The sequence below is a fragment of the Rhinolophus sinicus genome, chromosome 18, assembly GCF_057876585.1.
Source record: "Rhinolophus sinicus isolate RSI-liver-muscle chromosome 18, RSI-T2T, whole genome shotgun sequence".
Classification (NCBI taxonomy): Eukaryota; Metazoa; Chordata; class Mammalia; order Chiroptera; family Rhinolophidae; genus Rhinolophus; species Rhinolophus sinicus.
Genome location: NC_142518.1, coordinates 41754802 through 42043159, shown reverse-complemented (window position 1 = coordinate 42043159; position 288358 = coordinate 41754802). Strand labels below are relative to the sequence as shown.

At 41.8% G+C, this 288358-nt stretch overlaps 7 protein-coding genes, 2 non-coding genes and 1 pseudogene across 26 annotated transcripts; 3 read left to right on the top strand and 7 right to left on the bottom strand.

Annotated features, from left to right (window-relative positions):
• The first annotated feature begins 54474 nt into the window (after positions 1–54474).
• ALAS2 (5'-aminolevulinate synthase 2) lies at positions 54475–78692 on the top strand. Of its 3 annotated transcripts, XM_019718955.3 has the most exons (12): positions 54552–54606; positions 56218–56278; positions 59704–59899; positions 60570–60692; positions 61538–61648; positions 64244–64466; positions 64991–65175; positions 67674–67853; positions 70488–70652; positions 71216–71484; positions 72570–72732; positions 78408–78692. In XM_019718955.3, the coding sequence occupies exons 3-12, from the start codon at positions 59719–59721 to the stop codon at positions 78569–78571; spliced, it is 1764 nt and encodes a 587-aa protein (XP_019574514.3). In that variant the 5' UTR covers positions 54552–54606; positions 56218–56278; positions 59704–59718; the 3' UTR covers positions 78572–78692. The 3 variants fall into 3 exon arrangements, with proteins under 3 accessions (XP_019574513.3, XP_019574514.3, XP_019574515.3); XM_019718954.3 differs by lacking the exon at positions 56218–56278 and having other exon boundaries at positions 54475–54606; XM_019718956.3 differs by lacking the exon at positions 54552–54606 and having other exon boundaries at positions 56245–56268.
• A 930-nt stretch (positions 78693–79622) lies between these two features.
• APEX2 (apurinic/apyrimidinic endodeoxyribonuclease 2) lies at positions 79623–87352 on the bottom strand. 2 transcript variants are annotated; one of them, XM_019718951.3, is made up of 7 exons: positions 87274–87352; positions 86757–86953; positions 85677–85760; positions 84856–85036; positions 84186–84332; positions 83374–83443; positions 79623–80886 (listed from the first exon to the last, which is right to left on the bottom strand). In XM_019718951.3, exons 2-7 carry the CDS (start codon positions 86911–86913, stop codon positions 79987–79989), a joined length of 1539 nt encoding a protein of 512 aa, XP_019574510.3. In that variant the 5' UTR covers positions 86914–86953; positions 87274–87352; the 3' UTR covers positions 79623–79986. The 2 variants fall into 2 exon arrangements, with proteins under 2 accessions (XP_019574510.3, XP_074180253.2); XM_074324152.2 differs by lacking the exons at positions 84856–85036; positions 85677–85760; positions 87274–87352 and having other exon boundaries at positions 86757–87050.
• Positions 87353–88821: 1469 nt separating this feature from the next.
• PFKFB1 (6-phosphofructo-2-kinase/fructose-2,6-biphosphatase 1) lies at positions 88822–160809 on the top strand. 11 transcript variants are annotated; one of them, XM_088795005.1, is made up of 15 exons: positions 88854–88976; positions 96835–96985; positions 116072–116197; positions 119537–119630; positions 120466–120532; positions 121456–121530; positions 130054–130110; positions 132135–132256; positions 136749–136956; positions 139693–139839; positions 143479–143583; positions 156247–156376; positions 158580–158698; positions 158986–159048; positions 160045–160143. In XM_088795005.1, the coding sequence occupies exons 3-15, from the start codon at positions 116104–116106 to the stop codon at positions 160075–160077; spliced, it is 1314 nt and encodes a 437-aa protein (XP_088651131.1). In that variant the 5' UTR covers positions 88854–88976; positions 96835–96985; positions 116072–116103; the 3' UTR covers positions 160078–160143. The 11 variants fall into 11 exon arrangements, with proteins under 11 accessions (XP_074180249.2, XP_074180247.2, XP_074180248.1 ...); XM_074324143.2 differs by lacking the exons at positions 88854–88976; positions 96835–96985 and adding exons at positions 93017–93408; positions 160493–160809 and having other exon boundaries at positions 160079–160143; XM_074324148.2 differs by lacking the exons at positions 96835–96985; positions 158580–158698 and adding an exon at positions 160493–160809 and having other exon boundaries at positions 88822–88976.
• Positions 160810–161972: 1163 nt separating this feature from the next.
• Positions 161973–178649, bottom strand: LOC109438836 (trophinin). The gene is given in 17 exon segments (XM_074323297.2): positions 161973–162283; positions 162457–162722; positions 162724–163795; positions 163851–164371; positions 165168–165279; positions 165841–165904; positions 166138–166253; positions 166507–166598; positions 167153–167232; positions 167493–167556; positions 167663–167767; positions 168434–169244; positions 169246–169504; positions 169507–169539; positions 169542–169617; positions 171036–171151; positions 178616–178649. Coding segments are annotated over 16 exon segments (3810 nt in total). The 3' UTR covers positions 161973–162283; positions 162457–162467.
• Positions 165511–165639, bottom strand: LOC141569796 (small nucleolar RNA SNORA11). Its single transcript, XR_012493591.1, has one exon. It is a non-coding gene; the product is annotated as a small nucleolar RNA SNORA11 (small nucleolar RNA).
• Positions 178650–196914: 18265 nt separating the features above from the next.
• LOC109439967 (guided entry of tail-anchored proteins factor 1 pseudogene) lies at positions 196915–197558 on the bottom strand (annotated as a pseudogene).
• A 10461-nt stretch (positions 197559–208019) lies between these two features.
• LOC148754614 (inter-alpha-trypsin inhibitor heavy chain H6-like) lies at positions 208020–213436 on the bottom strand. Its single transcript, XM_088794859.1, has 2 exons — positions 213267–213436; positions 208020–208514 (listed from the first exon to the last, which is right to left on the bottom strand). The coding sequence occupies exons 1-2, from the start codon at positions 213324–213326 to the stop codon at positions 208257–208259; spliced, it is 318 nt and encodes a 105-aa protein (XP_088650985.1). The 5' UTR covers positions 213327–213436; the 3' UTR covers positions 208020–208256.
• Positions 213437–224681: 11245 nt separating this feature from the next.
• MAGED2 (MAGE family member D2) lies at positions 224682–232920 on the bottom strand. Of its 4 annotated transcripts, none has more exons than XM_019710848.3 (13): positions 232765–232920; positions 231195–231268; positions 230321–230821; positions 229407–229715; positions 229223–229286; positions 228884–228963; positions 228265–228359; positions 227511–227590; positions 227379–227421; positions 226991–227053; positions 225786–225900; positions 224999–225399; positions 224682–224811 (listed from the first exon to the last, which is right to left on the bottom strand). In XM_019710848.3, exons 2-12 carry the CDS (start codon positions 231237–231239, stop codon positions 225007–225009), a joined length of 1788 nt encoding a protein of 595 aa, XP_019566407.2. In that variant the 5' UTR covers positions 231240–231268; positions 232765–232920; the 3' UTR covers positions 224682–224811; positions 224999–225006. The 4 variants fall into 4 exon arrangements, with proteins under 4 accessions (XP_019566407.2, XP_019566410.2, XP_019566408.2 ...); XM_019710851.3 differs by having other exon boundaries at positions 232690–232879; XM_019710849.3 differs by lacking the exon at positions 232765–232920 and adding an exon at positions 232139–232242.
• Positions 226074–226203, bottom strand: LOC141569793 (small nucleolar RNA SNORA11). Its single transcript, XR_012493588.1, has one exon. It is a non-coding gene; the product is annotated as a small nucleolar RNA SNORA11 (small nucleolar RNA).
• A 15217-nt stretch (positions 232921–248137) lies between the features above and the next one.
• Positions 248138–285065, top strand: ITIH6 (inter-alpha-trypsin inhibitor heavy chain family member 6). Of its 2 annotated transcripts, none has more exons than XM_088794874.1 (13): positions 248138–248281; positions 249470–249624; positions 254249–254359; positions 255177–255424; positions 257574–257743; positions 262499–262615; positions 268282–268453; positions 269180–271249; positions 272634–272726; positions 274061–274096; positions 274284–274394; positions 275342–275719; positions 276614–285065. In XM_088794874.1, the coding sequence occupies exons 1-13, from the start codon at positions 248180–248182 to the stop codon at positions 276823–276825; spliced, it is 3975 nt and encodes a 1324-aa protein (XP_088651000.1). In that variant the 5' UTR covers positions 248138–248179; the 3' UTR covers positions 276826–285065. The 2 variants fall into 2 exon arrangements, with proteins under 2 accessions (XP_088651000.1, XP_074179893.2); XM_074323792.2 differs by having other exon boundaries at positions 274281–274394.
• Positions 285066–288358: the final 3293 nt, after the last annotated feature.

Here is a 288358-nt window from a genome sequence, read left to right as displayed (position 1 = left end):
CAAGGTTTTCCTGAGGCTGGTGACCCCAGTGGCCAGCTTCAAAACGAGCTGCAGCATCACCCAGCTGCCTCCAAGAACAACACACCCAAGGGGTGGATTGGGCAGGCACCAGAGTCCTGCTGAGGCAGACCCTGCATTGTAGGATCAGCCCCTGCACAACAACTCTTCCACTGTAGTCAAGGCCAGTCCTCACAAGTGAGTCCAAGGGTCAGTCCCTCACAATGAGGAGCAATTGTCAACCAAGGCTCAACTACAAGAGACCACACACAAACCACACAAGGGACATACCTGGAGTGCATGGCTCAGGTGACCAGAAAGACTGCGCCACTGAACCCCACAACACACCTACTATATAAGGCCACTCTAGTAAGACCAGAAGACATAGCAGCTCTACCTAATACATAGAAACAAACCCAGGGAGGCAGCCAAAATGGGGAGACAAAGAAGTATGTCCCAAATAAAATAACAGAACAAAGCTCCAGAAAAAGAAATAAACAAAATGGAGACAAGCGATCTATCAGATGCAGAGTTCCAAACACTGGTTATAAGAATGCTCAATGATCTCAAGGAGAACTTCAACAGAGAGATAGGAAGCATAAAAATGGAGATGGAAACCATGAAACAGAATCAGTCAGTAAAAAATGATACAATAATGGAAACAAGGACTGTATTACAGGGAATCAACAGTAGATTAGGTGAAGCAGAAGATCCAACCAGCGATGTCGAAAATAAGGTAGCAGAGAACACCCAACAAGCACAGCAAAATGAAAAAAGAATCCAAAAAATTAGGCGAATTTATGGGGCCTCCAGGACAACATCAAGTGTACCAACATTCACATTGTAGGGGTACCAGAAGGAGAAGAAAGAGAGAAAGGAATTAAAAACATATTTGAAGAAGTAATGACAGAAAACTTCCATAACCTGGTGAAGGAAATGGACATAAAAGCCCAGGAAGCACAGAGAGTCCCCAACAAGATAAACCCAAAGGGGCCAACACCAAGACACATCATAATTAAAATGCCAAAGGTTCAATACAAAGAGGTGAATCTTAAAAGCAGCAAGAGAAAACCAGTTAGTTACTTACAAGGGAGCCCCCATAAGACTGTCAGCTGATTTCTCAACAGAAACTTTGCAGGCAAGAAGGGAGTTGAAGGAAATATTCCAAGTGATGAAAAGCAAGGACACTCAACCAAGATTACTCTACCCAGCAAGACTGTTATTTAGAATCGAAGGACAGAAAAGGAGCTTCCCAGACAAGAAAAAGCTGAAGGAGTTCAACATCACCAAACCAGAATACAAGGACTCTTAAAGGGATTTTTTAAGATGGGAGTGGGGTGAAGGATGGGTGAAAGAGGAAGGAATTAAAAAGTACAAATTTGTTGTTATACAGTAGTCATGGGGATGTATGGTATAGCATAAGGAATATAGTCAACAATATTGTAATAACTAGGTATGGTGGCAGATAGGTACTAGATCTATCAGGGTGATAGATGGGAATGGGTTTGGGGGAAGGGTGAAAAGGGTGAAGGCATTAAGAAATACAAATTGATAGTTAATACAGTATGGGGAATATAATCAGCAATGTTGTAAAGATCATGTAAGGTGCCAGATGGGCACTGGACTTATCGGGGGATCACGTCATAGACTGTGTAGATGCCTGACCTACTATACACCTGAAGAGCTGAAGTAGAATAACATTGAATGTCAACTATAACTAAATATATAGCTATATATAGTCATGGGATGCAGAGTACAACATAGGGAAGAGAGTCGATGGTATTATAACAGCTACATAAGATGTCAGAGGAGTAGTAGCTTGGGGGTGGGTTATCACTTTATAAGGGGCTTAAATGCTAACTATTACGTTGCTTTGTACACCTGAAACTAACAAAAATAAACACATATTTTTAAAAAAGTAAAAGAGTTAATTTGTGGAGGTATGCCAAAAATGGGAACTGAAAGCAGATGCTTGTTGAGTTCTGCATCTTGGCTTAATCACTCTCATAAGGACACTACTACTGGTGGACAGTGGGGAATGTGGTCCTTCATTTATTAAATAAACAAACAAGCAAAAAAGAATTAGATAGCATCCTACATTTAAATCAGGAGATTCAGGCAGTGAAATCAACCCGAGTAAGAGATGAACTTTTAAAGAAGACACCACATGGCAATGAGTCATTATTACAAAAATCACGTATCTTGTACCCCAGACAAAAACCTTAAGTTTGATATTCATTCAGGCATCCGAGATGAAACTTCCAAATGCTTGGGATACTTGAACTGCTTTCTAAAGGATAAGTGAATTATAATTTCAGAAAGATTAGAAATAATACAGATACGATAAACTAAATTGAATCTAAGGTCTTAAAATTGTGTTGCTTAGCTATCATGTCTACATACTAGTGTTTTCTTTCCAGATTTACTGAGGTATAATCAAAAATAAAAACTATATATATTGAAAATGTACATCATGTTTTGATATCCATATTCATTGTGAAATAATTGCCACAATCAAGCCAATTAATAAATCCTTACTTCACATAGTAAGCATTTTACTTTTTGTTGGTAAAAATATATAAAATCCACTTTCTTATCAAATTTCAAGTATACAATACAATATTGTTATCTATAGCCACTGTGCTGTACATTAGATCTCCAGAATTTATTCATCCTTCACAAATGAAATTTGAACAACATCTCCACATTTCATTTACCTCCCAGCACCTGGGAGACACCTTTCTACTCTCTGCTTTCATGACTTTGACTTTTTCAGATTCCACATATAAGTGAGATCATATGGTATTTACCTTCAGTGCCTGGCTTATTTCACCTAGCATAATGGCTGCCAGTTTCACCCATGTTGTTGCAGATGGCAAGGTTTCCTTCTTTTTATGACTAAATAATATTTCATTGTATGTATATACCACATTTTACTTAATTATTCATCTGTCAGTGGACACTTAGGTTGTTTCCATATTTTGAGTATAGTGAATAATGTTTCATTGAAACTAGGAGTACATATATCTCTTCAAGATACTGATTTCATTTCTTCTGGATATATATTTAGAAGTGGGATTGATGAAATATGGTCGTACTATTTGTAATTTTTTAGAACCTCTATACTGTTTTCTGTAATGGCTGTATCAGATTACATCCCCCCCAGCAGTGTACAAGGGTTCCCTATTCTCCACATCATTGACAACACTTATCTTTTGTCTTTATGATAATAGCCATTCTAACAGGTGATATGTGATAGCTCATTGTGGTTTTGATTTGCATTTCCCTGATGACTAGTGTTGAGCAGATTTTCATATTCCCATTGACCATTTGTGTGTCTTTTGGAGAAATGTCTATTCAGGTCCTTTGAATATTTTTTTCAGGTTTATTGAAATATTATTGACATATAATGTAAGTTTGAGGTATACAAGGTAATGATTGGATACACACACATGTATGAAAATGAGGTTACTTAACACCTCCATCCCCTAACAAATTACCATTTGTGTGAGGGTGGTGATAACACTTAAGTACTACTCTCTTAAAAACTTTCAAGTACATAAACAATATTGATAACTATAGTCACCATGTTGTACAACAGATCACCAGAACTTATTAATTTTATAGCTAGCAGCTGATACCATTTGAACAACATCTCCCCATTTTCACCACTCTCCAGACCCTGTTAATTATCATTCTACTCTATTTCTATGAGTTCTGCTTTCTAAGTTTCTGCGTATAAGTGAGAACATACAGTATTTCTGTAAATTATTTCACTAAGCATAATGTCCTTGTGGGGACAGAGCCCCAGAGAGCAGTTTCCAGGCTCTCGGCCTCATATGGAGGGGTGCTGGCTCGGGTGGTAGATGGCCGTCAGCTGTGGCTAGTTGGCTGTCAGCTGTAACCATTGAGCCATTGGCCACTAATATAACTGCTGCGGCTATGGAGGGAAGGAGAGCAGAGTCAAGGAGTGTGGAGGAGAGTCGGTCGGTTGGCAGCAAAGCGGACAGCAGGTCGCACATCCTGTGAACCCAGCCTCCAGTGAGACCACAGTGGTATGACTTCCCTACCGATGGCTCCGTGGGTGTTCCTTTTGAGCCTAGTCACATCCTGCGTTCTTATGTGGGGAGCGGGAGTAGAGACCCCGCAGGACGCCCAGCACGATACCTGTGTTCTTGTGCAGGGAGCGAGAGCAGAGACCCCACATGACACCTGGCACGACAGCCCTCTAGGTCCACCCATGCTGTCAAAAGGCAGGATTTATGTGTTTTTATGACATAATAATATCCCATTTGGTATACATATATTTATCACATTTCTTTATCTGTTCATCTCCTGATAGATGCATAGGATGTTTCCGTGTCTTTGCTATTGTGAAAAAAAACTGCGTTGAACACTTTACCAAAGAGATGGAATTTTTGGAGATTAAGAACTCAATAAAGGAAATGAAAAAGTGAAATAGCCAGCTACGTATTACCTAAGCACTATGGAGCTGACCAGACGGAGGAAAGAATCACTGACATCCAAGATAGAAATCTGGAAATGACACAGATGGAGGAAGAAAGACTTGAGAGTTAAAAGAAATGAAAGAACTCTACAAGAACTTTCTGACTCCATCAGAAAGATCAACATAAGAATAATGGACATACCAGAAGGAGAAGAAAAGGAGAAGGAAACAGAGAGGTTATTCAAACGGTCCAGGAGAACTTCCCAAATTTGTGGAAAAAACTGAATCCTCGAATCCAGGAAACAAATAGAACACCTAATTACCTCAATCCCAACAGGACTTTTCAAGGCACATTGTATTGAAACTGTCAAAAATTAACAATAAAGAAAGAATCCTCAGGGCAGCCAGGGAAAACAGGACGGTAACCTACAAGGGAAAGCCCATTAGAATGTCATCAGATTTTTCAGCAGAAACTCTACAAGCCAGGAGGGAGTGGAACCAAATATTCAAACTATTGAAAGAGAGAAATTATGAGCCAAGAATAATATATCCAGCAAAGATATCCTTTAGACATAAAGGAGGAATAAAGACCTTTCCAGACATACAGAAACTGAGGGAATTTTCTAATACGCGACCTGCACTATAAGAAATACTAAAGGAGGCTATTCGACCACCATCAACAGGGAAAATTTTGGCAACCAAACCATAAAAAGGGGGAGAGTAAAGGCCTGAACTGGAATATGGGAATGGAGAGAGTAAGCGTGCTGAAAAACATGGAATACTCTAAATATCAAACTTTCTTTTACATAAAGTTAAAAGTAACAACTCAAAAACAAATCCAGAACTGAAATATGTACTGTAATAAAAGAAGAAACAGAGGGAAACATCATAGAATACCACCACACAGAAATAATAGACAGCAACAAAAAGGCAAAGAAACAATGGAGACACCGCCTTACCAGAAAACTAAAGATAGAATGACAGGAAATCCTTACATATCAATAATCACCCTAAATGTAAATGGACTGAACTCACCGATAAAAAGGCACAGAGTAGCAGATTGGATCAAAAAACTGAACCCAACCATATGCTGTCTCCAAGAGACACATCTCAGCTAGAAGGACAAGCACAGACTCAAAGTGAAAGGGTGGGAATTGACACTCCAAGCAAATGGTATCCAGAGAAAATAAGTTGTAGCCATAATGATATCAGATGAAACAGACTACAGGGTGAAAAAGATAACAAGAGACAAAGTTGGATATTTCATGACGATAAAGGGGACTATACAACAAGAAGACAACAGTCATCAATATTTATGCCCCCAATCAGGGAGCACCGAAATATACCAAGCAACTACTAACAGAAATAAAGGGAGAAATTGACCAAAACACAATTATACAAGGGGACTTAAATACATCATTGACAGCTATGGATAGATCATCCAAACAGAAAATAAATAACGAAATAGTAGCCCTAAATGACACATTAGATGAAATAGACATAATTGACATTTATAGAGCACTTCATCCTAAAACATCAGACTATATATTCTTTTCTAGTGTATATGGAACATTCTCAAGGATAGACCATATATTGGGATATAAAATCAGCCTCAGCAAATTTAAGAAGATTGAAATCATACCAAGCATATTCTCTGATCACAAGGCTTTGAAATTGGATATCAACTACAAAAAGAAAGCAGAAAAAGAAAACACAAATATATGGAGATTAAACAGCATACTTTTAAAGAACGACTGGGTCAAAGAAGAAATTAAAGGAGAGATCAAAAGATACATAGAAACAAATGACAATGAAAATACATCCTACCAAAAATTTTGGGATGCAGTGAAAGCAGTTTTAAGAGGGAAATTTATATCGTTACAAGCCTATCTCAAGAAACAATAAAAACCCCAAATAAATAACCTCGTGTTACACCATAAAGAACAAGAAAAAGAAGAACAAATGAAACCTAAAGTCAGCAGAAGAAAGGAAATAACAAAAGTTAGAGCAGAACTAAATGAAACAGAGAACAAAAAGACAACAGAAAAAAATTAATGTGAGAAAGAGCTGGTTCTTTGGAAAGATTAATAAAATTGACAAACCCTTGGCTAGACTGACTAAGATAAAAAGAGAGAAGACACTAACTAACAAAATCAGAAACGAAAAAGGGGAAGTTTTCACGGACACCACAGAAATACAAAGGATCATCCAAGAATACTATGAAGGACTATATGCCACCAAATTCAATAACCTAGAAGAAATGGACAAGTTCTCAGTAACATATAGCCTTCCGAGGTTGAACCATGAAGAACTGGAAAATCTAAACAGACCGATCACCAGTAACGAAATTGAATCAGTCATCCAAAACCTTCCCAAAAGCAAAAGTCCGGGACCAGATGGCTTCACTAGTGAATTCTACCAAACCTTCAAAGAGGATATAATACTAATCCTGCTCAAACTCTTCCAAAATATTGAAGAAGAGACAGTACTCCCTAACTCATTTTATGAGGCCAACATTACCCTAATAAGGATAACACAAAAAAAGAAAACTACAGACCAATATCTTTGATGAAAACAGATGCAAAAATCCTAAAGAAAATTCTAGCAAATCGAATGCAACAATGCCTTAAAAAGATTATTCATCACGACCAAGTGGGGTTCATACCCGGGGCACAAGAATGGTTTTACATACACAAATCATCAATATGATACATCACATAAACAAAAGAAAGGACAAAAATCATATGATTATATCAATTGATGCAGAAAAAGCATTTGAAAAGATACAACATCCATTTATGATTAAAACACTTAATAAAATAGATATAGAAGAAAAATACCTGAACATAATAAAGGCCATGTATGACAAACCCTCAGCTAATCTCATAATTAACGGTGAAAACCTGAAGCCCTTTGCTCTACGTTCAGGAACACGAGAGGGCTGTTCACTATCACCTCTGCTTTTCGACATAGTGTTGGAAATCGTTGCCAAAGCAATCAGGCAAGAGAAAGAAATAAAAGGCATCCAAATAGGGAATGAAGAAGTTAAATTCTTTGCAGGTGACATGATGCTATATATAGAAAACCCTAAAGACTCCACCAAAAAGCTATTAGAAACAATCAACAAATACAGTAAATTTGCTGTCTACAAAATCAATGTACAAAAGTCCATTGCTTCCTATATACTAACAATGAAATCTCAGAAAAAGAAATTAAAAAAACAATCCCTTTTACAATTGCAGCAAAAAGAATAAAATACCTAGGAATAAACTTAACCAAGGATGTGGAAGACCTATATGCTGAAAATTATAAGACATTTTTTAAAGAAATTGAAGAAGTCACAAAGAAATGGAAAGATATTCCGTGCTCATGGATTGGAAGAATCAACATAGTTAAAATGGCCATATTATCCAATGCAATATACAGGTTTAACGCAATCCCCATCAAAATCCTAATGGCATTTTTTAAAGAAATAGAACAAAAAATCATCAGATTTGCGTGGAACTACAAAAGACCCTGAATAGCCAAAGCAATCTTAAGGAAAAAAGAACAATGCTGGACGTATCATACTCCCTGACTTTAGCTTGTACCACAGGCCAACAATAATCAAAACAGCATGGTATTGGCAGAAACACAGACACATAGACCAATGGAATACAATTGAGAATCGAGAAATTAAACCACAGAAATATGGACAGACAATTTTTGACAAAGAAGTAAAAAACATACAATGGAGAAAAGACAGCCTCTTCAATAAATGGTGCTGGGAAAATTGGAAAGCCACGTGCAAAAGAATGAAACTGGACTGCTGTCTGTCACCATGTACCAAAATTAATTCCAAATGGATCAAAGACTTAAGCATAAGACCTGACACAATAAACTGCATAGAAGAAAACATAGGTACTAAATTATGGACCTTGGGTTCAAAGAACATTTTATGAATTTGACTCCAAAGGTAAGGGAAGTGAAAACTAAAATAAATGAATGGGACTATATCAAACCTAAAAGCTTCTGCACAGCAAAACAAACTATCGACAAAATAAAGAGGCAACCAACTGAATGGGAGATTTTTGCAAACAGTACTTCTGATAAGTGGCTAATATCCAAAATATAGAAGGAACTCATACAACTCAATAACAGAAAAAAACAAACAATCCAATTGAAAAATGGGCAGATGACCTGAAGAGACATTTCTCCAAAGAGGACATACAAATGGCAAATATACATATGAAAAAATGCTCAACATCACTAATCATCAGAGAAATGCAAATCAAAACCACAATGCGATATCACCTCACCCCAGTCAGAATGGATATTATCAACAAGACAAATAGTAACAAGTGTTGGAGAGGCTGTGGAGAAAAAGGAACCCTCATACACTGTTGGTGTGAATGCAGACTGGTGCAGCCGCTATGGAAGGCAGTGTGGAGGTTCCTCAAAAAATTACGAATAGAATTACCATATGACCCAGCAATCCCTCTCCTGGGTATCTACCCAAAAAATCTGAAAACATTTATACATAAAGACAAGTGTGCTCCTATGTTCATTGCAGCTTTATTTATAGTGGCCAAGACATGGCAACCACCAAAATGTCCTTCAGTAGATGAATGGATAAAGAAGTTGTGATATATATACATAATGGAATACTATTCGGTGGTAAGAAAAGATGAAATAGGACCATTTGTGACAACGTGGATGGATCTTGAGAGTGTAATGCTGAGCCAAATAAATCAGACTGAAAAAGTATAGAACCATATGACTTCATTGATATGTGGTATATAAACCAAAACCAACAAAAGAACAAGACAAACAAATGAGAAACAGACACTCATAGACAGAGACAATAGTTTAGTGGTTATCAGAGTGTAAGCGGGGAGGGGAGTGGTAGATGAGGGTAACGGGATCAAATACATGGTCATGGAAGGAGAACTGAGTCTGGGTGGTGAACACACAATGTGATTTATAGATGATGTAATACAGAATTGTACACCTGAAATCTATGTAACTTTACTAACAATTGTCACCCCAATAAACTTTAATTTAAAAAAAAAGAATTTTTAGACAGATACTCAGCATAAATACTGATTAGATTTTAACCCTGCCAGTAATAGAAAATGTGGCATACAATCCACACGGAAGAGAACTGCTTTTACCCCAAGTCCCTCTTATGCCTAATTTTGCAGTCTGGCATAGGGTTGTTATCTAGCATCTATAACCCTTAGTTTCTTTCTTCTGTCTACTTGACTGAATAGAAGTTTACCAAGCCCAGCAAGATCTAGACTCTGTCAATCTTTGTTCTCCCTGCCTTAGATTTGGCTCTCACTCCCTGTCCCGTCTGGCCCATGCCTCCTGGCAGTGTATGCACTCTGTTCTGAACCTCTGCTTCTGAAACTTTTCCCCAGCTGTTCCCTCTGTATGGAAAGTATTAATCCCATACAATTCCAGGCTCTTCAGATCGTCATCAAAATATTACCGCATTAAAAACTATGGTGGTTCATGCCTCCTTTGCATGGGGCTCCAAAAAGCACCTGATGCACCAAAAAGTTAATTTAGCCAATCCTTAGTTACATAACCTGGAAAAAGTAGAGGGTAACAAATGGTAGTAGCACCTATCACATGTTAGGGGGAGAATTAAAACAATAATATATGAAAAGTGCTGACCACAGTATATGGTGTGCAGTAAATACTCAATAAATGTTTGCAGCTATTTGTACTATTATTAACACTACTCCTTACTCTGTTCCTCTTCCTCTAAACCAGGGGTGTCCAAATTTTTTCAACATTTTTCACCAAGGGCCACATGCGGTAAAATACACAAACAGCCAGGCCACTCACTCGAGGTGAAGTACGTATTGCCTCACCTGGTTTGTTTAAGCAAACTAAATATACTTTTGGAATTTGCTGCGGGCCAATAAAAAAATGGATTGTGGGCCACAGTTGGCCCGCGGGCCGCAGTTTGGACACCCCTGCTCTAGACTACAATAATGTTGATAAATATACACATACATGCACCTGAACATAAAATACCATGGGCTTAAATGGCCTCAGAAGCATATTAATACAAAATACGCTATTTGCCCCAGTTCTGTGGAAGAGAATTTCCTTTTGGAGTGCTTACATAGGTTTAGTTTGAGAGGTACCCCCAAAATCTCATCATTGGAAGTGATGTGTATGATGTTAAGAATTCAACTTGACAAATATATGGTGATGGAAGGAGAACTGACTGAGTGGTGAACACACAATGGGATTTATAGATGATGTATTACAGAATTGTACACCTGAAATCTATGTAACTTTACTAATAATTGTCACCCCAATAAACTTTAATAAAAAAGAAAAGAAAAAAGAAAAAAAACAAAAAAAAAAACTATGGTGGTCATGCTAATTGTAAGGTGTATCTCAACCCATTCCTTGACAATCTCAAATTTTCTTGCCTCGCTTTAATGTTCCAACCTTCTCCATAGTATTTAATATAAATTAGAATTATACAACATGACCTAGATGGTTGTATTCCACGGATGCAAGTTTGTTTCAACTTTCAAAATACAATCAGTGTAACCAGTTAAAGGGAGAAAAATCATGTGATCTTATCAATTGTTGCAGAAAATTAGAAAAAATTCAAGGTCCATGCATAATGATTAAAAAATAAACTCTCAGAAAACTAGAAATAAAGGAATAGAGCGGATCTTCCTTGACTTGATAAAGACCATCTACACAAAACATAAAGCTAACATAACACTTAGCAGTGAAAAACTGAACAGTTTTTCCCTAAGATTTGGAACAAGACAAGGATGTCTGCTCTCACCACTGATGTTCAGCACAGTATTGGAAGCTCCAGCCAGTGCAATAAGGAAAGAAAAGGCAGAGAGTTTGAAAAAGGAAGAAACAAAACAGTTCATGCTTGCAGATGATATGATTGTCTACCTAGAAAATCTCAAGTAAACTCCCCTTCCTCCCCAAAAATCCTAGAACCAATAAATGAGTTTAGCAAGACTGCAGGATATAAGAACAGCATATTAAAAAAATCTATGGTATTTCCACACACTGGCAATAAACACATGGAGACCAAAAATTTACAATATATTACCATATATAATCACTTGGTAAAATGAAAAAAGAAAACATTTAAGTGTATATCTAACAAAACATGTAAGGTCCTTGTAAGCTGAAAACACCAAAATGTTAATGAAGAAAAAAATCAAGGAAAGTCTAAATAAATGGACAAATATGCAGTGTTTGTGAATTGGAAGAATCAACATAATGAAGGTGTCAATTCTTCCCAAATTGAGATATATAGGTTTAATGTAATTCCTCTCAAAATCCCAGGAAGACGTTTTGTTGGTATAGACCATATATATAGTTTTTTCCCCCTAAATTTTATATGGAAATGCAAATGAACTGGAATAGCTAAAACAATTTTGATGAGGAATAATAAAGTGGGAGATATCAGTCTATCTGATTTCAAGACTTATTATACATCTATAATAATCAGGATTGTGTGGCATTGGCAGGATGATGGATCTATAGATTAATAGGACAGGCTAGAGAACCCAGAAATATCCCTCAGACACGTTCAAACAATTGCCATTTAGAAAATGTGCAAAAGTGATTCAATGGGAGAAAGTCAGTACTTTAAAAAAGCGGTGCTGGGACAATTGGATAACCATAAACAAAACAAACCAAAACCAAAAAACAAACACTGAAAAACAAAAACACAAACAAATAAACAAACAAAAAAACCCTTGCCCTAAATGTCACATGTTATACAAAAATTAACTGACAATGATTCATAGATTTAAATGCAAAATGTAAAGTTATGACACTCTTAGAAGATAAGATGGGAGACAATATTTGGAACTTCGGGCTTGGTGAATTTTTGGAAGACATGACAACAAAAGCATGGTCCACAAAAGAAAAAAAATTGGCAAAGTCCTTGTTGAGAGGATGAAAAGACAAGCTACATGCTGGTAGAAAACATTTATAAAGCACCTATTTGACAACGGACCCACATTTAAAATATATAAAGGATTTTCAAAACAGTAAAAATACAAACATACCCATTAGAAAATGAGAAGACATAAAGAGATATTTCACAGAAGAGGACATATGGGTGGATAACAAATACATGAAAAGATATTCAACATTCTTGGACAACAAAGAAATGAAAATTAAGATCAAGATGTTATATTGGTATGCAACTATTACAGCAGCTTAAATTTTTTAAAAAATAATTTAAAAAATAAAACAAACACTGAGAGGATTTGGAGAAACTGGATGTCTCAAACACTAATGGTGGGTACATGAAATGGAACAACCGCTCTGGAAATTAGTTCAACAGTTTCTTTAAAAAACTAAACCTCAGCATTACACTCTCAAGATCCATCCATGTTGTCACAAATGTGCTGTAACTATCTTGAGGGAGACTGGGTGAGAACCTACCTGCACTATCTTTGCAACATCCTGTGCAACTATAATGATTTCAAAAATGTAAAAAACAAAAACAAAAACAACAAAGAAAAATACACATACTCATTCTCTCTCTCTCTCTCGCTCTCTCTCTCGGTGTCTCTCTCAATCAGACCTAGTGCTTCTTCTGGGATTCAATCAATAAGATGCAGTGAAAGTATTTCAAAAACAAGCCAGAAACACTACATAGATGCTTTATACATCATTGGCTACAAGGTAAGGGAGTAAAGGCCGAAACCCAAGGAGAGAAAATGATGTCTTGCACCATGGGAAGAGTATTATGGAGAGTATAGAACCACTGTTATCTAGTTGCTCTTGCCAGAGAGAAACTCTACCCAGCATATCCCAAGGTAGCCCTAAATTTACTAGCAGAAAGATAGCATTTCCTAGAGCTGGATTGAATCACTGGCTGATAAGATGGTTTGCCCTAAAGCTGAATCCTATTATTCCTCTTGACCATGTTCCCAAAAGAGATTTCATCCAAGGGGTTGGCAATGTTGGCACTTATGACCCCGTGTATTCTGATCTTCCTTTGCCTGAGGGTGAAAATCTCAGATTTAATCTGCTCATTCTTTTAGGAGCCTCTGAAACGTTCTTTTGCTTTTTTTGCTACCTCTGTTTTTGGCTCCTCTCCTTTTCCCTGAAACCTTTCTTGTAGAAGAGGGAGTTGAATGGTATCAGGATTCAGCATCAAGTTATTAAATTCTTGTATTATCTTATCCAAGGAGGAAGAATGAAATGTTGCTTTTCTCTCTGTTGAGATCCCAGAAGTGTGTCCTGTATCTCTCTGGCAGTAGCAGCATTCACATTTGAATCTCTTCTGACCTACATCACGTGAAGAAGAGGTTTTCAGCTTTCTGCCAGCCTTATAAGGTGCCTTGGACTTGACATACCTTCGTTTGGTGTGTTCCTCTAACTTTCTTTTCTTCTGAGGTACCTGTGAACTTTCCGACTGCTGTTCTTCCATCCTCTTAAAGGAAAAAAAGAAAGAATACATACATACATATACATATATATGCATATATGTGTATATATATATATATATATATATATATATATATATATATATATATATTCATATTCAAAACACAGAGTATATTTAAAACATGTCTTATATATCATTCCTGGAACACCTACTTACACACATTATAGAAAGAGTCCCTGATAATTTCAGTAACTGAAATCTATACTTCTAATTTAGTTGGTCATTTCTTTTGATGGTCACCAATGTAAGCAAACAATTTAGTCTGAAAATTTGGAATATTGCTTTTAAATCAATTTGCTCCCTACTAGATTACATACGACACAAAAAAACCCAAGATCATGTTTCTTCCAGTGGTGAGTACAGATCACAGTTTCTTTCTTTTTCTTTCCACCCCCCTCTTGAAATGATCATTTGTTTCTACTCTATTCTATTAGTTTAGTGATTTACACTGATTAATTTTTTGTGATAAGAACACTTAATATGAGACCTAATCTCTTAGAAAATTTTAAAGTATGTAGTACAGTATTGTTATCTATAGACAGATTTTTTTATAGACAGATTTTTAATGTACAGATACTGATATCTTTTCAAGCACCACTTCACAAAAAGTCTTCTCTTTACCTATTATTTTAAACTCTTATTCCCTTCATCAATTTTATATAATGTAATATGAGATATTCCTGTCTCGCTGGAGACCTTGAGGTTCTCAGGCCCCATGAATAAATTTCCTCTTGATCCTAGGAGGTAAGGTGTTAAGGACAATGACATATTTAATTTGTAGTCAATAATATTGTAATAATGGTCTACAGTGACAGGTGGGTACTCGATGAATTGGGGGGTTGAGATATCACTTTCTAAATTATATAAATGTCTGATGTCTAACCACTATGCTGTACACCTGAAACTAACATAAAATAATATTGAATATCAACTGTAATTGAAAATTTAAAAGGGGGGAAGGTGAAAGAATAAAAAGTTCAAATTTCCATTTATAAAATAAATAAATAATGGGGATGAAATGTACAGCATAGGGAATATAGTCAATATAAATGTTGAATAACTAGGGTGTACACCTGAAACTAATACACTATTGTATGTTAGCTGTATTTTAATAAAAACATTTTCAAAAGAAAAATAAAGCAGGAGAGTGATATTATAGGAATGGCGGCAGCAGGGTGCACTTTTTAAGTTCTCCTCCGGATCTTATCACAAACGGGACATCTATAACACATCAAAGGACTCTCTGCTCATCACGCAGAACAGCTCAGAGACTCATGCAAGGATTACTTGAAGGTGGGCAAACTGGGCGAGCAGGGGAAGAGGGAAGGAAGCGGAGTGGAGACGTGGGCGGCATATGCTGCGGTGGGGATGCGGCCCGCACCTGCGACTGTGGAAACGCGGCCTGCATCCAGAGCTGCAGAGATGCAGGGGATCCCAGGATGGAACAGAGAACACAAAAGCCAGGAGGTGGGCACTTTCCCTGCGTCCCACAGCTGATCTCTCTCGCGGAGGGGGCAGCCTGTTGGGCTCTAGGTCGGACAAAGGACACAAACTCCATACCTGGGCCCCTACCACTGCTCTTCCAATCCTACCCCCACCCTTCCAGAGACTGAAACTGGCCCCTGAACTGAGGAGTCGTGTCAGATTACAGAGGAGCCTTAGTGCTCAGGCTCTGAGAAGACTGGCATGCAGCTCTGACCCAGGGAAGAGGATGTGAAGAGTGTCATTTTTGCTGGGCTAGGAGAGAAGAGACTCCTCCACCCCCCAGCCATCACCTTTTCTGGCCTGCGGGAAGAGTGTGACACGGCTGGGCTGGGAGAGAGAAGACGCCTCCATCCCCAGCCCCCACCCTTTCTGGCCTGCTTAGGGCAGAGCAATTACAACTGCGGAGGCACACCCAGGGATCAGCAGTAGGTGGCAGATGCAACTCTGGGCTTTCAGCAGCTCAGAAATCTCCCTCCCGCCACACACACACACACACACACACACACACACACACACACACACGGAAGAAGTGCCCTAAGACTCAGGAGAACTGGACACAGAGCTGGTGGTGCTACTCTCAGTGTGCATATGTGCAGGCAAGGGCAGAAACTGCACTGACTTTGTAGAAACTACCATCCAGAGCCCTCAGCCCCACGCATCTAAATCTGCGGTCCCAGGGTCACTCTGGGCACCAGGTGACTGGCTCTGCCTGCACAATACACAGAGGACTCTTTGGTACAGCAGAGGACAACCTGGAGATTACTTGGTGGGCTTAAGCCAAGACTGGCGCTGCGTTTTTTGTTTGTTTCTTTTGTTTTGTTTTGTCTTTATATCTTTGATATCTTTGCCTGTGTTGAGTGGGGGTTGTCGGTTGTTTTTACATGTGAGTGTATTTGATTTTTTTCTTTGTTGTTGTTGTTGTTGTACTTGGTGATTTGCTTTGTTCTGAAATTGCCCTACCAGGGCCCAGCTTAAGAGGAACAAGATTCAACACACCCAGAGGCCAACTCCAGACCAAACCAGAGTACTACCGGGTTTGACCTACAAGTGACACACCCAGAGGGAATTCTCTACAGGCCCAAGAGCCCATAGATGCCGAACCACATTTAAGTGGTCAACCCTCACGCAGCAGAACCCTGCGATGGGCAGAGCCAAGTCTCACAACTAGTCAGCCTAGGAGTTAACCCCAGCTACTCACAAGCGAAAAGCAATTAAAGATCTTCTTTAACAGGACAATATATACAATACAAGAGTCATCTTTGGAGCACACACAGAGGAGAAGAACCAAGTAGTGCAAGTCAAATATAAAGGACACATACTACATAAGATAACCCAGCAAGAACTAAGAACTCTAAGGGACCTACCTAATACATCGAAGCAAACACAGAGAGTCAGCCAGAATGGGGAAACAAAGAAACATATCCCAAATAAAAGAACAGAAGAAACCCCCAGAAATGGAACCAAATGAAACAGAGGTAACCACCCTATCAGAGACAGAGTTCAGAACACTGACAATAAGAATGTTTAAGGAGCTTAGAGATGACATAAAGAAGGATAGAAAAATCATAATGAAAAACCAGTTAGAACTAAAGAACACAATTACTGAAATAAAGAACTCACTTGAAGGAATTAACAGCAGACTAGATGAAGCAGAGGATCGAATCAGCGACTTAGAAGACAAGTTAGCAGAGATCACTCAAACAGAACAACAGAAAGAAAAAAGAATAAAAAACAATGAAGATGGTTTAAGAGACCTCTGGGATAACATCAAGCACAACAACATGCGCATCATAGGGATACCAGAAGGTGAAGAGAGGAAGCAAAGGATTGAGAACATATTTGAAGTAATAATGTCTGAAAAGTTCCCTAACCTGATGAAGGAAACCAACATGCAAGCCCAGGAAGTGCAGAGAGTTCCAACCAGGATAAACCCAAACAGATCCACACCAAGACACAATATAGTTAAAATGGCAAAGGTGAAAGAAAAGAGAGAATCCTAAAAGCAGCAAGAGAAAGACAGATGGTTACATACAAGGGAACTCCCATAAGACTATAAAATGACTTTTCTACAGAAACGTTGAAGGCCAGGAGGGAGTGGCAGGAGATACTCAAAGTGATGGAAAACAAAGGCCTACAACCTAGATTGCTTTATCCAGCAAGGCTATCATTTAAAGTTGATGGAGAGACAAAGAGCTTCCCAGAAAAGAATAAGCTAAAGGAATTTATTTCCACCAAGCCAGCATTGCAAGAAATACTAAAAGGACTTCTGTAAATAAAAGAAAGATGAAAAGAATCTAACTACAAATTTAAAAATAGCAATAACTATGTACCTATCAGTAATCACTTTAAATGTAAACGGATTAAATGCTCCAATCAAGAGACATAGGGTGGCTGAGTGGATAACAAAGCAAGACCCTTGTATATGCTGTATACAAGAGACTCACCTCAGATCAAAAGACACACACAGAGGCTGAAAGTGAAGGGTTGGAGTAAGATATTTCATGCAAAGGGAAATGAGGAAAAAGGTGGAGTTGCAACACTTATATCTGACAAAATAGACTTTAAAATGAAGAATATATTAAAAGACAAAGATGGGCACTATACAATAATAAAGGGATCGATCCGACAAGAGGACATAACCCTAGTAAACATCTATGCACCCAACAGAGGAGCACCTAAATATATAAAACAGATATTGACTGACATAAAGACAGAGATCAACAGTAACACTATCATAGTAGGGGATTTCAACACACCTCTGACAAAAAGGGACAGGTCTTCCAGACAGAAAATCAATATGGAAACAATGGCCTTAAATGACACATTGGACCACTTGGATTTAATCAATATTTTCAGAGCATTTCACCCCAAAGCTGCAGAATACATGTTCTTCTACAGCGCACATGGAACATTTTCCAAGATAGACCATATGTTAGGCCACAAAACAAGTCTTGATAAATTTAAGAAAATTGAAATCATACCAATTGTCTTCTGTGACCACAGTGCTATGAAATTACATGGATGGATCTTGAGAGTGTAATGCTGAGCGAAATAAGTCAGACAGAAAAAGCAGAGAACCCTGTGATTTCACTGATATGTGGTATATAAACCAAAAACAACAAAAGAACAAGACAAACAAATGAGAAACAGAAACTCATAGACACAGACAATAGTTTAGTGGTTACCAGAGGGTAAGGGGGCTGGGGGGTGGGGGGTGGGAGATGAGGGTAAGGGGGATCAAATATATGGTGATGGAAGGAGAACTGACTCTGGGTGTTGAACACACAATGGGATTTATAGATGATGTAATACAGAATTGTACACCTGAATTCTATGTAATTTTACTAACAATCGTCACCCCAATAAATTTAAAAAATAAATAAAAAAAGACAGAGAGGACCCAAATTAATAAAATCAGAAATGAAAGAGGAGAAGTGACAACAGACACCGCAGAAATACAAAAAAATTTAAGAAATTACTATGAGCAACTATATGCCAACAAATTTGACAATCTGGAAGAAATGGACAATTTTCTAGAGGCGTACAACCTTCCAATGCCAACTCAAGAAGAAACAGAAAACCTGAGTAGACTGATTACCACCAGGGCAATTGAATCAGTAATCAACAATCTCCCAACAAACAAAAGCCCTGGACCACATGGCTTTACAGGTGAATTTTGCAAAACGTTCAAAAAAGAATTATCACCTATTCTCCTCAAGCTCTTTCATAAAATCCAGAGGGAAGGAAGTCTCCCAAATAGTTTTTACAAAGCCACTATCACCCTGATCCCAAAATCAGACAAAGACACCACAGAAAAAGAAAACTACAGGCCGATATCTCTAATGAATATAGATGCAAAAATCCTCAACAAAATATTAGCCATCAGAATTCAGCAATACATTAAAAAGATCATACACCATGATCAAGTGAGATTCATCCCTGGTAGGCAAGTGTGGTTCAACATCCACAAATCAATTAATGTGATACACCACATTAACAAAATGAAAAATAAAAATCACATGATCATATCAATGGATGCAGAAAAAGCATTTGATAAAATCCAGCAGCCATTTATGATAAAAACCGTTAAGAAAGTGGGAATAGAGGGATCATATCTCAACACAATAAAGGCCATATATAATAAAGCCACAGCTAACATCATACTGAATGGGGAAAAGCTAAAACCATTCCCCTTAAGATCAGGAACAAGGCAAGGTTGCCCACTTTCTCCACTTCTATTCAACATAGTGCTGGAAGTTCTAGCCACAGCAATCAGACAAGAAAAAGAAATAAAAGGCATCCAAATCGGTTAGGAGGAAGTAAAATTGTCACTATATGCAGATGACATGATACTATATATAGAGAACCCTACAGACTCCACCGAGAAACTATTAGAGCTGATAGATGAATTTAGTAAAGTAGCGGGATACAAAATTAGTATTCAGAAATCAGTTGCATTTGTATATACCAATAATAAAACATCAGAAGGAGAAATTAAAACAACAATCTCATTTACAATTTCTCCAAAGGCTATAAAATACCTGGGAATAAATTTAACCAAAGAAGTAAAAGATCTGTACTCAGAGAATTATGACACTGAGGAAAGAAATGAAAGGAGCTACAAATAGATGGAAACACACACCATGTTCACGGATTGGAAGAATTAATATAGTTAAAATGTCCATACTGCCTAAGGCAATATACATATTCAATGCAATTCCTATCAAACTACCAATGATGTTTTTCACAGAAATAGAACACATAATCCTAAAATTTATATGGGACCGTAAAAGACCCCGGATAGCCTCAGCAATCTTGAGAAATAAGAACAAAGTGGGAGGTATAACAATACCTGACATCAAATTATACTACAAGGCTACAGTAATGAAAACAGCATGGTACTGGCATAAAAACAGACACATAGATCAATGGAACAGAATAGAGAGTCCAGAAATAAATCCATGTCTATATGGCCATTTAATCTACGACAATGGAAGCAAAAATGTATGGTGGGGTAAAGACAGGCTATTCCATAAATGGTGCTGGGAAACCTGGACAGACACATGCAAAAAAAATGAAGCTGGACCACCTCCTTGCACCATATACAAAAATAAATTCAAAATGGCTTAAAGACTTAAATGTAATATCTGATACCATAAAATTCCTATGAGAAAATATAGGAAGAACTTCACAGATATTACCTGGAGTAAGATTTTTACTGATATATCCCCTCTCGCAAGGGAAGTAAGAGAAAAAATAAACTTGTTGGATTACATCAAACTGAAAAGTTTTTTCACAGCAAAGGGAACCATCAATAAAACTAAAAGGGACCCTACTGAATGGGAAAAGATATTTGCCAATGATATATCTGATAAGGGGTTAATATCACAAATTTATAAAAAACTCAACTCAACTCCAAAAAAACAAACAACCCAATTAAAAAATGGGCAGAGGACATGAAGAGACATTTTTCTAAAAAGGACATACAGATGGCAAACAGGCATATGCAAAAATGCTCAAACTCACTAATCATTAGAGAAATGCAAATAAAAACCACAATGAGATACCACCTCACCCCAGTCAAAATGGCTATCATCAATAAATCAACAAACAACAAGTGTTAGCACTGATGTGGAGAAAAGGGAACCCTTGTGCACTGTTGGTGGTATTGCAAATTGGTGCAGCCACTATGGCAAACAGTATGGAGGTATCTTAAAAATCTGAAAATGGAACTACCTTATGATCCAGCAATTCCACTCCTAGGTGTCTATCCGGAGAAATCCAAAACTCTAATTCAAAAAACTTTATGCACTCCTATGTTTATTGCAGCAGTATACACAATAGCCAAGACATGGAAACAACCGAAATGCCCATCGGTAGATGATTGGATTAAGAAACGGTGGTACATTTATACAATGGAGTATTACGCAGCCATAAAGAAGAAAAAATCTTACCATTTGCAACAACATGGATGGACCTAGAGAACATTATGTTAAGTGAAATAAGTCAGACAGAGAAAGACAAATACCATATGATCTCACTTGTGTGTGGAATCTAAAGAAAAGAATAAGTGAATGAACTAATCAGAAACAGTTTTGGAGACATAGAGGAAAAACTGAGGGTTGCTAGATGGGAGGGGGTTTGGGATAAGGGCGAAGGTGAGGGGATTGGAAAACAGTCAGTAACCACAAGATGGCCACAGGGTTTTGAAAATTAATTTGGGGAATGTAATCAATAATGTTGTAAAGATTTTGTAGGGTATCTGAATGACACTTGTCTTATTAGGGAGACCACCTCAGGGAAGATGTAGATACCTGATCACTGCACTGTACACCTGAAGCTGAAGCTGAACAATAATGAATGTCAACTACAAGTTTGTATGTATATGTATATGTGTGTGTGTGTGTGTGTGTGTGTGTGTATGTGTGTGTGTGTGTATTTACAAGAAGCGGAGTACAGCATTAGGAATAGAGACAGTGGAAATGTGATGGCTCTGTGCGATGTCAGAGAGATAGTCGATGAGGCGAGGGGGTTCACACAGTGTGAGGGATATAAAAGATAAACATATAAGTATTACTTTGTCTTGTGCACCTGAAACTAATAAAAAAAATTTAAATAAAATAAAGTAAAATAAAATAAAAGTAAAGCAGACTCTGTTTTTTATACTTGATATTTCTGTCTGCTAGAATGCATGTTTGTAAAATATTTTATTTTGGTTGAATGTAACGGTTATTGTGAAAGTAAACTATTTGGAGTGTCACAAAATATCCAAAAGATTGTAAGTGCTTATAAATTAGAATATTTAAAGAGTCATTAACCTGTAAAGAGAGAAAAAGAAATGACCCCTAAGTAAACATATTTCTTTCAAACTTTTTTTGTTTCTATGTGTGGCTGTGGGTTTATGTATCATTTATACTGCGGTGGTTATGCCCTCCATATAGTTGTATGTCTGGCACATTATATAATTATTTACTGCTCTTTTCCTAACCATAAATCTAATTATTTAGAACATAAAATAAACAACAACAAAACCAGACAAAACAAGGATTGTTCGGAAGACAGTATAAGTAATGGAGTGAACACTGAGCAAATATAAAAACATACCATGAAAAGTACTAGAAATGAACATTGTGTTACTGACTGACAAATCCAGCCATTAATTTTAATCAATATGATTATTTACCTAGGAAAGGCAAATAATCCATGGAAGGATTTTTTTAAATAACATACTGAGGGACCTGAATGGAAATTCTGAAAGGCTTAGAATAAGAAAATGGTACAATTCTTTTGAGCACTGTATTAGAAGATTTTAATGAATGGAGAGAATTTGAGTCTAGGTAGAGGATGATGGATTAGGTAGCTGCGGTGAGGAGAAAGACATCCCCATAAAATCCCCCAGATGCCAGTAACATCACTGGTCTAACTCACAATTACAGTGCAGTGATCTCTTAATCCCATTAGGTGTGCCACTACATGCAGTGGCTCACCAGTACCAGGACAGATTATGCCACTCAGACCTAACTAAGGGCCTCAGCAAGGGAGTTGGGGTAGGACGGGGGGAGGTGAGCAGTTTATGGTATTACAGCACATGAGGGGAGATTATATTTTAGGTCAGTCCCCCAGTATAATGGTAGACTTAAAACCAGTTTCTGAACCAGAACATCCATAATTTTCACATTTGATACAATTGAATCAAAATGTCAGTTGATTTTTATTTTCAGAACTTGCAAAAAATGACCACAATATTCATGTTTCAAAGTGCCCTGGGAAGAACAGTGAACCACGTTTGCTTTCGTTTTTGTTTGTTTGGTTGGTTATTTTTAAAATAAGAATAAAACAACTTTCAAGGGCATAGTTTCTACCATCTGGATGTTAGACATATGTTTAAGTTAGACATAAACATATCGAATAACAATTGTTCACGAGCCATTTTGAACACCAACCACCATCCTTCCAGTTTCAAAAAGAGAAAGGAAGAGAAGGGAAAGACAGTTGGTTTCATAGTAGAAGTTCTGCTCAAAGAGATTGACATTTAAGACTTTCTGGGATCAAAAGGAGAGGAAGATATTAAAGCATCTAATAGATGTGCATAGTCCTGAGTAAAGCAGTTTGTCTCGTTTATTTGTCACAGTATCACAGAGAAACAGCGTAAGACTTGATTCAGCTTTTGCCAGCAAACTATTGACACCTACTACCATGTTTCCTCGAAAATAAGACTGGGTCTTATATTAATTTTTGCTCCAAAAGACACATTAGGGCTTATGTTCAGTGGATGTCACCCTGAAAAATCATGCTAGGGCTTATTTTCTGGTTAGGTCTTATTTTTGGGAAAACATGGTATGTGGTAGGCTCTGTGTTGGAAAATTAGAGGATATAAAGATGACCCAGACATAGATACCCAAGGGCTAATTCTCACAGTTCTATGGCTAAGAATGAAATTTTATGGAGACATAATCTGGCACAAAGGAGGAAGAACATGCAGCATTCAAGTAACTACTGAAAGCAGAATTGGGCCAGATAGCCAATCAAAGAAAAAAGGCCCTCTGAGGCATTGGCTGGAATGCAAATGGAGTATGGATTGAGGAGGATTGAGGGCGCTAGCCAGAGCACGTAAGTATGAGATCCACCATCCAGTAGACAATTTGAGAGTCATTCCCCAACATACACAGTCTTTCTACCCAAACCATGATCAGACCAATTCCTAACAAAATTTCAAATTGCCTCCTCCTGCAGCTAATCCCTTTCAGGTTATTTTCTCCATCCAGCCCTGAACTCCTCCTGACTTTCTTTCTTATGTGGCCCTGAAATCTCTATCTAAAAATGGAGCTCCTACGTGCTCTCTCATTCATTAAAATTTCTGTTCTTTGATGGAAGCTTTGTACCGTCAAATACAAGGACTGCACTGAGTTCTGCCTCTTCAAGTATCTGGCAAAATAGAACTGGGTACATCTAGGATGGGACGTCTTACTTATCAATTGCTGGTATCTTGAGAGGTACAGGTAAGCAAGGTCACAAGCAAGTGCATTAAAAAAACAAAAACAAAAAAACTTACCCAACATAGAGTTTGGTATGTATAGGCAAGTAGTATCTGAAATGTGAGAAGGAATCAGTGATTGATAATATGGCCAAATTTACAATCACTGAGAGTTCCACTACTGGGATGTACTCAACTCCAGAAATCTGTCACCCAACGATACACCCATTTTCTAAATATTATATACACTGCTGCTTTTTTTTAAACTTATTTTAACAAAACTATCTAAATGAGTCCATGGTAATGCAGAAAACAGAAAATAATAAAACTGGATCTAATGGCAACGGGCTCTCTCTCTCACACACACACAGACACATACACACACACACACAGACACACACACACTAAGAAAAATAAAGATGTTCTGATGGTACCAATTGTAGAGACATGAGTTTAAATAAGTACTTCAATTATTATTTTTTTGATGGGGAAAGGAAAGGAAGGTGGCAGAGTGATATGGGGAGAATGACGCCAAGGAAAATTATTTCTAAGCAACAGTTGGCATAAAATGTCACTGCAGAATTAATAGCACATCTAAGGGTTTGAACTATTATGAGTGCTTTATGTATCTTTTCTGACCTGCGGAAATGCGATCCTACAAAGGATCAGTTAAGTGTTTCCTAATTCATTTATGTGTGTTAATTTTCTGCCCCTGAATAGAATGTCTACACCCAAAAGACAGGGATTATGTTGTTTTCTGGTTCTGACTTTGCCCCAACAAGTATCTGGTAGAATAGGTACAAAGCATTTGAGTTCAAAGAAGAGTAGGTAAAACATGGCTGACTGGCTGACAAAGTGTGGTTTCTAGAATGACACAGTAGATCCCTACAGATGTACCTGATGTTGGGGGGGTGGGAATACCCATACAGTCCAGAGCCTAAGTCTCAGCTGCCCCACGTTACTGTCTTGAGAGCTCCCTAAAAAGTGAGCATAATTATATGCTCACACTTCTTGTGCTGTATTGATGGCTATATGGAGTGAGGAATATAAATGTTTGTACTCTCAGGACCCTCTTTTAGCACTTGATGTCCAATCCTTAAAGGGGAAGTGGATGAAAGCCATCAGGAATACCAGCTCTGGAGCCACACAGCCTGGGTTTGTATCCCAGCTCCCCAAGTCACAGGTTGTATGTCTTTGGTCAGAATGTGTAACTTCTCTGGACCTCATTATCTCATTTGTCAATGGGGAATAACGATTGCATTCTTTATAGAGTTATTGGAGATGATTAAGCAAAGTGAAACCTGTGAAATACTCTACAGTGTGCCTGCTCATAGGACACAATCAGTATATCTCAGCTTATGGCATTTTATTATGATCAATAACATCTCCTCACAGCATACATACAGTCTGAGACCTTTGCTCAAATTTAGGCCTATCAGTTATGAGGACAAATACCATTATCTTTCCCCCTCTCTCCCTGAGTTAAGGGAAGGACCGTGCCAGGTCATTTTAATTTCCAAGCTCCCTGTTGAGATCCCAATGGAGGAATCGAGTTCACATGAACTTACATGTTCAAAAACCCTTCCTGGCACACAAGAAGTTGATGGTTTTTCTTCTGCAACACGGCTCTGGATGTGTCATCAAAAACAGATTTTCCCAGTATAGTACTTATTTTCTCATTTGGAGACTCGTGGTGGACAGTTTGGTACTTGTCAAAGGGCTCTATGGGGAAAAAAGATAGAATACTTTATGTGTCATGAAAATCAAACACACATCTTAACCTTGACATCATTTTGAATAGCATAATGATGTTCTGGGCCCCTGTTTATATTTGTCAAGAGTGGGCACCAGAGACCAAAGAATGGAACATGGCACACCTAAGCAAAGGACAACAGCACTAGCATGAAGGTGTTCCCACAGTGGGGAGTGGGGCTGCACTGCCTAGCTGGCCTGAATGCTGTTCTTACTTCAGTACCCCAACTTCTGACCTGCCTGTGAACCCAGCTCATGCTTATAACTCTCGCTTGAGGTACTCTGTACATTCGCAGCGCTTCCCTCCTACACCTGGTTAGTGTTTGCTTGGGATTTTCTCAGTCAATCTGATTCTTTCTGGCCACTGTATTTCAGGGATTTCCTGTAATTTTTCAGACATAAAGCCAGCCTCCTCTTTCTTCGCACTTTCCAGTGCAATTATAAATAAAAGATAACTCTCTGTTCTGGCATGATCTGAGACTTATGCCTGGAGCAACAGGCTGGGGCTTCTTCTCAGGCTGCCATCTGGATCCCATATCCAGGTGGAATGAAGACAGGAAATATCTGAAAACCATTGTTCAAGGGGATGTGTTGCACTTACATATTGTTGGTATCACCAGTGATTTGTCAGGGGGAGGACCCAACTGACACATTGGATGGTAAGGCCCCTAGACAGTATTGTATTATCTGCCCACATATACCTAAGGGCAGGGAGAAGGGACTCTGTGAAAAAGACTGAGAGGAAGTGACCAAAGAAGCAGGAAGAAAACAAGGACAGTGGCCTTGCTGTGGAAGTGAAAAAGGTCACCTGGACTTGCCAAGTCCACTGATCACTGGGTTCACATTCTTGAACCAGCTGAGGTAAGCCTAAATAGCACCTATGCCTCCCATTTAGGAAGTAAAATAACCTACTTTTAGGGTTATTTAAGGCAACTTTTAGGGTTGCATTCTTTCAATCAGTGTTTATTGAAGGCTTGCTCTGCTACATCTGTCCATTGTATGTGGGAAGACTTCAGGGAATTCCTCAATGCAGCCTCAACCTGCATCGACCAAGATACATTATGAAGGGGGAAATGTGGCGTTACACTGATAGAAGAAGGTTCTGGACAGCGTGGTGATAATGGACACAAACACCCCTGGATCAACAGGAAATTGAACCGAGAGATTTGCTCTAGCCACTCATTCATGATATTTTGTTTCCAATAAACAAATTGACGATATAACAAGAGCTACACTGCTTGGTGGGTGTACCTTGTGTCATCATCACTCACAAGATAAACATGTTCTGAGAACCTGCCAGGCACCAGGCTCCAGGACCTGTGCTTTGGTAGACTTTGTGAGCACAGGGATGTTTCAGGCAGGATAATCCTCAAACAGCTCAGAGTCTGGTTGGCAGGGAGCTGTACTGAACACAATGACAAAACAAACATTGTGAGACCACGTCAGGCATGAGTAAGGGGATGCTCCGAACACAGAGGAGAGACCTGTAAGCCCAGATGTTTAGGAACAGCTTCTCCTGGGGGTGGTATAATATAATATTATTGTCCTCTTTTGCAGATGAGTTAACTGAGGATCAGAGAGGATAAGAAACCCACTGAAGTGGTGGAGCCCTTTTTCAACCTATGTCTGTTGAAATGCAAAGACCTTTTACACTGTGAATTTTACTAATCTGCCCATCATGATATGGTCATCTGTTTTTATTCACATTCACCATCCATACTTCCTTTTTATCCTGCTAAGTATAATAAAGACACCTTGTGGTTCTATCAGGCCTATATTCTTTAACAGAGTGGATTGTTACAACTTGGCACAACCTAAAACTGAACATTAAGCTTTAATGGGTTAATGACAAAATGGATCACTGCTGTCAAAGTGTTAACTGGCCTGTTACACATAGTATCAAACATAACTTAAAAACTATCCACATGCTGTTATCAACTGTAAAATCACTGCTCCTCTCTAAAGCCATTCATATCATCCTACAATTGTGGATTTTATCAAATGCTGGGAGTTCCCATGCAGGAGATAATACCTCTTTGATTTTCCAAATTCATGCACACCAATTATTGGACGTTGCTAAAAATGCTTGCTCATTACCATATGGAAATCCTTTCTTATTTTCCCTTGTTCTGTCACTGATAACTCTGGGTGCTTGATCCAGGCAAAGCCATGGACACTTGAGTATTTTGACATTTTGGTCATATGACCATATATCTAATAACGGTGAAAGTCTAATGCCCATGATCTGCTCCATTCCAGCAAACCTGTTATCCAACAAGTCGTTTGCTCTAGATATTCTTGACAAGCTTGTATATATGTTTGTTTGTTTGTTAACTGATCACTTAAATATACGTAGTCAGTGTACAATATTATATTCACTGTATTAGTTTTAGGTGTGCAACATAGTGATGAAACATTATTATACCATACAGTGTGATCACTCTGCTAATTCTAGTAAGCATCTGCCACTGTGCAAACTTGTCACAATATTATTGATTACGTTCCCCTTCAACTTTTTCACCCATCCTCACATCTATAAGTGAAATCACACAGTACTTTGTCTTTCTCTGTCTGACTTATTTCACTTAGCATAATACACTCTAGGTCCATCCATGTTGTCGCAAATGGCAAAATATCATTCCTTTTTATTGTTGCATAATATTCCATTGTGTGTTTTGTGTGTGTATATATCAATATATCTATCAATATATATCTATCTATATCTGTATATCAGTATCACCTATATCTATCTATCTATCGATCTATCTATCATCTATCATCTATATAAAACACATCTTCTTTATCCATTCAGCTATCAAAGGACACCTAGGTAGTTTCCATATCTTGGCTATTGTAAATAATGCTGCAATGAACATAAGGATGCATATATCTTTTTGAATCAGTGTTTTCATTTTACTATAAGACCCGGTCTTACATAGTATAATATAAGACCGGGTCTTATATTAATTTTTGCTCTAAAAGATGCATTAGAGCTGATTGTCCAGGTAGGTCTTATTTTAGGGGAAACAGGGTATTTGTTGAATTTGATAATAGGCATTATGACTGGTGTGAGGTGGTATCTCATTGTGGTTTTGATATGTAATTCTCTGATGATTAGGGATGTTGAGCATCTTTTCATATATCTGTTGTCCATCTGTATGTCCTCTTTAGAGAAATGTCTCTTCGTGTCTTCTGACCATTTTTTTCAGATTTTGTATTATTATTTTTTGTTATTGAATTATACGAGTACCTTACATATTTTGGATCTCAACCTCTTATCAGATATATCATTTGCAAATATTTTCTCCCATTCAGTAGATTTTCTTTTTGTTCTGTTGATGGTTTCCTTCACTGTGCAGAAGCTTTTTAGTTTGATGAAGTCCCATTTGTTTACTTTTGCTTTTGTTTCCCTCTGCTCGAGGGGACATATCCTGAAAGATATCACTAAGACTGTCAAATTATTTACTACCTATACTTTAATTTAGGAGTTTTATAGTTTCAGGCCTTGCATTTAAGTCTTTAACCCATTTTGAGTTTATTTTTGTATATGATATAAGACTTTTATTTTTTGTTTCATGTATCTGTCCAGTTTTCCCAACACCACTTATTGACGAGACTGTTGTTTCTGTATTGTATATTCTTGCCTCCTTTGTCATACATTAGTTGACAATATGGGCACGAGTGTATTTCAAGGATCTCTGTTCCATTGATCTATGTGTCTGTTTTTATGCTAGTACCATGCTGTTTCAATTACTATAGCCTTGTATAATAGTTTGACATTAGGTAGCGTGGTACCTCGAGCTTTGTTCTTCTTTCTAAAGAAGACATTGTTTAGTCTAGTCGGGGTCTTTTGTAGTTCCATATGAATTTTAGGATGACTTGTTCTAGTTCTGAGAATAATGTCATTAGTATTTTGATAGGAATTGAATGGAATCTGTAAATTTCTTTGAGTAATATGGTTATTTTAATTATATTAATCCTTCCAATCCACGAGCACGGTAAATCCTTCTGTTTGTTTGTGTCTTCTTCAATTTTTTTCTTTAATGTCTTATAGTTTCCAGAAGTACAGATCTTTCACCTCTTTGGTTAAATTTATTCCTATGTATTTTATTCTTTTTGATGCAATTGTAAATGGGATTGTTTTCTCAATTTCTCCTTCTGATTGGTCATTATTACTATATAGGTATGTGATGGATTTCTATATATTAATTTTGTATTCTGCTACTTTACTGAATTCTTTATTGATTCCATTAATTTTTGGTGTATTATTTAGGGTTTTATATATATGATATCATGTCATCTGCAAAGAGTGACAATTTTAAATCTTCCTTTCCAATTTAGATGCCTTTTATTTCTTTTTCTTGTCTAATTGCTGTGGCTAGAACTTCCAATATTATATTGAATAGTAGTGATGATAGTGGGCATTCTTGTGTTCCTGATCTTAGAGGAAAAGCTGTCAGCTTTTCACCATTGAGTATGATGTCAGCTGTGGGCTTGTCACATATAGCCTTTATCCAGTTGAGGTAAATACTTTCCATAGCCACCTTGTTGAGAGTTTTTTTTATCATAAATGAATGTTGAATTTTGTCAAATGCTTTTACTGCATTTATTGAGATAATCATATGATTTTTATCCTTGGTTTTGTCGATGTGATGAACCATATTAACTGTTTTGCAGATGCTGAACCACCTTTGCATCCCAGGTACAACTCCCACTTGATTGTGGTGTATAATCCTTTTAATGTACTATTGAATTCAGTTTGCTGGTATTTTGTTGAGGATTTTGGCATCAATGTTCCTCAGGGATGTTGGCCTTTAATTTCCTCTCTCTCTCTTTTTCTTGTCCTTATCTGGTTTTGGTGTGAGGGTAATACTGGCCTAGTGGAATGAGTTTGGAAATGTTCTTTCCTCTTCATTTTTAGGGGGGAATAGTTTGAGAAGCATAGGTTTTAATTCTTCCTTACAGATTTGGTAAAATTCACCAGTGAAGCCATGTGGTCCAGAGCTTTTTGGGAGTTTTTTTTATTACTGCTTCAATTTCATTGCTGTTAGTTGGTCTGTTCAGATTCTCTGTTTCTTCCTGGTTTAGTCTTGGAAGGATGTATGTTTCTAGAGCATTATTAATTTCTTCTAGAGTGTCCAATTTGTTGGCATATAATTGTTTGTAGTATTATTTAATGATCCTTTGTATTTCTGTGGTGTCGGTTGTAATCTCTCTTCTTTCATATGTATCTTTATTTATTTGTGTTCCCTCTCTTTTTTTGCTTAATGAGTCTTTTTTCTTTCAATTTTATTTTATTAAATTTATTGGGGTGACAATTGTTAGTAAAATTACATAGATTTCAGGTGTACAATTCTGTATTACATCATCTATAAATCCCATTGTGTGTTGCTTAATGAGTCTTGCTGGAGGCTTGTCAATTGTATTTATCCTTTCAGAGAACCAGCTCTTAGTTTCATTGATCTATACTTTTATTTATTTCCACTCTGAGTTTTATTATTTCCTTCTTTCTACTTACTTTGTACTTTGCTTATTCCTCTTTCTCTAGTCCCTTTAGGTGTAAATTTAGATTGTTTATTTGGGATTTTTCCTACTTCTTGAGATAGGCCTGTAAAACTATAAACTTTCCCTTAGGACTGCTTTTGGTGCATCCCATAAATTTTGTAAGGTTGTGTTTTCATTTTCATTCGTCTCAAGGTAGTTTTTTATTTCCTGTTTGATTTCCCCTTTGATCTATTGGTTGTTTGGAAGCATGTTGTTTAATCTCCATGTATTTGTGGGTTTTTTTCCAGCTTTCTTTCTGTATTTGATTAATTGTTTCATGCCATTGTGGTCAGAAAAACATGCTAGATATAATTTCAATCTTCTTGAATTTTTTGAGTCTTGTTTTGTGTCCTAATATATGATCTATCCTGGAAAACGTTCCATGTGCTCTTGATAAAAATGTATAGTCTGCAGTTTTTGGAGGAATTGCTCTACAAATGTCTATTAAGTCAACCTGGTCCAATGTGGCAATTAAGGCCAGTATTTCCTTATTAATTTTCTGTCTGTCTGGATTGAGGTAAGTGGAGTATTAAAGTCCCCAACTATTATAATATTACTGTTAACTTCTGCCTTTATGTCCATTAATATTTGCTTCATGTACTTGGGTGCTCCTACATTGGGTGTGTAGATATTTGCAATTGTTATATCCTCGTCTTAGACTGACACCTTTAAAATTACATAATGTCCTTCTGTGTCTTTTTTTTTTAATTCTTTGTTTTAAAGTCTGATATGAGTATTTTGTCTCAGTATTGCTACCCCAGCTTTCTTTTTATTTCTATTTGCATGCAATATGCTTTTCTATCCATCCCTTTGCGTTCAGTCTGTGTGTGTCTTTCAATCAAAAGTGAGTCTTTTATAAGCAGCATATAGATGGGTCCCTTTTTTTAATCCATTCTTCCACACTATGTTTTTTGATTGGAGCATTCATTCCATTTACACTTAAAGTAATTATTGATAAGTATGTGCTTATTGTCATTTTGTTAATTGTTTTTGGTTGTTTATATTGTTCTATTTTCCTTTCTTCTTCTCTTGATCTGTTTCCTTTCGATTTTGTTGTTGTTTTTGTTGTTTTCCTTAATGTTTTGATTGGATCCCTCTTCATTTTTTGTGTATTTTTGTATGGTTTTTGTTTATGGTTACCAAGAGGTTCCTATATATCCATCCACATCTTTAGCAGCCTATTTTAATCTATAGGCAATAAAGTTCAATTGCATTCTAAATGCACTACAGTTTTACTCCTCCCTCCATTCTTTATGGTTTTGACATCATGTTTTATATCTTTTTGTTTTCTGTATCTCCTGATTATTTGTCATAGTTATAGTTAATTTTGCTGCTATTGTTTTTTAACCTTCATATTAGCTTTTCAATTGGTTGATTCACTGTGATTATTGTATACTTGGGGTGCCAAAATATGTATGCTCATTTTAAGAGATGTTATCTATGTTCAAGCACTAGTTTGCCATAATCAGAAGTATCTGGACTCTGATAGTAACCACTTTGAGCACCTTTTGTAATTGCAGAAGTCAAACGTGACTTGTATTCATCTTTTGTTATCAGTGTATATTGAGTATTACAATTAATACAGGGTTTTTTTCCTTTCTTAAAATGTGTACACATTTTTTTGGCACCCTCTGTACCACTGGGATTTTATTTTCTGTTTCCTGTATTTTCCTGTTTCTGGTTGTGGCCTTCTTTTTTCTGCATATGGAAGACCCTCCAACATTTCTTGTAAGGTCAATTTAGTGGTTGAAAACTCGTTGAGTTTTTGCTTGTCTGGGAAATGTTTTTAAATTATCTTTTTTTCAGTTACAGTCAATATTATTTTATGTTAATTTCAGGTGTACAGCATAGTAGTTAGACATTTGTATAATTTATGCAGTGATCTCCCAGTTAGTCTAGTACCCACCTCAATTCTGAATGATAACCTGGCTGGATATAGTATTCTAGATTGTAGATTCCTTTCTTTCAGCACTTTAAGTATTTCCTGCCATTCTTTTCTGGCCTGTAAATTTGCTTCTGAGAAAGCAGCTGAAAGTCTTGTGAGGTTTCCCTTGTATATGACTTGTTGTTTCATTCTTGCTGCCTTTAAGAGTGTATCTTTATTCCTTAACTTTTGCCATTTTAATTACAATATATCTTGGCGTGGGTCTGTGCTTTCTGGACTTGGATGTCTGTTTTCTTCCCCAGATTAAGAAAGTTTTCAGCCATTATTTCTTCAAATATTTTTTCTGCCCCTTTCTATCTCTCTTTTCACCTTCTGGAATCTGTATAATGTGTTAGGTCACTTGATGGTATCCCACAGATCTCTTATACTATCCTCATTTTTTAAAATTCTGTTTTTTACTTTTCTGTTCTGATTGGGTGATTTCCGCGATTCTATCTTCCAGGTCACTAATCCATTCTTCTATATTAACGATTCTGTTGGCAATTCATTCTAATGTACTCTTTTTTTCCAGTTTCCAAAGGCTTTATTGGTAAATATGCTTTAGAAAAGAAAGATCGATACTACTGCTTCCAAGTCAATGGAATGAACAGCTGTGTCCAGGGACACATCCAGGCGGTGGTGAAAGGGACTGATGCTTTGTGGACAACTCTTACCCTGTTTCCCCAAAAATAAGACCTAGCCTGACAATCAGCTTTAATGAGTCTTTTGGAGCAAATATTAATATAAGACCCAGTATTGTATTGTGTTGTGTTGTGTTGTGTTGTGTTGTGTTGTATTGTATAAGACCCAGTTTTATATTATAGTAAAATGAGACCGGGTCTTATATTAATTTTTGCTCCTGAGTTCATGTACTTCACCAGCCCCAGGTAGAATGGCCAGTCTTTGAGGTCAATGTAGTGCTGTGTCAGGAGTTCCTCAGAGGCCCGAAGGAAATTTATGGCCATGAGGCGGAACCCCCTTCTGCTCAAAGCACTTGATGACGTTGCACACCAGACACCACTGCACACTGTCTGGCTTGATAGTGATGAAGGTGCGTTCCATGTTAGCTATGCTCCGAGGAACTGGAGGGTGAGAAGTAGCTGCACTGTGGGACCAGAGCAGAGGTTTCTAATGTATTCTTCATTTCAGTTATTGTGTTCTTCATCTCTAATTGGTTCTTAATTACATTTTCTATCTCTTTGTTGAAGTGTTCTGAGTTCCTCTATCCTACTCTCAAGTTATGATCATTTATTTGAATTCTTTATCAAGCAAATTATGTAGCTCCGTTTCATTCATATTTTTCTCTGGACTTATTCTTGTTCCTTCATTTGGAGCAGTTTCTTCTCTCTCCCCTTTTTGTTTGACTTTCTGTGTTTGTTCCTACGATTTAGATGGAATAGCTCTCTCTCCCCACCTTAAAAAAATTGGTCTCTGTGTAGAATGTGTGTCAAACTATTTTGGCAGGCCTGGTAGACACGGCAGGTGTGGGCAGTGCCTGGTGTGTTGCCTGGTCTGAAGGAATGGGTTCCAGGTAGGATAACCTCGCGTGTGCCTTCTTCTTTGACTTCAAATCTGGGTGGGGCTGCCTGATTTTTGTGACACTGCTCAGTACACGCTTGGCATGCCCTGTTGCTTTAATTGTCTGTTGTCTAGCAGGGTTTGGGCTGGACTGATCTGCATACTTGCATCTTAATGCCCTAATAGCTCTGCCCATTCTCTAAGTGGGGCTGTCTTATGTGTGCACACAGCCACGCTTTGCTAGTTCTGTACTCTCTCTGGATGGTGCAACTCCTCCCAAGCTCCGCCGCCCCACTCACTCCACAAGGGCAGCCCTGCCTGTGTGCCCTATTGCTTCAATTGTCTGTTGCTGGAACAGGGACTGGGTAGGGCCACTCAGTGCTCTCAGCATGCCATGTTGCTTTAATTGTCTGCTGTCAGAGCAGAGACTGACTGAGACTGCACTCTGTGCTGTGTCTCAACACCCTACTAGCTTTGCCCTTTATCTGGGAGGTGCAGCCTTATATGTATTCGTGGTACCACTTTCCTAGTTCTGCATCCTCTAGCTGGGGTGGCCCTGTGCATACACATAGCAACACCCAACTCACCCCACACAGGGCAGCCTTGTCTGTAGGTACTTCAAAGTTTTCCTAGCTCTGCATTCTTTGTGTAGGGCAGACCAATGTTTGCATCAGCAGTGCCCTGCTATATCTGCACTTTCTCTGGGTGGGGGCAGTCTTATGTAAAGGTACTGCAGCATTTTGCTAGCTCCACACTCTTTCCAAGAGGGGCAGCCCTGCATGTGTACACAATCCAATGGGTGCACAAAGAAGCACCCTGCTATGCCGGTTGAATCAATCTCCAGGTGGAGGAGCCCCTTGTATGCATGCTATGGTGCTCTCATGTTTCTGCTGGATCTAGCTCCAGGAGGGGTGGCTGAGGGTTTGCTACAGCACCCTCCAGGATGTCCAGAGAATCTGAATGGAGCTCCTTCCAGCTATCCACGTTCAGGGGAGACATCAGCAATGACTCTCACCAATTCCTCTGGTCCTGAGTTGTTCCCTCATATCCCACAGAGCTCTTGTGTTTCCTCAACATTCTCAGTGCACTCTTTCTCTCCTTCTTGTGCAGAAGCTGTTCATTTGGCTCACAGCTGTCTCTCAGGAGGAATTGCTCTTAATAAAGGTGTACATTCTATGTGTTCATGGGGTGGGGGGGACAAGCTCAGCATCTACCTATGATGCTATCTTGGACCGACCTCGACAAACTTGTTTAAATAAGTAAGTATAAATAAATGCAGGACACAAAATACATCATTAAAAAAAAGGACATGTCTAAGGAACGATAACTTACATATTCCAGAGTGAGGTTTTCCAATGATATCGATATGGGAGATGTAGGTTTCCATATTGAATTTATTTTCCATCACTGTCTGACCTATTTACCCATGCTCCATGGCTTCAAACAACACTAAGTTACTATCTTATAGTTTTTGTGGGTCAGAAGTCCAGGCAGGGTTAGCTGGGTCCTCTGCTCAGGGTATTACAAGGCCAAAATCGAGATGTCTGCAGGGTTGTGCTCCTTACTGGAGGCTCTGAGGAAGAAACGGCTTCCAGCTCATTCAGGTTGTTGGCAGATATAAGTTCTCTGTAGCTATAGAAGTGAGGTCCCAAAATCTCCTTGCTGGCTGTCAGCTGAGGGCCGCTCTTTTCTCCAAGAAGCTGTCTGCATTCCTTCCCATGCTTTCCGTGTGGCTTTCTCCAGCAACAGCACTCGAGTCCTTCTAACACACTTTGAATCTCCCCACCTTCCCCTTCTGCCTCATTTCTCTGACTGACTCTTCTAGCCTTCCTCTTCTGCTTTTAAGGGCTCATGTAATTAATTGAACCCACTCAGATAATCCAGGATAATCTCCCTAATTTTAGGTTAACTGAATTACAGCTGCAAAATACCTTCACAGCAGTGCCTACTGTAGATGTGTTCAGTTGAATAACCAGGGGATGGAAATTTTGGCAGAATATCTTTAGAATTCTGCCTACCACACATATATTATTTATTTACTTAAATTAATTTTATCTTTTTTTGATGGATGGTGGTGAATTGTGCGGCACCATGCCAAGGATTGATCTCTGACACTGATTCAAACCCAATTAATTCCTGAGTGCCATAGAAAGCCTAACAATCCTGTTTCTACAACCAGAAAAAGACAAACTATTCCACACACAGAGTTTTAAGTGACAAGTGTTAGATTGGAGACAGAGCACCTGAGGAATACAATTGTTCACTTAGAAAGCCCCACTTATGGTTAGCAATAAAGATTACATGCACATACGGTAGTATAGAAACACTGACTCCCACCTGGCCTGTTTTCAGGAGATTCTCTCTCTCTCTCTCTTTCTGGATCAGCTTCACAGTGTCTCAATGCCAGGTGGTGCCTCAAATCTTCTGGTCACAAAGTGAAGTGCTGTCCTCAAAGAAAATAGGGCTTAGACTGTCCAGAAAAGAAGTCCTCCTGAGATCCCAGAGAAGCTGTATCCTCCAGCAGCCATTCCTCAGGGAGTGGTGATTGGATGTAACAAGTGATTTTTGAGAAAAAGCAGGACTCTCTGGAACAGTGGGGCTTTCCTTACAAGGATGGTACAGATTACATATGCAGGGTCCTAAATTCCCTCCCTTTGGTCTGGGATGATTAGAGGAGGAAGTTTACGGGGCTGAATGCTGATCAGCTTCTTGGCGTGACAAGCTGACTAGGCTTTTTTTTCTCCTTCTCATGTGAAATAAAGCACTAATCCCTGATTGAGACCCCTGACACTAACATAGTCCCCATCCCCTACCCTTTACTGGACAGTGGCAGCCCTGGAGGGTCCCACCCCCTGGTTTTGGTTATATACGGGGACTGCTGATGACAAAATAAGAGTTTCCAAGGCACTAGAGGTGATGTAACAGTGGAGTGACAGAGAAACAGGTCATAAATACCATCTCTCTCATGGTGGGGCTGGGGGTGGGGCTGTGGGGCGAGAAGAGTGGGTCCAGGCAGGAGGAGGTGAGGGGTAGAGGGATTGAAAGGAAGTGGGTATCTCTGAGTGACTGGTGATGTTGTTTCTTTTAGCATGCACATCAAGCAATCAAATTTGTATTCATTTATTTACACCTGTTTCTAATGGGAACACACACACATGTTCAAGCATTCAGTGTATCTCGTATGCATACTCAAGCGGATAAACAGGGATTCATTTCCCTTTTGCCAAGGGGATAACTAACAATTGAATAGCCATTTCAAGTTTTAAAATGGAGCATTATTTTATACTAAATGGTCACAGCAGATGTGATTATTGCAAATTATTATTATCCTTGTTGTTTAGATTATAAATTTCAGGTACTTAAGATATTTAAGAGGGCTTAAGTATGCTACACAAAGTAACAGATGTAGTAAGTGTTGGAGCCTAGAGTCAAGATCATTCTGTATCCTAACCACTATGCTGTGCTACCATCCATTGATGTGTCCCAGAGCCACATCTTCAGCTCCGTCTCTCTGTCTGGTGATAGTGTTGAGTGTCCAGTGGCCTCCTAGACATCGCTATCTGATGGTTCCTCAGACACCTGACACTCAGCGTGCATTCACCTGAATTCATCCTTCTTCCCACCACTGGCAAACGTGTGCCTTCTCTGATGTCAGTAACTCTGTGAAAGGCACCATCATCTATCCAGCTACTCAAGCCATCTCAGACTCCTGCACTGCTCTCACCACCTCTAACACATCCATCCAATCAATCACCAGGACCTGCCAATAAAACTTTACCCCATTTTACCCTCTCTCTTCACTTGCCTAACTTCTGCTGACTTTAGGTGAGTTTTCCTGGCTAAACGCTATCTCAGAGCCCACTGAATGCCCCTGTGATAGAGACACCTCTTTTCAGATTGTGTCATTGCTTGTTTTATTGACAGAGACTCCAACAGTCTGAGCTCTATAAATGCAGGAGTGCTGAATTCCAAGAGACTTGCACATTATCTGGCACTCTGTTTTGAAAAAATTGTAGGAAAGTTGAAGGTCAGATGTTAGGATGGGGATAGTGGGCAGATATAAAAACAAACATCAATTTCCTAGCTTCCAATGAAGGTTATATATGGATGAAAAGGCAAAGGGGAAGGATGTGAAACTTTTACTGCATGGAATATGATGGAAACTCTTTAAATATCCCCAGTCCCCCTGACTAACATATTATTCAGAATACTCTCAGTGGAAACAATCTGAGAGAACAGGTGGTTTCTAGGAGAAAGTTCCTTGGTCTTACTAGGAAACATTTGGGAAGAATCAGCTCCACATTTTCCACTGCACATTACTATTGTTGAGAATGTATCCTGGAATTGTGCAATGAAGAAGAAAGAGCACCAATATGGAAATAACAAAGTCCCCATATGATGTCATTGGGACAGTGGCTTAAATAGTTTTTATTATTATTATTACACCCAGGAATCACTTATTTTATAACTGGAAGTTTGTACCTTTTGACCACCTTCACCCATTTGGACCCCACCTCATCCCAACCCCTGCCTCTGGCAACCACCAATCTATTCTTAGTGTCCGAGTTCGTTTTTGTTTCTTTTTCTTTTGTTTTTCTTTTCTTAGATTTCACATGTCAATGAGATCATATGTTGTTTTTCCTTTCTCTGTCTGACTTATTTCTCTTAGTATATTGCCCTGAATGTCCATCCACATTGTTGCAAATGCCAAGATTTCCTTCTTTTTATAGCTGAATATATTTTAATGTATATTATATTACTTTTACTTTATTCATTCATCCATGTATGGACACTTAGGTTGTTTCCATGTCTTGGCTATTGTGAATAATGCTACAATGAACATGGGGGTGCAGATATCCTTTTGAGTATGTATATTTCCTTTGGATAAAGAGCCAGAAGATGAATTATTGGATCATACGGTAGTTCTGTTTTTAATATTTTGAAGAATCTCCATACTATTTTTTATAGTGGCTGCACCAATTTATATTCCCACCAACAGTGCACATGGGTTTCTTTTTCTCCACATCTTTTCCAACAATTGTTATATCTTGTCTTCTTGATAATAGCCATTCTAACAGGTGTGAGCTGACATCTCATTGTCATTTTGATTTGCATTTTCCTGATGATTAGTGATGTTGAGAACCTTTTAATATAACTGTTGGCTATCTTTATTTGTTCTGTGGAGAAATATCTGTTCAGATCCTCTGCCCATTTTAGATTAGATTGTTTGGGTTTTTGTTCTTGAGTTCTATGAGTTCTTTATATATTTTGGATATTAACCCCTGATCACATATATGATTTGCAAATATTTGCTCCCATTCTGTAGGTTGCCTTTCCACATTGCTGATGGTTTCTTTTGGTGTGCATTAAACGTTAGAAACACCTATTCATAGACACTTTGTTATATGAGATAATAATAATTTGTCATCACGGGTTAAACCAATTTAGTCAAGATGTTCTGTTTTGGTAAAGGAAAGTGGCTCATCTGAGAATTCTCCCTGTGCCAGGGCTTGTTTTCTGTTCATTCTGAGTTACTAAGAAAGCAGGAATCAGCTACCTACTGGCTTTTGGGGTCCTTCTCAGAACCCCTGAATACGCCTCACCCATCCTATTGGCACCCTCAGATGGTTCCACAAACCCATGGAGGGAATGGTGCCAATTTTTCCAATAGCTCATGGCATGCCATGGCTAGCACAATAGATTGTAGACACACTTGTGAGGGACCAGTGAATACCTTCATTCACTGGCAGTCTATCATTTTAATTCCTCTGAGCACAGCACACCTAAAAATGAAAGCATATGCAGATTAAAAATAAAAAAGAAGTAGAATTATAGAAATGGCACAAATCCTGCCCCTATACCCAATGCTCTCATCACATATGTGGAGATTCCTACCTATTTCTCTCAAATACTAAAGGCTGATTTAAATGATATTGAATTTCCCAGAGATTCCACTTTGATCCAATATATGCCTCTTTATGGTTAGCTGCTATAATAGATAAATTGTGTCCTTTTGGGATTCTAATAATGCCCTGGAGCACAAAAATAAATCATCTATATATTGGATCAGAGTGAAAGCTCTGGGAATTGCAACAGTTATCATTAAAACTTGGGAAATGTAAGAACAAGGCCTGATAAGAGCCCAGAGATTAAGTACACCAATTATTATGGATATGAGTAGTACCTTGATTGTGGTGATGGTATCAAGGGTTTATGCTTATGTCCAAACTCATCAAGATGTATACATCAAGCATATGCACATTTTTGTATTTCAATTATATCCCAGTGACACAGGATAGTTAGTATAGTTGCTAGGTAGATGGGGGATCCCTGTTGGAATAAACAAAACAAACAAAAAAAACAGCCATATCCTGAAACTCCAGGTCCTGGAATGTCTCCTTCACTCCAGGACAGAGACATAAGAATATGCTGTAAGGTTAATAGATAATCTCAATCCCTTCTGGCCGGACAAAGGAACAGATCTGATAGCTAGGAATGGGTTGGTTCGTTAATCCCTTCAGGATGAGCAAACAGGGCAGAACTAATAGATGAATTCCATTAGAAGGCTCCAGCCTCCTTCCCTAAGCAGGCAAGGGAAGGTATAAAAGAACTTTTGCCTCAGTCACTGAGCACCCCCATTCGGGATCCCCTCCCACTCAGGAGCTGCAACCTCTTCTCCTGCCTCTAATAAACTATCTTCCTTTACAACTTTTGGCCTCTCCCTGGTCCATGTTTCCATTCTTCAGCTTCAGGAGACACGATCCTGGCCCACACCCAGAAACTGCAGGCAGATCCAACATCATTTACATCATTTGGGACTCTTGTCTGGGATTTAAGGAGAGGTAAATATTATCTGTGCCTTTCTACTTGCCCACCCTATGGGCCTTCACCATTTTTGTCTCCTGTTTCTATCATACAAATAGTAGGCCCCCATCAGCCATTTAAATGTGAAAAGCGTGGCTGCTACTCTCAAGACTCAGAGGGCAGGTCTTGCAGAAGGGCTCTGATTGATCCCTTCTGGCACTGAGCTGGAGGAATGTAGGTCACAGTCCAACTGTCTTTTCTCTTGCTTTCTCTCTTGGGTGGAGTAAAGCCCAAAGATAGGTGCGGTTGAGGTAAATAGCCCTTGGCAGCAATTGCAGGACTCTGTAGCTACTCTGCAATGTGGCCCAAAGGCTCCATAGGCCTTCCCCCAGCCCGACTGCCCATAAGGGTACCAATGGGATGTCTCCTCCAACCATGTTGTTCTTTCATCCTGTCACTATCTCTCTCTAGCTCTTGAGACATTGGTCCGGGATCCCTTCCCTGTGAGACCTCCTCAACACTCTCCAGTAACATATTCTAACAAGCCAGCCACGAGGTAAACCCCTTTTAGGGGACCCCAAAACCTCTCACTCACTTTCCTATACCTCTTTTGTTTGCCATCCTTTGCGGGGACGGGTTGGACAGTTAAATGGCCATTAGGGCATCCGCCGCTTGAAAACTCTCATGACAGGATAACCCGGTCTTGGAACAGGTCATTTAGGACCTGCCGTGCTCAAGACAAATCCGAGCACCAGTGAGGTCTGTGTTTGTACGGCATAACATCTCTCTGGAGACTTGAGTTTTCATCTCTTCCGTTCTATCGCTGTACTCCTCTGGGGACCGCACAGCTTGCCTGCTGCCTGGCTCCACCCCCAGCTCGGCTCCGCCGCAGGGACAGGCGAGAGGGAGGGGCCGAAAGAGCGCCAGCTCCGCCCACCAGGCCACCTCAGCCACCTCAGGCAAAGTTTTTAAGGAGGACCAACATATTCCGGATTCACTTTTCCTTAAGGAAACAGACTTTTCCGAAGACTTTTGGAGCTTCAGATATCTCTTTTTGTCCCCCTTCACATATTGGGCTTCAGGGCCTCCTTCTACTCCCTCTCGCCTAGGCCATATGCCTTCTTTACAAGACTTGAGTATATACTCCCTCCTTAAATATCTTGATTTAGAAGGCCACTATTATATTAGTTGTGCCATCAATTTTTGTGATGCCCAGAGTTGGGGTATACACCCCTCTACCTTAAGGCACCTCATTATCAGCCACAGCCTTTATCGGCCTGTAGGCCAGAGCCAGACATTCAGGCAGGGACAGGGTAGGCACCCACCTGGAGGCACGGGCCGGGCTGCCCATGTAAGCACGACTAATCCTGGCGTGCAGTGTCTCCCCACTCACCCTGGAATCTGTCGTGAGATGTCCATGGCCCACACGTCTAGGGGACGCCCTACAGCAGGCTGTGGGAGATGAATTTCAAAAGAACAACTTTCTCCCTCCCTTTCAGATGAGCAATCAGCCCTCATAGGCCTACACTCCCCTGAAATGCATCTTAAATCATTGGGACAAATTTGACCCTCAGACTTTAAAGAAGCAGCGTCTAGTTTTCTTTTGTTCAGAGGTTTGGCCAAATACACGTTGGAAGATGGGGAGACTTGGCCTTCTGAGGGAAGTATTAATTACAATACTATCATACAGCTAGACCTGTTTTGCAGAAAGGAGGGCAAATGGACAGAAGTTCCATATATTCAGGCTTTTTTCACCGTGAGGGACAACCCAGATCTCTGTAAAAAATGTAGAGTTGACCCACCTCTTTTGGCTGTGATATCTTGCTTCCCTCCTTCTAAGGAGACCCTTTATGGGGGTCTCCTCCTAAGGGGACTCCTCCTAGGGAGACTCCTTCTAAGGACTCTCCCTAGGGAGACCCCTCCTAAAGAGACTCCTCCAAAAGAACCCCCAGTGGGATCCTCCTCTCCTGAGGAGGACCCTTCAACAAACACCCATACTCCTAATCCACCTATAAACAAGAATGCCTGAGGCTGAGGTAACTAAAGGAAAAAAGTGGCACTTTTAAAAACCAAGCAGCTAATTCTCAAGCCAGACCCCACCCCACTCCACTGCTCTAATTCAAAGTCCTGCAGAGACCACTCACAGTGGGATTCATTATAAGGGAAATCGCCTTTAGATGGGATCCCAGAGTACTAACATTCTTAATAAGCCTACTTTTAAAGTCATGTTATCTCTGTTACAGAATTTGTCAAGAAAATAGCTTAGATTATTTACACATAGAGTTAGGAACTAATAAAATGTTAACAGATAAAACTTTTCAGTAATAACATAGTATGAATATTTGGACAATGTTTCTCACTATATGTTGGTAACTTAAAATTTCAGTTTTACTAGGTTGTGTTCAACGATAAAAATTACTAAATATCTAGGTATTTCAAAATAAAATGCTGAGGTGTTAATAATTAGGTAGGTCTAAGATCATCTATTTCTAGCTTGTCACAGGAATGTTAAGCGAGAAATTAAGATCTGTTAATAAATATATCTTATATTTTGTTACAAAAGCCTATGCTTTTAAAGGTTGTCAAATATATTCCTGGATTTGCCAGTGGAAGTGCTAATTGCTTGCTTTTGGTTGTCAGTAAAAATTAAGGTTCTGAAGGTTATGGATTCTAACATGGAAGAAAATGGTGTGTTTTCAAGGAAGGTATAAGGTATGGAAAATACATTTTTGAAGGTACTGAAAGAAAACAAGTTTGTCCTAAAGAGGTTATTTCTGAATGAGTGAAAAGAGACAAACTAAGAGGGACTGGGAAAGTTGTAGGTTTGATTTTCCTTGACTTTCAGGCTTAAAATATTTTGTGCTTTCCCAAAATGGCGATAGGAAACACAACAATTTGTTCCTTTTCCCTAGAAAAGGAATGACAATAGGAATAATTAGGTTTATACAAAAATTAATTAAAAATAGTAGGAACAATCTTTTGTTTACCAAAGCTTTGACCTTGGTTCTATCTTCTCACCTTCTAAATAAAAGTTATGTAATACTTAACCATAAAATTGTCCCCCACTTTCTGACACTGTCCAGTTATAGAACAGCCCCATTTATTGAACCTTTCTTCAAATCACCTAACACAAGCTCAAATCCTATAGGAAAGACTATAAGAAGTACATTCTGATACTTTAATTTTTTTTGCTTTACTCGTGATGTAAATGATGTTGCATCTGCTGGCAGTTTCTCGGGATTGGCTGGGATCCTGTCTCATGAAGCCGAAGAATGGACAGATGGATCAGGGAGAGGCAAAAAGTTTTAAAAAGAGGAGAGTTGGGCTGGCCCAGTGGTTCAGGCGGTTGGAGCTACAAGCTCCAAACGCCGAAGGCTGACGGTTCGATTCCCAAATGGGCCAGTGGGCTCTCAACCACAAGGTTGCTGGTTCGATTCCTTAACTGCCGCAAGGGACGGTGGGCTGCGCCCCCTGCAACTAACAATGGCAACTGGATCTGGAGCTGAGCTGCGCCATCCACAACTAAGACTGAAAGGACAACAACTTGACTTGGAAAACGTCCTGGAAGTACACACTGTTCCCCAATAAAAGTCCAGTTACAAACAAACAAGCAAAATAAATAAATAGAGGATAGTTTATTAGAGGCAGGAGAAGAGGTTGCAGCTCCCGAGCAGTCGGGGGTCCCGAATGGGGATGCCCAGTGCAAAAGCTCTTACTTTTATACCTCCCTTTGCCTGCTTGGGGAAGGGGACTGAAGCCTTCTAACAGAATTCATCTATTAGGTTTGTCCTGTTTGCTCATCCTGAAGGGATTGACAAAATAACCCATCCTTATCTATCAGATCTGTTCCTTTGTCCGGCCAGAAGGGATTTGAGATTATCTATTAACCGCAAGGCATAATCTCATGTCTCTGTCCTGGAGTGAAGAAGACATTCCAGGACCTGGAGTTTCAGGATATGGCTGTTTTTTTTTGTTTGTTTATTTATTCCACCAGGGACCCCCCTGTCTACCTAGCAACGATACTAACTATCCTGTCTCAATGCCAGCAGGCTCAGCGGGATCCTTCCCAAAAGACTGAGCCCCTAGTAAGGTTTTGAGCAGGTTTTTATGGGTTGGGGACTTCCTTGTGTCAGGGAAGGAGTAGATGTCATCTGGTGATTGGCTCAAGGTGTGGCTTGGAGGGGGTTATGCGGAAGTGGGCTGGGGCTTAGGCTGGGGACTTCTCTCTCTGCTCGGGCCACCATTTTAGCTCAGTTCCACGTGACAGGGAACCATTTTAAGGTCAGTTTCTCCATCATGTCCAGAGGCCTATTTAAGGGACCCCAGTAGATGAACAAGTCCAGGTGAGGATGTTTTCTTGTAGGCCATTAGAGCCAACCAGTGGGTAGTCTGTAAACTGAGATGCATTGTAGGCAACAGCATGAGATAATACCTATAACAATGGATAAAAGAAAAATGACAAAAGTTTCCTTAAGTCTTGCTAAACTGGGAGGCCAGGAAGTAAGGAAGGCAAAGAATCTTATTTTCAGTTTAATATTGGAAACTACATTATGAATTAGTTGAATTTTATCTTTAATTAACTATGAATTATCAGAGAGATTGAAACAGCATAACCCTTTAAACTTTTATATCTTTGATTGTGTTTGAGAAGTAGATAATCTATGGCAGCTGTGTTTAAGAACTGTTTTTCTGACCTGTCATAACCCTTGTCTTATGGCATTGATAGCCTGTGAGTTAAAGTACTGGTTGGAGCAGCCAGTGAAACTAACACATTGATTAGCCAGAGTTACGGCTCTTTTTTCTTTACTTAGTTCTAGTATTTGGGTGAGAGCTATTAGCTCAGCTAGTTGTGTGCTGGCCCCAGAGAGAAGGTTTGTATTTTCTAAGATATTATGTAGAGTAACTACAGCATATCTAGCCTTTTGTACATTATTTTCTATAAAAGAGCTCTCATCAATAAAGAGTGTCCAATCTGGGTTGTCTAGGGGTATTTCTTGTAAATCTGTTCTAGCAGTATAGGTTTGTATTAAAACTTATTGGCAGTCATGAGTTAATTATTCCGTCTCTGGGAGGAAGGTGGCAGGATTATTAAGGGAGAAGCAGGTCTGTATTTAGATTACAGGATTTTCTAATAAGAGGGCCTGATACTGCAGGAGGTGACTATCAGTGAGTCAGAGACTATTATTAGCATTTAAAAGCCCTTGAATGTGTGTGATGAGGGGCAAAGACAGTTAAGTCTTGTCCCATCAGTTAAACTTTGTCCCATTGTGAGCTTGGTGGCTTCAGGAACCAGGAGGGCAGCTGTAGCTATGGCTCATAGGCAAGCTGGCCAGCAGTGCTATGAGGTCTAGTTCCTTACTTAAATAGTTCCAGAGTCCTTTTTAAGTTTAATTTGTTTATTTTACATTTTTAAAAGTATAGACCAATAATAAGAAACAGGCTGAGTAAAATGAGCCCAAATCTGGGGGCTGTTTTTATCTTTACAACCAAAGCAGTTTTCAGAGGAAAAAGGTCCAGAGTGAGTGGTTGAGACAGAATAAATGGCTTCTATATCAACTAGGAAATTAATAGGCTTACCTGTCACGTCAGGGTCACCTGCAGTTTTAGCCCCTGTGATGAGAATAGCTTGGGAGTCACTGGGAACTTCAGGCACAACAGTGATGATGGACAGTTTGGGGGAGGGAGTTGGTCCTTGCTCCCTTCAGAACAAGGGGTATATTACAGGACTTTCTAATAAGAGGGCCTGATACTGCAGGAGGTGACTATCAGTGAGTCAGAGACTATTACGGGGTACGCCCTCCTCTAGTGCCCTTTAGTCTGTACAGGGGACACAGTTGTTTTGGAGGTCTAGTGGTCTGGGCTTCCACATCCAAAGCAAGCTCCTTTATCTGGTATTTTCTCTCTGGGGCTTTAGGGGTGCCTTGAGGTGGCTTCAGCCCTGGGTTGTCTATAACTGTTGCCAAAAGTCTGGCCTGGCTCTGGTCTTATCCTCTGGTCTCACTGTTCCTCTATTCCCCATTTTTCTGTCTTGGCTGTTAAAGACATTTAAACAAATTCTGGCCTTCTCTAGGATCTGAGCCTCTTGATCAGGCATGTAACAGTGGGCCGGAACCGTTAGAATTCCCTACCAGTTAGGAGAAAATATCAGGCTAAGCTTCCTTATATTGGCCTACAGCTGATACTGAGGAAGGCACGTGAACTCTAGCAGTTCTACGATGCAGAAGTTTACTTAACTATTAGCAAAACTTAATTTTTAGATTTAATTTTTGAGTAACCAAGGACCTGATTGAGAAAATATAAAACATAGAATATTATTTTGATGACATATATAATCTTTGCTTTTTTAGGTAGAAAACTTTTTCATATCAGTAGCAGACCAATAGTTTAACAAACTTTATTTTAGTAGAGAGAGAAAACATAACTTTTATTTTGTATCACCTTACTTTTGAGATTTAAATTTACTTAGTTAATTGTATTTAGCTTACCCATATATAAAACTCTCAAAATTTCTCACAAACCAAGGAAAGGCAAAATCAAAAATACTTGGTGGGGGCCAGCCTGGTGGCTCAGGCGGTTAGAGCTCCATGCTCCTAACTCCGAAGGCTGCCAGTTCGATTCCCACATGGGCCAGTGGGCTCTTAACCACAAGGTTGCCAGTTCAATTCCTCGAGTCCCGCAAGGGGTGGTGGGCAGTGACCCTGCAACTAAGATTGAACACGGCACCTTGAGCTGAGCTGCTGCTGAGCTCCCCGATGGCTCAGTTGGTTGGAGCATGCCCTCTCAACCTCAAGGTTGCCGGGTCAACTCCCGCAAGGAACAGTGTGCTAAACCCCCTGCAATTAGCAACGGCAACTGGACCTGGAGCTGAGCTGCGCCCTCCACAACTAAGACTGAAAGGACAACATCTTGAAGCTGAATGGCACCCTCCACAACTAAGATTGAAAGGACAACAACTTGTCTTGGAAAAAAGTTCTGGAAGTACACACTGTTCTCCAATAACAATAAAATCCTGTTCCCCTTCAAAAAAAAAAGAATCAACTTAAAAAAAATACTTGGTGGAGTAGGCCATATATAAGTCCTAAGCATCTGAGGATAAGTACATTAAATTAATTAAACAAGGAGGACATTAGATTGATGAAGCTATAATGCCATGGAGGCCTATATCAGCAAACCAAAATCTAATCCTGTAAATGCCTCAAGGTTATGAAACCAAAACGCTAAGGACAGTCAATCCCAGAAAACTAGGTTTTCTGCTGCAGCCAATCAAGTGATTTTCTTCCTTTGCTTCCACACTTTCTCTATATATGTCTTCTCCCTGGCACCTGTCAGTGGAGCACTTCTAAACATGTCTAGCTTGGAGCTGCCCTATTCTAATCAAATTTTGCTCAAATAAACTCTTAACATTTTTAGTATACCTCAGTTTATTTTTTGACAGTTCTAATGTCAGAAGAGGGAACTGAAGAAGAACCCCAATGGCCCCAGGAGCAATGAGCAAACAGGTGTAAGTACCTGCTGAGCTCCTTGAGCTCACTGCTTCCTTGTTGCCTCTGTAGGTCTTGGGTAAGTCCCTCTCAGGTTCCAGCTTGGCAGGTTTTATGTTATGAGCTTTCAGACTTTATCTGACCATTTGTTTTTCCAGACTGGGTCCAGAAACTGGCCAGAGTTGGACTGGGTCTGACAGTATGGGTCCAGTGTGAGGCTTAAAGTGAATAAAATTTTGATTTAAAGCTGAGCAAGTAAGGTAAACTTACCAAAGATAATCTTTTTTTTCTTTTTTTTTTAATTTTATTAAATTTATTGGGGTGACAATTGTTAGTAAAATTACATAGATTTCAGGTGTACAATTCTGTATTACATCATCTATAAATCCCATTGTGTGTTCATCACCCAGAGTTAGTTCTCCTTCCATCACCATATATTTGATCCCCCTTACCTTCATCTCCCACCCCCCAACCCACACCCACTTACCCTCTGGTAACCACTAAACTATTGTCTGTGTCTATGAGTTTCTGTTTCTCATTTGTTTGTCTTGTTCTTTTGTTGTTTTTGGTTTATATACCACATATCAGTGAAATCACATGGTTCTCTGCTTTTTCTGTCTGACTTATTTCGCTCAGCATTGTACTCTCAAGATCCATCCATGTTGTCACAAATGTTCCTATATCATCTTTTCTTACCGCTGAATAGTATTCCATTGTGTATATATACCACCACTTCTTTATCCATTCATCTATCGAAGGACATTTTGGTTGTTTCCATGTCTTGGCCACCGTAAACAAAGCTGCAATGAACATTGGAGCACACGTGTCTTTATCTCTAAATGTTTTCAGATTTTTTGGGTAGATACCCAGGAGAGGGATTGCTGGGTCATATGGCAATTCTATTCGTAATTTTTTGAGGCACCTCCACACTGTCTTCCATAAAGGCTGCACCAGTCTGCATTCTCACCAACAGTGTGTGAGGGTTCCTTTTTCTCCACAGCCTCTCCAACACTTGTTACTATTTGTCTTGTTGATGATAGCCATTCTGACTGGGGTGAGGTGATATCTCATTGTGGTTTTGATTCGCATTTCTCTGATGATTAGTGATGTTGAGCATTTTTTCATATGTCTATTTGCCATTTGTATGTCCTCTTTGGAGAAATGTCTCTTCAAGTCCTCTGCCCATTTTTCAATTGGGTTGTTTGTTTTTTTGTTGTTGAGTTGCATGAGTTCCTTGTATATTCTGGATATTAGCCCCTTATTGGAGGCACTATTTGCAAAAATTCTTCTCCCATTCAGTTGGTGGCCTCTTTATTTTGTCGATGGTTTCTTTTGCTGTGCAGAAACTTTTAAGTTTCATATAGTCCCATTCGTTTATTTTAGCTTTAACTTCCATTGCCTTTGGAGTCAAATTCATAAAATGCTCTTTGAACCCAAAGTCCATAAGTTTAGTACCTATGTTTTCTTCTATGCAGTTTATTGTGTCAGGTCTTATGCTTAAGTCTTTGATCCATTTTGAATTAACTTTGGTACATGGTGACAGATAGCAGTCCAGTTTCATTCTTTTGCACGTGGCTATCCAATTCTCCCAGCACCATTTATTGAAGAGGCTGTCTTTGCTCCATTGTATGTTTTTAGCTTCTTTGTCAAAAATTATCTGTCCATATTTATGTGGTTTTATTTTTGGGTTCTCAATTCTATTCCATTGGTCTATGTGTCTGTTTTTCCACCAATACCATGCTGTTTTGATTATTGTAGCTCTGTAGTACAAGCCAAACTCAGGAAGTGTGATACCTCCATTATTGTTCTTTTTTCTTAAGATTGCTTTGGCTATTCGGGGTCTTTTGTGGTTACAAACAAATCTGATGATTTTTTGTTCTATTTCCTTAAAATATGCCATTGGGATTTTGATGGGGATTTCATTGAATCTGTATATTGCTTTGGGTAATATGGCCATTTTAACTATGTTGATTCTTCCAATCCATGAGCACGGAATGTCTTTCCATTTCTTTGTGTCTTCTTCAATTTCTTTCAAAAAAGTCTTATAGTTTTCAGCATATAGGTCTTTCACATCCTTGGTTAAGTTTATTCCTAGGTATTTTATTCTTTTTGCTGCAATTGCAAAAGGAATTGTTTTTTGTATTTCTTTTTCTGAGATTTCATTGTTAGTATATAGGAAAGCAATGGACTTTTGTACGTTGAGAAAATCTTTAATTTAAAAAAAAAAAGTTAAATACACCATGCTATATTCATATTCTCCAAATGTATGCAGCTGTATCCCAAACAACTAGCACAGTGCTAGGTGTAGACACACTGTAGGCACTCAATAAATATTTGTTGAATGAATTAATGATTCCAGGTGGAGCAACAAATATCACAGAAGAAGGGTTAATATTTATACTATTTAAAGGTAATAATAGTTACATCTCGACCTAGAGAACATTATGCTAAGTGAAATAAGTCAGTCAGAGAAAGACAAATACTATATGATTTCACTTATATGTGGAATCTAAAGAACTGAATAAACAAGCAAAGTAAACAGAAATAGTCTCAGAGATATGGAAGATAAACTGATGGTTGCCAGAAAGGAGGGAGGTGGGGATCAGGGAGAAGGGGAAGGGATTAGGCAGCATAAATTGGTAACTACAATATTGCCATGGGGATATGAAAGACAGTTTGGGGAATATAATCAATAATGTTATAAAGATTTTGTAAGGTGTCAGATGGGCACATGTCTTATTAGGGAGACCACTTCATGGACGGTGTAGATGCTTGACCACTGCACTATACACCTGAAGCTGAAGTTGAATGATACTGCATGTCAACTATAATTTAATACATATATAGTCACGGGATATGGAGTATACCCTGTTTCCTCGAAAACAAGACCTAGCCAGACAATCAGGTCTAATGTGTCTTTTGGAGCAAAAATTAATATAAGACCAGGTATAATATAATATAATATAATATAATATAATATAATATAATATAATATAATATAATATAATACCAGGTCTTATAGTAAAATAAGATCGGATCTTATATTAATTTTTGCTCCAAAAGATGCATTAGAGCTGATTGTCTGGCTAGGTCTTATTTTCGGGGAAACAAGGTAGCATAGGGAATAGAGTCAATGGAATTATAATAGATATATACAATGTCAGAGGGGCAATAGATTGGGGGAGGGGCTTATCACTTTGTGAGGGGTGAAATATCTAACTATTGCATTGTTTTGTACACCTGAAACTAATAATAACGAAAAAAATAATAATAGTTACATCTCACCCTCACAGCAATCCTAGGAGGTAGGTTCTATGACTGCCCATTTTACAGGGAAGAATCTTAAGCTTAATAAACCACAACAGCTACTGAGTAAGATAACTTGGGTGAATCTGACTCCAGATCTCATACTTTTAGCCCACTACTCTTTACTGGCAACACTTCCCCCAAACGGGGAAAGAACTAGATTGGGCAATTAACAAGAAGAAATAGGCAAAAGACTAAGAAACATGAAAAAATTGAGCAATCTTGTTCATAATCAAAGAAAAGCAAATCAAAGCAACACTGAGATACCACTTCTAGTGCCTATCAGATTAACAAAGATTTTAAAAATTAATAAAAACAAATGGTGTTGGCGAGTTGATGATAGAACAGGCATACACACGCTCTTACACACCATTGGTGGGGATGTATAACATATGTATAGGGCAAATTGACAGTATCAAGATTTTAAATGTCTACAGACCATTTGAAAACACACAAGGATTCTATTTTTTTTTTAGGATTCTACCTTATAAAATATATTTTCATGTATTTCCAAAGATGTTTATTGCAATATTATTCATAATGGAGGGGAGAAATCCCTGGAAGTAATCTAAATTTTCATCAGTAAGAGAGTGTTTAAATAAATTATGGTAACATTCAGATTCTGGAATATTATAACTCCACTAAACAGAAAGAATTTATATGGAAAGACCTATGTGGCACATGGTCAAATGGAAAAAATGGAATTGAAAATCAATATGTAGAGAATGATCCCATTTATGTAAATATAATGTTAATGATGATAATCTGCTCCACAGATAAAATGGCCTAGTTATGACATAAACCTGTTGTGGTAGGATTGAGAAGGGAAGAAGACAGTGAGAAGAGGAGAGGAAAAATTAGATAGAGATAAGTAGAGGGTAATAGAAAAAAACTTCAAAATTTTAAGCTGTATATTGTAAAAGGGAGAGTAGTGCTTAAAGAGTGGATTTGGAACCAGACTGCCTGCATTCATAGTTAGACTCTGTACTTACCATGTTTCCCCGAAAATAAGACCTAGCCAGACAATCAGCTCTAATGCATCTTTTGGAGCAAAAATTAATATAAGACCCAGTATGATATGGTATGATATGATATGATATGATATGATATGATATGATATGATATGATATGATATGATATAAGACCTGGTCTTATATTATAGTAAAATAAGACCAGGTCTTATATTGATTTTTGTTCCAAAAGACACATTAGAGCTGATTGTCCAGCTAAGTCTTATTTTCGGGGAAACACGGTATTACCTGGGTAATTATCAGTTAATTACTTCACTTCCCTGGGCCTCAGTTTCTTCATCTGTAACATGAGGATAATAGTACCTATCTCATAAGGTCCTTATTAGGATAGGCTAAATTAATCCATGTAAAGCACTTAACCGAGAGTCTGGTACATAGTGAGCCCTCAATCAACATTAGCTATTATTTCTTTGGACCAGGCACTATGCCTAGTGTTTTCTGTGCATGATGCTATTAAATCATTACAACGACCTAGATATCACCTATGGAAGCTGACTGTTAGAGAGCCCTTCCCATTTGTGCTACAGTTGCTTCTGAGTTTTATTGCCCTCCTTTTATAGTTGAGGAAACTGAGGGCCAGAGAGGTGGTTTTGTTCAAGGTGCCCTAGGTATATATGGATGGTCTGATTCCAAAGCCCAGCAAGTTAATTTTACTACTCCTAAGGGAGAAGAGAAAGAAAATAGAGAGGAGAGAGCCAGTGCTCGGTGAGGGGGGAGGTAAGAGGGGACTACACTGGGTTTTATCTCTAGCCTAAGATACCTTTGGGGCCAGTGCAGTCAGGCCAGCAGAAGGCGGGGTGGGTGGAGCTGAGCCAAGGATGAAGGGATAAATGCCAGGTCCTGATCCACAGCACTCACCCGTCCTTCGTTCGTCCTCAGTGCAGGGCAACAGGTAAGAATCTCTTTCAGCCTGGTGCCCTCTTTGTGGTCTGCTGGTCCACCTCAAGGCTGCACATGCTGACTCTCTGGTCTGGCTACATCTGACTTTGTTTCTTAGAATCTGTCTCTGTCGTTTTCTTTATTTCCCCCCATGTCTTTTCTTGCCTTTCCCTGTTTTCAGCTTTCCTTTGTTTTTTCCTGTTTCCTCTCCTTTGTTAGTTTTCAAGATCACTCACTTCACTTCATCTCTGACACTCTAGCTTTCTCTTATTTTTCCTTCATCTGAGTTCTGTCTGTATCCTTTCTCTAAATCTCTCTCTCTCTTCCTTTCTGTCTCTTTTTTCTACTCTGTATCTCGCAGCCTCTGTCTTTCTCTCTTTCTCTTCCTCTCTTCCTCTGTTTCCCAGGAAGATGTCTTGATATTTCTTCCAGCAATTCTCCATTCCTTGCTTACTTTGACTCTCTCTCTCAGCTGACAGCAGAGCTCAATAAGTCAGAGCCTAGGGGGCCAGATGTAGGGAGAGAAAACAGGGATTGTGGAAATCATGGGCATGATGAATTGGGTAGGGAGAGATTTGAAGGAATTGAGATGAATAATTAGCAGAAGTAAGGGGAAAAGGTGAAAGAGGAATGTTGTGTCACTGAAAGGGCCCTATGCTGAAAGTCAATAGATTTGTGTCCTCACCCTAATTCATTGTGAGACCATAGGCAAGTCATTCACTCTCTGAAAAAGGGTCTTGATATGATTTCCACAGCCTCTTCTAATTTTGATTTTGTGGTCTTCTAAAATTTTTGGTTTCTGAGAATTTCTGATTCTCTGCTTTCAGGTATCTAAAATTCTCTATGATTTTTCTGTGATGGAGAGAGGGTGCTAGGAAGGGAAATAAAGCCTGATGCTTCAAACTCCTGAAATGAGGTGACCACTTCCCTTCCAGACCTAAATGATTTTTACAAAGCAGGCCACAAAGGGGAGATTGGGGGCAAGGAATGCTGCAGAGTGGTTTCTGTCTCTCTTTTGGGATAGCATTGTGGTTGGCCCTTCTGATCTCTAGGACTACAGATTGGCTGCTGACATGAAAGGATTTTAAGGCGCAGGGAAAACCTTCTACTAATGATCTATCATTTGGCCCAAAACTTTGCCATGATCTCTTGGAGTGAAAGCATTGTTTTAAGAAGACCATGGCAAGGATTTCCACACAGTGGGTACATAAGTTGTTACGTGGTGGAATGAATGAATGAATTAATGAACGAATAAATAAATAAATAAATAAATAAATAAAGAATGAATGTTCACCAGTGCCTGAAATTCTACCTCAGTTAGAAATCTTTTCCTTTGGTAAAGGCATTGGTCACAGTTGAAAATCAAATGCCCTAGAAAGGGGCCTGTCACTGTAGTAGAGGGGATTAACCTCTGAAGTCAGGCTCTCAGTCAAGAAAATATGTAGTAATATTTGAATCATAGATCCACAGTGGTTAAATTCATAGGCTCTGAAACCAGATTCCCTAGGTTCAAATCCTGGTTCTCCTACTTACTAGCCCTGTGACCTGGACAGATTACTTAATCTTTTGGGGCCCCAGTTTCTTCATCTTTAAAATAAAGTTGATATTAGTGTCTACCTTACAGGGTTGTCACGAGGCTTAAATAAGTCAAAACATGTGAAGCATTTTCAACAAGGTCTGGAACAGTGAGTATTCTGTGAATGTCTGAATACTAGAATCTGATGGAATTTATGCAGTAATCTACTCCAATGTCTATGGAGAAACTGAGGCTCAGGGAGAGAAAGTACAGAGCCCAAATTCACATAGTAAATTGTAACAGGTTAAGGACAAGAATCAGGATTGAGACAAGAATCAATTTTTGATACCTGATCTGGTATATTCATGATATAACCTCCCTTGGATGTACCTTCACTTTTCCTACATTGAAAATGTAGAAAAAAAATAGCTAACACTTTTTCAGTATTTGCTATGGGATAGGCACTCTTGTATATACTTTATGTAGATTATCTTACTGAATCTTCACAACACCCCTGTGAAATAGATTACCTTCATTATTATCTACATTTTACAGATATAAGACATAGAGCAGAGGCATGACTTTTCTAAGGTCTCAGAGCTAGTAGGTGGTAGAGCCAGGATTCAAACCCAAGTGGTCTGGCTCCAGAGACTGTGCTCTTAATACATTAAATTGCCTAAAATATTTATTTTATCCAATCTTACTCCAATTCCATAATAGGTAGTGGGATGGAATGTAAACAGAGCCCAAGGTAACTAGACTATAAGATTATGGGTCATAAAGATAGACAGGCATAGTGAGGCAGGGCAAATTCCAGGAAAAGAGTATCAGAACAGAGAAAGTGGAACTGAAGCTTGAAAGTACTTGATAGTTCAACAAATTCCAAGAAGTAGTCTATAGTTTTCTAGGTCCCTGAGAATATCATGGTCAAAGCCCCTTAGAGAAGATGAGTGTATTGTACTTCTTCCATTTTTATATGAGGGGGCGGAAGTAGGCCTTAATTCACCATCATTCCAAAGTAGGACTGGACTTTGCTCCTAATCTTGGGGACTTTCCTTACCATTACATACCCCAATGTTGTTGTTATTACTGTCGTTGTTGATATTGGGAAAAGGAGTTTACAGGAGCCTGGAACCTGGCCATCTGCCTCGCCTACATCTCCCTGGGCTATCCACTCCTCCTTACCACCAATAGCCGGCGTCAGCCACAGCCAGATGCTCAGACGTGATTCTAGAAAGGAGCTACTCTTCTCTCCCACACCCTGGTCTCATCTGGGGAGTGGTCAAACCCCAACGGAGATAAACTCTGGGAGCTTTATCTGTGGTCTGCAGGCTCAGCCCCAGGCAGGCAGGGGAAGGGAAACTGATATTTCCAGATACAAGGTAGGCATTGGATCCAATTCATTACCCACCGTATGAGGTAGGCATAAATACCTTACATTTGACAGATGATGAAAGCTGATATCCAGAGAGGGGAAGTGACTTTTCAAGAATGTCCAACAGGGAGTTGGGGAGCTGGAACTGTAATTTAAAAAGCTAGCATTTATTGAAAACTTACTATGTGCTAGGGACTGTCCTAAAGGCTTAACATGATGAGTTTCATTTAGTCCTTTAAACACTCCTTGGCCTTTCCCAATTTTAGGGCCCACACACCCTGCCCCATATACTAACCTTTGCTCTTATGATAGTCTGGGAGAGTTGGAAGGAGGATGCTGTAGGATAGAAAAAGGAGAAGAGATTGCTTTGTGAGTTAGGGGGAGGATGCTTGCTCTGTGAGGTCTGGAAGGGAGGGGTGTTGCTCTGTAAGAGGTGAAGGAAGTTGCCATATGAAGAAGGGGTCACGAGATCCTCCTGTTCATCTGTCCCTCGCAACATAAGACCCTATATCTAATAGCACTAGAGGTGCTTAGATTCTACTCAGTAGCTCTCCTGGCGATGCCAGGGCCTTAGTCTTCCCACATTCCTTCGTATCTCTCACATTGTCCTGTCCCATATCTTGTCTCTTGATCCTCTAATGCTGGATATCCAGTTTCCCCTTTTTCTTTTAATCTGTTTCTCCCTCTTGCTCTTTCTAGTTGTCATTCTCTGTGTATCTCTCAGCCCTCCCTCATTGCAACCCCAAACCACCTTAGCCACTTCTCTGTCTCTAGCCTATGATTTTGTCTCACTCCCTCTCTCTGTCACTCAGTCTCTCTCTCATCTCCCTCGACAAGGTCCAGCTCCTCTTTACCTAACTTTTCTTTGTTGCTCTTTCCCACCCCCACTATATCTGGCAGCATTTCTCCTTTATCTTTGTGACTGACTGACTCTCTGCCTCTCTGCCCCTGCTAGATTCTCTCTTCTCCTGCTCTCAGTTTTCTGAGTCTTTATATATTCTTCTATGCCTCTTGAGCTCTCCTTATGTTCTTTTTGTGTCCTGTCTGTCTCTGTCTCTATTGCTGCTCTCTCTCTCTCTCTCTCTCTCTCTCTCTCTCTCTCTCTCTCTCTCTCTCTCTTCATCCCCTCCCCTCACCCTCCCTCCCACATACTCTCTCCCTCTATTCTCTCTTTCTCTCATCTCAGTCTCTTTCCGTACCCTTCTATATTTCCCACGATCTTTTTGTCCTCTGTTTTTCTGGATCAGTCCTCTTCTCCTTGTTCTTATCCCTGCACTGTCCCATTTCCCTCTGTACTTCTAACTCCATTGCTACCACTGTACCTTTGTTGTCTCTCACTTCCTTTATTTTATCTTTCCTAATTTTTCTTTTCTTCTGACTCCTCCCCTACTCTTCTTCTCTTTCCTCCATTTGAGTCCCTGTTCATTCATTAATTTACTCCCAAATTCAACAAATATTTATGCATGTTTGGTTTCTTTTTATGATCTTCTCACTGTTACCTTTCTATTCTCTGTTAATCTCCACCTCTTTCATTCACCCATAGACTTGTTTCCTAGACCCTTTGGGTCTTGCTTTCACCTCCTTCCTATAGTTTTCCGTAAGTCAGGAGCAAATCCAAAGTACCAGTCTGGTGGCACATGGTCTGTAGGGTCTAGGGCTTGCCCTTTCACCTTTTTCCTTAATCTACTTAAGCTGGTGCCTGTGGCCTCAAACACCTTCTCCCTCTCTGTCTGGGCCTGCTCAGGAAAAACTCTGGCCTGAACCTCAGGATCCCTGATCAGTGGCATCTGTCTGCATTATCAGGCTGAATTTTCACTTGGCTGAGGCCAATAGTCTTTAAAAAATTGTTATTCTTAAGTATTGATTAAAGGGTTGGTGGGTTGTCAACTCCCATTTTGGCACACATAATCATACTTCAATGATCTTCACTATCATAGAGGAGGTCAGTGGCAGTCTGAATCAGAATTCAGGCTTTCTGAGATCCAGTTGAAACTCTTTCACCCTTTCATCTAATAGTTTCCTATTCCTTCCTCTCTGATGTCCTATTGGTACATTTTAACATTAGGTAAGTTCTTAACCTGGAAGGACAATCAGAGCATCTCTCGGGAGGGCAGCAAGTATTGGGTGGGAAGCTAAAGGCAAAGGATCAAACACAGAAATGACACTTGCCTTTTGGCTAGGCTTTCATGATGGAATCTCATCTTCCACATCTTCTACAGGACTTTGGGCTCAAGATGGTGGCAGCAGCCATGTTGCTACAGTGCTGCCCAGTGCTTGCCCGAGGCCCCATAGGCCCCCTGAGCAAGGTGATTAAGACTCACCAGTTCCTGTTTGGTATTGGACGCTGTCCCATCCTGGCCACCCAAGGACCAACCTGTTCTCAAATCCACCTTAAGGCAACCAAGGCTGGAGGAGGTAAGATGCAACTACTAGCAAATGGTGAGAATGTCTGAGTCCTGGGGACAAGTTTCCAAGTCATACTGGTCATCATTGCCTAATAATTGTGTGTGTGTGTGTGGGGGGGGTTCATGTGAAAAGTGTCAAGGCAGAATGAACTGGCCTAAAAATACACCTGGGATTCTGCCAGTATCTCTAAAAATAGCCTCACTCTCATGTGCCTCACACTATATATATTCCAGCCATTATGAAACTACTTAAAACTGCCTGGATCAACTCTATTGTCTCAAGAGCCTGTGCTTTTGCTCCTTTCAAATGACCCTTTCTCATACCCTTTGCCAGAGTATCTCATATTTCTCATGAGACACTTAACTTGGGCATCATCTCTTCTGTGAAGCCTGCCTAGACCTCAAGCCTGTCCAATTCCAATTCTGGGTCACGTGCCCTCCCTCTTCTAGATTTTCATAGTTTATGTTCTCCCTCCCATCCCAGCACTGTTTATAATGTGTCTTCAATGTGTGCCCTTCCCACCAGTTTAGGAGCTCTGCTAACACAGGGACTCATCTACCTCTGTGTTTCTACCATAGCCTGAGATGGAGCTTTGGGATACAGTAGGTCTCAGTGATAATTATTAAACTGAACTTATGGTTAGAAATGCACTGTTACTTACTCTCTTACCTTTGCATAGACTCTCCATCTTGGGCCAAGAGCCACTGTCCCTTCATGCTGTCAGAACTCCAGGATGGGACAAGCAAGATTGTGCAGAAGGCGGCCCCAGAAGTCCAGGAGGATGTGAAGGTTTTCAAGACAGGTTGGAGTCAAGTTCCAGCTCATACAACCTCTGCTCTTAATGCTTGAATTCACTTCACTACAGTCCTGAGCTAAGCTAATCCAAAGGCACCTAGTACACATCCCATTATGGGAAGTCGAGTCTTCTCAGGGGGACCATGGTATGCAATAGCTTAGACTGTGCAGTGAAATGCATCCTCCCCAACACACATATATGCACAGGCTCCTGTAACTTTTAGCCATTAGTCTAAAATGATCCCTCTAGGGTTCTGCCTCTTCTCTCCCAAGGGGTTAAATGGATCCCAAAAGGCTAGGCTCTCACACTTAAGCATACCATCCTATGACAATCTAAATTTGCATGAAAGAATAATTGTTGGAAGCAGGTACATCCTATACAAGGGTATAGAGTCCAGGTCAACTCAAATGATGCAGACCACTCAAGATAATCACACTTGACAGATGGCCACATGGTTTACATCTTTCATAGGCCCTTTTGGGATATGATTAAGGGTAAAATTTTCAAAATTGAATTTTAATAACATTCAGGAAAGAAGAATAAGGTAGGTACACTGCCCTACATCTACCACCTAAGTGCAAGACCAGGATGGATGCCCTAGTTTCCTCACCCAAAGGAAAGTTCTAGTGGAGAGAAATGTTATTCACTTTGTGGAAGGTTTCCTGACATAGGAGTCTCCACTTGGGGAGATGAATAGGGGCTCACTTTGCAGAACACTTTTTTCTCTCCGCAGAAGGCATCCCTATTCCATAAAGGTGAATTATCATGTGTTGCATTGAGTTTAAAGATGACTACACATGCTTTCTCCCCCTAACCCCTTCATGGCCAATGAATCCCATACTCCCTCTCAGACCTGCCCAGCTCCCTGGCCTCAACCAGCCTGAGGAAGCCATTCTCCAGTCCCCAGGAGCCAGAGCAAATTTCAGAGAAGGTCACACACCTGATTCAGCACAACATGACTGGTGAGTTTGCTGAGGTGGAAATAAAGGGTGTTGAGAATATGGAAGTTGTGCTGAAAGGGCTTCTGACAAAGTAGAGGAAGTGGCACTTTGAAACCAAATGGAGTTTGAGTTTGAATTTTAATGCTGGCACTTGCTGGATCTGTGTGCTTTCGCAAATAAATCACTTCCCTTCATCGGGATTTTAATACCTGCCTTAATGGGAGGAAATAAAATTAATTTATAAATGTGTTTCTAGCTTGTTATGAGGACTTATTTAATATTAGGTTTATTCCTATTATGTTTTCTCCATGCTTCCCTCAGAAACTCTCATCCTTCATAGAGAGCTAGAGAGTCTTTTCCCTCTTTTGTGTCTGTTTATATTCATTTTCATAACGGAATTTGTTTTCTTTTCTTTTTTTCTTTTAATTAAAGTTTATTGGGATGACAATTGTTAGTGAAGTTACATAGATTTCAGGTGTACACTTCTGTAATACATCATCTATATATCACATTGTGTGTTCACCACCCAGAGTCAGTTCTCCTTCCATCACTATATATTTGATCCCCTTTACCCTCATCTACCACCCCCCAACCCCCTTACCCTCTGTTATTTTCCTAGTATAAAATGAATATGATTCATTGTAAAATTTCCAACAGATATAGGAAAGTATAGAGATAAATTTAAATCAATCAGATTTCCACCGTCCACCATTAACTTTTTATTATATTTTCTTCCAGATATTTCCTTATGATTAAACACACACAAACACACACACACACACACACACACACACACACACACACACACACACACCCTACGCACTCCTCCACACATGTTTTTATTAGGAATGTGATCTTATTGTACCCAGAGTTTGTTATTTTGCTTTTTCACTTAACAATATGCCATGGGCATCATTTCATGTCTCTAAACATAGAGCTGCATAATAATTATTAACGGTTGAAGTGTGTTCTGTAACATGGATGCAATATCATTCAGTTAATAAAGCACCTATATTTCAGGTTATTGTTTCCAATTTTGTGTGTGTGTTCTTCCAGTTTATTTGTATGTTGGTTTTACATACATATAAATATACCCAAATATAATATGTAGTATTATCTTAGACTTAGTGTGAATATACTTGGGATTATTTGTCTATTCCTCTGTTGGGTTACATCCAATTTTTCCTATTACAAACAGTGGTGCAACAAAAATCATTGAATGTACCTCCTCATGCACATAGGTAAATATTTCTCTAGTATAGACACTAAGAGATGGAAATTCTCAGGGTGTAAGGGTGTGTACATTTTCAATATTAATAAATATTGCCAGTTAGCCCTCCAAAGTGATGTATCAGTTATCAAAGAGAGTACCCATATTCTCATAACCTCTCCAGCACTTGATATTATCAAACTTTTAAATTTTTATCAATTTGATGGGTGAAAATTTGTTTTTACATTTTGATTTTCCCTGATTAAGCATCTTTTTCTACATTTATTAAATTCTCTGTTTATATCCTTTGCCCACTTTTCTACTGGGTTGAAATTTTTTCGTAGTAATTTTTCAGTTTATAAAAATAAATTCTGGATACCAATAATTTTTCTGTTAAATATGCTGTGGAATTTCTCTAGGTATTTCTGTATGTGTATTTTAAAAACTGTTGATACGTATTTCCAAATATCCCTGTAGCAAAGATGTTATTAATTTACACCCCTACCTCATAAGTTGCAATCTGCAACAATCATGATTTCTGTCTCGAGTTCCAGAGTTTAACAAGCCTTTTGGCATATGTTTTTCCAATTTATCCTGAAAATAGGGTTGCTCCATTTTGTAGTGGCAGTGGTCAAAGAGGTGGACTCTAGGCCACTTACTTTAAGGCCACTTACTTGCTTCATGACCTTAGTCAAGTTACCTAACCTCACTATGCCTCAATTTCTTTGTCTGTAGAATGAAGATAACGACAGAACTTTCCATATAGAGTGTTTGTGAAAATAAAATAATACCTATAGATTTCACAAGAGAGAGCATTACATGTAATTGGCACCCATTAAATGTTGAAGTAATAATATAATTAAATAATAGTTGTTATTATTACCACTACTACTATTACTATAGTTGTAATCATACTACTATGCGTCAGATATTAGTTTGGGTGTATAACATTCTGAATGTCCTTAGATACTCATAATTCTGCAAGGAAGATATTATTAGCCTCATTTGACAGATGAGGAAATTAAAACTAAGAGAGAGGATTCATGACTTGCTCAAGGTCACATAACTAGGAATGGTTACTAGATACTCTTGCCACTGAAACAAGAAGTAGTGATTCCAGTAAGAAGACTTCCATACTAACCTCAGGAAAAGAGATGAGGCCATGCCGGGGTGGAAAACCTGAGTGCATGTGTGAATAAATAACTGAGTGAATGAGTGAGTGAGTAAGCAAAGGGATGGTGGAATGTAGTGGAGAGTTAATGTGGCCCAGCAAGTTAATGAGTGATCAAATATAAATAAGTGGAAAGAGAATTGGAGAATGCAAAATTAACAGCACGAATAAAATAGAGACTAGCCAGGAAGTGATTTAAAATGAATTATTTTCATCCTCATTACTACTCCTGCAGGAAACCATGTCTTTGGTTATGACAAGTTTTTCTGGGACAAGATCATGGAGAAGAAACAGGACCACACCTACCGTGTGTTCAAGACTGTGAACCGCTGGGCTGATGCGTTCCCCTTTGCCCAACACTTCTCTGAGGAATCTGTAGCCTCAAAGGATGTGTCTGTCTGGTGCAGTAATGACTACCTGGGCATGAGCCGGCACCCTCGGGTCTTGCAAGCTATACAGTGAGTAGTAGGGTCTGGGCCATGAGCTGTGGGGACACATGGAAGGAAAAGGCAGAGCTGTTAGTGGAAACCTGGGTTCTACCCACCACCTCTTTTATACAAGGTCCTCCAGCATAATTAATCTGCAGATATGAACTAAGTCAGTCAACAAACCATGTTTGTTGGGTGTCCAGTGCTATGGAGGAGAGGATGGGAAACCAAGCAAGCCCACTCTCCATGAGCTCCTACTTTGGCTGCAGAATAAGTATTGCCAGAGATGGTATGTAACCTCCTCTAGAAGGTCTTCCAAGGTGCTCAAGCTCAACCTGGCTTCTCCCTCCACCCCTGAGTGCCTCAGCCTGAGAAGGAGGGCCCATTGCTCTCCACCATCCCCATCCTGCCCTCTCCTTGGTCATATAGGACACAGCTCACACAGGATCACTAAGTCAGCATTGACCCCCATCAAGGAAGAGAAACCTACCAAATTCCTCAGTGTCTGACAAGGGTTTCTTCTTCTGTCTCCCCTCTGTTTTTTTCCTGGCTAGGGAGACCCTGCAGCATCATGGAGCTGGAGCTGGTGGCACCCGCAACATCTCAGGTACCAGTAAGTTTCATGTGGAGCTGGAGCAGGAGCTGGCTGAGCTACACCAGAAGGACTCAGCCCTGCTCTTCTCTTCCTGCTTTGTGGCCAATGACTCTACTCTCTTCACCTTGGCCAAGATCTTGCCAGGTAAGCCTGGGGACTGAGCTTTGTTCAGGGCTGGTCTCCTGCACTACAGCATCCAGTCTCACTTTCTCCATCACTCCTTTCCTCTATTCTGAGTTCAGTTGCTCCCATTGTCCTTCCTTCTTACCCACCTTGCATATCCTCAACACTGGATGACTATATCCTTCTTTTTTCCCCTTCTACACATAGGCTTAAGCCCCACTACTGAGGAACATTGCCCAACCTCACAGAAGAGTAACACCATAAATTTGTCATCTCCCAACTCAACTGGGCTCTTAACACTCATAAACAGTCACTTTATGTCCACATGTCTGCTTTTTAAAACTTTCTTCCCCCTTCTAAAACCTCTCTTAGCAAATAACCTCACATGTTACATCACAAAGAAAACAGAAGTCACCAGAGACTCCTTTAACTTATAGCCACCAAACCTATAAACTTATTTGATTGCTTTTATTCTCTCATTTTGCAATTTGAAGGTGCACCTCTCCTTCCGTCTAAAGCTAATCCCTTCCCTTATACACTGGATCCTACCTTCCCACTCTCCCACTCTTTAGCCAATAATGTCCTCAACTCATATGCCTGTCGTCCTTCCATCACAGCCCCAACCCTGGATGAATATAACTCTCCACCTTCTCTGTCAATCCTGGGCTTATATAACTGCTTAAAAATGTATGGTTCCCCATCTCTACCAGGTCCTCTATGCTCTCTGGCAATCCTGATTTCATGGTTAAGTCTTCAAGTCTCCAGGGCAGCTTTGCCAATGCCCACTGTCCGCCCTCTACACTTCTACCTCACCCTCACCCCATGAACATCCCCACAAGTCCTCTCCTCATTCCTGCTCTCCTGTCAGAGTGGAAGAGCTGTCCTTTTTCTTGTTGACTAATCCTGCTGCTGGTGCTCTGTGTCCCATTCCCCTCTACCTCCTCAGGAACTTTGATCTATCAGTTCCCTCTCTCCCTCCTGTATCTTCAGCCTCTCTCTCTCTAAACATGTTTAAGTCTCTTGCATGTAAAAAAAAATTCCCTCATCACCCTCTAGTTACTGCCCTCTTTCCTCCTTAAACTAGAAAACTGCTTGAGAGAAGTCTCCACACTTGCTCTCTACTTCCTCACTTCCTGCTGATTCTTCAGCACACTGTAAATATCCCCATTGCTTCTCAGAAGCTTTTTCTTGAGTTCACACATAACCCTGACTAAATCCAACATTTTTGAAAATGTCTTCGGTGTACCCCTTCCTCAACCATTATAATTCAACTTCTTTCCATTTTCACTACCACCATCCTAGCCCAAACAAATATAATTTTCTTGATTTCACCTTTACCCTCTTGCAATCTATTCTTCCCATCGAGCAGAATGATATTTTTAAAAAGCAAACCTATATTTGTTACTCCCCTGCCCAAAACCCTTTAATATATCCCCATTACCCTTAGGACCAAATCCAAAAATTTTATCATGGCTTCTAAAGTCCTAAATAATCTGGCCTCTACCTACCTTATCAGCCTCATTTTTTGACACCCGTCTTCTCATTCTTTTATTTGGTAATATATTCATTCACTCACATATAAATCAGTTATGTTTCTTCATCCATTCATTCAAGAAATGTTTACTTAGCATCCACTGTGTAGTTAGCCTTATACTGGGTATCAGAGACAGAGACAGAAAGATAAAAAGACGTGGTTCCCGCTCTCAAGAAACTCCCTGTCTACTTGTCGTTCATGGCAGGTCCACCACCAAGTCATGCCTGATTTCTCCAGGTAGAAGTGATCCCTTACTTTAACGAAAGGCCACAGTTACTTGATGTCAGTGCAGTTTGGGAGACCAGGAATCAACTCCCTCCACCAAGTTTCCACCTCCACCTGTCCTCCCTGCATTGCCTGGTTAAAAGCCCTGCATTTCTCAGGTCCTAAAGAAAGATCTCACCTTCTCTGGACCTTAGCTTCCTCACTTATACTTTAAAGGGGCTGGATTTCATGGTCATTAATGGCCCTTCCAGCTCTGACATGCCATGAGCTTATGATTCAAACAGTGAAAGTCTGATAAGTATCCGCCCTATAAATATAAGCAGAGGGATGCTACCTGGAAGGGGTGGGATTTCATCTGCACCAGGAAGAATCTAGCATCAGTCCAAATCAACAAGCATTCTCTGGGATAAACTCCTTTCCAAGGCTTGGTCTTATGTGTCTAGGAGAAGAAACCTAGGCCCTGTCTTCAGGAAACTCTAGAGCTTCTTGGGAAATTAAAATTTCCTCCACCCCAAAACAATTAGAGGCCAGACCAGGGTTAGAAATGACTAGAGGGAAAGGTGTTGGGGTCAGAATTTTAGGACAGGGGAGTTCATCCAAGGGAGGAAGAGGCGTTACAAAGGCTTCCAGAGGAAGGGGGAGCAGAGCAGGGTCTTCAAAGGGAGGAAAAGGTTGGCCCTCTGCTCCTGCCAGATCACTCCTGAGGCTGAAGTGGGAATACTGGGACAGAAGCTTAAGAATTATGCATCTGATTCCTCAGGGTGTGAGATTTACTCAGATGCGGGCAACCATGCTTCAATGATCCAAGGTATCCGCAACAGTGGAGCAGCCAAGTTTGTCTTCAGGCACAATGACCCTGACCACCTAAAGAAACTTCTAAAAAAGTCCAACCCTGAGACACCCAAAATTGTGGCCTTTGAGACTGTTCACTCCATGGATGGTATGTATATGTGTGAGTGTATGTTTACCAACTTTGGTCTCACAAAAACCATGATGACAATGATAACAGTGAACATTTACAGAGTACTTATTATGTGCCAAGAAAAAAATATTAGTATTTTATGTATATTAATTTATGGAATCTTCACAATTCAATGAGGTAGGTAGTGTTATTTTTTGTTGTCATTTACATGAGGAAAGTGATACATAAACAGTGCAGTAACTTGCCCAAGATCACACAGCCAGCAAATGCCAAAGGATGGAGGCAGGTATTATACTGATCTTACAGGTTAAGAAATTAAAGTTCAGAAATAGCACCCAATTTATCTTGGGTGACTCAGTAAATTCGTGCCAACATGAGTGTTTTTTCACTCTGGGACATATGATTCCAATTTCTTCACAAAACACTCCTCCATGTGAAATGATGTGTAAATCAATGACCCAGTGTCTGCTTTCTGCAATGGAAAATTTCACAAACCATTGCCTGAGAGTTTTTTCAAGGTCCAGTATGAAGCAGTGGAATCAAAACAGGTTAAGTCAGACAGACCTGGGTTCAAATCCTACCTCTGACACTTACTGGCTCTATGACCTTGGGTAACTCTTTAACTCTCTGAGCCTGTTTTCCCCAAAGTAAAACATCTGGTTGTAAGAATTAGAGATGATAGAAGCCATTCCATTTATTATGATCTAAGTAGAAATAAATGACCTTTACCCTCCTACCACTTTTTTCCCCAAACTGAAACAATGCCCAAATCATTCTATTGCTGCCCCTCTCGAGCAGAAATCATGTGTTTTAGGCATCACGTTTTGGATTTATTAAAGGGAACAGGTCCCCACCTCATTTCAATTTGTCATTTTTCCAAATGAAACAAAGGAGAGTCCATGGTATTCCCTGATTTAGCCAACATAAATGCCATCAGCATCATGTAATGGTGATGGCTGTGGAACCAGACTATCAATGTTCAAATCCCAGCATGACAACTTACTAGCTTGGGCAAGTTTCTTAATTGTTCTGTGTCTCAGTTACCTTAATTAAAAAATGGAAGTGATAGTAATAGAGTAGCTGAGAGAATTAAATGAGTTAATATATGTGAAGAACTTATTGTCATGGCCCCTCCCACATTTCTATAACTAACAATAAATTAAAAATATCCCATGATTATATTTCTACTAGCTAGAGTACTGTAATTCATTATTTTTCTAGTGGAAACCATATTAGGACCATTCTACTTCCTTACATTTGCAAATGAATAGTTTCTTATTTTTCCATGGAAACTCTGCCTAAACTGTCAATCCTAGGCTGGAATTTCTCCCATTGGAATGATGCTTAAGCCATCAAATTGTCCCCTTTGTCTCGGGCTCCATGTCCTCTGGCTCTCTCCCCTCATGTTGCTCATATTCTTTAATCCTGGCCTGGAGTTCGTTTCCAACTGAAGACGTTTCGTCTGTATTCCAACTCTTTGCATATCAGCAGTTTCCAGGGATGGAGAAGGTATGAGTTCTTGTATATGGAGAATGGCCAAAAAGTCTACGTATGAGATTCACCGCCATTTAAAGGCCTTATAAACAATTATCAACATAGCTGATGTCTAGAATAACATGGAAAATAGTAAATCTGTATGGAAAATTGGGAGGAACATACAGATCACTTCTAACTCACTTTCTTTTTTAAAAAATTATAATCTATTGGGGTGACAATGGTTAGCAAAATTACATAGGTTTCAAGTGTACAATTCTGTAATACATTATTGATATATCACATTGAGACTAAGCCTGTGGGAGGGGAGGTGCCCTCATGTCACAACATTGACAGAAATGAGAAATACACTCCCACAGAGACATAGAAAAGACAGAGACAGAGGTACAAAGAAACTCAGAGACACAAAGGAACAGAGAAAGAAAGTGTGAAATAGAGAGATAGTCAGAGAGGTAGTCAGAAAGGGACACAAACAGTGAGAAAGAGGGGAGGGAGAGAGATAGAGAGACAGAGAGGAAGGAAGGGGAGGAAAGAAAGCAAAACAAAGGTAGAGACAGAAAAATAGAGATATAGAAACAAAGACGGGAATGGCCACAAAAAGAGAGATAGTTCTGACAGAAAGCCAAAAAGATAGAAACGGAGGACCAGTGAAGAATGAACACATTGACAGGGCTGCCAACAGCACTTGACTCAGGGAATGAGTGGGATCTGAAATCAGGACTGCATTAACCTGTAGCAAAAAGTGACTTTTTTCAATTTATTTAAACAAAGGTATCACATACACTAGTGCCAACCCTAAATGGAAATACATAGACTTGTAGGAAAACAACAACAAAAACAAACAACAACGGAAGCAGAGAGAGGCCAGAAAATGGCATAAACAAGAGAACATACATTGTCAGAATGAAGTAAAAATAAAAAGACAGAGAGGCAAGCCTTGATCACAGGAGAGAGAGAGAGAGAGAGAGAGAGAGAGAGAGAGAGAGAGAGAGAGAGAGAGAGAGAGAACACACTTGGGTGGGAGCCAGGTGAAGGCAGTCAGTACATATAAAGAGGTTTAGAATAGTCCCAAAGTAGTTGTGGGTCACAAATTCCATCCTGGAGATGGAGCTGGGGAAGGGTTATGATCTCCTACCTCTATTCCTTGGTTTTGCTCAGGTGCCATCTGTCCCCTTGAGGAATTGTGTGATGTAGCCCACCAGTATGGGGCTCTGACCTTTGTAGATGAGGTTCATGCTGTAGGACTGTATGGTTCCCGGGGCGCTGGGATTGGGGAGCGTGATGGAATTATGCACAAGATTGACATCATCTCTGGAACTCTTGGTAAGTGAGTGCTTTGGACTGTCCTTACGTATAATCCAGAAAGAAAGCCCCTGCAAGACCCTTTTCTTCCCCCTCCCCCAAGCTGCAGGAACTATTTGGGTAGAATTCACAGCCCAAGGCTGTGGAATTCCTGGATTCCCTCCTTCCACTCCCTCCCCACTGCAGAGTTGCTGAAAAAACCTGGGTGGTTTTTTTTTTAGAAGACCCCTGAGCTGAGCCAAATAGCCAGTAAGTGGAGAGCTGTAGTCCTAAACTCCTTTCCTACTCCAGCCCTAATCTTCATTTTAGCTCCACTTTTGGGCCTAACCAGCTGAAGATCCCCTCTCAGTTCCTGCCTATCTAGTCACTGCATATGGCAGGCCTTGAAATTCCTATCTCAAAGCAGCAGAATTATCAGCTCTGTCTGCCTTGTCATGGACAGGAGAAATGAGCAGAGAGGCCTGGAAAGTGAGTCTGGAGCTCTAGCTTCTGGTGCACATCATTGTGTTACCTGGGGCATGATCCTGTTCCTCTGGGGACTGATAATAAGGGTCTGTGCATATCTTCTTCCTCCCTGTTTCCAGGCAAGGCCTTTGGCTGTGTGGGCGGCTACATCGCCAGCACCCGCGACTTGGTGGACATGGTGCGCTCCTATGCTGCTGGCTTCATCTTCACCACTTCACTGCCTCCCATGGTGCTCTCTGGGGCCCTGGAATCTGTGCAGCTGCTCAAGGGAGAGGAGGGCCAAGCCCTGAGGCGGGCCCACCAGCGCAATGTCAAGCACATGCGCCAGCTACTAATGGACAGGGGCCTTCCTGTTATCCCCTGCCCCAGCCACATCATTCCCATCCGGGTGAGAGCCCCACCCTTCCCATTGCCCTCCCCTGCTATCTCTTCTGAGAGCCTTCCCACACCCAGCAAACTGACACCTGCTCCTGTCATCAACTCTTTGCTTTCCTGTTAACCCTTTTTGAAATATTATCAGCCATTCTGCATTAACCAGTGTTTTTGTTCTTTTGCATTAGCTATTATCTCATGCTTATTAGATGGTCCTGACCCTCACAATATTGAGTATCCATGACCTATAATTCAGTGTTTTTCAAACTGTACATCAAGACAACTAGTGGGCTATAACATCACTTTAGTAGGTCATGACTCGCATTAACAAACAGAAGAAATAGAATAGAAAATGTTGGAGTACATCACACATAGTAAGGGTTTCATTTTATGAGAAATCTATTTCAGTTTTGTATATGATTACATGCATATGTATGTATATACGAATATAGTATGATCATGGTGTGAAACATATTTCTTACTGAGAACTGAAGTCAGAAAATACAAAATCAAAAACCATAAGACTAGCTGCTATTTTGGACTCCCAACTATGTTTGAGTGTTTACTGCCTTTAAAAATGAACTGCTAATTCTTTCTTAAATAACATCTATTTGTGTGTGTCAGTAACTCAGGGTGTGGGGAGGATACTTTTCTGTGACTGTTTTATGGATGAGAAAGAAATAGTCACTGCTCCTTGGGCTAACCCAACATTCCCTTGAAAGACTGATTTTGTAAATAATCTATTTTTTTTAATTAACTCTGTGACAGCACCCCAGAGGTAGCTTGATGGATTTATCTTCTTATCCAGAACCACCCGCAAATTAACATACTAGTTAAGTAGAAGCAGCATGCTTGCTCTGCAAACAGCTTCAAGACATGGTCCCTAACACCACCCCTACCCCACCCCCTTAAAATTTGATTACTGCCTCTGAGCAACTCCTTTATAGATATTCTGGAGCTGCCACTGACTAAGCCCCTTATGGAAAAAAACATGTTCCAAAATTCAGTGGTCCCTAATCTGGTTTCCTCCACCTGCTTAATGAAGCTAGTGATAATGGGGCCAGGGTAGCAGATACTGACAAGCTTTTCTCCTGAGCCCAGGTTGGTGATGCAGCACTGAACAGCAAGCTCTGTGATCTCCTGCTTTCCAAGCATAGCATCTATGTGCAGGCCATCAACTATCCAACTGTCCCCCGGGGTGAGGAGCTACTGCGCCTGGCACCCTCCCCCCACCACAGCCCACAGATGATGGAAGATTTTGTGGGTAAGTCCTCAACTTGGTTGCCTACAGCACACTTCCTCCTTTCGGCCCCAGGATCTGAATTAGTTGAGAGAATGGATGCCATTTAGCTTAAAAATACAATAAATTTCTGGAACATCTGTTGTGTGCCAGACCCTATACTAGGATCATAAATGAATGAGAAACAGTCCCTAGACTTGTAGGGCTCTATTTGGTTGAGGAGGCCATAGAAAACACAAACAATGAATTCAAGGGGTGATCAATGTTCAACAAAGACAGTGCATCAGGGAGTTGTGGGAGCAGAGAAGAGGGGCCTGACCCAGCCTATGGGATTCAAGACAGGCTTCCTAGTGGAAGTAACACCTGAGCTGAGAGCTGAGTCTTTCAAAGTGAATGATATTGGACTAAGAAGAAAGAGCGTGTGAACGGGGTATCCTAGTAGAGGGAAGAACATGAAGAAAGGCAAGGAGGAGGATGCGTAGCAGCCTGGGATATGGCAAGAACAATAGCAGGTGTTACAGGAATGTAAGATAGTAACAAAGGAGTGGGGCAGGGGAGTGTCAACCTATGAGTACAAAGACAACACAAAACAGGGACTGGATTGGGAGACTTGTAGAGCTAACTGACTAGCTTGGGTTTTATCCTAAAAGATGGCAGTTTAGTCAATTCACCTAAAGTTTACTGGATTCCTCTTGGGTGCAATTTTTAGCACAGGGCCTAGCATAGAGCAGGTGCTCATTCCAGGTCTGTTGGGTGAAAGATATGTAGGCAGTTGATGGTCTAGCAGAGGAGACACACATAGACATTGATGGTACTGGTCCAGTGTGATGAGCTCCATTGCTCTAGTCATTTATGGCTAGAGAGGGTAGGAAGAGTGAAATTAGGGAGGCTTTATGGGTGAGGAAGTCCTTGTGAAGCACCTTGAAGTGCATTTGGTATGGTGTCAGGACATTCCAAAATAAGGGAATTCCATCAGCAAGGACCTGGAGATAGGAAAACCGAGGGCATACATTGGCAACAATCACTGCTTGTCTGGACCATAGACGGTATAAGACTTCAGGGAAAACAAGATAGATAGGTACTATTCATTCATTTATTCATTGAAAAAAAATCAAATAATGCTAGTCAACATTTATTAAGCACTTATGTGCCACGCACCATTCTAAAAACTTTCATGTATTAACTCATCTAATTCTCATAAGGTAGAGATGTTATTTTTAGCATTTCCAATTTACATATGTGGAAAATGATGCATAAAATATATAATAACTGGTCCAAGTTCACACAGCTACTAGATTTGAACTGGGGAGGCTGTCTCTACCTCCTTGGTCAAAACCACTTGGTCTACTACCTCTCTCAGCTGATGATCCAGACTTCTGTAACTTTAGCTCAGTCCTCTCAGTTGCTCTGGGCTTCAATTATAGAGCTCTCAGCACCCTCAGTTCACTGAGTGTCCATTTATGCTGAGCTTTTGCAGGAAAGAAATATGAGAGGTATTCACAGTGACTCTACCAGTCCTTCAAACCTATAGCCAACCCATCCTGAAATCTTGCAAATATTCTCTACAATCTCTCAAATTTGTTTTCTCCACTGAGACGTTTTCAATCCACATCAGTGTGATTTCTTCCTAATTTTTCTGCTTTTGTCTTTCTTCCTTCTAATCCCTTCTCCCTACCGACTACCTGAGGGATTAAAAAAAAAAATCTGATCATATAGCTCCCTTGCTTAAACCTCTTCATGTTTCTTTACTGTCTAGACTAGAGCAGTGGTCTCCAAAGTGAGGTATGACAGATGATCCATACGATGAGGGAATTTACTAGAATTTTATGTTTACTTTTTATCTTAAAAATAGGAAATTAAACGGTACTGAAAATGATCTTTTTAAAAATTAGTTTGAGGTGTACAAAACAACACAGTGATTAAACATTTATATACCTCACAAAGTGACAACCCCAATAAGACACATCTGACACTGTACATAGTTATTACAATATTATTGACTATATTCCCTATGCTGTACTTTACATCCCCATGACTATTTCTTTAAAATATAGATGACATTCATTATTATTTTATATTAGCTTCAAGTGTACAGCATAGTGCTTAGACATTTATATCATTTATGAAGTGATCCCCCAATAAGTCTAGTACCCATCTGACACCATAGTTTTTACAATATTATTGACTATAGTCCTCATAATGTATTTTACATCCCTGTGACTATTTTGTAACTACCAATCTGTACTTCATAATTCCTACACCTTTTTCACCCAGCCCATCAAACCCCTGTGACTATTTTTTAAATTACAGTTGACATTCAATATTATTTTATATTAGTTTCAGGGGTATAGCATATTGGTTAGACATTTATATAAATTATGAAATGATCCCCCCCGATAAGTGTAGTACCCATCTGACACTAATTTTTACAATATTATTGACTATATTCCATATACTATAATTTACATCTTCAATGACTCTTTTATAACTACCAATTTGTACTTAATTCCTTCACCTTTCTCACCCACCCCCCAACACCCCTCCCATCTAGTAACCATCAGTTTGTTCTCTGTATCTACGAGTTTATTTCTGTTTGCCCATTTATTTTGTTCTTTAGATTCCACATATAAGTGAGATCACATGATATTTGTCTTTCTCTGTCTGACTTATTTCACTTAGCATAAATAACCTCTAGGTTCATCCATGTTGTTTCAAATGGTAAGATTTCATTATTTTTTATAGCAGAGTAATATTCCATTGTATATATGTATCACCTCTTCTTTATCCAGTTATCTATTGATGGGCATTTTGGTTGTTTCTGTATCTTGGCTATTGTAAACAGCATTGAAGTGAACTTAGGGGTACATATGTCTTTTGAATTAGTGTTTTGGATTTCTTCGGATAAATACCCAGGAGTAGAATTCTACCAGGAGTAGAATTGCTGGGTCATAAGGTAGTTCTGTTATTAATTTTTTTAAGAACCTCCATATTGTTTCCTATAGTGGCTGCACCAATCTGCAATCCCACCAACAGTGCACAAGGATTCCCTTTTCTCCACATCCTTGTTAACACTTGTTTCTTGATTTATTGATGATGGCCATTCTGACAGGTGTGAGGTAATATCTCATTGTAGTTTTTATTTGCATTCCTCTGATGATTAGTGATGTTGAACATCTTTTTATATGTCTATTGGCCATCTGTATGTCCTCTTTGGAGAAATGACTGTTCAGGTCCTCTGCCCATTTGTTAATTGGATTGTTTTTGGTGTTGAGTTGAATGTTTTTTGATCTTTAATATATAGACTGACTATGATACATGTTTAGAATATATAACTATACATACATAGATTGGAAGTACATGTTAAAACATTTGTACTGATAGAATGTATAGTCCAAAAATCAGAGACCACTGATCTGTAGAACAGTCGGAACTTCTTGGCATGGCATTCAATGCCTCAACATGGTGATCTCTATGCCCTCACCTCTTCCCCCACATTCATTTTATTTCTCCAGATACACTGAATGACTTGCAGTTTCCTCATTTTGTTCTATTCTCTTACCACTGAGACTTTGCTAATAATGCTCCCTTCTAATTGGAATGCCCTCCCTCAAACTTTCCTCTGGTTTACTTTCTTTTCTTTCCTCCTCTTCACTTAATTAGCCATCCATTCATTAATTCATTCTATGAACAAATATTTATTGAGTGCATACTGTGTGCTAGACACTGTTCTAGGTACTAGGGAATTCAGTAGTAAACAAAACAGACACAAAATCCCTATCCTTCTGGAGCTCACATTCTAGTGGAAGGAGATAGTGAAAAAAAAAAACCACTTTAAACATAAGTAAATCACACTTGACCCTTAAACAACACAGGTTAAAATTGTGCAAGCCCACATATACGTGGATTTTTTTTCAATAAATATACAGTCAGCCCTCCATATCTCCAGGTTTTGCATCAGTGGATTCAATCAACCGTGGATCAAAAACAGTATTTTTGATTAGTGGCTGGGAATCCGCAGATGTGGAAGGCTGACTGTATGCATTGTTCTATGCCATTTTATGTAAGGGACTTGAGCATCCGTAAATTTTGGTATCCATTGGGGGGGGGGGTCCTGGACCCAATCCCCTGTAGATAAGGAGGGACTATAATTAAGTTTGGGGGGAGTTAAGTCATATGAGGATTTTTGACTGTGTGGGGGTCAGTACCACTAACCCTCATGTTGTACAAGGGTCAAGTGAATATAGCCTGGTAGTTCTAAGTATTATGAAAAAAATTGAGTAGGATAAGGGTGATAGGAAGTGCTCGGGGTGGGCAGGGGCTATATTGGAGGAGGGTTGTAGCATTAAACACAGTGTTAAGGGTAGAGATCATTGAGATGACACTTGAGCAAAGATATGAAGGAGGTGAAGGAGTTAGATGGACACAGAACTAAGGGAAGGGCATCCCAGGCGGAGGGAATGGCCTAAGGCAGGGAAAAAGTATACTAACACAGGAGTATCCCTTTTGTACTATTTGAGAAACAATAAGAAAATGTAAGTGGAGTGGTGTAAGCAAGAGGGAGATAGAAAATTGAGGACAAAGGGGCAATGTGGGCCCAGACTATATAGGATATTGCAGGCCATTGGAAGGATTTTGGATTTAACTCTGAAATGAAGAGCCTTTTGAATGATTTGAGCAGAGGAGTGACATATTTGACTCAGGTTTTAACAGAATTGCTCCAATTTCTATGTTGAGAATAGACTAAAAGGGAGAAAGAGTGAAAGCAGGGAAATCCATTAAGGGGCTACTATAATATTTCAGGTAAAAGACGATGGTGGCTCAGACCTGATGATAGCATTGGAGATAATGAGAAGTGGTCAGATTTTGAAGGTGGAGCCAATGGTATTTGCTGATAGATTGCATGTGTGGTAGGAGAGGAAGAGAAAAATAAAGGATAGCTCTAAAACTTATGGCTTGAGCAATTGGAATTGCCATCAACTGAGATGCATAAGGCTGAAAGCAGAGTCAGCTTGGTGGAGGGTAAGGGGATCAGTAGCTCAGCTGTGCTCACGTTAAGTTAGAGATACCTATTAGACATCTGGGTAGAGATATAGAACAGCAACTGGACCTACAAGTCTAGAATTCAGGAGAGAGGTTTGGGCTGGAGATGAAAATTCCAGAAACATCAACATAAAGATGATGTTTAAAGCCATGAGATTGGACGAGATCACCCAAGAAGTGAGCATTTTAAAATAAAGGCAGAGATGGAGCTCTGGCACATACCTGATGCATTTCTGATAGTGGGATCAGGTTCTCTCCTCTGGGTTCTCACCTGCTAGGGACAACCCCCACCCCAGGCTCTCAGGTCACGGTAATGGCACTGTGTAGTTATTGTCAGTGTCATCTTCCTTACCAGGCTAGGCGTTTCCAAGCAGATGGATTCACTTCTTGGGCCACAATATGTCCTGTACTTAGGGAGTAGTCCAGACCAGGCTAATACAGCTACAAATTCTGTCAAATAAGTGCTTCCCAATTTCTTATACATCACAGCAACCATACACAAATGGCAACATTCATAGCACACAATGGAGTAAACTGGTTGCAAGACATCTTGAAGGGTTGAGAGGATCAATTATCGTAGGACATCTGTACTGTGACACAGGGATTAAGAAGACCTAGTCTAACCAATTATTTCCCTCCTCTGCCCCTACCACCTTCAGAGAAGCTGCTGGCAGCCTGGACTGAGGTGGGGCTGCCCATCCAGGATGTGTCTCTGGCTGCCTGCAATTTCTGTCGCCGTCCTGTGCACTTCGAGCTCATGAGTGAGTGGGAACGCTCTTATTTTGGGAACATGGGGCCCCAGTATGTCACCACCTATGCCTGAGAAGCCAGCTGCTTCATATCCCCACCCCACATGCACTTGACTTGGGTCTGCGCCCCTCCTGTCCTCTGCTTTGTTGTATGCCTCTAGCTGACTTGAGTCTGAAAATAAAGAGCAAACTGCAGCATTTGTAGCCCTCTGTTGGACAGAGGACAACTACACTATACCTGACTCCCTGAGACAAGTGGCAGAGCAACCAGGAAGCCACAGATCACTTGTTGGTCTAACTATCCATTTTACTGATAAACTGAAATCCAGAAAGATGCGTAAAAACTACACAGTAAGCTGCACAGAGCTGAGACACTTGGCAGGTTTATTTGAAATGGCTCTTTCCCAATATTTTCAGTAAAACTCCAGGGATTGACTCACTGGTAGGCCTGGAAACCTGGGCCTCAGGTAGCCCCTGAAGCCAAGAGATAGAGTCAGCCCTAACCAAACTGCCTGGAGGAGAGTAGTTCCCCAAAACTTTGGAGGTATTTTCCCGCAGAGGGAATGAATGAATGTCTTCCTCAATCCATTATCCTCTTTCCTTCCCATGCCTTACAGAACATGACTTACCAGCCCCATTTTTCAAGGTAACTATAGCAAGCAGCTTGTTCAAGGCAATGCTCCCAACTTTTCCAGGTCACAGCACACTGGAAACATCTGCATGGCACACTTGGGTGAAATAATACTTGCCTAGGAGGCATTCTTTCCTGACACGTGCAATTTTTGACCGTCTGAAAACTCTAGGGCTGACACTCATTTCTTCCCACCCTATAACCCATTTGTGGCAGCAGTTGGACACACCAGTTGGGAAGCGCTGGCTTATGACTACACAGGCCACCTGAGCTTTGTGACATACCACACCCAGCCCCCCTTGCTGATCCAACCTCAGCAGTGCAGGGAACCCCTCCAGCTCAGCAGAGCCCTTTATAGTGAGCACCACTCCTCCTCCCTCCACTCTCCCTGAGAGCTATATTACCAGGCTACAGGCAGTTGGCAGACCCAATATTAAGGTCACGTCTCTGACTCAACTTTATGGATCATACTAAAATGTCCACATGACACAGTACACAAAAACAAAGACAGACTTTATTTAGGCACAGGTACATTTCCCAGCAAGAAAGGAAAGGATTTAAATCTTTCTGGAGCAACTGGTTCCTCTGTTCTTCTTACAGGAAGGTGGGAAGTGGGGTGGTGGACTGCGTCACAGCATTAAGGTACAAGAAGCTTACCAATGAGGAGGGGCTTGGCAGAAAGAAGAGAGAGGAAGAGAGGCCTCAAAAGAGAAAGAGGAAACAGAAGGGTCCTTGAGGAAGGTGGAAGAGGGGAAGGAGGGGAAAGAAGACTTGGGGGAGGAGGTGGCAGTTTAGGACTGCTGGTCTCAGATCATGTACAGGGTTGACCATGCCAGACATCCCTAGATGTGGGTTGGTTCAGCTGGGCCTGCTCCAGAGGAAGAAGTTGCAGCGAGCAGAGGGATCAGTGGGAGGACCCTGGGGCCTAGCACACATGTAAAAGTGGCGGCCTAGGTTGGGTCCTGGCTTCTTCACAGTTCGCATCACACATGGCTCCTTGTGGCCCCTGCAGAGGGGCATGGGCAAGGGCCCCCCCAGCACAGACTTCCAGAACGAGATCCGTACCTCCTTCTCATTCTTGGCCTCTGAAGCCTTGGACTGCCCCTCTACCACTTTGGCCGTCACCTTGTCTTCTGGGGTCTTTGGGGTCACAAGGGTGCCCAGGCTAGGAAGCTCCAAGTTAGCAGAAGCTTGAAGACGGCTGGAGGATGACTGGAAGTAGCTCATCAGCTGTTTTTGGCCTCTGGTGGAACTTGGCCGAGGCCTGCTTGAGTGCACACGGGCTTTGTTTGGGCGCATTTTCACCTGGGTTTGATTGCTGAGTGGCAGTGCTGACTGCTTGAATACAGGATCTTGTTTGAGATGAACTAGGAAGTGAAGGATCTTGAGCTGTGTTCCTGCAAACTCGGGGAGGAAGCGGGTGCAAAGAGGTGGGCACTGTTTTGCAGGCACAGAGGACACGTTCAAGACTGCACCCACAGGGCAGTGGTCAGAGCCCATCATCTCAGGCAGCAGGAAGGAGTCCTGAAAGGTGTCTATGACCAGGGTCCTGTCCCCCAGCACATAGTCAAGCCGGGAGCCATAGTTCAGATGGCGGGCGCCAGTGACTGTCGACCAGCAGGTGAAGGCCCCCTCCTGCTTTGGCTGGAAGTACCGGTAGCTATCAATGAAGGGCCTTACATGGGACCCAGCCTGGCAACCCAGGTTACTGAGCAAGCCATCCATCCATTTGCGTCCTGGGTCCTCTTCAAAGTATTCCTGGGGAAGGAAGAAGGGAATGAAGAAAGAGACTGAACTAGATGCCTAGAACTGTAAGGGACTTAAACTAACTGCTTCATTTTACAGACAAGATAATGTTGGTGTTCCAAAGACTACTGCTCAAGGTCACACAGCCCAAAACTGGTAGAGCTGGGATTCAATTTCCATCCTTACTGATTTGTTGTTTGCTTAATCAAAGCAATTCGCAGCACTGCTCACCAAAAGAATGGAAAATAGGAAGTTTAAAATGGTTGCCTCTAGAAAATAGGGCTGGGGCCAGAAGTTAAGAAGACTGCTGCCTTTTCATTTAAACCTTCTGGCATTATTGGGCTTATCTTATATCAAGGCCCTCCCTGACCATGCCTCACTCCTGAGCTGAGGGGCTCCATGGATCCATGTCTGAATACTTCCTCTGGCTCTGCTCCCCAGTTCATCTATCCATCCAATCCATCCACCCACTCATTCAATGCAACAAATGTTCGAAGAACACTGATTATGTGCCAGGTATGATGCTAAGGACAAAGTGGGAACCTGATCTCGTTCTGGCTACCAATGAGGCTTCCTTTCAGAAAGTGATATGGAGCTAAGAAGTAAAGGCTGAGCAGGAGTAACCCAGGCAGAGGGTGTTACAAATTCTCTGTCATGGGCCTGTTGAGGGAGGGGACAGCATACCCCAAAACTTGAGGGGAGACTAAGGCTGGGAGCCAAAATAACAGCAGGAGATAGCTATTTTAGTTCATGCAAGTAAGAGATGATGGTCACTTACACTAGGGTAGTGCCAGAGGAGACAGAGAAAAATAAAGAGATGATTTGGAGCTAGACTCTACAGTACTTGCTGACCAACTGAATGTGGGAAGAGGACAATACTAACACATTGCCCAGGCTTCTGATCAGAGCAACCAAGGGGATGATGGTGCCATTTTGGGAGCTGACATGACTGGAAGATCCAGTTTTCTGGGAAGTGGACATATTCTGCTGTTTTGGAAAGACTGTGTTTGTCATGTGACCTGGTACTATTAGTTCTTTTATCCTGGAAGAAAGAAGATAGGAGGTGCATTTAGATCTAGGATACTTCTAAACGAAGGCGAGAAGGCATAAAAGTATATGACACTATCACACGAAGCAGAAAGAACAGACTGAGTAAATGCCTGATGAGAAGTAAGGTAGGGAGGGACTGAAGGCTTATTACTTTGTAGTGTATACCCCCTACCGCACCACAACACTACCACCACCAATATTTCTGTTCATTTTCCCCACTGGGAGCCACGTGTATATTTACATGGCTCTTCTGCAAATTAATCAAGGAATCTTCCTACTGCCCCTTCTTTGAGCCAAGCCCAGTGTTGAGTTGAACTATGCCAACATAAGTTACTGATCACTCCCACTCATGAGGCAAGGCAAGATGAGAACTGGCTTGTACATTCTAGGACAGCGGCTTTCAAACCTGACAATACAATAAAATCAGCCTGGGAGCTTTAAAAACATACTGCTATCCAGCCCCCATACCCAGCACTATCTGATTTAATTGGTCAAGATATTGATATTTTTGTCAAAGCTCCTTGTTCTAATGTACTGTCAGGAGCTGAGAACCATTGGCCTAGAGGGACTCAGAAAAAGACAGAAGGGAGGGAATGCCCACCAATTCGGGGTATAGTGAGAAAAGCCAAAATCAGAATAACTTTTCAATAGACAGAGAGAAAATGACCTGGCTTTAGTGGACAGTGTGTGCAGGGGTACTGAAGATGAAAATGGAAACTGGGCACAGACAAGCAAGAGCCTTGAATGCCAGGCCTAGATGTTTTCTATGCATCACAGGTAACAGGGAGGTACTGAAGGTTCATGAGCAGGACAGATAATGTATTAGGGAAATAATCAAGGCAATGTGGAGTTCAAGGCCCTTGAAATCTCACCTCCAAAGGAGCCCCATATCCTGCCACTCACCTCCCTTCCCATGTCACCCCCTAACAAGAATGGAACTTGCAAATTCCCATGCACACCAGGCAAATTCTCACCTTGCAGCTTTTTCTTGTGCTAGAATGCTTTGCTTCCCTCACCCCAAAGCTCTGTTCCATCATCTTTTAAGATGCGAACATTTTCAGATGCCTCCCCTGATGTCCAGGCTGCCCAGGAATCCCATCTGGGCTCCCTAGCATCCTGGGTTGCCATCTCTGCCTCAGCCCTGAAGACACCATTCTATAACTGACAGGTCATGTGTCCACAGCCTACAACCATGCTGAGAGCTCTGAGGGGCCAAGAGCTGGAACTAACCGGTAACTTAGTCCCCATCATGTGGTTCAGGGCCAAGCCAAGGGTAGGGTCAGTAATGTCTACATAATGAACAAACAATCCTCAGTGCTTTGAGAATAGTATAAGTATTTCTGCTTTTCCATGAAAGACGCTGCCCCTAGGCCAAAAAAACAAGACTGGTTTGCTGGCTGGACAGAACCACAGTTAGGAGTGAGGCCAGGGGCCTTGAGGGAGCCTTACCAGGTTGACTGCATCCCAGTGGTCAATGGGGCGGTGGGCTGTGTTCAGGTCACCCAGAATGATCACATGGCTGAAAAACACAAAATGGGACTGTCAACTGGATAGTCAAGGGAGGGAAGCAGGAGTCCTAGCCCATCTACTTTCTCCTGGGCCATAAGCTCAGAGAGGCCACCTCCCACACTGAGGCCACAGTGAGAGCCAAGAGCAACTCATAGCAGCCTACCTCACCAATCTTACTATAACCTTGCTGTGTTTTATGCCTGACCAACCCAATTCTGACCTCCAAAGGTGACATCGTTCCCAGTTTGACATGACTGTCTCACTGATCTCTACCTAATGGCATCTTTCTGGTCCTTCAAAGTTGAGTTCAGGTACCACTTCCTCTAGGAAGTATCCCTTGATTACTCTAAGCCTGTCCCTCCCTGTGATAACACTTTATATTTGCTCCCAGGCACTTTATCTTCCTCATCTCATTTAGTTTCAACCTTAAAACTATTCTGTCAGGTAGGGATTCAAACATTCATTTGACAAAACAGAAAACTAGGGAGGACTAGCCTCAGGGCTCTCAGTAAGAGGAGCCAGGATAGGTGCTCAGAGGTACCTGAGTATAAAACCCGTATTTGTGTCACTTTACCTGTTCCTAACAGCTCTTAGAGAGCAGGGCCTATTCAGGTAGGCATACTGGTGTCTGCAACTAGGCTGTGAAGAAACTCAAAAGACAAATATCCAATATCCCTTCCAAATGGAGCTCGACATAGGGCTGGGCACCCAGGACAAACTGAAGGAAGACTTGCAGCCCAGGCTTGCAGTACCTGCCAGCCGCCAGGAGGGCTTCTGCTCGGATCTGCAACAAGCGATAGAAGCGCATCTTAAAGGCCAGCCGCTCAGGCTTCCCAGGGTCCGCGTGGGGGCAGTACACGTTGATTACGGTCAAGGTCTTCTCCTTTCCTTCCCATGTGCTGAGGAAAAGAGAACCCCCCGCCCCCCAAAAAAGGAGTCATTTTCAAGCCTCCCCTCACCACACCGCATGGCTTCTACTCAATGGTTGTCTGTGGAATGAGCGCAAAGGAAGGGAAGAGAGACTTGAATGACCTGGCATACACAAGACTTGGGGACTAACTATGGATGTAGGATGACACCCAGGTAAACCACATGATGGTACTGTCGTTCACAAAGACAAGACAGCAGAAAGGGAGCAACTTGGGGTAATAAGTTCAGCATTGGCTAAGGTGCTTTTGGGATGCCTGGGGTAATAAGAGCTGGACTTCCCGGTCATCCCCCCACTGTAGAAATAGGAAAATCAAGGCTCAAAGGGGACATGATTTGCCCAGGGTCACGTAGTGAGTAGCCCAGCTAGGACTAGAGTTCAGGAAAGTCACGTTTGGGAAGTTTTCCATGGTGAAAGCATGGCTAGCCTCAGAATCCCCACACTCACAGAGTAGAACCAGCAGTGCTCAGTGATAAGGGGAGGTGGGCTATTACCGGATCTTGTGCTGTGTGAGGAGGGCCCGACCCTCACTATCCAGAGCCCGAAGCTCCTCTTGGGTGAACTCATCCATGTTTCCATAGCAACCCACGTCCCCATTCTGAGTGGCAAGCAGGCCACTCAGGCCTTCTTCAGCAGCCACTGGGGTAGCGCTGTCTTTACAGAAGGTGGCTACACCTGGAGACAGACAGGGTACTTTGAGGAGGCCTGGCAGCCAACAGCTTGTTGCCCCCACACAGTTCACCTGAGTTATCTTCATCAAGTGTGGCTGTATTGACAACTCTCCCAACTCAAAGGCTATTGATGGCTCCCTAGAGCCTGGGACAACTGTACTCAAACCCTGGAGTCTCAATTCCTTCATTTACCAAAACCACAGAGTTATAACAGCTAAAATTCTAAGTGTTGTACATGGATACATGATGTGTTCAAAAGGTGTTAGCTATTATCATTCCCACCTGGACTAATTCATATAACCCTTGTAACAGCCATAGGAGGTAGGCATTATGTATTCCCATTTTCCAGCTGAGGAACCCAAGGCATAAAGAGGTTAGTAACTTGCCAGAGGGCACACAGCTAGGAAGTGAGCTAGGATTCAAACCTAGGCAGTCTGGCTCCAGAGCTCATACAATAAACTACTACACTATTGTGCTTCTGAGGTCCAATAGGATAATTTTATCCTTCATATAATTTTACATGGCTTTAGCTCTGTGGACTAAAAGCTTAAATTTCTTATTACCGTCTCATCAAATACTGGAAACCCTTTCCCCCTACCTGCCTCCATCACTAATTTTCTGGGTCCCCAGAAAGCCCCATTTACCAGAATAGCCACTACGGTTGCGGCTAAAGCTGAAATAGGCGTTATAGCCCTCAATGATAGCCAAGGGTTCTGTCAGCGCATCCCCTGGAGAAAAAGATGCGAGATTATGTCAGAGATAAAACTAAGACCCAGGACACACAAAGGCCTGGAATTACAGTTGTAGACTATTTCCTTGTACACATCAGAGTCAGAGGTGGGAATGAAAATGAAGTATCTATGATTAGAGGAGGAGCTAGAAAGGTAGGGACTAGAGAGGGAATTGATATCAGAATCAGAAGGAGGGAGAATCTATGGAACAGGAGATGGCGAATTAAGTGGGAGGAGACTAGATGACAGGAGGGAGCTGGGGGTGGGAAATGGGGATATGGGAGAGGGGGAACTGGGAATCTGAGCTGGAGATAGGAGGTAGGAGAGTGAAATAGAGGATCTGAACTGGATGGAGATGGAAGGAAAAGTAATAAGGGGATCTGAGAAGGGGGATGCGTGGGGGGAGAGAAGGAATAGGGGGAGTGTGGTAGGGGTGGGAGATGGGTGGGAAGGAGAGGTAATTAGAAGGTCTAAGCTTGTAGCAGGACATGAGGTAGGAATGATGAGAGGCTCTGAGCTGGGGAGAAGAGATTGGGGTAGAGAGATAGGGGGAACCAGGGATCTGATTTGAGGATGTAAAAGGAAGTTAGAGACTCTGACCTAGGAGCAAATATGGGGTGGGAATTAAAGGATCTGAGCCAGGGGAAGGAAGGAGGAACTGGGGAGTCTGACTTGGGATTGGGAGATGGACCGTGTGTGGAGGGAGGAAATGAGGGGGACTGATCAGGGGCGGAGAATGAGTTGGAATTAGAGGATCACAGTGAGGATTGAAGTTGCAAGGGAGAGGGACTTAAGGTTCTGCTGAGAACAGGAGATGAAGTGGGTATCAGGAGGTCTAGCCAAAATGAGAAATAGGGGTTTAAAGGGGAGAGGATCAGGATTCTGAACCGCGCCTAAGGGGAAGACTCTAAAGATCGGAAAGTGAGATGAGATGGAGCAGGAGGAAAAAGTCAGGGAAAGTATAGTAGGAGTCCTGGATTCTTGAGCGCTCACTGGTCACTTTGGTCTCTTGAAAACAGACGATGTCAGCATCCAGGTTGTCCAAAATGCGCCCCATGGCCATGGTGGTACGGTTGTTGGGCTCCTCGTATACCACCCCTTGCAGGGGGCTTCGGATCCCATTAATGTTCCAGCTCACCACGCGCAACATCTTGACAGCACACCGCAATGCCTCCCAGCCCGCGCCGAACCTAGGGACAACAAAACTGCCGGACACTCCCAACTCGGCTAGGCCCTGCCATCCGCGCGCTTTTGTGCAGGCGATCTCGTGCGTGCCACGACAGAGTCGGACGCACGTGGGGCGGGGCTTCGAGCTCCTCAGTTCCCATTGGCGAAAGTAGCGGAAGCTGAAGGGGGCAGTGCAGACGCCTAAGAGGAATGAATGCTGGGGCAGGGGGGGGGGTCCGTCCGTTGGGCTGCTGGTGCTCTCGCCGTTCACTGGCCCACGCATCTTAGTCTGACTGCGTTTCTGCTCTGCACAAAAGTCCCTTTGGTGCATCCGATTACTTACAAATGGAATTTCGCCACTTTTAAGTAAAGAAACCTGGAGTGGAACCGCGCAGCTACTGAAGCTCCGCCCCCATCGCGACAGACCGCCGCGCAGTGCGCAGATGGCTGCGGCGCTTGCGCCCTGGGGAGTAGCTGACGTAACTGCTTGATTGCGACAGGGGGCGCGCGAAGGGAACTTCACGGCTAGAGGAGGGAGCAGTAGCAAGTGCTCTAGTAAAATAAGACTAGGAGAATAAGACTTAAGAGAGGTCTTTGGGCTTTATTGGGTGGGGCGGTGGGACTAATGGAGACTGTCTCAAGCCCGCCCTGTAGCCAATATTCGTCTTGGGCCTTATAACATCCTAAAGGAAATGGCCTGACATACTTTCTCTTGGCTCCATTTCTCAGGTGAGTAAAATCAAAGCCCAGAGAATTTAAGTGGGCTTCCCAAGCTCCAAGACAGCACTTTCCCAATGTAGCCTGTGGCTCTTTCATATACATTATCTCATTTCATTCTCAGGACAACCCTGTAAGGGGTATTAAGGCTAAGTAAGAGAAGTTCAGTGACTTCAACCCAGTCTCACAGAAATGGTAGAGCCAGAATTCAAACTCTTAATCAGCTCAGGGAATAGTTTCTGGAGTAAGTTTTTTTCTAATCACGCACCTTCCCAGGTAGATATTTTCCTCTGGGCCCCTTCTGCATCCCGTGGTCCATTCTGTCACAGCACTTACCACATTGCACAGCTATCATTGATTTCTATTTCTGTCACTACACTGCCAGCAACTTGAGAACAATGACTATGCCTGATTCATCTTGTTAGCCCTATCCCCTAATATAGGAGAAAATGTATATTAGAGGAGTCGATAAATATTTGTTGATGAACAAACTAAGGACAATAAATAGCAAGAGCATCAACAGGTTAGTGACTTGTGTTTGAGAATACAGAAATAGAAATAATAGACATGTCCACTGTACAGGGAAAGGCATAACTTTGCGCTCTTAGGTTTCTCACCCAGAATTGCAGCATGATTATTCCCCCCCCCCCCCAAATTCCATAGCCTTCGATTCATGATCCTCAATGTCTGCAGTAAAGACCCAATGAGCTGCTTTTCCTCCTGGAGGACTTAAAATTACCTTTCAGTTGTTGCCATAAGAAAATACCTCTGCAATTAAAATAAAAAATTTGGTGTTTTGAGCTTTTTCATGTTTTGGTGGTTATTGGTTCAGGATTGAGTTCCAGGAGTGTGATAACTAGGGCAAAGGAAATAAACATTTTCATTCCTCTTGCTTCATATTGCCAAATTGCTTTCCAGTTAGGGATTGTGCCCACTTACACTGAAGACCAGTCTGAAACTCAGCACCCCACCGCCCACCCCAAATACCGATCTTACCTATCTCAATTGCTGGTTTTAATTTCCCCACTCTGCAGTGGCTTGTTAATATTAGTTCTGACCTTTGGGGCAAGGTGAACACATGGTTGGCCTGAAGAGAAAAGGCTCCGAGTGGCTCAGGAACTTCTTTGGCAACTATAACAGCTGATATTTCAACAGAGCACACACACCCCCCCCTTACCAAGGGTACTTCCCCAGCCTTCCCAGGGAACCAACTAACTGCTCCAGGCTTCCTCTTTGACGCCACCCACTGGACCTGCTTTGGGAGTCTAAATGCAAGAGAGCCCTGTGTCGGATACTTAGCAATGGAAGAAAAAACCTCTAGGAGAGCAGGTAGGTGAGACAGAAGGAAAAATAGATAGTTACACAAATCCAAATCCATTCTTTAGGCTGTCTGGAAAGGTTTGTTTGTCTGTTTGTTTATTTTGTTGTGTTTTTTTGGCATAGGTAGTCACTTGAAGTGTGCATTAAAGGGTATGGGACAGTTTGGGGAAAAGATGATATCTGTATTTAATTATCTACCTATCTATCATCCATTCTGTCCTGTCTTTATCAGACACTGGCCTAAAGGGCAGTTCCCTAGTACCTTTAGAAGTCTCTAACTTGGTCTGCTTCAGTTTGAATGAACTGGATGATAGATATATCTCTTACCTCCCCTGGTGTATAGGATAGAGCTGATTTGCTATGGCACATTGAACAAGCTGTTTAGCTTCTTCAATATACAATGGGCTTCAATAGCCTCCTCACTAAAATGGAAATTGAAGTCTTGAGCCTACTTCCCTCATAGGGTTGTCTCAAGGTGAAGAGAAGTGGGAGGACAGGAACCAAAGCTCTGTGGAGATATTTCAGGACTTCTATGCTCTGTCTGAGATTAGTGATCCTGCTTTTTCTGTAGCCTCCAATACCACCCACAAACCTCCAGCTGCTATTCTCCCTGAGTGACTATGGTTTGTGAAGAGCCACACCTAGGACTAGGATGCACTGAGCCTTGGGCCCCAGGCATGAAGCTGAAAATAGTGAGGGGATGGTGGGCCAAGGCAATAGCTAAGAAGGAAGTGGATCATAGGCTGCTGCCACAAGAGACCTGATACTTATATACAAGCACTTGACCTGTAAGCATGTGGCCAATCTCTCCTCTGCACCCTAACCCCCTACAAATGCATTCACATCACACACTCCAAGAATTACTGATAGGGAGACCCCATTGGTGATTTCTTACTCATCATTCCTGTCTTGATACTGCTTTTAATGGGATTCTCTCATATACCCCGTACTTTGGGAGGGTGGTCAGGACATGTGGGCCTCAGGAAGTCACACTATATGCTTTTCTTTCCCAGACTTAAACCCATTGTATAATTTGTGGCTTAACTCTTGGTCTTAAGTGAGTCTCTGATAATGAGTGAACCCTTTTCCTTTAACCAGTTAGTTGGACCTTTTCAGGGAAGACTTTATTCTTTTGTTTATTCTGTTCTGCCCCATCGAGGTTGAGAAACTTTCTAGATAACACCTCTATCTTCAGACCAAGTTAGTTTCCATACCCAGTGCCCTGCGTAGCTCTCTGTATAACATTTACCTTGTTGAATGGGGATTATTTGTCCACATGTTCACCTCATCTAGGGCAATGAGATACAGATTGTACAAACACTCAAGTGTCTCCTCTGTGCCAGGGCCTTTGCTAGAAACTGCAAACAGACCACAGATAACTGACATCCAGTCCCCATTCTCAAGGAGCTCACAGTAGGGATATAGATCAGTAAAACATGGATGGATACTTGCTCAGATAGACGGAAGCATATAGGTAATATGAGAACCAAAGACAAAGCCTGTCCCAAGAATACAGGGAAGGCTTCCCAGAGGAGGAGAACATTGAACCAGACATTGAAGAGTGAGTCGTATTTCGTTGAGAATGAAAGTGAAGATAAGTCATTCTAGGCTGAGCAAAGGCCCAGGGGGAAAAAAGTACATGGCATGTTTTGGGGCCCTGTGAGTCAGCTGGTGCAGTCAAAGCACTGGGGTCTAAAGAGAGATACGGCTGGAGAGGCATGCTGGAGGTTGATTGACAAGAACCAGGCTGAGGCATTTCCATAAAGCTTGTTTAGTTCTCCTGCTTCTGGGACCAGAATTGGTAACAGTAAAAAAAAAAAAAGCTAGTTCCAGGAAGTCTTAAGTTGAGTTTTCAAGCCTGGACCCTAGGTTTACCCTTTCAGACCTTGCCAAAAGCCCGCTAACCTCCTATCTCAGATTTCCTGCTGCTAAAATTATCTTTCCGCCTCTTGGCAGGATCATGAGGACAAAATTGTAAACATAGAAGAGGGTTCATGTGACTGGCTCAATTACCTTGGATAAGCCACTTCCCCTCCCTAGACCTCAGTTTCCCTGTGAGGCTTGTGAGAATGTTTGTAAAGATAAGAAATATGTTGTTGCTCTGTGGGCCATAGGAAACATACAGTAAAGAGTTATTAAGACTATTAGCATTAGCACAGTGATACTTATTAAGAGACTTACTAGGATTAAGATAGTTATATATCTTTCAAAGTCTAGTTCTGAGACTCTAAAGATTCTGAGCTAATCTGGAAGACAACATTCTTAAATCAAACTAGATTGATCAATTAACCAAAGACAAACCATGGACTGGGAGAAATCAGGTCCCCAATATCTACTGATGACTTGGTGACTTATTTGCTGCAGGACCTTAGGAAAATACTTCCCCTCCGTAGGCCTACATTTTCTCACCTGAGAAGATTGGATGAAATGATTTCTAGGGTACTTCTGTTTCACCACACCCAAAATGCAAAAATGATTTCATCTTTCTAGTTGATTGGCAAGAGCTCTTTATTTATTATAAATGTCAACCCTTTGTAATAATGTTGTAAGTTTCCTTTACTGAATATTTCCTGTGTGCTCAACATTACATTAGAAGTTGCAGATTAGCCAAAAAGTTGACTGATCATTTACTTCACAGAGGGAATCACAGTGTTAGGTGATATATGTCGAGCATTTCCCAGGTTGCTTTATATATATTAACATGTTGAATCTTCAACAACACTAAGGTGGTAGGTGCTCTTAACAGATGAAAAAACTGAGGCTCTAAGAAGTTAGGTCTTCTGCACAGGGTCTCATAACAAGGGGCAGAGGTGGGATTCCACCTGGGTAGTATGGCTCCAAGAGCCCATTGTTCTTAACCACTGTGATCCACAGCCTCACTAGATTCATTTACATGGGCAGTCTCTGAAATGTATTGAAAGATTGAAAGATGGGTATAAACAACAACTGGAAGGAATCTAACCCTTGTGTAGACTAGGCCACTGAGAATGCATTTTAGGGAACTTCTAAAAAGGCCAAGTGGAGCTGAAAGCATTGGTGGGCAGGGAGTGGAGATTTCTATCCATAAGAGATTGCCCGTATGCAGCCCAGCTCAGTGGAAGAAAGTTGAGCTTCCTCATAGCCAATCACTGGAGGTTCATCAGGGGGTGGGAAAGTTGCAAAAGAATGAAGTAAGAGCACACTTGGATATCTTCCAGCTGAGCTGTGCCGTTAGATGAGTTCTACACATGAAAGCCTCAACACAACCAGGGGGCGAGGGAGGGTAAAGTGGAGACAACTGGGTCTGATGTCCTATTTTGAGGCCATTGCTCCCTGCTTCCCACACTCCACCTGCCACAGTCTCCACTCTAAACCTCCATCCCCTTGGTTTGGCATGAGGGTCTTTAGCCAGGTTCTGGATCAAATCACGATGCCTTTCTCCCTAGGGCACTTGATTGCAGCTGGTAGCCATGTGGGCAGTGCGTACCATCTCTCCTGCAGCAATGGCTGCATTCATTTCTCTTCCCAGAGGTATCAGGTTTACTCTGATTTATTTAGCCTTGGCTGGAGAGAGCATAAAGATGATCAGTTAGTGCCCATCTCTCCAAGAGTGCCCCGGCAGCACATTTTAGGAGGGAGAGGGCCTGCAATAGGAACAGCAGCAGAATTCACGGAAAGACAAGGGTTGCAATGCCATTTGGGGGGGGAGTATGGGGCAATGAGGCAGTGAGCCTTCTGCTTCCAGTTTGGGCCTTTGATTGCTGGATCAAAACATTGCATTTTTCAATAGGGACTTTGTGTGTTCGTACTTGGGGACCTTGCATTTCTGATGTGGATCTCCGTTTCCCTGTTGAAATTTGACATTCTACTTGGGCCCGTTATTTTATTTCAAAGCTGTGAAAGTTGCTGGGACCTGCCTTCATCACCTTTGCCTCCCTATCCCACACAGGATATAAGCACATGATCTTTGTTCTTTTATTTGCATACTCTACTAGTCCTGTCTTCATTGGAGGGAAGTGACTGGCCAGACCTGGGCTGTCTTGCTGGCTGCCTTCCTTGCTGGAAGGAACTTATCTCCTATGTACACAGCTCTTGGAGTTCAGAGGCCTCTACTGACCTCTGTCCAACCTCTCCCTCTCTGCACCCAAGCCCCCACTGGTACATACAGGAGCAGAGGCAGGCAAGGGCTAGGAAAGAGGAGAGGAGGCTGGAGACAAGCTGCCAGAGGGCACAGAAGCCCAGTACACCTCATTGTCCCAACTCTGTCCACCTGCGGCTGTGGCCACAGCAACAAAAGAGACAGCAAGACGGGAAGTGAGGTCCGGTACCTTTTGGACAGTAGTGTCATTAGCTGTGACACGTAAGATGTCTCGACAGATGGGAGAGCTCACCCAAACGAGGTTGCAGAAGATCTGGATTCCACACAGCAGTGGCAGCAGCGGGCTGCAACGGAGGAGGGGCTGTAAGTGGGGTTTGCTCTCATGGGCTTAAAGGTGGTGGTGATAAAGTGGGTATAGAAGGAGAGCAAAGGACATGCCCCCATCCATCCCCACCCCAACCTGAAAGCTGAAATAAATGAGTGGCTGGATGAAGTAGCTATAGGATAACAAGAGGCTAGTGTCAGAAAAGGTAGAAAAAGAATGAGAGAAAGACAGACAAAAAGAGAGATGAAGACAGAGAAAGAATGAGGATTGGGTAAAGACCATTTAATCAGAGAGATTTTTGACAGGGAACTTTTTCTCATCCAGAGCTTATTTGGAATGCTTCTTGTTTGAAATTTGACATTTCTAGTTTGGAATTGTTCAGTGCTTAGCCTAAAATGTTGCATTTTGGTGACTTCAGTGAAGTGTCTTAAATTTTTTCCTGTGTGATAGTGCTTGGGTGAAATAAGGTGATGATTCCTGGAATCGTTTCTCAGGGGACAGGTGCTGGGTACACAACAGTGCCATGTCATTGGTGAGTTTTGCCCGTCCCCTTTCTCAAGCCTCTTCTAATAAATCTATACCTGACTGGGTTGGTAAAGGTCTGTGTGTCCTGTCTCCTGAATTGCCTTCTTGGGACATATGAACACTTGTTGTTCTACTCAGAGAGAAGGAGAAGATACTCAGTCTTCTTAGTGACAGCCTGTTGGTGTAGTGTTCACCATGAAAATTTAAGAAAGAGCAGAGGCAAAGGAAAAGCAAACAAAACCTGTATATATATATTTCCCATAGATAATGGGACAGTTGTGGACCAAGATGATTTCAGCCCAAGGATTATGGCCTGAGGAGCCATAAGGTGGGTGGAGATAAGACAGCGGTGGATTGTAGGACCCAGACATCTCAGGGTTCAGCTGACCAAGCTTCCACTAAGCTAATGCTGGAGGAGGTCTAGGGTCAGAGCTAGCTGGAGGAGAGATAGTTGATTAGAGGATCCAGGAAGATGTAGGATGGTTTTGTTGTGGTTTTTGGCTGTAATTATTCTCATTTTATTTTATGTACTTTTTAAATTTTCCAATTATAATTGACATTCACTATTATTTTATATTAGTTTCAGGTGTACAGCATAGTGGTTTGACATTTACATAATTTATGAAGTGATCCCCCAATAAGTCTAGTACCCATCTGGCACTATACATAGTTATTACAATATTATTGACTATATTCCCCATGCTGTACTTTACATCCCCATGACTATTTTGTAACTACCAATTTGTGGATGTTAAATGTTGTGTATAGGATGTAGAGAGTGTGGATGGAAGAAGAAGAGGAAGAGGGGGAGAAAACCCAGCCTCCTGTTCTCCTCCCTTCTCCTTTCCACCAGCAGTTTTACTCACTCATCTAGAGATCTAGGAACCTGGATGAGACAGAATTACACGCCACCTTCACCCACCCAGCCACTCTTGATCCATTCTAAGGGGCTGTTGAGTTTAGCTGGCAAGCAGGCAAACCACTCTCTGCATACCTTACTCCTCCAGAGTTTGGACCCTTATATTCCTGGGAACTATGTCTTTCAGGTTGGAGGAAAACTATACATAAATCACCTAATATAGTTTCTGTCACATAAAGGGTGCAAAATAAATATGTGTTCACTTCAGTTCTGAGTCTCTCTTTCCTCAGCTGTAAAACAGGCTTAATATCCACCTCTCCACGTTGTTGGAGTGATTCAGTGATTCAGAGGTTCTGGATTCAGACTGCCTAGGCTTGAGTCCCAGCTCCTGGCTCTGTGACCTTGGACAAGTCTCTTAACTTCTTTGTGCTGCCGTTTCCTGAACTGTAAAAAGAAGTCAGTAATAGTGCTGTGAAGATTAAAGAGCTGAAGCATGTAGAATGCTTATAATAGTGTCCAGTTCTTAGCAAGCATTTAATAAATGTTAGTTATGATTATTTAAACAAGAAGGTAGGTGTGTGGTCTTTTTGCCCATCACATCTTCAGCATCAAGCCTAGAGCATGGCACATAGAAGATGCTCGGTAAATGGTCACTCTGTGTGATTTCTACTCTACCACTCACCATAGCTAAGCATGGGACTCTGTGTGTATGAGACTCATTAGTTGTTGATTGAATTATGTCAGAGCACCGATGCAATAAACCTAGATAGTGGTTGCCATGTCCTGCCCTGGGCAATGTCTTCCTCACCTTTTCTTGCTGGGGAGGCCAGGCTATTTACCCCAGAAATATCTGAATCATCTTTTGCTTGGAGCATTCTCTAGAAGATCTGCCTGGCCCCAAAGGCAGTGGTGGGGGAGAGGAGACAAACAACCACTTAATAAAGTTGTTCTGAGGATTAAATATATGAGGTCTGACAATTATGTTCACAAACTCACCACGGTGCACTTACATTGGCAGTGCTATACAAACAGCTCAGTAAGGTTTCATAACCCTGGTATATCAGTGTCTCACAGCTGAGTTCGTGTCGACGTGTGGTTGTGTCTTGCTGAGAGGCATTCATTATTGATGTTACATGTTTTTGTGTGCCGTTGCGAGAATGTCTGAGCTTGAATTAGAGCAATGAACAAACATTAAATTTCTTGTTAAACTTGGCAAGAGTGGGAGTGAAATCAGGCACATGTTAATCCAAGGTTATGGGGATAATGCCATGAAGAAAACAGCAGTGTACAAATGGATTAAACGTTTTTCTGAGGGGAGAGAATGCGTCACTGATGAAGAGGAGTGAGGGCAGCCAGTAAAAAGCAGAACTGATGAAAACATTGCAAAAATTTGTCAAATTGTGCATCAAAATCGTCGGCTGACTGTAAGAAGCATAGCAGACCAAGTAAACATCGATAGAGAAACAGTTAGGAAAATCTTAACTGAAAACCTTGGCATGAGAAAGCTGTGTGCAAAAAATAGTCCTAAAGGAGCTCACTGATGAACAAAAGCAAAGGAGAATAAAAGTTTACCAAGACCTTTTGGAGAGGCAAACGATGTTTGGGGCCATGTTATCGTTGGTGATGAAACATGGGTGTACCAATATGACCCTGAAACAAAGTGTCAAAGTGCACCATGGAAGTCAGCCAGTTCTCCACAACAAAAAAAGTTCTTCTGTCAGTCCAAATCAAGAGTCAAAACAGCGTTGCTAATCTTTTTTTGATATCAGAGGGATTATTCATTATGAATTTGTATCAACTGGACAAATAGTTAACCAAGTTTACTATTTGGAAGTGCTGAAATGGCTGCATGAAAAGGTTATACAAAAACGACCTGAACTTTTGGCCAACAATTCATGGCTCTTGCATCACGACAGTGCACCAGCTCACACAGCACTGTCTGTGAGGGAGTTTTTAGCCAGTAAACAAATAATGGTATTGGAACACCCTCCCTGACTCACCGGATCTAGCCCCCAATTACTTCTTTCTTTACCCAAAGATAAAGGAAATATTTAAAGGAAGACATTTTGATGACATTTAGGATATCAAGGGAAATACGATGACAGCTGTGATGGCCATTCCAGAAAAAGAGTTCCAAAATTGCTTTGAAGGCTGGACTAGGTGTTGGCGTCAGTGCATAGCTTCCCAAGGGGAGTACTTCGAAGGTGACTATAGTGATATTCAGCAATGAGGTATGTAACACTGTTTCTAGGATGAGTTCGCAAACTTAATAATCTGACCTCGTATTAACGTGTAAAATACTTAAATAGCTGAGTATATTCATCTTTGACTTGTTTTTCTTACTCACCTGTATGTCTTGCTTGCCATCTATATTATTGCACGCAATTGTAGCTTGTTTAATTCCTTGCTGTGTAATGTTGCATTTTGTTAATGCAGCACAATTTATCCATCTTACTGTTTATGAGCTATTAAGTAGTTTCTAGCTGTTAGTTATTAAATGCAATGAAATGAAAAGAAAATTTTGTCCCTATAAATTTTGGAATCAGCTTATCATGTTACACAAATTACACACACACACACACACACACACACACAACTTTTGAGATTTTAATTGGAATTACATTCAGCCTACAGATCAATTTAAGGAGCGTTAACATCTTTTTCCCTCCATCTATTTAGAGTTTTTCATGTTATTTCAGGGACGTTTTGTAATTTAAAAGGGCTTGCACATCATTGTAAGAAATGTTGTTGCTTATTTTATGTTGCTATTGTAAATGATAACTTTTTTGAAAATTACATTTTATAGCAGTTTATTGCTAATGTATACAAATATAATTGGGTTTTGTATATTGTATATGTAACTAGCAAACCTGATCAACTTATCAGTTTTGATAATTTGTATATAAATGACAGTTATCATTTTCCCCCTCCAATCGTTTTTTTTGTAGCTGCTTTTTCATATATCACTGCACTGCTATGACCTCCTACCTCTAATACACTCACCATTTTCAGTACAATGTTGAGTAGAAATGTTAATAGTATGCATTCTTATGTTCATCCTAATTTTAAAGGGAATGCTTTTAAAGTTTCACCATTGAGTAAGTTTGCTGCATTTTTTTGTAGATGCCATTTAACAGATTAAGGAAGTTCAGTTTATTCTTAATTTGCCAATTGGATTATTTTTAAATGAGTAGATGCTGAATTTTATTAAAGGTGCTTTCTATATCCACTGAGATGACATGTTGATTGTATATTTTAATCTGTTAATGTGAATTACATTAGAGATTTTTTATTATGTTGAACTAATCTTTCAGTCCTAGGATAAAAACTGCTTGGATTTAATTCATTAATATTTTGTTTAGGAATTTGGCATTTTGTTCATGAATGAGATTGGCCTGTACTTTTCCATTCATATGTTTGATTTTGATGCCATAAAATAAAGTGAGAACTATTTTCTTTCATTCTATTTTCTGACAAATGTTGTCCAAGGAACTACCTGTTCTTTAAATATTTGGCACAACTTTCATGTAAAAACATTGGGGCCTGGCGTCTTCTTCATAAGAAATATTTTAACTGATACGATAATTATTTAATCACTCCAGTTTGCTATTTCTACTTGTCACTTTTAAGTTATGGTTATCTAGAAATTTTTCTATTTGGCATCACTTTTCAAATTTATTTGCATACATTTCTTATATTTGTATTTTTAAAAATCTTTGTTGCATTTGCAGTTATATCCTCTTTTGTTCTAATATTGTTTATTTGTACCTTCTCTTTTTTTCTCTTGATCAATCTTACCAGAAGTTTATCACTTTTATAAGTTTTATAAAGTAATCAACTTTTGGTTTTTTGATTCATTCTGTTGTCTTTGTTTTCTATTGAACTATTTTTCTCATCATTATCCTATGTCTTTCACTGTCTTTGGATTTATTCTGTAGTGTTTTTTTTTTTAGTCTCTGGAGTTGGATGCTCATCTCATTAGTCATCAGACTTTCTTCTTTTTAAATATAAGCATCCTATGTTATAATTGGACCATTAAACAGGGATGATACCCTACAGATGCACAATTGTTTGGACATATGAATTTGTAAAACATTTCCAGAAAATATAGTAAGTAGTCACAGCTCTGGGATTTCTTAGTTTCTCCATCACTTACGCCCTGACCACCTCAGTCCCTTTTCCAGTTATCATCTAGCAACTAAAGTGTTAATGCCTGGCACAGCAGGAGGCTTTCTGTAATTGGTGTCAGCCCTTGGGCCAGGGCTAGCTTCTGTTTTAACGGACAAGTGCCCTTGCCATTTCCAGTTATATTCCATTCTCTTCAGAGAACAAACTTTCTATGATTTCAATTTGTTGATATCTACTGAGATTTGCTTTACGGACCAACATGTGAAAGTTTTGGTGAATGTTCCATGAGGACTTGAAAAAAAATGTACATTTCACAGTTGGGTTCAGTTTAGTATATTCTTAAGTCATGTTTGTTTACTGGCTCAAATGCTCTATAGTCTTCTGGGGTTTTGTCTGCTTATTGATATGCAAAATTTGTTAATGTTTCCTTGTAACTAAATCAATTTTGGAGCTTTGTAAATTGTTACAAACAAATTTAGAATTGCTATATCTTCCTGGTGACTTGAATATTTTATTGATGTTCAAGGAGATTATTTCTGGTAATCTTGTATGTTGGCAATTTGCCCTGTAATCCATTTTTTCATATACATACATATATATATAGTTATTATATACATATTATATATATAGTTATTAAATACATATTATATATATAAATAATATATATAATTAGTTTTATTTAACATATTAGCCTGTATATATTTTCCTATACTTTAGAAAAAAAATTTTTTAATAGAGATCTAATTCACATACCATAAAATTCATCATTTTAAAGTGTACAACTTCGGCGATCCAAGATGGCACAGTAGATAAATGCTGTGCTGGCTTCATCCCGTGAACACATCAAAATTACAATGAAATTATAGAACAATCAAACTGGAGAATCATCTGAAGTCTAGCTGAATAGAAGTTTTATAACTAAGGATATAAAGAAGAGACTGCTAGGAGAGGCGGAGATGTGAAACGGGCGGTCCCCAAACCTCTGTCTGGTGGATGAAACTTGGGAGGGATATCTCAGCCACAGAGGTTTCCCACGGAGGAGAAAGAGACTCCAGCCCCACAGCAGGCACCCCAGCCCAGAGTACTGGTGCCAGGAAGAGGAGCCCCCACAATATCTGTCTGTGAGAAACAGTGGAGACTCCGACAGTCTGGGTGGGACAGAAGCCTGTGGAAAACCCAGACGTCCTCTTAAAGGGACCACACAGCCTCACCCACAGGCACACACCCTGGGCTATGGAGGAGGGACAGTGACTCGAGCAGCATCAGAGACGTATGGGGGAGCAGACTGAGGTGTGTGGCTTCGTGGTGAGGGCTGGAAGATAGTCGCCATTTTTCCTGAATGGGGTCCTTCTTTCATGCAGCTGGCAGACAGTTGCCATCTTTCCTGAGTTGAGCCCTCCCAGACCACCATGGCCAAATCTGAATCTGAATTGGTTTGGTGAGCACCACTTCCTTCACCCTGGTGATTCACTGAGGCCCCGCACACACCCAATTTGTAGTGCATGAGGCTTTTTCAGTGTTTGCATCTTAAGGAAGCCAGCAACCAGCACTAGGCCTCAGTGTGTTTCTCCTATGTTTTCTTTCAGAAGTTTTATAGCTTTATATTTTATATTTAGGCCAGTGGTCCATTTTGAGTTACATTTTCCATAAGATGAAAGGTATGTGTTGATGCTTACTTTTGCATATGGACTTCCAGTTATTCTAGCACCATTTGTTGAAAAGACTCTATTTTCTCCATTGGATTGCATGACTCACACAAATATATTCAACTAATTTTGGACAATTTCTGGGCTTTCTATTCTATTTCATTGATGTATTTGCCTATCCTTTTGCCAATACCACACCATCTTGAGAAGAGTAGACCCCCCTTTATTAGTGGAGGATACATTCCAAGACTCCTAGTGGGTGCCTGAAACTGCAGCTAATACCAATCCCTATATATACTATGTTTTATTTTCCTATACATACATATCTACGATAAAGTTTAATTTACAAATTAGGCACAGTAATAGAGTAACAACAATAACTAATAATAAAATAGAATATAACAATATCCTGTGATAAAAGTTATGTGAATTTAGTCTCTCTATTTCAGAATATCTTTTTATTAATTTATTGGGGTGACAATTGTTAGTAAAATTACATAGATTTCAGGTGTACAATTCTGTATTACATCATCTATAAATCCCATTGTGTGTTCACCACCCAGAGTCAGTTCTCCTTCCATCACCATATATTTGATCGCCCTTACCCTCATCTCCCACCCCCCAACCCCCTTACCCTCTGGTAACCACTAAACTATTGTCTGTGTCTATGAGTTTCTGTTTCTCATTTGTTTGTGTTGTTCTTTTGTTGTTTTTGGTGTATATACCACATATCAGTGAAATCACATGGTTCTCTGCTTTTACTGTCAGACTTATTTCGCTCAGCATTACACTCACAAGATCCATCCATGTTGTCACAAATGTTCCTATATCATCTTTTCTTACCGCCGAATAGTATTCCATTGTGTATATATACCACAACTTCTTTATCCATTCATCTATCGAAGGACATTTTGGTTGTTTCCATGTCTTGACCACTGTAAACAAAGCTGCAATGAACATTGGAGCACACGTGTCTTTATGTATACATGTTTTCAGATTTTTTGGGTAGATACCTAGGAGTACGATTGCTGGGTCATATGGCAATACTATTCGTAATTTTTTGAGGAACCTCCACACTGCCTTCCATAACGGCTGCACCAGTCTGCATTCCCACCAACAGTGTATGAGGGTTCCTTTTTCTCCACAGCCTCTCCAACATTTGTTACTATTTGTCTTGTTGATGATAGCCATTCTGACTGGGGTGAGGTGATATCTCATTGTGGTTTTGATTTGCATTTCTCTGATGATTAGTGATGTTGAGCATTTTTTCATATGTCTATTTGCCATTTGTATGTCCTCTTTGGAGAAATGTCTCTTCAAGTCCTCTGCCCATTTTTCAATTGGGTTGTTTCTTTTTTTGTTGTTGAGTTGCATGAGTTCCTTGTATATTCTGGATACTAGCCCCTTATCGGAGGCACTGTTTGCAAAAATCTTCTCCCATTCAGTTGGTGGCCTCTTTATTTTGTCAATGGTTTCTTTTGCTGTGCAGAAGCTTTTGAGTTTCATATAGTCCCATTCGTTTATTTTAGCTTTTACTTCCATTGCCTTTGGAGTCAAATTCATAAAATGCTCTTTGAACCCAAGGTCCATAAGTTTAGTACCTATGTTTTCTTCTATGCAGTTTATTGTGTCAGGTCTTATGCTTAAGTCTTTGATCCATTTTGAATTAACTTTGGTACATGGTGACAAATAGCAGTCCAGTTTCATTCTTTTGCACGTGGCTATCCATGAATAATCTTTTAAATGCATTGTTGTATTCGATTTGCTAGAATTTTGTTTAGGATTTTTGCATCTGTATTCATCAGAGATATTTGTCCGTAGTTTTCTTTTTTTGTGTTGTCCTTACCAGGTTTTGGTATCAGGGTAATGTTGGCCTCATGAAATGAGTTAGGGAGTACTGTCTCTTGTTCAATTTTTTAGAAGTGTTTGATCAGGATTGATATTAGATCCTCTTTGAAGGTTTGGTAGAATTCACTAGTGAAGCCATCTGGTCCAGGAGTTTTGCTTTTGGGAAGGTTTTGGATGACTGATTCAGTTTCGTTACTGGTGATCGGTCTGTTTAGATTTTCCAGTTCTTCATGGTTCACCCTAGGAAGGCTATGTGTTTCTAAGATCTTGTCCATTTCTTCTAGGCTATTGAATTTGGTGGCATATAGTCCTTCATAGTATTCTTGGATGATCCTTTGTATTTCTGTGGTGTCCGTGATAACTTCCCCTTTTTCATTTCTGATTTTGTTAATTAGTGTCTTCTCTCTTTTTATCTTAGTGAGTCTAGCCAAGGGTTTGTCAATTTTGTTAATCTTTTCAAAGAACCAGCTCTTTGTCACATTAATTTTTTCTATTGTCTTTTTGTTCTCTATTTCATTTAGTTCTGCTCGATTTTTGTTATTTCCTTTCTTCTGCTGACCTTGGGTTTCATTTGTTCTTCTTTTTCTAGCTCTTTAAGGTGTAACAGGAGGTTATTTATTTGGGATTTTCCTTGTTTCTTGTGATAGGCCTGTAATGATATAAATTTCCCTCTTAAAACTGCTTTCGCTGCATCCCGAAATTTTTGGTAGGATGTATTTTCGTTGTCATTTGTTTCTATGCATCTTTTGATCTCTCCTCTAATTTTTCTTTTACCCAGTCGTTCTTTAAAAGTATGTTGTTTAATCTCTATGTATTTGTGTTTTTTCCTGCTTTCTTTTTGCAGTTGATATCTACTTTCAAAGCCTTGTGATTAGAGAATATGCTTGGTATGATTTCAATATTCTTAAATTTGCTGAGGCTGATTTTATGTCCCAATATATGGTCTATCCTTGAGAATGTTCCATGTACACTAGAAAAAAATGTATAGTCTGATGTTTTAGGATGAAGTGCTCTATATATGTCAACTATGTCCATTTCATCTAATGTGTCATCTAAGGCTGCTATTTCGTTATTTATTTTCTGTTTGGATGATCTATCCTAGATGATCTATATGGGAATGGATGATCTATACCTGTCAATGATGTCTTTAAGTCCTCTAGTATAATTGTGTTTTGGTCAATTTCTCCCTTTAGTTCTGTTAGTAGTTGCTTGGTATAATTCGGTGCTCCCTTATTGGGGGCATAGATATTGATGACTGTTATGTCTTCTTTTTGTATAGTCCCCTTTACCATTATGAAATGTCTATCTTTGTCTCTTGTTACCTTTTTCACCCTGAAGTCTGTTTCATCTGATAACAGCATGGCTACATCTGATTTTCTCTGGATACCATTTGCTTGGAGTGTCAATTTCCACCCTTTCACTTTGAATCAATGCTTGTCCTTGTAGCTGAGATGTGTCTCTTGGATACAGCATATGGTTGGGTTTAGTTTTTTTAATCCAATCTGCTACTCTGTGCCTTTTTATTGTCGAGTTCAGTCCATTTACATTTAGGATGATTATTGATATATGAGGATTTCCTGTCATTCTGTCTTTAGTTTTCTGCTAAGGCTGTGTCTCCATTGTTTCTTTGCCTTTTTGTTGCTGTCTATTATTTCTGTGTCATGGTAGTCTATGATGTTTCCCTCTGTTTCCTCTTTTATTACAGTGTATATTTCAGTTCTTGATTTTTTTTGAGTGGCTAGCCTTAAGTTTATGTAAAAGAAAGTTTGATATTTGTAGTATTCCATTTTCCTCAGCACGCTTACTTTTTCCATTCCCATATTCCGGTTCAGGCCTTTACACTCCCCATTTTTATGTTTTGGTTGCCACAAATTGTCCCTGTTGATGGTGGTTGAATAGCCTCCTTGAGTGTTTCTTGTAGGGCAGGTCGTGTATTAGAAGATTCCCTCAGCTTCTGTATGTCTGGAAGGTCTTTATTCCTCTTTCATATCTAAAGGATATCTTTGCTGGATATATTATTCTTGGCTCATAATTTCTCTCTTTCAATAGTTTGAATATTAGGTTCCATTCCCTCCTGGCTTGTAGAGTTTCTGCTGAAAAATCTGATGATAATCTAATGAGCTTTACTTTGTAGGTTACCGTCTTCTTTTCCCTGGCTACCTTGAGGATTCTTTCTTGTTGTTGATTTTAGACATCTTCAATACAATGTGCCTTGGAGAAGGCCTGCTGGGATTGAGGTAATTAGGTGTTCTATTTGCTTTTTGGATTTGAGGATCCAGTTCTGTCCACAAGTTTGGGAAGTTCTCATCGACAATTTGTTTGAATATATCCTCTGTTCCCTTCTGTCTTTCTTCTCCTTCTGGTATGCCCATTATTCTTATATTGATCTTTCTGATTGAGTCAGAAAGTTCTTTTAGAGTCCTTTCATTTCTTTTAAGTCTCAACTCTCTTTCTTCTTCCATCTGTGTCATTTCCAGGTTTCTATCTTCGGTGTCACTGATTCTTTCCTCCATTTGGTCAACTCTACTACCTAAACTGCCTATTTTGTTCTTAATTTCTTCTACTGAGTTCTTAATCTCCAGAAATTCTATTTGGTTCTTTTTTAAAATTTCAATCTCTTTCTTAAAATGCTCATGTTTTTCTTTGATTGTGTTTCTGAGTTCATTAAACTGCCTTTCTGTGTTTTCTTGCATCTCGTTGAGTTTTTTCAGAGTGCAATCTTGAATTCTCTGTCATTTAAGTCACATATTTCCATATCTTTAAGTTCCTTTTCTGGAGACTTTTCACTTTCTTTCTGAGCTGTCTTGTTGCCTTGGTTATTCATGGCAATTACTGATTTATTATTTCTCTTCCTAGACATCTACAGGAGTGGCTTCTGCAACAGGTTGATAGGAAGAGGTCTTTCTTTTGTTTTCCAGTACTTGTTGGTAGAATGTTTTATTTTCTCTCCGACTGCAGCTTTTTCTCTCTCACATGGTAGTGCTATGTTTTCTCTGCACTATTCCAGCTTCTCACACAATGGGGGGATTCTCTGGGAGACAGGCTTCTCCTCTGTTAATATTTCGCCTGGGTCACAGTGTGCAGTGTCCGTGTGGGTATGCGGAGAGTTTTGAAGTTCCAAAGCTCTTCCTGCATCAGATTCTCAGCCTGTTTATTTCAGCATTTGTGTTTAGTCCTGCAGGGATCCGCCCAGATAGGTGGGGCCAGGGGTGGGGTGAGTTGTGAGAGGTGTCCCAGAGCAATGGTGGCGACCACCACCATAGCCGGTCCTGCTTTCACAGCTCCCTCCCCTTTGCCAGAACTAGTTGGGCTGCAAATCTGTGTCTGCGGTCCACAGTTCGCAGAACAGCAAATATTCTGTTCTTTTGATGTGACACTGCTAGTGTTCCGCTTCTAGCACTGGGCAGGTGGGCGTGGGGCGAGCTGTTGGAGGGTAGGGATGGACGGCTATTCTCAGTGACTAAGGCTTCCATTCTCTGCTCAGCAGTGAGGGCTTAAACCACTGTTTTCAGCCTTCTTCCGTCAGTCTTTTTTCCGAGGTCTCTGCCATGAGCGTTGGGTTCAGCCATTTTATATTTTGTCCCCTCAGCCCTGTGGGCCATAAACGGAGATCTAGCAGTCTGAGTTCTTCCCTGTCCTGCAGCTGCGGTAGTTCCGGAATGCACCAAGCTCGGCGCACTGAGCTAGGTCTGCGTCCTGTGCCCTCGCGGCTCCGTCTCCACACTTCTCCCTTCCCTCCTCCCCCACTCATACGTTTTGCCCACCTTTAGGTGAATTCAGTAGTGGGCCTCTTTGTCTTGCCTGTCTGCTGTACAGGGAGTCCTTTGTGGAGTTATAGTTGTTTGATTAGTTGTAAATTCCAGGGGAGATTTACAGAGGCTCACCTCACGCCGCCATTTTGATGACGTCTAAGTGAGACTCCAGAATATCTTATTGTACTATGCTCACCCTTCTTTTGCTTGTGTTGATGTGAAATGAGATGACACAATGCCTATGTGATGAGATGAAGTGACGTGAATGACATAGGCATTGTGATGTGTCATTATGCTACTATTGACCTTCTGACCACATGTCAGAAGGAAAATCAACTGTTTTGGGTGATCCTAGACTATTGTGTCATGATTATGTTGATGGTTGGATGTCAAAAGCAGATGACATCAATGGTTAGGGATCCTTAATAGTTGAACGTTGCTTGGCCAAAGCCTTTTGGATGAACATTGTAATTGGAAGTTGTCATCTCTTTCTTAAAGGAAGCCTTTTACGCCTTGTCTTTGGCATATCTGAATTTCCAGAATCACTACTCTTGCACTTTGGAGTCACTATTAAGTAAAATAAGTGTTACTCAAACATAAGCAGTGCAATACTACATTGTCTGTCTGATAACAAACATGGTCATGGGTAGCATATACAGCATGAATACACTGGAAAAAGGGATGATATATGTCCCAAGAGGGACACAGTGGGACAGTGCAAGATTTCATCTCCCTACTCAGAACTGCATGAAATTTAAAACTTAAATTGTTTATTTCTGGAATTTTCCACTTAATACTTTGGACCACAATTGACCATGGTAACTGAAACCATGGAAAGCAAAACCACAAGTAAGGGAGGACTACTATACTGTAGCTTTATTGTAAGTCTTAAAATCAGGTAGGGAGTTTCCTTCAAAATTGTTCTTATGTTGCAAATTATTTTAGCCATTCTAGTTCCTTTGCCCTTCCATATTAATTTTAGAATCAGGTTGTCTATATCTTCAAGGAATCCTGGTGAGATTTTTGATTGGTACTGTGTTACAATTGTAGATCAATTTGCAGAGAATGAGCATATTGGCTATGTTGAGTCTTCCAATCCATAAACACAGTATGTCTTTCTTTTTACTTAGTTCTTTGATTTCTTTAAGCAGCATTTTGTAGTTTCAGCATATACATCCTATACAGGTTTTGTTAGTATTATACCTAAGTATTCTATCTTATTAGAGCTATTTTAAATATTTACTTTTTATTTTGGTTTTGAATTGTTCATTACTTGTTGACAGTAATGATTGTCTTTTGTGTTGATATTGTATCCTGTGAGCTTGATAAACTCATTTACTAGTTATAGAAGGATTTTTGTAGATTTCCTGGGATTTTGTACATAGACAATCATGTTGTCTGTGAACAGAAACCGTTTCATTTATTTCCTTACAATCTGTATGCCTTGTATTTCATTTTTCTTTCTTTCTTTTTTTTTTTGTTGTTGTTGTTGTTGTTTTGCCTTATAGTATTGATTAGGAGTTCCAGTACTATGTTGAATAGGAGTGGTGAGAGTGGACATTCTTGCCTTGTTCCTGATATTAGGAAAGCGTTCAGTCTATCAACATAAAGTACAATGTTAGCTGTAGGAGTTTTTTCTTTTTGTAGATATCCTTTATCTGGTTGAAGAAGTTCCCTTATATTCTTAGTTTGCTGAGAGTTTTCATCAGAAATGGATGTTGTATTTTGTTGAAAGTTTTTTTTCACTTTTTTGATACTTTTTTTACACTGATTAATTTTCATATATTGACCCAGCTTTGCATTTCTGGGTTAAAACATGCAATAGAAAATGTTCACGATATAACTTACATTTATAAAGAACTATATCATCAATATTTTTTTCAGTATGATATAAACTATCTTTAAAATGTTAGCAGGGAAGGAAGTATAACAAAATATTAACAATGGTTATATCGTGGATTGATTTTAACTTTAATTTTGTTCTTTGCTCTTTTCTGACTTCTCCAAATTTTCCATAATAAATATATAGCACTTAAAAAAAAAACATGCTTGGTTGTGGTGTATTATTACAGTACCCCTCTCCCCCATCATCTGCAGTTTCACTTTCTGTGGTTTCAGTTACCCAATTGAAAGTATTAAATGGAAAATCCAGAAATAAACAATTTATAAGTTTAAAATGTATGTTGTTCTGAGTAACGTGATGAAATCTCACACCATCCCACTCCATCCCACCTGACACATGAATCATCCATTTTTCCAGTGTATCCATGCTATGTACACTACCCACCTGTTAGTCATTTAGTAGGTGTCTCAGTTATCAGATCAACTTATGTGATATTACAGTGCTTGTGTTCAAGTAACCCTTATTTTACTTAATAATGGCCCCAAATTGCAAGAGTAGTGATACTGGCAATTTGGATATGCCACAGTGAAGCTGTAAACTGTTCCCTTTTGGTGAAAAGGTGAAAGTCTTCAACCTAATAAGGAAAGAAAAATGCATACTGAGGTTGATGAGATCGATGGTAAGAACAAATCTTCTATCCATGAAATTGTGAAGGAGGAAAAAGAAATGTGTCCTACTTTTTCTGCCTCACCTCAAACTGCAAAAGTTACAGCCACAGTGTGTGACAAGTGCTTAGTTAAGATTGAAAAGGCAGTAAATTTTTAAGTGGGAGACATGGACAGAAAATGTGCTCTGATTGATGGCAATATGTTCTGCCAGAAAGTATTGAGCTTATATGAAGACTTCAGAAAGGGATCTCCTGAAATGAGTGAAACCAAGGCATTTACTGCAAGTAGGGGATGATTACACAAATTCAGGAATAGGTTTGCCCTGAAATATATAAAACATACTCAGGAAAGAGAGAGACAGAGAGACAGAGACAGACAGAGACAGAGAGAGAGACCACATTCACATAACTTTTATTACAGTACATTGTTACAATTATCCTAATTTATTATTGGTTATTTTTGTTAATCTGTTACTGTGCCTAATTTATAAATTAAACTTTATCATATGTATGCATGTATAGGGAAAAAACAGTATATATAGGATTTGGTACTATCTGTGGTTCCAGACATCCAATGGGGGGTCTTGGAATGTATCCCCATGGATAACAGGGACTACTATATTGATTTTTATATATGGCCAAATTTTATTTGCCAATTTTTTGAGGATTTTCATGTCTATGTTCATGAGAGACATTGGTTTATATATTTCTCTCTTTTTTTGTACTTTTAAAACTAGTTTTGGTGTCAAGGTAATGCACGCCTCAAAAATAAGTTGTGTTTTTTTTCTGTTTTCTAGTTTCCTGAATATATAGAATTTACAGTCTATATTTGTGCAATGAGATTTTTAATTCAAAATATATTTGACTGTCTCTTAATTGATGTGTTTACATTATTTACCTTTAGTGTAATTATTGGTGTGTTTAGATTTAGATGTACTGTTTTCTTATGTGTTTTCTATTGTCTCCCTTTTTTATTCATTTCCCCCTTTTTCCTGCCTTCTTTTGGTTTATTTGAATAGTTTTTAGTATTTCATTGTACTTTATCTATTGTGATTTCTACTGTTTGTCATGGCATAATTTTTAGTAGTTTCTCTAGGGATTGCAAAACATACACTTAACTTTTCAGTCTGTATAGAATAAATCTGTTACTACTTCAATATGAATGTATAAACTTTACTACCATATATGTCACTTTATACTTCTCCCTTCATGCCATATATATATATATATATATATATATATATCTTGTTTATTACATCTGTGTGCATTGAGGATCCCATTGTACAGTGTCATATAATGTTATATATTGTTTGCTTTCTAGCATCCAACATGTTTTAAAGGACTAAAAAATGCAAAAAAAACCTGTTATATTTATCCAGCTATTTACCATTTCTGTTGCACTTCCTTCATTTCCCCATGTTCTTAGCTTCCTCTGGTATAATTTCTTTTCTATCTAAAGAAATGCTTTCAGCATTTATTTAGTGAAGGTTTGCTAGCTATGGATTCTTAGTTTTCCTTCACTGAGAAAGGTTTTTATTTCAACTTCTTGAATAATGGGTATTTTAGCTGGATATAGAATTCTAAGTTAGCAACTCTTTTCTTTCACTACTTTAAAAATGTTGTGCCACTTTACTAGGGCCTCTACGGTTTGTGCTAAAAAATCTGCAGTCATTTGAATCATTATTGTTCCCTTATAGGTAATGTGTCATTTTTCTCCAAATTACCTTCAAAGTTTTTCCTTTTCCTTCATTTTTAGCAATTTGATTATTTTGTGTCTAGATGGGATTTCATGGTTTTATCCTATTTAGGATTTGCTCAGCCTCTTGAATCACTGGGTTTATGATTATAATCAACTTGGGAAACTTTCAGTCATAATTTTCTCAAATACTTTTTTAGGCCCTCCTCTTTCTTGTCTCCATCTGGAACTCTAATAACATTTTTTTGGATACACAGGTCCCATATATTCTTAGTTTCTCTGTTCTTTTCAATATTTTGTTTCTCTGTTGTTTATATTGGATGATTTCTATTGATGGATTTTTGAGTTTATTGACTCTTTTCTCTATCATTTCTATTCTGCCATTTAGTGAGGGATTTTTGTTGTAGCTATTATAGTTTTCAGTTTTAAAATTTTTACTTGATTCTTGCTTGTATCTTTTATTTGTTTGTTGAATTATTCCATTTTAATATCTTTTTTAAGATTGTTTGTGATTGCTCATTCAGCATTTTTATAATAGATAATTTAAGAACATTCCAACATCTGTGTCATTTCATCATTCAGATCTGTTGATGGTCTTTTTCTATGTGAGTTGAGGTTTCATAGTTATTTGTATGTTGGCTGATTTTGGTTTGTATCTTGGACATTGTGAATATTGTTTGAGACCCAAAATCTTGTTTATATCCTATGGAGTTTGATATTGTTCTGTATTGTGGTTCCAACATCGGTTCAGTTTTCAAAACTTTTGTGGTGCTATTTAGATCAGTCCTGTGTGTGCACCACCTAGTGGTTAAGTCTGGGATTTGGGTGGAAGTTTACTCACAAAATTTCCAAATCTTTGGCATATTAAGTAGAATCAGATCAAAGCACTCACAGGTCAGAAGTGAACCCAGAGGCTCAAAATAATTTCATGCAGTTGCTTTTCTAAACTGTTCCCTCTTATTTTTTCCGTACTTTCCTGTTCCCTGGGTTCCCATTTTCTGTCCTCTGTTTAGAAACTACCCACTGTCTTGGTTGTACCATTTCCATGAAAAAGTTACAGGAGGAGAGAGAGAGGAAAAAATAATATGAAGTTTAGTTTTGCCTCCTTGAGGCCATGGCTCCACCACAGAAAGGACCTCATTCCTTAGAGTTTTTATTTCTAAAGTTTCACAATATAAAATTAATATAATATAATAAATATAACATAATATAACATAACATAACATAACAACATAATATAATATAACATAATATAATATAGCATAATGTAATGTAGTATAATATAATATAATATAATATAATATAATATAATATAATATAATATAATATAATATAATAATAAAGATTCACTCTTGTTTCTGGGCTGCCTTTGCTGTCACTACATCCATTATGGGACCAAAGAAGAAGTAGAGTAAATAAAAACCTGAGAGATTTCCCATATTGTTTCTGAACTTCAGAAGTTCTCTTTTCTACTCCTCAGGCCAGAACATCAAGGCTTCTCCTGTGTTTCACTCTGCTAAACAGTGCTCACTGCTGGGTTCTGTGTCATGTTCAATTCAGGCTCAGGATGCTGGAGGGAAAATATGTTGAACTCACAACTCTTTAGGTGGTATTTCAAACTCTGGTGTTCTTCCCTGATTCACCTGCCTATATTTACTTTTCAGTTTTCAAAAAAAGTATCTATGCATCCTATCAAAGTTATATATTTGAGTTAATGAGAAATAAAAGAAGGTCCCAGAACTGGACCCAGCTGTGTGTGTGTTGTAGACAGCATATAGTTGGGTGTTGCTTTTTTCTTTATCCAATCTGACAATCTCTGTCTTTTAGTTGGTGTGTTTAGAACAACTCACATTTAAAGTGATTATTGACATAATTGGATTAAAATCTACCATGCTGCTGTTTTCTATTCATTGCATTTGTTCTTTGTTTCCTTTTTTTCTCTCTCTCTCTCCTTTTTTTTTTTTTTGCCTTTTCTCATTTTGTTTGATCCCATTTTATCTGCGATGTTTACTTATCATTTATATGTCTTTTTTCAAGTTTTCAGTGGTTCCCCAAGGCTTTAAATATACATTTTAAAATCATTTGGGTTTACCTTCAAATAACATGATATTGCTTCACAGGTAGTGCAGGTACCTTAGAATATTCCCAATTTCTTCCTCCATTTCCTTGTGTCATTGTTGTATTCATTTCATTTTTACATATGCTATAAGCACCCAATACAGTTATTATTGTTGCTTTAAACAGTCAGTTATCTTTTAGAACAACCAAGAATATGAAAAATAAAAATATATATTTGCTTTTATTCCTTTTCCAGGGCTCTTCCTTTAATTATGTAGATACAATTTTCTGACCCATGCCTCAATAATGTCCTCTGTCCCTTGTGCCTCAATAATGTCCTTTAATATTTCTTATAAGGCAGGTCTGCTGGTGATGAATTTCCTGTGTTTTTTTGTTGTTGTTGTTTGGTCGGTTGTTTTGTTTGTTTGTTTGTTTGTTTGTTTTTCTTTCTTTTTTTGGGGGGTCAGAAAAAAGTCTTTATTTTGACTTCATTTTTGCAAGGCATTATTGCTGAATTTTGAATTCTGGATTGGCAGGGGTTCTTTGTTTTATTTTTTATTTATTTTTTCTTTCAATACTTTAAAGGTTTCATTGCAATGTATTTTTGCTTATGTGGCTTCTGACAAGAAGTCTAGTGTAATTCTTCTTATTATTCCTCTGCAGGTAAGATGTTCCCCCACCCCACTCCTTTTTCCTGGCTGGCCTAAATATATTTTTTCTGCCTGATTTTCTGCAGTTTGAATTTGATATGCCTGAGTGTGATGTGGTTCTTTTTAAAATTTTAGTTACCCTGCTTGGTTTTCTCTGAGATACTTCAATCTCTGGTTTGGTATCAATTACTAATTTTGGAAGATTTTGGCAATTATTTCTTCAAATATTTCTTCTTCCACATTTGCCTTGTTATGTTCTTCTTTTAAAAATTAGTTTCAGATGTACAAAACCATGTAATAGTTAGACATTTATCATTTATATTCCTCACACAGTGATAACCCCCCCGCCCCCAATCTACTATCCCTCTGACATCACATACAGCCACTACATTTCCACTCTCTAGTCCTTATGCTGTACTCCACTTCTTGTAAAAAAAAAATATATATATATATATATATATATATATATATATATATATATATATATATATATATAATTATAGTTGACATTCATTATTGTTCAACTTCAGCTTCAGGTGTACAGTGCAGTGATCAGGCATCTACATCATCCCTGAGGTGGTCTCCCTAATTGAGACAAGTGTCCATCGGATACCCTACAAAATCTTTACAACATTATTGATTACATTCCCCAAATTGACTTTCGTATCCCTGTGGCAATTTTGTGGTTACAGATTGTGCTTTCTAATCCCCTCACCTCCCCCCTTATGCCCACCCCCCGTCCCATCTAGCAACCCTCAGTTTTTCTTCTATGTCTCTGAAACTGTTTCTGATTAGTTTGTTCATTTATTCTTTTCTTTAGATTCCACATACAAGTGAGATCCTATGGTATTTGTCTTTCTCTGTCTGACTTATTTCACTTAGCACAATGTTCTCTAGGTCCATCCATGTTGTTGCAAATGGTAAGATTTCATTCTTCTTTATGGCTGCATAATACTCCATTGTATAAATATACCACAATTTCTTAATCCAGTACTCTACCGGTGGGCATTTCGGTTGTTTGTTGCAATAAACATAGGGGTGCATAAATATTTTTGAATTAGAGTTTTGGATTTCTCCAGATAGATACCTAGCAATGGAATTGCTGGGTCATAAAGTAGTTCCACTTTCAGTTTTTTGAGATACCTCCATACTATTAAAGGGGTTAATATCCAAAATTTATAAATAAAAAAAACAAACAAAAAAAAACACACAACTCACTCAACTCAACTCCAGAAAAACAAACAACCCAATTAAAAAATGGGCAGGGGACATGAAGAGTCGTTTTTCTAAAGAGGACATACAGATGGCAAACAGACATATGAAAAAAATGCTGAACCTCACTAATCATTAGAGAAATGCAAATAAAAACACAATGCAAAAAATAAAAACAGAAATGCAAATAAAAACCACAATGAGATACCACCTCACCCCAGTCAGAATGGCTATCATCAATAAATCAACAAACAACAAGTGCTGGCGAGGATGTGGAGAAAAGGGAAACCTTGTGCACTGTTGGTGGGATTGCAGATTGGTGCAGCCACTATGGAAAACACCTTGTGATATTCTAATTACACATATGTTACACTGTTTAAGAGTATCCCCGAGTTCTTGAATGTTTTGTTCTGTTTTTTTACTCTTTTTTCTCTCTGCATTTCAGTTTGTATAATTTCTATTGATCTATCTTCAAGTTTGCCAATTCCCCAGCTGTGTCAAGTTCTCTGATAAACACATTAAAGGCATTCTTCATATGTTACTGTGTTTTTTTCTTTGTATTTACATTTGATTCTTTCTTATATGTTCCATCCCCCTGCTGAAATTACCTATCTGATCTTGCATGTTGCCTACCTTTTCCAATAAAGCCTTTAACATAGTAATCATAGATATTTTAAATTCCCTGTCTGATAATTCCAAAGTGTGTCTCATAACTGAGTCTGGTCCTGGTGATTTGTGTGTCTCTTCAGACTGTGTTTTCTTCTTGCCTTGATTCTTCCCTTTGTGCTTCTCTCTGGAGACAGTTTATTTCTTGCATCCTTTAAAGATATAGTCCATTATGTTTTACTCAGTTTTTTTTTCTTTTTTCTTTTTTTAGCCTGGTAGTGGGGTGTAGGAGACAAAGGGCAGTTTATGCTATTTTAATTAAGCATCAGTCTTAGGAAGGCTTACCGTGAGTCTTGGAGGTGTAACCTTCCCAAGTGTTCCTGCCCCTCCTCTAAATATAACGATGAGCCTAGCACATATTCCTGCTCCTCTTGGATTAGAGCATTTTTTCCATTTTTCTTCTCCAGCTGTATTGAATTTCCACCAGTGCCCTCAGTTCCTGTTTCCCTTCTTTCTGCAGATTAAGGCTTATTTTCCTGAAAGGAGATAGAGAAGTTTGGTGTGGGCAGTTTCAGTGGTGTTGGCTACTCCTCTCTGCCAGCTTTAGTGAATTTCCACCAGTGCTCTCAAGCTACAATTGTATTGTCTTTCCCCATGATGACTAAGGCTTTTGTTCCACAGGGTATATAGGAAGAATGGTATGGGAACACTTTCAGCAATGGCTGCTGTTATGTTTCCTTTCCCAGGATAACCTCAGGATATCTTTCTCAGGATTCTTTTCAGTCTTTCCTCTCAGTACTTGATAAAATTCCTAGAGGAAAAGTATGCAAGAGGATATAAAACTACATACGTCTGCAGCCCCCAGGGTCTTCACATTCTCACACTAGCCCACAACCAACCCTTAACAATACATTAACCATTTTTAGCTGAATTTTCTTAGGAGTTTATATATTGTTCAGTACTATCTGCAAAAGATAAATATCTGGGCCCTGTTGCTCCCTGTAGATGGCTGTACAGATTTTGGGTTAGCTGTTTGCCCTGCAATCTCAGTTTTCTGGTGAATTAAAAAAAAAGTCAATTTGCAATTTTACAGGGTTTTTTCTTGTTATAATGGTGGTAGAGATGATCCTTCCAATTCTGCATCCCTCAGCTGGTACCAGAAGATCATGTGATCATAGAGATAAACTTTTGAGGCTCTGTTTGTTTTCCAGCATCCATACCCCAGTTTACGAACTCCCCCACAATGGTGATTATGGTGGGTTTACCAGCTCGAGGAAAGACTTACATCTCTACGAAGCTCACCCGGTATCTCAACTGGATAGGAACACCAACTAAAGGTATGTCTCTGAAACCTTTTGTTCTACAGCCCCCTACAGGCCACTGGCTGAAAACAGAATAAGGTAGCAGGCCTCAGAAGGGACAAAGCCCTCAGTACCAGGAATATCGCAATTATTACCGGTATTAGGACTATAATTACTACTATTACTGCTACTGTTATTACCACTACCACTACACTCTTACAAATTTTAAAATTTCCTGAGCACATACTCTGCGCAATCCCATGCTAGGTGCTAGGCAGAAAAACTACTAACATTAAATCTCTTTCCTCAAGAAATTCCATTTTTGCAATACTTCACAACAGCCCTATGAGTAACATTATTTTTATTACTGTTTATATTATTATCACAACAATATTACTACTTTTATTAGCCTTACCATTTCTTCACAACCTTAAGGTTTTCTTCAAACCTTTGGAGCATGTGGAATCAAGCGTGTTGAAGCTGCAGCCCTGAGGCCCCCAAAGAGTCTTCACTAAACCTGGACACCTTAGCTCACCTTGTCCTTTTGAGTCCAGAAGGCGTCAGCTCTCTCCAAGCCTCTCCTTAGGTCTGCGCCTGTCAGCTAACCCCTCCCCAGCCGGAAGTGGTCCTGCCCCTTTCCACCTCTGGAGAGGTCTCCTTCCCTGCCTGTCAACCTCCCCACCCCCACTTCCATCTTTCCATGCTCCTCAACGTGGTCTCCTTTCTGTTTACCACCCCTTATTCAGCAATCACTCTCTCCTATTCTCAGCTGATTTCTCTATCCCTTGCCCTGTATCCCCATTCCTATTTGATTCCTCTGTTCCCGCTCAGAGAAACACGCTGCTCTGAGCCCCCGCACTAACGCTTGCTACATCCCCCTCTATACCAACACTAATTACATAGTGAGTTGCTGTAGCGTGTGGGGGGGTCTGTCTCCCCAGGAGTGGCTCAGGGAGGCAGGGACCTAGGTCATATTGATTTCTGTCTCACAAGTATGACAAGATGAAAGCTAAGCACCAAAAGATAGGGTGCCCCCACATCATATGCAAGTCAGAATAAAAACAGTAAATGTAAGAAAGTCTACCAAAGGTTTTTGTTTATTCCCTGATGATTATATTGATGCTTTTAAAGAATATCAACATAGCTGAAAATTTTTATTGCTGACGTGTTCCTCCTTTAGTTGTGCACTAAGCAAGTACTTAGCCTCTCTCTCTCTGTGTCTCTGTCTCTCTCTTTCTCTCTCTTCCTCCCTCTCTCTCAATGGAGCACTGCTCCCCAGTACAGAAAACAGGTCTCTTTGGGCGCTCATTTATTCACTCAATCATTAAATATTTGTGAGCACACAGCTGTGCCAAGGCTCTTGTTGGACGCTGGGCAAAGACAAGTAAGAGAGGATGCCTGTCCTCAAAGAACTCATATTTATTCTTAAGTTCTAAAACAATCGTGAAGGAAGAACTAATACTATCATCATTTCACCGTTGATGAAATTAATGTCCGGGAAGTTGAAGTGCCTTGTCTAAAGGCACATGGCCAGTAAGTGACAGAAGCAGGATATGAACCCACGTCTGGTTGATTCCAAAGCCTGACACTCACTGTGCTAGGGCTGCTATTTGGTCTACTGAAGGGAAGAGAAAAGAATCCCATATTGGCCCTGTACTTTTCTTTTCTCCTCTCTCTTCCTCTCCTTTCTCTTGCCCGTCCTAACACCCTTATCTATCTGCCCCCTTCCCTCCCTCTGTCCAAGTCTTCTCTCTCTCTCTATTTCTTCTTTCCATTCATGTACTTTGTCTTTCTCTAATGCACTGGTGAAAAGTTTCCCAATGGTTTCAAATGTGCCCAAACCCATGCTAAGCATTGGAGATGCAAAAATGGATGAGATTCAAACCCTGTGCTTGAAGAGGTCTTCATTTAACTGGCATGCATAAGAATACTTCATGTCACCTAGGAATCCCAGAGCAGGGTACTGAGGGAGCTCACAGAGGAAACCACCAACAGGAAGGCACTGGAAACTTCCAGAAAGGGTATATTTGATCTGGGTCCTGTGGGAGGAGGAGGACATTTGCAGAAAAGAAGGGGAAAAGAAAGAGTTCTCCTGGAGGACTTTGGGCTCTGAGGGGCTCCTCTTGAGAGTAGGGGCACATGGCCCATTGGCGGATGGGTCTGTGCCCTAATGTGCCTGCTTCCCATCTGCTTCACTCCACTCCATTCTCACGGAGGCCCTCACAACCATATTTCAAAGCACAAAGCTAGCCATACCTACAGCCTCCAAGGGTCCTCTTGGCCTGCAGGCTTAAATCCAAGCTCCTTAGCCTGTCATTCAAGGCCCTCCACGATAGGCCCCTGCCAGCTCTCAGGCCTCAGTCACAGTGAATGACTCTCCATCCCCCAAACACTTCTGCTTTCTACCAGTGCCATACCTTTGCTCAAGCTGTTCCTCCTCCTGGAATGTCTTTGTTCCCCACTCCAACCCCTCCCCCCATGCCTGCCTATAAAAGGCCTGCCCTCCTGAAAGGACTGGTTTGAAGGCTGCTTTCTCCAAGAAACCTTCTCAGATCACCCGAAGATAATTAGTCTTTTATTTCCCCCTTAGTCTTTTGCATGGCTCCGTCAGAACACTTAAACTGGGTGAGTGCTCTCTGTTTGCTGGTTTATTCTCTGTCCTACCTGCTGGATTCTGAGCTCTTTGATGCCCCCATCACATAGGTTTGGTTCATCTCTGTGACCTCAGAACTCATGTCCTGCTTCATAGAGTAACCATCAGAAAGTATTTATTGGATGAATGAATAAAATATTATATTACCTCTTTGCCCATTATCCTCTTTCCTTTCCTTCCCTCCTCTCTGGTTTTTCACCATTACAAATGAGAAAGTGCGGCCTAGAGAGGACATAAATTTAGATTTTCTGTCATAATACAGAAAGATGTAATAATATTGGACTAAGATTCAGGAAACCCAGTCTAGTTCTGACTCAGTGTTTGACTTTCGGTGATTGATTTTACTCCCTGGATCTCAATTTCTTTATCTTTTCAATGGAGTAGGGCATGAAAAATATTAGAGTTTATGACAAAATAGAATAGTGGAAAGATCACTGGCTTTGGAGCCAAACAGACCTGGGTTTGAATCCCAGCTCCCCACTAATTAACTGAAAGTTATTAACTCTGAACTCCAGTTTCCTCATTTGTAAAACGGGAATTGTGATTCCTACTTTATAGGGTTGTGAATAATAAATGAGCTGATAACCATAATTTGAAACTTTATAAGAAATACCATATAGTTAAAAATTATACCTTTTACCTCTAAAATACCTCCCACCAAAGACTTTTTTTTTTGCCACTGCAACCTTCCCAACCTCTTCACCAGTGTTCCGTGCTTTCAGTGTTTAATTTAGGCCAGTATCGACGAGAGGCAGTTAGCTACAAGAACTATGAATTCTTTCTTCCAGACAACATGGAGGCCCTACTTATAAGGAAGTAAGTACGTGATATTTTTGGACCTGTACTGCCCACTGCCTAAGGGAGGGCTTTGTTCAGGTGATGGAGGAGTGGGACAGAGCCACTTGGGTTAGCAAGGAGGCCCTCTTCACTCTCAAAGGGTGGTCTGGACAGTCCTTCTGCCATTTTACTCAAAGCCTATTTCTGGTCATAGTAATTCCTTGCTTTAAGAACTTTAAACAGTCTCCTACACCTGACAGGAAAGAATGGAAACTTCTCAGTCTAGTATTTGAGAAAAGAGTCGCAATAGCTTGGCCCACTCCAGTCTCTGCAGTCTCATCTGTTCAACCTCGAGGTCTCTCTTCTCTACAAGACTCTGAGCACTTCCAGAACAGAGCCTGTGTCTCATTTATTGATCCATGCCCTCATAATAAAGCTCTGCAAAGAGTAAAAACTAAATAGATTTCTGCCGAAATCATAAATACGTTGCCAACGTCTTACCTGTGCTTGCACTGTTACCCATCACAGGAATGCCTTCTACTTCATAAACCATATACTCAGGCTCTAACTGAGTTCAAAAGCCAGTTCAGCTTTGGCTTTATTAGCTCAAGAGTTGGAGCCTTTAATATTATGGCTTCTGTCATTATTCAGGTTTTCCTGGGTATGCCACTTTATACTTGCCCCTAAAATGTACACAAAGCCATTTTCAGCTGTGTGACCTCTCTGTGCTTGTCATGTACCTAGAACATAGGACACCCCATGTAGATCTTCAATAGGACATCTGAGAGATGGTGCAAAAGATAATAAAGAAAAATAGAGAGGAACCCATCTTGGGGATAGGTCTTGTCTCTGTTTCTTTCTCCATCTTTTTCAGGCAGTGTGCCCTGGCAGCCCTGAAGGATGTTCATGACTATCTCAGCCGTGAGGAAGGTCATGTTGCGGTAAAGAAATTTGCATTTTTCCCTAAGGTTTCTGCTGGTGTGGGGACAGGTGATATGTATTGAGCATTTATTATGTTCCACACATTATTCTAAGTACTTCACACATATTAATTTAATTTCACCTTCCCCCACGAGATAGATATTGTTATTATACCCCAATTTATATCCCAGAAGAATGGTACACAGAGAGATTAAATAATTCCCCCAAATGGTACAATATGTATGTGGCAAGCTACAGCTGAAATCTAGGCTGTGTAACTCCAGAATCTACACTCTTAACCACTATACATACCACTCCATCCCCAAGAATTCAGTAGAACTACACTGGAATTTAAAACTGCAGTACAAACATTTTTTAGTTCTAAGATTTACCTAATCATTTTAGTCAATTTAATCTCATAGACCCTTGAGGTAGGATTTGCAAATTCTAAAAGGGGAAAAGATCCTCAAATATACCAATTGTCCCATCTAAGGTGTTTAGGTTAGGGAGTTGTTTCTTGTTCTTAAAGAGCTCCAAAGTGATAGGGAAGGAAGAAGCCTTGGAAGGAGGGAAGGAGTTGAGAAATTGGTTCTAGCTCTGCTCTGTCAGCAACTATCAGTGACCTTGGTTAAGACAATCCTTCCTCTAAGACTCAACTATTTCACCTGTAAAATGACCCTAATAAAAACTCACAATTTTCCTCTTGTGTTATTATTATACCTACAGAGTACGCTGCATTTTGGGGTAGACAGTAGGGCTCAATGAATGCTTGAGACATTGACACAAGCCAATTCTAAATCCTTCCTATTCTTCACCACCCTGTTCAAGTCCTATCCCCTCCTATCCCCTGGTAATACTCCACTTAGCTGACCACAGGGATGATCAAAGAGTAGGTGTTCTGTCAGCACCAGACTCACAGTATACCAATCTCATCTTCCTCTAGGTTTTTGATGCTACCAACACTACCAGAGAACGACGGTCACTGATTTTGCAGTTTGCTAAAGAACATGGTTACAAGGTACAGTAACACTCCTACTCTTCTTTAGAGCCTACTTATCCAGCACAAATCCCAGAGAAAGGCAAACCAGAGGACTCATAGATGCCAAATTAGCTACCACAGGCCCAACATTTTAATTTGGTTGAAATTGCTTTCCAGATCATGGTTAAAAGCAGCAAAACAGAACAGAACAGGAAAGGAGAGGTGCCACATAAGGTGCCACAAGATGATTGCTAAGTCTGACACTGTGGGGGTGGGGTAGGGATGAGGAAATAGAAGAGAGAATCACTACAAAAAGCATATGTAAGAACTGAAAAACAGTAAACACAACAAAGGAAGCCATCAACAAAATGAAAAGGCATCCTACTCAATTGGAAAACATATTCGCCAATGATACATCTGATAAGGGGTTAATATCCAAAACTTATTAAAAAAAAAACTTCATACAATTCAACACCAAAAACAACCAAACAAACAATCCAATTAACAAATGGGCAGAGGACCTGAATAGACATTTCCTCAAAGAGGACATACAGATGGCCAATAGACATATAAAAAAATGCTCAGCATCACTAATCATTAGAGAAATGTAAATAAAAACCACAACACGATATCACCTCACACCTGTCAGAATGGCTATCATCAGTAAATTAACAGACAACAGGTGTTGACAAGGATGTGGAGAAAAAAGAATCCTTGTGCTCTGTTGGTGGGACTGCAAATTTTTGCAGCCCCTATGGAAAACAGTATAGAGTTTCCTCAAAACATTAAAAGTACAATTACCTATGACCCGGCAGTTCCACTCCTGGGTATTTATCCAAAGAAATCCAAAACACTAATTCAAAAAGATACGTGCACCCCTATGTTCACTGTAGTGCTATTTACTTACAATAGCCAAGATATGGAAACAATCAAAATGTGCATCAATAGTTGACTGTATAAAGAAATTGTGTTACATATATATAGTGGAATATTACTCTGCCATAAAAAAGAATGAAATCTTTTTTTTTTTTTTTTTTTTTTTTTTTTTATTAAATTTATTGAGGTGACAGTTGTTAGTAAAATTACATAGATTTCAGGTGTACAATTCTGTATTACATCATCTATAAATCCCGTTGTGTGTTCATCACCCAGAGTCAGTTCTCCTTCCATCACCATATATTCGATCCCCCTTACCCACATCTCCCACCCCCCACCCCCCACCCCCCACCCCCCTTACCCTCTGGCAACCACCAAACCATTGTCTGTGTCTATGAGTTTATGTTTCTCATTTGTTTGTCTTGTTCTTTTGTTGTTTTGGTTTATATACCACATATCAGTGAAATCACATGGTTCTCTGCTTTTTCTGTCTGACTTATTTCGCTCAGCATTACACTCTCAAGATCCATCCATGTTGTCACAAATGTTCCTATATCATCTTTTCTTACTGCCGAATAGTATTCCATTGTGTATATATACCACAACTTCTTCATCCATTCATCTATCGAAGGACATTTTGGTTGTTTCCATGTCTTGGCCACTGTAAACAAAGCTGCAATGAACATTGGAGCACACGTGTCTTTATCTCTAAATGTTTTCAGATTTTTTGGGTAGATACCCAGGAGAGGGATTGCTGGGTCATATGGCAATTCTATTCGTAATTTTTTGAGGAACCTCCACACCGCCTTCCATAACGGCTGCACCAGTCTGCATTCCCACCAACAGTGTATGAGGGTTCCTTTTTCTCCACAGCCTCTCCAACATTTGTTACTATTTGTCTTGTTGATGATGGCCATTCTGACTGGGGTGAGGTGATATCTCATTGTGGTTTTGATTTGCATTTCTCTGATGATTAGTGATGTTGAGCATTTTTTTATATGTCTATTTGCCATTTGTATGTCCTCTTTGGAGAAATGTCTCTTCAAGTCCTCTGCCCATTTTTCAATTGGGTTGTTTGTTTTTTTGTTGTTCAGTTGCATGAGTTCCTTGTATATTCTGGATACTAGCCCCTTATCGGAGGCACTGTTTGCAAAAATCTTCTCCCATTCAGTTGGTGGCCTCTTTATTTTGTCAATGGTTTCTTTTGCTGTGCAGAAGCTTTTAAGTTTCATATAGTCCCATTTGTTTATTTTAGCTTTTACTTCCATTGCCTTTGGAGTCAAATTCATAAAATGCTCTTTGAACCCAAGGTCCATAAGTTTAGTACCTATGTTTTCTTCTATGCAGTTTATTGTGTCAGGTCTTATGCTTAAGTCTTTGATCCATTTTGAATTAATTTTGGTACATGGTGACAAATAGCAGTCCAGTTTCATTCTTTTGCACGTGGCTATCCAATTCTCCCAGCTCCATTTATTGAAGAGGCTGTCTTTGCTCCATTGTATGTTTTTAGCTTCTTTGTCAAAAATTATCTGTCCATATTTATGTGGTTTTATTTCTGGGTTCTCAATTCTATTCCATTGGTCTATATGTCTGTTTTTCTGCCAATACCATGCTGTTTTGATTATTGTGGCCCTGTAGTACAGGCCAAAGTCAGGAAGTGTGATACCTCCATTATAGTTCTTTTTTCTTAAGATTGCTTTGGCTATTCGGGGTCTTTTGTGGTTCCAAACAAATCTGATGATTTTTTGTTCTATTTCTTTAAAATATGCCATTGGGATTTTGATGGGGATTGCATTGAATCTGTATATTGCTTTGGGTAATATGGCCATTTTAACTATGTTGATTCTTCCAATCCATGAGCACGGAATGTCTTTCCATTTCTTTGTGTCTTCTTCAATTTCTTTCAGAAAAGTCTTATAGTTTTCAGCATATAGGTCTTTCACATCCTTGGTTAAGTTTATTCCTAGGTATTTTATTCTTTTTGATGCAATTGTAAAAGGAATTGTTTTTTGTATTTCTTTTTCTGAGATTTCATTGTTGGTATATAGGAAGGCAATGGACTTTTGTGCGTTGATTTTGTAGCCAGCAACTTTACTGTATTCGTTGATTGTTTCTAATAGCTTTTTGGTGGAGTCTTTAGGGTTTTCTATATATAGCATCATGTCATCTGCAAAGAGTGATAATTTAACTTCTTCATTCCCAATTTGGATGCCTTTGATTTCTTTCTCTTGCCTGATTGCTCTGGCAAGGACTTCCAACACGATGTTGAAAAGCAGAGGTGATAGGGGACATCCCTGTCGTGTTCCTGAACGTAGAGCAAAGGGCTTCAGTCTTTCTCCATTAATTATGAGATTAGCAGAGGGCTTGTCATATATGGCTTTTATTATGTTAAGGTATTTTCCTTCTATACCTATTTTATTAAGTGTTTTAATCATAAATGGATGTTGTATCTTGTCAAATGCTTTTTCTGCATCAATTGATATAATCATATGATTTTTGTCCTTTATTTTGTTTATATGATGTATCACATTGATGGATTTGCGTATGTTGAACCATCCTTGTGCCCCGGGGATGAACCCCACTTGGTCGTGATGAATAATCTTTTTAATGCATTGTTGTATTCGATTTGCTAGAATTTTATTTAGGATTTTTGCATCGGTATTCATCAGAGATATTGGTCTGTAGTTTTCTTTTTTTGTGCTGTCTTTACCAGGTTTTGGTATCAGGGTAATGTTGGCCTCATAAAATGTGTTGGGGAGTACTGTTTCTTCTTCAATTTTTTGGAAGAGTTTGTGCAGAATTGGTATTAGATCCTCTTTGAAGGTTTGGTAGAATTCACTAGTGAAGCCATCTGGTCCCGGACTTTTGCTTTTGGGAAGGTTTTGGATGACTGATTCAATTTCGTTACTGGTGATCGGTCTGTTTAGATTTTCCAGTTCTTCATGGTTCAGCCTTGGAAGGCTATATGTTTCTAAGAACTTATCCATTTCTTCTAGGTTGTTGAATTTGGTGGCATATAGTCCTTCATAGTATTCTTGGATGATCCTTTGTATTTCTGTGGTGTCCGTGATAACTTCCCCTTTTACGTTTCTGATTTTGTTAATCAGTGTCTTCTCTCTTTTTATCTTAGTAAGTCTAGCCAAGGGTTTGTCAATTTTGTTAATCTTCTCAAAGAACCAGCTCTTTGTCACATTAATTTTTTCTATTGTCTTTCTGTTCTCTATTTCATTTATTTCTGCTCTAATTTTTGTTATTTCCTTTCTTCTGCTGACCTTGGGTTTTACCTGTTCTTCTTTTTCTAGTTCTTTAAGGTGTAACATGAGGTTATTTATTTGGGAATTTTCCTGTTTCTTGAGATAGGCCTGTAATGAGATAAATTTCCCCCTTAAAACTGCTTTCGCTGCATCCCAAAAATTTTGGTAGGATGTATTTTCATTGTCATTTGTTTCTATGTATCTTTTGATCTCTCCTCTAATTTCTTCTTTGACCCAGTCCTTCTTTAAAAGTATGTTGTTTAGTCTCCATGTATTTGTGTTTTTTCCCGCTTTCTTTTTACAGTTGATATCCAATTTCAAAGCCTTGTGATCAGAGAATATGCATGGTATGATTTCAATCTTTTTAAATTTGTTGAGACTGATTTTATGTCCCAATATATGGTCTATCCTTGAGAATGTTCCATGTACACTAGAAAAGAATGTGTAGTCTGATGTTTTAGGATGAAGTGCTCTATAAATGTCAATTATGTCCATTTCATCTAATGTGTCATTTAGGGCTACTATGTCGTTATTTATTTTCTGTTTGGATGATCTATCCATAGCTGTCAATGATGTATTTAAGTCCCCTAGTATAATTGTGTTTTGGTCAATTTCTCCCTTTAGTTCTGTTAGTAGTTGCTTGGTGTATTTTGGTGCTCCCTGACTGGGGGCATAAATATTGATGACTGTTATGTCTTCTTGTTTTACAGTCCCCTTCACCATTATGAAATGTCCATCTTTGTCTCTTGTTATCTTTTTCACCTTGAAGTCTGTTTCATCTGATATCATTATGGCTACACCTGATTTTCTCTGGGCACCATTTGCTTGGAGTGTCAATTTCCACCCTTTCACTTTGAGTCTATGCTTGTCCTTGTAGCTGAGATGTGTCTCTTGGAGACAGCATATGGTTGGGTTTAGTTTTTTGATCCAATCTGCTACTCTGTGCCTTTTTATTGGTGAGTTCAGTCCATTTACATTTAGGGTGATTATTGATATGTGAGAATTTCCTGTCATTCTATCTTTAGTTTTCTGGTAAGGCTGTGTCTCCATTGTTTCTTTGCCTTTTTGTTGTTGTCTATTATTTCTGTGTGGTGGTATTCTATGATGTTTCCCTCTGTTTCTTCTTTTATTTCAGTATATATTTCAGTTCTGGATTTTTTTTGAGTGGTTACCCTTAAGTTTATGTAAAAGTAAGTTTGATATTTAGAGTATTCCATTTTCTTCAGCACGCTTACTTTCTCCATTCCCATATTCCGGTTCAGGCCTTTATTCTCCCCCTTTTTGAGTTTTGGTTGCCACAAATTGTCCCTGTTGATGGTGGTCGAATAGCCTCCTTTAGTATTTCTTGTAGTGCAGGTCGTGTATTAGAAAATTCCCTCAGCTTCTGTATGTCTGGAAAGGTCTTTATTCCTCCTTCATATCTAAAGGATATCTTTGCTGGATATATTATTCTTGGCTCATGATTTCTCTCTTTCAATAGTTTGAATATTTGGTTCCACTCCCTCCTGGCTTGTAGAGTTTCTGCTGAAAAATCTGATGATAATCTAATGGGCTTTCCTTTGTAAGTTACCGTCTTCTTTTCCCTGGCTGCCTTGAGGATTCTTTCTTTGTCGTTGATTTTAGACAGCTTCAGTACAATGTGCCTTGGAGAAGGCCTGTTGGGATTGAGGTAACTAGGTGTTCTATTTGCTTCTTGGATTCGAGGGTCCAGTTCTGTCCACAAATTTGGGAAGTTCTCATCGACGATTTGTTTGAATATATTCTCTGTTCCCTTCTCTCTTTCTTCTCCTTCTGGTATGCCCATTATTCTTATATTGCTCTTTCTGATGGAGTCAGAAAGTTCTTGTAGAGTTCTTTCATTTCTTTTAAGTCTCAAGTCTCTTTCTTCTTCTATCTGTGTCATTTCCAGGTTTCTATCTTCGATGTCACTGATTCTTTCCTCCATCTGGTCAACTCTACTACCTAAGCTGGTTATTTCATTCTTAATTTCTTCTATTGAGTTCTTAATCTCCAGAAATTCTATTTGGTTCTTTTTTAAAATTTCAATCTCTTTCGTAAAATGCTCATACTGTTCTTTAATTGAGTTTCTGAGTTCATTTAACTGCCTATCTGTGTTTTCTTGTATCTCGTTGAGTTTTTTCAGAACTGCAGCCTTGAATTCTCTGTCATTTAAGTCACATATTTCTGTATATTTAAGTGCCTTTTCTGGAGATTTTTCACTTTCTTTCTGAGCTATCTTGTTGCCTTGGTTACTCATGGCGATTACTGGTTTACTATTTCTCTTCCTAGACATCTACAGGAGTGACTTCTGCAACAAGTTGATAGGAAGAGGTCTTTCTTTTGTTCAGCAGTTCTGTTTACTCCTGCAGGGAACCGCCCAGATAGGTGGGGCCAGGGGCGGGGTGAGCTGTGAGAGGTGGCCCAGAGCAATGGCAGCGACCACCACCACAGCCTGTCCTGCTTCCACAGCTCTCTTCCCTTTGCCGGAACTAGTTGGGCTGTGGATTTGTGTTTGTGGGCCACAGTTCTCAAATATAGCAAATTTTCTGTTGTTTTGATCTGATACTGCTACTGTTTCGCTCTAGCACCGGGCAGGTGGGGGCGGGGCGAGCTCTGAGAGGGGAGGGAGGGGGCGGCTAGTCTCAGTGCCTAAGGCTCCGTTCTCTGCTCGGCAGTGCGGGCTTAAACCACCGTTTTCAGCCTTTTTCCCTCAGTCTTTTCTCCGAGGTCTCTGCCGTGAGCGTTGGGTTCAGCCGTGTTATATGCTGTCCCCTCAGCCCTGTGGAGCCCTGGCGGAGCCCTAGCAGTCCGATCTCCCGCAGCTGCGGTAGTTCCGGGAAGCAGCGAGCTCGGCGCACTGAGCTGGGTCTGAGTCCTGCGCCCGCGGAGCTGCGTCTCCGCCCGCTTCTCACTTTCCTCCTCCCCCCGCTCGCGCGCGCGAATCTCCCACCTGTAGGTGATTTCAGTCGGTAGTGGGCCTCTTCGTCTTGCCTGTCTGCTGTGCAGGGAGTCCTTTGTGGAGTTTTTGTTGTTCGATTCTTTGTAAATTCCAGGGGAGCTTTACAGAGGCTCACCTCACTCCGCCATTTTTCCGGAACTCACCCAAGAATGAAATCTTACCATTTGCAACAACATGGATGGATCTAGAGAGTATTATGCCAAGTGAAATTAGTCAGATATAGAAAGACAAATATCATATGCTCTCACTTATATGTGAAATCTAAAGAAGAAAATAAATGAACAAACAAAACAGGAAAAATCATAGATACAGAGAATAAACTGATGGTTACTATATGGGAGGGGAGTTGGGGGGCTGGGTGAGAAAGGTGAGGGGACTAAGAAGTATAAATTGGTTGTTACAAAATAGTCACAGGGATGTAAAGTACCACATGGGGAAATGTAGCCAATAATATTGTGAAAACTATGTATAGTATCAGAGGGGTACAAGACTTATTGGGGGGATCACTTCATAAATTATATAAACGTCTAGCACTATGCTGTAAACCTGAAACTAACATAAAATAATATTGAATATCAACTATAATTTAAAAATAGACATGACAATGTAAAGTACAGCATAGGGAATATAGTCAATAATATTGTATTAACTATTTACAGTGTCAAATGGGTAATAGACTTATTGCAATTATCACTTTGTGAGGTGTATAAATATCTAATCACAGTGTTGTTTTGTACACCTGAAACTAATAAAAAATAATAAGAAAAACAAATTCAGATGAAAAAAAAAATCTTGCCATTTGAGACAACATGAATGGACTTAGAGGGTATTATGCTAAGTGAAATAAGTCAGATAGAAAATGCCAAATACTGTATGATTTCAGTTATTTGTGGAATCTAAAAAAAAAAAAGAGTAAATAAAACAAAACAGAAACAGAACCATAGATACAGAGAATAAAGTGATGATTGCCAGAGGGGAAGGAGGAGAATGGGGCGATGGGTGTAAAAGGTGATAGGGAATTAGAAAAAGTTTCATTTGCAAAAAGAAAAAAAAGCACCACTGCTCTAGACAATACTTTTAGCTAAATTAATCAGGTAAATTGGCATCAGGAGAATTGACTTCAGATGAAAAGGTATAAGGTGAGCTAAATCCCCATCATCACTTTAGCATGCCACTTGCAAAAGGTTGTCCATCTCTCTTGGTGCATTACGTCCTTCTAAGAACCTAATTCATTTTGTAGACCATACTTATAGTGTCTCACTTTAAAAGAAGTGAAAACACAAAACAACAATCTGGAGCCATTAATTTAGAGCCAATCTGCCTCATAAAACTCAAAATCCTGAAAGCATTGTTGTCAGAAATTATGTATGAAATTATGTTGTCAGAGGTGCCTCTAGGGATGACTCAGAGCTATGTTTGGCTCCTATAAAACATAATTCTCTGCTGGAAATCTCTCTTCTATTTCTCTTATAGGTGTTTTTCATTGAGTCCATCTGTAATGACCCTGGCATCATTGCAGAAAACATCAGGGTAAGGAGCACCAGTTACCTTTCCTCCTTACTTTGCCGAGGCTTAGATTATGCCTGAAAATACCTCTATGAGATTAAAAGAGGTATTCTTCCCCAAGATTCTCCTCCCACTTCCTATAGGAAGCATTCACTGACTATTGTGGCCTACAGTGATCCTATGAATTTAAATGAAGCCAACATATATAGAGTCCCTATCATGCACCAGGCATGAAGCTTGACTCTCATTGATTATTCAGAACAGACCTGCATGTTAGGAATTATTTCAGTGTTGGAGAGAGGAAATTGAGGTCCCAAGAGGAGAAGTGACTTGTCAAGAGGATATAAAGCCAGGAAGAGGTAGAATTGGGAATGGATCTCAGCCTTGGCATCTGCCTCAAAAGCTCTGTATTATGTCTCACAATTCATTATCAGAGCTATCACTGCTCTTAGGTTTTAAGTATGTGGTCTAGATCACTTACCACATTTTATTGTTCCTTATTTAATCAAATTACTGGAGCTCAGGTACAGAAGAAACCTTAAAATTAATCTCCTTTAACCCTCCATCAGATACTGAAATCTCAGCTAAATATTTGTCTAGATTTTCTCTTCATACCTGCAGCAACAGGAGGCTCATTGCCTTCATTAAATGCAGCCCAATCAAGGTGAACGCTTCCTCCTTGTAATTTCCACTCATTTGGTCCCATTTTTGCCTCTTGGGCCACAGAACATGTCCAATACCTCTCTTTCCTCTTCATCCATCCATAATATATCCATTCATTTATTGATTCGACAGCAAATGAATCCATACACCTGTGATGGACAATTTTGGGTATTAGAGACATAGAAATGGATAGAGGAGAGTCTTGCCCTTGAGCACACAGTCTAGAGAGAGAAACTTACTAGTTTATAGACACAGCTCTGTGAGATCAGTGCTAAGATGAAGGAACAAAGGAGGCTATGGGAACACAGTGTTGAGGATGTAATATGGCATGGGAAGGATAGGGTGTATCAGGAAAGGCTTCTCAGTGAAGGTAATAGCTGGCCTGAATCTTGGAGAATGCATAGGAATTTGGCAGGTGAACAATAGAAAATAAGGGAATAGCATATACTAAGTATGGCATCTCCGGAGATCTATAAGTAGCTTAAGTTGGCTAAAGCAAAGTGGGTGGAAAAATAGGGGAGCAATGGGAGATTAGAATGAAGAAATTATTTGGGGCCCAATCATGACAAGCCATGAGTCACCCGCTAAAATATTTCATACCTTGTCCTAAAAGATATGAGAAAATTGTTAAAGGCTTTAAGCAAGGGAATTCCATGGTCAGATGTGCATGTTAGAAATATCCTTATGGCTACTAGTATGGGGAATATATCAGAACCATCGAGATTCTAGACAGAGCAATCAGTCACAAAGCTATAGTGAGCATCCAGGCATGGGAAAATGAAGGCCGATTGGAGAGATATTTGGAAGATACAGTGGAGAAAATTTTGGTGTCTGCTGAGAGGTGGGGAATGATAGAAAGGGACTAGTATGACCCCCAGATTCCTTTTATGCTCAGCTAACTGAGTGGATGATAGTGCCATTCACTGAGATGGGGAATATGGGTGAAGAAGGTAGGTATTTGGGGAATTGGAGATGCCAGACCTCCAGAAATCTAAAGCCAGCATTCCATATCTCCCAGTAAATACTTGATACATGTAAGCCATTATGACCCTGGTCAAGCTCTCCTATTCTTCTTCAACTATTTATCACATTACAATTTCTAGACCTCTTATAAGTGTTCTTCTTAAACAGTGTGTGCTCTAGAACTGAATGTAATGTAACTACCTTGTTTGGCCAGACAGAGATAAATAATAAGGAATCACACCGTCCAGATTTTCTTCAATTGACTCATTTTATAAACTTGGGCAAGACCCTTTCTTCAGGTCTTAGTTTTGCCATCTTTACTTTGAGGGATGCTGTACTAAATAATCTCTAAAGGCCCTTTCCAAGGGCACTGTCAGAGTCTCTGTCTCCCATGGTTTCTCTGTCCTTCTCCCTTCTCCCAGCAAGTGAAACTCGGCAGCCCTGATTACATAGACTGTGACCGGGAAAAGGTTCTGGAAGATTTTCTAAAAAGAATTGAATGCTATGAGGTCAACTACCAACCCTTGGATGATGAACTGGACAGGTAAGGGCCCACAACCCCAAAGTCCAGGTCTAGAACCTTAGCTCTGTTTTGATGTCCTGGGGAAATGTCCTCCCTCTTTGGACCTCAGCTTCTCTATCTGTAACATAAGAGAGCTAGCTGAACTTGATAATCTGTCTTCAAGGGCCCTCCTAGCACTAATTATCAATGAGGTCATGATTCCTTGATGTGTAAGGTGTTCACACGAGGATTGAAGTAGTGCTTTCCTGAGCGATATGGACCAATCAGGGACCTGATCTCTGGGAAAACAAATGTCTCTCTCATGTCGTTGTTGCTATTATTTTTTTCAAAAGTATTCTTCACTCATGGATGATACTTCAGTTTCCAAATATGTTAACCTTCTTTGTTTCCTTGAATCCTCTCAGCATCCCTGTAAATGAGGCTGAAATAGGTTTTATGATCATAAATTTCCAAGAAGAGGAAATTGAGTCTTAGGGAGCTAAAACCACTTGACAAAGCTCCCACCATAAGTCAATGATAGAGCTAAGATTCTAACCACATATTCTGTCTCCTAGTCATGTCACTTCTCACAATGTCCATATACCTCTTCAATCAATAAGTATTTGGACCCTTTGGGCTGTGGTGTACATAGGGGTGTAAATAAGGGCAAGAGAGGTGGGTTCTACACTCAGGTAACTTTCATAGTGCCTTGAAGTATGGAAAGACACATGAAAAATTTGAAACTTTCATTCATAATACTAATTAAAGACAGGAGAGTTGCTAGCCGTCAGTACAGGAAAGATGTAAGTTTTAAATATAAGGTATTCCCAGCATCCTACTCTCTCTCAAAATGGGTTGTGCTGAGAAAAGAATCTCAAAGTCACTCAGACTCTTTGGAACCCAGGTGAGAAGGGTAAGGAGGTTTCAAACAGTCATTACCGCCCTAAGAAGTTTAAAGAACGTCCTTCCTACTTTGTCCAACTGAAGTGCTAAGAGATAAGCATCATTACTGCCTTACTCCTCAGATAGGGAAACTGAGACCCAGAGCAGGTCAAGGGCTTACTTAAGGCCACACACTGAATCAGTAGCAGAATATATACTCAAACCCTTATCTTCAAATTTCCAGCCTGGTTCTTCCCCTCCCACAGCTCTATATCATAAAAAGTGTCACATGAGGCTTAGACAGTGCAAGGGGCAGGACCTCATGTACAATTGTGAAGATTGTTCACTATATAAGGACATTCAGGTCAAGAGTACACTTGCTTTTCTCGCCAAGGCATGTGTGCTGGAGTGGGACTGTTTCTTCCCTGAGGAAAGTGTAACTTTTTTCAAATTTCCACAAAAGCACCGTAGGGACTAGCAGCATATGATGAAAGAAATTTGAAGGAGGGGAGCTGAGGTGAAATAATGGCATTTAGAAAGCCCCTAGCCTTTGACCTTGACACCTGCAGGTGTTCAGCTAGTGTTCTATGAATCAGTTTGGGCCTGACAATGACTGATTCTGAACGTTGGGTTTATTAAATCATTTTTCCATCAGCAGATATTTACAGTCCATGCATCAGGGCCCAGCCCTAAGCTGTACCCTAGGAACCCATAGAGGGAAGGGCTGTCCCTACTCTGATAGAATGACCACTTGGTTGGGGAAGACAATGACCAGTTGATCATAATTGAAGGGATGGGAAAACGAGTGGGCTGGAGGAACACAGAGGAGGGGACCCAGCCCAGCTTGGAGGAAAAGGTCTAGAAAAGCAGGTTTACCAAGTAGGTAGACTAGGCATGTGTTTAGGGCAACAGCAAAGCAGAAGCTACCAAAAACAAGAAGAAAATAATCTTGAAAGCTTTTAATATTTTACATTTCCAGCATCAAGTTAGTCAAAATAGAAAAAAAAATAATAAAACCGGAACTTGTTAGAACCTCCTCCTATTACTATAATATAGTTTGGAATTTTTTATTTTTAACTATACATGGTGGGAGAGGGCATTAGCTACTATAATACTTTTAGTGTAAAGCACTTCTAAATGCCTTCACATGATCCTGGACTCAAAGAAGTCTTCCTAGAGAGAGTGAATGTACTCACTGTTGAAGAATGGATGCATAGAAGCTCGACTTTGGAAATCAGGCAAGGAACACCTTTTCAAGCAACGAGAACAATATTCTGTAATGGACCAGTTAAATTTGAATAAGAGTAGAAGAGTGCAAAGAATATTCCAGCAAAAGCATGAAGGCTAAAGTGAAACAGAAGTTACGAGCATGGGCATGGGACAGTGACGTGAGGCCAAGTGGGGCCAGTGTAAGAAGGCACCTAGACTGTCAGACTAAGCTGAGGAATTTGGAAGTTCTCGTAGAGACACCAAGAACCTAGTGTCAAAAACAGATAGTAACCAGGCAACAAAGCTACATCAGATATTTTCTACCCCTAAGCTCTGAGAGTCCTTGGACAGGTTGACCTTAGACAAATCACTTCCTCTCTCTGTTTCAGTTTCCTCGCCTATAAAACAGAAATATAATGTCTGCTTCCTAGAATGGTTATTGTCGCATCAAGCAACACGGGCAGTGAGAGAACAAGAAAGGGCGGTGAAGCGTTAAGAAAGAAACAGAAGTCAAGAGATTTATGCAGTAGGGGCGAAGGGTCTCACAGCCTCAAAGGACTGAGACCCTCAAATTGGGCCACCTTGTGGCTTTTATTGATGTACACACAAGGAAGTAGCATTGTTTTCTCCATGGTCTGTGAATTTCATACATTATACTAGGAAACTGATTCAAACCAATTATCCTTGCCTGCAAGCATCTGGAACCGAAAGTCTCAGGATGTATGTACCTCCCCAAGGGATCAAAACCTTTATGCTGAAACTTACTGATATGAATAGATGGAGAACTGATGTTACCACATCATTGAATCTCTTCCCAAGCAGGATGTGGGAAGGAATGTAGCCACAGAGGCAGAAGCTCTCCTTAGCTGGGGGAAGGTGGGGGTCTGTGCCCACCTCTATCAACCCTGTGAGTTCTCCTAATGGCCCCTATGTGACTGTGCCTGTCTTAGGTTGTTCCTTCCTTGAAGAATCTTACCCGTCATTGACTAACCAGCCATCCTTTGGGGCCAAACAGGGAGACACAAGGTGTAAGCACAAAGGTGAAGCAAAGTCCCTGAAAGGAGCAGTCTCACAGACTCTCCTTTCTTTAGGGGTAGGTACGAGGGGGCAGATGGTTAGGCTGCTGCATGACAACAGGTTATGACAATTTATGCACTTTTAAGTCCCTACTGTCTGCCAGAAACCCCCAAAATGTTCAGCAAATGAGTGCCCTATGAGAACCATTGGACATGAGTGATAGGGATGGGCATGATAAACATGATGCAGATAGAATAGCCACTGCCTTACCTGCCTTAGGTTAGTGCAGCTATGTCCATTCACTTGGTTTTGTTACTGTGCACATAGGGTTGCTGATGTGTCACCCCATTGCCCCAGCCTCCCCCACCTCTTTCCAGTGATCATCCTAAACTCCCGACAATCAAACAATTAAAGAATGAATGCTTGGCACAGCAGGTGCCTCAGCAGTCTTGCTCCATGGTTCTAGTCTTCTGATACGTCTGTGTCCCCCATTTTGAGCTCCTCTGCAGACAGGTTGTTGAATAATTTGATTATCACTCTGTGTATAGTTATTAGTTCATGACAGAGCACAGAATTGAGAGAATGAAAAAGGGCCTTGAAGCAAGGACCAGAAGTTCTCCACTGATGTTATGAACAACATCTGTATCCCCCCAGCCCAGTACTTGGCACATCTTAGAGTGAGTTACTATTTGTGGAGTAGGTATTGAGCATAGATCAGGCATTTCTAAGTATATATTACTGACTGGCCTAATAGCTCTCAAAGGGCAAATGCTGAGTTCCACCCCAAGCATAATGCTTAGAACAGACAAGGGTATGTTTTTTTACTGCATAGAAGATAGGGAAGGAACCCAAACCATTCCCCTTTCTGAGTGAGGATAGGAAAACGCATGTACACACAGAGAGATACAAGTACACACAGACACAGTCTGGCAGCAGCCTGTAGAGTGTCAAGTACAATATATCATAGCAGAGGTTCAAAGAACAGAGAGGCAGAGCTCAGCTCATGACTTAAAGGGTGAGGGAATGGACAAGTCAGGAGCTGCCAGTGACATGTTGGAGTCATCCAGGGCCACAGAGGATTATTGCTTCTCTCTGAGTATGTCAGGAGTGTGAACCACAGACGAGAGAATCCAAGATGCCTGGAATGTGATAAGTGAAGGTGAAAAGACAACTTGGCTCAAGCTGAGATGGATTAACAGAAGGAGAGGGTAGTGGTTAGTGAGCTCCTGAAGATGACCAGGAACCAAGTCTCTAGAACAGGTACCCAATACAGGGTAGGGCATGGCATCTTGTTAGAGAAAAGGTATGTGAGAACTGTGTTCTGGAGGAGGGCTTGATGGCAGGGTATGGTTGGGGCTTTCTCTTGGGATTAGCCTTTCTACCATCAGACCCTAAGCTGCCCTTGCTCTTGCTTGGGCTGGCCCAGCCACCTGTCCTACATCAAGATCTTCGACGTGGGCACGCGTTACATGGTGAACCGAGTGCAGGACCACATCCAGAGCCGCACAGTCTACTATCTCATGAACATCCATGTCACGCCCCGCTCTATCTACCTATGCCGGCACGGTGAGAGTGAACTCAACCTCAGAGGCCGCATCGGAGGTGACTCCGGCCTCTCAGCTCGGGGCAAGCAGGTAGGGAGGGCCCCATATACCCAGAAGCATTGGCCAAGCTGAGCCAGCTGGGCCACGGATGGGTGGGTCGACTACTGCCTGGGCCTTGAGAATGGGGGGGAGGGGCTCAGTGACAAGGTAGAAGCAGGTTCTGGTCACTCCCATACTTTCACCCTGTCAGCTACTCAGTCTTGACCCGTCCTTGAATGGCTCCCATGTGCCCACAGCATCTGCAAGTCTGAGAGCTTGGTCCTGGTGTTCCACGCCTGCTCGGATCTGGCTGCTTCTTCAGCCTCATTATAATGAGCACCCTACACTCCTGCCTTCCTGGTCCCCTCATCTTTCTCACAACTCTGTACCTTCGCCTGTGCAGTGTCCCCACCTAGGCTGCCATCCTCTGTCAGCTGGTGACCATCACTTGCACAGACAGGTGCCCTGAAGTGACCCACCCTTGAATCCATTGACTCCTCCTTTACTCAGGGCTGATGCTACATTCCGCCACCACCATCGTGCAGGTCATCACAGTGTCAGCACTTGTCCCCCACCAGTTACTGCTTCTTTCCTGCCCTCCTTCCCCCACCCTCATCCAGGGTCCAGCTGCTGCTCAGTGATCTGATCCAGGAAGCCCTCCCCTGTCCTCTCCTCCCCCGGGCAGGTCACCGTGCCCTGGCCTCTGTTTCTCCCAGTTGTGGCCCATCTCTGACTCTATGGCATGAGTCCCTTCTCTCCAGCCGAGCATAGTGACCTGCACAGTATGGGTGCTGGCTCTTTAAACAGACACATTTTACCCAGGGTTCGGCCCTGTGCCTGGGCTTGTTAGCACAGGTTCTTGCTGGGGGGAATCGCTTGAGGATGGGACAAGTGGGAAGTGTGACGCAGGAGGGAGGGAGCGTGCTCATTTTTTGGACACCTGTACACAGGCATGGTGCCATCTGCTTCCGCGTGTCCTCATTTAACCTTCACAGCAGCTCTGTGGGGTGGGCATCACCACCACCAGTTTATGGATGAGGAAGCTGAGGCCCAGACAGGAGCACAGAGCGGCCCCAGGTCACACAGCCAGAGCCAGGACTGAAAACCAGGCCTTCCTACCAGCCCCTCAGCTTCCCCTCCTTGTAGAGGCGGTGTGTCCCAGGCAAGATACTTCACCGGAAAGCCCTTCCTCATGCCTGTTTTCTGTTGCCTTCAGACAGGCAGCCTCCCGCTGAGGTGGACTCTGACCTCTGACTCCCACCTCCCCCACTTCTCAGAGCTGTCAGAGGCCACCAGAGGCATCATCCCTGCACCATGGCACCACCTGCAGCCAGGGCTGTCTTGGTTGGGGATGGCCACGGCCCTGCCCACACAGCTCAGCACCCAGTTAGGACAGGTGGCCATCTCCACACGGTGTGCCTCCCTCCACACAAACGTGAGCATGGACTCGCGTCCACCTGGCCCCAACCTTCAAGCTCATGGGCACAGTGCACTGTGAAGGGTTTACAAAGCGCTTTTCCATTGACTGTCACCACATCAGTCACAGTAGCTCTCACCTACTGTGTGCCAGGAGTGCTCCAGGTGCTGCCCATCCACTATGTAACCTGCCACTCAGTGACCAGGCTGGGTGAGCTAATGCTGTTCACATCTTACAGGCAGGAGCTACAAGGCCCGAGTGGGGCCGGGACGCGTCCCAGGGCACACAGAGCAGTTTACTTCCTGTCACCTACCTTCTAGGAAGGGCTCCTTCCACCAGAGCACGCTGACTGCTGACTCACAATCCTTAATTAGATTGTGTGTACACAATGCCCATATCTATACATATAAATGTGTGCCTGTATCTGTGCATCTGTGCAGATGTTCCTCACACACCATCTGTGACTATTAACATGCCCATATGCAGAAGAAGAGCGAATCACTTGCTCATGTGGGCTCCCACAGCCCTTTGTGGTTCCTCTTAGTGCTGTCATTGTTGCCCCCAGTGGACTGGCCGTGTCTTGAGAGCAGGACACCCCATTACCCAGGACCACACACACGTACATGTTTGAATGACCTTAGAACCTGGGTACTAGGACCTCTGCTCAAGCAATGACATTTCAAAGGGTCAAAGAGAAATGTCCCCAAAATCCTACGCATCACCTCTAGACCACACTCTGAGTACCCAGAACCCTAGAAATGCCTGACTTTGTGGTACAGAGTCTGTTTGCAGTGCCTGCATGACCTTATCTCAGAGTCTGTCTGCCTGAGAGTGGGCCACATCACAGGAGTGTTCACACCTGGATGAAGGGGTGGCCAAAGGTTCACTTTTTGTGGATCATGGGGATCAGTGAAGCTATGGTGTGGACAGAACCTGGACATGTGACTGAATTACCACAAGTATGTATTCAAAGCATCTACAAGTACAAGATGGAGGCAGGAATAGAAGGGAGATAGACTGTGGGTGGAGTGCCTCCATATGTACTCTTGTCCCAGTCTCCACAAATGGCTGTTTGAATGAATGAATAACCAAGTAGGGAGTTCAGTGAGCAAACATCAATGAACGAACATGCATACATATGCACCCATAAACAAGTGTACTCTTTGCTATTCCCTTGATCCATAGACACATGGGCCAGAGTATGCCTTTTTTTATAAATTGGAAATATTTGAACTCTGTACTCTTGCTTGTTCATCATCATTCCACTGTTTGTGACAGATCTGAGCTTGTTCTCATGGCTACCCTGTCTTCTTTCATGTCTCTCTTTCTCCCCTGCTCTCCTCTTCTGCACACCCCCACACACTTTCCAGTATGCTTATGCCCTGGCCAACTTCATTCAGTCCCAGGGCATCAGCTCCCTGAAGGTGTGGACCAGCCACATGAAGAGGACTATCCAGACAGCTGAGGCCCTGGGTGTCCCCTATGAGCAGTGGAAGGCCCTGAACGAGATTGATGCGGTGAGATGTAAGGGGGTGGAGTTCCTGATGGGTGGTGGGACTTGACTCTGGGCTTAAACCCTGGATTGCCTCTGCTCTGGCTCCTGCCTGTAATCTAATTAATTCAACAAATATTTCTCAACAACCAGCCATGTGCCAGATACTATTCTGTGTGTTGGGGACACAGTGAAGGCCAGAACAGATAAGTTCTCTGCCCTCATGGAGCCCAAAAGCAGACATTAAATAAGACACTGCATCTTATATGACAAAGGATTGTGAGAGGGGAAGTACAGGGGCCAATGGAGGCTCAGAAGGTGAAGGTGCTTCTGACAAGACTTGGTGGTGGGAGATTTGCAAGAAAAGCTTCCTAGACAAAGCTAGAGATGAGACAAGAAGCAGGCAAGATGGACTGGGAGTGAGGGAGTAAATTTAATTTCAGGTACAGGGAGCAGCTTATGTGAAGGCCTAGAGGTGAAAAAGGGGAATGGCGTGTTCAGAGAACTACGGAAAGAATAGCAGAGAGGCTGGAACAGTGATTGTGAGGTCTGGAGATTAGGTTGGAAAGGAAGGCAGCTCATAGGACTTTATATCATGTTGAGGAATTTGGATTCTGCCCTAAAAATGGGAAGCCATTGATGTGGTCTAAGTCAAGGAGGAGTGGCTTGAATGTGATTCACATTTTTTTTTTAACAAAAGACCACTCTGGCCATGTTTGAAGACTAGGTAAGAGGAGGGTCAGAATGAGCATATAGACCAGTATGGAGATGGCTGCATTAGTCCAGGCAAGAGATGAGGATATGATAGACCACAATAGTGGCATTGGAAATGGAATGAAGAAGGACTTGGGGAATATTTCCTCTGACACTCGTGACATGGCAATCTCTCTTCAGGGTCAAGTTTTCCCATGAGCTATTTGAGGAGACATTGTTTCCTCTCCATTGTCTCACCTGCACTATAGATACACTGACATCAGGTAGCAGCACACAGGTTATGATTGTTAGATCTCAAAATAAAAGCTTCATCACAGGTGTAGATAACTTACATGCAGGTAAGTTAATGTGCTTGCCTACTAGATATACGTCTATAAATACAGACAAGTATGTGTGTGTATACATACATATATATGTACTTAACTATAGATGTACAGAGACACACATACTTAGAAAAGGGACATACAGCGTTGTTCCACACATCATATATATTTGCTATAAAATACATCCAAGTAAATATGCAAACTCTTCATCATCAGAGTTCAGTTATGGTTTATATCTGGCACATACATGATATAAACATTTATTGGATACTTACTTAGTTTCACCACTGGGATGGTGCTGGAGATGGAAATTGGTTCCTGTCTTCACTGAGTTTTCAGGCTAAACAGGGTAGACAAAGGAATAAACAAGGAATACAAAACAGCATGTGTGATAGGCTAGACTGTGGGTGCACAGATGTCAGGGCAGGGTATCTGACCCAGCCTGGATCTGCCTGGAGGAAGAAAGGGATGCCAGTGTTAACCTGGAGTGTTAGTGAGCAAGGTAGAGAAGATCAGGAATGGTACTATGTCAGGCAAAGAGTGCAGCATAAGTAAAGAGGGTATTGCATATGAGGAACTGCTAAGGTTGTAGCAGTGGGGACTAAGGGAGGAAAAAGGAATGAAGTTGAGAGAAATTTAGGAGGTAAAATCTCAGCAATCGATTATGAGAGGATAGGTGAGAAAGAAACAAGAATTTAAAATGGTGCCTGTTTTTGGTTTGTTTTCCATGGTCAATAATATATTAATAATTAGTTCCATTGACTGAGTCTTTAAAATGTGACTTGTGCATCCTGTACTAGACTTTTTTTGACATATACCATGTTTCCTCAAAAATAAGACCTAGCTGGACAATCAGCTCTAATGCATCTTTTGGAGCAAAAATTAATATAAGACCCAGTCTTGTTTTACTATAAGACCAGGTCTTATATAATATAATATAATATTAATTTTTGCTCCAAAAGACACATTACAGCTGTTTGCCCGTCTAGGTCTTATTTTCCGAGAAACAAGGTATTATCTCTAATATTCAAAACACATTTGTGGGGTAGTTGTAATTCTCCTCATTTTGCAGATGAGGAAAATAAAATTCAGAGAGATTAGGCAATTTTCCTTAAATCAATAAGGAGTCAGTGACCATTTCCACAGGGGACAGGTTCCCAGCATGCCTCAGAATGGAAAGTCGAAGCCAGTCTGGAAGGACCTTGTGTATCCAGTACTGTGCACTTTCTCCCATGGGCAGAGTCAGTTAGAGAAGTTTGACAATGCAGAGCTATTTGTGGGCTGGGGCAGAGGTGAACCTCACCTGTAAGGCAAGCCTGGTAGATGGCTCAAAAACAAGAACCAGAGCCAGCTGCTTCCCCTACAGGAAGATCTAATTGGAATCCACACAACCAGAAGGAAACCTTATAAACCTAACTTCACTTCCTTCCCTCACCAGCAGCCACTTCACTTCTGCGGATTTCTCAGTGGATTTGGAGCTCTCGTGTACTCCTGAGGAACAGTCTCTGAGCTCCCAATTCCTTCTTTGGGTGACAAGAGTGTATCTCCCCCAGACCCACTCTGAAACCATTAGAATTCACTAATTCTTGTCTTCTGAAATGTCGGTGGATGCCTGTTTCTTTATCTACCAGAGGTCCTGGAGCTGAGGTAGAGGCAGGAGGGATGAGAAACGAGATAACCCTGCTGTGGATGTGCACACACATGTGCACTTATATACACAGTCACAGACACCCACCACAATCTATGCAGTTCATAGACACGTGGAACCACTAGTCAGATACAGGCTCCCTCTCAGACACATCTACCGATCACATCCACACTATACACACATATACATACACACTTACAGATACACCTAAAACTACATATGGACACAATCACAATCACCATAGACACACAAGCAGTCTTTGCATATACCTATATCACATGGACACAGAGGCATACCATGGACACATACACATTACAGACACATAGCCTCAAGCAGATTACCACAAATTCATACAGACCCAAAACAGGCACACAGATATTCACACACATACACCAGAGACATAATCAGGGACATAAACACTCACAGACACACATGCCACAGACACACTGAGACACACGTGGAAAGACAGACCACAGAAACACCCACAGAGGCACATTCTCAGATGCTGAGACACCCTGTACACACACATACCCACACAAGCACGCTACATATTATAAGACAAACACACAAACACAAAACATAAATCCCTAAACGTACCACAGATACACATCGTAAACATGCTGCACACACACGCAAACACAATCACAAAATCCTTCAGCCCATATATTTATAAAAATACATATATAAGTATTAATACAATGTATACCTACAAACCTCTCGGGATAATCATAGAGACACCACAGATATCCATTATGCACTCATCCTGAACACACTTATACGCATGCACTCACTCTCACATCTGTACAGCCACACACCTTGTACACAAACACACACACACACACTCAGACAACAGGCACAAACCTAGAGCTGTGTTCACAGAAATGCAGATGCTACTGTTCTACAATTGGTCTCAAAACTATGGTAAAGGCTGTGTGGATTTCCCTTGTGCATACTTTTGTCACCAAAAAACTTTCCTCAGGGTGTCTGTGAGGAGATGACCTATGAAGAAATCCAGGAGCACTACCCTGAAGAATTTGCACTACGTGACCAAGATAAATATCGCTACCGATATCCCAAGGGAGAGGTAGGTTTGAAGTGCGGACTGATTCCTAGAACTCCTTTCCAGTATCTCCATTCAAACTGCCAGGATCCCATAGTTTCCTAGATAGCTTTAGAAACAGGATAAAGCACATTTTGCAGCAACTGCTATCCCACAAGGCACATGATTAACTTGGCTGTCCCAGATTTTTGGCTATAGGCAACAGATTTCTTTTTTAAAATAATTGTTTTATTTTTAAATTACAGTATTATATTTTTCAATACATATTGTATTAGTTTCAATACAATATTATATTAGTTTTAGGTGTACCACATAGTGATTATAAATTTATATAATTATGAAGTGATCACCCTGATAAATCTAGTACCCCCCGGACACCATACATAGTTATTACAATATTATTGACTATATTCCTTATGCTATACTTTACACCCCCATGACTATTTTGTAACAATCAATTTATACTTCTTAGAACACACAATGGGATTTATAGATGATGTAATACAGAATTGTACACCTGAAATCTATGTAAGTTTACTAACAATTGTCACCCCAATAAATTTAATTAAAAAAAAACAAAAAAAAACTTTCCCCTTTTTCAACCTCCCCAACCCACCCCCAGATGGCAACCATCAAAATGTTCTCTGTATCTATGAGTTTGTTTCCATTTTCTTTGTTTGTTTATATTGTTCTTTAGATTCCACATACAAGCAAAAAAATATTGCATCTGTCTTTCTTGGTCTAACATACTCCACTCAGCAAAATACTCTCTGGGTCTATCTATGTTGTTGCAGATGGCAATATTTCATTTTTTATGGCTGACTAATATTCTATTATATATGCACCACCTCTTCTTTATCCATTCACCCATTGATGGACACCCAGATTGTCTCCGTATCTTGGCCATTGTAAAAAATTCTCCAATGAACATATGGATGCACATGTCCCTTTAAAGTAGTGTTTTGCGTTTCTTCCAATAAACATCCAGAAGTGGTATTACTGGATCCTTCTTTGTCTGTTGTTATAGCCTTTGATTTAAAGTCTATTTGTCACGTATAAGTATTGCTACGCCAGCTTTTTGTTTTCGTTTCCATTTTCAAGAAAGATCTTTTCCATCCCTTTACTTTTAGTATGTGTGTGTCTTTCGATCTGAAGTGAGTCTCTTATAAGAAGCATATGTAAGGGTCTTGTTTTCTTGTACATTCAGACACCTTATCTTTTTTTTTTCTATAGGCCAAATGGATCCTTACTTTATTTATCTTTTTATATATATTTTTTCAATTACAGGTGACATTCAATATTATGTTATATTAGATTCAGGTATACAGCATACTGGTTAGACATTTGTATAATTTATGCAGTGATCTCCCCAATTAGTCTATCAACAATTACTTTAAATGAAAATGGGTTAAAGTTTTGATTGGAGCATTTAATCCATTTACATTAAAAGTATTTATTGATACATATGTAGTTATTGCAATTTTGTTATTTATTTTTTTAATTTTTATTAAATTGATTAGGATGACATTGGTTAGTAAAATTATATGTTTCAAGTGTACATTTCTGTAATACATCATCTATATATTGCATTATGTGTTCACCACCCAGAATCTGTTCTCTTTTCATCACCATATATTTGAGCCCCTTTTTTCTTTTCTATTACCCCCTTTCTCCTTACTTTCTGGTACACACTAAACTGTTGTCTATGAGTTTTTGTTTCTTTGTTTGTCTTGTTCCTTTGTTGCTTTCAGTTTTATATCCCACATATGAATGAAGTCATATGGTTCTTGGCTTCTTCTGTCTGACTTATTTTGCTTAGCATGATAATGTCAAGATCCATTCATGTTGTCACAAATGGTACTATTTCATTTTTTCTTATGGCTGAGTAGTGTTGCATAGTATATATGTACCACGTCTTCTTTATCCAGTCGTTTATTGAAGGAGACTTTGGTTGTTTCCACGTCTTGGCCACCATAAATAATGCTGCACTGAACATTGGAGCACATAGTATAGCTTTACGGATAAATGTTTTCAGATTTTTTGGGTAGATAGCCAGGAGAGGGATTGCTGGGTCATATGGTAATTCTTTTTTTTTCTTTTTCTTTTTCTTTAAATAATTTATTGGGGTGACAATTGTTAGTAAAATTACATAGATTTCAGGTGTACAATTCTGTATTACATCATCTAAAAATCCCATTGTGTGTTCACCACCCAGAGTCAGTTCTCCTTCAATCACCATATATTTGATCCCCCTTACCCTCATCTCCCACCCCCCACCCCCCTTACCCTCTGGTAACCACTAAACTATTGTCTGTGTTTATGAGTTTCTGTTTCTCATTTGTTTGTCTTGTTCTTTTCTTGTTTTTGGTTTATATACCACATATCAGTGAAATCACATGGTTCTCTGCTTTTTCTGTCTGACTTATTTCGCTCAGCATTACACTCTCAAGATCCATCCATGTTGTCACAAATGGTCCTATATCATCTTTTCTTACCGCCAAATAGTATTCCATAGTGTATATACACCACAACTTCTTTATCCATTTATCTATCGAAGGACATTTTGGTTGTTTCCATGTCTTGGCCACCGTAAACAAAACTGCAGTGAACATTGGAGCACATGTGTCTTTATGTATAAATGTTTCAGATTCTTTGGGTAGATACCCAGGAGAGGGATTGCTGGGTCATATGGCAATTCTATTCGTAATTTTTTGAGGAACCTCCACACTGCCTTCCATAACGGCTGCACCAGTCTGCATTGCCACCAACAGTGTCTGAGGGTTCCTTTTTCTCCACAGCCTCTCCAACATTTGTTACTATTTGTCTTGTTGATGATAGCTATTCTGACTGGGGTGAGGTGATATCTCATTGTGGATTTGATTTGCACTTCTCTGATGATTAGTGATGTTGAGCATTTTTTCATATGTCTATTTGCCATTTGTATGTCCTCTTTGGAGAAATGTCTCTTCAGGTCGTCTGCCCTTTTCCAATTGGGTTGTTTGTTTTTTTGTTGTTGAGTTGCATGAGTTCCTTGTATATTCTGGATATTAGGCCCTTATCGGAGGCACTGTTTGCAAAAATCTTCTCCCATTCAGTTGGTGGCCTCTTTATTTTGTCGATGGTTTCTTTTGCTGTGCAGAAGCTTTTAAGTTTCATATAGTCCCATTTGTTTATTTTAGCTTTTACTTCCATTGCCTTTGGAGTCAAATTCATAAAATGGTCTTTGAACCCAAGGTCCATAAGTTTAGTACCTATGTTTTCTTCTATGCAGTTTATTGTGTCAGGTCTTATGCTTAAGTCTTTGATCCATTTTATATTAACTTTGGTACATGGTGACAAATAGTCCAGTTTCATTCTTTTGCACGTGGCTATCCAATTCTCCCAGCACCATTTATTGAAGAGGCTGTCTTTCCTCCATTGTATGTTTTTAGCTTCTTTGTCAAAAATTATCTGTCCATATTTATGTGGTTTTATTTCTGGGTTCTCAATTCTATTCCATTGTTCTATGTGTCTGTTTTTCTGCCAATACCATGCTGTTTTGATTATTGTAGCCCTGTAGTACAATCCTGTTCTTTTTTCTTAAGATTGCTTTGGCTATTCGGGGTCTTTTGTGGTTCCAAACAAATCTGATGATTTTTTGTTCTATTTCTTTAAAATATGCCATTGGGATTTTGATGGGGATTGCATTGAATCTGTATATTGCTTAGTGTAATATGGCCATTTTAACTATGTTGATTCTTCCAATCCATGAGCATGGAATGTCTTTTCATTTCTTTGTGTCGTCTTCAATTTCTTTCAAAAATGTCTTATAGTTTTCAGCATATAGGTCCTTCACAACCTTGGTTAAGTTTACTCCTAGGTATTTTATTCTTTTTGCTGCAATTGCAAAAGGAATTGTTTTTTGTATTTCTTTTTCTGAGATTTCATTGCTAATATATAGGAAAGCAATGGACTTTTGTATGTTGATTTTGTAGCCAGCAACTTTACTGTATTCGTTGATTGTTTCTAATAGCTTTTTGGTGGAGTCTTTAGGGTTTTCTATATATAGCATCATGTCACCTGCAAAGAGTGATAACTTAACTTCTTCATTCCCAATTTGGATGCCTTTTATTTCTTTCTCTTGCCTGATTGCTCTGACAAGGACTTCCAACACTATGTTGAAAAGCAGAGGTGATAGGGGACAGCCCTGTCGTGTTCCTGAATGTAGAGCAAAGGGCTTCAGTTTTTCACCATGAATTATGAGATTAGCTGAGGGCTTGTCATACATGGCCTTTATTATGTTAAGGTATTTTCCTTCTATACCTATTTTATTAAGTGTTTTAATCATAAATGGATGTTTCACATTGTCAAATGCTTTTTCTGCATCGATTGATATAATCATATGATTTTTGTCCTTTATTTTGTTTATGTGATGGATCACATTGATGGATTTGCGGATGTTGAACCATACTTGTGCCCCGGGGATGAACCCCACTTGGTCGTGATGAATAATCTTTTTAATGCATTGTTGTATTCGATTCGCTAGAATTTTATTTAGGATTTTTGCATCGGTATTCATCAGAGATATTGGTCTGTAGTTTTCTTTAGTTGTGCTGTCCTTACCAGGTTTTGGTATCAGGGTAATGTTGGCCTCATGAAATGAATTAGGGAGTACTGTCTCTTCTTCAATTTTTTGGAAGAGTTTGAGCAGGATTGGTATTAGATCCTCTTTGAAGTTTTGGTAGAATTCACTACTGAAGCCATCTGGCCCTGGACTTTTGCTTTTGGGAAGGTTTTGGATGACTGATTCAATTTCGTTACTGGTGATCGGTCTGTTTAGATTTTCCAGTTCTTCATGGTTCAGCCTTGGAAGGCTATATGTTTCTAAGAACTTGTCCATTTCTTCTAGGTTATTGAATTTGGTGGCATATCGTCCTTCATAGTATTCTTGGATGATCCTTTGTATTTCTGTGGTGTCCGTGATAAATTCCCCTTTTTCGTTTCTGATTTTGTTAATTAGTGTCTTCTCTCTTTTTATTTTAGTGAGTCTAGCCAAGGGTTTGTCAATTTTGTTAATCTTTTCAAAGAACCAGTTCTTTGTCACATTAATTTTTTCTAGTGTCTTTTTGTTCTCTATTTCATTTAGTTCTGCTCTAATTTTTGTTATTTCTTTCCTTCTGCTGACCTTGGGTTTCACTTGTTCTTCTTTTTCTAGTTCTTTAAGGTGTAACATGAGGTTGTTTATTTGGGATTGTTCTTGTTTCTAGAGATAGGCCTGTAATGAGATAAATTTCCCTCTTCAAACTGCTTTCGCTGCATCGCAAAAATTTTGGTAGGATGTATTTTCATTGTCATTTGTTTCTATGTATCTTTTGATCTCTCCTCTAATTTCTTCTTTGACACAATTGTTATTTAAAAGTATGTTGCTTAATCTCCAAGTATTTGTGTTTGTTCCTGCTTTCTTTTCTCAGTTGATATCCAATTTCAAAGCCTTGTGATCAGAGAATATGCTTGGTATGATTTCAATCTTCTTAAATTTGCTTAGGCTGATTTTATGTCCCAATACATGGTCTGTCCTTGAGAATGTTCCATGTATACTACAAAAGAATGTATAGTCAGATGTTTTAGGATGAAGTGCTCTATAAATGTCATTTATGTCCATTTCATCTAATGTGTCATTTAGGGCTGCTATTTCATTATTTATTTTCTGTTTGGATGATCTATCCATAGCTGTCAATGATATATTTAAGTCCCCAAGTGTAATTGTGTTTTGGTCAATTTCTCCCTTTAGTTCTGTTAGCAGTTACTTGGTACATTTCGGTGCTCCCTGATTTGGGACATAAATATTGATGACTGTTATGTCTTCTTCTTGTATAGTCCCCTTTACCATTATGAAATGTCCATCTTTGTCTCTTGTTATCTTTTTCATCCTGAAGTCTGTTTCATCTGATATCATTATGGCTACACCTGATTTTCTCTGGGTACCATTTGCTTGGAGTGTCAATTTCTACCCTTTCACTTTGAATCAATGCTTGTCCTTGTAGCTGATATGTGTCTCTTGGAGACAGCATATGATTGGGTTTAGTTTTTTGATGCAATCTGCTACTCTGTGCCTTTTTATTGGTGAGTTCAGTCCATTTGCATTTAGGGTGATTATTGATATGTGAGGATTACCTGTCATTCTATCTTTAGTTTTCTGGTAAGGCTAGTTGTCCATTGTTCCTTTGCCTTTTTGTTGTTGTCTGCTATTTCTGTGTGGTGGTATTCTATGATGTATCCCTCTGTTTCTTCTTTTATTACAGTATATATTTCAGGTCTGGATTTTTTTTGAGTGGTTACCCTTAAGTTTATGTAAAAGAAAGTTTGATATTTAGAGTATTCCATTTCCGTCAGTATGCTTACTTTCTCCATTCCCATATTCTGGTTCAGGCTTTTACTCTCCCCCGTTTTATGTTTTGGTTGCCACAAATTGTCCTTGTTGATGGCGGTCGAATAGCCTCCTTTAGCATTTCTTGTAGTGCAGGTCGTGTATTAGAAAATTCCCTCAGCTTCTGTATGTCGCGAAAGGTCTTTATTCCTCCTTCATATCTAAAGGATATCTTTGCTGGATATATTATTCTTGGCACATGATTTCTCTCTTTCAATAGTTTGAATATTTGGTTCCACTCCCTCCTGGCTTGTAGAGTTTCTGCTGAAAAATCTGATGATAATCTAATGGGCTTTCCTTTGTAACCGTCTTCTTTTCCCTGGCTGCTTGGAGGATTCTTTCTTTGTCGTTGATTTTAGACAGCTTCAATACAATGTGCCTTGGAGAAGGCCTGTTGGGATTGAGGTAATTAGGTGTTCTATTTGCTTCTTGGATTCGAGGGTACAGTTCTGTCCACAAGTTTGGGAAGTTCTCATTGACAATTTGTTTGAATATATTCTCTGTTCCCTTCTCTCTTTCTTCTCCTTCTGGTATGCCTATTATTCTTATATTGCTCTTTCTGATAGAGTCAGAAAGTTCTCGTAGAGTTCTTTCATTTCTTTTAAGTCTCAAGTCTCTTTCTTCTTCCATCTGTGTAATTTCCAGGTTTCTATCTTCAATGTCACTGATTCTTTCCTCCATCTGGTCAACTCTACTACCTAAGCTGGTTATTTCATTCTTAATTTCTTCTATTGAGTTCTTAATCTCCAGAAATTCTATTTGGTTCTTTTTAATAATTTCTATCTCTTTCTTAAAATGCTCATGCTGTTCTTTGATTGCGTTTCTGAGTTTCTTTTTTTTATTTATTTTATTTTATTAAATTTATTGTTGTGACAATTGTTAGTAAAATTACATAGATTTCAGGTGTACTGACTCTGGGCATTTCTGAGTTTCTTAAACTGCCTATCTGTGTTTTCTTGCATCATGTTGAGTTTTTTCAGAACTGCAATCTTGAATTCTCTGTCATTTAAGTCACATATTTCTGTATCTTTAAGTTCCTTTTCTGGAGACTTTTCACTTTCTTTCTTAGCTGTCTTGTTGCCTTGGTTATTCATGACAATTACTGATTTACTATTTATCTTTCTAGACATCTACAGGAGTGGCTTCTGCAACAGGTTGATAGGAAGAGGTCTTTCTTTTGTTTTCTAGTACTTGTTGGTAGAATGTTTTATTTTTTCTCCGACTTCAGCCTTTTTTTCTCTGTCACACGGTAGTGCTATGTTTTCTCTGCACTATTCCAGCGTCTCACACAATGGGGGCATTCCCTGGGAGACGGGCTTCTCCTCTGCTAATAGTTCACCTAGGTCATAGGGCGCAGTGTCCTGGTGGGTATGCGGAGAGCTTTTGAAGTTCCAAAGCTCTTCCTGTACCAGATTCAGAGCCCGTATATTTCAGCAGTTCTGTTTACTCCTGCAGGGATCCACCCAGATAGTTGGGTCCAGGGGCGCGGTGAATTGTGAGAGGTGGCCCAGAGCAATGGCGGTGACCACCACCATAGCGGGTCCGCTTCCACAGTTCCCTCCCCTTTGCCGGAACAAATTGGGCTGCAAATCTGTGTCTGTGCTCCACAGTTCTCAGAACAGCAAATAGTCTATTCTTTTCATCTGACACTGCTACTCTTCTGTTTCTAGCACCAGGCAGGTGGGGGCAGGGTGAACTCTGGGAGGGTAGGGAGGGTGCGGCTAGTCTCAGTGCCTCAGGTTTCCGTTCTCTACTCAGCAGTGACGGCTTAAACCACCATTTTCAGCCTTCTTCCGTCAGTCTTTTTTCTGAGGTCTTTGTTGTGAGCATTGGGTTCAGCCGTGTTATGTGCTGCCCCCTCAGCCCTGTGGGCCATAAGCGGTGCCCTAGCAGTCTGAGTTCTTCCCTCTCCTGCAGCTGTGGTAGTTCAGGGATGCAGTGAACTCAGAGCACTGAGCTATGTCTGCGTCCTGTGCCCGCATGGCTCCGTCTCCACACTTGTCCCTTCCATCCTCCCCCGCTCGCGCGATTCACCCACCTGTAGGTGAATTCAGTAGTGGGCCTCTTCTTCTTGCCTGTCTGCTGTTCAGGGAGTCCTTTGTGGAGTTATTTTTGTTCAATTAATTGTAAATTCCAGGGGAGCTTTACCGAGGCTCCCGTCACGCCACCATTTTGATTTTTATCTCCATACTCTAATTTTATGACGTTTCATTTTCAAATTGTCTATAGCGCCAGCCTGTCTGGTCAAGGGGTTGGAGTCTGAAGGACAGTGGCTAATAGTTTAACCAACTTCCTTTGAACCATATGAATCAGATCATCAGTTCCCTATTCCCATGGGAGGTGAATCCTCATTGCTTTCAAGCCAGCCTCCATTTAGCTAGTTCTACATTTTAGAGTATTTATTAGTGATACTACACTTCTGATACAAATTCCTGGAAACAGTTATAAAAAAAGCTGGACATCAAGGAAGATAAAACAACAGATATCCTGTGTTACAAAGCATTTTCACATTTTTATCTTCATCCTCAGAAATGATGTTATAAAGTCAGTCTGAGTTTGCCCTCATTTTCCTTTATATATTTTGAGTCTATGTTATTAGAGGCATAGAAATTTAAAGCAATTATTTCTTCTTAGTGAATTGTACATTTTATTATTACATAGTGAGCAAAGCCTTTTTTCCTTAATAATGCATTTTGCCCCAAAGTGTATTTTATTTAATATTAATATAGCTATATAAGATTTCTTCTGGTAGTGACGTCATAGGAATGGCGGCAGCAGGGCGCACTTTTTGAGTTCTCCTCTGGATCTTATCACAAACGGGACATATAAGCCATCAAAGGACTGTTCTGCTCATCACGCAGAACAGCTAAGAGACTCGCGCAAGGATTACTTGAAGGTGGGCAAATTGGGCGAGCAGGGGAAGAGGGAAGGGCGTGGAGTGGAGATGCAGCCCGCATCTGGGGCAGTGGAAACGCAGCCCACATCTGTGGCTGTGGAAACGGGGTACGCATCTGCACCTGTGGGGACACGGCCCACATCTGTGGTGGTGGAAATGCGGCCAGCATCCGCAGCTGCAGAGATGCAGGGGATCCCAGGACGGAACAGAGAACACAAAAGCCAGGAGGTGGGCTCTTTCCCGGCGTCCCACAGCTCATCTGTCATTATGTTAAGTGAAATAAGTCAGACAGAGAAAGACAAATACCATATGAGCTCACTTATATGCAGAATCTAAAGAAAAGAATAATTGAACAAACTAATCAGAAACAGTTTTGGAGACATAGAGGAAAAACTGAGGATTGATAGATGGGTGGGGTGTTGGGGATAAGGGAGAAGGTGAGGGGATTAGAAAACATTCGGTAACCACAAGATGGCTATGGGGTTTTGAAAATTAATTTGGGGAATGTAATCAATAATGTTGTAAAGATTTTGTAGGGTATCCGATGGACACGTGTCCCATTTGGGAGACAGTGGAAATGTAATGGCTCTGTGCGATGTCAGAGGGATAGTGGATGGGGGGAGGGGGGTTCACACAGTGTGAGGAACATAAATGATAAACGTCTAAGTATTACTTTGTCTTGTGCACCTGAAACTAATTTAAAAAAAAAGAAAAAACCAGTGTCCCATATGGCTCAGTGTGGAAGCCACATCTTGTTCAGGAATCATGTTTTCAAAGCCAAAAGTAATTAAAAAGGAATTCTCTTCTCAAAAAAAAAAAAAAGATTTCTACTGGTTAGTATTTGCCCAGTTCATATTTATATACTCATTTACTTTCAACTTTTCTTTGTATTTTTATTTTGTGTCTATTATAAACAGTATATAGTTGGCTTTTGTTATTTTTAATACAAACTGAAAATATGTTTTTCAAATGGGTTTGGTACATTAACTTTTATTGTAATTACTGATTTGTTTCAGCTTATTTCTATTCTCTTGTTTTGAGCTCTCTATGTTTAGTTTATGTTTTCCTCTTTTTCCTCCCTTCTTCAGAATTGGTAGTTTTTACATCTATATTTGAGTTATATAATCTGTTTCTATTCTTTTAGGTTTTTCTTAACATTTTAATATGCATGATTAACAAAATCTAAAACCTACATTTCCACCTTCCTTGTAAATCAAAATAAGAACTTTAAAAATTTTGGCCACTGCCTCTCCATCTTACATGTTTATTATTGCTTCGTATTTTAGTCCAACCTTGTGTCTTAATCCCTAAATTAATTCTTATTGTTATTATTAAACTTATTGTTTAGTCAGTGTTTATTTAGATGTAACCACATGTTTACCAATTCCTTTGATCAATTTTTCTCCTCGCATGTCATGTTTTCCTTCTGGGTTCAATTTCCATCTTCCTTTAGAAATTTCTTTAGGGAGGATCTGTTGATAGTAAGCTCACCTTTTTTTTTGTTTAAAAATATCTTGGGGTGGGGGGACTCAGTCCTAGATGATACTTTGGGTATAAAACTCTAAGTTGATGGTTGTTTTCTGTCAGCGTTTTGAAGAGATTACCCCCCACTGTCTTCTGAGTTCTAGTGTGGCTAAGAAATCTCCCATAAGTCTAATTGAGATTTCTTTTCTTGCTGGCTGTTTTTAAGATCTTTGTATATTATTGCTTTTAAGTTCCCCTATGATATGTCTAAATATTAATTTCTTTTCTTTTATCTTGCTTGGGGTTAGTTGGACTCCTGAATTTGAGGATTGGTATTCTTCATCAATTTTAGAAAACTGTTAGACATTATATCTTTAACTATTCCTTTCTCACATTCTCTCTATTATCTTCTTACGTAAATACAATTAGATTTGTGTTAATTTTGTCTCTAGCCTTTATGTCTCCTAACTTATCCTTCTTGTTTTGAATTTCTTTGCTGCATTTTGAGTAATTTCTTCAGTTCTATATTCCAAATCCCTATTTCTTAAGTTTTATCTAAACTGCTGTTTACTTCAGCCATTGAGTTTTCAATTTTAATGAATATACTTATTTTATTAGTTTCAGGTATACAACATAATCTAATAGTTAGACATTTACACCCTTCACCCTCCCCGAATCTACTACCCCTCTACCTGACCACTGTGCTGTACACCTGAAGCTGAAGCTGAATAATATTGAATGTCAACTATAATTTGATATATATATAGTCACAGGATGTGGAGTACAGCATAGGGAATAAAGTCGATGGAATTGTAACAGCTGTAATGAATATACGTTTTGTTTCTAGAAATTCTATTTAGATATTTTTCAAATCTACATCATATATTTGTTAGCATCTTGTTTCTTCTTTGCTTTTTTTATTCCATCGTTTATTTCTTTTAAAATGTCAAGTATATTTGTTTTATATTTTGGATACTTTATCATAGTTTTTAAGTCTCTCCTTTTGTTGTTTCTGCTTATTTTCACCCATGATACCTTATTTCCCTCATGTGTTATATGAGCTTTAGTTTAGCAAAAATTTATCTGTGGGAATCCCATGCAGTCTGAGTTGAGGGAATCCAGAGAAAACTTCCATTTGCTTCTTCCAGATACTCCTAGGAGTTAACAATTTAAAATCACTTTTTATTAAACTCTCAGCTTAGCATTTTCTGAAACACATGGATAGTGTAATTCTGAACAATTAACCCACCTGAGTGTAGACTTGTGTTTATACATTCTTATAGGAGGCATTTCCTAATTTTTCTCTACTAAGAGTCAAGCAAAGATAGATACATGTTCTTATTGTTTCCCTTTGCCTATATACACATTTTTTTCTAGTATACACTTTACTGAGGATGTAGCCCTTTGAGGGTCTCAGGTTTATTTGAGAATTTCAGTCCCAACTCCCTACCTTGTGCACACCTAAGCCTTTGTCTCCTGTATCTACAAGGTTTTAAAAACTCAAGCCTCTTGGATAACATGAAAGGCAAATTCCCCCAGGGCAGTTGTGGCTTCTACATTCACTTATCACTCTTTTTTCCAAGGTTTTCTTCATTTTGGATCCCTGTATTAAAAATGTGTCCTTTATTTTCTTGAAAGATCAGCAGTGCAGGCATTCCTTTTATCTCACGTTTCTAGGAATTTTTGTAGTGGGAAGTTTTTTTATTATTAATATCTAATCAAATATATTGATTGCCTTCCCATTTCATAGATGAGAAACTAAGACCCTAAGAAGAAAGTGAGTTGCCTAAGGTCATGATGCTGGGTCAACAATTAACTGACACCACAACCAAGTTTTCCTGATTCCTAGTCTAGAGTTCCTCTGCTCTGGGCAAATGTACCTCATCTCCCTTTCTTACTGAAGTATTTCTCTTATTTTCAGTCCTATGAGGATCTGGTTCAGCGTCTGGAGCCAGTTATAATGGAGCTAGAACGGCAGGAAAATGTACTGGTGATCTGCCACCAGGCTGTCATGCGGTGCCTCCTGGCCTACTTCCTGGATAAGAGCTCAGGTACCACTCTCCTCTCTGTTCCTGGCAAGGGCAGCTGGAAAAAAATCACATGTTTGAGAACCTGACACCAGCAATTGGTGGTTTACATCTTAGTAGTTAAGAGTACAGTATCTAGAACAAAGAGCCTGATCTCAGGTTCTTGCTCTGTCATGTGCTAGCTTTGGCAAATTACTTTAACCTCTTTGGTTTTAGTTTCCTCATCTGTAATGTGGGGAGAATAATGAAGTTTAAAGAAATCAACATATTTCACATAACATGGGCTATATATGTGTTAGCTTCTGTTATTAGTATTACTATCATTCTGAGCTAACATTTTCAAAGCCAACCTTAACAGTCTGCCTCAACCTGGAAATGCTGAGCCAGTATTTCTCTGAAGCATGCTATCATCAGGTGGTAATGGACCTTTTGTGGCCTTATGGTCCTTATTACAGGTTTCTGTCTTTGCTGTAGAGATGATTTCCTCAAGATAGTGATGTTTTCATTTTAAATGTTTTAAATGATTATTTCTTTTAAAAATATCCAGACATTGTAATTATATTTATACACTGACTTCATATACTTAATTGCAAACTAGGGCAGGTGGCCTGGCAAGGGACAGTTGTGTCACCTTCAGGTGTGAGAGTCCATTTCTGATGTGGATGCTGAAGTGCTGGCATCTCCGGAATACTGTGAGGGTGTGTGAGGACAGTGAGTGCAAAGTTGTATTTGAAGTGTGCAATGTCCTGCGGATTTGTATCATTTCTACCTTGCTAGTTTCAAAATCAAATGCACTTGTAAGATGGAGTCATGCAGAATTGAAACCCGGGGCACTTGAGAACTTGACATTGGACAAGTCATTTCCTCTGCCGGGTCCTCAATCGCCTCTCTGGAAAAAGGTGACAAGGGTTGGAATGGGGGTCCTTGTGTTGCTAGATTTCTGACACCATCCACATCTCCACTGCTCGGTGCTGTAAGGCGGGCACTGTGACCCAACTGTGCAGGTGAGGAAATGGAGGCTCTGAGAGGTGAACTGACTGGCCCAAGGTCACGGGGCTCAGGGGGTCAGGGAGGGATGTCGATCCCAGATGCATTCCAGGTGCCCTGCCCTCTCAGACACACATGGAGTGTGTGGGCAGCACGTGCACGTCCTGTTTGCACCCTGCTTTTCCTACTTCCTACCTGCTTTCGTGCACAGACCGCACCAGCTGCTCACAGCTGGGAGCTATGGCAGGCAGGGCTGGGGACAGGCTCCTACCCCCATTACTCAGGTGAAGAAACTGAGGCCCAGAGAGATGATGCGACTAAGAATGCAGATCTCAGAGCTGGGGCACCCTCAGAGTACACCTAGTCCAATCCTGTGCCTGAGAGATGGGAACTCTAAGGGCCAGAGAGAGGAAAGGCAGGACCAAGATCATTTGTGGAGGTGGTGGCAGAGCTGGGTGAGACCTCAGGCAGGTAGCTTCCCGTCTCTGAGTCTCTTTAGTCATGAGTAACAGGGAGAACAGTAACCCCCCACAGAGTATCAGCGAGGTTGGAAGGAGATAGTGCACCAAAGTGCCAGGCCCAGGGCCTGACAGTGATGGTGACAATGATGAGGAAGAGCAGGATGGAAGCCCAGGAAATCACCAAAATGGATATCTCAGGGGGCTTGGAGGGCACTGGCAGGCCCCTTAAAGACTAGGATAAACCTCAGGGGTGGGAAGCCCCTGGGGTTCTAGCTCAGTGAAGGGAGATGGGGAGCAGTATGAGCAGCCTGGGAGGGCAGGAGGGTAGATGTCATCAGAGAGTGGTGAGAAGTGGGGGTGTTGCCCCCAGGATCCTCTGAGCCCCTCGAAGGTGTTGGCAGCAGACTGCAGTGGGCAGAGCACACATTCGAACTCCGAGGGTCTGGGTTCAAAGCCCAGTGCTGTCACTTCCTAGCTGTGTGCCTTAGGGCGAGTGTCTTCCCTCTCAGAGCCTCACTTTCCTCATCTCTGGAATGTACCTGATCATCCCCTCCCCTCAGGGCTGTCTGGTAAATAAGACCTAGGCCCATACAAAACATGGTAAGTGAACATTCAGAAAACGTAATGCGTAGTAGTCAATAACTGGAAACAAGTGAATCGAGGAACGCTCATCCATCAACAAGACTGAGAGGAGTCAGAAGGTGCAGGCCCGGGTGGGGAGAAAGCTGTGGGGGCTGCCCGGGTGCGTGCACACCTCAACCAAGGGCCCTGGCGCTCAGCAGTGTGTCAGAAAACACTTGCTCAGGTGTACCGTGGGCCTGTGTGGTGGGGGAGCCTGTGGAAGGCCCGACCGAGGCTGCGGCGGGAGGAAGGCCTGCCTTGGCGTCATGGTTGCACTGTGAGTGAGGAGCTAGGCCACCTCCAAGGTGGTCAGCCCGACCCTCCTGGGGGACCCACAGTCTGTCTGCATTCCCTAGGGCCCTCCTGCCTCCTCTCTGCCCCCTTCCTCTCTGACCACCCTGCTCTCAGCACTGCACCCTGCAGGGTCGGGGGAGTGGGATCCTGGGGAGGCCCTCCCTGGGGAAGGGGTGTGGACAGGGGAGAGTGCTCTAAACCTGCAGGCCTGGGGACTTGGTGACCTCCCCAGCACCCTGTCTCTGATGGCTGTTTTTTCCTCCTTTCCAGATGAGCTGCCATATCTCAAGTGCCCTTTGCACACTGTGCTCAAACTCACACCTGTGGCTTACGGTGAGAGCCCCCACCTTCATCTGGGGAAAGGCACACAAAGGCCATGAGCATGCCTCTAGTGTCTACCATTTGCCCAGCAGAGTCCTGGGAGAGGTTCCTTGGATAGGTAGTTAGATGTAGTGGTGGAAGCAGGACTGGTGATGAGAAGGGCAAGGACTAGGATGGACTCTAAACTAGGGCCTGGCCCCAACTTTCTCTGTCTCTACCAAAGCACTGTGCGTAGAGCACCAAGCTATAGAAGGAGGGGAGGGTCCACAAAGGGGACCAGAATAAGTATACGTAGGGGCCAGATTAAAAAAAAATGTCAAAGACCAGCCTGGGCAGTTTAGACTCTTGCGGCATTAGTCAGCTGTGAAAGGTTTATGAGCAGGGAAGAGACAGACTCAAATCTCTTCTGGGGTGTGAACATGGCGGATGGTGTACTGAAGCACGGAGTCGAGTGCCATCCACAGGGATGGAACTAAGGGAGTTTTCACAGGCATTGGGCTTCCTCTGCCAGCCCCAGGCCCCAGTGATACCATCCCCCTCCTTCTTCAGGCTCCCCAGAACTCCCTTGCGACCTTCCACACCCATAACCATTGTCCTCTAAATAAACTTTACCTGGGACTGATGGCCCCAAGGCAGTGGCCCAGGACTCTTCCAGCATTTCACCATCTGACACAGCTCTGAGGATCTGCAGAGCTCCATCATTATTATATAGATTAGATTGCTGTCCACAAGAGTTGAGGGAGGACACAGAGATCAGCTCCTTTTATCTCCTTCCCATTGACAGTTGAACAACTGAAGCTCAGAGAATGCTGAGACTATTAGAGGAAGAGCTGGGAGGTCATCCCATTGGCTGCTTCTTAGGCCTGTTTTCCTCCACACATATCAGAGCTGGTGTAAATTCCCCTCAGTACAGGGCAGTCACAACTGCACACAGCGTGGCACTGGGGATGTGGGTGGTGATGGGTGGGGAAGGGAATGACATCTTAGGGAAGACCTGTGCTTTCCTAGGGGGTTTATGGATGGATTGGTTGTTCTTTTTGAGGCTGCAAAGTGGAGTCCATCTACCTGAACGTGGAGGCCGTGAACACACACCGGGAGAAGCCTGAGGTAGGTGAGGGACTCCATGGCCTAAGCAGGCACATGGCGAAAGCACCTGTCTCCACAGAAAAGCCACACCAGTGTCTCAGACCTTGGGTGTTTCACACCATCACGTAGAATAACCAGCACCCAGGAATACTGGAACCACAGTGTTGGAGGCACCACAAGAGATGTGGGGCTAGAGCAACCCCTGCCAAAAGGCCTCTGGCTGAGATTCCCCCAGGCTTGTCTGAGAAAAGGTCAGGATCCAGGCCTGGCTGAAGGAGGGGAGCCTGGCAGTGAGGACAACAGACAGGGGAGGGGCTGGGGCTCCACACTGCTGTCTTCTTTATATTAATCCTGGGCTATCTCCTCTCAGAATGTGGACATCACCCGAGAACCTGAGGAAGCCCTGGACACCGTCCCTGCCCACTACTGAGTCCTTCCCAGAAGGTCAAACTGCCTGTTTCCTCACTGTCTTCCACCTTTAAGAACAGCTATCCTTGCTCTTCTCCTACCCGAAGAAAACTTTGGACTTGGCCTCACTGGGAAAGCTCTGCTTCCAGTGAAGAAGTCCTCAGCAGCTCCAAAGCAGGTCTTGACTTCTAGCTACAACTAAGGAGCTGTCTAGCTCTGGATGAAACTATTTTTCTTAATTTTTATTCACTTATCAATAAAAACTTATTTTATTGCCTATCAAGGGGGAGAGTAGGTCATTGTGAGGCTTCTCCCACAGGATCAAGATCCCGACCCTGTGAAGTGGCTCTGTTGCTGTGGGGTGTGGCTTGGGTGAGCGTTTTCTGAAAGGGAGGGTTTTGGGGTAGTACCTCAAAAAGTGAGGGAGGAGATAGTTCTCTGTGACTGCCTATGGGCCTTGTTCTTTAGTGGGCAGTGTGGCTGGGGGCATGACACCATCATCCCTATACTCCGAGAAGAAGCTGTACTTGGACCACAGCGCTCCTTTCTTCACCATCTCTTGCTGCCATCCTGAGTGATATCACTGTCCATATAAATAATCCAAATAATACCTTGGCCTCCAAGTCTCCTGGCCCCATCAATTTCACTGATCACCCGCTCCATGGATGTTGGCATCATTTAGACTTCTCCCTACTGTGACTTCTTAAATACAAGCATCCCACTATCTTACCGCTGACACGTTCTCCTTACAACTTTCTGTGTCGTCCACAGGAGCCCTAGCAGTGTGCCTCCCACACAGTATGCATGCATGTAGTATTTCTGGGCAGTTACCAGCAACCCAGTGCTGAAAAGACAGACTCATACACTCTCTGCCTTTGTTCCTTTGTCCTTCTATCACAACCACCAGCAAGACCCAAACCTTGAATAATCCACATTGCCTTTTTTTGTTGGAATCTACTACAGGGTTTCTGACCACTGCTTGAAGGAAATCTACATTTATCTGCTTCCATAGCCACCCTTAAATCCTGTTCAAAGTCAGGCGCACGCTCTTTTTTCTGTTACTCTATCCCATCCCACTTTCTCAGCGATGAGCTACTTCAGTCAATTCCTGACTATTCCTTATCTATGTTCTGTCCTTTTCTATTGGCTTTTGCCCCCAGTCTATGCAACATGCTCAGGCCTCTCTCCTATCCCAATAAAACCCTCCCTTGTTCCTGTGTCCACCTCTACTTACCTCCTTATCCTTCCATTCTTACACAAACATCTCAAAATGATTCTATACATACTGTCCAGAACCCTCTTTCTGCCTTCTGTTCCAGGCTTTCCCTTTCCTTATCTTTGTTCACGCTATTATCTGCTTGACTGCCATGCTTCCCCAGGTCTCTATCCTACTGAAGTCACACTTGCCTTGTAGCCTAAAGCTGGAGCCCACATTCCCGAAAGAGCTATGCTGATCTCTAGCTCTTCCATGAACCCAAACCGTCACTCACAACAACCTACACACAATAAAAGAAAAATACCCCGATTAATTTTGTAAATGTAATGTAACTTTGATACTAAAATATGACAGCACATTAAAAAAAAGCAAACAATAACGCAGGATTAGCAACCAGATTTTTCATAGCATGCCCCCTGCAGCTGATTGGTAGTATCTGCTTAGACTGCTGTGTGGACAAACATTCCAAGGAGGTACCTTGGCTCCATGGGAAGGACTGCTGCAATTCTAGCGGTATCTGTAAACATGGGAAATAACCTGAAAACAAAACCAAACAGGAACATATTTTAGCACCAAATATACTGTTTTCTCATGCTTCCTTCATTGTCCTCATTTCCCCACGCTGCCCTCCCACTTTGGGGTTTCTTATAACATCTCCCAGCTCTTATATCCATCCCCGTGGGCCTTGGCTGTGGAAATGCTGTAATTACCTGTAACCTCACTAGCCATAGGAGAAGCTACAGGCACCAAGACTGGTGGCTCCACCACCAAAGCCAGCACTGTTGCTCAGTCCACCGCCAAAGCCAGCACCACGGCTCGGTCCACCGCTGAAGCCAGCACTGGTGCACAGTCCACCGCTGAAGCCAACAATAGAACTGGGTCCACTATTGAAGCCAGTGCTGGTGCTGAGTTCGCCAATAAAGTCAATGCTGGTGTTGGAACCACTGCCAAAGCCAATGATGGTACTCATTGGTACTCAGTCTTCCGTCGAAGTTGGAATTAGGCCCACTGCCAAAGCCATCACTGATGCTGAGGCTACCACTAAAGCCAGCACTGGTGCCAAATGTGCTGCGAAAACCAGCATTGGTGACCAGTCCACCACCAAAGCCATCGCTGGAGATCAGTCTGCCACCAAAGCCAGCACTGGTGCTCAGTCCACCACTGAAGCCAGCACTGGTGCTCAGTCCACCACCAAATCCAGTACTGGTACTTAACCCACTGCCAAAGCTAAAACCCACACTGGTGCTGGGTCCATCACCAAAACTGGCACTGGTAGTTCCACTAAAGCAGGTGCTGGTGCTAAGAGGGCCACTAAAGCATAGGTTGGTGCTAGACACACTGACAAAGCAGAGGCTGGTACTGGGAGTGCCACCAAACCCAATGCTGGTGCTGGGAGCACTGCCAAAGTCAGTAGCAGTGCTAAGTGCCCCACTGAAGTCAGCACTGGTGCTGAACACACCGCCAAAGACAGAGTTGGTGGTAGGTGCACCACTGAAACCGGTACTCGTGCTGACAGCACTGCTAAAACTAGCACTGGTGTTGAGTGCACCACTAATGTTGGCACTAGTGCCAGGAGAGCCACCGAAGCAGACATTGGTGCTTAGCATACCACCAAAATCAGCAATGGTGCTGAAAGAGCCAACAAAGGAGACACTGGTGCTGAGTATGCTGTCAAAACCAGCCCTGGTGGTAGGAGAGCTACCGAAGCAGATACTAGTATTGAGTGTGCCACCACAGCTGGCACCAGAGCTAGGAGAGCTACCAAAGCAGACACTAGTGCTGAGTGTGCCACCAAAGCCAGAGGTTGTGCTAAGTGCACCACTAAATACCACACTGGTGCTAGGTGCACTGCCAAAGCTGGTACTGGTAACGAGTGCACTACTGAAGCCAGCAGTGGTGTTGAGTGTGCCTCCAAAGCCAGAGCTGGCTCCACTACTTAAACTGGTACTGGTGATGAGTGGACCACTGGGACTATAGCTGACCTCACCACTGATGCTGGTACAAGGGGTGCCACCAAAGCTAACGCTGGTTTCACTGCTGAAACTGATACTGGTGATGAGTGGACCACTGAGACTGGAGCTGACCCCACCACTGAAGCTGGCACTGGTACAAGGGAGTGCCACCAAAGCTAATCCTGGCTTCACTGTTGAAACTAGAGCTGGTGCTTGGTGTGCCACCAAAACTAAGGCTGGCTGTGCTGCTGAAGCTGGCACTGGTGCTGAGTGTGCCACTGAAGCTAATGCCAGCTCTGCCACCAAAGCCACCACTGGTTGCACCACTGATGCTAATACTCGCAGCATCACGGAAGCTAGCTCCTGCACTAGTTCCTCTGCTGAAGTTGATGTTGGTGCTGGCATCTGCATTTTTTTGGGATTGAGCCTCAATTTCAAGTGAAATTCTGCTCCAGGCCTGACAATCATTGCCTAATTGCTACCTTGTTAGGCAGTCGATATCCATGTCATCCCAATTCTAAGGCCCAGCCACAGCTTCCTCTCCAATTCCCATTTGGGCTCTTGCCTCAGCCCTGGCCTCAGCCTCAACCACAGCTACAGCTGCAGCCTGAACTTCCATCTCCACTGCCTCCCGGTACTGAGCAGCCCAGTCCTTGGGGTCTTTCTTCTGTACCTGAAATGGGAATAATAATCATTATAAGTAAAATAACATTTATAATTACATATTATGTACCTACTTAATGGGCTTTATATAAAACTAATAGCAGTATTTTTTTTAAGTTCTTAGTTACTGGGGCTCTAGCATGGGTCAGTCTTGAGATCAAATTTTAGCTCTGAAAACTTAGGTGTTGTGTGACCTTGGATAAGTTACTTAACCTTGCTGAGCATAAGTGTCTTCATCTGTAATATGGGAAATGATAAAAGAGTAAATATATTATGGATTGAATGTTTGCGTCCTCCCCCCCACTAAATTTCATATGATAAAGCACCAGGCCCCAATGTGATTGTATAGAGATAGGACCTTTATGGAGGTAATGTTAAATGAAGTCAGAACAGTGGGGCACTGATCCAATAGAATTACTGTCCTTATAAGAAGAGGCTCTCTCCCCACCATGTGAAGAACGCATCTGTCTGCAAGCCAGGAAGAGAGGCTTCAACAGGGACTGACTCTGCTGAACCTTAATGTGAGACTTCTAGCCTCTAGGACCATGAGAAAATAAATTTGTCATTTAAGCCACCCATGCTATGGTATTTTGTTATGGCAGCCTGAGCAGACTAATACAAAGTATGAAGAATGAATGAAACAATGTAAATTATGTTGAGCAGCACTCTGCCACATTAATGAAATTCTATATGTTTGTATATGAACTGCGGGCTTCCTTGTACCTGCCCAACTCTGCCCATAGCCTGCCCCAATGAGGGGCAACCCATACCTTCAATATGCCAAGTCAGGGCAGGATTCCCATTACCTTGCATGCAAACTTGAGGACTTTCATCTTGCTAGTCTCATGGTAGAAGCGCAAGCCCCAGAATTCATATTCAGGTGGTTTGCTGTTGGGAACCCTCTGGTATTCCAGGTACCTTGGAGAAAGGAAATGAAACTGTCTTCTAACCAAGCAAATCTGTCAACTAACCACTGGACACCAGTTGGCAATTTCCATTAAACAAATATAAACTCAGTTCCTAGAGAAGGATTTCCAAGACCTTCCTTCCCCAGACTCACTCCCAAACAGTTCATGGTCTTGGCCTCCAGTATTGAGCCATTTCTCTTTGGCTCTGTGCAAAGTAGTCACTTGGTGCTGCAGGGGAAGCGTGTATAGAGCATGATGTCACAGGAAAGCTAAAGTATCCTTCCACCTGTGAGGAGTAAACCCAAGTTCCTGTTGGGTGTGTTGTAAACAGAGGAGCCATTCTTCAGGCACCCTGCTCTGAGCACACCCCATAACATGGGACTTGTGTTTGATCTGGCCCAGCCTTCGAATGGTCCACTGATGGGAACTGTGGACAGCACTCAGTTTTAGGACACAGGATGCCCATACCTTTAAAGCTAGTGTAAGAAAAGGACTGCACAAGTACTTCCTGAACCAGACCAGCACACCCAGAACACTTCAGGGCCTGACAAAGTGCTAAAACACCACTTACTTCTGCTTCACGAACTCGTCTGTGATGAGTTTCCTCACTTCCCCAAAAAGCGAGTGCCTCACCCTGACAATAGGAAAAATAATCCATGAACAGAGGTCAGAACTTCCCAGATGAGAGTAGAGGCATTTCCCAAAATGGAAGAGAACTCTCCAGCACATGAGGCCATTTCAATGAAGCGAGGAAAGTAGTGAACACATACATGGTCACTAGAAGAAGGCCAAATGGTTCTTTGTCCTAGATGACAGCTGCAAGGGGAGGCAAGAGACAGGGACAGAAAATGAATACATGGAATTCCGACTGGCCGCCCATTCAGCTGCACGCACAGCCACTCACACTCACTGGACCGATTTCCATTCATGAAGATGATGCTGAGAAGCACCATGAGAAGACCTAGTTTGGGTGTATCCTTGGTCCTAGAGGAATAGGACAGAGAGAAGGTTTATGTCCAGCAGACGACCAGAGAAACAGACGACCTGACAGTAGGAATGCCCTGCCCCAGGCTTCCACACCCTTCAATCATAATCAGGCACCACTATTGTGTGCAGAGCTCCAACAACATGCGGGAGCTGAAACAGGGGCTTTTTAGGCCACCTTTCCTGACTCTCTAAGGAGATGTGGCAACAAAAGCAGAAGCCTCCCTCCCACCCCAGCCCTTTACCAGCTTACATTCCCAGTATGCCTGCAGAGGATTCCTGAGTGCTGATGAGAATATACAAGCTACTCTCCTTATCAATTTCCTTCAGATTGACTCGAAACATCTGCCAAGTAAAAGAATAACCTGTCAGATCACAAAATTTTCAGCCTAGGCATCAGTGACCTGAGAGAGAGAGAGAGAGAGAGGGAGAGAGAGAGAGAGAGAGAGAGAGAGAGAGAGAGAGAGAGAGAGAGAGAGAGAGAGAGAGATCAGTGAGATAATGTAAATAAAGCACTTAGCTAAGTGGCCAGAACACAGCAAACAGGCAACAAATGTGCCATTGTTATCAACATCATCTTTCTGATTAGTGGGAATCTACGGAGACAGAATGGGGAATGGAAGGGATAGGTGAGCATCTGAAATACATTATAGGACATATCCAGCAGCAAACAGAAGCTGGGACTAAGTTGGGTGGCTTGAGTCCTAGCTGTGCTGTTACTACTGACTTGCTGTGTGACCCCAGGCTAGTGTATATACCTCCCTAGGCCACTGTCTGCCCATCAGCACAGTGATGGGCTGGGTTAGCGAGTCTCTGTGGTACCCCCAGAAAGGACATGTATGCCTTTGTTCAATTCAAGGCTTCCCCATTGCGTCCATCCCCCAAGGCTGCCCCTTCGCTTTCTCCAAAGCGTAGCTTGCTCGTTCAATAATGTCTGGGAAATATTCACCATATTCTTGGATGACATCCTTCAGCATATCTGCAGGAATGGAGAGGTGGGAGGAACTGAGCTGAGCAGGGGCCACAAAGCTGCAGCCCTTTTGCCAGCCCTGTGGGGTCAGTGCAATCTGAGTCCTAAACTGTGTTAAAGCAAGATACCAGCCATGGCAGAATGTGAGGAGGGTAGGGGAGGACATATGAGAGAATGAGGAGGCCATAAGGGTAAATGGTTAGATCCATGGCATGGGAGAGAGGGGAGTGAAGAGGAGAGCTCAGGGAGGAGGGTTGGTATGACTCTACCTGAGCGTTTGATGGGGATCTTTGTCTGGTCCTTAACCAACAGGTATTTCACCAACTTATTTTCCTGGAGGAAGAGGAATACATTGGGAAATCTCAGTATGTTTTCATAAAACTCGGAAGGACAACAGAGAAGAGGGTGAAGAAGAGACTGGGCAACATAGGATTCTTACCCTTTCTTGCAAAATGGCCACATCTCGGGGTGGCAGAGGCCTCCAGCCCCATGGGATCCACTTGTAATTACTGCCACCTCTCTCTTCCCCATTCAGATACTTGGACTGCATCACCAGAAAGAAGGAAAGTCCAGAGTCACCAGGTGAAAGAGACGGCTCTGTCTCCTTACGCTGCCTCCTCCTGAAAGTCCCCTAAATCCTCCCTGTAGTGGAACCTGACCTAACCATTGGCCACCCTGCATCCTAGACTTGTCTTTCACCTTTCTTCCAGGAAGGCATTTCATTTTCCTGCCAGGACAGGAGCAACCAAAGGGCCGAGCCTGGGGTTCCACTTCTTTTGGCCACCACTGATTCTGCTATCTCTACCCCTTGGACAAGTCACTTCACCTCTCTGGGACTCAGTTTTCTTATCTGTAAAACTGGGACCTATGATCCCTAGCTGGTAAGAGTTACTTTCAAAACATAAGAACATAACCTGTGTGACTATACCCAACACAAAGCCTGCCACATGGTAACTACTATGTAAATACAAGTTGAATTATATACAGGTTGTAGCTAAGTGTATGAATGTCTTATTTCCCCACCAATCTGAGCTGCCAGGGAGCAGGAACTACATCACATTCTTCTCAGCACCTCTCACAGCCTATGTGAGCACAGGGACTAGCTCAGAGTAAAAAGGCTCAGTAAAATTTTGTAGAATAAATGAATAAACTACGAGGATAAGAATGGAAACAAAAGGCAAAGTTAAGGATGGTGTATCAGAGATCTCACCTTTCGGTTCCTCTTGCCCAGGGTCTTGGTTGTGGGCTCCAGACTCAACTGAGCCAGGTAGTCATCTGCCAGGGCCTGGACAGTAGCAGCAACCTGAGTCTCAAGGGCATGTATGTTGGTCTGAGAGCTGGGCATCTTGGCCTGGGATCCTTGGTCAACAATTTGAATTTGGTTGTCAGCTGCCCTGGACTTAGTAGCAGTCTTCCGGGCCCTGGACCCTCTCTTAACCTGGAAGTTGGCTGTTAGGGCTTGGTTTGTAACCATTTGAGTAACAAGTAGGGCCTCAGAGATCTCATAGGCAGAATTTTCACCCTTATTGGTAGCTTTTCTGCCTTTGGATTTTTGGGGCCGGAGAGCTGCTGCTGAGGCCTCAAACTGCCTGATACCTCTTTCAGTGGCATTTGGGGCCTCTGGGAGCTCTGTGTCAGTATTTGTTCCTTTAACAGTTGCCTTCTTGTCTTTGGAGGCTTTTTTAGTTTGAATGGAGGCTGCTGTGGCCTTGGTATTGGTTGTCTCATTGGTAATTTGACCTTGAGTGGTAGTTGTGTAGGTGGTAGCTAAAGCCCGTGAGAGCTCAGTGGCACTAACTATGGCCTTATTGGCAGCCTTCTTAGCCTTGGGAGCTTTCTTAGGCTTGGTGGAGGCTATCAAGGACTGGAAATTGGCTGACTTACCGGCAAGTGGAGCCTGGGTACTCTGTGGGGTGACTGGTAGGTTTAGGGCCTGCAAAGGTGACTTGATCTGTGTAGTGAAATTCTCACTGCCAGCTGGAGATTGGGAGCCTTGGGCTGCCTTAGCAATGACTCTTTGTCTTGCTGGCTTTCTTAGGCTGAGTGGTAACTGAAGAAGCCTGAGTACTGGCTGCCTCGATGGTAGCTGAAGCCTAGTTGATCTGGGGGATGATTGGCAGTTTTAAAGCCTGTAAAGGTATTGTAGGCTTGGTGGTGGTAATCACACTGGCAGATGGGACTGGAGGGGCAGCAGGTATGGTATTAATAGTAGTCTTAATAGCAGCCATGTAGGTTTTGCTTTTCTTAGGCCGGTTGGCAACTGGTGCATCCATGGCCAGGGGTCCTTTGTTGCCGCCAAGAGAGTGTGCATCAAACACTGTCCTCTTCAGTGGTCTCAACCTGTACATCTGGAGGGAAGTGAAGCTCCAAACTCCCAGGGGGAAGCAGAGGGCCCTACACACTTAGAATTATGATCAGCTTATCCATCTGACCTCCCTACAGCCCACCATTTTCATGAAGACCTCCCTCTGATCAGTGAGAAGGGGAGGGTAAGGGAAGAGGAAGGGGGCAAAAGAAAGAGACAGGCAGGTGTTTTTGTCCTCCTCCACCATGCAGGGGATGACTAAGACAGGCCAGGCAGGAAATTATGTAACTAAAGAGTGGTAGGGGGCTCAAGAGCAGGAAGTGAATATAGGATGGGGCAGATGGGCTGGTGAGAATGCAGAGAGGCCTCACCTGCAATGGGGATATCCTATAACTGTAGTCATTTTTCCTATCCATTTTTCTGGAATGCCAGGTAACAGTTGAGCCTGATGGGAAGGGGTCTGAGTTAGGGAAGAATAAGAGGGAGGTGGAAATTCATCAGACCTCCTGCCTATCCTGAAAGAGTGGAGAATTTCATCTAACCTTGGGCCCCAAACCCTCAACTACTGGGTTCTCAGACCTACAAACCTAGACCCGGTTTCCAAACCCTAGATCCTTTTGCCTACAAGAAACCATAAGTCAGTTCTACCATCTCTCCCCTTCACCCTATACACGTCCCCTACCGCAACTTAATAGTGCGCGTGCGCACCGATCAGATGCGGGGTGGGGAGGGGTGGAGTAGCGGCACCCCGATCTAAGGCCCTCAGCGCTCAGCTTTGGTGGACCGAACAATCTGACCACCTCAATCTGACGTACACTCCCTGCTCTCAGAGCAAAAGAACACCTCGGCCCACCCGTGACACACTCTTTCTAAACTGTATCACATCTCAGTCCAACCCTTCCCCCAATACGGACCCCGTCCTCCACTCTGCAGCTCCTCTTTGCACCGCCACTTCCCCAACACCGCCTACCTTTCCTTAGCTGTACAGCCACTCACCGCCCCTTCCAGATAAGCCCCCTCCCTCCACTCTGCAGTATTTCTCCGTTACCTCCCCTTCCTTTAATACGCCCCCTCCTATCTATCTGCAGTAAGTCCCTGCACCGCCCCTACCCCAACACCACTCCCCCACATCCATGTCTGCAAGTGACAGATCCCGCCTTTTCTGCAGCATGGATACCCCACCCACAAATCCAACGGTACTATGCTTTTGTGTATTCCTTGTTCCCGGAACCTACCGGGTTCTGTCCCTTCCTTTTTCAAACCAGAATCAACTGGGTACCACCCCTCTCTTCTCCCGTCTGAGCCAGGTCATTACAGCTGTTCAAATGGGATTCTGCCCCATCCTTTCCCTAGGTCCCGATCCTTACTTTCTGTGCACCAAACCAGATACTGACCCCTTTCTCCAGCCTAAGGGAGTCCTGAAATCACCTATCGCCCTCCCAAACTGGGTTCTGCTCATGTCTTCCTGTCTTCTGAATGATTTATTGATCTCTCCTTTCTGCATTACCAAACGAGTCTGCATCCCTCGTTTCTGTGGCCCAAACAGGGTCCACATCTCTCCTTTCTGTGGCCCAAAGGAGATTCTGTCCCCTCTTTCCTCCCGTACGATTCGGGTCCAGGCACCTATAAAACCCAAACACTTTGATGCAGTTAGCTCCTGAACGCCTAGCAGGTTTTCTTCAAACCTTTGGAGCATGTGAAATCAAGCCTGTTGAAGCTGCAGCCCAGAGGCCCCCAAAGAGTCTTCACTAAACCTGGACACCTTAGCTCACCTTGTCCTTTTGAGTCCAGAAGGCGTCAGCTCTCTCCAAGCCTCTCCTTAGGTCTGCGCCTGTCAGCTAACCCCTCCCCAGCCGGAAGTGGTCCTGCCCCTTTCCACCTCTGGAGAGGTCTCCTTCTCTGCCTGTCAACCTCCCCACCCCCACTTCCATCTTTCCATGCTCCTCAACGTGGTCTCCTTTCTGTTTACCACCCCTTATTCAGCAATCACTCTCTCCTATTCTCAGCTGATTTCTCTATCCCTTGCCCTGTATCCCCATTCCTATTTGATTCCTCTGTTCCCGCTCAGAGAAACACGCTGCTCTGAGCCCCCGCACTAACGCTTGCTACATCCCCCTCTATACCAACACTAATTACATAGTGAGTTGCTGTAGCGTGTGGGGGGGTCTGTCTCCCCAGGAGTGGCTCAGGGAGGCAGGGACCTAGGTCATATTGATTTCTGTCTCACAAGTATGACAAGATGAAAGCTAAGCACTAAAAGATAGGGTGCCCCCACATCATATGCAAGTCAGAATAAAAACAGTAAATGTAAGAAAGTCTACCAAAGGTTTTTGTTTATTCCCTGATGATTATATTGATGCTTTTAAAGAACATCAACATAGCTGAAAATTTTTATTGCTGACGTGTTCCTCCTTTAGTTGTGCACTAAGCAAGTACTTAGCCCCTCTCTCTCTGTGTCTGTCTCTCTCTCTTTCTCTCTCTCCCTCCCTCTCTCTCAATGGAGCACTGCTCCCCAGTACAGAAAACAGGTCTCTTTGGGCGCTCATTTATTCACTCAATCATTAAATATTTGTGAGCACACAGCTGTGCCAAGGCTCTTGTTGGACGCTGGGCAAAGACAAGTAAGAGAGGATGCCTGTCCTCAAAGAACTCATATTTATTCTTAAGTTCTAAAACAATCGTGAAGGAAGAACTAATACTATCATCATTTCACCGTTGATGAAATTAATGTCCGGGAAGTTGAAGTGCCTTGTCTAAAGGCACATGGCCAGTAAGTGACAGAAGCAGGATATGAACCCACGTCTGGTTGATTCCAAAGCCTGACACTCACTGTGCTAGGGCTGGTACTTGGTCTACTGAAGGGAAGAGAAAAGAATCCCATATTGGCCCTGTACTTTTCTTTTCTCCTCTCTCTTCCTCTCCTTTCTCTTGCCCGTCCTAACACCCTTATCTATCTGCCCCCTTGCCTCCCTCTGTCCAAGTCTTCTCTCTCTCTCTATTTCTTCTTTCCATTCATGTACTTTGTCTTTCTCTAATGCACTGGTGAAAAGTTTCCCAATGGTTTCAAATGTGCCCAAACCCATGCTAAGCATTGGAGATGCAAAAATGGATGAGATTCAAACCCTGTGCTTGAAGAGGTCTTCATTTAACTGGCATGCATAAGAATACTTCATGTCACCTAGGAATCCCAGAGCAGGGTACTGAGGGAGCTCACAGAGGAAACCACCAACAGGAAGGCACTGGAAACTTCCAGAAAGGGTATATTTGATCTGGGTCCTGTGGGAGGAGGAGGACATTTGCAGAAAAGAAGGGGAAAAGAAAGAGTTCTCCTGGAGGACTTTGGGCTCTGTGGGGCTCCTCTTGAGAGTAGGGGCACATGGCCCATTGGCGGATGGGTCTGTGCCCTAATGTGCCTGCTTCCCATCTGCTTCACTCCACTCCATTCTCACGGAGGCCCTCACAACCATATTTCAAAGCACAAAGCTAGCCATACCTACAGCCTCCAAGGGTCCTCTTGGCCTGCAGGCTTAAATCCAAGCTCCTTAGCCTGTCATTCAAGGCCCTCCACGATAGGCCCCTGCCAGCTCTCAGGCCTCAGTCACAGTGAATGACTCTCCATCCCCCAAACACTTCTGCTTTCTACCAGTGCCATACCTTTGCTCAAGCTGGTCCTCCTCCTGGAATGTCTTTGTTCCCCACTCCAACCCCACCCCCATGCCTGCCTATAAAAGGCCTGCCCTCCTGAAAGGACTGGTTTGAAGGCTGCTTTCTCCAAGAAACCTTCTCAGATCACCCGAAGATAATTTCCCCCTTAGTCTTTTGCATGGCTCCGTCAGAACACTTAAACTGGGTGAGTGCTCTCTGTTTACCGGTTTATTCTCTGTCCTACCTGCTGGATTCTGAGCTCTTTTATGGCCCCATCACATAGGTTTGGTTCATCTCTGAGACCTCAGAACTCATGTCCTGCTTCGCACAATGGACATCAGAGTATATTATGTTACCTCTTCATCTTTACTTCTTCCTGTGCTATTTATCCCCTCTCCTCCCTTTACTTCCTCCTTCCTCCCATTGTTATTTTTGAATTTTTCATTAAGCCACTCCAAAAGCCAGTGCTATCCCTCAACTTCCCTAATAAATGATACAACCACCACTCATTTTAAGTCAGTTTGGGGTTGGATTTTATCTTACTGGCAGCCAAAATCATACTTACACAGAAACTGTCATCAAATTGTTACCAGTAGAGACTTCAGCAGAAGTACAGAGTATGAGAGTATGTTGGCTAAATCTAGTGATCCTCATAAAAGTTACTATTAGGTTGGTGCAAAAATAATTGTGGTTTAAATGGTTAAAAATTGCAAAAACCGCAATTATTTTTGCACCAACCTAATACCAAAATTAATAAACAAACAAACAAATAAATAAATAAAATAAGCTGCATCTGAGACTGGCCAGAATGAAAACCAATTAAGCATGTAATTATAGAAATGCAAATTACCATAAAGTAAGACACCACTTTTGTCTACTAATTAGTAAAAACTAAAAATCTAAAAAAAAGAGAAAGATTGATAATACACAGTGTTAAGGAGAATAGGAGTATCTCATTCAGTATTTGTACAGGTATACATTTGTCCAACTACATTATCTGGTAAAATTAAAGATAAGTATGACCTATAACCCGAAATTCCACTACTAGGTAGTATCCAAGAGAAACATGTTTCTAAGGATCCATGAACATGAACGTTTATTGCAGAATCATTTGTAATACAACAGAATTAGAAGGCTGCCACAAATTAAAAAGAAACAGGCAATTTTATAAGTAAACTGTGGCTTGTTAGTTCAGTGGGCTACTTTGCAACAGTTAAAATATATATCAAAATGGATATTTACCTACTGATCTTTTAATATGATACTATTTATGTGAAGTTTGAAAACATACCACACTACACATTACTTATGTATACATACATATATAGTATTGACCTGTAGTTTTTCTTTTCATGTAATGTCTTTGTCTGATTTGGGGTTCAGGGTGATAGTGGCCTCATAAAAAGAGTTTGAAATCCATCCTTCCTTCTGGATTTTTTGCAACAGTTTGAGGAGAATAGGTGATAATTCTTTTTTGAATATTTGGTAAAATTCAGCTGTGAAGCCATCTTGTCCAGGGCTTTTGTTTTTTGGAAGCTTGTTGACTACCAATTCAATTTCCTAAGTAGTAATTAGTCTATTCAGATTTTCCATTTCTTCTTGAGTTAGCCTTGTAAGGTTATATACTTCTCGAAAATTATCCATTTCTTCCACATTGTCTAATTTTTGGCATGTAGTTGCTCATAGAATTTTCTTATTTTTTGTGTGTGTGGGTGTTTCTGCAGTGTCTGTTGTCACTTCTCCTCTTTCATTTATGATTTTTATTAAGTTGGGTCCTCTCTCTCGCTCTGTCTCTCTTTTTTTTTTTTTTTTTTTTTCATGAGTCTGGCTAAGGGTTTTTCAATTTTGTTTATCTTCTCAAAAAAACAGCTCTTGGTTTCATTGATCTTCGTATTGTTTTTTGGTCTCTATTTCATTTATTTCCTCTCTGATCTTTGTTATTTCCTTCCTTGTACTCCCTTTGGGCTTATTTTGCTGTTCTTTTTCCAGTTCCCTTAGCGGTAAGGATACACTGTTGATTTGAGATTTTTCTTGTTTCTTTAGGTAGGCCTCCTTTGCTATGAATTTCCCTCTTAAAACTGCTTTCTTTGCATCCCATAGATTTTGTGTCATTGTGTTCTCATTTTCATTTGTCTCGAGGTATCTTTTGATTTCTTCCTTTGTTGACCTATTCATTATTTAGTAACATGTTATTCAGCCTCCATGTATTTGTGTGTTTTCCAGTGTTTTTTTTCCCCTGTAATTGATTTCTAATTTCATAGCACTAGGGTCAAATAAGATGCTCAAAATGATTTCAGTTTTCTTAGATTTATCGAGACTTCTTTTGTGGTCTAACATGTGGTTCTTCTTGGGAAAAGTTCCATGTATACACAAGAAGAGTGTATATTCTGCAACTTTGGGGTGAAATGCTCCAAAAATATCGATTAAATCCAACTGGTCTAATCTATTATTTAAGGCCGCAGTTTCCGTATTGATTTTCTCTCTGGAGGATCTGTCCCTTGTTGTCAGTGGTGTGTTGAAGTCCCCTACTATGATAGTGTTGCTGTTGATCTCTGTCTTTATGTCAGTCAATATCTGTTTTATATATTTTTGTGCTCCTACATTGGGTACATAGATGGTTACTAGGGTTGTGTCTTCTTGTTGGATCGATCCCTTTATTATTATGTAGTGCCCTTCTTTGTCTTTTATTATATTCTTCATTTTAAAGTCTATTTTGTCAGATATAAGTATTGCTACTCCAGATTTTTTCTCATTTCTGTTTGCATGAAATATCTTATTCCATCTCTTTACTTTCAGCCTGTGTGTGTCTTTTGATCTGAGGTGAGTCTCTTGCATACAGCATATGCAAGGGTCTTGTTTTCTTATCCACTCAGCACCCCTATGTCTTTTGATTAGAGCATTTAATCCATTTACATTTTAAATTATTATTGATAGGTCAACAGTTATTGCCATTTTGGTGTTTGTATTTCCGCTCTTCATTAGTGAGATTGTTCTTGTCTTTCTTCTGCTTAAAGAAACCCTTTTAACATTTCCTGCAATGCTGCCTTGGTGGTAATGAAATCCTTTAGCTTATTCTTTTCTAGGAAGCTCTTTATCTCTCCTTCAATTTTAAATGATAGCCTTGCTGGATAAACAACCTAGGTTGTAGGCCTTTGTTTTTCGTCACTTTGAGTATCTCCTGCCACTCTCTCCTGGCCTCCAATGTTTCTGTAATAAAAAGTCAGCTGATAGTCTAAGGGGAGCATCCTCATAAGTAACCCACTGTCCATCTCTTGCTGCTTTTAAGATTCTCTCTTTGTCTTTAACCTTTGTCATTTTAACTATAATGTGTCTTGGTGTGGGCCTGTTTGGGTTCATCTTGGTTGGAACTCTGCACCTCCTGGGCTTGTATGTCGATTTCTTTCACCAGGTTAGGGAAGTTTTCAGTCATCATTACTTCAAATACATTCTCCAGCTCTTGCTCCCTCTCTGCTCCTTCTGGTATTTCTATGATGCACATGTTGTTGCGCTTGATGTTATCCCCCTCTTAAACTATTTTCATTGTTGTCTATTCTTTTTTCTTTTTGTTGTTCTGATTGGGTGATCTCTACTAACTTGTCTTCTAAATCGCTGATTCGATCCTCTGCTTCATCTAACCTGCTGGTAACTCCTTCAAGTGTGTTTTTTATTTCAGTTATTGTATTTTTTATTTCTAACTGGTTGTTTTTTATGATTTCTTTATCCTTCTTTATGTTCTCACTAAGTTCCTTAAACATTCTTATAATCAGTTTTCTAAACTCTTGTCTCTGATAGGTTGGTTACCTCTATTTAATTTAATTCCAGTTCTGGAGGTTTCTTCTGTTCTTTTATTTGGGACATGTTTCTTTGTTTCCTCATTCTGCCTGACTGTGTTTGCTTCAATGTACTAGGTAGATCCCCTAGATCTCTAGAGGTGGGTGGACTATTGTAGTATGTGTCCTTTATATTGGGAGTACACAGTCTCCCTATTCTCCTGTGCATGTGTTCCAGAGGTGTCCCTTGTGTTGTGTGTATTCTGCGGTTGAAGTTGAGCTTTAATTGCTTTTGGCTTGTCAGTGGGTGGTATTGACTCCCAGGCTGACTGGCTGTGAGAGTTGTCTATGCTCACAGTGTATGTGCTGCTATGTGAGAGTTGACCCTTCAGATGAGGCTTGGCCTCTATGCGCTCTTGTGCCTGTAGAGAATTCCCTCTGGGTGTGTCACTTGTAGGTCAAACCTGGTAGTACTCTGGTTTGGTCTGGAGTTGGCTTCTGGGTGTGTTGATTCTTGTGACTCTTGGGCTGGGCCCTGGTAGGGCAATTTCACAACAAAACAAACCAACAAGCACAACAACAACAACAATGATAACAAATAATAAATACAGTCACATATGAAAACAACCAACAACCAACACTCAACACACACCAAAATATCAAAAATACAAAAGCAACATACAAAAACACAAAACAAAAAATAGCAACACCAAAAAAAAATCAAAACAGAAAAATGGAAAGAAGGAGGAAAAGTAGAGCAAGGAAAAGAAAAAAGAAGAGAGAGAGAAAGGGGATAAAATTATATATATATTAAAAAACAGCACCAGTCTTGGCTTAAGTCCACCAAGCTATCTCCACGTTGTCCTCTGCTGTACAAAAACTCCTCTGCATCTTGTGGAGGCAGAGCCGTCCACCTGGCACCCAGAGTGACCCTGGCAATGCAGTTCTAGATGGGTGGTGCTATGGTATGTGGTTGGTAGTTTTTACAAAGTCAGTGTAGTTTCTGCTCTTGCCTGCACAAACGCAGGCTGAGAGCACCACATCCAGCCACTGGGAGGTGAGCTTCTTTCCTGTGTGGAGGTCTCCTGGGTCTTAGGGCACTTTTTCCACCAGGGGGTGTGGAGGGGAGGGTGTGAGATTTCTGAGTTTCTGAAAGCCCAGGGCTGCCTCTGTCACCCCCTGCAGACTCCTGCGTGTGTCTCAGCAGATGTAATTGCCCTGCTGGGAGCTACCCAGGGTAGGCAGTCACCTTTGTCTCCCTGGCAAGCCCACCAGTGTCACACTAGTCACAGCCTCTTCCCTAGGTCACAGCTGCAAACCAGCTCTTTCCAGTTCTTGAGGGTTACACCTTCTCTGTAATCTGACACTACTCCTTCCCATTCTGGGACTAGTTTAAAACTCTGGAAGGGTAGGGGTAGGGAGAACTGTGGGACAATGAGGAGAGGGATCCACGTATGTTGTTTTCTTTGCTTTCTGTCTGACTTAGAGAGCCCAGCTGCAGTTCTCAGCTGAGGACTCTGCCTGGGACACTGGGCACCACTGTCCTATGTGCTGATCCTTTGACAGGACTGTGGGGTGCAGGGAAGGAGGCCACACCCTGGCTGCTGAAATTTCCGGTCTGCATCCTAGGACCCCCTATCCACACCTCTCCCTTCCCTCTTCCCCCGCTCACCAGGTTTGCCCACCTTCAGGTAATCCTCGTGCATGTCTCTTAGCTGTTCTGTGTAATGAGCAGAGAATCCTTTGATGAGCTACAGACGTTCAATTTGTGGTAACTTCCAGGGAAGAACTCAAGAAGCCCACCTCACTGGTGCCATTTTTATGATGTCACCTAAAACTATTATTTTAAGGTAAACAAAGTTGAAGTCTTTACCTACCTGATTTAAGATTTTTCTCTGTCTTTGGTTTCCTGCAGTTTGAAAATGATATGCCTAGGTGCAGATTTGGGGGGTATTTATCCCGCTTAGTGTTCTCTGGACTTCCTGGATTATTTAGTGTCTGTCATTAATTTTGAAAAATTCTCAGTCACTATTACTTCAAATATTTCCTGTTCGTTCCTCTCTTTCTTCTCCTTCTTGTATTCCCATTAACATATGTTACACCTCTTGTAACTGTCCCACAGTTCTTGAATATTCCCTTATGTCTTTTTTTCATTTATTTTTTAAATTTATTGGGGTGACAATTGTTAGTAAAATTACATAGATTTCAGGTGTACAATTCTGTATTACATCATCTATAAATCCCATTGTGTGTTCACCACCCAGAGTCAGTTCTCCTTCCATCCCCATATATTTGATCCCCCTTACCCTCATCTCCCACCCCCCACCCCCCTTACCCTCTGGTAACCACTAAACTATTGTCTGTGTCTATGAGTTTTTGTTTCTCATTTGGTTCTCTTGTTCTTTTGTTGTTTTTGGTTTATATACCACATATCAGTTAAATCACATGGTTCTCTGCTTTTTCTGTCTGACTTATTTCGCTCAGCATTATACTCTCAAGATCCATCCATGTTGTCACAAATGTTCCTATATCATCTTTTCTTACCGCCGAATATTATTCCATTGTGTATATATACCACAACTTCTTTATCCATTCATCTATCGAATAACATTTTGGTTGTTTCCATATCTTGGCCACCGTAAACAAAGCTGCAATGAACATTGGAGCACACGTGTCTTTATCTCTAAATGTTTTCACAGTTTTTGGGTAGATACCCAGGACAGGGATTGCTGGGTCATATGGTAATTCTATGTGTAATTTTTTGAGGAACCTCCACACTGCCTTCCATAACGGCTGCACCAGTCTGCATTGCCACCAACAGTGTCTGAGGGTTCCTTTTACTCCACAGCCTCTCCAACACTTGTCACTATTTGTCTTGTTGATGATAGCCATTCTGACTGGGGTGAGGTGATATCTCATTGTGGTTTTGATTTGCATTTCTCTAATGATCAGTGATGTTGAGCATTTTTTCATATGTCTTTTTTGCCATTTGTATGTCCTCTTTGGAGAAATGTCTCTTCAAGTCCTCTGCCCATTTCTTAATTGGGTTGTATGTTTTTCTATTGTTGAGTTGCATGAGTTCCTTGTATATTCTGGATATTAGCCCCTTATCGGAGGCACTGTTTGCAAAAATCTTCTCCCATTCAGTTGGTGGCCTCTTTATTTTGTCGATGGTTTCTTTTGCTGTGCAGAAGCTTTTAAGTTTCATATACTCTCATTCGTTTATTTTAGCTTTTACTTCCATTGCCTTTGGAGTCAAATTCATAAAATGCTCTTTGAACCCAAGGTCCATAAGTTTAGTACCTATGTTTTCTTCTATGCAGTTTATTGTGTAAGGTCTTATGCTTAAGTCTTTGATCCATTTTGAATTAACTTTGGTACATGGTGACAGATAGCAGTCCAGTTTCATTCTTTTGCATGTGGCTATCCAATTCTCCCAGCACCATTTATTGAAGATCCGTTACTGGTAATCAGTCTGTTTAGATTTTCCAGTTCTTCATGGTTCAGCCTTGGAAGGCTATATGTTTCTAAGAACTTGTCCATTTCTTCTAGGTTATTGAATTTGGTGGCATATAGTCCTTCATAGTATTCTTGGATGATCCTTTGTATTTCTGTGGTGTCCGTGATAACTTCCCCTTTTGCGTTTCTGATTTTGTTAATTAGTGTCTTCTCTCTTTTTATCTTAGTGAGTCTAGCCAAGGGTTTGTCAATTTTGTTAATCTTTTCAAAGAACCAGTTCTTTGTCACATTAATTTTTTCTATTGTCTTTTTGTTCTCTATTTCATTTAGTTCTGCTCTAGTTTTTGTTACTTCCTTTCTTCTGCTAACCTTGGGTTTTACTTGTTCTTCTTTTTCTAGTTCTTTAAGTTGTAACATGAGGTTACTTATTTGGGAGTTTTCTTGTTTCTTGAGATAGGCCTGTAATGAGATAAATTTTCCTCTTAAAACTGCTTTTGCTGCATCCCAAAAATTTTGGTAGGATGTATTTTCACTGTCATTTGTTTCTATGTATCTTTTGATCTCTCCTCTAACTTCTTCTTTGACCCAGTCGTTCTTTAAAAGTATGTTGTTTAATCTCCATGTATTTGTGTTTTTTCCCACTTTCTTTTTTCAGTTGATATCCAATTTCAAAGCCTTGTGATCAGAGAAAATGCTTGGTATGATTTCAATCTTCTTAAATTCGCTGAGGCTAGTTTTATGTCCCAATATGTGGTCTATCTTAAGAATGTTCCATGTACACTAGAAAAGAATGTATGTTCTGATGTTTTAGGATGAAGTGCTCTATATATGTCAATTATGTCCACTTCATCTAATGTGTCATTTAGGGCTGCTATTTCGTTATTTATTTTCTGTTTGGATGATCTATCCATAGCTGTCAATGATGTAGTTACGTCCCCTACTATAATTGTGTTTCAGTCAATTTCTCCCTTTAGTTGGTAGTAGTTGCTTGGTATATTTTGGTGCTCCCTGATTGGTGGCATAAATATTGATGATTGTTTTGTCTTCTTGTTGTATAGTCCTCTTTATCATTATGAAATGTCCACATTTGTCTCTTGTTACCTGTTTTTTCCTGTAGTCTGTTTCATCTCATATCAGCATAACTACACCTGCTTTTGTCTGAATATCATTTGCTTGGAGTGTCAATTTCCACCCTTTCACTTTTTGTCTATAAATGTGTCCTTGTACCTGAGATGTATCTCTTGGAGGCAACCTATGGTTGGTTTTAGTGTTTTGATCCAATCTGCTACTCTGTGTCTTTTTATTGGTGAGTTTAGTCCTTTTACATTTAGTGTGATGATGATTGATATATGAGGATCTCCTATCATTCTATCTTTGGATTTCTGGTAGGACGTTTTCTCCACTGTTTTTTTTCCTTTTTGTTGCTGTCTATTATTTCAGTGTGGTGGTATTCTATAATTTTTCCCTCTGTTTCTTTCTTTTTTGTGTTATATATTTGAGTTCTGTGTTTTTTTTGAGTGGTTACCATTAAGTTTATATAAAACAAAGTTTCATAGAGTATTCCATTTTCTTTAACATGCTTTCTTTCTCCATTTCCTTTTACCAGTTCAGACCTTTATTTTCTCATGTTTTATGTTTTTGTTCTCACAATTATCCCTACTTATGTTGTGAGTTGATTTTTACTCTGTAGTAGCAAGTTGTCATTTTCCTCTTTTTTTAAGTGTTTTTTTTCTCTTCCTTACCCTGTATGTTATTTTTAGGTGTATAGTGTCCTATTTGGTGTAGGGGTTGCCATTTCCTGCTTCTGTCTGTCTGTTTATAATACTACTCATGGTTTTGTATCTTTTTGCTCTTTTGTTTCAGGTCAAATATCTTTCTTCAGTATGTCTTTTCTTTTTCTTAATTAAAGTTGATTTGGGTAGCAATTGTTAGTAAAGTTACACAGATTTCATGTGTAGAATTCTGTAATAGATCATCCATATAGAGCACATTGTGTATTCACCACCCAGAGTCAGTTCTCTTTCCACCACCATATATTTGATCTAATCCTGCAGTATTTCTTGTTGCGCAGGTCTTGTGTTAGAAAATTCCCTCAGCTTCTCTGTGTCTGGAAAGGTCTTTATTCCTCCTTCATATCTAAAGGATATCTTTGCTGGATATATTCTTGGCTCATAATTTCTCTCTTTTAATAGTTTGAATATTTGGTTCCACTCCCTCCTGGCTTGTAGAGTTTCTGCTGAAAAATCTGATGATAATCTAATGGGCTTTCCTTTGTAGATTACCGTCTTCTTTTCCCTGGCTGCCTTGAGGATTCTTTCCTTGTCGTTAATTTTTGACAACTTCAGTACAATGTGCCTTGGAGAAGGCCTGTTGGGATTGAGGTAATTAGGTATTCTATTTGCTTCTTATATTCAAGGATCCAGCTCTTTCCACATGTTTGGGAAGTTCTTATCAACTATTTGTTTGAATATAGTCTCTATTCCCTTCTCCCTTTCTTCTCCTGGTATGCACATTATTCTTATATTGCCCTTTCTGATGGAGTAAGAAAGTTCTTGCAGAGTTCTTTCATTTCTTTTAAGTCTCAAGTCTCTCTCTTCTTTGATCTGTGCACTTCCAGATTTCTGTCTTCGATATCACTGAGTCTTTCTGCTACCTGGCCAGATGTATTATTTCAGTCTTCATTTCTTTTATTGAGTTCTTCATCTCCAGAAATTCTACTTTTTTAAAATTTCTTTTTTAAAATTTCACTCTCTTTGGTAAAATGTTCATTTTGTTTATTTATTGTGTTTCTGAGTTCACTAAACTGCCTGTCTGTGTTTTCTTGCATCTCGTTGAGTTTTTTTCAGAACTGCAATCTTGAATTCTCTTTTATTTAAGTCACATATTTCCATTTCTTTAAGTTCATTTTCTGGAGACTTTTCATTTTCTTATTGAGCTTCCTTGTTACCTTGGTTATTCATGGCAATTAATGAATTATTATTTCTCTTCCTAGGTATCTACAGGAGTGGCTTCTGCAGCAGGTTGTTAGGAAAATACTTTTGCTTTCCAGTGGGTGTTGAGTGAGTGTTTTATTTTCTCTCTTACTGCAGCCTTTTATTCTCGCTCAGGCTGTAGTGTTATATTTTCTCTGAACTGTTCTGGCTTCTCACTCAATGGGAGCTTCCCTAGAAGGTGGCCTTCTCCTCTGTGGGCAGGTCACCTGGGTCTTAGGGCACTGCCTTCATGGGGGGATGCAGAGAGCTTCTGAAGTTCTCAAGCTCTTCCCGCACCAGTTTCAGAGCCTGTATGTTTCAGTGGCTGCAGGGATCTGCCCAGATAACTGTGAGCAGGGGTGGGGTGGGTTGTGACAGGTGGCTCTGAACAATGGCAGTGACCACCAGCACAGCCACTCCTGCACCCAAGGCTCCCTTCCCTTCGCTGGAACTAGTTTGGCCACCAGCCCATGTCTGCGGGGCTGCAGTTATCAGAACTGCAAACATTCTGTTCTTTTGATCTGACACTGCTATTGTTCTGCTCCTAGCACTGGGAATGTGGGGATTGGGCGAGCTCTGGGAGGGTGGGAAGAGGTCAGCTAGGCTCTGTGCCTATGTCTTCTGTCCTCAGCTTGGCAGTGAGGGCTTAAACCACTGTTCTTGCCCTTCTTCCCTCAGTCTTTGTTCCGAGGTCTCTGCCATGAGTGTTGGGTTCTGCCGTGTTATATGCTGATTCCTCAGGTGGCACTGTGGGCCACAAGGGGAGCACTAGCAGTCCGTGTTGTTCCCTCTCCCACCACTGCTGTAGCTCTGGAATGCAGGGAGCTCAGAACTCTGAGCTTTGGTCTGTGTTCTGCAGCCCTCTCAGCCCTCCCCTCTGCACTTCCCTCATCCCTCCTCCCCCACTAGCCCAATTTGCCCACCTTTAGATGATTTTAATTGTGCATTTCTTAGTCTTGCCTGTCTGCTGGGCAGAGAGTCCCTTGTGGAATTACAGCTGTTCAATTTGTTGTAAATTCCAGGGGATATTTCAAAAGGTTCACCTCACACCACCATTTCTATGACATCTTTCAAGTTTTTTTCCTACTAGACATGTTCCTTTTTTTGGAATAAGAGAATTGAAATCTCTGTTATAAATGTATGTTTCCACTTCCCACTCTACTAGTTTTGGTGATGGGTATTTAAATCCTCTGTTGCTATGACTCCATCAAAAAATATGACTTGTGTTATTACTGATGACCCTCTTTATCCTACTTAGTAAATTTAAGGTTAAATTTCACTTTGTTGGATACTAATATAGCTATTTCTTTTTATATTATGTGCTCCACTCTTTTGTGAGATTAAAAGCAGAAAAATACCCAGAGTTTCTCAAAGAAGTAAGTGAGGGGAGACAAGAGAGGGTTTCCCACATCAGCTCCCTCAAAAACTTAATAAGATGTCAAGTGTCAGAATAAGTTGAACCTTAAAGGGATAAGGGAACTTAGCTACTCTTACACTGCTAAGAAGCAGAACAATCATCAATTCCAAAGCCTGTGTTCTTTCTATTTCCTTGGGCCCCCTCATCTACACATGTCTAATGATGTCCTCCATAGCTACATTATACTGGACTACTATGCCTAAGCTGGAGAAGGCAAATTGGCCTTACAGTGACGTGTAGAAGATGATACAGATATAGGCTTCTCCATTCTCTATCCTGGTGAATGGGGATAGAGCCTTACCTGTAGGGGTGGGGTGGGGAAGCATGGAGAGTACTATAGTCTGAATGTTTGTGTCTCTCCAAAATTCATGTATTGAACTCTTAACCCCCAAAGATGATGGTACCAAGAAATGAGGATTGTGGCAGGTGCTTAAGTCATGAGGGAAGAACCCAGATAATGGGAATAGTAACTTATAAAAAAGACCTCACAGAGCTCACTAGCCTGTTCCATAATGTGAGGACACAATGAGAAGGTACAGGCTACAAACAAGGAAGAGAGCCCTCAACAGACGGTGACCATGTTGGTGCCTTGATCTTGGGCTTCCAACATGCACAATTGTGATAAATAAATCTCTATTGTTTATAAGCTATACAGTCTGTCTTATTTTATTACAGAAGCCCCAATGGACTAAGACAGGACTTACCAGACAGTAAGCCAGGTAAAATGACATCAAAATGGGCAATATGTGGGGAGGGTGAGAAGCACCACCTGCTGTTCCACCTGCCCCAGTGATACACTCATCCAAATCCTACAGCCAGTTTCTTCTGCTCTGCCTCTTCCAGAAAGCCCAGCCTGACAGAACCAGGCCTTCCCTCAGCTCCCAGGCACTGTCAGTCTGACCTTCCCACAAAACTTTGCCTTGCCTCACTTTCCATCTTTCCTGTGGTCCTGTCTCTGAAGGAGTGTCATGTCCCTAGGTAGTCTAGGAGCCTGAATCTCCTCCCAGAGAGGCCACGTGCTATGTGTTGTGGCGAGAGGCAGACACAAAGAAGGCCTAGGTTTCTTCCTAGGCCCCTTACTGCTGGGGGACATTGCAGTCTATCAAAGTTCTCCTCTGGGATAGAATGTCATGTGTTTTGTTTTTTCTCCCCTTTGCCTTTTGATTCTCAGAATCACATGTTTGAATGAGCCTTTTAGTGCCTCATTAAACCACAGATGTATTTCTGGTCATATTCTGGGCCATAGTCCTAGTGCCAAAAACATACCTAAATATATTTAAAAGAAGAGGAATAATAAATACAATGTCTGTTCTCAAGCCACAGTGGACTAAAACTACAAATAAATGACAGAAAGTCAGCAGTAAAATACCAAAATATTTGAAGATTAAACAACACTATTTTTTTTAGAACACAAAGCTTTTATTTAACCAATGCAATGAACGTTATAGAAAGATATAGTTGGTATATTTGCAACAAGATGGTTAGTATCATAAGAAGTAATAATTGTTTAGTTTTTAATATATTTTTATTTTTCAATTAAAGTTGATATACAATATTAAATTAGTTTCAGGTGTACAACATAGTGATTAGACATTTATATAACTTATGAAGTGATTACCCTGATAAATCTAGTACCCGTCTGATAGCATGCACAGTTATTACAATGTTATTGACTATGTTCCTTATACATATTACGTCTCCATTACAATTTTGTAACTACCAATTTGCACTTCTTAATCCCGTCATCTTTTTCAACCATCCCCTCACCACCTTCCCATCTGGCAACTATCAAATTTTTCTCTGTACCTATGAGTCTGTTTCTGTTTTGTTTGTTTATTTTGTTCTTTAGATTCCACATATAAGTGAATTCATATGTCATTTGTCTTTCTCTGTCTGACTTACTCCACTCACCACAATACCCTAGGTCCATCCATGTTGTTACAGATGGCACAATTTCATCTTTTTATGGCTGGCTAATATTCCATTGTACATGTGTACCACCTCTTCTTTATCCATTCATCCAATTGATGGACAGCCAGGTTGCATCCATACCTTGGCTATTGTAAATAATGTTGCAATGAACATATGGATGCATGTGTTGCTTCAAAGTAGTGTTTTAGGTTTCTTCAGATAAATACCCAGAAGTGGGATTACTTCATCTTTTTTTGTCTCTTGTTATAGCCTTTGTTTTGAAGTCTATTTTGTCTAATATAAGTATTGCTACCCCAGATTTTTGTTTTGTTTGTTTCCATTTTCATAAAATAGCATTTTTCCATCCCTTTATTTTCAGTCTGTGTGTGTCTTTTAATCTGAAATGAACTGAGTCTCTTGTAGGCAACATATGTAAGGGTTTTGTTTTCTTATCCATTCAGCCACTCTATGTATTTTCTTTGGAGCATTTAATCCACTTACAACATTATACTTACTGCCATTTTATTATTCACATTTTTTATCCTTTTTTTCTTCTACTTAAAGAAGTTTCCTTAACATTTCTTGTAATACTGGTTTGGTTATTAACACCCTTAGCTTTTTCTTGTCTGGAAAGCTCTTTATCAGCCCTTCAATTCTATATGATGATAACATTGCTGTGTAGAGTAATCTTGGTGTTAGGTTCTTGCTTTTCATCACTTTGAATATTTCATTCCCAACCCTCAAACCCTTCTGGCCTGCAAAGTTTCTGTTGATAAATCAGACAACAGTCTTAAGGGAGCTCCCTCAGAGGTAACTGCTTTTCTCTTGCTGCTTTTAGGATTCTCTCTTTGTCTTTAACCTTTGCCATTTTAATTATAATGTGTGTTGGTGTGAGCCTCTTTGTGTTCACCTTGATTGGGATTCGCTGAGCCTCCTGGATTTGTATGTCTGTTTCCTTCATCAGGTTAGGGAAATTTTCAGTCATTATTTTTTCAAACAGATTATCAATCCTTTGCTCTCACTCTTTTCCTTTCAGTACCTATATGATATGAATATTGTCACAGAGGTCCCTTAGAATATGCTCATTTTTTTAATTACATTTTTTTCTTTTTGCTTTTCTGAGTGGGTGTTTTCTGATGCCTTTCCTTCCAATTCACTGTTTTGATTCACTGCTTCATCTAATCTACTGTTGATTTCTTCTAGTGTATTGTATTCTTCATTTCAGTTATTGCATTCTTCATTTCTGACTGGGTTTTTTTTATTGTTTTCTATCTCCATTTTTATGTTTCCTATCTCTTTGTTGAAGTTCTCACTAAGTTACTTAAGCATTCTTATAACCAGTGTTTTAAAGTCTGTCTCTGGTAGGTTGGTTGCTACCACTTCATTTAGTACCTTTTGTGGAGTTTTCTCTTGTTATTTTTTTTTTGGAACATGTTTCTTTTTGTCCTCATTCTGGTTGCCTCTCAGTGTTTGCTTCTATGCATTAAGTAGATCTCCTATGTCTCTCAGTCTTTGCCAGATTGCCTTATGTTGTATGTGCCCTGTGTGGTCCAGTGGCACAGTCTCCCTGATCACCTGTGTGTGTGTCTCTGTGTGTGTGTGTGTGTGTGTGTTCCAGGAGTGTCCCTTGTGTGTGTTCTGTGTATTCTCTGTTGTAGTTGAACCATAATTGATTTTGGCACATCAGTGGGTGGGATTGACTCTCAGGCTGACTAGATGTGAAGACTGCCTATGCCCACAGTATATTAGTTGCTGTGTGGGGGTTAACCACTCAGAGGGGTATTCACCCCTCTTGTGCTTATTGAGACCACCCTTTAAGTGTGCCACTTGTGGGATTAATCATGTAGTGCTTTGTGTGTTCTGAGCCCAGCCTCTGGGTTTGTTGTTTCTGGTGCCTCATGGGAGGGGCTCCTGTGAGGCCAATTTCAGCCTTGCCTGTGACCATCTTGGGTCTACCTGGTAATAGATATAAAGCTATATGCAATTGATTGCTGCCTGTGTTGGACTTGGAGTCATGTGAGAGTGGCCTCCCTGTGAACCAAGGCTGGCTGCCGCTACCATCAGGCCTGGGGCAGCTTAGCAGATAGGAGGGGACATTGGAGGTGTCGGCGAAACAGGAGAAGGGATTAAGAAGTGTAAAATGGTTGTTACAAATTAGACATGGGGATGGAGGGTATAGCATAAGGAATATAGTCAACAATATTGTAATAACTATATATGGTGCCAGATGGGTACTAGAATTATTGGGGTGATAGATAGGAGGGGGTTAGGGGTAGGGTAAAAATAGTGAAGGGATTAAGAAGTACAAATTGCTGGGGAGAGCTGTGCCCTCCACAACTAAAATGAAGACAATGAGCTGCCACTGACCTCCTAGGCGGCCGGATGGCTCAGTTGGTTGGAGCACGGGCTCTCAACCACAAAGTTGCCTGTTCAACTCCTGCAAGGGATGGTGGGCTGCGCCCCTTGCAACTAAGACTGAACAATGGTGACCGGACTTGGAGCTGAGTTGCACACTCCACAACTAAGATTGAAAGGAAAACAACTTGATTTGGAGCTGATGGGTCCTGGGAAAAACACACTGTTCCCAGTAAAGTCCTGTTCCTCTTCCCCAATTAAAAAAAAAAAAAAAAGAGGAAGTACAAATTGGTAATTTCAAAAAAAAATGGGGGTGTAAAGTAAAGCATAGGGAATATAGTCAGTAATACAGCATTAACTATGTATAGTGCCAGGTAGGTACTAGACTAGTCAGGGAGATCAATTTTTAAATTATATAAATGTCTAACCACTATTCTGTACACCTCAAATTAATATAAAATAGTATTAAATGTCAACTGTAATTGAAAAATTTAAAAAGGGGGGAAGGTGAAGAGGAATAAGAGGTTCAAATTTCCAAGTATAAAACAAATAAGTTATGAGGATGCAATGCACAGCATAGGGAATATACTGATAGTCAATAATATTGTGATAGTGTGGTATGGTGTCAGATGGTTGCTGGACGTATCATTATGATCACTTCTTTAGGTACATAAATGTTTCATAACTATGGTGTACACCCAAAACTAATGTAATTCTGTACATTAGCTATATTTTAATAAAAATATTTCAAAAAATAAGTTTTGACAATGTATGTACTCATGAAACTGCCCTCACCATCAAGATATATAATATTTCCAACAACCAAAAAAGTTTCCTTGTGCATCTGTGCAGGCAATCCCCCAGCTCCAAGCCCTAGGCAACAACTTATCAGTTTTCTTTCAAAAAAAATTTTGTCTTTCCTAGAATTTCATATAAATACAATCATACACTATATATTCCTTTGAGAGTTTTTTTTAACTCATCATAATGTATTTGAAATTTCTCCATGATTTTGCACACATAAGTTTATTCTGCTTATTGCCTAGTAGTAGTACATTATATAAATATACATTAACATTTTTATCCATTCATCTGTCCAGTATTAGGCTTGTTTCTAATTTGGGGGCTACTATGAATAAAGCTTCTATAAGCATTCATGTGCATGTCATTTTTGGATATGTGTTTATTTCTCGTAAATGAATACCTAAGAATGAGGTTGGTTCACATGGTAAGTGTATGTTTAACTTCAGGATATTTCCAAACTCTTTGTCAATGTAGTTATAACATTTTGCATGCCCACAATCAATGTATGAGAGTTTCACTACATCCTCACCAGCACTTGGAATTTTCAATCTTTTAATTTTATTCATCCAGTGGTTGTGTAGTGGTCTATTAGTGTTGTTTTAATCTGCATTTACCTGATAAGTGGGGATGTTAAACATTTTTACATGCTTGCTGAACATTGGTACACATTACTTTGTGAAGGATTTATTCAAATATTAAGCCTGAGACGTCATCAAAAAATCAGCGTGAGGTGAGCCTCTGTAAAGCTCCCCTGGAATTTACAACTAATCGAAAAACAATAACTCCACAAAGCACTCCCTGCACAGCAGACAGGCAAGACAAAGAGGCGCACTACTGAATTCACCTACAAATCATGCGAGCAAGGGAGAAGGGAAGGGAGAAGTGCGGAGACAGAGCCGCGCGGACGCAGGGCGCAGACCTAGCTGAGTGCTCCGAGCTCGCTGCAACCCGGAACTTCCACAGCTGCAGAAGAGGGAAGAACTCGGACTGCTAGGGCTCCACTTATGGCCCACAGGGCTGAGGGGGCAGCATATAACACGGCTGAACCCATCATTCACAGCAGAGTAGTCGGAGAAAGGACTGAGGGAAGAAGGCTGAAAACGGTGCTGGTGGTTTAAGCCCTCACTGATGAGAAGAGAATGGAAGCCTTAGGCACTGAGACTAGCCGCCACCTCCCTTCCCTCCCAGAGATCTCCCCGCCCACGCCTTCCCTGTGCTAGAAATTGAACAGTAACAGCGTCAGATCAAAAGAACAGAATATTTGCTGTTCTGAGAATGGTGGACTGCAGACACAAATTCGCAGCTCAGCTAATTCTGGCAAAGGGGAGGGAGCTGTGGAAGCAGGACCCGCTGTGGTGGAGGTGGCTGCCATTGCTCTGGGCCACCTCTCACAACTTACCCCGCCCCGGGCCCCACCTATCTGGGCGGATACCTGCAGGAGTAAACAGAACTGCTGAAACACACAGGCTCTGAATCTGGTGTAGGAAGAGCTTTGGAACTTCAAAAGCTCCCCGCATACCCACACAGACACTGCGCCCTGTGACCTAGACGAACTATTAACAGAGGAGAAGCCCATCTCCCAGGGAATCCCCCCATTGTGTGAGAGCTGGAATAGGGCAGAGAAAACATAGTCCTACCGTGTGAGAGAAAAGATAAAAAGGCTGCAGTCAGAGAAAAGATAAAACATTCTACCAACAAGTACTGGAAAACAAAAGAAAGACCTCTTCCTATCAACCTGTTGCAGAAACCACTCCTGTAGATGTCTAGGGAGAGAAACAGTAAATCAGTAATTGCCATGAATAACCAAGGCAACAAGACAGCTCAGAAAGAAAGTGAAAAGTCTCCAGAAAAGGAACTTAAAGATATGGAAATATGTGACTTAAATGACAGAGAATTCAAGATAGCAGTTCTGAAAAAACTCAATGAGATGCAAGAAAACACAGAAAACCAGTTTCATGAACTCAGAAACACAGTCAAAGAACAAAATGAGCATTTTACGAAAGAGATTGAAATTTTAAAAAAGAACCAAATAGAATTTCTGGAGATGAAGAACTCAATAGAAGAAAATAAGAACAAAATAACCAGCTTAGGTAGTAGAGTTGACCAGATGGAGGAAAGAATCAGTGACATCAAAGATAGAAATCTGGAAATAACACAGATGGAAGAAGAAAGAGACTTGAGACTTGAAAGAAATGAAAGAACTCTACAAGAACTTTCTGACTTCGTCAGAAAGAGCAATATAAGAATAATGGACATACCAGAAGGAGAACAAAGAGTGAAGGGAACAGAGCATATATTCAAACAAATTGTCGATGAGAACGTCCCAAACTTCTGGACAGAACTGGATCCTCAAATCCAAAAAGCAAATAGAACACTTAATTACCTCAATCCCAACAGGCCTTCTCCAAGGCACATTGTATTGAAGCTGTCTAAAATCAATGACAAACAAAGAATCCTCAAGGCAGCCAGGGAAAAGAAGACGGTAACCTACCAAGGAAAGCCCATTAGATTATCATCAGATTTTTCAGCAGAAACTCTACACGCCAGGAGGGAGTGGAACCAAATATTCAAACTATTGAAAGAGAGAAATTATGAGCCAAGAATAATATATCCAGCAGATATCCTTTAGATATGAAGGAGGAATAAAGACCTTTCGCGACACACAGAAGCTGAGGGAATTTTCTAATACACGATCTGCACTAAAAGAAATAATAAAGGAGGCTATTCGACCACCATCAACAGGGACAACTTGTGGCAACCAAAACATAAAAAGGGGGAGAGTAAAGGCCTGAACCAGAATATGGGAATGGAGAAAGTAAGCGTGCTGAAGAAAATGCAATACTCTAAATATCAAACTTTCTTTTACATAAACATAAGGGTAACCACTCAAAAAAATCCAGAACTGAAATATGTACTGTAATAAATGAAGAAACAGAGGGAAACATCATAGAATACCACCACACAGACATAATAGACAACAACAAAAAGGCAAAGAAACAATGGAGACACAGCCTTACCAGAAAACTAAAGATAGAATGAAAGGAAATCCTTACATAGCAATAATCACCCTAAATGTAAATGGACTGAACTCACCAATAAAAAGGCACAGAGTAGCAGATTGGATCAAAAAACTAAACCCAACCATATGCTGTCTGCAAGAGACACATCTCAGCTACAAGGACAAGCATAGACTCAAAGTGAAAGGGTGGAAATTGACACTCCAAGCAAATGGTACCCAGAGAAAATCAGGTGTAGCCATAATGATATCAGATGAAACAGACTTCAAGGTGAAAAACATAACAAGAGACAAAGATGGACATTTCATAATGGTGAAGGTGACTGTACAACAAGAAGACATAACAGTCATCAATATTTATGCCCCCAATCAGGGAGCACCAAAATATACCAAGCAACTACTAACAGAACTAAAGGGAGAAATTGACCAAAACACAATTATACTAGGGGACTTAAATACATCATTGACAGCTATGGAAAGATCATCCAAACAGAAAATAAACAATGCAATAGTAGCCCTAAATGACACATTAGATGAAATGGACATAAATGACATTTATAGAGCACTTCATCCTAAAACATCTGACTATACATTATTTTCTAGTGTACATGGAACATTCTCAGGGATAGACAATATATTGTGACATAAAATCAGCCTCAGCAAATTTAAGAAGATTGAAATCATACCAAGCATATTCTCTGATCACAAGGCTTTGAAAGCAGATATCAACTGCAAAAAGAAAGCAGGAAAAAACACAAATACATGGAGATTAAACAACATACTTTTATAGAATGACTGGGTCAAAGAAGAAATTAGAGGAGAGATCAAAAGATACATAGAAACAAATGACAATGAAAATACATTCTACCATAATTTTTGGGATTCAGTGAAAGCAGTTTTAAAACACAAATTCATATCATTACAGGCCTATCACAAGAAACAAGAACAATCCCAAATAAATAACCTCATGTTACACCTTAAAGAACTAGAAAAAGAAGAACAAGTGAAACCAAGGTCAGCAGAAGAAAGGAAATAACAAAAATCAGAGCAGAACTAAATGAAATAGAGAACAAAAAGACAACAGAAAAAATTAATGTGACAAAGAGCTGGTTCTTTGAAAAGATTAAGAAAATTGACAAACCCTTGGCTAGACTTACTAACATAAAAAGAGAGAAGACACTGATTAACAAAATCAGAAATGCAAAAGGGGAAGTTATCACGGACACCACAGAAATACAAAGGATCATCCAAGAATACTATGAAGGACTATATGTCACCAAATTCAATAACCTAGAAGAAATGGGCTAGTTCTTAGCAACATATAGCCTGCCTAGGCTGAACCATGAAGAACTGGAAAATCTAAACAGACCGATCACCAGTAACGAAATTGAATCAGTCATCCAAAACCTTCCCAAAAGCAAAAGTCCGGGACCAGATGGCTTCACTAGTGAATTCTACCAAACCTTCAAAGAGGATCTAATACCAATTCTGCACAAACTCTTCCAAAAAATTGAAGAAGAGACAGTACTCCCTAACTCATTTTATGGGGCCAACATTACCCTGATACCAAAACCTGGTAAGGACAGCACAAAAAAAGAAAACTACAGGCCAATATCTCTAATGAATACCGATGCAAAAATCCTAAATAAAATTCTAGCAAATCGAATACAACAATGCATTAAAAAGATTATTCATCACGACCAAGTGGGGTTCATCCCCGGGGCACAAGGATGGTTTAACATACGCAAATCCATCAATGTGATACATCACATAAACAAAATAAAGGACAAAAATCATATGATTATATCAATTGATGCAGAAAAAGCATTTGACAAGATACAACATCCATTTATGATTAAAACACTTAACAAAATGGGTATAGAAGGAAAATACCTTAACATAATAAAGGCCATATACGACAAGCCCTCTGCTAATCTCATAATTAATGGAGAAAAACTGAAGCCCTTTGCTCTACGTTCAGGAACACGACAGGGATGTCCCCTATCACCTCTGCTTTTCAACATAGTGTTGGAAGTCCTTGCCAGAGCAATCAGGCAAGAGAAAGAAATAAAAGGCATCCAAATTGGGAATGAAGAAGTTAAATTATCACTCTTTGCAGATGACATGATGCTATATATAGAAAACCCTAAAGACTCCACCAAAAAGCTATTAGAAACAATCAACGAATACAGTAAAGTTGCCGGCTACAAAATCAACACACAAAAGTCCATTGCCTTCCTATATACTAACAATGAAATCTCAGAAAAAGAAATACAAAAAACAATTCCTTTTGCAATTGCAGCAAAAAGAATAAAATACCTAGGAATAAACTTAACCAAGGATGTGAAAGACCTATATGCTGAAAACTATAAGACATTTTTGAAAGAAATTGAAGAAGACACAAAGAAATGGAAAGACATTCCGTGCTCATGGATTGGAAGAATCAACATAGTTAAAATGGCCATATTACCCAAAGCAATATACAGATTCAATGCAATCCCCATCAAAATCCCAATGGCATATTTTAAAGAAATAGAACAAAAAATCATCAGATTTGTTTGGAACCACAAAAGACCCCGAATAGCCAAAGCAGTCTTAAGAAAAAGAACAATGATGGAGGTATCACACTTCCTGACTTTGGCTTGTACTACAGGGCTACAATAATCAAAACAGCATGGTATTGGCAGAAAAACAGACACATAGACCAATGGAATAGAATTGAGAACCCAGAAATAAAACCACATAAATATGGACAGATAATTTTTGACAAAGAAGCTAAAAACATACAATGGAGGAAAGACAGCCTCTTCAATAAATGGTGTTGGGAGAATTGGATAGCCACGTGCAAAAGAATGAAACTGGACTGCTATTTGTCACCATGTACCAAAGTTAATTCAAAATGGATCAAAGACTTAAGCATAAGACCTGACACAATAAACTGCATAGAAGAAAACATAGGTACTAAACTTATGGACCTTGGGTTCAAAGAGCATTTTATGAACTTCACTCCAAAGGCAATGGAAGTAAAAGCTAAAATAATCGAATGCGACTATATGAAACTTAAAAGCTTCTGCACAGCAAAAGAAACCATCGACAAAATAAAGAGGCCACCAACTGAATGGGAGAAGATTTTTGCAAACAGTGCGTCCGATAAGGGGCCAGTATCCAGAATATAAAAGGAACTCATGCAACTCAGCAACGAAAAAACAAACAACCCAATTGAAAAATGGGCAGAGGACTTGAAGAGACATTTCTCCAAAGAGGACATACAAATGGCAAATAGACATATGAAAAAATGCTCAACATCACTAATCATCAGAGAAATGCAAATCAAAACCACAATGAGATATCACCTCACCCCAGTCAGAATGGCTATCATCAACAAGACAAATAGTAACAAGTGTTGGAGAGGCTGTGGAGAAAAAGGAACCTTCATACACTGTTGGTGGGAATGCAGACTGGTGCAGCCGTTATGGAAGGCAGTGTGGAGGTTCCTCAAAAAATTACGAATAGAATTGCCATATGACCCAGCAATCCCTCTTCTGGGTATCTACCCAAAAAATCTGAAAACATTTAGAGATAAAGACACGTGTGCTCCAATGTTCATTGCAGCTTTGTTTACGGTGGCCAAGACATGGAAACAACCAAAATGTCCTTCAATAGATGAATGGATAAAGAAGTTGTGGTATATATACACAATGGAATACTATTTGGCGGTAAGAAAAGATGATATAGGAACATTTGTGACAACATGGATGGATCTTGACAGAGTAATGCTAAGCGAAATAAGTCAGACAGAAAAAGCAGAGAACCATGTGATTTCACTGATATGTGGTATATAAACCAAAAACAACAAAAGAACAAGACAAACAAATGAGAAACAGAAACTTATAGACACAGATAATAGTTTAGTGGTTGCCAGAGGGTAAGGGGGGTGGGAGATGAACATAAGGGGGATCAAATATATGGTGATGGAAGGAGAACTGACTCTGGGTGATGAACACACAATGGGATTTATAGATGATGTAATACAGATTGTACACCTGAAATCTATGTAATTTTACTAACAATTGTCACCCCAATAAATTTAATAAAATAAAATAAAATAAATAAAAAAAAGAATGTCACATAGAGTCCAAGAACAAACAGGTTCAACAAAGAACTAACCTGTGCGCTTTTGCCTCTGAAAAAAATGAGAGTATAAATCAGATTTGTTACCTAAGTGAAAATCCATTTTAAAAAGGGTCATAGCTGTATTCATCTTCTTTTTCAGCTGAAAGGGTGAAGCATAATAGCCACAACTTTGTTACAGACTAAAATCCAACAGGTAATTCCAACACCACCTGCTACTTTAGTAGGAAATGCTACCAGGCGGTCTAGTGGAGTTATCCATTTACTTGGCATGACAGCCACAGGGACTTCCAAATGAACGAGACCATCAAGGCAGCTAGCAAAACGTAGAAAGCAACACTTATAACCCATTTTATCTTGGCCAACTGAGCTGTCCGTACTTTCACATGCGTTTTGAGCTTGTTTATCTTTCCAGCCTGGCGTATCTGGCGAACTCGTCCATCACATTGACAGTGGAGAGCTCTTGTTTCATATCCTGAATCTCGGCTCTCATCTGATACTCCTGCTCTGCATCTTTCTGCAGCATCCTGGTCATAAATTAGGAGAAGGACGGAAGAAGAATCCTGAGGACATTGCACCCAAACACAAAGCTGAATACCAGCAGCCATGCCCGGTGGTCGGCCTCCCGCCACGCTCGTCCCTGCAGCTCCCGACAGCGCAAGCTCTGCTAAGGCAGCTCCATAAGGACCATGCTGGCGTTCTATTTACAATTTTTGAATGTTCAAGAAAGTTAATAACATATTTTTCTTTACCTGTAGCGTCTTTGTCATGTTTTGGTATCAGGGTAAATCGGGTCTCATAAAACAATTTGCAAAATATTTCATCTTTATTGTATTCTCTGAAAGAGTGTATGCAACACAGGTAAATAATTCTTTCTTAAATGTTTCAGAGAATATACCAGTGCATCCACCTACATCAGAGTTTTCTTAGTAGAAAAGGATTCAGTTACACATTCAATTTGTTTAATATATAAAGAATTATTCACACTTTTAATTTAATCTTGTGTCTGTTTTTTGGTAAGTTGTATTTTTTAAAGAAATTTGATGATTTCATTAAAGTTGCCAGTTCTATGAGCATAAAGTTACTCATAATAAATACTTTTTATTCACTTACTTTATCTGAATTGGGTAAAAGTTACTATTTTGGGTCTACAATTTTATGACTTTGGTAAATACCTATACTCATGTAACCAAAAACAAAGTTACAGAAGAATTCTATCACCTCAGAAAACTCTCTTGTATTGTCCCTTTGTAGTCAACTATTCTATTCTTCCCAGGTCCTAACAACCACAGATCTGTTTTTCAAAAACACTGCCTTTTCCACAGTCATATGCTTGGAATAACACAGTATGTATCCTTTGAATATGTAAATTTTTTTCTTTTAGCATGACACATTGGAGATTCATCCATGTTGCTGCATGTATCAGTGGTTTGTTTCTTTTTGTTGCTGGGTAGTATTCTATTGTATGGATGCATCACAACTTGTTTATTTGAAATTGAAGGACATGAGTGATGTATCCAGTTTTTGGCAATTGTAAATAAGCCTGATATATCTGTGTATAGGTTTTCATGTGAACATGAGTTTTTATTTCTCTAGAGTAAATACCTGACATTCCATTTTAGGGATGTACTACTGTTTAGCATTCACCAGTTGAAGGACATTTGAGTTATTTCCTTTTTTTTTTTATTAGTTTCAGGTTCACAAGACAAAGCAACATTTAGACGTTTATCATTTATATCCCGCACACTGTGTGATCCCCCCGCCCCCCATCCACTATCCCTCTGACATCGCACACAGCCATTGCATTTCCACTGTCTCTATTCCTAATGCTGTACTCTGCTTCTTGTAAATATATATACACACATACATATATATATATATATATATATATATATATATATATATATATACACATATATATAAAATTACAGTTTGCATTCATTATTGTTCAGCTTCAGGTGTACAGTGCAGAGATCAGGCATCTACATCACCCTGAGGTGGTCTCCCAAATGGGACACATGTCAATCAGATACACTACAAAATCTTTACATTATTGATTACGTTCCCCAAATTAATTTTCAAAACCCCGTGGCCATCTTGTGGTTACCAACTAAAAAAACCCCTCACCTTCCCCCGTATCCCCACCCCCCTGCCCATCTAGCAACCCTCAGTTTTTCCTCTATGTCTCCAAAACTGTTTCTGATTAGTTCATTAACTTATTCTTTTCTTTAGATTCCGCATATAAGTGAGATCATATGGTATTTGTCTTTCTCTGTCTGACTTATTTCACTTAACGTAATGTTCTCTAGGTCCATCCATGTTGTTGCAAATGGTAAGATTTCTTTTCTTCTTTATGGCTGTGTAATACTCCATTGTATAAATGTACCACAGTTTCTTAATCCAGTCATCTACCGATGGGCATTTCGGTTGTTTCCATGTCTTGCTGTTGTGTGTAGTGCTGCAATAAACATAGGAGTGCATAAAGATTTTTGAATTGGAGTTTTGGATTTCTCCGGATAGATACCTAGGAGTGGGATTGCTGGATCATAAGGTAGTTCCATTTTCAGATTTTTGAGATAACTCCATACTGTTTTCCATAGTGGCTGCACCAATCTGCATTCCCACCAACAGTGCAAAAGCATTCCCTTTTCTCCACATCCGTGCCAGCACTTGTTGTTTGTTGATTTATTGATGACAGCCATTTTGACTGGGGTGAGGTGGTATCTCATTGTGGTTTTTATTTGCATTTCTCTGATGGTTAGTGAGGTTGAGCATTTCTTCATATGTCTGTTTGCCATCTGTATGTCCTTTTTTAAAAAATGTCTCTTCATGTCCTCTGCCCATTTTTCAATTGGGTTGTTTGTTTTTTTGGAGTTGAGTGAGTTTTTTATAAATTTTTTATATTAACCCCTTATCCGATATATCATTGGCAAATATCTTTTCCCATTCAGTAGGATCCCTTTTTGTTTTATTGATGGTTTTCTTTGCTGTGAAAAAACTTTTTAGTTTGATGTAATCCCCATGTTTATTTTTTCTCTTACATCCCTCCCGCGAGGGGACATATCAGTAAAAATCTTACTCCGGGTAATGTCTGTGAAGTTTCTTCCTATATTTTCTTCTAGGAATTTTATGGTTGCAGGTCTTACATTAAGTCTTTAAGCCATTTTGAATTTATTTTTGTATATGGTGCAAAGAGGTGGTCCAGCTTCATTTTTTTGCATGTATCTGTCCAGGTTTCCCAGCACCATTTATTGAAAAGACTGTCTTTACCTCACCGTACATTATTCCTTCCATTCTCATAGATTAAATGGCCATATAGGCATGGATTTATTTCTGGACTCTCTATTCTGTTCCATTGATCTATGTGTCTGTTTATATGCCAGTACCATGCTGTTTCATTACTGTAGCCTTGTAGTATAATTTGATGTCAGGTATTGCTATACCTCCCACTTTGTTCTTATTTCTCAAGATTGCTGAGGCTATGTGGGGTCTTTTATGGTCCCATATAAATTTTAGGATTATATGTTCTATTTCTGTGAAAAACTTCGTTGGTAGTTTGATAGGAATTGCGTTAAATATGTACATTGCCTTAGGCAATATGGACATTTTAACTATATTAATTCTTTCTATCCATGAACATGGTATGTGTTTCCATCTATTTGTATCTTCTTTGATTTCTTTCTTCAGTGTCTTCTAATTTTCTGAGTACAGATCTTTTACATGTTTGGTTAAATTTATTCCCAGGTATCTTATAGTCTTTGAAACAATGGCAAATGGGATTGCTTTTTAAATTTCTCCTTCTGATGTTTTATTATTTGTATATACAAATGCAACTGATTCCTGAATATTAATTTTGTATCCTGCTACTTTACTAAATTCATCTATCAGCTCTGATAGTTTCTTGGTGGAGTCTTTAGGGTTCTCTATATACAGTATCATATCATCTGCATATAATGACAATTTTACTTCCTCCTTACCGATTTTGATGCCTTTTATTTCTTTTTCTTGTCTGATTGCTGTGGCTAGAACTTCCAGCACTATGTTGAATAGAAGTGGAGAAAGTGGGCAACCTTGCCTTGTTCCTGATCTTAAGGGGAATGGTTTTAGCTTTTCCCCATTCAGTATGATGTTAGCTGGGGGTTTATCATATATAGCCTTTATTATGTTGAGATATGATCCCTCTATTCCCACTTTCTTAAGGGTTTTTATCATAAATGGCTGCTGGATTTTATCAAATGCTTTTTCTGCATCTATTGATATAATCATGTGATTTTTGTTTTTCATTTTATTAATATGGTGTATCACATTAATTGATTTGCGGGTGTTGAACCACCCTTGCATACCAGGGATGAATCCCACTTGATCATGGTGTATGATCTTTTTAATGTATTGCTGAATTCTGTTCGCTAATATTTTGTTAAGGATTTTTGCATCTATGTTCATTAGAGATGTCGGCCTGTAGTTTTTTCTTTTTTGTGGTGTCTTTGTCTGATTTTGGGATCTGGGTGATAGTGGCTTTGTAAAAAGTGTTTGGGAGTCTTCCCTCCTTCTGGATTTTTTGGAAGAGCTTGAGGAGAATAGGTGATAATTCTTTTTTGAACGTTTTGTAAAATTCACCTGTAAAGCCATCTGGTCCAGGGCTTTTGTTTGTTGGGAGATTGTTGATTACTGATTCAATTTCCCTGGTTGTGATCAGCCTATTCAGGTTTTCTGTTTCTTCTTGAGTTAGCCTTGGAAGGTTGTACGCCTCTAGAAAATTGTCCATTTCTTCCAAATTGTCAAATTTGTTGGCATATAGTTGCTCATGGTAATCTCTTAAAAATTTTTGTATTTCTGCGGTGTCTGTTGTCACTTCTCCTCTTTCATTTCTGATTTTATTAATTTGGGTCCTCTCTCTCTCTTTTTTAATGAGTCTGGCTAAAGGTTTGTCAATTTTGTTTATCTTCTCTAAGAACCAACTCTTGGATTCATTGATCTTTTGTATTGTTTTTCTGGTTTCTATTTCATTTATTTCTGCTCTGATCTTTATTATCTCCTTCCTTGTACTCCTTTTGGGCTTATTTTGTTGTTCTTTTTCCAGATCACTTAAGTGTGAAGATAAACTGTTGATTAGTGATGCTTCTTGTTTCTTTAGGTAGGCCTGCAATGCTATGAACTTCCCTCTTAGGACTGCTTTCGTGGCATCCCATAGATTTTGGGTCGTCGTGTTTTCATTTTCGTTTGTCTTGAGATATCTTTTGATTTCTTCCTTGATCTCCTGCTTGACCCATTCATTATTTAGTAACATGTTATTCAGCCTCCATGAATTTGTGTGCCTTCCAGTTTTTTTCCTGTAGTTCATTTCTAATTTCATAGCACTGTGGTCAGAGAAGACAACTGGTATGATTTCAATTTTCTAAAATTTATCAAGACTTGTTTTGTGGCCTAACATATGGTCTATCTTGGAAAATGTTCCATGTGCGCTTGAGAAGAACTTGTATTCTCCAGCATTGGGGTGAAATGCTCTGAAAATATCGATTAAATCCAAGTGATCCAATGTATCATTTAAGGCTGTTGTTTCCATATTGATTTTCTGTCTGGAAGACCTGTCCCTTGTTGTCAGAGGTGTGTTGAAGTCCCCTACTATGATAGTGTTACTGTTGATCTCTGTCTTTATGTCAGTCAATATCTGTTTTATATATTTAGGTGCTCCTCTGTTGGGTGCATAGATGTTTACTAGGGTTATGTCCTCTTGTCAGATCAATCTCTTTATTATTATATAGTGCCCATCTTTGTCTTTTAATATTCGCTTCATTTTAAAGTCTATTTTGTCAGAAATAAGTATTTGGAACTCCAGCTTTTTTCTCATTTCCACTTGCATGAAATGTCTTACTCCAACCCTTCACTTTCAGCCTGTGTGTGTCTTTTGATCTGAGGTGAGTCTCTTGTATACAGCATATACAAGGGTCTTGCTTTCTTATCCACTCAGCCACCCTATGTCTCTTAATTGGAGCATTTAATCCATTTACATTTAAAGTGATCATTGATAGATACATAGTTATTGCCATTTTTAAATTTGTAGTTAGATTGTTTTCATCTTTCTTCTATTTACAGAAGTCCTTTTAGTATTTCTTGCAATGCTGGCTTGGTGGTAATAAATTCCTTTAGCTTATTCTTTTCTGGGAAGCTCTTTATCTCTCCATCAACTTTAAATGATAGCCTTGCTGGATAAAGCAATCTCGGTTGTAGGCCTTTATTTTCCATCACTTTGAGTATCTCCTGCCACTCATTCCTGGCCTTCAATGTTTCTGCAGAAAAGTCATTTGATAGTCTCATGGGAGTTCCCTTGTATGTAACCCTCTGTCTTTCTCTTGCTGCTTTTAGGATTCTCTCTTTGTCTTTCACCTTTGCCATTTTAACTATAATGTGTCTTGACGTGGACCTGTTAGGGTTTATCCTGGTTGGAACTCTCTGCATTTCCTGGGCTTGTATGTTGGTTTCCTTCATCAGGTTAGGAACGTTTTCAGACATTATTACTTCAAATATGTTCTCAATCCCTTGCTTCCTCTCTTCACCTTCTGGTATTCCTATGATGCGTATGTTGTTGGTGCTTGATGTTATCCCATAGGTCTCTTAAACCACCTTCGTTGTTTTTTATTCTTTTTTCTTTCTGTTGTTCTGTTTGGGTGATCTCTGCTAACTTGTCTTCTAAGTCGCTGATTCAATCCTCTGCTTCATCTAGCCTGCTGTTAATTCCTTCAAGTGAGTTCTTTATTTCGGTAATTGTGTTCCTTAGTTCTAACTGGTTGTTCATTATGATTTCTACATCCTTCTTGATGTCGTCTCTAAGCTCCTTAAACATTCTTATCATCAGTATTCTGAGCTCTGTCTCTGATAGATTGGTTACCTCTGTTTCATTTGGTTCCATTTCTGGTGGTTTCTTCTGTTCTTTTATTTGGGACATGTTTCTTTGTTTCCCCATTCTGACTGACTCTCTGTGTTTGCTTCAATGTATTAGGTAGATCCCCTAGAGGTCTTAGTTCTTGCTGGGTTATCTTATGTAGTATGTGTCCTTTATTTTTTTTGTGTGTGTGTGTGTGTCCTTTATATTTGACTTGCACTACTTCGTTCTTCTCCTCTGTGTGTGCTCCAAAGGTGACTCTTGTGTTGTGTATGTTGTCCTGCAAGTAATCCTTGCACAAGTCTCTTAGCTGTTCTGCGTGATGAGCAGAGAGTCCTTTGATGGGTTATAAATGTCCCGTTTCTGATAAGATCCGGAGGAGAACTCAAAAAGTGCTCTCCGCTGCCACCATTCCTATGACGTCACTCGAGTTGTTTCCTTTTAATTGGTGATTGTGAATACAGTCACTGAAAATTTCCTTTACACTTTTTTGTGTGAAATTAAGTTTTGTTTTTCATTGGAAAAAAAAATCCTAGGAATAAAATTTCTAGCTTATAGGGCAAGTTTATTTCTAAATTTACGTGAAACTCTCAAACCACTCTACCTAGTGGCTATAATATTTATTTTGTATTTATACCAGCAATATATGAGAGTTTCTGTTGTTTTGTACCTTCACCAGTACTTAGTATTGTGAGCATTGCTTTGTTTTAGTTTGGTGTTTGTTTGTTTTTTTAAGATACTCTACTATGTGTGTACTATATTGTGGTTTTAATGTGTGTGCATTTCTAAAATAAAAAATTATGGATCCCAGAATGTGGTCTCTTTTGGTAATTGTTCTATGTACACTTAAAAACAATGTATATTCTTCTATCATTTGGGGTAATGTTCTGTAGATGTAGTTTATGTCAAACTGCTTAATATTGTTGTTCAAATCTCCCATATCCTTACATATTTAACTGATTGTGTTATTAGTTACTGAGAGAAGTAAGTTAAAATCTCTACTTATGATTATAAATTTATCTCTATCAATTTTTGTTTACACATTTCAAATCTATGAAAATGGGTGCACACAAATTTGTTAATATTTCAGATTGAATGGATCCCTTCACTAGTATAAGATATACTTCTTTATATTTGGTAATATTTCTATTTTGTCTGACATTAATATAAGCACACCAGTTATCATTATAGTTTCAGCCTATGTCCTTATATTTAAGATATTTTTTTTTATAAAACCATATAATTAAATTCTATCTTTTTAAATATTTTCACTTAAGTCTGAAGTCTATTTATATTTAATGTAATAAAGACATGGTTTACTTTAAATCCTCCTTCCCTGACTTATTTTAGATTATTTAATATTGTATTGTTCCATTTTATCTCACTTAATAGAATTTTTAGTAATGTAATTTTGTATTATTGTGGTTGGGTTTACCCTAAATGTCACAGTATGCATTCCTGCCTTATTATGGTCCACCTTAACTTAATAGTTTAACCACTTTCCAAAGAATGAAAGGCACCATAAAACCACTTAATTGCATTTACCTCCTTTATGCACTTTACACTATTGTTTTAATATCGTTTGTTTTTATATGCTATAAAAATATTATTTCCAGAGTCAGTATTCTTTTATATTTATCTTTTCCAAGAAATCTTCACTCCTCCTACAATTCTTTTCATACATATAAATTCGTTTTACCTTAGCTTAAACAACATCCTTTATTACTTCATGTAGTTTGAGCTTGCTGAAAATAAATTCTATCAACACTTATCTGAAAACGTCATTGTTTTACCTTCATTTTTGAAGAAATTTTTGTCTGAGTACACAAAACTACCTTGGGTTATTTTTTTTTTTCTAACACCTTAAAAAATCATTCCACTGCCTACTAGCTTCCATAGCTTCAGTTCAAACTTCATTTATAAGATGTATTGTTGATCCCTCAAAGATAATATTTCTCTCTTGATGCTCTTGATATATATTTCATTTCCATTATTTTTCAACAGTTTAACTGTGGTGTACTTAAATGTGGTTTTCGCTAATTGGTATTCTCACAGCTATAACAATGTATAGGTTAACATATTTCATCATTTGTCTTTTTTCAACATGTTTCTAACACTCCACTAGAATATTTTCATTATTTTGGGTCTCTTTGCCTCAGGATACTTTCTAGTGACATGTCTTTGAAATCACTCATACTGCTTTCTAAAATTAAAAAAATATAATATCTTAAATTAAGTACTCACTGTATAAATTTAACAGTAAATTGGACACAGCAGAAGACAGAGTTATTTGATGATAAAATGGTTCAGGGACTGAAAAATCACACTGAGACTAAGTTACCTAGGCTTAAAGATTTGGGTCTTTATGAGGTCAAGGAATGCTAACTTTACAGAGCTTTAATGTCCAAAGACTTCCTGAGGTCTTAAGCATCCAGGCACCCATGATGTTAAAATTCATTAGATCCTGCATCCTACACCTGACCTCGCAAAGCACTGTAGTTCAAAGCTTTAAGGTACAAAGGCGATACTGCCCAGGACACTTGAACCTTACAATTCTAGAGCCCCAGAGAACCATGGTTTGAAATACTGCTTCCAGAGCATTAAGGATTCAAGCTCTAAGGTGAAAAATTATTTGGCCTATGGCTCGAATATTCTGTTTCAAGGGTGGTTTGATAGAAGGGTTACAAGATTTAAGTCTAAGCCTCTTCAATAAATGGTGCTGGCAGAATTGGAAAGCCATGTGCAAAAGAATGAAACTGGACTACTATCTGCCAAAATTAATTCAAAATGGATCAAACACTAAACATAAGACCAAAATTAATTCAAAATGGATCAAACACTAAAACATAAGACCTGACACAATAAACTGCATAGAAGAAAACATAGGTACTAAACTTATGGACCTTGCGTTCAAAGAGCATTTATGAATTTGACTCCAAAGGCAAGGGAAGCAAAAGCTAAAATAAATGAATGGGACTATATCAAACTTCAAAGCTTCTGCACAGCAAAATAAACCATCACCAAAATAAAGAGGCAAACAACTGAATGGGAGAAGATTTTTGCAAGCCTGGCTAGTGGGTGCGTTAGCCCTGGGGCCTCATAGGAGGGGCCCCACCAAAGGCCAAGTTCAACCACAGCCTGTACCCTGTCTAGGGTGACCCAGCATGAGCCATAAAGCAATCTGCAGATGGCTGCTGACTGCAATGGGCTTGGAGGTGCCTCAAGAGGACAAGCCATGAATTGAAGCCAGCTGTTGCTAGTGCCAGACTTAAGTGTGCTCAGCGAGAGGTACAGGACATGCCAAAGCCAGATGCCACTGATTTGGGTTTTGTGAAACTTTGAGATATTTTAGGAAAGTCCTCGGCATGAGGCAAGACAAGCTGTTTATATGGAAAAGCCACTCAAAGAGGCTTGGGTGGGCCCAAAAGTTGGGGGGGGGCTCTCAGGGAATCAAGGTGAATGAATGGTTTTGTAGGTTAATGGAGACTCACATATGGTGCTTGCCTGTGTCTGCACCCCGGGAGCAGGTAGGGCCCCAAAAGAAACAATGGATTCTGCCAGCCGGGCACTAGTGACAGGAGAAAGCTGTGCCTCCAGGCCTTGCCCTGAATCCAGACAATTCAGTTCTTCTCCATATGTCCCTGGCACCTTTTAAACTGCTGCTCCAGCATTGACGCTCAGAACGAGTGAGTCCATCACTGAGTAAGTCCATCACTGAGTAAGTCCATCCGTGGGCCCTTTAAGAGAAGCACTAAGGACTGCAACTGCCCTTGGGTCACTCAGCCACAATCTCTGCTGATTTTCACAGCCAGAATTTATGGGGACTTTTCTCGCCACCACTGAGACACTGGGTTGGGGATCCTAACATGGCACTGGGACCCCTCACTCTTTCGGGGGTGGGGATCTCAGCAGCTAAGTTAATCATCAAGAATTTTATTGTTCACACCCCAGTGTAGGATCAGCCTGTTCCATGTCTCTGCCCCTCCCACCAGTGTCATGGTGGCTTCTTCTGTTTGTCCTTAGTTGTAGGGATTCAGTTCAGCTAGACTTCAGGTGATTTTTTAAAGACTGTTGTTGTTTAGTTTAGTTATAATTTCAATATGATGGTAAGAGGAAATAAGCACAGTGTTTACCTACTTTGCCATCTTAACACTATGTGAGCTTTTTCTTTTTGTTTTTTTTTACTCATATTTAATGATACCAGAGTACTCTATCTCAAAAGCTCTACCATTCTGGGAACTTGTGAGCCCAGGAGTTTTGTGGTTGAAGGTCTCAAAGCTTTGAGGCCCCATAGTCCAATGTTTCAATGTTCCTCAAATTCTGAGGTGCCAGGTCTACACGGCTCCTGATAGATAAGGTACCTGGACCCTAAGGTAGGCCCCGGCCTATACGATTCAAGGGTGACGCGATGGTACGGTCTCTGGCCCCAGGGAACCAATGTTCCAGAACTCTCTGTTTGCTGAGCCTTATAAAAGAAGAGCTATGAAAGGTCCCCAAGGTCCTTGTTACCTGCTTCATCTTGGTACCAAACATGGAGCCGCTCACATCAATCACGAACACCACGTTTTTCTCAACAGGTGGGAGGCCTCTGGGGGCAAAGTAATGAATAAAATAGCCGTCGTAAATCTGGACAAAAAAAAAGTGAAACCAACACAAACTGTAAAAGCCAGTCTAAATCGGGCCCCTCTTATTCTCCTACATAACAAACAGCTCTTTTCCTTCCTAGGCCTTATCACTGTTTCTAGTTAAATAGGCATTTGTGTGCTTGTTTGTTCAATGTCCATCTCCTCCCCCAGAACTGTGTCTCTGCCGTTCAGATTGTCAATCCAGGACGTGCCCCAGAGCTGTGGAGTGATCTAGACTGGCTTGTGGCCCAAGGCTCCAAGAAGCAGGATCTCTGTAATATATGAGTTCCTGTCCATGAGAGCTGGGCTTGCACAGTCTTGAGAGCCCCTAGGGACATTTTGCCTGGGCTCCAGGAACTGTAAGTATTGTTTTAACCTCCCTCTATAGAGTGAGCCTGGGGCCCAGCTCCGTTGCTGCCAGGGGCTGGGAGTTTGCAGGGCCTCCCTCTCCTCCTTAAACCTCCTTTCTGCTGTTGCTGGGCAGAGCAGGGAGGGGAGGAGAGAGCAGAGGCTGAGCGAGTTGTTTGTTCAGAGGGGATTGGTTAGACCAGGTGCAGATGCCTAAGGCTGTAGGGGATGTGATTGGCTGCTGACCCCTTCCCCCACTCCATCTCTCCCTCCGCAGAGCCTGTGGGCTGGGACAGCTGAAGGAACGGGCGGGAGAGCAGGAAGGGCCCCCAGGACCAGTGTCAGCTCAGCCTAGGGAAGTATGAGCTTGCTGAGGGTCTGTGCTGCTCAGTATCCTGAAGCAAGCCCTGCCCTAGGATAACCAGTTTATTCTCCTCTCTGCCATTCAGGCACTCTCTGATCACAAGGCTGGACACTCTATCTCCTCCTCCGTCAGGGGATCTCGGAGGACATGGGAAGACATCTTGCTCTTCCCCTCCACCTCAGCCTTTGAATTAATTCACAAGTGCATGTCTCCACTTTCTCCTGGCACTCTACAGCAGTTCCCAAAGGCCTGGGTCAACCAGCCTGCAGCTGCCCAACCTAAAAGCAGAGGCCAGCTGTCACCTCTATTGCTCGCAGACATGGGTAGTTGAGAGCTTCTGGGGAAATCACATGCCCACCTCTCCACCGTCCCAGGCTCACCGGTGGCCCCACACCTCACACATCCTATAAGCCAGAGGCATGCATGAGCCAGCTCACCAACCACTCACTCTCCTATGGGTGGTTGTCATGCCCTTCTACTCTCAAGACATGTCTCCCTTCCTTCCTCATGAACAAAATTAATGACACCAGGCCATGTCCCTTGGACTACCTACCCACTCCACCCTGACACAGGGTCCACATCCCCATGCACCTCTTCTCTCTACTGAAGGACAAAACAGTCCTGCCTTGCACCTAACGTACTACTAGCCGCTAGCACCTCCTCCACCCGTCAGGACCCTGCTTTCCTACCCACCCCATACACCCTACAGGATCTTCCTGAGAATATAAAGTTTTTGCGTCTTTTTCCATCCACTAAGGCAACCCCCATTGATCCCAATCCCACCTAAACTTCAAACCAGCTTCTCTCCTCCCTGCAACACGCCACGGTCATGAAATCGGCACCTGCGAGGGTCTTGTCTTCTCCATGTCACTCCTCCACCCAGCACAGACTGGCTCCCACCTCCACCACACACTGACCCTTCTCTCACTAATGGCAACAATGTCCAAACTCAGTGGGTGTATTTCAGTTCTCATCGGACTGCACCTCCCCAGTGAGTTTCACAATTGATGGTTATTTCTGCTTTCTTCGAGAATCTTTTCCCCCGAGATTCTGAGATGGCGAACTCTCCTTGTTTGACCACTAGCTCTCTGGCCCATCTCATTCAGTCTCATTCTTGGGCTGCATGTTCTCCCCTGGTCCCTGAAGAAGCGTGTCCCAATAATTTTCAGTCATGGCATGCAAGAAAATGATTCTGTTTAGGTAGCACAATGGAGGGAAGTGGTGGGAATTTACAGCTCTGAACAGGCTGTTGGCAGTTGGTGTGGCCGGACACCCTGAGGGACGAAGAGAGCAACAGCTCCTTGAATGGGAATCTCTGCCTTAGCAACTGCCATCGTGGATCTGCTCTTGTGCTCCACACATTCTCCCTGGGGCATCTGGCTAGCTCTCTTGGATTCAATGGCTGAATGTCCACTGATGACCCCACGTCTCTTTCTCCAGTCCAGTGCTCTGCGCTCTTCCCCCTCCACAACCGCATACCCACTCACCGTCAGACATGTGCCCTTAGATGTCTGAAGATGCCTCCGATGCATCCTGCCAAACAATAAACTCATTATTCCCCAGCCCCCATCCTGCCCTTGTGTGCCTTTGTCATTTAGAGGTGCCATCATCTACATGGTCACTCCAGATACAAACCCGAGTGTCACCCCTGAGTCCTCCTGTGCCCCTCCCTCGCTCGCACATTCAACCAGCCACCAACTCCTGCTGGTTTCACCTGCTGGATCTCTCAGGTCCACGCTTCCCTTCAATGCCAAAACTACAAAGTCCAAATTCAGGACTTCTTTCTCAGGTTTCCCTGCTTCTCTTATGGCCCCTCCCATCCATACATCTTTATGACACCTGCTCGATCAAGTCTTTCTAAACACACAGCTCATAATGTCATGCCTCTCGTGGCTCCCTGGTCGCCTGAAGACAAATTGCATGTTCCTTATCATGCCCCCGCATCACTCGCGGCCTTCAGGCTCACCTCCTACCATTTCTTGTGCCTAAAACCAATGCTCCAGGAACTCCAACCCACTTGTCATTCCCTATACACCCTTGGATATTTCCAGCCTCCCTTCTTTGTACCATGCGGCCCTCAGTTTGCGAGAATACCTTTGCTCTCTCACAGCTCTCCTCCAAACTTGGCTCTCTTCTCACATTCTTTAAGACCCAGCTCATTCTTCACTTCCTCCAGGGAGCCTTCCCTGAGCACTTTCTCCCCTCATGATGGCTTCCATCATACCTTGGGTTATCATTGAAAGGGCCCTTCTCGTCTTATGACAGTATTGCCTCTCTCTGTTTCACCCAGAGACAGTGAACAGGTGTGATTCACCTCAGGTTCCCAACATCAGCCAGCAGTGGGTGTGACACATATTAGGGAGTCCGGACTGACTGAATAAAGGGGTGAATGTGCTGGGCTTGGGAAGATGGGCATACTCGAGTAGGAAAGGGAGGTAAACTGAGGGTTCTTGTTGGGGGGGCACAGGAGTCAGGACACACGACAGATGGGAGTATGGGTCACATTATGTATTGCCTTACTCCACCTATTCTACCTGTGTTTCTACTCCAGACAATGGTGGAAACAGTAAAGAATAAACACGCAGATAAATACCTTAATTCTCTCCCTCCCCCAATACCAGATTAAGAGCCTGCTGCCACCTACTGGCAGGGTGCCCTCAGCTCCTAATCTGAGAAGGCGAATTACTTTTATTCTCCTCACACAGCAGGCTGTGCCATATCCCTGTGCCTCTGCACATGCTGTTCCACCTCTCTCTGCATGCCATTCCCATCACCCTATCGGCCCAGGGAAAGATGGACGCTATTCATTCTTCCCATGTTAATTAGAAGCCAATTCTTTTAGGAAGGTTTTCTTAAAAACCTCTTCAGCGATACATATCTGCACATCGCCTATTATAGATTTATACACATGCTTAGCACATTTTATGATTGTCATGGTTCTATGTATCTGGCTCCTTCAAGACCGGGACATTCCGGAGGGAGATTAGGGGCTGTGTCCACCTCATTTCTGAGTTCTCAGAGTCAATGAGTACAGGACTGGGCTAGAGTAGCTCTGCTCAATGGAGATGTGCCCACATATGGATGGATGGATGGATGGATGGATGGATGGATGGATGGATGGATGGATGGATGAATGAATGAATGAATGAATGAGTGCACAAAGACAAGTGTAACCAAAGCACTATATTAGCCCAGAGCAGAGAGAGGACTTGCGAGTGGGGTGTGGTCATCAGGGAGGCGGCATTTGAGCAAGGTCTTTAAGGACAAGGAGGACACTGACCAGTGGGGAACAGAGGGAGAAGATATTCCCAGCACAAGAGATCGTATGAGCAAATGCTCAGACATAGACGAATGGCAGGTTCAGGTGCTTTGGGGGAACAGGGGTGTGGTGTGGTGTGTGGGGGGGACAGCTGGAGGGTGGTTGTGTGCTGGAGGCAGTGAGAGGTGTGGTGGGGAAGGCAGGCTGGGATCATACATCTCAGGCTGCTGTGCAATCGTTGGCGTAAAGCCACAGGGCTAGGATCAGTGCTCTACCCCTCTGGTAAGGCAGGAGAACTCTGCTTGTTCTTCATGAGTGTGGGAGCTCAGAATTTAAGTGGTCCCCGTTTAGGCAGATGGCTCTAGTGAGGCAAAGAGAATTTTTAAAAGTTAGAGAGCGCAAGAAGGTCCAAGAGAACATCAGAGTATCAGAGCTGCAGAGAAAAACGTGACAGCCCATGAGTGTGAGACACCAATTACTGGCCAATAATTCACTTTCCAAAAGGACTGGATAAGAGTGGACTATGACTGGATTCAATTAGGGACAGATTCATTTGGAATTCGACTCAATGTATACGGTTCCAGGTCTCCCACCCTTTGGGGGGAGCACATGTGCCCCCCAAGGTGTGAAGTCATGTGTCACTGCACATCTTCTTGTTCGTGTTCACTAGTCTTCCCTGATCCCTGGGGAGAACCAAATGAGCAACTTGTGGAGGCCAGACTGTTGCCCAGGCCTGTGTGACTCCAGAGCCCATGCTCTTCCCATTCCCCTGGCCCCCTCACCTGCACATCGCCAATGATGTCCTCCATGACTACATCGTACTGGACCACGAAGTCGGCCATGATGCCTGAGCTGGAGAAGGCAGACTGGTCTTGCAGTGTGGGACAGAAGGTGATTCGGACACAGGTCTCTCCCCTCTCAATTCTGGTAGATGGAGGCAAGTCAGCCTCACCTGCATAGGTGGGAGGCTGGGTTGGGATGGCATGTAGGGCTCACTAGGCTGAAAGCCAGGCAAAGGGGCATCAAAAGCAGCAATACCTGGGGAGGGTGGCAAGTAACCCCTGCACCTCCTGCTGCTCCTTCTGCCTAAAACACTTTCCTCCTGCCCAAATGCCACACTCCTTCCTCCCCAAATCCTGCAAGGAGCTCCCCCTGCTTTGCCTCTTCCAGCAAGCCCAGCCTGAAAGACCCAGGCCTCCTCTCAGCTCCCGGGCTCTGGCAGTCTGATCCTCACACACAACTTTGCCCTGGCTCACTTGCCATCCATCCCGGGGCCCAGAGTCAGAAAGCGTGTCATGCCCCCAGGTAGTCCAGGGGCCCGGGTCTTCTCCCAGAGAAGCCATGTACTCAGTGTTGTGGAGAGAGGCAGACACACAGACAGGGCTTCGCTTTCCTCCTAGGCCCCTTAACTGCTGTAGGGAATTGCAGTGTACCAAGGGTCTCCTCTCGGATAGAATTTCATGTATTTTCTTCTCCCTCTGCCTTCTGACTCTCAGAATCACGTGTGTGAATAACCCTTTTAGCGCCTCATGAAGTCACAGATGGATTTCTGGTCCCGGATGTTTGCTGAGCTGGCCACAAGATCAACTGCTCTGGAATTTCAGTCCAAGACAAATGTCCATTTAGACATGTCTCTGTGCCTCCCTTTTCCCCCAGAAAATGGAAACTTGGGAATTCTGTGCCCCCTCCCACAGCCCCCATTCCCCCGCCTTCTTGCTACAGCTGTCAGGAAGCTTAGGGGCAAACTGAGCCCCTATACTCTCTGAGGCGCCTGCTTACATACATTCCCTTGGCTTCCTTCCTTTCAGAGGCCTTTGTTCTGTTTTATCCCCACAGGATTGGCTCTACCCTGTGTTTTAACCTTTAAGGAGCAGTGGGAGGGAGCTGCCATTTTTAGCTTAGGGTTAAGAATGCAGGAGGACTCAGATGCCGCCTGTGGGGACCTGGAAAGTTATTCACACTCCCTAAGCCTCAGTCTCCCCATCTGTAGCACGGGAATGACAATGGCTCCAATTTCATAGACAGTGTCGGCGGGGATTAAATGAGACCCTTTATATAAAGCATTTAACACCACGCTTGGATCTAATAAGTGCTCAATAATGCAGCAGTTACTGTTATCATCAAATCTTCATTACTCTGCAACAGTGATTTGCAGGGAAGAATTTTCTCAAATTCTCGTCATGGTCCTGGGCCACAGATGGCATCTCCTCATTGTACAGATGGAAAAAGTGAAGCAGAGCATTTCAGTGATGTGCCGTCCGTCCCACCTTAGGTGAAAGCCAAAGCTGGGACTAGAACCCAGGTCTGTGTGTCTGTCTCTCTCCTTTGCATGCACCATACTGTGTCTCTGGGTTTGCGTGGTCAAATGAGCCAGGACCTCCCAGCTAAACAGCTTGGTGAGGGTGGCCACACGACATGGGCGATTTCTCTCTGCCTGTGCACTCGTCCCAGAGGAGGTTGGTAGGCCTGCTTGGTGGTTCTCTGATCTGGCCGGATACCAAGTTCACCTGCAAACTGGTTACAAACAGATTCTTGGGCCCCTCCGTAACCTACTGAAGTGGACTCCAGAAAGTGGCGTCCAGGAATCTGTGTTTCTAACGTAGTGATTCTGATGCTGCCAGTCTGGCCTTCAAACACCTCTCAATGAAATTTGAAGCAAGGCTGGCAGCCAGGACATCTCTCTGACCTACAGGCTTCAGACGGTATCATCAAGGACAGCCTGCACTTTATATTAGCCTCACACTGTCCTTCCTTTCTGAGTGGTGATTCCAGAGGGAAGCAAGATTTGGCCAGTGTGGCTTCCACTACACTTAGCAGAATAAATAGGGAAAGTTTCACAGATCAACCCATTCCATCATTCCCTCATTCACACTTTATTCACACTTATTCATCCTTGCATTTACTCACATTACATTCACCCACTCTTTTTTCTTTCTTTCCTTTTTTAAACTTTTCTTTATTTTAAGTGTGTTTTTCCAGGACCCATCAGCTCCAAGTCAAGTATCTGTTTCAATCTAGTTGTGGAGGGCACAGCTCACAGTGGCCTATGTGGGTATCGAACTGGCAACCTTATTGTTAGGAGCACCACACTTCAACCAACTGAGCTAACTGGCTGTCCCCTAACCCACTCTTTTCTTTACTCATTCATTTCCTTTATCACTCACATTGACTCTCTGTGTCAATCAGAATGCTCTAAAAAATAAATGGCATACTCAGTGGGTGATGTGAAGATAAATTAGTAAGACATAATTTTCAGAGGTGTGAACAGGGTTAAGGGGATCCACAACGGATGGTTAGATACGTAAGGACTGCATGAACTGAAAGCTATTTCCACCCCAAGGATGGAAGGGTCGGGAGAGGGAGCAGTTACAAGAAAGTGGCAAGACTTATAACCATGGAAGAGGGGCTGCCCACAGGAGCCTATGGCCATGGTCAGGGGAACTTAGACACAGTGAAAGCACCACACAGTAGATAGGGAGGCATGGGATTAAATACACAAACTCTTGTGCTGACCACCCTCCATCCCGTGCCAATGTCTCTGGTTGGCAGAACAAGGGAGCCTAGAGGATGCAATCAACACAAATCAATCTCTTGGGGCACAGATGGAGAGTGGGTTTAGAGGAAGAAATGTGGGATAACACAGAGAGACCGCACCTTCAGTCTCTGAGCTGCCCTTGCTCTTGCTTGGGCTGGCCCAGCCACCTGTCCTACATCAAGATCTTCGACGTGGGCACGCGTTACACGGTGAACCGAGTGCAGGACCACATCCAGAGCTGCACAGTCTACTATCTCATGAACATCCATGTCACGCCCCGCTCTATCTACCTATGCCGGCACGGTGAGAGTGAACTCAACCTCAGAGGCCGCATCGGAGGTGACTCCGGCCTCTCAGCTCGGGGCAAGCAGGTAGGGAGGGCCCCATATACCCAGAAGCATTGGCCAAGCTGAGCCATCTGGGCCACGGATGGGTGGGTCGACTACTACCTGGGCCTTGAGAATGGGGGGAAGGGGCTCAGTGACAAGGTAGAAGCAGGTTCTGGTCACTCCCATACTTTCACCCTGTCAGCTACTCAGTCTTGACCCGTCCTTGAATGGCTCCCATGTGCCCACAGCATCTGCAAGTCTGAGAGCTTGGTCCTGGTGTTCCACGCCTGCTCGGATCTGGCTGCTTCTTCAGCCTCATTATAATGAGCACCCTACACTCCTGCCTTCCTGGTCCCCTCATCTTTCTCACAACTCTGTACCTTCGCTTGTGCAGTGTCCCCACCTAGGCTGCCATCCTCTGTCAGCTGGTGACCATCACTTGCACAGACAGGTGCCCTGAAGTGACCCACCCTTGAATCCATTGACTCCTCCTTTACTCAGGGCTGATGCTACATTCCGCCACCACCATCGTGCAGGTCATCACAGTGTCAGCACTTGTCCCCCACCAGTTACTGCTTCTTTCCTGCCCTCCTTCCCCCACCCTCATCCAGGGTCCAGCTGCTGCTCAGTGATCTGATCCAGGAAGCCCTCCCCTGTCCTCTCCTCCCCCGGGCAGGTCACCGTGCCCTGGCCTCCGTTTCTCCCAGTTGTGGCCCATCTCTGACTCTATGGCATGAGTCCCTTCTCTCCAGCCGAGCATAGTGACCTGCACAGTATGGGTGTTGGCTCTATAAACAGACACATTTTACCCAGGGTTCGGCCCTGTGCCTGGGCTTGTTAGCACAGGTTCTTGCTGGGGGGAATTGCTTGAGGATGGGACAAGTGGGAAGTGTGACGCAGGAGGGAGGGAGCGTGCTCATTTTTTGGACACCTGTACGCAGGCATGGTGCCATCTGCTTCCGCGTGTCCTCATTTAACCTTCACAGCAGCTCTGTGGGGTGGGCATCACCACCACCAGTTTATGGATGAGGAAGCTGAGGCCCAGACAGGAGCACAGAGCGGCCCCAGGTCACACAGCCAGAGCCAGGACTGAAAACCAGGCCTTCCTACCAGCCCCTCAGCTTCCCCTCCTTGTAGAGGCGGTGTGTCCCAGGCAAGATACTTCACCGGAAAGCCCTTCCTCATGCCTGTTTTCTGTTGCCTTCAGACAGGCAGCCTCCCGCTGAGGTGGACTCTGACCTCTGACTCCCACCTCCCCCACTCCTCAGAGCAGTCAGAGGCCACCAGAGGCATCATCCCTGCACCATGGCACCACCTGCAGCCAGGGCTGTCTTGGCTGGGGATGGCCACGGCCCTGCCCACACAGCTCAGCACCCAGTTAGGACAGGTGGCCATCTCCACACGGTGTGCCTCCCTCCACACAAACGTGAGCATGGACTCGCGTCCACCTGGCCCCAACCTTCAAGCTCATGGGCACAGTGCACTGTGAAGGGTTTACAAAGCGCTTTTCCATTGACTGTCACCACATCAGTCACAGTAGCTCTCACCTACTGTGTGCCAGGAGTGCTCCAGGTGCTGCCCATCCACTGTGTAACCTGCCACTCAGTGACCAGGCTGGGTGAGCTAATGCTGTTCACATCTTACAGGCAGGAGCTACAAGGCCCGAGTGGGGCTGGGACGCGTCCCAGGGCACACAGAGCAGTTTACTTCCTGTCACCTACCTTCTAGGAAGGGCTCCTTCCACCAGAGCACGCTGACTGCTGACTCACAATCCTTAATTAGAATGTGTGTACACAATGCCCATATCTATACGTATAAATGTGTGCCTGTATCTGTGCATCTGTGCAGATGTTCCTCACACACCAGCTGTGACTATTAACATGCCCATATGCAGAAGAAGAGCGAATCACTTGCTCATGTGGGCTCCCACAGCCCTTTGTGGTTCCTCTTAGTGCTGTCATTGTTGCCCCCAGTGGACTGGCCGTGTCTTGAGAACAAGACACGCCAGTGCTCAGAACAGGACCATGAAAACTGTACTCACTAATACATGTTTGTTGACTGAACCAGTAAATGTCTTAATGAGTTGAGTGAGTGTCTGTGACAGATTGGAGTGCTGTACGGAGCCAACTGGAGAATCAAAGCACAGCCTCTATAGTTTTGCAGCAAAAGCCATGCCCTTTGTCAAATAACTACTCTCCTTTTGAGAAAGAGCTCTTGGCACCTGATGATTAATAAAGTTAAATTACTGGCCCTAGTAGAGTTTGAATGCCTAACCATGTGCCCCCACACACACACAAGTGACTGTGCAACCTGAGCTGCCTATCCTGGGCCTTGGTGCCACTGATCCACCAAACCATAAAGTTGTGCAGACAATAACAACACCCCATCACCAAAGTGCGGTGGTATAAAAAAAGATCAGTCTGGAGCAGGTCCTGAAAGCACAAGTGAGTTACAGGAGACTCACACTCCCCTAGCACCTAGTCCTGCCGCATTGCTTGTTCTCCCTCAGCTCACACTTAGGTCCTTGTGCCGAGTTCCCAATAACCAGCTCACTAAAGAAGAAAAGAACCCCAGGAGCATGCTTTGCAGGTGATGCTGTGAGGTACGCAGGAACTAGCTGGAAGTTCACAGCTGTGGTGTTACAGCCCCACTCAGGTGTGACTCTGATGGGACGTCAGGAAGGAAAATCTTCCTGGGAGGCAAAAGTTGGAACCGTGCATCTGGTTGATCTTTTATCCAGAAAGTGAGCTGGCCAGGGGCACTGATCAATACCAGTCAACAGTCTGGTTAGATCGTCAGAGACTGGGAAGGCTCAAGATTAGAGAACTGACAGCAATAACAATAATGCAACAAAATGCTTAAAGAGCACTTACTACGAGCAAGGCACCATCTAATTGCTTTGCCTACATACATATGAGGAGTAAATGAACGGATCTCTCAGAATGGGCTGAGTGTCAGAATATTTGTGTCCTATGTGAATGCTTACCAAAAGGAGCATGATGGCCCACCCTGTGGAAATATGTCAACCTTTCTCCAGATATCCCAGTGCTTGTTTGAAGAGCCAGTGAACAAAATTGCTGTAGAAGGGATGGGTGTTATGCAAGGGTTCAACATGGGTTTACCTTCACTTAGGTTGACTTGGCTACCAACACTGTTGAGTGCCCAGTTTCTCAACAGCAGAAACCCCAATATGTCTCCATTCCCTGGAGAGACCAGCAAGTTCTTGGATGACAGAGGGATTGCACTGGACCCTTTCTGTCACGGAGTGGATGTCAATTTGTCCTTACCAAAATAATCACATATTCTGCAATGGATTTGCCTTCCCTGCCTGCAGTGCTTTTACCAGTACCATCATCCTTGGATTTTCTGATTACTTTATACCTTTTATAGCCCATTTAAATATCCCATACAATACTGTTCATACATTATTGAAATATCCCCTACAATATTTTTTCTGGTCAAGGAACACATTTTGCTGTGAAAGAGGTAAGACAATGGTCTAATGACCATGGGCTTCCCTTTTCATATCACATACAACTTCACCCATAACCATCTGCCGTTACAGCAGAGAGCAGCCCCAGGTCACATAGCCAGAGCCGGAACCAAAACCAGGCCTTCCTAAGAGCCCCTCAGTATCCCCTCCCTAGGTGGGTATGACCTATAGAAGATTTCGTTATGGCGATAGCAAGAAGCTTTGTGAGGTCTGAGGGCCCTCCTAAAGAATTCAGTGTATTCTTCGACTCAACAACCAATATGTGATGTTCTTTCTCCCATAAACAGAATACGTAAGTCTAGGAAACAAAGGGTGGAAATGGGGGTGACACCTCTCATCACTTCTCTTAGTAAAACTCTTGCAAAAATTTGATTCACAGGAAGTTATGACTTTCGTCTGTCCATTTCAAACTTCTCATGACATTGAACCAATAGGCAAAAAGGGGGTGTTTACTATGTGGCTAGGATGAGTGATCCTAATTTTTAAGTGGAAATAGGGAGTCTGCTACACAATGGGGTAGGGAAGATCATGTCTGGAACTCAGGAGATTCACTGCGTGACTCTAGCACTGCCATGTCCAGTGGCAAAAGTTCAAGGCAGATTATAGTAATCCAGTAAAGGAGGGACCTCCAAGAGCTCAGATTCCACACCATTGCTGTAGAAACAACTTCTAAAGTCCCTTAGGAGCATAATGCACAATTTGCTCCTCCAAGGCACATTCAGGATTGCTGGACCCACTGGAACATGTCTTATTCTACATGTACCTCCTATATATGGGTCCCAGAAAATCCCCTTGGTGCTTTCATCCACATCATGTCCAGATTAGCCAAAGAATACAGTAGCCATACATACTCAGGACCACCAAGGGCCTCGCCTCACACTTCCAAGCAAATAACCATGAGCAGCTAAGGTGCTTGTTAAGGCAAGGGGCACACATGAATTCAGAAGAGAGAAAGGGGAGTCAGAAACATCAGCTATGGCCTCTGGACTAGTTTCAATTAAAAGAACTGTAACCATTCTCCTTATTCTCTCTCTCTCTCTCTCTCTCTCTCTCTCTCTCTCTCTCTCTCTCTCTCTCTCTCTCTCTCATTTCCATTCTCTTTCTTCACCTTCACCCCACTGGAGAATATAGTGTGTGAGTGGTGGTTCAATGTACAATTTAGTTTATAGCTTGTAGCATATCTGGAAGGGACGGCGAGGTAACTGGAAGAGGAAAAGATATCACCAAAAAATTCCTGGTTTTGGAGCTGGAGATACCAGGTGATGATTTGTGGTGATCTTTTGGAGAGGGGTGATGATGATTATATATGGATTCATAGAATTATGTTGGACCAAGGCATTTTTGAAAGTGTAAGTTTGGGCAAAAGTTTGTTATCCATTTTGTTCTTACAAATGGTTGGTCTTTAGTAGATATTTTTCTTTCTTTTTCCCTTCCATTACTCTCCCCTCTCCCTCTCTCCCTCTCTCCCTCTCTCCCTCTCTCCCTCTCTCCCTCTCTCCCTCTCTCCCTCTCTCCCTCTCTCCCTCTCTCCCTCTCTCCCTCTCTCTCTCTCTCTCTCTCTCTCTCTCTCGCATTCATTCTACCTTGCTTTATTCAGTCCAAGTGAAACGTTACTATAATGCTTACATTCTCAACATGGAGGTGAGGGGCAGATAAGGTGATGAGTAATCACCACCAAGGAGGTGAAGATTTGTCCTCAGAGAGGCAAAAAAATATCAGCTATTATGATAGTTTGTGGACCTCTAAATCTAACTTCTACCTGACAAAATCTTATTTCTTTGTACCTAATTTGTCTTCTGGGTTTTCTTGGGTATCACATGAACAATAATGATGCTGAGGTCATGGAATATACAGAAAACGTAAGCAAGATCAGAGCTACAAAACCATGGTGAATAGGTGGCTGTGATTGAAGGACTTTCAATCCATCACTCATTGTCACGGTCATTCAGAAGTGGTCTGCATGTGCCTGTTGGTTGACATTGACTGCGTTTATGTTTGATCCTCAGTGCCTTTGCGTGTTATTTGGGCTTTTGAAGTAAATAAAAATGGCTTCTATTTAATTCTACAGAAGTTATTCATTCCATCATTAGTTATGTCAAGTACTGAGAAGAAAAAATGTTGACAGTACACAAATAAATATCTAGCAGCTAGTTAAAAGTTATTTTCTCATATCACGCAACACTTAAAAGTTCAGTTCACTAAAATAATTTTTATGAAAGTAATTTAAATTTTCAATTATCTCACTTTTTCTGGAAAAATAAGTTTTCGATTTTTTAAAATTGATTACACTGCTATTATTATCCAGTTATATAAATTGTCAGTTATATAAAAATCATGTAATTTGATACATTACAATGTAAATAAATTAAATGTTGCTCAGCAAATAGTTATAAAGTTAACTGCCAGCAGCGTTTTTAATTTTCTAATTTTTAACTTAAACATTTTATTTATTCATTATTAACCCTTATTGAATTTTAAAATGTTTTTATGTGTAAAGCACAAATGTAGTTATTAAATAGATATACTGTACAGTATATCTGTGGTATTGAAATTTCATGGGGAGTCAGCAATTAGGAAAAAAAAATCTCTGAAAAGGCTTAGTGGGTGCTAAGGAAAAATATGTGGAGAAACTGCTCTAGGGGCTCTTCCCACTCCTAGCCAAGAGGAAGATACATAATACCTTCTAGAATTACTTGGAATTTAATTAATGATACATTGAAGGAAATACTGAAAATTGTGGGGTTCATTCATTTCAGTAATGGTCCTACAAGGTGATAAAGGCAGCAAATCATGAACTGGAATCAGTTCCCATTTCCCCTGCCACTTCCTCTCCCTGGCTCTGGCCACTCCCAACTTGCCTGGAACCAGACTTGATCTCTTACTCCCTACCTCACACACCCTCCCTCAGTCCTTACACTTGGGAAGTAAGGAAAAGCAAATCCCTTGTCCTGTCAAATTCTAGGCCTTATAAGAAGGGAGAAAAGGTGAGGAGCCCTGCACACACAGTAGTCTGTGACTATGACTCACCCTTATCTCTACCATTCACTTTGAATGCAATTTTTATTGGAATCACAGTCCCTAAGTTCCTTGCCACACTCCGCATCATCCTCCATCTGTTCCATTTTCAGATGGGCATCACTTCGGAATCTGAAAGGGCCCTGGACATGGTATCCACCCACTAGAGTCCTTCCTAGGCCTAAGCTGCCTCTTACCTTGTCTACCTCTCCCAGGTACCACCCAGCCTGAAATCATGGCCTATAGAATCAATGCAAGAGCCTCTGCATCCAGTGAAGAACACCTCAACAGCAAAAGCAGGTCTCAATTCATGGCTACAACCAAGGAGCTGCTTTGCTCTGGGTGGAGCCGGGTTTTGTTGTTTTAAAGCCTGTTCCCTTAGCAATAAACATTGTTCCATTATCTCTTGTAGTCTACAGGAGGGAAGAGGCAGCCATTACTAGGGTCTCATTGTCCACAGAACAGTCTCTATGATTAGGGGTCTGGTAATGCAGGAATTAGTTGGTAAGGGCTGTCAGAAAAGTCAAGAGAAATAGTCCCCAAACAGGGCAAAGGTGGATCTGATTGCCTGAGGGCCCTGTGCCTCAGTAGACCATGTAGCTGGGGGGACACCTTCAACCACATATGAATGACTCATAGCCTTGCTCATAGCACTCCTCTACCCCAACTCCTGCCACCAACCCAGGTGATTTTGCAGTCCATGTGGCTAACCCAACCAACATCCTGGCTTCCCAGGCCACTGACCCATCTCCAGGAACCATCACCTTCTCTGTCCACTCTTTACAGGTTACCATCACTGAGAGCCCACTCTGCTGTCTTCTTAAATACAATCATTCCACTGACTAGTCCCCCAGTTCATCCTTTTCATTCTCATTACCCCTTGCCAGACACCTAGAACACTGCCAGACATGTATCAGGCACTTGGTATGTTCACTTAACATTTTACCCTATTCACGCCCTTCACTGAGACCCCTGTACTGTATCGCAGTCTGTCATACAATCTCATCTTCCTCCCCAAGCCTGCCTGGGTCCCATGTTCGATGTATTCCACTACTCTGTATACCTGCTATGTATCAAGTACTGTGGACACAGTAATGAAGTTATACCTCTCTCACACTCATTGCCCTCGGTCTTGTCTTTATTCCAGAAGCAAAACCTTGGAATAAACTAATACTTATCTCAATTCCTACAAGACCAGTGAGCACCTTGCCATGGGGGAGGGGGTCTCCCAACAATCATGGGTTCCATTCTCTAGCAGCCTTCTCACTGCCCGACATCCTTCCAGTCCCCTCTCCAAGTCCTTTCTGGGCAGTTCTTTCTTCCGGGCCTTCCCCTCCCACCTCCTCAAGGACTAAGCTATGTTGAGTTCATCTTCAACATGTCCCTCTCTATTGGCTCCTGCCTGCTCAAGTCTCTCTCCCCTTTCCCAAGAAAATCCTCACTTGTTCCTCTATCTCCTTTCAGCTACCTACCTGTGTCTCCTTCACGTGTCATCCAAGTTTCTCAAGAGTCTATATTTGATGTCCAGTCTCTTCTACCTCTGCTTTCTGCTCCAGACTTGCCCACCTCAGGTCTCTTCTTCAAAGTGTCTTCTGTGCGTACAAACCCAATGACTCCCCACCTCACTACAATCCTGCCTGGCCTGTAGGCTAAAGATGAGGCCCAACCTATCCCAGAGAGGCATGTTAATCTCCTTCCAACAAATGTCACCTCAAACTAAGCAGAGATAAAGATGGAAACTTTCCCAATTCATTTTTAATTGTAATACCAAAATGTGACAGCACACACACACACACACACACACACACAAAGTAATAAACTCAGAAATGGCAAATAGATTTAATGTAGGGTGTCAACTTCAATTGATTGATAGTGGCTGCCTAGAGTGATGTGTTGAGTAGGTTTCTGAGGATGCACCCTGGCTTGAAGAGAAAGACTGCTGAGATTAGCAGTATCTGAAAACACAAGTAATGGAAATTAAAAAGTCAATTGACATCCACCAAACAGGAAGGAATAAATTGTCAAAAGCTGTGTTTTCCCACGCTCTCTGTATGGTCCTCCAATCTTGGCCTTCCTATAATTACCCAGCTTCTCATCCCATCCCAAGGAGTCCCACCTGCCCCACCAAATCTAAGTAGATACCTGAAATCTCACTTGTAGGAGAAACCACAGGCACCAGAGTTGCCACTGTTGCTGGCACCAGCTCCACTGAGGCCAGCGAAGAGCCCAAATGTGAGAGAAGCGGTCAGGCTGGCACTGGCACCGAAGCCAGCACTGGCACCAGTACTGGCACCGCCACTCTCTTGGGCTTTGGCTTTGGCTTCAGCTCCTGCCTGGATCCGGGCTTTGGCCCAGGGTCCAATATCAGCTTCGTCCCAGTTACAGGGCCCAGCAGCATTCTCAGAGCCAAGCCCAATGCCCATTCGAGCTCTAATCTCAGCCCTCGCCTTGGCTTCAGCTGCAGCCTCAGCTGCAGCCTTCATATCTGCTTCCATCGCCTCTCGGTACTGAGCTGCCCATTCCTTGGGATCCTTCTTTTGTACCTGAAGCAGAAGTAACAACCATCAGAAGGATCAGAATCTGAGAATTGAGCACCTCATATATTCTAGGTGACATGCTACATGCTGTATACAACAGGAATACAATAAATACTTCTAGTAATTATGCAATATTCCATCCCTGAGCTGACATTTACTAGCTCCATTACCTTAGACATGTCACCTAACAACCTTTGAGCCCGGGTTTTCTTATTTTCAGTAGGGCAACATGTTGGTTGTAAGGATTAAATGATTCAGCTGAAGTGTTTGGCACATTAATAGAGACTTCAGAATGTTCATATATGAGTTGCAGGCAGCTCTGCACACAGCCTGCCCCAGCCAGGGTCACCCCATGCTCTTGATATGCCAAGCTTGGACAGATCTCCAATTACCTTGCAGGCAAACTTGAGGACTTTCATCTTGCTGGTCTCATAGTAGGAGCGCAGACCCCAGAAGAACTCATACTCCGGGGGATTGCTATTAGGGACTCTGGCATAGTCCAGGTACCTTGAAAAGAGAGTTAAAAGACTTTACGTCTAAGACCACCCATGGCCCACTCATGCATGGACTGCATAGGCTCTTGGTGGCAACCTTCCCCAACAAATACTGCAGCTTGTCTTCTAATATTGAGCCCTGTCCCATTGGTCCTGCCAGCAGTCATGTAGATGTGCAGGGGGGACACATGTAGGGTGTTTGTTCATAGGAAGGCCACAAGTTTTGTGCCCCTTGTCACAATGACCCCGGATTCCTGTCGGGTGTGTTGTAAACAGAGGAGCCATTTCTTCAGGCCCCCTGCTCTGAGCACACCCCACCACAGGGTCTCGTCCGTGGTCAGGCTGAGCCCTGGGACAGTCCACCATAGAAAACGACTGTGAAGGGAAGAAACAGCCCAAGAGCAGCAGCGTGCTCCGTGTACACTCCTGACCGTGTGTGTGCTCACAGGTGCTAGTGCACCTGCTTGAGTGCGCACATGTTCTCCGAGGACCGAGAACAGGGTGCGCCCTGGCCAGAAAGTCAGGAGGGCTGGGCTTCAGGCCCAAATGCGCCCCTTAGTAGCCGGGGCCATGCTCAGACTTCCACTCTCTGAGCCCCAGGTCTAGCGACTGAAAATGGAGATGGAATGACAGCACCTATACTTCAGGGTAGTTATGAAAATGAAATGAGATGTACATGTCAAGTCCCTAGCATGGTACCTGACTGCCTAAAGCTACCATTCGATGGCATTTTTTATTTGAAATTAATTTCTACGAAGCCCTGGTTGGCATAGTAAAAAGCAGCAAGGCACTGGGCCTGAATCTAAAAACAAATCTTCTATTTGTTTCCTGTATAACCATAAGCAAATGGCTATGAGCCTCAGTTTTCCTCACATGTACAATGCTGGTGATGATAATCCCTCCCCTGTAGAATTGTACTGAAGGTATATCTAAGAGTACATGTAATAGGTCAGGAAATGTGTGCTCTTGTTCCCTGTCACCATCTCAAAAATAAGCTACCACCTGCATATACACACATAAGCACACATGCATGCGTATAACTTTATCACTCAGTTCTAAAACGCAAAATGCATGGATCATACTAACACCACACAGATACTTACTTCTGCTTCACAAACTCATCAGTAATGAGCTTCTTCACATCCCCAAAAAGTGAGTGATGGATCCTGATAGCAGAGAAAAAAGAAATACATACATACATACGTACAGGCAATCAGGGTTGTGACACTTCCCAGATGTGTACAGAGGCATTTCCAACATGGAAAAGAGGTACAAAAGGGAAGCTCCATAGAAGCCCAAGAGACAGTGAAACAGGGAGCAGAGAGAGTTGAGGACCATTTCCCCATCCACCCAGGTCAGAGCCCTAGGCCCTCTACCCAGTCCAGCATCCCCGCCCACTCCACCAGACCACCAGGCTGATACAATCCTGGGACCATCCTCTCTTGCCAAAGGACAACATGGACAGCAAGTGCTGAGATAGACCAATCATACCCAGGGCGCAAACCCAACTTGCGCAGCACCTCCCAGATGACAGCTGCAAGGGGAGGCAAGAGACAGGGCAGAAAATGAACACATGGAATTCCGACTGTGGCCACCCATTCAGCTGCACGCACAGCCACTCACCCTCACTGGACCGATTTCCATTCATGAAGATGATGCTGAGAAGCACCATGAGGAGACCCAACTTTGGAGAGTCCTTGGTCCTAGGGGAATAATAGGACAGAGAGGTTCATGTCCAGCAGCCATCTGCAAAAATCACACCATCCAGCTCACCAGGCTAGCCTCTCCCAGATTCCTCAGATATGGGAGAGTTCTGCCCAGTCTATGCTTCAACCTCTATGTGACCCTGGGCAAGGCACTTATAGACTCTTGAGCCTCCTTTCATATTCAATAAAATGGGAAAACCACATCCTCCCCTCCCCAGGTTACTGAGAGGATGGAAGAAATCCTGTCAACCTGGTAGGACCCAAGCACTCAGTCAATGTGAGTCCCTTCTTTCTCTCCCGGGCCCCTCAGCCCTAAGAGAATCTTAGGTACAGCCCCATGGATGCTCCTGCCCTTCAAGTATCATGATCCAGCCACACCAGGAAGCCCTCCTGTGAGAACCACTCTACCAAGGCCAGTAGGAAGAGACAAGCAATGACAGGTCTGCTTTCCTGTGAAGCTTCCAGAGAAACAGACGACCTGACAGTAGGAATGCCCTGCCCCAGGCTTCCACACCCTTCAATCATAATCAGGCACCACTATTGTGTGCAGAGCTCCAACAACATGCGGGAGCTGAAACAGGGTCTTTTTAGGCCACCTTTCCTGACTCTCTAAGGAGATGTGGGAACAAAAGCAGAAGACTCCCTCCCACCCCAGCCCTTTACCAGCTTACGTTCCCAGTATGCCTGCATCAGTGGGTTCCAAGGTGCTGAGAAGAATGTACAAGTGGTCATTCTTATCAATTTCCTTCAGTTGGATCCCAAATACCTGTGGATAGGAAAAAAAGCTTGCAAGATCACAAAATTCAGCCCACTGAGTATCCCACAGCTTCCTGTGTACCTAGTGTGTGTGTTTGTGTGTGTGCGTGTGTGTGAAATCAGTGAGATAATGCAAATAAAGCACTTAGCTAAGTGACCAACACACAGCAAACAGGCAACAAATGTGCTATTATTATCAACATCATCCTTCTGATTAGTCGGAATCTACGGAGACAGAATGGGGAATGGAAGGGACAGGTGAGCATCTGAAATACATTATAGGACATATCCAGCAGCAAACAGAAGCTGGGACTAAGTTGGGTGGCTTGAGTCCTAGCTGTGCTGTTACCACTGACTTGCTGTGTGACCCCAGGCTAGTGTATATACCTCCCTAGGCCACTGTCTGCCCATCAGCACAGTGATGGGTCTGGGTTAGCGAGTCTCTGTGATCCCCCTCCCCGAGAAGGGCCATGTGCACCTTTGTGTGATTCAAGGCTTCCCCATTTTGTCCATCCCCCAGGGCTGCCCCTTCACCTTCTCCAAGGAGTAGCCTGCTCGTTCAATGATTTCAGGGTACACATCAGTGTATTCTTTGATGATGTCCTTCAGCATGTCTGCAAGGGGAGAGTATTGCGAGCACCTGGGCTGAAATGAAGCCAGGTGACCCCCATACCCAAACTATAGGCCCTTTGCCAACCCTGTTGTGGGTGACATAAACAGGTTCTAACCTAATGAAGAGATGCTAGCACTGCCAAATTAGAACTTTGGGAAAACAGAGGTAGGAGCACGAGAGCAACGAATGCCCCCAGCATGCGGGGAAGAGGGTGCTGGAGGGCAGAGCTGGGGGGAGGGAGGGTTAACAGGAGACTCTACCTGAGCGCTTGATGGGAATCTTCGTCTGGTCTTTAACCAACAAGTACTTCACCAAATCATTTGCCTGAAACCGGAGGAAAAGATGGAAAGATCAAAATATGTTTGCAGAAGATTTGAAAGGATGGTGGAGAAGAGGGCAAACAAGGCAGTGGATAAGGCATAGTGTAGAGGACAGGGTTCTTACCCTCCCTTGCAAAAGAGCCACATCTCGAGGTGGTGATGCTTCGGGCTCTTGGGATGACTGGAGCTTGGCAGCTCTGCGGCGAGCCTTGCCCCTACGGGCCTTAGGTGACCTCAGGGAGAGCAAAGCTCTACGGGCCCAAGCAGCCAACCGAGTCCTTGATGCCCTGCGGGCCCAAAAGGCTATGGGGCCCCTTGAAGCCCTGCGGGCCATTGAGGCCATTAAAGCCTTTGAGACCCTTCGGCCACCTGTTGTTCCAGAAGCCTGACTCTGATCACTGCTGCCATCCTCTTCCCCATTCAGATGCTTCACCTACATCGAAAGAGAGGATTACAACATTGTCAGACCAAGTAGATGGTCCTTTTTCCTCATCCTGTATCTTCCAAAAGCCCCCTCTAATCCCACTCCTGTAGTAACCTGACTCACTAGACATTGGCCATGCTGAATCTTGGGTTTGTCTTTCACTGGCACCCAATCAGGAGTTTCATCTGTGAACCAGGCCAGGAGCAACCAGGCCAAAGGTGGGGTCTGAGGCATCTCCTCTTCCTATGTCCACTACTTGCTCTGTTTGAACCACCATGGATAAGTCATTCTACCTCTCTGGGACTCAGCTTCCTTCTATATAAAACTGGATTACTTTCAGGATTTAAGAGATAAACCTGTGTGAATGTGCTTAGCTCAAAGCCCAACACAAGGTAGCTACTATGTAAAAATAAATTGTGTTACATTCAGATTGCAGCTATGTGTATTCCTGTCTCATCTCCCCACCAATCCGAGAACTCTCTGAAGACAGGAATTGCATCACACTCCTTTTAGTGTCCCCCATAGCCTTGGGGAACTTTCTAAATGTTTGCAGAACAAATAAACCAACTGAAAGAAGAATGGAAAGACTAGGGCAGTGACTGCAACAGTCTTACCTTTCGGGCTTTCTTGGCCTTGACCTTGGGCCGAGTATCCTGATTCTCCTGAGCCTCCTGAGCCTGCGCAGTTGCACCCTCAGGCTCCGGTTCATCTTCTGGAGCCTGAGAGGCAGCAGCCTCAGTCTCCAGGGCCTTTGTATTGACCTTTGTATCAGCCACACAGCTGACCTTTTTGGTCTTGGTGGCAGGCATTGTCACAGCCTGAGGGTCAGCATTCTGCATCTTGGTGTCAGCTGCTGGACTCTTCTTTTCAGCTGCCAGAACCTGGGTATCTGTCAGCTTAGTAGTAGATGAGACCTGAGTGGCAGCTGCCTCCTGAGCCTCTGGGGACTTTGAGACCTCTGTGGCCTTTGAGACCCCTGCAGCATTGGAGACCTTCACAGCCTCTGAGACCTCTGGTGTCTTTGAAGCCTTTGGTGTCTCTGAGACCTCCAAGTTCTGGGTCACTGTCAATAGGGTTTGCATCTTCAAGTCACTGTCTTTTTCTGAAGCTTCAGTCTGAAAGACAAAGCAGGGAAGCTTGTGGAACTTCTCCCCATCCCCAACTAGGCAAATGGCTCCAAAATTCCAGGCCTTCACTTCTCTGATCTATACTAACTCCTACTTGCAGCGTGCTCTGACCACCTCAGCCCAACAAGGCTTTCCCTTCCTCTGAGCAGGAACTGATGGCAGAAGAGGGGTGGGCCTGCCCGCCCTCCCTCCTCCTCCCTCCCTCTTTAGTTCCTTCCTCCCTCCCTCTACTGGGGTGGAAGGCACCCAGGCAAGGAAGTGGGTGGAGAAGGACAAGGACGGGAGGGTGTTGCCAAAGGGCTTAGGACAACAGGGGCTGGAGAGGAAAAGCAGGTAGGGAGAGGGCAGAAGGAGGCCTTACCTGAAAGTGGGTTGGACCTGTACCACTCTCACTTGTGTCAGACATGTCTCAAGTTGGCCTGGCAAGAGCTGAGTCTGAAGGAGATAAGTCCTGGGTCAAGGGGAGAGCCCACTAAACGTCCTATCTCCTGTTCTGCCTGGAGGCTGATCCTCACCTTTCCTAGGGCTGTAATCCCCACCCCAGAGACTCCGTTCTCAGATTCAGTAGAAATCCACAACGTCCAGGTCTCAATTCTCTGCAGCCCCACCCTCCCCTTCTCCAGGAAGATGTGCCAGCGCGGCAGCTCTGAGGACCCCGCCCCTTTTCCCAGTGCACCCCCCCACCCGGCCACAGATCGACAGTGCGCATGCGCGTTCGCTGCAGGCCCCATCTCAACCCCGCCCGCTTTCCCAGCACAAGCCTTTTCTTTGATGTCCACCGTGCACATGCGCATTCGGCAGCTGGCCCGTCTCAGAGCGGGCCCTTCACTACACGCTTTTCTAGCGATCCATAGTACGCATGCGCAATAGTCACGGGCTTAGTCCTGCACCCTCTAGCCAGCACACGCCCCTCTTCAGGTCCGCAGTAGCATTAGGTCCCGCCCCCTCCCCAGCAAGCCTCCCTTTCAAATTGTTAGTGTCCGGTGGTCGCGGCCCCTCCCCTTCTCACACCCACCCCAAGTCCACAGTACCACCCGATCCCGCCCTTTTTCATAACACGCCCCCCTCCAAACAGGGGCAAAGCGCATCTTGGTTCTGCCCCATCCCTAATACACCCCCTCCTCAAATCAGTACTGAGTTAGTGATTCCATCTTGGGTCCAGCCAAACTGGGTCCAATCCCCACCCTTCCCAGCCGGATGGATCCGGTAAGATCCGGTCCTTAGGGCAGGTTTTCTCTAGATCCCAGAGGGTGGGGCCGACCCCTACCGGGCTCTAATCCAGAGCTGGGCCCAGCTGCTGCTCACCTCGTCCTACAATTCCCGAGTGCGACCACTCTCTCCGAGCCCCTCCGAAACTCGGAGACTGCCCTCCCCTCTCCAGGCCGGAAGTGGTCCCGCCCCTTTCCGCCTCCCTAGGGGGCCTCCGTCTCAGCCAGTCTGCCCTTCCCCCCGCTCCCTTTTCTTCATTCCTTATACCCCCCTCCGTATTCTCTCTGCCTTGCTTCCTGCTCCTATTTCCCCATCGCATTTCCTATTTACCCCAAAGAATTCCCTGTTCCCCCTCCTTGCATCCTCCTCCGTGTTACCTATGCACCCTTCCCCCAGTATTCCTTAACCCTTCTCTGCATCCCATATTTTCTTCTCTGGATTTTCACTTCTCCTCAGTATTCCCCTTCCCCCTTATATTCCCCATCCACCACCCAACATCCCCGGTTTCCCGTTTTTCTCCCCCTTCTCTTCCACTAGTCTCTGCTTCCCAGTCCGTACAGCCTACTACTCTCTGTCCTCCTGATTGCCTACATCCCACGCCAGGTCACCCCACCCCCAGATGCAGTGGTGCAGTAAGAATTGCCCACCTGCCTGGCTGCAGGTTCGAGGGAGCTGGAACCACTGTCTGACTGCCAGGAAACCCCAATCTCAGCGTTCCTCACCTTGTCCGCGAGCGACTCTGGGATGCGTCTCTCCCCTCTCAGTCCCTCTCGAAGTCAAAGCTTCCAGCACTAAAGCTGCAGCCAGCCCAGCCCAGCCCAGCCCCTTTCCGCAGCCCCCTGCCACCCCCCCTTCTCCTTCCTCGGGGGTGGGGCAATGAGGCCCCGCTCCGGGCTGTCTGACGCCAAAGCCCATGTTTATGCCACTGTACCAGGCTCGGTCTGAAGCCCTTCCAACCAAAACTAGACCCTCAAAGCTATTCATTCATTCAATTTATTTATTTTCATATCTTTATTCTTATTACAAAGATAATGTGTTGTAGTTGTGGAAATTCAAATAATGCAGAAATATGTAACATACCAATGAACACCCTTATCTCATCCCCCAGATATAACCACTATTAACATTTTGATATACATTCCTCCAGATTTTTTTTATATTCATATACCTATTATTTGAGTTTTCTGCCCACAAATGGTACACTATACTTACTGTTCTGTAACCTGTTTTTTTTTCCAGTCATATATTCTAAGCAGCTTTCCATAGTGCACATTTTTCTTGATATCTGCATAATCTTTTCCTGTATAGATTTCCCATAATTTATTTCACCAGTCCAGGATACATGGACATTTAGATTATTTCCTTTTTTTTTTTTACTATTACAAACAATGTTACAAGGAACATCCTTGCAGTATCTCTATTGGGTTGTTGTTGTTATTGATGGTATTCTTTGCTGACTCAAATGCTACAAAAAAGTCTTCCATTTTGATACAAAATTTGTCAGCTTACTGTCAGAAGGTACATGGAATAACATTCCCACTAACAACGGCTCTCATATGTTTGTGTCACATATGTGACAAACTTTTTTTATGTTAATTAAGATAACTTTTGCTGTACAAAAGGTTTTAATTATTATGTAGTGAAATGTATCATGTTTTGCTTTATCACAACTGGATTCTGCTTCATGCTTAGAGATGCTTTCCACAATCCTATATTATAACAATTCCAGTTTTTTTCCAAGCACTTTTATGGCTTTATTATTTACATTTAAATGTTTGATCATTCCAAAATTTGTTTTGCATAAGGACTCAGCATAATTATTTTCCAAAATCATAGTCTCTTATCCCTACACCATGTGCAAATTAATCCATCTTCCCCCCACTGATTTGAAATGGCACCTTCACCATATAATAAATCCACATAAGTAATTGTGTCTATTCAAGAGAACAAAATACGATGCATAAATAATGAAAAGTAGACAAAATTATCATTAATTACAGAACATATGAATGCAACCCAAGAGCATCAACTAAAAAGTTATTTGAAACCATAATAAAATTTAGCACAGTGGTCAGTTACAGAAATAATATTCAATACTTTTCCTACATCCAAAAGTAACCCAAATGGTCATAAGTCTGCTTTATGTGGTCACCTTTTCCTTTACAAAGCAAATAAAATATCGTGAATCCCTATGTTCTGTGGATAATTCAACATACATACAACTCTTCCCAGATATTCAAAATGGGCTTCTATTCTCCTGACTCCTCTCTTTCTCTGAATTGTTGCTTCCTCCAAGTTTGTGATACCGGCTCACCACTTTCTTACCTTTTAGGTTCTCTCCCAATCTGCATGGCTTTATTTCACAGTAGACACAGTCCCTCCTTTTCTTCCAGTTCTAGTGCCCCAAATTTTCCATTCCTTCCAAATCATGGCAAGCCTTGAATGCCAAGATAAGGACTTTGATCTTGATCCTGAGAACACTGAGAGGTATTGAAGGGTTCTAGGCTTGAATACGACATAAATTATATTTTAGAAAGAGCACCCTAGCTGCCTAATCCATAAGTAGTATGGATTAGATGTCTCACTGGAAAGATGGAGAGTTGTCATCCAGATAAGCAATAATTGTGGTTTGGCCTAGAGTGGTAGCAGTGGGGGTGGTGACAAGTGATGGAATTCAGAAGATATTGTAGAAAAAAAAAGCAACAAGACTTAATGAATAATTGAATGTGGAGAAACGGGTGAGGAAAGTGTCAAAGGAAACTCTGGGGGATCTGATTTGAGAGATCAAATGTGTGTATGGTAACCCCTTTTACTGATATATGGAATACTAATGTTGGGGAACTGGCCATTGATTTTGAGGTATCTGTGGGAAATTCAAGTGGAAATGTCTCACAGGCAGTTGACTATATATGCCTGAAGTTCAGTAAAGAGGTCTGGGTTGAGGTTATACATCTAGGAGTCATCAGTATATGAATGGTTTTAGTCTATATGAAAGGGCAAGGGTACCTGGGAAGAATGTGTAGCCTTAGAAGAGATGGCACCCCAGCCGTTGTGGAAGGCAGTGTGGAGGATCCTCAAAAAATTACGAATAGAATTGCCATATAACCCAGCAATCCCTCTCCTGGGTATCTACCCAAAAAATCTGAAAACATTTATCCATAAAGACACGTGTGCTCCAATGTTCAATGCAGCTTTGTTTACGGTGGCCAAGACATGGAAACAACCAAAATGTCCTTCGATAGATGAATGGATAAAGAAGTTGTGGTATATATACACAATGGAATACTATTCGGCGGTAAGAAAAGGTGATATGTTCAACATGGATGGATCTTGAGAGTACAATGCTAAGGGAAATAAATCAGAAAAAGCAGAGAACCATATGATTTCACTAATATGTGGTATATAAACCAAAAACAACAAAAGAACAAGACAAACAAATGAGAAACAAAAACTCATAGACACAGACAACAATTTAATGGTTACCAGAAGGTAAGGGGGAAGGGGGATGGGAGATGAGGGTAAAGGGGATCAAATATATGGTGATGGAAGGAGAACTGACTCTGGGTGGTGAACACACAATGGGATTTATAGATGATGTAATACAGAATTGTACACCTGAAATCTATGTAACTTTACTAACAATTGTCACCCCAATAAATAAATAAAAAAAGAAGAGATGGCACCCAGGGAAGAGCCCTGGTGACCAGCAGCAACTACAGCATAGGTGAAGGAAAAGGAGCCCATGAAAGAAATGGATAAATAGTGACCGGAGAGGAAGGGAGAAAAGCAGGAGAACGTAGTGTCACAAAACTAAGGGAAGAGAATGTTTCAAAAGGAGGGAGGGGTGAATAGTGTTGAATGCTACCAATAGGTCAAGAAAAGGTCTGGAAAAAATGTCTAGGCATTTTAACAATCAAATGGTAGTCTGGTCTCTGGTGACCTAGGAGGGAATAATTTCAGTACAGAGATTTGTAGCAGATTGCTCATTGCTTACCCCAATATCCATTCTCCTCTTCTTCCTTAGTAATAGAACATCTGATTTTTAGGGGGACACATAGCCTCCTGGAATAAAGGCCATAAGGACAAGGGTAACACCCTAAGAATAGTGGAGCAGTAAACTAAAAAGAAACTGGATATCTAACAATTTCATAGTGCCGCCTTACCACCTTTGGACTGCCTACGTCTGGATTTCTTTTAGATGAGGTAAATACATGTATGTCTTATTTAAGCCACTGTTATTTTGGAGTCTATGCTACGCAATAGTTTCCTGGTTGCAGCGGGTTCAGATGTGAGGTGAGGTATCATGACAATGTGTATAGACTACTCTTTTAAGAAATGCCTGAGCCTGATTTCAAGGCTCTCCCAAAATCTACCTCTGACCACTTGCTATTTTTCTGACCACTGCCTATATTCTAATCAATCAAAAAAACTTCACTATTATCAGATGTGCCCTGCCTTCTCTTGCTTAGGAGCCTTTGCTCATATGATTTCTTCCACATGGAACATCCTCTGTTACATCTAACCTCTGTTTCAACCTCCAACATTTTTAATTCCACAACCATTTAAGTCCTGGTTGTGGCCTTTGGGACCCTGGGGTAACTTTAAAGGAATACAGAGTCAGAACATTAGGAAATACTGGATTCAAGGGACTCGGGCAAAATCTCAGTCCAAGTCCATTAGAGAGACATTCCCAAAGATTTTCAAAGCCTGTCTTCCCTAGTTCCCTCTCAATGCCACTACCTTCATAACACAAGAGGATAACCATGCTTATCGTATGACCTGGGGATCACAGGACAGGAAGAAACCTTATCAGGAGAGAAAAGACAACTTCGTTCACAATCTTCACCCTTTGACCAGAGAAATTTCTTCCCACCTTCTCCTGGGTGGGAAGAATCCTTTGATCTTCAGCATCTACTCATAAACTCTGAAGAACCTAAGTCACTGAGTCCCAGACTGGTTTTCAGTGTCCATGGATCAGCAGGCAAATATCTGAGGTCATGTAGATCCTACATATCCACTAAGGGAAGAGATGAAAAGCTGAATTATCACCAGGAAGTTCTGTTCAACAGATAAGGAGAGACAGGCTGAAGATTGCTGAGTGCAGGGTGTCAGGGGGTGAAACTGCCTAATACTGGTGCACTCAAGATTTCAGACCCCTGACGCTTAAATGGGAAGCCCAGAATATCCTCACCATCCCTAAATTATACAAAATCAATATCTCTGAATTTTGGAAAAGAGGTAAGGCTGGGAACAGATGGCAAAGGTTTCCTTCCAAGGTTACCTACCACTTCTTTCATCATCTAAATCATACAGTACCACATAGCAATCAACTTAAAGTGGGACATCAGACGTTCCTGTGGCTCACATTTCCTCAGCCATTCCTACCATTGGGAAAGGCCTACTAACCATCCCTTCTCCTGGGCCCCATTCTCCATCACTGTTGGGTCCTTTCTACTCCCCAACATACAGAGGGTCCAATCCCCCTTCCTTTCCATCCATTTCCAGGATCCTCTGTCCTCTCTTTGAGCTGCTGGTAGAATCTCATTTTTTTTTCTTCCTTTTGTGTGCAGGACAACTTAATTCATTTTGTATCACTCTAAGCCCTGAGCGCTATCTTTCCACAACAAAAATGACTACATTTTGTTAAACCAAAGGCCAGTTTCCCATAGATCAGGAGACTGGCTACCCACTTTTGGACTAATACTCCTTCTACCCTGTTCTTTGGACATTGAGTTCTTCTTCAGCACACACATATGAGGCAGGTTCAGGCCACTCAATGGACATTGAACACCAACTATGTATCGGGAACCTCTACAAAGGTGGTCCTTGCTCTTGAGGGGCTTACATTCCTACTGTATGAACATTAGCCTCACTTTACAGAGGACAGAATTGGGGGTGAGGGAGGTAACTTGCCCATAGCAAAGCTACTAGTGAATGGCAGAGAGAAGACTTGAACCCTGGTCAGTGTGATGCCGTATAACAGAGCCTTCACCACTATGCTTTACTACCTCTAATGTTTTCAGTCCCAGAATATCCTTTCCAACCCTCTTCATAAACATATATAAGATGCATTACAGTATGAATTTATTCTGTGGAGGCAAGTCTAACTGGATACCCAGACACCCATTTTGATACTGTCATAAAGTGTCATAAGATATATAATTATTTTGTTGTGAGATAAACATAATTTTTTAGAATTTTATCTTTATTAAAGTAATGCATGTACATGGCAACAAATCAAACAGGGTAGAAAAGCCTATGATAAAAACCAGTAGTCCCCTGCCTTGACCCTCTGCTTCTCCCTCCCACTCGCTCAAAGCAACCTTTTAACAGTTTTTTGTTTTAGCTGTGCTGGTTGTTCTCTTCACAACTCTAAATAACATGTATATGCTCTGTTTCTTGGTTTATAAAATTTAGACTATATCCTATTGACTCCCCAGTATGTCAATGAGAGTTTTGTTTATGTACACCACCTTACTTTTTCCTTTACTCCCCTGCTATGTTTAACATTGATATTTCTTTTTTGTTCCTGGTTCATTTTGTAACTTGAAAAAAAATATATTCAGACCTCCATTCTTTATTCCATCCATTTTTGACAGATAACTTCGACTGCTCACTTTTTAGGACAAGGATATCAGGCCACTACCCTCCCCCTGCTCATTCAATGACCAACATTGTCAGTTTCATCTTTTCTTTATATTGTCCAGATGATTAACATTTACTTTCTGTTCTGTAGCCACAATCAGGTCCTCCTTGCTTTGTCCTCGGGTTGACTCTAAAACCTGAAAATCAATAAACAGCATATACATTATCATGACTATGTAAATATTTTTCAAAGCCCAGCCAATTTGTAAGCCAGGAATACACTTCCTTCTCCTCAAGTCCAACATCACAATCTTTGATCCTCTCAAAGGAGAATGTTTCCATCATCAAGGTCAAAGGGAATCTCAATTATATTTCATCAGCTGCTTATAATCATGTTATATTTTATTTTTCATTATATTTGGACAGTTATTTTCTTGAGCAGTTACAGAGACATAGAGATAGAGGTAGAGAGAGATTCTAATAGTCTGTTTTTTCTTGAATTATTTGCCTGTATTGTATTTATTCATTTAACAAATATTTATTGAACATCTGCAAGTGGCCAAGCAGTGTTCTAGAAGCTGAGGATACAGCAGTGAAGCATACAGACATCCTTGCCCCCATGGAGCTGATATTTTAGTGGAGAGAGAAAAAATAATCAGGTAAATATGTAAAGTATATAACAAGTTAAAATGTGATAAGTGTTATGGCGAAAAATAAATCAGTGTAAAAAGAATGGGGAATGCCAGAAAAGGTGGGAAGTTATGCCAGTTTTAAATAGGTCAGTCAGAGAAAGACTCTCTGAAAAGGTGGGAGAGCTATCCTGGGGAAATAACATTCCAAACAGAAAGAATTGTCAGTGCAAAGGCCCTGGATCAGGACTGTGCCTGGCATGTTTTTTGTTTTGTTTTGTTTGTTTTGTTTGTTTGTTTGTTTTCTCTCTCTCATGCCTGCTGTTTTTGAGGAACATAAAGGTCACCATTGCTAGAGTGGTGGAGGAAGGCAGGGAAGGAAGTAATAGGAAATGAGGTCAGATAGGTAATGGGGGCCTAATCTTATAGGGCCCTGTAATCCACAGTGGGATCCACAGGAGGATTTTGAGTAAAGGTAGGAGAGGCTCTGACTTGGGTTTTAAAAGGATCCCTCTGGCCATTGTGAAAATATATTGGTGAGGGGTGGGGGGGAATGAGAAAGGGAGAAACAAGTGGACCAGCAAGGAGGCTGCTGCAGTAGTATTTGCTTCGGTTGGAAACACTATTTCCTGGGTTTGCTGTTCTGGGCCCCTGTTCTGGAGATCCTTCTTCGGCTTCGGAAAATTAACTTCTAATATGTTTTTGACAAATTTTCTTTCTCTTCTCTCTGTCTAGGACTCCTGTTATACAGATGTTGAACCGGCTAGATTAATCTCTATCTCTTGAATTTTCTCTCATTCTTTGCATTTCTTTCGTTGTTTACCCTACATTCTGGGAAATTTTCTCAATTTCATTTCCCAGACATTCTGTTGGTTTTTAAAATTTCAGCAACTTCTTTCCCATTTCTAAAGAGTCTTTCTTTACTCTGATTTTTCCTATTTTGTGGCATCTAGTTCTTGTTTTATTCATGTTTCATCTTCTTGATTTTGTTGAGAATATTATCGTTTTTTTCCTGAATTCTCTTTTGTTTCCAAAATTCCCAAATTGCTCTGGGGTTAGTTGTTCTATTTGTTTATTTTAGTCATGCTGCAGGTTCTCTTAATTTGCCTGGGGACCCTTGGTTACCCATTCCCAGTTAAACGAAAAGGACTGGTAGCTGATGTGGATTTCTCTGTTGTCAAGACAGGGCTGCTTTCTAGCTAGGGCTCTCTCCCATGAGAAAATTCTGACAGGAAACTTCATGTGGAATTGGGGGAGGTGGCAACTGACAGGCTATGGGATACGCAATTACCAGAATGAGAAGGCTTTGTTCCGCGGTGCCAAATGCCATATGACAAGTGTGATTGTTCCCTGCAGTTTGTAAAATGTCCTTAGAGATTTTGCCTGAAGGTAAGTGCCTGAGCTGCATGTGTTCTTTGCAGGTGGAAAAGGCAAAGAATTAGGGGTCCCAATGGATGCTGGTGTCCTTTGTGTGGACCTTCAAGTAATTTACATTTTTTATTAAGGTTTTAATCTTTTATTAGATTTTTTTTAAGTTTATTGGGGTGACAATTGTTAGAAAAATTACATAGATTTCTGGTGTACAATTCTGTATTACATCATCTATAAATTCCATTGTGCGTTCACCACCCAGAGTCAGTTCTCCTTCCAACACCATATATTTGATCCCCCTTACCCTCGTCTCCCACCCCCCTCCCCCCTTACCCTCTGGTAACCATTAAACTGTAGTCTGTGTCTACGAGTTTTTGTTTCTCATTTGTTTGCCTTGTTCTTTTGTTGTTTTTGGTTTATATACCACATATCAGTGAAATCAGATGGTTCTCCGCTTTTTCTGTCTGACTTATTTCACTTAGCACTATACTCTCAAGATCCATCCATGTTGTCACAAATGGTCCTATATCATCTTTTCTTACCGCTGAATAGTATTCCATTGTGTATATGTACCACAAATTCTGTATCCATTCATCTATCGAAGGACATTTTGGTTGTTTCCATGTCTTGACCACTGTAAACAAAGCTGCAATGAACATTGGAGCACACATGTCTTTATCTATAAATGTTCTCAGATTTTTTGGGTAGATACCCAGGAGAGGGATTGCTGGGTCATATGGCAATTCTATTCGTAATGTTTTGAGGAACCTCCACACTGCCTTCCATAACGGCTGCACCAGTCTGCATTCCCACCAACAGTGTATGAAGGTTCCTTTTTCTCCACAGCCTCTCCAACATTTGTTACTATTTGTCTTGTTGATGATAGCCATTCTGACTGGGGTGAGGTTATATCTCATTGTGGTTTTGATTTGCATTTCTCTGATGATTAGTGATGTTGAGCATTTTTTCATATGTCTATTTGCCATTTGTATGTCCTCTTTGGAGAAATGTCTCTTCAAGTCCTCTGCCCATTTTTCAATTGGGTTGTTTGTTTTTTTGTTGTTCAGTTGCATGAGTTCCTTGTATATTCTGGATACTAGCCCATTATCGGAGGCACTGTTTGCAAAAATCTTCTCCCATTCAGTTGATGGCCTCTTTATTTTGTCGATGGTTTCTTTTGCTGTGCAGAAGCTTTTAAGTTTCATATAGTCGCATTCGATTATTTTAGCTTTTACTTCCATTGCCCTTGGAGTGAAGTTCATAAAATGCTCTTTGAACCCAAGGTCCATAAGTTTAGTACCTATGTTTTCTTCTATGCAGTTTATTGTGTCAGGTCTTATGCTTAAGTCTTTGATCCATTTGGAATTAACTTTGGTACATGGTGACAAATAGCAGTCCAGTTTCATTCTTTTGCACGTGGCTATCCAATTCTCCCAGCACCATTTATTGAAGAGGCTGTCTTTCCTCCATTGTAAGTTTTTAGCTTCTTTGTCAAAAATTATCTGTCCATATTTATGTGGTTTTATTTCTGGGTTCTCATTTCTATTCCCTTGGCCTATGTGTCTGTTTTTTTGCCAATACCATGCTGTTTTGATTATTGTAGCCCTATAGTACAAGCTAAAGGCAGGGAGTGTGATACCTCCATTATTGTTCTTTTTTCTTAAGATTGCTTTGGCTATTCGGGGTCTTTTGTGGTTCCAAACAAATCTGATGATTTTTTTGTTCTACTTCTTTAAAAAATGTCATTGGTATTTTGATGGGGATTGCATTAAATCTCTATATTGCTTTGGGTAATGTGGCCATTTTAACTATGTTGATTCTTCCAATCCATGAGCACAGAATGTCTTTCCATTTCTTCATGTCTTCTGCCATGTCTTTTAAAAATGTCTTGAAGTTTTCAGCATATAGGTCTTTCACATCCTTGGTTAAGCTTTTTCCTAGGGATTTTATTCTTTTTGCTGCAATTGCAAAGGAACTGTGTTTTGTATTTCATTTTCTGAGATTTCATTGTTAGTATATATGAATGCAATGGACTTTTGTACGTTGATTTTGTAGCCGGCAACTTTATTCGTTTACTGTTTCGAATAGCTTTTTGGTGGAGTCTTTAGGGTTTTCTATATATAACATCATGTAATCTGCAAAGAGTGACAATTTAACTTCTTCATTCCCAATTTGGATGCCTTTTATTTCTTTCTCTTGCCTGATTGCTTTGGCAAGGACTTCCAACACTATGTTGTAAAGGAGAGGTGATAGGGAACAGCCCTGTCGTGTTCCTGAACGTAGAGCAAAGGGCTTCAGTTTTTCACCATTAATTATGAGATTAGCTGAGGGCTTGCATATATGGCCTTTATTATGTTAAGGTATTTTCCTTCTATACCTATTTTATTAAGTGTTTTAATCATAAATGGATGTGTATCATGTCAAATGCTTTTTCTACATCAATTGATATAATCATATAATTTCTGTACTTTATTTTGTTTCTGTGATGTATAATATTGATGGATTTGCGGATGTTGAACCATCCTTGTGCCCCGGGGATACACCCCACTTGGTCGTGATGAATAATCATTTTAATACATTGTTGTATTCGATTTGCTAGAATTTTGTTTAGGATTTTTGGGAGTTTTGTGTTCATCAGAGATATTGGTCTGTAGTTTATTTTTTTGTGTTATCGTTACCAGGTTTTGGTATCAGGGTAATGTTAGCCTCATAAAATGAATTGGGAAGTACTATCCCTTCTTCAATTTTTTGGAAGAGTTTGAGCAGGATTGGTATTAGATCCTCTTTGAAGGTTTGGTAGAATTCACTAGTGAAGACATCTGTCCCGGACTTTTGCTTTTGGGAAGGTTTTGGATGACTGATTCAATTTCGTTACTGGTGATCGGTCTGTTTAGATTTTCCAGTTCTTCATGGTTCAGCCTAGGAAGGTTATATGTTTCTAAGAACTTGTCCATTTCTTCTAGGTTATTGAATTTGGTGGCATACAGTCATTCATAGTATTCTTGGATGATCCTTTGTATTTCTGTGGTGTCTGTGATTACTTCCCCTTTTCATTTCTGATTTTGTTAATTAGTGTCTTCTCTCTTTTTATCTTAGTGAGTCTAGCCAAGGGTTTGTCAATTTTGTTAATCTTTTCAAAGAACCAGAATTTTGTCACATAAAGTTTTTCTATTGTCCTTTTGTTCTCTATTTCATTTAGTTCTGCTCTGATTTTTGTTATTTCCTTTCTTCTGCTGTCCTGGGTTTCATTTGTTCTTCTTTTTCTAGTTCTTTAAGGTGTAACATGAGGTTATTTATTTGGGATTGTTCTTGTTTCTTGAGATAGGCCTGTAATGACATAAATTTCCCTATTAAAACTGCTTTCGCTGCATCCCAAAAATTTTGGTAGGATGTATTTTCATTGCCATTCGTTTCTATGTATCTTTTGACCTCTCCTCCAATTTCTTCTTTGAACCGGTCGTTGTTTAAAACTATGTTGCTTAATTTCCATGTATTTGTGTGTTTTCCTGCTTTCTTTTTGCAGTTGATATCCAATTTCAAAGTCTTGTGATCAGAAAATATGGTTGGTATGATTTCAATCTTCTTAAATTTGCTGAGGCTGATTTTATGTCCCAATATATGGTCTATCCTTGAGAACGTTCCATGTACACTAGAAAAAAATGTATAGTCTGATGTTTTAGGATGAAATGATCTATATATGTCAATTATGTCCATTTCATCTAATGTGTCATTTAGGGCTGCTATTTCGTTATTTATTTTCTGTTTGGATGATCTATCCATAGCTGTCAATGATATATTTAAGTCCCCTAGTGTAATTGTGTTTTGGTCAATTTCTCCCTTTAGTTCTGTTAGTAGTTGCTTGGTATATTTCGGTGCTCCCTGATTGGGGGCATAAATATTGATGACTTTTATATCTTCTTGTTGTACAGTCCCCTTTACCATTATGAAATGTCAATCTTTGTCTCTTGTTACCTTTTTCATACTGAAGTCTCTTTCATCTGATATCAGTATGGATACACCTGATTTTCTCTGGATACCATTTGCTTAGAGTGTCAATATCCACCCTTTCACTTTGAGTCTATGCTTGTCCTTGTAGCTGAGATGTGTCTCTTGGAGACAGCATATGGTTGGGTTTAGTTTTTTGATCCAATCTGCTACTCCGTGGCTTTTTATTGGTGAGTTCAGTCCATTTACATTTAGGGTGATTATTGATATGTGACAATTTCCTGTCATTCGATCTTTAGTTTCCTGGTAAGGCTGTGTCTCCATTGTTTCTTTGCCTTATTGTTGTTGTCTGTTATTTCTGTGTTGTGGTACTCTATGATGTTTCTCTCTGTTTCTTCTTTTATTACAGTATGTATTTCAGTTCTGGATTTTTTTTTTGAATGGTTACCCTTAAGTTTATATAAAAGAAAGTTTGACATTTAGAGTATTCCATTTTCTTCAGCACGCTTACTTTCTCCATTCCCATATTCCTGTCAGGCCTTTACTCGCCCCCTTTTTATGTTTTGGTTGCCATAAATTATCCCTGTTGATGGTGGTCAAATAGCCTCTTTTAGTATTTCTTGTAGTGCAGGTCGTTTATTCGAAAATTCCCTCAGCTTCTGTATGTCTGGAAAGGTCTTTATTCCTCCTCATATCTAAAGGATATCTTTGCTGGATATATTATTCTTGGCTTATAATTTCTCTCTTTCAATAGTTTGAATATTTGGTTCTACTCCCTCCTGGCTTGTAGAGATTCTGCTGAAAAATCTGATGATAATCTAATGGGCTTTCCTTTGTAAGTTACCGTCTTCTTTTCCCTGGCTTCCTTGAGGATTCTTTCTTTGTTGTTGATTTTAGACAGCTTCAATACAATGTGCCTTGGAGAAGACCTGTTGGGATTGAGGTAATTAGGTGTTCTATTTGCTTCTTGGATTCGAGGATCCAGTTCTGTCCACAAGTTTGGGACGTTCTCATCGACAATTTGTTTGAATATATGCTCTGTTCCCTTCTCTCTTTCTTCTCCTTCTGGTATGCCCATTATTCTTATATTGCTCTTTCTGATGGAGTCAGAAAGTTCTTGTAGAGTTCTTTCATTTCTTTCAAGTCTCAAGTCTCTTTCTTCTTCCATCCGTGTCATTTCCAGGTTTCTATCTTCGATGTCACTGATTCGTTCCTCCATCTGGTCAACTCTACTACCTAGACTGGCTATTTCATTCTTCACTTCTATTGAGGTCTTTTTTTTCTCTCCAGAAATTGTATTTGGTTCTTTTTTAAAATTTCAATATCTTTCGTAAAATGTTCATGTTGTTCTTTGATTGTGTTTCTGAGTTCATTAAACTGCCTTTCTGTGTTTTCTTGTATCTCGTTGAGTTTTTTCAGAACTGCAATCTTGAATTCTCTGTCATTTAAGTCACATATTTCCATATCTTTAAGTTCCTTTTCTGGAGACTTTTCACTTTCTTTCTGAGCTGTCTTGTTGCCTTGGTTATTCATGGCAATTACTGATTTATTATTTCTCTTCCTAGACTGCTACAGGAGTGGCTTCTGCAACAGGTTGGTAGGAAGAGGTCTTTCTTTTGTTTTCCAGTACTTGTTGGTAGAATGTTTTATTTTCTCTCCGACTGCAGCCTTTTTTCTCTCTCTCACACAGTAGTGCTATGTTTTCTCTGCACTATTCCAGCTTCTCACACAATGGGGGGATTCCTTGGGAGACGGGCTTCTCCTCTGTTGACATTTAGCCTGGGTCACAGGGCGCAGTGTCCATGTAGGTATGCGGAGAGCTTTTGAAGTTCCAAAGCTCTTCCTGCACCAGATTCAGAGTCCGTCTGTTTCAGCAGCTCAGTTTACTCCTGCAGGGATCCCCCCAGACAGGTGGGGACGGAGGCGGGGTGAGTTGCGAGAGATGGCCCAGAGCAATGGCGGCGACCACCGCCACAGCCAGTCCTGCTTCCACAGCTCCTTCCCCTTTGCCGGAACTAGTTTTCTGCGAATCTGTGTCTGCGGACCACAGTTCTCAGAACAGCAAATATTCTGTTCTTTTGATCTGACACCGCTAGTGTTCTGCTTCTAGCACTAGGCAGGTGGGGGCGGGGCGAGCTCTGTGAGGGTAGGGAGGGGGCGGCTAGTCTCAGTGCCTAAGGCTTCCATTCTCTGCTCAGCAATGAGGGCTTAAACCACCATTTTCAGCCCTCTTCCCTCAGTCTTTTCTCCGAGGTCTCTGCTGTGAGCGTTGGTTTCATCTGTGTTATATGCTACCCCCTCAGCTCTGTGGGCCATAAGCGGAGCCCTAGCAGTCCAAGCTCTTCCCTCTCCCGCAGCTGCGGTAGTTCCGGGATGCAGTGAGCTCGGAGCACTAAGCTAGGTCTGCGTCCTGTGCCCGCGTGGCTCCATCTCTGCACTTCTCCCTTCCCTCCTTCCCCGCTCGCACGATTCGCCCATCTTTAGGTGAATTCAGTAGTGGGCCTTTTCGTCTTGCCGGTCTGTTGTGCATGGAGTCCTTTGTGGAGTTATAGTTGTTCGATTTGTTGTAAATTCCAGGGTAGATTTACAGAGGCTTGCCTCACGCTGCGATTTGATGACGTCTCCTAAGTAATTTACTTTTTCTCGGCCCCACTCCTAACTCTTTCCCTCCACAGTACCTGCAGACACAGTCCAGAGCATCTCCGGGTTCCCACAGACAGACTGATGTCCATCAACTTGGCATCCCCCCATCCCTCCCCCATCCAGGACTCTGGAGGAACATAGAGTTTCCCATACTTTTGATCTCAAGCGGGCGTCATCCCACTCTAGACCTAGCAGCTGATATTTACTGAACACGTACAATGAGCCAAGCATTCCAAAATTACAGCCTCAATCTTCATAACAACTTCACGAAGTATGTGCTATTGTTATCCTCATTTTATAGATGAGGAAACTGAGGCTACAGAGCAGTTAATGGTCTTGCTCAATATCACACTGTCAGTAAGTGACAGAACTGAGAACCACTGTTATATTCTCAGTCCTACCCTAGCCTGTGTTGGCCTCTGATTATTCTAGAGATTGTAAGTCTCATGCCTGTGGGAACCCTATTTTTTATGGAACCCTGTGTAAGTCCCTCCTGTCTCAAGGTTAAAGTCAGTGCCAGAAAGAACAGGACTGGGGCTTTGCCCCACTCCTCTCTCATATCTGCTACCTTTTTAAGATGACCAGTGCTAAGTGACCTTTCTCTGGCCTCAGTTACTGGGCTCCTGTGGATGTTTATAGGAAAGAAAAACTCCACCCTAAGCCAACATAGCAAACAGACAAACCCAGCACTCTAGTATGTTTAGTTTCCATTCATCTTACAGCTGGATGGGGGGAAAAAGGGAGGCGTGAAACTGGCCCCTCTCCAGGCAAGATGCCAGCCCCAGCTCTTGGACAATCCTGGCTTGTGTGGGCCTCAATGCTACATTCAGAGCCTTCTCCACCCTTCAGAATAGTCCCTCCCTCTCAAGAGAAGGGATACCTGGAGGTTTAAAAGAGCAAGAGTTTGGAGATCAGGCTCAGATCTTCTGGACGTGAACAGCAGACCTGGGCCAGAAGTGGCATCATGTCTGGGTGGAGGTGCCTCAACTGTGTCAGCTTTTTGCTGACCATTCTCCTTGAACTGACATACCAGGGACCTCCTGCCCCCACATCATCAAGCACAAAGGTCAGTTGTGGGATGAGGGAACAAAGCTCTGGGATTTGTGAGAAAATTAGCTCCTTGGGGAGAATAGGGGAAGGTTATTCAGCCTGTTTCCTCAGTCCCACGACTGATAAGCTTGGGCCAGAGAAAAGAATTACTATTTGCTGAGCACATGTCAGGTGCTGCACCAGGAATTTTAGAGTTATGATTTCATTTAATCCTCACATAATCCCTGTGAGGTAGGCTCAATTATCCCCACCACAGAGGAGGAAACAGAGGCTCATAGGTTAAGGCACAGGAGGTGGCAGAACCCAAATTTGAACCTAGGTCCATCTGATCCCAAAAGCCCTCATTTCCCACTCCCCACACTGAGAATGAGCTAGATGTACATTATGTGTAGGTAAATGGAGGGATCTTGGCTTCAGGAAAGGTGAGGAAGAAGATCAATATCTTGCTGTGTCACCTCAGTCTTTGGGCCTACTTAACACATTCATAAAATGTGGACAATAATAGCATCTAGCTCTTAGAGCCAATGTGAGGATGAAATAAGATCATGGACGCCAAATGCTTATCGTGCCTTTAGTGTATGATTGCACTTATCAGGTGCAATTCTTCACACCTGAGACCCTAAAGTGGATATAGATATAGATATAGATATAGATATAGAGATAGAGATAGAGATAGAGATAGAGATAGAGATAGAGATAGATATATATATATATATATATATATATATATATATATATATATTCAGTGCCTTGCACAGAGTATGGCTCAATGAATGACAGTTGCTTTGTCATATGCTAAAGACTTGCTGCTCAAATAAAATCCATGGACTAGCAGCATTAGCCTCACCTGGGAGCTTGTTAGAAAGGCAGGATCTCAGGCCCCACCCCAGACTTGCTGAATCAGAATCTGCATATTAACCAGATCTCTCGGAGATTCATGTGCACATTAAAGTTGGAGAAGCCCTTGTCCAGAGGTCCCTTGATTTATAATCTTCTGTGAGTCTTTGGTTCTTAGACTTGGTAAAGCTCACTGAAATGTTAGACAGATCCACGAAATGGAAAACAGTGACACTTTCTCCTCTCTAGACCTCAGTTTCTCCACCTGTACCCAAAAGCCTGTTCAAGAGTCCTGGGTTCCCAAGTACTAGCCCATCTAGACCAAGGATAGAGTCTACCTAACTTACCTGCCTGCCTTCTCTCCCAGTTGTTGATGACGAGTTATTCCATGCGTGCTACTGTGGTCTCCCGCTATGCCCACACCTTGGTCACCTCTGTCCTGTTCAATCCACATGCTGAGGCCCATGAAGCCATCTTTGATTTGGATCTGCCTCACCTCGCCTTTATCTCCAATTTCACTATGTAAGTCTGCTTCCAAACTCACTGTTTCATTCATTCGTGCATATATTCACTCATTCTTTTGTTTGTTCTTTTAGCAGAGCATAGTGATGAAGAGCATGCGCTCTGAGATCAGGCTTCTTGGGTTTGAATCCTGGTTTTGCCAGCTATGGGACTGAGGACAAGTTACTTCACTTCTCAGAGTCCCATTTTACATATCTGTAAAATAGGGACAAAATTAGAGCCCATCCTCAAGGATTAAATGAGTTAATATATGTGAAAATATATATTAACATCAGCTCTGAGCACATAGTAAGTCCTTGATAATATTAGCTGATACTTTTTTAACAAACATTTACTTATGCTGACTGTGTGACTTACACTGTACTGGATACTATGGGAAGAGGAAGATGAATTGCACATGGTCCCTACTCCCAAAGAGTACATAGTCAAATGGGAGACATGAAAAAGGAAGCAGATAATTTTAATGAAGTATGCTGGGGGGAAAGAGAAGTGTGAATGTGGGATAGTGGGAATGTTGAGGCCTACCAGGAGATAGTGGCCAGTTCCCCAACCCCAGGCAATCATAGAAAGCCTCACAAAGATGACACCTAAACTGAGGCTTGAAATATGAGATGTTCACTAGGCAAGCAGGGTGAGGACAGGGCTGCGGAATATGGGCAAAAGGAGGACAGGAGGAAATATCCCCTCATCAAGGGAACTGCAGGTACTTCAGTGTCACTGGAGTGTAGGGCACAAGCAGGGATAGAGAGGGGTCAGAAATGAAACTGGAGAGGTAAGGAGAGATGAGGTGGTAGAGGGCTGCCAATGCCAGACAAAGTACCTAGCCTTTACTTGATGGTCTCCAAACCATCTTGTGTTTGCACACCCATCAGGAAAAATTGATCATGTACTCTCCAGATATGTATACTTATTAATTTATAAATTATATCAATATACTATTGAGCAAATATATTAGGTACATTATAAAGCAAATGCAAAAATGTAAGGAATGAGGGCAAAAAACCTATAAGTAGAGTGTTATTCTTTTCCTACTCCCTCATGATTTGTCCCCAGCACCCCCTGGAGCATGAGCACCCCATTTTAGAAATAACTATGGCTCATAATGAGGAGACTTGGCAAGGTCTTAAGCAAGGAGTGCCAATAATGAAGTGAGGGTGGGCTGAAGGGGCCAGCTGGGAAGCAGGAAGCTCAGTAAGGAACCTGTGGCGATGACCACAAGGGATGCCGAGGGCAGAAGCAGTGTGGTGGGGGTGGGATTTGAGAGATCATAACAGGGAAGAAACAACCTGATGTATATGGGAGCAAGTAACTGATTTCAGTTTTTCTGACCTGGTAAATGACAGTGCCTTCCTTGAGAGAGTGAATGTGGGAGGAGGAGCAGATAAAGGAAGCTTAATGGGGCCTCATTAGCCCATATAGCACCTTACTGTGAGTTAGAAAAAGCCTTTGGGGAGAGGGACTCAGATTTGGCAGATGAGTGAGGCTGGCACAAGCAGACTTTCAGCCCTTGCTCAGACTCCCTTACTGGAGGGGGGCCTTGTACTATAAACAGCCTGTAAGCCTCAACAGCAGGCCTGGAGTCTGCGCTTTCTCATCAGGAACCTCCTGGCCTTGATGAGCAGTTGGCACTCTCCTGGAGAGAGGAAAGTTTGGAGGAGGTGAGAGGTGTGCTGCTGGCCAGGGAGTTCAGGGGAGAGGTGTGAGGTAGTCAAGGAGGACTTCCTGGGAGTGGGATTTCCATATGGGTAGGATCTAAAGGGACCAGGATCACTGCAAGTGAGGGACTCAGGGGGACCAAAGGCAAACAAGCAGACATAGGTTTGGAGTACAGGGTGCTAACTAGAGAGGTTGTTGGTCAAATGATGCAAGGGCCAAGCAGTCAGACAGAATTTGGATTTTTGCTTCAATAGAAAAAAAACCAAAAGAAATTTTTAGAAAACATTAAGCAAAGCAGGCTGGAGGAAATGTTCTTGGGCAGACTCTGTGGAAAGTATGTTGGCTAGAGGCAGCACACACAGAGGCCCCAGTGTGTTACTGCCAGACCAGCTCCACCCTACACCCCCACACCCTCCAGGAGACCTTGGGGTGATGCCAGTTCAGGCTACCCCCACACTAGCCCAGCCACTATTCTGTTTCAGCTGCCTAGAAACTCTTACCGCCTGAGTGGTCTCTTCTGCAGTCTGCATATCCTCCTCAAGTGTTCCTGGAAGCTGCTGCTTTGGTCAAGTAATTTTCTCCCCACCACCACTACCCCAATATCCGTACCTCAGTTTCTCCATTTGCAAAATACAGACTGTTGTTCCCGCCTCTTACAGAGTTGCACTAATATTCTCTAGGACAGCGCACTATCTATTATTCCTCAAAGGCCAGCCCTGAAACATCCCTCCACTTTTCAAGATTTATCCATGACTCCCATTCTCCATAGCAAAAGTCTTCACTGCCATATGAGTTCATTGAGTCTGGTGTTCAATGCCCTTTGTTATCTAGGCCTACCCAACCACTCCAAACTTTCCTCCATACCTCCTTTCCCTGCTCCTCTGCTACAGCCAAACCTGACTAACTACTTGTTGTTCCCTGAAACACATTCTGTGTTTTCCTGCTTTCTGTCCAAAATGTCCATTCCACAAATAATTGTTGCGTGCCTGCTGTGTGCTAAGCCATATTCCAAGCACTGAGGATACAGCAGCCAGCAAGACAGACAAAATCCCCGCCCTCAAGGAGCTCACAGTCCAATGGAGAAGACAGACAAGGAAAAAATAAACAAGGAAGTATATGTCAGTTTGTAGATGAGAAGTGCTACAAAGAAATAGGAAGTAGAGCAAAAGAGCTAGAGAGTGAGTGGGAACGTGTTATTTTAGAGTGATCAAGGATGTCTCTCTTGAGGAAATGACATTTGAACAAATACCTGAAGGAAGAGAGGGTATAAGACTTGCAAAGATCTGGAGGAAGAGTGTTCCGGGCAAAAGGAACAGTAATTGCAAAAACTCTGACACAGGTGTGTGATAAACAAATCAAGAAACAGTTAGGGAGGCCAGTGTGGCTGGAGCAGAATGAATGGGGGAAGAGTAGGAGGAGAAGGGCTTAAATAGGTGACAGTGAGCCAGACTGTGTAGGGCCAGGGACTTTGACTTTTACTCTGAGTTGAGATGGGAGCCACAGAGAGTTCTGAGCAAAGATGGGACACTGCCTTAGGATTTAACAGGATCACTCTGACTGCTGTGAAAAGAACAGATAATAAGGAGGCAATGCTTTAAAGAGTGGGCCCAGTTAGATATTGCATTTATCTAAGTAAAAGATGGTGGTAGTTTGGACCAGGGTAGCAATTGTGGGAGTGCTGAGAAATAGTCAGATTTTGAATGTATCTAAAGATAGAGCCAAAATTCCCTGATGGATTAGATGTAGCGTGTGAGAGAAAAAGGGGAGTCAAGCATGACTCTAAGATTTCAGCTGAACAACTATTTCCTGAGATAAGGGAGTCCAAGGGAGGACAGATTGGGGAGGTGGGGGAGGGAGGTGCCAGGAACTCGGTTTTGGATATGTTAAGCTTTAGGTGCCTATTGGACATTCTACTGGAGATATCAAGTAAGCAATTGGATATATAGATTTGGAGTTCACGGGACAAGTCCACTCTTGAGATACACAGATTTAGGATTAATCTGTGTATAAATGATATTTAAAGCCATGGGGCTAGATGACCTTACCTAGAAAGTGACTATAGAAAAAACAGAGGAGGGGAAAGGAATAGGACGGGAGGGGAAGGGAAGATCAAGACCAAGGAAGAGAAGGAGCCAACAAAGGAGATTGAGAAGGCATGGCCTGTGAAGACCATTTATCCAAATCTGCCCTGTCTTTCAGGCCCAGAATCAAGGCCACATCCTCTAGGAGCCTTTCTTGAAGACATGGGCAAAAGTGCTCTCTCCTTTCTTTGAACTCCTTTATGCTTTATTACCTTCCTTAGAGCAATGGGAAAAACAGGGGTAAGCAAGTCTGAGTTAGCATCCCATCAGTCTCTGAGCTCCCTGAAGTCAAAGTGCCCTCCCTACTCAGGGTCAGATGCCTTTACAGAAATTTGCATTCTGCTTTCATAATTTTTACTGCCTGTACCACCTACCATATTATTTACTTAATACATTTTCTTTAAATACACTTTTTAAGATTACCTAAGTTAGTCTTATCCTAAGAAATAATATGTGAGCTCATGGGTTCAATGTGATACTTATATGTTTAATGCACATTACAGTAAATACATAACAATTATAATTAAAATATTCAGTTGTGTTCCACCTCAAATCATTTTGTGTGCCAAAACATGGAATTCATTCAACACTTTGGGAAACAGAAAGTTCTAACAGCAGATCACATACCAACTGTGGGGTCTCTATTTCCCCACATGACAAAAGGAAATAATGATAACTGTTTCACCTGGTTTTATTTCTGTCTCCTCTCCTCTCTCTTCCTGTTCCTGCTCTCACTCTGGTTTTATGGTACTATTTTGCTCTTTTTCTCTCTCCATCTCCCATTCTCCTCCTTCATCTTCTTTATATATCTCTTTCCCTCTCTGGCTCTCACCATTTCATTTTATCCTGTCTTTTTCTCTGTTTGTCCTTCTTTCCTGCTCCATCAGGACCATCAACAATAAAGTCTACGTAGCAGAAGTCAAAGAGAAGCACCAGGCAAAGAAAATCTATGAGGAAGCCCATCAGCAGGGAAAGACAGCTGCTCATGTAGGCATCAGGTAAGGCTCCATCCAATCTGAAGCGTGACAAGTTCATTTTAGCTGTGTGATCAGGGGCTTATACATGTTCTCTCTAGGCCTCAGTCTCTACTTCTGCAAAGTGGGGACAATAATCTCTACTTCATAGAATTACAAGAAGATGATGTGATTTAATGAATATCAAAGCCTGTAAGGAGCAGGTGTTCAACAAACGGGAGTTTACTTCCCCATTTCTACTTTCCTCCTGCCAGCAGGATGTGGCTTGCTTAAGAATTGGCATCTTCCGGTAAGGTTATGTTCAAATGAGATTTTTCCAAATTGAATCCTGTTTCCTGAGTTCCATTCTGCTGGCAGGAATGTATTGTCTTCCTTCAGTGTTTCCTCCCAGCTTCCAGAAGAGTTTCGACAAGCACGTAAATGTTAGGTTTTACTACTGCATACTGAGACAAGCTTAGTCTAAAGCATGGGGGGGGGTATGAGGGGCTATTTAAAGGGGAAGAGGCATACTGCGTTAATTGAAAACTCTTTTTGTAAAAGAAATCATTAGCCCCTTATTGTGCTATTCCAGATTCAGATTTTCACCGACAATTTCCTTATGACTAAACGGCCTGTAGTAGAATCTCTCAGGCAGAATATTTAGGAGGATGAATGAGGGAGAAGGACAGATTAATGAGTGGATGAGTGGATGACTAACTGTGGACAAGAGACTTAGTTGAACTAGAAGCCTGATCAAGTCTACTGGGCAAAGCGTGGGGGTGGGCAGAACTAGGTCACTAACAGCTTCCCTCCCCCTTATGAGATCCCATCCCCTTCCCACCCTCCTCCTTTTCATGCCCAGGGACCGGGAATCAGAGAAGTTCCGCATCTCCACCACCCTGGCAGCAGGCACTGAGGTGACTTTTTCCCTGGCCTACGAGGAGCTGTTACAGCGTCACCAGGGCCAGTATCAGCTGGTGGTGAGCCTGAGGCCTGGCCAGCTGGTGACAAGGCTGAGTGTAGAGGTCACAGTGTCAGAAAGAACGGGCATTGAATATGTTCAAGTACCACCTTTGAGGACCAGCCGCCTGCGCACAAACATCCATACAAGTATGTCGGCAAAACTACCCTGAATGGGAAACTGCTCTTTACACCGAGCTTTCTTCTAGTACCACTTCTGCTCTGTGTTCACTGCCAACATACCTCCACATTCAAAAAAATGAGGAGAGATCATATTTGGAGTTAAAGATATTTGGGTTACAAACTTGGTCTGATCTTTCCAAGCTGTGTGAAATAGCAAGTTCAATAACCTCACAGAGTCATAATTTCCCTCAAGAAAAAATACAGATTGGGGAGGGGTTGCTGGGTGGGCTCCATGAAGTCATGTGTTGACAATGCTAAGTGTTGTGGAAGCCACACTGGCCAAATCTTGCTTCCCTCTGGAATCACCACTCAGAAAGGAAGGACAGTGTGAGGCTAATATAAAGTGCAGGCTGTCCTTGATGATACCGTCTGAAGCCTGTAGGTCAGAGAGATGTCCTGGCTGCCAGCCTTGCTTCAAATTTCATTGAGAGGTGTTTGAAGGCCAGACTGGCAGCATCAGAATCACTACGTTAGAAATACAGATTCCTGGACGCCACTTTCTGGAGTCCACTTCAGTAGGTTACGGAGGGGCCCAAGAATCTGTTTGTAACCAGTTTGCAGGTGAACTTGGTATCCGGCCAGATCAGAGAACCACCAAGCAGGCCTACCAACCTCCTCTGGGACGAGTGCACAGGCAGAGAGAAATCGCCCATGTCGTGTGGCCACCCTCACCAAGCTGTTTAGCTGGGAGGTCCTGGCTCATTTGACCACGCAAACCCAGAGACACAGTATGGTGCATGCAAAGGAGAGAGACAGACACACAGACCTGGGTTCTAGTCCCAGCTTTGGCTTTCACCTAAGGTGGGACGGACGGCACATCACTGAAATGCTCTGCTTCACTTTTTCCATCTGTACAATGAGGAGATGCCATCTGTGGCCCAGGACCATGACGAGAATTTGAGAAAATTCTTCCCTGCAAATCACTGTTGCAGAGTAATGAAGATTTGATGATAACAGTAACTGCTGCATTATTGAGCACTTATTAGATCCAAGCGTGGTGTTAAATGCTTTATATAAAGGGTCTCATTTAATCCCCGCCGACACTGTCTATGAAATTGGAGCCATTGTCATTCCCGTGCTACAGATGGGGAGACTGAGGCTTAGGGAGTGTGAATAACTTTCCAGGTCCCCACAGGCGGCATCTGAGTCCTCCTGCATTCTTAACCCTAAGCTAAAAATGGCAGCTCCCTCCCACTGCTCCTTAAAGGTTAAAACACAGGGTAGAGCCAATCCTGTGGGGATAAAACAGAACAAAGGCCTCTGAAAGGAAGGAAGCCAAGGGAATGTATGTAAGCAGGCGCCTCAGAGAGTATAGGGGCTCAGTTTGCCCCTAAGCTTCCTGACAGCTGTAGCAAGAAGGCGGGGGAATGGGGGCTGTGGGAGGGGGCACAGAATTCCCAAGTTTCCATTTTCTGGGGGAAAAGGGAGGCACAGAGACATGTCTAAATGGACATTTGTCTTGGACTGAAATTCCAGAGCAGTTGATCTTGTGGCCAGCTCAGCAAACATCCGGGACCAGAAATCCATCTGTGACTTCATGAGGCGCTAAAAGGGTTATTCACACACGTGATTCTGAGAGTCAGAAGGCAGAGGGAGAAGAAAATACATGAAATTCTATCCGAGAGGAGACCCTTGGTACACTGCAATTCCCTACAGCAGTTAAGGGGCCTAGGAGGAAAGCGAAGCCCTGTCTGTGTGTCTGCCTCTCTCCACAACACTGAGTACATGGCTTCTCTGGGAGAAGACCCGGGCCCCTGGACTACCTGGGGGCATGACACGCTTTCTGACTCTGGGCCCCGGGATGGATGGCAAGTGAGCCAGGGCAAAGTTGTGTGTGAGGATCAGACTGCCAGAGCCCGGGAGCTGAGAGGAGGCCTGGGTCTTTCAGGCTGGGCTTGCTGGAAGAGGCAAAGCAGGGGGAGCTCCTTGCAGGATTTGGGGAGGAAGGAGTGTGGCATTTGGGCAGGAGGAAAGTGTTTTAGGCAGAAGGAGCAGCAGGAGGTGCAGGGGTTACTTGCCACCCTCCCCAGGTATTGCTGCTTTTGATGCCCCTTTGCCTGGCTTTCAGCCTAGTGAGCCCTACATGCCATCCCAACCCAGCCTCCCACCTATGCAGGTGAGGCTGACTTGCCTCCATCTACCAGAATTGAGAGGGGAGAGACCTGTGTCCGAATCACCTTCTGTCCCACACTGCAAGACCAGTCTGCCTTCTCCAGCTCAGGCATCATGGCCGACTTCGTGGTCCAGTACGATGTAGTCATGGAGGACATCATTGGCGATGTGCAGGTGAGGGGGCCAGGGGAATGGGAAGAGCATGGGCTCTGGAGTCACACAGGCCTGGGCAACAGTCTGGCCTCCACAAGTTGCTCATTTGGTTCTCCCCAGGGATCAGGGAAGACTAGTGAACACGAACAAGAAGATGTGCAGTGACACATGACTTCACACCTTGGGGGGCACATGTGCTCCCCCCAAAGGGTGGGAGACCTGGAACCGTATACATTGAGTCGAATTCCAAATGAATCTGTCCCTAATTGAATCCAGTCATAGTCCACTCTTATCCAGTCCTTTTGGAAAGTGAATTATTGGCCAGTAATTGGTGTCTCACACTCATGGGCTGTCACGTTTTTCTCTGCAGCTCTGATACTCTGATGTTCTCTTGGACCTTCTTGCGCTCTCTAACTTTTAAAAATTCTCTTTGCCTCACTAGAGCCATCTGCCTAAACGGGGACCACTTAAATTCTGAGCTCCCACACTCATGAAGAACAAGCAGAGTTCTCCTGCCTTACCAGAGGGGTAGAGCACTGATCCTAGCCCTGTGGCTTTACGCCAACGATTGCACAGCAGCCTGAGATGTATGGTCCCAGCCTGCCTTCCCCACCACACCTCTCACTGCCTCCAGCACACAACCACCCTCCAGCTGTCCCCCCCACACACCACACCACACCCCTGTTCCCCCAAAGCACCTGAACCTGCCATTCGTCTATGTCTGAGCATTTGCTCATACGATCTCTTGTGCTGGGAATATCTTCTCCCTCTGTTCCCCACTGGTCAGTGTCCTCCTTGTCCTTAAAGACCTTGCTCAAATGCCGCCTCCCTGATGACCACACCCCACTCGCAAGTCCTCTCTCTGCTCTGGGCTAATATAGTGCTTTGGTTACACTTGTCTTTGTGCACTCATTCATTCATTCATTCATTCATCCATCCATCCATCCATCCATCCATCCATCCATCCATCCATCCATCCATCCATCCATATGTGGGCACATCTCCATTGAGCAGAGCTACTCTAGCCCAGTCCTGTACTCATTGACTCTGAGAACTCAGAAATGAGGTGGACACAGCCCCTAATCTCCCTCCGGAATGTCCCGGTCTTGAAGGAGCCAGATACATAGAACCATGACAATCATAAAATGTGCTAAGCATGTGTATAAATCTATAATAGGCGATGTGCAGATATGTATCGCTGAAGAGGTTTTTAAGAAAACCTTCCTAAAAGAATTGGCTTCTAATTAACATGGGAAGAATGAATAGCGTCCATCTTTCCCTGGGCCGATAGGGTGATGGGAATGGCATGCAGAGAGAGGTGGAACAGCATGTGCAGAGGCACAGGGATATGGCACAGCCTGCTGTGTGAGGAGAATAAAAGTAATTCGCCTTCTCAGATTAGGAGCTGAGGGCACCCTGCCAGTAGGTGGCAGCAGGCTCTTAATCTGATATTGGGGGAGGGAGAGAATTAAGGTATTTATCTGCTTGTTTATTCTTTACTGTTTCCACCATTGTCTGGAGTAGAAACACAGGTAGAATAGGTGGAGTAAGGCAATACATAATGTGACCCATACTCCCATCTGTCGTGTGTCCTGACTCCTGTGCCCCCCCAACAAGAACCCTCAGTTTACCTCCCTTTCCTACTCGAGTATGCCCATCTTCCCAAGCCCAGCACATTCACCCCTTTATTCAGTCAGTCCGGACTCCCTAATATGTGTCACACCCACTGCTGGCTGATGTTGGGAACCTGAGGTGAATCACACCTGTTCACTGTCTCTGGGTGAAACAGAGAGAGGCAATACTGTCATAAGACGAGAAGGGCCCTTTCAATGATAACCCAAGGTATGATGGAAGCCATCATGAGGGGAGAAAGTGCTCAGGGAAGGCTCCCTGGAGGAAGTGAAGAATGAGCTGGGTCTTAAAGAATGTGAGAAGAGAGCCAAGTTTGGAGGAGAGCTGTGAGAGAGCAAAGGTATTCTCGCAAACTGAGGGCCGCATGGTACAAAGAAGGGAGGCTGGAAATATCCAAGGGTGTATAGGGAATGACAAGTGGGTTGGAGTTCCTGGAGCATTGGTTTTAGGCACAAGAAATGGTAGGAGGTGAGCCTGAAGGCCGCGAGTGATGCGGGGGCATGATAAGGAACATGCAATTTGTCTTCAGGCGACCAGGGAGCCACGAGAGGCATGACATTATGAGCTTTGTGTTTAGAAAGACTTGATCGAGCAGGTGTCATAAAGATGTATGGATGGGAGGGGCCATAAGAGAAGCAGGGAAACCTGAGAAAGAAGTCCTGAATTTGGACTTTGTAGTTTTGGCATTGAAGGGAAGCGTGGACCTGAGAGATCCAGCAGGTGAAACCAGCAGGAGTTGGTGGCTGGTTGAATGTGCGAGCGAGGGAGGGGCACAGGAGGACTCAGGGGTGACACTCGGGTTTGTATCTGGAGTGACCATGTAGATGATGGCACCTCTAAATGACAAAGGCACACAAGGGCAGGATGGGGGCTGGGGAATAATGAGTTTATTGTTTGGCAGGATGCATCGGAGGCATCTTCAGACATCTAAGGGCACATGTCTGACGGTGAGTGGGTATGCGGTTGTGGAGGGGGAAGAGCGCAGAGCACTGGACTGGAGAAAGAGACGTGGGGTCATCAGTGGACATTCAGCCATTGAATCCAAGAGAGCTAGCCAGATGCCCCAGGGAGAATGTGTGGAGCACAAGAGCAGATCCACGATGGCAGTTGCTAAGGCAGAGATTCCCATTCAAGGAGCTGTTGCTCTCTTCGTCCCTCAGGGTGTCCGGCCACACCAACTGCCAACAGCCTGTTCAGAGCTGTAAATTCCCACCACTTCCCTCCATTGTGCTACCTAAACAGAATCATTTTCTTGCATGCCATGACTGAAAATTATTGGGACACGCTTCTTAAGGGACCAGGGGAGAACATGCAGCCCAAGAATGAGACTGAATGAGATGGGCCAGAGAGCTAGTGGTCAAACAAGGAGAGTTCGCCATCTCAGAATCTCGGGGGAAAAGATTCTCGAAGAAAGCAGAAATAACCATCAATTGTGAAACTCACTGGGGAGGTGCAGTCCGATGAGAACTGAAATACACCCACTGAGTTTGGACATTGTTGCCATTAGTGAGAGAAGGGTCAGTGTGTGGTGGAGGTGGGAGCCAGTCTGTGCTGGGTGGAGGAGTGACATGGAGAAGACCAGACCCTCGCAGGTGCCGATTTCATGACCGTGGCGTGTTGCAGGGAGGAGAGAAGCTGGTTTGAAGTTTAGGTGGGATTGGGATCAATGGGGGTTGCCTTAGTGGATGGAAAAAGACGCAAAAACTTTATATTCTCAGGAAGATCCTGTAGGGTGTATGGGGTGGGTAGGAAAGCAGGGTCCTGACGGGTGGAGGAGGTGCTAGCGGCTAGTAGTACGTTAGGTGCAAGGCAGGACTGTTTTGTCCTTCAGTAGAGAGAAGAGGTGCATGGGGATGTGGACCCTGTGTCAGGGTGGAGTGGGTAGGTAGTCCAAGGGACATGGCCTGGTGTCATTAATTTTGTTCATGAGGAAGGAAGGGAGACATGTCTTGAGAGTAGAAGGGCATGACAACCACCCATAGGAGAGTGAGTGGTTGGTGAGCTGGCTCATGCATGCCTCTGGCTTATAGGATGTGTGAGGTGTGGGGCCACCGGTGAGCCTGGGACGGTGGAGAGGTGGGCATGTGATTTCCCCAGAAGCTCTCAACTACCCATGTCTGCGAGCAATAGAGGTGACAGCTGGCCTCTGCTTTTAGGTTGGGCAGCTGCAGGCTGGTTGACCCAGGCCTTTGGGAACTGCTGTAGAGTGCCAGGAGAAAGTGGAGACATGCACTTGTGAATTAATTCAAAGGCTGAGGTGGAGGGGAAGAGCAAGATGTCTTCCCATGTCCTCCGAGATCCCCTGACGGAGGAGGAGATAGAGTGTCCAGCCTTGTGATCAGAGAGTGCCTGAATGGCAGAGAGGAGAATAAACTGGTTATCCTAGGGCAGGGCTTGCTTCAGGATACTGAGCAGCACAGACCCTCAGCAAGCTCATACTTCCCTAGGCTGAGCTGACACTGGTCCTGGGGGCCCTTCCTGCTCTCCCGCCCGTTCCTTCAGCTGTCCCAGCCCACAGGCTCTGCGGAGGGAGAGATGGAGTGGGGGAAGGGGTCAGCAGCCAATCACATCCCCTACAGCCTTAGGCATCTGCACCTGGTCTAACCAATCCCCTCTGAACAAACAACTCGCTCAGCCTCTGCTCTCTCCTCCCCTCCCTGCTCTGCCCAGCAACAGCAGAAAGGAGGTTTAAGGAGGAGAGGGAGGCCCTGCAAACTCCCAGCCCCTGGCAGCAACGGAGCTGGGCCCCAGGCTCACTCTATAGAGGGAGGTTAAAACAATACTTACAGTTCCTGGAGCCCAGGCAAAATGTCCCTAGGGGCTCTCAAGACTGTGCAAGCCCAGCTCTCATGGACAGGAACTCATATATTACAGAGATCCTGCTTCTTGGAGCCTTGGGCCACAAGCCAGTCTAGATCACTCCACAGCTCTGGGGCACGTCCTGGATTGACAATCTGAACGGCAGAGACACAGTTCTGGGGGAGGAGATGGACATTGAACAAACAAGCACACAAATGCCTATTTAACTAGAAACAGTGATAAGGCCTAGGAAGGAAAAGAGCTGTTTGTTATGTAGGAGAATAAGAGGGGCCCGATTTAGACTGGCTTTTACAGTTTGTGTTGGTTTCACTTTTTTTTGTCCAGATTTACGACGGCTATTTTATTCATTACTTTGCCCCCAGAGGCCTCCCACCTGTTGAGAAAAACGTGGTGTTCGTGATTGACGTGAGCGGCTCCATGTTTGGTACCAAGATGAAGCAGGTAACAAGGACCTTGGGGACCTTTCATAGCTCTTCTTTTATAAGGCTCAGCAAACAGAGAGTTCTGGAACATTGGTTCCCTGGGGCCAGAGACCGTACCATCGCGTCACCCTTGAATCGTATAGGCCGGGGCCTACCTTAGGGTCCAGGTACCTTATCTATCAGGAGCCGTGTAGACCTGGCACCTCAGAATTTGAGGAACATTGAAACATTGGACTATGGGGCCTCAAAGCTTTGAGACCTTCAACCACAAAACTCCTGGGCTCACAAGTTCCCAGAATGGTAGAGCTTTTGAGATAGAGTACTCTGGTATCATTAAATATGAGTTAAAGAAAAAAAGAAGAAAGGAAAAAACCTCAGGTATTTTAGACTCTGAACATTTCTCTTGCCACAGGTTTTTGGTTTTTGGTTTTTGTTTGGTTGGTTGTTTGTTTTTACTTGAAAGCCAGAAAAATACAACTTACTGGCACCATGGTGCTTAGAAAGCATAGAATCCTGAGTCCATCTAGATTTAAATGTTATAGCTCTTCTATCAGAGCACCCTTGAAACAGGATATTGGAGTTATAGACCAAAGAGATTTTGACTTTGAGCTTGAATCCTTAATGTTTTGTAGCAGTATATCAAACCATAGTTCTCTGGGGTTCTAGAATTGTAAGGTTCAAGTGTCCTGGGGCAGTATAGCCTTTGTACCTTGTAATTATGAACTACAAAGCCATTGGACCTAAGGCTAACTGACTTGTGTTTTACCACAGTGCAATTAAATCTGAAGAAGGGAAGAATTTAAAACTATCTCCCTCTAGCCTTTGGTGTAGAAGAAGCTATATACCCAACTCCAAACCTTTTTAGCCTTCCCATCTCATCTAAAATGGCAAAAAACTGAGGAGCAATTGTGAAGGTCATATTCCAGGGGCACAGATACCCTAAAAGATGAGACCTAATGATAGAACTATGGAATGCTTCCCCTCCTCCACACATTACTACCACATCAACTATGCTCCTATATAACAAGGAAAGGTTTCAGCTGAAAGAACTGGAAACCTACACTCTATTAAGAAAGAATCTTTTAAGTTTCATATAGTCCCATTCGATTATTTTAGCTTTTACTTCCATTGCCTTTGGAGTCAAATTCATAAAATGCTCTTTGAACCCAAAGTCCATAAGTTTAGTACCTATGTTTTCTTCTATGCAGTTTATTGTGTCAGGTCTTATGCTTAAGTCTTTGATCCATTTTGAATTAATTTTGGTACATGGTGACAAATAGCAGTCCAGTTTCATTCTTTTGCATGTGGTTATCCAATTCTCCCAGCATCATTTATTGAAGAGGCTGTCTTTCCTCCACTGTATGTTTTTAGCTTCTTTGTCAAAAATTGTCTGTCCATATTTATGTGGTTTTATTTCTGGGTTCTCAATTCTATTCCATTGGTGTATGTGTCTTGTCTGTTTTTCTGCCAATACCATGCTGTTTTGATTATTGTAGCCCTGTAGTACAAGCAAAGTCAGGAAGTGTGATACCTCCAGTATTGTTCTTTTTTCTTAAGATTGCTTTGGCTATTCGGGGTCTTTGTCAGACAGAAAAAGCAGAGAACCATGTGATTTCACTGATATGTGGTATATAAACCAAAAAAAAAAAAAAAAAAAAACAAGACAAACAAATGAGAAACAAAAACTCCTAGACACAGACAATAGTTTAGTGGTTACCAGAGGGTAAGGGGGGCGGGGGGCGGGGGGTGGGAGATGAGGGTAAGGGGGATCGAATATATGGTGATGGAAGGAGAACTGACTCTGGGTGGTGAACACACAATGGGATTTATAGATGATGTAATATAGAATTGTACACCTGAAATCTATGTAATTTTACTAACAATTGTCACCCCAATAAATTTAAAAAATAAATTATAAAAAAAAGAAAATAACACTTTACTTATAGAGGAACAGGGATAAGAATTACATCCGACTGCTCTTGAGAAACGATGCAAGCAAAAAGAGTGGAATGAAATATTTAAAGTGTTGAAAGAAAAAAGCACTAGCCTATAATTCTGTATACAGCAACATTGTCTCTTTCAACAAAGTGAAAGAGAAATAAAGACCTATTAGCCAAAGAAAAATTGAGGGAATTATCTCCAGTAGACGTGTCTCTCACAGGTAAATGTTAGAAGTTCTTCAGAGAGAAGGAAAATGGTATAGCTCAGATACTTGAATCTACATAAAGAAAGGAAGTGTGTTGGAGAAGGAATAAATGAAGGTAAAATAAAATATTTTTAAATTAATTGATCTAACAGATAACAGTTAGTTCAAAATAATAATAGCAACAATGTATTCAGTGAATCAGCTTATTGATAAGTGAAATTAATGACAGCAATGGCATAAGGGACAGAAGAGAAGAATTGGGAATACTGTTAGAAGGTGCAGATGTTCCTTGACTTATGATGGAGTTATGTACCTGGTAAACCCAACATAATTTAAAATATTGTAAGTCAAAAATGCATTTAATATACCTAATGTACCAAACATTATAGCTTAACCTAGCCTACCTTAAACATGCTCAGAACACTTACATTAGCCTACAGTTGGGCAATTATCTTGAGTTTCATCTCAAGAGTAATTGCCTTCCTCATCTTCTTCTCATCAGAAACAGGAGACATAGATGGATGTCTTGTGACATGATGGGATGTGAAATTACAAAACACAATATCCAAAAAACGCTGGCGATACAGTACACTGTGGAATATCTGTTATTTACCATCATGGTTGCGTAGCTGAGTGGGAGCTGCAGCTCACTGCCACTGCCTAGCATCGTGAGAAACTATTGGTCCTCATATCACTAATCCAGGAAAAGATCAAAATTCAAACTTCAAAGTATGGTTTCACCTGAATGAATATTGTTTTTGCACCATCATAAAGTCAAAAAATCTTAAGTCAACCATCGTAAGTCAGGGACTGGCTGTAGTTGCACTACACATGAAGTTGCATACTGTGATTTGAAAGTGAACTTGTGTTAGTTGTAAAGGCATATTGTAAACTGTAGGACAACAACTAAGAAACTTTTTTTTTAGTATAATAGATATGCTAAGAGATAAGAGAAAACAGGATCATGTAAAACACTCAATTGAAAGCAGTGAAGGCAGAAAAAGAGTGGAAGACAAAAAAAGAGAACAAGGGCAATGAATACAAAACAATTCAAATATGGCAAATATTAATCTATATCAGTAATCACTTTAACCATAAATGGCCTAAATACACAAATTAAAAGACAGAGACTGTCAGTGTTGATTTAAAAACAAACAAATAAACAAAAAAGACCCAACTATATATTATATACAAGAAACCCATTTTTAAATATAGAAACACAGATAAATTAAAAGTAATATAGTCATGGGATGTATAATACAGCATAGGGAATATAGTCAATAGTATTGTAACAGCTATATACGATGTCAGAGGGGTAGTAGACTGGGGGGGATTATTACTTTGTGAGGGGTGTAAATGTCTAACCATTACATAGCTTTGTACACCTGAAACTAATACAAAAACAAATTTTTTTTAAGTAATAGAATGGATAAAAGATGTACCATGCTAGCAATAATCAAAAGAAAGCTGGAGCAGCTTTCTTTAATTTCAAACAAAATAGACTTCAGAGCAAATGAATTATCAGGGATAAAGAGGTGCATTGTGTAATAATGAAAGAGTCAATTCTCCAAGCAAACATAGCAATCCTTAATGTGTATGCACCTAATAATAGAGCGTCAAAATACATGAGGCAAAAACTGATCGAACATCAAGGAGAAATAGATGAATCCACTGTAATGGAGACGAACTCCCCTCTATCAGAAATGGACAGATCCAGCAGGCAGAAAATCATTAAGGACATAGTTGAACTGAACAGCACCATCAGTTAACTGGATCTAATTGGCATTTACACAATACTTCATCCAATGATAGCATAATGCACATTCCTCTCAAGTTTACATGGAACATTTGCCAAAACAGACTATGTATATTGTGAGCCATAAAACACACCTTAAAAAATTTAAAAGAATATAAATCATACAAAGTATGCTCGCAAACCAAATGAAATTAAACTAGAAATAAATAACAGAAAGATAGTGGAAAAAAATCTCAAAATAATAGGAGATTAAACAACATACTTCTAAAAACACAATCTGTCCCTGGTTAACAAGGGTCTCAGAAAAGGCCATCCTCTATGTCTTAGCCCTCTCAATAGAAACAAGAATATGGTGTTCACTCCCTATCCCAGACTGTGTGACCTCTCCCCTGAGTTCATTCTATGGCAGGAAGGACTCTGGTCCACTTAGAAGCATTCAAGTCATCTTCTATCAGTTCAAGATGTAGAAAAAGGTGGGCCACAAGTGTCCTACCTGGGGTTCCTGGAACCCATAACGATATAAAGAGTGGAAGGTATAATATTATGCTTAAAGTCACTGGATTTAATACCTCCAAAATATAGATTTGAGTTCCTGGTCCATCAATGATTAGCTGTGTGACCTTGAGCAAGTCACTCCACCCCTCTCGGCCTCAGTGTCATCACCTGTAAATGGGGGATAATATTAGCATCTTCCTCATTGTTTTGCTGTGAGGATTCAATGAGTTGATGCATCTAAAGTAGTACAGTGCCTGTAACATAGCAAGTGTCCTATAAATGGTCCCTAATACTAGAACCTACATACCTGAAACTCCTATGTGCCTAGCCCTATGCTAAATACTATCATAGAGAAGGGAGCCAAGAAGAAGCGTTCTAAACCCTGTTCAAAGAGGGCTAAATATCTGGATGGAGAATGAAAATACTATACATAAGACAGTCGGTGAAAAGTCTGAGACAGGGAATGTCTGGGTGAGAATGGCATGGGTCAGAATAGGCAATAAAAGAAGGACTTCCCAGAGAAGGAGCAACTGAAGGAGCAGTGAAGATATGAATTAGTAAAGGAGAAGTGAGAAGATCTGCTATCTAAAGGACAAAACAAGAGTACAGTCGTGGAGACAAAATGGAATCTGGGTTATCTGGGGGCTGGTGAAAAGACCAGCCTGGAAGAAACAGATGGTGAGGTAGAGGAACAGAATAGATGGAACAGAACTAAAGCATGCAAAGTCATTGAAAGATAGACATAAAGACCTGGAATCATAAAGCTCTTAAATTTTAGGGTCCTGGAATCATTGAATCCTGGGTCATTGTTATGGAATACTGGGTATGGTTCCAAGAACCATAGAACATATGAATCCTAGCACTCTGAAAGCATAGAGCTTGAATCTTCCAGATCACCACTGTCCAACATAACTTGATAATGGAAATGCTCTAAAATTCTGAGGTTTCCAATACAGCAGCCACTGGCCACATATGGTTATTGAACACTTGAAATGTGGCTACTACAAATAAAGAAAAAAAATCCTTTGATTTTAACTAACTTACATTTATATTTAAACAGCTCCATGCAGCTAGAAGCTACCATTGGGCAGTGCAGGTCTGGGTTTTGGGCCATAGAGCTTACAGAGCATTTTGACATGAGAATCCTAGACTGACAGAGTGCTGGAGTCAGAGAGTCTTAAAACTATACAACACTTAGACCTTAATACCTTGTATAGAAAGAGTGTTTCAGTCTTGAGCAAGACCTCAAGTCTTGATCCATCTCCTTCACTTTATCCATATCCCACAGACTAAAAAAGCCATGGATGTGATCCTTGGTGACCTGCAGGCCAATGACTACTTCAACATCATTTCCTTTTCTGACACAGTTAGTGTCTGGAAAGCTGGAGGCTCCATCCAGGCCACCATCCAGAACATCCACAGTGCCAAGGACTACCTGGGACACCTGGAAGCTGATGGTTGTAAGTGTTAGAGCTACCTACACAGATGGGCAGGCTGAGGTGATATGGGAAATTCTTGAAAGGCTCCCTTCATTCCCCCATCCACTTCACCTCTCACAATGCCTGGAATATCACCATTATATTTTACACAAATACGTGTCTTCCATGTCCCTTTTCCTGGTGGAAAGAGCACAGCTGATTCTCCATGTATTTTATGACACATTCCTCTTTGGACCAGAGTTTCCTCCTCTTTAAAGTACATATGTAGAAGAATTTGGTAAGGCTTTTTAAAATCAATAATCTAGATATTTATTTCCAAGCATTTGAACAAGTTGCTGCCCTGATTCTGGCTTTTGATCAATCTCCTCTCAATTACTGAAGTCTTCCCACCATCACCACCACCACCTCCTATCAACGCAGCTTTTTCTTTCCCTGTAGCGTGGAGGTGGGGGTGCTATCACTGGGGCGCTGCCAATTTGACTAGTGAATGAGACATCCCCCAAGGAAACAGGCAAAGCACAGTCTGATCTAGGGAGTTATAAAAGCCAAGGACATATGGGCCCCACTCTCAGATCTCAGAGAGCCTGTGTGGGGGTGCGGGGCTTGGGAAGGATAAGCAGCAGAAACAGTCTAAGCAAAGATGAGGAGATATGACTGATCCTGGGAGGTTGGTGAGGCATCCAGTGTGTCTGCAACGGGGGTAGAAGTAACTAGAAAAGATGGTCTCACAGTCTGCTCCCCAATTAGGGACTGACATCAATGCAGCTCTGCTGGCAGCTGCTTCAGTGCTGAACCATAGCAACCAGGAGCCTGAGAAGGGCTCCAGTGTGTGGAGGATTCCTCTCATCATCTTCCTGACAGATGGGGAGCCCACGGCCGGCGTGACAACCCCCAGTGTGATCCTATCCAACGTCCGTCAGGCGCTGAGCAACAGGGTGTCCCTTTTCAGTTTGGCCTTTGGGGATGATGCTGACTTCCCACTGCTACGTTGCCTGTCCCTGGAGAACCGGGGAGCAGCCCGGCGCATATACGAGGACACCGATGCAGCCCTACAGCTAGAGGGCCTCTATGAAGAGATTTCCATGCCTGTGCTGGCAGACGTGCGTCTGGACTACCTGGGTGGTTTGGTTGGTGCCTCCCCTTGGGCCCTTTTCCCCAACTACTTTGGTGGCTCAGAGCTGGTGGTGGCAGGCCTGGTGCAGCCAGGTGAACAGGAACTGGGCATCCACCTGGCAGCCCGTGGCCCCAAAGATCAGCTTCTTGTGACCCACCACAGTGAGGTGGCCACCAACAGCAGCCAGAAGGCCTTTGGTTGCCCAGGTGAACCAGCCCCCAGTGTAGCCCACTTCATACGCCGCCTCTGGGCCTATGTCACCATTGGAGAACTGCTGGAGTCACGCTTCCGAGCCCGTGACACCACCACTCGCCACCTGTTAGCTGCCAAAATCCTCAACCTGTCTCTTGAATACAACTTTGTTACACCTCTGACTTCACTGGTCATGGTGCAGCCCAAGGAGGCCAGTGAAGAGGCTAGGAGACAGACTTCTTCCACAACTGTACCAGGCACCATCATGCCCTCAGCCACCAGCAGGCACGGCCCAGGGGCAGGCACAGCCCAGCCAGCCTTTGTGTCCAAGGTCTCTCCCAAATCAAGGCTTGTGAAACCAAAGTTCTACTTATCCTCAACTTCTCCTGCTACAAAGAAGATGACCAGTTCCAAGGAATTGGAACCACTGGGTCAGAGCCCTAGTACCCTACCCACCTTAGTATACCCAAGGCGCAAAATTCCAGCACAACATGATTCTGGCACCTTGGCTCAGCCAACTCTCAGGACAAAATCTGCTGCCCTTGTGCCCTCAAATTCCAGTACCCTATTACTTCTGAAGTCCAGCACTCTATCACACCAGAATCGTGGTACCCTATTACCCATGAATTCCAAGTTACAAGTCCCACCTCTGAATCTTGACACCCCATCCCAGCCCAAAGCTGGCACTATGAAACATGTCACTCCACTGCATTCCAAATCTGGTGCTCCATCATCACAACCAAAACTGGGTGCCCCATCATACCCCCAACCTGGGGTATTCACATCACAGTCACCCAAAAATCTGCCATGGCCCAGGCCTGGAGTCTCCACACTTCAGATCCCCAAATACCCACCACAGAACAGACCAAAAGTTCCTATTCCAAAGTACCCAAACAACCTGTCACCTCCTAGACCTGGGATCCTCTTACCCAAGACCCTTAAAGTCCCATCACCTCTTAAATCTAGTGTTCCACCTCACCAAACTTCCTCAAGTTTATCACTTTCCAAACCTAGGACTCCAACCCCCAATAAACGCAATACTCCATTACTCTCCAGACCTGCCAAACCCAGGCCCCCACCTCCTCAGAGCCTAAGCACATTCCCAAGCACAATCTCAAATCCCATAACTCCCAGAAGTAACATGACCACCTCTGTCCTTGGAGAACCACCCCCTACTCCCTTTCATCCCACCCTGCCCTCTCTGCTGTCCCCTGGAAAGCTCCAGCATCAGCATGACCTGCTGCCAGGGCCCCAAAGAACCAGGCAAATTCTGGGACCATCCGTGTCAGCAGTCCCAAGAATGGGTCTACCCAATAGCTCTAAGCCTATGCCAGAAGGAAGCCCCCCGAACCTGCCAGTCTTGCTGCCTTCTAGCACCCTCCCTGAGACAGTCAGCCTGCTCCTTCTCCCTGAGGAGCTAGAGCTTCTGTCTGAGTCAATGGTGGAGTCCAAGTTTGTGGAGTCCTTGAACCCACCGGCTTTCTATACCTTCCTCACTCCTGATGAAGATGGTGAGTACCATGGACAAGAGGTAAAGACACGAGGGGGAGGTATAAATTGAGAGCATCAGAAACTGGGAGTGTACAAGGCTTATGCAATATGTGCATTTTACACATGGGGAAACTGAAGCACAAAGAGAAGTGAAGTAATTTGCTCCATGTCACACAGCTAGTGAGAAAGTTTAACCTGTATAATCCAGTCCCAGACTTAATGTGCTTCACCATTCCACTATTCTGCTTTCCTGAGAGGAGTGACATTTCCTGAGTGACATTATAGGGCAGGATTAGAACCAGTTGAGCGTGGCGGTAAATCACAGGGATACAAATTTGGGTATGATATCCTCAACATGCCCCTCTCCCTCACCACCACCCCGATATCCCTTCCATGTTCAACTCCTGACAATGTTGCCTCTAATATATTTGCCAAATGCACCCACTCTCACCACCCCAACTGTCACTATCACAGGTCAAACTACCTTTGTGTCTCACCTAGAAAATTGTTCCTGCCCCTGTTTCCTCTCTTGAGAGAATCTCTTGGCCATTCTCCTCCAGGAACTAAAGGGATCTTTTAAAAACACAGATTACTTCATGTCCCTTCCCTACTTAACCCCCTAAGGGTTTCCCTTCCTTCACACTTAGAATGAAGTTCAAAGTCCTCTTTATGGTCTACAAGGCCCTTCATGATCTGCCCTCTATCTCATACCTCTCTGATCTCACCATCTCCCACTCACTCTCTGAACTCTAGCCTCACTGGTCTCTCTGATCCACCAGTGGGCCCTGCCCCCACTCCTGCCTCCACCCAGGGACTGCTTTCAAGCTGTTCCCCTGCTTGGTAGCCTATCTGACCTGCCTTGCCCTGTCACTTTCCCGTTACCCTCAGCTCTTCCATTACCATTCATACTCTAGCTCATGACTTAGATCTCAGTCCAGATATCCTTCCCATCCACCCCCACCACCCCAGATTACGTCAAGTATCTGTAACTCCCCCAATCACTCTGTTATTTTTTCTTATAGCATTTATCATCTTTGGTAGTTAAGATTTCATTCATGTCTGCCTCTCAGAGTAAAATATGAGCTCCATCAGGTCAACAGTCATGATTGCCTTTTTCACCACTATATCCCTGATGCCTAAACAGTGCCTGAATGAATGAATTGATGGATGGATGAATGAATGAATAAATGCTATAAGGATGAGGAAGAATTTTTAATATAACTAAGCTTGAAATACTAAGATGCTGTGGAGAGCATAAGGTCCCAGTCTTGGCAATATGCAGGTCAGATTGGGTCTCTAATGGGGACTCTCCTGGTCATAAGGAAGGTACGCCCTTTGGTTGGCCCAGGGCATCTTTTCCCTGGGAGTATGAAAGATTTCTCTAATTTTTTTTGTGCTTGGCAGGAAATCCACATTGGAAAGGCAATTCTGAAGAGACCTTGGGAAGAGCTGGAGGCAGCATGGACTCTCAGGGAAGTTCTGTGGAGATAGTAAAAGGTGAACAAGGAGCTCCCCTGACTAAGACCCCTAAGGTTTCATTTCTAGTTGATTAGAATTCTCACAGGTGTTGTGTGAGCCTAAAGGAGAGACCAGGCAATGTGTTAATTTTCTATTACTGAATAACAACCGTGTTTCCCAAAAAATAATATCAAGCCAGATAATCAGCTCTAATGCATCTTTGGGAGCAAAAATTAATACAAGGCCCAGTCTTATTTTACTATAATATAAGACTGGGTCTTTAACATAGTATAATATAATAATTAATATAATATAATATAATATAATATAATATAATATAATATAATATAACTACCAGGTCTTATATTGCTTTTTGCTCCAAAAGATGCATTAGAGCTGATTGTCTAGCTAGGTCTTATTTTCGGGGAAACAAGGAAATTACCACAAAACTTAGTAGCTTAAAGCAACACCTATTAATTATCTATCTCATGGTTCTGTAGGTCAGAAGTCTGGACACATGTTAGTTGGATTCTCTGCTTAGGGTCACGCAAGACTGGAATCAAGGTGTCTGTCAGACTGAGTTCTCGTCCTCTTCCATGCTCTTTCAGGTTATTGGCAAATTTCAGTTCTTTGAGTTTATAGGACTGAGATCCCTTTCTGCTTGCTGGCTGTTGACTGGCAGTCACTTTCCACTTCTGGAGACCTCCTGGGGCACTTTCAGGCCCCAGAGGTCTTCAGCATTCCTTGCCACATGACCCCTTCCATGTTCAAGGACAGCCATGGAGAATCTCCCTCATGTCAAATCTTTTCTCACACTTCAAATTTCTCTGACTACTCTGACCCAGATTTAATGGACTTGTGTGATTAGCTCAGGCCCAACTGGATAATATTCCTATTTTAAGGTCAACTGCACCACATAACATAACCTATTTATGGGAGTGATGTCTCATCCTATCACAGTCTTGGGGATTTTACAGGGTGTGTACACCAGGGGATCTTGGGGGCCATCTTAGAATTCTACTTACATCAGGCAGAGAGTATGAGAAAATAGAATTTGAGTTGGCCTTGAAGGGTAACTAGAAATTGATCCTTGGTAGATAAGGAAAAGGAAAACATTCCAGGTAGCGGGGAAGCAGAAGCAAAGGGCCACTAGCAAGAGAAGGCAGGGCACTCAAAGTCAGTTCAGTTGTGCTGAAGCATAAAGAGAAGACTGGAGAGCTAGGCAGGGGCTAAATTCCAAAAAAGACTTAAATGCTGAGCTCAGAAATTTGGCCCTTATCTGGGAGGAGGTGACTTAAAAGCCAGGGTGTCCCACAGTCCTGGGAATGTGATAGATCAGTCTCCTGACCAACACAGTCCCCTTTCCTTCGCAGGCATGTTGCCAAGCATCTTCACCTTCTCATCCTCAGGTAAGCCAGCCACTTTCACTGTACTGTTTGAGTATAGGACAGCTTGTGCACTGGGACTAGGGCTGGGCTCTCTCTGGGGAGAAACAGACATGGCTTCCTACCTTCCTCTCCTCTCGCCTGCCCTCTCCTCTCCTCCCATTCATTCTAGGGCCATAACTTCAGAATTTCATCTCCTGCCTTGCAGTAGATGGGGACCCCCACTTTGTGGTCCGCATCCCACGCTCAGAAGAGAGAATCTGCTTCACACTGGATGGGCGCCCAGGGGACCTGCTACAGCTCATAGATGACCCAAAGGCAGGTGAGAGCCCCAAGAACTCCACGTCATATAGCACCACAGCCAGATATACTCATGTCAACACCCCCAGACATTTGTGGACTAATACAAACACACAACAGTGCACATCACTAATATACAAGTAAACACCTAGACAAATGAAAACACACATGAATATACTCAAACACCAAGACACTCACAGATACACACACACACACACACACACACACCCGGGCATACAGTAAACTCACACAAATATATACCTAGACACACACATTTTGACACTATCCACACCCACACAAAGTGACGTACAAATATGCATCAGACACACAGTGACACACAATACATGCCCAGATATACACAATGGCACATACATCAACACACTCAGACATACATGCACTAATACTCCAGATTCATCCCAATACCCAGGAATTCAACACACACACAGGCACATATATTCTGCTACTCTAAACATACGAAACACACCAGTGCACACAATACTCACCATGTCACCCCCAGATACACATCAGTATCTGCCAACATACCACCAGACACACACGACATAAACTATTCAACCAAGACATATAACACAACATATCCAGAAATACACAGAAACACAACCAAAAAAATACACACTCCAACACAGCACCTTCTGTATATATGCAGCTACACTGATAGGCTCAGAGATGCTCATGTGAACATAACCAACACACACATTTACACACTCAGAGGCAAACACATGCAAACAGCCCCACTGGAGTGAGTATGCACACACATACATATATGCCTACACACTGCATAAGAAGGGGCAGCTAGATGGGCTGTGGCAGAAGTACTTTCCCCAGGAACTCGCTCTCTAACCACAAATCTGCACCCTGGGCCCTGAGCCCTCACCCCTTTCTGTGTTGTGAGTGACTATGTAAATGACCATGTGAAGCCTATGCTCCAGGCACACACTCTCCTCCCTCCAGGGCTGCATGTGCGTGGACAGCTGCTTGGTGCACCACCAAGGCCAGGCCATGAGGACCAGATCCGCACCTACTTCCAGTTCATCACAGTCACCATAGACAAACCCCAGGCCTACACGATCAACATCACCCGCACTTCCATATCTGTACGAGGCGAGGGTACCTTGCTTCTGTCCTGGGACCAGCCTGCTCTGCTGAGGAGGCCTCAGCTGGAGCTCCATATGGCTCCTACAGCCCGCCTCACCCTCCACCTTGGGCCCCACCTCGAGTTCCTAGTCCTCCGGCACTGCTACAGGCACCCCAGCACCCTGCAACTACCCCACCTGGGATTCTATGTGGTCAATGGCTCAGGCCTCAGCCCCATGGCCCGTGGCCTGCTGGGTAAGTTCTGCTGAGGCTAAGAGGGGCCAGGGAGCACCAGTCCCAAGAGACACCTTGCCAGGGTGAAAGGCCAGTGAGCCCCCAGCACCCTGTCACCCCAAACCACAAAGAGGAATCACAGCCAAGCTCTGCCCTTGGGAAGCTCCTAGTCTAGGGAGAAGACAGACTCAGAAATGGATAGTGATCACAGGAGTTATTAATGCTGGATAGAAAGCAGACCAGGGCACTGGAGGTACCCCGGGTGGGGAACGTCGCCCAGCCTTGGAGCTCAAGAAAGATCTCCTGGAGGAGAGAAATTCACAGTCTGAAAGTCTGAGCAAAAGTGATAAAGGAATAGAGGTGAGAGGAGATGGAGCTGGAGTGGTCAAAGTCGAATGCCAGGACGAAGAATTTGGCATTATCTTGAAGACACTGGGGAGCCATGAAAGGTGATAAGCAGGGGAAAGACACAGTTAGATCTGGGTATAACAAAGATCCTTTTGGAGGCTTCCGTGAATGGGCATTACAGAAAGTCAGACGGTACCTCAGGAGACACTGGCAAAGCCTGAGACAGAGGCCTACACAAGTGATGGCAGTGATGGTGTGTTGGACAGATATTTGTACTTTCTCTGGGCCTCCTCACTCCTCTCCTGCCCTTCCCACCAATGTTCCCTGTCATTGCCTCCAAGCCTGACTTTCCCCCTCCTCTTGCCATCTCATCCACCTTGGCTCCCTACTTCCTTGCTACACTTCTGTGCCATCTGGCTCTTCCACATTTCCCACAGTGCCCAGCCTCTTCCCTTCTCCAGGCCTTTGCTGCCCCTCATCCCTCTCACTTCTACTTCTAGATTTCCCAACTTAGGCTCCTCTCAGAGCTCTCACTGCCCTGACTGGTGCTGCATCTTTCTCCCTCAGGACAGTTCCAGTACGCAGACATCCGACTGGTGGCAGGGTCTACGGGGCCATGCTTACGGAGGCAAAAAGGCCCAGATGTGCCTGTGGTTCTAGGCAAGAAGCTGCTGAAGTACTCGCCAAGGCTGCTGCCCCGCTGGGCTTCCTGCTGGCTAGTGAAACGTTCTCATGTACAGCAGCTGCTGGGCCACCCCTACCTTGCCTATGTCCTGTGATGGCACCTGAACCCCAGAGCCTGGAGACCTGAGTTTAGGAGACTCAGAAGCCAGGGCATGGGGTGAGCCAGGAACAAAGACCTAGCGACATGAAGACACACACAGGGAAAAACACACTCCCACATGCACGAAGTGACACATATATAAGGACACACAAACATACATAGACATGCAGACCTAGAGACTTAGGGACTCCTACCTCCTCACAGTCCTTCCTATCTCCAGTCTCTACTCTCTTCAATCCATATTCCACACCAGCTTTAGAGGTGACTTTCTTAAAACCAAAACCTGAGTCACCAGTCCTGCTCACAACCTTCTCTGGCTCCCAGAGCGTATTTAAGGCTCTTGGAGTTCCCCTAACAAGCTATACTGTCTCCCACTGCTGGGCCTTTGCATGTGCTTTTCCTTCTGCATGACTCCCTTCTTTAGCTTCATGTAGGTAAATTTTACCCATCTTTCAAGTCTTAGTTGTCATCTCCTCTAGAAGGCCTTCCCTGATCCTTCTCCCTAGATTGAGTTCAGTTCCCTTCTGTGTCCTCGTAGCCCACCCCACCCCATCCAAGCTCACAGCATTTATCATACTAGTGATTATCTGTTTACTTGTCTGGATCCCTGACAGACTGTGAGCTCTTTGAGGGCAAGGAACTTTTCTGAACTATCTATGTATCCCCAGTGCTTGGCACTTAATAGGTGCTTAGTAAATATTTGCTAAATGAATGAATAAAAAAGGAACCTATAACACAGCAGTAGACATACACATATACATACAACCAAAGACACAGGATCACACACAGAAAGACAGCAACAAGGACACAGACATGGATGAGGAAATAGTGTGATAGAGACATTCAGAAACACGAGGCACAGGCATCTGAAAACAAAGAGAATGCATGTAGGGACACATAGGCATACAAAGAGGGTGGCGAGGATAGCATTTGGGACATAAACCCAGAGAAACAGATGTTCACTTGCTGGGCTTCTGTATTCCAATTTTGAGGTACATTTTGAAATCTGTCCCTGTCACAGACAAAAAGGCAGGGAGACAAAAACAAGGTCACCCAGGGACAAGCACACAGTAAGTATTGTGAAGACACCGAGACATAACAACATGCAAACTATAGATATGCAGAGATTCAGATACAGGAGCAGAAGGATCAAGACACACAGTGACATATAGAGACACAGGGACACAGAGGTAACCAGGGAGACATCAGTCAAGACCATAGTCCAAAACACCAAGAACAGAGAACTAGAAACACAAAGACATACTGACATGCTGACTTGCAGACATGGGGTGGGGGGTGAGAGGAGAACACAGAGACACAGGGCCACAGGCCTACAAATATGTAGAAACAGATGTTACACAGGCTCAGACTTGGTGACAAAGACCCAAGGACACAGTCACATGCAGAGGAACACATTAAGAGTGAGACAGGAACACAGACTTATATATTTAGAGATCCAGTGACAAAGACATGGGGATAGAGACACATGAGCAGTGACAAACACTGGCAAAGAGATAGGGGTCAGGCCAGGTAACAAAGACATAAGGACAGGCAAGAGGATTCCCATATAATGGAGACACTGAGACACAGTGACAGGGACAGAGGAATTTAGAGACAGAGATCCTAGAACAAGTAGAAATGGGGATGTGAACCCCCAAATTTGTATCCACAAATACAGTCATATGGATAGACGTTGGGAGAGAAACACAGGAACACATCTAGTAGGATCAAGATAGGAACAAAGAAACTTAGACACATAGAAACAGACACACAGAACAAAAGCAAATGGGCAGGACACAGTGACAAGGGAATCTATCCAGAGAGGAAGGGATGCAAAGACACGGAATCAATATACACCTGGGGCCACCCAGAAATAAAGACACACAAAGAGGCAATCAAGGCCACAAATGAAGGGATAGGGACAGTGAATCAGCCCCAAGGAAACAGAGAATGGGCTCAAAAAGAAAAAGACATGGACCCAGACTCCAGACACAAACAGAGAGACAGGGACACAGAGGTGGTGAGTGAGGTCGAAACAAAACCAGGGACAGAGGAAGACAGAAAAAGAAACAGATGCAGAGAGACACCCTGTCAAACAGACCCATTGAAACAAGCACACAGTCATGGGGACCCAGAGAAAAGATCAGGGACTGAAAAAGAGAGCGTTATTGAGTCACAGAACAACTTAAGGCACAACCACAGCAACATAAAGAAACAATAATGCAGAGACATTGGCAAAAGTGGGGAAAATAAATGGAGAAGTGGGATAAAGACAAAATCACAGACATGGAGGGCAAAGTCCCAAAGATGCAGACTCAGGGACTCACCAACAAAGGGCACATGGAAGGAGGCATAAGCAGATTCATGAGCACAGACACTGGAATACAGAGGCTCAGGGAAAGACACCCAGACACTGGAATGCAGAGACTCTGGGATACTCTTAAACTGGATCACCAAGGTTCAGGGATATGCAAAGACTTGAGGATGTACAGGGATAGGAACACGCAGATACTGGAACACAGAGGCTCATGCGTGCCCAGACACAAAGATACATGGACATTCGATCACATGCAAAGATGCAAGGACATGTAAAGATTCAGGGATACGTAAAGAATCAGAAACACACAAAAACTCAGCAATGCACAGAAAAAAGGCATGTACAAACACTTGAACACAGAGGCTAACTGGATACCCAGACACTGATACAGAAATCCATGTGCACACTGAGACAAGGATACACAGACACTAGATCACAGAGGCTCAGGCTATGCAAAAACTCAAGTACATTCAAGGAAAAGGATGCACATGCACTAAAACACAGGAATCCGGGACAGACAGAGACAAAAACATGGAAGAAGAGGAATACAGAGATTCAGGGATACCCAGAGATAGGAATATATAGACACTGAAACACAGAGACTAAAAGGATGTACAACACAAGGATGCATAAAGAGTTGGACACAAAACTCACAGACTTACAGAGGACCAAGGACATGCAGATACTAGACCGCAATACACAACTGAAATCACAGACACCAGAATACAGAGACATTGGGACACAGGAACCTTGGGAAACTAAAATACGCAGACCCTGGAACATAACCAAAAAATTGCTCATACAGATATTAAGATACACACAGCCATAGGAAATGTAGAAACCACTAACGCACCAGAAACACTGACACATACAAACACTTAATACACATGAACACTAGAACAGATGTCAGAACACACAGGGATGGTGGTACACAAAGACAATGGGACCAGATACTGCTATACAGGTACTGGTACACGCAGACACTGGGATACACAGACAAAGGGATATATAGAACCTGGGACACACACACACACACACACACACACACACACACTGGGATACACACCTCGGAGACACAAAGGAGCTGGTGTACAAAGACTGTAGCACAAAAACCTGAAACTCAGAGATATACAGTAATATGCTGATACTGGGAAACATAGACAATAGGACACAGACACTGAACACACAGACACAAGGACATACAAAAACATTGACACTCACAGACACTTTGATTCACAAACAGTGAAACAGCAAACACTGAAATGTACAGACACTGGTCTATAGATACTGAAATACACAGAAACCCATAAACTAAGAGATTCATGCAACATGCAAATGGTCACTAGGGTACACAAACGCTGGGACATATAGACATGACGAACACAGATATTGGGACATACACAGACATCAAGACACACAGACATGAGAACATACAGTCATTAGGACATAAACAGATATTGGAACATCCAGGCATTAGAGTACAGAGAAGCTGTGATCTATAGATATTGGGAAATATGCAGATACTGGGAAATATACAGACACTGGCACACAGTCATTTCAACACTCAGACACTGGTGCACAGTTGGGTAGGGACAGAAATTGGAACTTATAGACACTGGAGTTCAAAGACACTGGGATACATAAACATTGAGACACACAGACATTTGGGTGAATAGACACTGGCACCCAGCTGCTGAGACACACAGACACTTGGATGTACAGAGACACTGGGGGATACAGTCACTAGAACACTTAGGCACTGGGAAACAGGGTGCGTAGACACAGATACAACCACTGGGACATACAGACACTGAGATACACAGACACTGACACATGCAAATGTTGTGGTAAACAGACAATGGAACACACAAATATTGGGGTGCTCCAAAACTGGGACATACAGGCACTGAAAAACACAGACACTCGTAGTAAACACTGAAACTGACAGTAATAGGATACACCAAACACTGGGATATACAGACACTTGGATGTAGTTAGTTCCTGAGGCACACAGAAACACTGAAGCTTACACACATCACAACATACTGACACAGGGACACAGTTGCTGGAACATACAGACACTGGGATATGCAGACTCAAACACACAGAAGCTGGAGTACAGACACTAAGGCACACCAAACACCAAAACATGTAGACACACTGCAACATGTTTACTCTGGAACACACAGTCCCTGGAACACACAAACACTGGGACATACAGACATTGACACAAACACTGGAATATACAGTCATTGGGACATGCACAGACACTAGGACATATAACACTGGAACTTACAGACATGGGGATACACTGACACCAGGACATACAGACATTCTTTTCACCAATACTGAGATACACTGACACTGGAACAAAAACACTAGAGCACACAGACTGGGATACAAACACTGAAGCACACAGAAACACTGAAACATACAACACTGAGATATAATGCTGACACTGTGATATACAGACACTCGGGGCACACAGACATCAATGCACTCATTTACAGAGAAAAAGAGAAATTAGTATACGCAGACATCATGGTACATAGACACTGAGACATATAGACTTTAAAACACACAGACACTTGGGTATACAGAGACATGAGGACATACAGTCATTGAGACACTCAGACACTGGGACACATAGATAATGGTGTACAGTCACTAGGGCACACAGACTGGGATATAGAGACACTGGAACATATAGATACTGGTGTACACACACAGGGAACACAAACATTGGGACACACTAACCCTGGGACATTCACAGATGGTATAAGACACACATACTAGGAAACACAGGTATTGGGATGCACAAACACTGGGGCATATAGGCATGGGGACACACAGACAATAAAACACATAAACAGGGATGTACAGACACTGGGGTACATAGGCACTGGGACAGAAAAACTCTTTCTCTCTCTCTCTCTCTCTCTCTCTCTCTCTCTCTCTCTCTCTCTCTCACACACACACACACACACACACACACACACACACACACACAGCTTACAGAGACCAAGACACACAGACCCTGAGATATATAGTCATCAGGAAATACACAACATTGGAACACACAGACAATATAATGCACAGACACTGGGAAATAGTCATTAGTGTATATATAAATACTAGGACATATTGGGACACACAAACATAAGCACACTTGGTCAACAGGACACACAGAAATATAATGCACACAGACACTGGGACACACAGACACTGAGAAACACAGATACTGGAGCACACAGGCTGGGACAAACAGTCATTGGAACATATACAGACCCTGAAACACGCAGACACTAGGAAACAGACATTGAGATGTACAGCCACTGGGACATACGGGGGGAAAAAAACCACACTGAGATATACACAGATACTAAGACACGCGAACACTGTTCAATATAGTTATTGGGATATGTACAAACATTGGGGCACAGAGACAAGGGCACCTACACAGAGCAGTAATACCAACACCGAGAAAACAGATGCTGGGATACACAAACACTGACCCTAAGACACATAGACACTTGGGCATAGAGAAAAGCTAGGACATACAGTCACTGGGATACTCAACCACTGCAACACAAAGACACTAGGACATAAAAACATTAGGACACACAAAAGCTGAAACATATTGACACTTGGACACACTGTCACTGGGATATACACAAACACTATGACAGTCAGACATTAAGACACAAAGACACTAGGATACACAAACAATGGGACATATAGACAGTGGAATATGCAGACAATGAGACACAAAGAATCTGAGAAACACAAAGAATCTAAGTTGCTTTTGATGCCAGGCCTTGCAGGACCAGAGTGTTCTACCATTGGCAAAGAGGAGAAAAGGAGAGAATAGGGGAGGGAGGAGTCTCATCCTGAGCCTTGAGACAGGAGTGAGCACAAGAGTACTCTGTGTGAGGTGAGTGCTAAGTGGAGAGGAAGGTAGACAGTAAGGAGAAAAAAGTGAAGTGGAAGAGGGAACATGGATAAGAAATGTGAGCTTTCTTCCAGGGCCAGTACAACCAGTGCAGCCTGAGGCAAGGGGTGGAGGCGTTTGGAACCCGACTTGAGGAGCTTGGTCTGAGAGGATAGGAGGAGAAGAGAGGGGAGAAGAACAGGCCACGGTGAGGTGTTAGTGGGTGGAATGGGCATGAACAAACACAAAGGCTCCGTCCTTGGTACGCATTCACACTCTTCATTCAACATATGTTCACCACAGACTTCCTCTGTGCCAGACCCTGTGCTGAGCCCTAGGAATAAAACAGATAATGTGACCTAGGCCTTACCTTTCAGAAACACTGAGCCTTCTTGGGGATATAGATGTTGAAGCAGACAATGATGACACAATGTGACCAGTGCTCGGACCAAAGTGAGCACAGGGGTCTGTGGGCACCCACGGAGCTAAGGGAATCCAGCCTGGGGGTCAGGGCACACTTTCCAGAGGAAATAATCAATACCCAGGCCCAGTCTAGAAGTACAAAGAAGAACTACTTACAAAAGAAGCAGTGTTGGGGAAGAGCATTTCAGACAGAGGGGCTATTTGAGCAAAGGCTGAAAGATTCATTCTTTTAGTCAATTATTAATTTCATTACCATTATTGATCACCTAGTATATACCAAGCAATCTGCTAGGTGCTGGGAATTCAGAAGTAAACAACTGGACATGGCCCAAGCACTCGTGGAACTTATCTTCTACTCATATAAGGGAAAATAAAATACTGCCAAATTTGTGTAGGGAACAGTTCAGCATAGCAGGAATAGAGAGATCAAAGGAGAAAGAGGAGCATTACATGAGATGTGAATGGGAGGCAGGAGCCAAATCACAGAAATTCTTGTGAGCCATAGTATTTGGACCAAGGCAGCGGCAATGGGTTAGAGAGATGAGGGCAGGTTGCAGAGATAATAAAGATATAGAAGGGAGAAATTATGAAGACTAATTTGATTGCAGGTGAGAGAGAGAAAGGAGTCTAGCGTGACTTCCATGTTTATTTCTAGTTTGGGCAACTGAGTGAATGATGGAGCCATTATTTCCTAAGATGGGGGAACATAGGAAAAGAGCTAGGCTTTGGTGGGGAGGCTACTCTAATTTAAGGTGCCTGTGGAACTCCCAAAACATGTATTCATTAATTAAGCTCACGTCTTTCTCCAAATATCTTGGGATTTCATAGATCTCTTTGTTAGGATGATTTTGGTTGCAAGCAATAGAAAATCCAACTCAAACTGCCTTAATAAAGGGAATTTATTGGCACATGCAACTGAAAAAAATTCGAAAGTATGGTGGGTTTCAGATGAACGCTGAGCCAGTTCAGCTGCTCAGTGATGCCACCAAGGCAACATCGAGCTTCTTTCTATCTCTCTACTCTGCCTTCCACAGAATCACTCTACCCTAAGTTTGGCTACCCTAAACACAGGGTGCCCCAGTGCCTATACACCCAAATGTCTGTGTGTCTCAATGTTTATGTATCCCAGTGTCTTTGAACTCCAGTATCTATAAGTTCCAATTTCTGTCTCTATATACATATCTATCTATCCCAAATAATTGTGAAATGCACTTTTTTTTTTCAAGCACATATGGAACATTTTTCAAGATAGACCATATTCTAGGCCATAATACAAGTCTCAGTAAATTTAAAAGGATATATGCTCTGTAATGTTGTAAAGATTATGTGAGGTGTCAGATGGGCACTGGACTTATCAAGGGGATCAATTCATAGACTGTTTAGATGCATGACCAATGTTCTGTACACTTGAAGCTGCAGTAGAATAATATTGTATGTCAACTATAATTAAATATAGATATAGATAGATATAGATGTAGATGTAGATATAGATATAGATATGGTTACGGGAGGTGGAGTATACCATAAAGAAAATAGTCAATGGTATTGTAACAGTTATATAAGATGTCAGGGGATAGTAGCTTGGGGGGGGGTGGTTATCACTTTGTGAGGTGTGTAAATGTCCATTACGTTGCTTTGTACACCTGAAACTAATAAAATAAAATAAAATAAAATAAATAATTAAAAGGATATGCATTCTGACCACAATGAAAAATAAGAAATCCCCCAAATATTTTGGAAAAGAAATTTCAGAACAACCCAATTAAAAAATGGGCAAAAGATTTGAATAGGCATTTCTCCAAAGAACATGTACAAATAATCAATAAACACATCAAAAGATGCTCAACATCATTAATCATTAGAGAAATGTAAATCCAAACCATGAGATATTACCTCACACCCATTAGGATGGCTACTATCAAAAGGAGAAAAAAAGAAAATAAATGTTAGCAAGGATGTGGAGGAACTGGAATACTTGTGCACTGTTGGTAGAAATGTAAAATGGTGCAGCCGATATGGAAAACAGTATGGTAGGTTCCTCAAAAATTTTTAAATAGAATTACTGTATGATCAAGCAATTCCACTTCTGGGTATACCCCAAAAGAATTGAAAGCAGTGTCTTGGAGAGATATTTGTACACTCACATTCATAACAGCATTATTTACAATAGCCAAAAGATAGAAGCAACCCAAATTGTCCATTGATGAATGAATGGATTAACAAAGTATGGTGTATACATACAATGAAATACTATTCAGCAATAAAAAGAAATGAAGTACCGATATATGCTATAACATGGAAGAACCTCAAAAAATGATAAGTGAAAGAAACCAGATAAAAAAGATTACATATTATATGATGCCATTTATATGAAATGTCTAAAAAAGTAAAATATTGAGACAGAAAAGAGATCAATAGCTGCCTAAGACTGGAGGTGGGAGTTCAGATTAATTGTAAACCAGCAGGGGGAAATTTTGGAGGTGGTAAGAATATTCTAAAACTGGATTGCAGTAATGATTACACAACCCTATAAATTTACTAAAATCTTTGAAATGTACATTTATAATATGTGAATTTTATGGCATATGAATTATACCTCAATATAGCTGTTTTTTAAAATTACTCTAAGATGCTGAATTTTCAAAACAGTAATATCATAAATAAGTAAATTCAGTGGATTTGTAGTGTATATACAGCTGCAAAACAACAACTAGCACCTTTTCTTTCAACCAGATTGCTGTTTGTAAACCACACTGTTCTCTCCAGTCTTGAAGGAGTGGAAGTTTCCCAGTACCCAAACAAGAGTAGGGCATCCCAGGTAAAGGAAACAGTATTTGGTTTTTTAAAAGCCTGTAGCTTTCAGGAACTCTATGTAGTTCAGTATGTCTGAATTAGAGGATTCAAGCTGGGGAGAAGGAGAGGGAAGCCATAAATAATAAGCTGTGGACTGTCTATACCTGCAGTTCTTGGAAAGCCTTGAACACTGGGCTGAGGAGCTTTGACTTTATCCCAGGGGAAGTAGTAAGCTAGTGAAGATTTTTGGCAGAAGACTGACATGTTTGGATTTTCAGATAAGGAAAAGCTGTCTGGAAATTTCTGTAGAAGATAGATCGGAGGAGAGTAGCCTGGGAGCTCCTATTACGTTCTAGGCACTGTGCAAGCCTCTGGAGACAGAACAGTGAACTAGACAGACAAAAGTCCTCGCTCTCATGGAGCTAGTGATACAATAACACACAAGATATATATATATATATATATATATATATATATATATATATATATATATATATATATATATACACACACACACACACACACACACACAAGAAAAAGAAAAATAATTAATTTCCAAGAGCAATAGATGTTATTAAGAAAATAAAATAGGGTAAAGAAAGAGTAACTGGTGGGGTTTCTTTGGCTAGGTAGATCAGGGAACACCTACCAGGGGAGGTGACATCTCATCTGAGACGTGAATGAAACAATGGACCCAGACGTGGGAAAATCCAGGGACAAAATGTTCCAGGCAAGAAGGAACAACTAAAGCAAAAACTCTGAAGGTGGAACCAAATTGGAGTGTGATGAGTTTGGTCTGTTTTAAGATTCTGTTTTAGGAGGTAATAAGGCCTAATCTAGGGCAAGGGCAATAGGGCTTCAAGGAGGAGATGAATACAAGAAATATTAAGAAGGTAACATTGCCAGGACAAACAGCTCAAAATGACAGAATAGAACCTAAGCCAAATGTAATTAAATGACTAAGTCTGGTAGTAGGATGCCTGGCAGAGTGAGTGATCACCGGTAGCCATGACAGTAAGTCTTCCTAGCCTTGGCGTTCAGTGATTTAAAAAAAAAAAAAAAATGTATCTCAAGCTTTTTAGAGGCAAACTGGATGTATTTCATGCAACAGTGAATATTGATTACTTGCTATGTATCAAGTACTGTTCTGTGTTAGGGATACAGCAGTGACAAAACAAAAGCACCTGCCTTCATGGAGCTTATGTTGTAGTAGAAATAGATTTAAAAATAAACAGAGCTGAGATTAAAAAATAAATAAAGGAGAATAAGGAATAGAGCTTGTGGGGAACGGAGCATGCATTACTTTAGAGTGGTTGGTCAGGAAGGTCTTGCACATGTGACAATTGAGTAACTAGAATAATCAACCATCTGGTTTTCCCAGCACTCCCTTGGTTTTGGCTGAAAACTGCACGTTTTGGGAAACCCTTCAGTTCTAGGTAAACCAGGGCAGTTAGTCACCCTAAGAATGGAAGGAGGTGTGGGGAGTCTCCATGCAATTTTCTGGGGGGAAAAAGTTGTCCAGATGAAAGGAACAGCCTCATCTCACCTGATACATTTTTGCTCTTCCCCTGCAGCAGGATGGGAAAGTGTCTTTTCCCTCATAGCACTTCCACCTACACTGCTAGAAGATAAGGAAACTGGAAGGAATGAATAGGTCTGGAAACATTGAGGAAGGCAAATGGTACCTCAGGTCAATGCAATGTATTTTTGCTCTCTTTTTTTACACAGGTGCTAGAATAACTCAGAACTGAGTTCTGAGCATAGCAAAACTAAGGTATGGTCATACATTTAATGTTCAACATATCTAAAGATAGTTACTCAATGCAATGTTGAAATAAATTATTGGCTGGCATCTTTGTGGCATAAAATTGCACCCAGGGACCTATGCCCTCCCTTTGCTATGCCCTTGCATGAATTCCAAGGTCAGGAATGTGGAACTTACTCTGTTGGCAATGAGTCACCACTGAATGGTTCTGAACAGGGGCAGATTATGATGGCAAAGGAAGGCTTTCAAGGGAATCAGGTTGTATTGTGGGAGAAAGAAGGAGGTTAAGGCTCAAATAA

Coding starts and splice junctions, on each gene's coding strand:
- ALAS2 (XM_019718954.3), top strand. CDS start 59,719: ATGGTGGCAGCAGCCATGTTGCTACAGTGCTGCCCAGTGCTTGCCCGA. Junction 64,467..64,990: donor CGGGTCTTGCAAGCTATACA/GTGAGTAGTAGG, acceptor TTTCCTGGCTAG/GGAGACCCTGCAGCATCATG. Junction 65,176..67,673: donor CTTGGCCAAGATCTTGCCAG/GTAAGCCTGGGG, acceptor CTGATTCCTCAG/GGTGTGAGATTTACTCAGAT.
- APEX2 (XM_019718951.3), bottom strand. CDS start 86,913: ATGTTGCGCGTGGTGAGCTGGAACATTAATGGGATCCGAAGCCCCCTG. Junction 83,444..84,185: donor GCCCTCCTGGCGGCTGGCAG/GTACTGCAAGCC, acceptor TGTGTTTTTCAG/CCATGTGATCATTCTGGGTG. Junction 80,887..83,373: donor ACTGGGATGCAGTCAACCTG/GTAAGGCTCCCT, acceptor TTCCTTCCCCAG/GAATACTTTGAAGAGGACCC.
- PFKFB1 (XM_074324142.2), top strand. CDS start 93,312: ATGTCTCGACAGATGGGAGAGCTCACCCAAACGAGGTTGCAGAAGATC. Junction 119,631..120,465: donor GAGGCCCTACTTATAAGGAA/GTAAGTACGTGA, acceptor CATCTTTTTCAG/GCAGTGTGCCCTGGCAGCCC. Junction 132,257..136,748: donor TTGGATGATGAACTGGACAG/GTAAGGGCCCAC, acceptor GGGCTGGCCCAG/CCACCTGTCCTACATCAAGA.
- LOC148754614 (XM_088794859.1), bottom strand. CDS start 213,326: ATGGCCGACTTCGTGGTCCAGTACGATGTAGTCATGGAGGACATCATT. Junction 208,515..213,266: donor ACATCATTGGCGATGTGCAG/GTGAGGGGGCCA, acceptor TTTTTTGTCCAG/ATTTACGACGGCTATTTTAT.
- MAGED2 (XM_019710848.3), bottom strand. CDS start 231,239: ATGTCTGACACAAGTGAGAGTGGTACAGGTCCAACCCACTTTCAG. Junction 228,360..228,883: donor CAGGCTACTCCTTGGAGAAG/GTGAAGGGGCAG, acceptor TCCTATCCACAG/GTATTTGGGATCCAACTGAA. Junction 225,400..225,785: donor TCCTCAAGTTTGCCTGCAAG/GTAATTGGAGAT, acceptor CTTCTGCTTCAG/GTACAAAAGAAGGATCCCAA.
- ITIH6 (XM_074323792.2), top strand. CDS start 248,180: ATGTCTGGGTGGAGGTGCCTCAACTGTGTCAGCTTTTTGCTGACCATT. Junction 255,425..257,573: donor GCGCACAAACATCCATACAA/GTATGTCGGCAA, acceptor CCACCTATGCAG/GTGAGGCTGACTTGCCTCCA. Junction 275,720..276,613: donor CATGGCCCGTGGCCTGCTGG/GTAAGTTCTGCT, acceptor TTTCTCCCTCAG/GACAGTTCCAGTACGCAGAC.